The sequence below is a fragment of the Tachyglossus aculeatus genome, chromosome 16 (genome assembly GCF_015852505.1).
Source record: "Tachyglossus aculeatus isolate mTacAcu1 chromosome 16, mTacAcu1.pri, whole genome shotgun sequence".
NCBI classification, from domain to species: Eukaryota; Metazoa; Chordata; class Mammalia; order Monotremata; family Tachyglossidae; genus Tachyglossus; species Tachyglossus aculeatus.
The window spans coordinates 49,271,978-49,552,567 of NC_052081.1; the positions used below are offsets into that span (position 1 = coordinate 49,271,978).

Sequence of the window (280,590 nt, forward strand, 5' to 3'; positions counted from 1 at the left end):
GGAAGAATTTGCAATCTGGGACTGGGATGTTGTGCCAGAAAGGACCAGGATGGCTCTCCCGCAACCATAAGCTCCAGGTGAAATGGGGATGGAGAGGAAAGGCAGAAGAGCCAAGGGAAGAATTTGCAATCTGGGACTGGGATGTTGTGCCAGAAAGGACCAGGATGGCTTTCCCGCAACCATAAGCTCCAGGTGAAATGGGGATGGAGAGGAAAGGCAGAAGAGCTCCGAGCTTCTTCTCTAGGGGAACAGAAAGTTGTGACCCTCAGCTCATAGTTCCCCCGGGGGACAGTGACCCTCTCACCTTTGCCTCTTTTTCCTCTGAGTGCAGAGTTCTTGTTCCTGACTCCTTCCATGTAAACCGCCGGCAGGCCAGCCAGCTCTCGCTTCTCCTGCCTCCGGCTCACTGCTCACACCCTCGCCTTGGCAACGCCAAACCACCCCCCCTTCCTCCCTGCCCTGTTGAAGTCCCCACCCTCCCAGTCGTGCCATCCTGGCAGCCGCTGCGGCACTCTACTCATCTATTTATACATAAATTATTTAAAATTATTTACTCACTGTAACTTACTCACCAAGGTATAGCTACCGTCTCCCCACTTAGACCGGAAGCTCAAGGACAGGTTTCAGGTCTTTGGAATTTTCCCTGGCACCCAGACCTGCCCCCCATGAAAGCTCAGCCCAACCCACTGGAATGGTCAGGAAGTTTCTACCCTTCGTCGGGCAAAGACGGGACATGGAGCCAATCCAGTAAAGCTAGGAAGAGTGCGCGTGGCACATGTATGTGCCTCACGTGGGCAGATCCTCAGGGACCGACGGGAAGAGGAAAGGCTTGGGAGCAGAGAGCCACAGGGCTCACTCTCCACAGACCAGGGCCAACTTTCCCAACTGCCAGATCTAATCTGGCCAGGCGAAGGAAACACCTGGAGCCAGAGTGGCCCCACCACTTGTGTTAAGTGCTCAGTTCCCTTTCACATCGCTCCCGCTTCAGGTCAAGGGCAAAGCGAGCCAATTGTGGGACTGACTAGGGGCTGGCCTGGGCCTCGGGACCACCACGGGAGGACGAGGGAACACCAGTTTAGGTATCAAGTTTATTTCAGGTACAGAACATTGCTGCTGACCACTGCAAATGAATGGGGCCGGAGGTGCCCTGCATGGACAACCAGCTCGGAGTTTAACTGGCCTGGGGGACGCCTGATGTCAGGGGGTCTCCGGTTTTGGTTCCAGTCCTGTGACTGGCTTGGGAACTTGAGTCACTGCTCCACGTGCTACCTGGAAGCCCCCAATGGCCCCACCCCACCTCAGCAAGCTAGAGGCTCGCCCTGGAGCCGACCCTGGCCCCAAGTGGGTGCCGGGGCCTGAGCCAGACGCAGCTTCCAAGTCACGGGAACCCGTTTTAAGCAACGGTTTAATTGGATGATTTCCCAAACTATACATGAAGTCAAAAACATCACAGCTCAGTGGAAGTACAAAACATTAAATTACAGGCTGCGAATAACAACAGCAAACAGCGGTGGCCTCAGCCAGAGCCGGTCACTCAGGGTGGTGGGGGCCGGGGGCGGGGTAGGGGCGCTCCATCCAGCCAAGCCCCTCGGAGAAATGTACAAAAGGAGCCTCCGCTCAATGTTCAATTGTTCTCAAAACAACCATCTGACTAAAAAGCAAATGCTACTCTACTCTACGTGGGGATGAGTCCTTAAAAGCGGGAGAGGGTCTGGAAGGGACCGCCGCCGCCGCCGCCGCCACCGCTGTCGCCACCGCCACTGCTGCACCCCCCGGGAGGGCGGGCAGGCCTCACTCGCGCTGCTCCATTTTTACTTTGGGGGGCCTCAGGAAGGTCCGATTTTTCTTCTCTTTCTTCCCCTTTGTGTTCGCCTGGAAGTTCCGCCAGCTGTCCACACGGCCATCTCGACTTTCCTAAGTGCAAAGGGTGGGGGGGGGGAAAGTCGGGGGTCTGTTCAGGGCTTTGGCGGCTCCACCAAGGAGCCGGGACTTGGATCGTAGCTCCCTTGGGAAATTTCTTTCTTTCCCCGGGGCCTGTTGCCGAGTTTCCCCCGAGGCAGGTCTCACACAGACCGGGGCTCCCAGGGTGCTCTGGATTGAGGCCTGCCTGCCCATCCCTGGAAACTAGGTGCTACTTCAGGAAGTGTGGAAAGAGACTTGGAGAGTGAAGCGAGGAAACCAGAAGCCCAGGGCCAGTGGCTAAAGACTCCAAGGCACGTGAGCCCTGCCTCACTTTGGCACAGGTAACCAAAACCTCTCAGTCCAGAGACTCCAGGTTGAGTTTCAGCAGAGCCCAGGTCAAGTTCACGTTCCACGATGGGCTTGCTCTCAGCCCGGGACCGGGTTCTGTACCCAGCACCTGGAGAGACCAGGCACCATACCCGCCACCCAGAGAGATCCCAGGGGCCCCACACCCGGCACCTGAAGAGACCCCAAGGGGTAAGTACTTGCCACCTGGGAATGTGGATAATTTCCCTGTGACTCCACCTTCACCCAGTCAATGCCCAGGGACTCTGGGGGCTGAGGCAGTGAGGCTTACCTCAAAGTTTTTCTGCCATTCCCGTTCCCGCTTTGCCTTTTCTTGTGCCTCAATCTCTTCTTCTCTCTGCCGCTTCCTGGGAAGAGAAGAGTGATGCTCACAGGGTATTCACAGACCAAATTGATACATGGGGTTACAGCAACAATTCCTGGAAACCTCCCCCACCACCACACACACCCCCACTTCTCCCTGGCACACAGACACATCCACACACACCCCACATCCACACCACCCCCCCATATTGACACACACACACACAGGCAGAGCTAAGCTCGCCCCCACATCTAAGACCGAGGATCTGTCCGGACCTGAATACGGGACCTGGAAGCCCTTACCTTTCGTGCATTTCTTTAGCTTCCCTCTCTTTCCTTTTGATTTCCAACTCGGCGAAGAGCTTCATTGTCTGCTTGTACACAGCTTGCTTGAACTACAAAAACAAAAGTGAACGAGCAGTTAGTTCTCTGCTGAACCCGCGTCTACTGAAGCCCTCTGGGGGCCCAGCCCAGTCCTCCCTTGAGCTCGGGGGGTGGGAGACGGGTCATGAGGAGCAGTCATGGTTCACCAGACAGAAAGCTCAGGGCCCCACCTGTGCAGGCCCTGCCTCTGAAGAAGTCTTAACTGTCCTCTCTTACCCCTGCCTGTGGGAAAACAGATCTGCCTGGTGTCTCAACCTCGGGATAGGGCCTTGCCCGGTTATTGCCGTTTCCCTTCCAACGTTCCTTGAGGAAAGTTCCAGCCGAGTGTTGTTCCCAGCTCCAAGGCCTGGGGAGGCTGCGGTAATGATGGCAGTAAGGCACCACCGCCGGGGGGGCCTCGGGGACTACAGTATTAGAAAGATACTGAATGGTGCTCCTTGATGGGGCCTGATCAAGAATGCTGCCTCGGCCCCAGCACCAACATGGCGAGAGGGGGAGGTTCAGCTCCAACAGCCGTAGTTATCCAACGCCTGTGGGTGAGGCACGAAACACGACACATGAAAGCTACAGTCTCTATCCTAAAGGGGCTGACAGTTAAATGGGGGAGGCAGGCAGACACAGGGCCAGATGAGGAAGGGGACGAAAAAACAATAGACAGGTGAGCCTTTTCTTTAATGGCATTTGTTAAGCGCTTATTTTGTGTCAGGCACTGTACTAAGAGCTGGGGAAAATATAAGCTTATCAGGTTGGACAGATTTTGTGTCCCACATGGGAAGCTGCGTGGCTCAGTGGAAAGAGCATGGGCTTTGGAGTCAGAGGTCATGGGTTCGAATCCCAGCTCCGCCACCTGTCAGCTGTGTGACCTTGGGCAAGTCACTTAACTTCTCTGTGCCTCAGTTACCTCATCTGTAAAATGGGGATTAAGACTGTGAGCCCCACGTGGGACAACCTGATCACCTTGTATCCCCCCCCAGCGCTTAGAACAGTGCTTTGCACGTAGTAAGCGCTTAACAAATGCCATTATTATTATTATTATGGGGCTCTGCACGTAGTAAGCGCTTAACAAATGCCATTATTATTATTATTATGGGGCTCAGTCTTAACCCCCATTTTGCAGAGAAGGAACAGGCACAGAGAAGTTCAGTCAACTGCCCAAGGTCACACTGCAGACAAGTAACAGAGCTGAGATCAGACCCAATTAGTACAGTGCTCTGCACACAGTAAGCGCTCAATAAATACGATTGATGATGACTCCCGGGCCCGTGCTCTAACTACTAAGCCATACTGCTTCTCAGAAGCAGGTGGACCCTTTGGGTGGGGACTTCAGGGCTGAGACCGTGAGGAGGAACTGCACCTTTGCTGGCTCAGCCTCCACCCAGTGTGTCCTGCTGGGCAACTCTACAACGCCCTGGGGCTAGAGGGTGAATCGGGTAAGACCCACCAAAGGAAGGAGTAGCCCAGGGCTCGGGGGGGCCGGCAGGCCAGCCAGGAGTGGGGTCAGTCCTCCCGGAGACCACACCCTCCTAGGTTTGTTGGGGTTTTAGACTGTGAGCCCACTGTTGGGTAGGGACTGTCTCTATATGTTGCCGATTTGTACTTCCCAAGCGCTTAGTACAGTGCTCTGCACATAGTAAGCGCTCAATAAATACGATTGATGATGATGATGCGCTCCAGGGGGTGAAGCAAGGAGGGGAGTCCCGCATACAAAGGGGTATCAACCCAACCTCCAACCCTAGCACTGTCTCCTCACCCAAATGTTTAGCCCACTGGGCACCTCTCCACAGGGGTTCAATAAATACCACCTCTACAGCTAGGTGGAAAGGGGACAGTCACAAGCAGCGCTCGGCCTGGTCAACCAGGCAGAGTCTTCGGCAGGGAAGGGATCGCTGGGAGGAGAGAGGAGAGGGGCAGGAAAGAGGAAGTCACTTGGTTTGGGCCACCCGGAGTTTTAGGTGCCTCATGGGGGACAACTAGGCAGGGGAATGCCCCAAGGCAGGAGAACAAGGGAGGTCATCATCATCATCAACGTCATTCACTGAGCCCCGCTCAGGGGTGCAGCGACCGGCTCGGGCGGGAGCGAGCAGAGCCCAGCAGTAAGGGTCACTAAGGTGCCTGGCTCAGGCCAGGGCCCCAGGTAATAATAATAATGATGGCATTTATTAAGCGCTTACTATGTGCAAAGCACTGTTCTAAGCGCCGGGGAGGTTACAAGGTGATCAGGTTGTCCCATGGGGGGGCTCACAGTCTTAATCCCCCATTTTACAGATGAGGTAACTGAGGCGCAGAGAAGTGAAGTGACTTGCCCAAAGTCACACAGCTGACAGTTGGCGGAGCTGGGATTTGAACCCATGACCTCTGACTCCAAAGCCCGGGCTCTTTCCAGGGAGCCGGCCTCCTCCCTCCCACGTGCCCTTGTGGGTGCTCCCCACCAAGCCCAGCCCTCTCCACCTCACTCCCTTTGGCTACTGATCCTTTCCTCTCTCCACCCTGACCATTGGTCACCTACCCCTGCTCTGCCTGGGTTCGCTCTCCTCCCCAATTTCTAGCAGAAGCATCGCGGGAAGAGCACTGGGTGTGGGAGGGAGAGCACTACAGGGGAAAAAGGAAGGTAGGGGAGGGCCCGCCAAAGGTTTGGAAGGAACAATTCAAGGGAAAGTAATCTCCGGACGGCATTTCTCTTCTGGGAAATGGAGCGGTTGAGTTCTCAATTGTTCCTTCCAAGCCTCGGGGGCCTCCCAGTTGGCCCCCAGCTACAGTTAAGTGCCTTCCAAGGTCGCTTAATTTCAGGGAGCTGCTTCCCTCCCAGTCCTCAACGCCATCACTGGGAAGGGGGCATGATGTTGCCAAATCCTGTCATTTCTTCCTCCACGGCATTTCCCAGATCCATCGCCCCTCTCCGGCCACCACCCTGGTGCAGGCATTTGGCAGATCCTGGCATGGCCACTGCTTCGGCCTTCTTGCCGAGCTCCCCGCTCCTTAACCACACTATACCTTGTGGCCCCTGTCATTTTGCTAAAACGTCTTTCTGCCCACCTGTCCCCACTCCCATCTCCAATGGTTGCCCATCTACCTCCGAATCACATGGAAACTACTGACCATCGGCTCTAGGATCCTCCAACAGCCCTCTTCCTCTCCTACCTAACCTCACTCCTCTCCCACTACAACCCAGCCCACACACTTTGCTCCCCGAACACTAACCTACTTTATTCACCGTACCTCAGGTTTGTCTCTCCCACCCCCGACTCCCCTTGCTCACACCCTCCTTCCTGCCTGATACTTTCCCTGCCTTTCAATCCAACAGGCTACTGATCTTCCATCCGGGAGGCCTTCCTCCCTCTGTTAATTCTCTTCTTCCCAAGTCACATTCTCCCAACTCCATCTCGGCAGGTCTGCACCATCTTCAATCTTACACACTGACACCCAACCCTAGCACTCCTGTGCATAGCGATCAAAGTCTACTTTTTAAGCACTTATTCATCTACACATCCGCTTTCCTTTCCTCTTCCTTTCCCCATAAATTATTTTGTGAATGTCACCCCTGCTGGACTGAAAGATGCCTTAAGGGCAAGGATTACATCTCCTAAATGTACCATCCTCTCCCAAGCACTTTCTCTGCACAAAGCAGTCGCCTAATAATCATGCTAGATTGACCGAGGGAAGAGTCCTGAGTTGACCTCCCCACCCCTAGGCTGTTTTAAGAATACAGGGCACAAAAAGAGGCTGAAAACCCGAGCCCAGTCTCTGAAGAGCTGGTTCCTTCTAGCATCCTCCTTATCGGTCTCCCTTCCTCCGGCCTGGCCTCCTTCCACCGAGCTGCCTAGATCACGTTCAGAAAAAGGCGCTTGGGGCCCCGCCGTCATTCCCTTGCTCAGAAACCTCTCTGACAACGCCACAACTTCTGACCATCGCAGCCCTGACGCCCTCCGTCAGCTGCCTCCTTGAGAAGCAGTATGGTGTCGTGGCAAGAGCCCAAGTCTGGGAATCATCATCAATCGTATTTATTGAGCGCTTACTATGTGCAGAGCACTGTACTACGCGCTTGGGAAGTACAAATTGGCAACATATAGAGACAGTCCCTACCCAACAGTGGGCTCACAGTCTAAAAGGGAATCTAACCCTAGCTTCACCACTTGACTGCTGTGTGACCTGGAGCAGGTCACTTTGCTTCTCTGGGCCTGTTTCCTCATCTGTAAAATGGGCAATGTTCTCTGTCGTCTCAGACCATGAACCCCTTGTTGTGCAGGCACTGGGTCTGATCTACCCCGGTGCTTCTGACACATAGCATGTGCTTAAAGAATGCCAGAATTATGATGATTCCCTATCTGCTCTCTTCTCCCACTCCCTGGGGCCCAGCTCATGCCCTCTGCTGCTTCCAAGCCACCCCCTGGCACTGCTCACCTCTCCCCCGGCCCCCAGCCCATCATTTAGGTGCCTACCCCGGGCCACACTCTCCCCACTCAGATTTGCCACATCGCATCCCACCTGGGAGAACAGCCCCTCCCAAAGGAAGCGTTCCCCATTCCCTGAGTCATCATCAATCGTATTTATTGAGCGCTTACTGTGTGCAGAGCACTGTACTAAGCGCTTGGGAAGTACAAGTTGGCAACATACAGAGACAGTCCCTACCCAACAGTGGGCTCACAGTCTAAAACAGTGGGCTCACAGTCATGTCAACTCAACACAAACATACTTGTCCATTTGCTCATTGGGGTGTATAACTTTGAACTCCTCTCTGCCTCCTCCATTAGAATGGAAGCTCCCTATGAGCAGGGACTGTGTCAATCAATCAATCGTAGTTATTGAGCGCTTACTGCATGCAAAGCGCTGTACTTGGGAAGTACAAGTTGGCAACATATAGAGACGGTCCCTACCCAACAGTGGGCTCACAGTCTAGAAGACTTGTTTATAGTTCCCCAAAGCTTAGTACAGTGCAGGGCACTCAATAAACACCGTTACTGCTACTGCAATAGGGTTAGCCATCAGAATATGTCTACCGCTTCCCCGGCCGGGGTGGTGGGCTCCCCAAGGATAGGGCTCCTGTCTTTCCCTGCCTCTGTCTGTTCTCCAAATGCCGGATCCAGGCCACCACGCGGACTCGGTCATAGTTGCCCCAATGGCAGAAGCCAACAGGGGTGCCTTCTTTTTAACTCACCAATTCGGGGTCGTCTTCTTCCACGTTTGTGGGTTTCCCTTCCTTCTTGAGCTGTTTCTTCCGCTCCTTAACCTGGAAATCACTTCCCGTGAGAACACGCCCCCGGCAGCCCGCCCTGATGCCTTGTACTGAAGCCAGGCTAGGAAGTCGGAGGAGGGGCAGGCAAATGTTTCCTCTGTGGCCCTTTCCAAACAGCCGGTGAAGCTACCAAGCCTCCAGCTCCTTCCCCCCTGCCGCCTGAGCCAGTGCTCCCGCCAGCTCCCCGGTCCCAGCCGGTCCCAGAGGAGTGTTGGAGGTGGCCCCCACCCGGCTCAGGCCTCTGGGAGCAATGTGCGTTGGATGGCTACTTTGGCCCAAGGGCTCCCAGGGCAGGGCCTCAATCAATCAATCAATCAATCGTATTTATTGAGCGCTTACTGTGTGCAGAACACTGTACTAAGCGCTTGGGAAGTACAATTTGGCAACATCTAGAGACAGTCTCTACCCAACAGTTGGGCTCACAGTCTAAAAGGGGGAGACAGAGAATAAAACCAAACATACTAACAAAATAAAATAAATAGGATAGATATGTACAAGTAAAATAGAGTAATAACTACGTACAAACATATATACATATATACAGGTGCTGTGGGGAAGGGAAGGAGGTAAGATGGGGGGATGGAGAGGGGGAGAGGAAGGAAGAGGCTCAGTCTGGGAAGGCCTCCTGGAGGAGGTGAGCTCTCAGTAGGGCCTTGAAGGGAGGAAGAGAGCTAGCTTGGCGGATGGGCAGAGGGATTGGGGGCATTCCAGGCCTGGGGGATGACGTGGGCCGGGGGTCGATGGCGGGACAGGCGAGAGCGAGGTACGGGGAGGAGATTAGCGGCGGAGGAGCGGAGGGTGCGGGCTGGGCTGGAGAAGGACAGAAGGGAGGTGAGGTAGGAGGGGGCGAGGGGATGGACAGCCTTGAAGCCCAGGGTGAGGAGTTTCTGCCTGATGCGCAGATTGATTGGTAGCCACTGGAGATCTTTGAGGAGGGGAGTAACATGCCCAGAGCGTTTCTGGACAAAGACAATCCGGGCAGCAGCATGAAGTATGGATTGAAGTGGGGAGAGACACGAGGATGGGAGATCAGAGAGAGAACGAGGATGGGAGATCAGAGAGATAATAGCAGCACTGCAGCAACACAGTGCCGCGGCGTTCCGGCGGAGTTCTCTCACCCCTTTGAGTTCCAAGCAGATTTCCAGCAAACATGGGTGATCAGGGGAGTCCCTTACCCAGGTGTGGGGTCCAGTGAGCCCCCTCCCCGTGTTTGCTGCCCCTCCCAACAACTGACCTCCAGGGAAAGTTAGCTCCCGGCCAGCGCGTTCAGGGATGTTTGGTTTTGTTCTCTGTCTCCCCCTTCTAGACTGTGAGCCCCCTGTTGGGTAGGGACTGTCTCTATGTGTTGCCGACTTGTACTTCCCAAGCGCTCAGTACAGTGCTCTGCACACAGTAAGCGCTCAATAAATACGATTGAGTGATTGATTGAATGGCGTCTCCGCCCCCTGGTGGCAGACCAGTGGAGACCAGGGGCAGACCAACAGGCATTTGGACTCCCCACCCTTCTTCATCAATCGTATTTATTGAGCGCTTACTGTGTGCAGAGCACTGTACTAAGCGCTTGGGAAGTACAAGTTGGCAACATATAGAGACAGTCCCTACCCAACAGTGGGCCCTTCTGGAAGGGGGTTAGGGGGTGGGGAATGGTGTGTGTGCGTGTGTTTGTTTGGGGGGGGGGAGAAAGTGGCACTCCACCCACAGAGTGACCCAAACCGGGAGGCGGATACGTCCGGGGTCATCCAAGGGGTGACGTGGGGGGTGTCTGACAGCAGCGTCCCTTTGGGGCATTCGCTCTGTCTGGCGTGGCAGCCACCCTCATCCAACCCGTGCTCCAGCCAGGACTGGAGAGGCCAGCCGTGCCCACAGACCTCGCCTCCCCGCAGTCTGGATGCAAGGCCAGGCCATGATGGACCCCAACTGACCCAGGGACCTGACCTACTCTCCATCTCCACCCCTGAAATCTGCCCTCCCTTCCCTCCACCAGAATTGTGAACCTGCCTGCTAGGTGAGTCTGGAGACCAGCCCCCAAAGCTCCCATCTCCCCAGGTTGTGGAAACTCAGAAATAGGTAGCCCGGCCCCCACCGTGCCTACCCACCAACCGCGATCCTCCTCACCGTGTGCTCCACGTACTCCTTTCCGGCCTGTATCACGTCCAAGGCCCTCTTCTTTTGCTCCTGATCCAGTAGCAGCTTGTATGCTTTGTCTACAGCTACAGCAAAACGGTGAAATGAACAGTTTTGGCAGATCCCCTCCGGAACGACTTTTAGAAAAGCCCATCGGGAGCCAGCCCCACCAGACTTCTGGACAGTCTGGGCCACGTGGGAGCCGAGGGGAACAGAGGCAGGACTTGGAAGCCAGTGTACCCATCTTAAACTAGTGAGACGTCTCGGATGTCTCTCGTTTCTCCAACATCGGCCACAGGCAGAAGCAGCAGGGGTGACGAGGCCACAGGATATTGCCGAAGTAGCCAGTCTGAGCCCGTCAGGAGCAGCCCAGGAACTGGGGAGTTATAGCCAATGCAACCAACTAGGGGACCGACATAAGCTAGCTTCTTGGGGAGAAGGGGCTCGTCTCATCCCGATTTTAAGTCGCACCTCTGGGAGTGGAACCAGAGAGCCATTCTTGCCTGCAATGATTTTGCAGCTGAAAGAGAAAGAAACGTGGCAGGCGGAATACTGCTTTTGGACCACTTTAAATCATGAGGCTTAAGTCTGGGGCTGAGCGGGTGCTCCCTGCTCCTCCAGGCCCCCTGCCACGGCTCTAGCCGAAGCTTCTCCCAAACACCAAAGTCAGTCGGCCGGCCGGTCAACCGACTGGGGCTGCACCTCCTCCGTACAGAGCCAAACGACCAGGGCGAGCTGGGAAAGTTCCCACCCACTCTTTTCTGGGGCCCCGCACCCCAAAAACAGGCTGGGGAACAAAATACCTTCAAAAGCCTTCTGGGCTCTTTCCACGTCATCTTGATTTTTGTCTGGATGGACTAATATGGACAGCTGCAAAGAAACCACAGAAGGTTACACTGCCTCTCTCTTGAAATCCCCCAAAATCTGCCACGTGGTTTCCCTAAGCTTCTCGGTCTGGAGGCCCAGCCCGGACTGCTCGACACAGTCATGACTTGTAATGCTCCGGAGGAAGAGAGGGGCCGGCTGCAGAAGGCTGAGGACCTGAGAGCAGCAACCCCGTCAGTGACCCATCCACCTTCCCAACTACCTGGGGGTGACATGAGGAAGCGGACATCAGGGATCCCCATTTCTATTTCCTGGGGGTGCTGAGGTTCCAGGGGCCAAACAGTTTGTCCTGGTGTTCTGGTGGGATGAGTTGGGAGCAGAAGGGCTTTGTGCACAGCCCCAGTAGGAAAGGTTTCCTGCCCGGACTTGGATGGGCCAAAGCTTTGGTATCCTGGGGAGACTCCTGCTGCTGCCCGGTGACGGTCAGTACCCCTGGACAGTAAGTTCGTTGTGGCAAGGGAATGTGTCCGTTTATTGTTCTACTGTACTTTCCCAAGCACTTAGTACAGTGCTGGGCAGACAGAAAGCACTCAATAAATACGACTGACTGTCTGACTGAGCTCAGAGCAAATCCAGTAACTCCTGGAAAACTGCTTCTGGAACAGGAATAGTGGTGATGGGATGGACACACACGCACGCGCACACACACACGCCGCCATCATCATTAACATCATCATCCTCGTCACCACCACCCACCGTTGGTATTTACGGCGGCCCGGTTCTGTGCAGGGGACCGAGGAGGGGGGAGGCAGAAGACAGAGGCCCTCCTCTTGAAGAACTTATAATCTCATAGGGGGAGAAAAGCCAAAATGCGACAAATAGACAGTAGGGATGCCCGCCCAGGGATGAGTCCAATCGTAAGTGAGAACGAAGGGTGGTGTCTGTAAGGGCTAAGGTAACAGAAGGGAGGAGGATCTGGTCAGAGGAAGAAAGGACAGAAAGACAATGATCTGGCAAACGGGAAGGGAAGGGAATTCCAGGCCGAGGGTGGGAGATTGGAAGTCCAGAGACAGGAAGAGGCCAAGGTGGGTTGTGGTCAGAGGAGCAGCCAGAGCCAAGCGGAGAAGGGGACGGCTCGAGGAGACCGGAGGAGGAGCTTCAGAGAAGGGCGGTCAAGAGTCCCTGGAAGGCTCTGGGAAGGGGAGGGAAGGAGCCCAGGAGGCATTTCAGGGAGTCCCCTCAGGCTGGCAAGGGAAGGACTAAAGAGGGAGGGAGGGAGGGCCAGGCAGAAGGCAGGAAGACCAGGTGCAAGGCCTCTAAGGCTGGCAGCATGATGTAGAAGGGGACGGTCTGTGGACGGGACATGGGGGAGCGACGCAGAGGGTAGGCCCGATGCAGATCTGCAGATCCCAGGCCGGCCGGCACCACTCGACCGGAGTCCAACCGTGACCGCCGAAGGCGACCTGGACGAGTACCTGCCGGAACCGCTTCTTGATTTCTTCGTCTGTGACCTCGGGATCCATCTGGAGCACCTGCAGAGGAGAGGAGGGCGACGCTCTGAGCCCAGCAGGGAAAGTCTCTTCCGCACGGTCGGTTCTCGGGGCCTTGCTCCGCCTCTACCGGGCACCTGTCCTCGAGAAATGCTCAGGGCCCCTTGGCACTTCCTCCCTCCTTCCTGGAACATTTTATGGATCCTCTCGGTGTGGCATCTTTTGCTCACTTTGCCCCGCTCCCTCATCTTTCTCCTCATCTGTCCCCAAACTTTGGTGGCCTGTGCCCTCCCCGGGAAGAACGACTCTCCTTCACACCCTCCGCTCCCCACGTCCCCCAGAGCCACGTCTCGCTCTCCTCCTCCTCCTCCCACTTCCTACTCTGCCGGTGGTGCTCAGACCAGCCTTGCCCCACAGGAAGGAAGCCCGAGGCCGCCAGCTACTGAACAGGTGAATAAGGGGACACGATGCCACTGTGTTGGCCTCGGAAGAGCCAAGATCTAGTTCTGGTCTTCACTTGGAGAGGAAGGAAGAGGGCAGCCCTGCCTCCCCCATGGATATTATTTTCCGAGGCCCTGGGATGCGGAGATTCCCAGCCATGGTCACGAGTGGAGCTAGCGGGAATTTGGGAACAGATGGTCTGATGGCTGAGAACTCACTAGCAGGCGTGTTTTTAAGGCCGAGGAGCACCTAAAGCAGGGTGGCCCAGAGGGTAATCCAGGGGCTCAGAGGGGTCATCGGTGGCTCCTGTTGGGGTCTTCAGGGCCAGAGGATGGTGCTGGAGGAGGAGAGGGGAGAGAGAGGAAGGAGCAGGAGGGACCAGGGTGGTGAGGCCCAGATGGCTCTTGGACCGGCTAGCCAGGGCCCGGCTCTCAGAGGCGCTGGGGAAAACAGAAAGGGGCCGCCGGGGGAATCTGAGCGTTTTGGGGCCCAGGGCTCTAGGAGAGAGTCAGGGGCCCCCGGGGCCACGAGACATAACAGGAGTCCCAGTTGCTCAAACTAGAATCATCAGCTTGAAGGGACAGTGACTGGGAGCTGCAGCATCCTGGCCCCCTTCTGCCTCCCCCTTGTTCTTCTTCCTCCTCCTGCCGGACTAAGACCAGGCTACCTAGAACTGAGCTGGGAAGGAAAACAAACCTTTCCCGATAGCGGAGCGCCCTGGGCTGCAGGGCCTGCTCCCAGGAGCAACTCCCTCAGGGCCAAAGGACACGTGACCCCGCTGCTTCTGGGGGCTAAGCCAGAGTCCAGCCAGCCCCCAGGCTAGTCCAGCCAGCCCCCTGGGGGGGGGGAGGAGAGCGCTGAGGTCACACAGGTACAGGGGACAGATGTGATCGCACAGACAAGGCTGGGTCCCTGTGTTCCTAGAAGGAAGGGAGTGTATTAGACTCTGAAGGAGTGGAATGTGGACTCCAAAATGCTAAGGGGAACTGAGGACACAGAGAGGGGCCTGATTTGGGGGGGATCTGACGAGGCCCACGAGGAAAGAGAATGTGGCTGTGTTCTATGGTGGGAGGGGTCTGGGGTCAAGGGCCGGCTCGGGAGCACCAACGGTTTGGACTGAGAGGGACAAGCAGTGGCTCGGGGAGCCCTTCAGGGGGTGCGGAATTCATCCCATGACCCCAAACTCTCTCCGGGAACAGGACCCCCTGGAGCCACCGACCCCAACAGGGAGGAAGCTGCTGGCCCGCCGACCTGGATAACCGACCCAGAAATTCCATTACAAATGCCCAGCCCGCTCGTGCGCATGGAGAGGCCAGCCCTCTGACCAAACTCTCCCTCTCTGGGGGTCAGCACCCTAAACGACATGACACAGATAAAGGAACCCTCTGAAGCTTGCAGCAGGGGCAGCTGGGGAAGGGGCTTTCCCTGCCCAAGGGAGAGAAGGCCAGGCTTTCTGGGAAGCACCACCGGGGAAGAGATGGTCAGAGGAGGGAAAAGCAAATGAGGCAAACAGCCCTTTCTGGAGAAAGCCATAACCCGATGAGACTTCAGTGACTGCAAGGGACAGGCCGGGGGTAGAAGAGGCTCCAGCCCACATGCCACAACTTCCCACCCAGCCTGGCTGCTCTGCTAGATGGTGCTCAGGAGGGTTCGGGCTTCAGTGAGATGCTCCTGGAAGCAGTCAACCCTGGCCAGGACCCCCTGGGAAGTGTAGAGTGGGCTGCTTTTTTTCCCCAAAACCAGGTGGGTCCCCGTCCAGTGGACACACCTCACTATTGCCAAGCTGCCCTGAGAACCATGGGAGGCAGCTCTGGAGCTCAAACGTGCCCTCCAGCTGGGTGCCAACCTGCCTTCCATGGTACTGCCCAGGCTAACAGAGAGCTGTGCTTTGATCCCCAAAGTGAAGCTACTGGGAGACACCCAGTCCCTGTGTCCCATGTCCCGCCCAGTTAAAACCAGTCTGTGCATACTGCTGTTCCCGGGGAGCCCTGCAGCCCTGGAACCCGGCCGACTGCCCACGGGATGTGAAGGGCACAAACGGTCAGCATGGTGGCCGAGGGTTGCTGGGCTGGATGTCCTGCAGGGTCAGTCCCAGGCCTGCACTTATGTCTGAGTGGGAACCCGGGGACTGGGAGCCTTGAACTGGACAGGTGCTGAGGGGTGGGGAGAAGAGGTATTGTTCATTTCCAGTAGGGAAGGAGAGAGGAAGCCTCACATTTCTCAGGAGGGGAGGAGAGCGAGGGGGTGCTGTTCATTTCTGAAAGTTTGAGTGGAAGGAGAGCCCTGTGGGCTGCTGGACAAGGATTTCCCAGGTCAGGTCACATCTGGCCACACCAGGGTCCCGCAAGCCTCGGATCTGCGCCCAAGCCCAGAGTTCCAGCTTACAAGAGAAGTCAAGCTCACCTCAAATGGATTCAAGTTAAAGTACGAAGATCCAGGCCGGGTCAATCTCTCAATTTGATTTTTTGATGTTAAAACTGAATCTCTCTTCTCTATTTGCTTCACCTGGAGGAGAGGAGAGAGGCTTGGTTAGTGAGGACTGGGGACAGGGCATGTTGCTGGTCTCTCTCTCTCTGCAGTGAGGTGGGGTTCGTTCACTCATTCATTCAATCGTATTTATTGAGCGCTTACTGTGTGCAGAGCACTGTACTAAGCGCTTGGGAAGTACAAGTTGGCAACATATAGAGACGGTCCCTACCCAACAGTGGGCTCACAGTCTAGAAGGGGGGAGACAGAGAACAAAACAAAACATATTAACAAAATAGAATAAATATGTACAAATAAAATAAATAGAGTGGGGTGTGTTGGGGGGGGCACGACGTGCATGGGACAATCTCCAGCTCCCAGAGGGCAGACAGTCAGCAGGCATTCCTCCGCTCTAAATGAGACAGGGCCCATTAGCTCCAAGGTCCTGTGGAGAGCCCCCCTTACAAGTCAGAAAGGGGTTGGCATTCAGCTTGGGATCCTGCCTCCCCTTTAATCCCAAATTTACCCAATTAATTTAGGTCTCTTTGCTTTAACACATTTCCTTTAACTTATCATCAGGGGGCTGCTGGGCATGGGCACGTCCCGGGTGGGAGAGTGGGTGGCCCAACCCAGGCAGGCCCTGCTGGCAGTGGAACAGACCTTTCCCCTCTTCCTCATTAGGGTCACAGCAACGCTCACCCAAATGACAGGGGACCTCAGCAGGGGCCCGGCTGGTTTTCCACAAACAATGTGGGAAGGGGTTTCTCAGGGTGCCGGTCAGACTTTTGCCCGTGCTGGGCACATCCCCGGAACCGGCTGGTGTGGGAAAACCAAAGCCATCGGGTTGTAAAACTGATTCAGGGAAGCTGTTTAGAGATGGGCCGCGTTAGTGGCTGAAACTTGGCCTGTCAAGGGCTTCCTGTAATAGACCCGATCCTTTCCTCCAAGGAATTTCAGTCCAGGTGGGGAAACTGGGATGGAAATACATTCTCCGCAAATGCCAGCTGCTGCCAAGGCATGGGCCACCTGTATCAGACATCGCTCCTTGACCCTGTGGCATGGACTACATGTGAGGTGTTGCCCCCGCCGTGGACTCCAAGGAAATTCATCCCAGTCTGGAAACTGGAAGCAGGACTAAGTACCGGGCGCATTTCCACCCTCACAAGGTTTTGAACAGCGGCTGTGTTTATTGAGCATGCACCCTGTGTGGAGTACTGTACTAAGTGCTTGAGACGGAACAACTGAGTTGTCAACTCGGTCCTTGCCCTCAAGGAGCTTACAATCTAGTAGGTGAGACAAACGTTAAATATAGTATAAAGATTGGTACCTAGGTGTTTGGGGGATAAGGATTCAAGTGCATTGGTGACCCAGTAGGGAGGGAAATGAGGTAGGGAGATGAGACTTCAGTGAGGGAAAGCGTCCTTGAGGAGATTTGATTTTGGTGGGGTTTCGAAACCCCAAATTCTTTCTATTTTGGGGTCATCCCAGGGCACCCCGCCACTGTTGCCCGCAGGATGGCAGTGGGCAGACCATATCTGCCTCACAGTTGGAACTCTGTGTCCAATATGATTAACTTGTACCTACCCCAGTACTTAAAACAGTGCTTGGCACATGGTAAGTGTGCATAACAAGTCCCATAATTATTATTACTATTAACTCTGGGATATTCATATGGGACGGGGACAGTGTCCAACCTGATTATTCTGTATCTACTTCAAGGATCAGTACAGTGGCTGGCACATAGTAAGAGCTTAGTAAGCACCATGAAAACAAAACAAAACCATTTCTGGAAAAGACTTGCTGGCCAGGGGCAGGAAGGACAGGACACTGCATCCCTAAACTGCTCACCTTGTACCTAAATTATGGCTCTAACTCAAGCTGCCCACCTTTTGGACCTTGGGCTCCTTGTTCGAAACTAACATCCTCAGAAATTTTCCCGGCACTTAGCACAGCCCTGGTGCCAAGTGCTTATTAACAAACGTCAAAAACAACCGTGGTATTGGTAGTGATAGTATTAAGTCCTTACTGCATACAGAGCACTGTACAAAGTGCTGGGAAAAAATACATGGGTGGGAATTAGTAAAGTCCCTGTCCCATGGGGAGGGGGGTGCTCACAATCTAAAATTCATAATAAACGACCATGAAAAATGGAGGCCCATAGGTGTCTTGGCTCAAGGGAATTAGTGGCCAGGATGGGGCTCAAATACGCAGGAAGAAGTTTGGAGTGGTTTTAACGGGAGTCACGCAGGAAACAGAAAGTGAGGTGGGAGGGAAACATCCAGAACACCTGTTCTCTCTTCCAAGACACCTCCCGCTAGACGGTAATAGGAATATGCACGTGGTGGTCATTAAAAACTCGGTCAGCTCAGCCTCTCTTACCTTACCTCACTGATTTCCCATTACAAGCCGTCCCACACGCTTTGTTCCTCTAACATCAACCTACTCACGGTACCTCAATCTGGTCTATCTCACTGCCATCCCCTTGCCCACGACCTCCCTCTGGCCTGGAACTCCTTCCTCCTTCATATAAGACAGAACTCCACTCTCCTCTATGATGCCTTCCCCAACTAAGCCTCATTTTCGCCAACTCCTTCGCCCTTCTGCATAGCCTATACACTTGAATCTGTACCCTTTAAGCTCTTGATAGTGGCCCCGTTCTCAGCCCCCCAGCCTGTATGTAGATAGCGGGAATTTATTTTAATGTCTGCCTCCCCCACTAGACTGTAGGCTCACTGTGGGCGAGGAACAGGTCTATGAACTCTGTTGTACTGTACTCTCCCAAGCACACAGTAGTGCTCTGCACACAGCAATCAATACCATTGATTCACTGACTGATACAATCCAACCCACAAATTTTACTCCTTTCATTCATTCAATCACCTTACTGCTTACTGTGTGGAGAGCACTGTATTAAACACTTGGGAGAGTACAATATAACAAATATCAACTGCATTCCCTGTCTACAACAAGCTTACAGCCTAGAAGGGGAGACGGACATTAACCAGTGTACCTTGATCTTGCCTCTCGCTGGCCATTCCCTAGTCACGTTCTTTCCCTGGTCCGAAACTCCCTCTCCTGTATCTAACGGACCACCTCTCTCTGCACCTTTGAAGCCCTCCTAAAATTACACCTCCTCCCAGAGGCCTTCCCTGACTAGCACTTCATTTCTCCAAGTCACCACCCCTCCTACTTTGCCTACACTCTTGGATTTGCAAGCCCTTAAAACCCTTTTATTAAAGAAGGGTATTTGTTAAGCGCTTACTACTTGCTACAAGATAATCAGGTTGGACTGAGTCCATGTCTCACGTGGGGCTCACGGACTTAATCCTCATTTTACTGATGAGGTAATTGGAGCCCAGATAAATGAAGTGACTTGGCCAAGGTCACACAGCAGACAAGTGGCGAAGCTGGAATTAGAACTCAGGTCCTCTTGACTCTCAAGCCCATGCTCTTCTAGACTGTGAGCCCACTGTTGGGTAGGGATCGTCTCTATATGTTGCCAACTTGGACTTCCCACAGCACACAGTAAGCGCTCAATAAATACGATTGATTGATTGCCACTAAGCGATGCAGCTTCGCAAATTTACCAGACCCCCGGACGGCACTCAAGTACACATCCTTGAACTCTCCCATTCCTCGACCTGTAATTTATTTTAATATTTGAGTCCCTCTCTACACTGTGAGCTCTTTGAGGGCAGGAAATGTTCCTATAAACCCTACTGAACCCTCTCTCAAGTGCCTGGTAAAGTACTCGGCACACAGAAAGCGCTCAGAAAACACCACTGAATAGTAGGACCGGGACATAATTCCAACACCACTGAATAGTAGGACACTGGACTGGGACATAATTCCTCTTTTTTTATGGCATTTGTTAAGCGCTTATTATGCACCAGGCACTGCTCTAAAGGCTTGTATCCATCCAAGATAATCAGGTCACACAAGAGGCCCTCAGTCTTAATCCCCATTTTCCCGAGGATATCACCGAAGCGCAGAGAGGTGAAGTAATAATAATAATGGCATTTATTAAGCGCTTACTATGTGCAAAGCACTGTTCTAAGTGCTGGGGAGGTTACAAGGTGATCAGGTTGTCCCACGGGGGGGCTCACAGTCTTAATCCCCATTTTACAGATGAGGTCACTGAGGCCCAGAGAAGTGACTGGCCCAAAGTCACACAGCTGACAAGTGGCAGAGCCGGGATTTGAACCCATGCCCTCTGACTCCAAAGCCCGGGCTCTTTCCACTGAGCCATGCTGCTTCTCCAGAGCACTGCACTGTTCTCCCCCTTTTAGACTGTGAGCCCACTGTTGGGTAGGGACTGTCTCTATATGTTGCCAATTTGTTCTTCCCAAGCGCTTAGTACAGTGCTCTGCACACAGTAAGCGCTCAATAAATACGATTGATGATGATGATGATGATGATGTACTAAGCGTTGGGGAGAGTTCAACGGAGGCGTCCTGGCTGCCCGGCCCCAGGCGGGCGCAGCTCTCCCTCCGTGAGCAGGAAACCTGAAGAGGCGGGAGGAGCTGGGACTAGGTGCGGTGCACTGTGCTAAGCGCTTGGGAAAGTCAAAGCCCAGGAGGAACTTGCAGCATGGCTCAGTGCAAAGAGCACGGGCTTGGGAGTCAGAGGTCGTGGGTTCTAATCCCGGCTCCGCCACTTGTCTGCTGCGTAACTTTGAGCAAGTCACTTAGCTTCTCTGGGCCTCAGTTACCTCATCTGTAAAATGGGGATTAAGACTGTGAGCCCCACGTGGGACAACCTGATCACCTTGTATAGCCCCACAGCGCTCAGGACAGCGCTTTGCACATAGTAAGCACTTAACAAATACCATCATTGTTATTATTATTATTCTCTGCACCTCAGTTACCTCACCTGTAAAATGGGGGTGAAGACTGTGAGCCCCACGTGGAACAACCTGATCACCTTGTATACCCCCACAGCGCTTAGAACAGTGCTTTGCACATAGTAAGCACTTAACAAATACCATCATTATTATTATTATTCTCTGTACCTCAGTTACCTCGTCTGTCAAATGGGGATGAAGACCGTGAGCCCCACGTGGGACAACCTGATTACCTCGTATCTCCCCCAGCGCTTACAACAGTGCTTGGCACAGAGTAAAAGCTTAACAAATACCAACATTATTATTCTCTGGGCCTCAGTTCCCTCATCTGTCAAATGGGGATGAAGACTGTGAGCCCCATATGGGACAACCTGATGACCTCGTATCTATCCCAGCGCTTAGAACAGTGGTAGGCACATAGCATGGCACAGTGGAAAGAGGCCGGGCTTGGGAGTCGGAGGTCATGGGTTCTAATCCCGGCTCCACCACTGATCAGTTGTGTGCCACTGTGCAAGTCACTTGACTTCTCTAGGCCTCAGTTCCCTCATCTGTCAAATGGGGATGAAGACTGCGAGCCCCACGTGGGACAACCTGATTACCTCATATCTCCCCCAGCACTTAGAACAGTGCTTGGCACCTGGTAAGCGCTTAATGAATACCAACATTATTATTCTCTGGGCCTCAGTTCCCTCATCTGTCAAATGGGGATGACGACTGTGAGCCCCACGTGGGATAACCTGATTACCTCATATCTCTCCCAGTGCTTAGAACAGTGCTTAGCACATAGTAAGCGCTTAATGAATACCAACATTATTATTATTATTCTCTGGGCCTCGGTTACCTCGTCTATAAAAGGGGGATGAAGCCTGTGCACCCCACGTGGGACAACCTGATTAGCCTGTATCTCCACCAGCGCTTAGAACAGTGCTTGGCACCTAGTAAGCGCTTAAATACCAACATTATTATTCTCTGGGCCTCAGTTCCCTCATCTGTCAAAGGGAGAAGACTGTGTGCCCCACGTGGGACAACCTGATCCCCCAGCGCTTACAACAGTGCTTGACACACAGTAAGCACTTAACAAACACCAACTTTATTATTATTATTCTCTGGCCCACAGTTCCCTCATTTGTCAAAGGGGGAAGAAGCCTGTGCGCCCCACGTGGGACAACCTGACCCCCCAGCGCTTACAACAGTGCTTGGCACACAGTAAGCACTTAACAAACACCAACTCTATTATTATTATTCTCTGGGCCTCAGTTCCCTCATCTGTCAAATGGGGATGAAGACTGTGAGCCCCACTTGCGAAAACCTGATTACCTCGTATATCCCCCAGCGCTTAGAACAGTGCTTGGCACCTAGTAAGCGCTTAACAAATACCAACATTACTATTCTCTGGGCCTCAGTTCCCTCATCTATAAAAGGGGAATGAAGACTGCGCGCCCCACGTGGGACAACCTGACTAGCCTGTATCTCCCCCAGCGCTTAGAACAGTGCTTGGCACCTAGTAAGCGCTTAACGAATACCAACATTGTTATTCTCTGGGCCTCAGTTCCCTCATCTGTCAAAGGGGGAAGAAGACTGTGAGCCCCACGTGGGACAACCTGATTACCTCGTACCTCCCCCAGCGCTTAGAACAGTGCTTGGCACCTCGTAAGTGCTTATCGAATACCAACATTATTACTCTCTGGGCCTCAGTTCCCTCATCTGTCAAAGGGGGAAGAAGACTGCGCGCCCCACGTGCAACAACCTGATTACCTCGTATATCCCCCAGCGCTTACAACAGTGCTTGGAAACAGTAAGCACTTAACAAATACTAACTTTATTATTGCTATTCTCTGGGCCTCAGTTACCTCATCTGTAAATGGGGGATGAAGACTGCGTGCCCCACGTGGGACAACCTGATTACCTCGTATCTCCCCCAGTGCTTACAACAGTGCTTGGCACACAGTAAGCACTAAACAAATACTAACTTTATTATTATTATTCTCTGGGCCTCAGTTACCTCATCTATAAAAGGGGGATGAAGACTGCGCGCCCCACGTGGGACAACCTGATTAGCCTGTATCTCCACCAGCGCTTAGAACAGTGCTTGGCACCTCGTAAGCGCTTAACGAATACCAACATTGTTATTCTCTGGGCCTCAGTTCCCTCATCTGTCAAATGGGGAAGAAGAATGCGCGCCCCACGTGGGACAACCTGATTACCTCGTATATCCCCCAGCGCTTAGAATAGTACTTGGCACACAGTAAGCACTTAACAAATACTAAGTTTATTATTATTATTTTTCTCTGGGCCTCAGTTCCCTCATCTGTCAAATGGAGATGAAGACTGTGAGCCCCACGTGGGACAACCTGATTACCTCGTATCTCCCCCAGTGCTTAGAACAGTGCTTGGCACACAGTAAGCGCTTAGCAAATACCAACATTATTACTCTCTGGGCCTCAGTTCCCTCATCTGTCAAAGGGGGAAGAAGACTGCGCGCCCCACGTGCAACAACCTGATTACCTCGTATCTCCCCCAGTGCTTACAACAGTGCTTGGCACACAGTAAGCACTAAACAAATACTAACTTTATTATTATTATTCTCTGGGCCTCAGTTACCTCATCTATAAAAGGGGGATGAAGACTGCGCGCCCCACGTGGGACAACCTGATTAGCCTGTATCTCCACCAGCGCTTAGAACAGTGCTTGGCACCTCGTAAGCGCTTAACGAATACCAACATTGTTATTCTCTGGGCCTCAGTTCCCTCATCTGTCAAAGGGGGAAGAAGACTGTGCGCCCCACGTGGGACAACCTGATCCCCCAGCGCTTACAACAGTGCTTGGCACACAGTAAGCACTTAACAAACACCAACTTTACTATTATTATTATTCTCTGGGCCACAGTTCCCTCATTTGTCAAAGGGGGAAGAAGACTGCGCGCCCCACGTGGGACAACCTGACTAGCCTGTATCTCCCCCAGCGCTTAGAACAGTGCTTGGCACCTCGTAAGTGCTTATCGAATACCAACATTATTACTCTCTGGGCCTCAGTTCCCTCATCTGTCAAAGGGGGATGAAGCCTGTGCGCCCCACGTGGGACAACCTGATTACCTCGTACCTCCCCCAGCGCTTAGAACAGTGCTTGGCACCTAGTAAGCGCTTAACGAATACCAACATTATTACTCTCTGGGCCTCAGTTCCCTCATCTGTCAAAGGGGGAAGAAGACTGCGCACCCCACGTGCAACAACCTGATTACCTCGTATCTCCCCCAGCGCTTACAACAGTGCTTGGCACACAGTAAGCACTTAACAAATACTAAATTTATTATTATTATTTTTCTCTGGGCCTCAGTTCCCTCATCTGTCAAAGGGGGAAGAAGACTGTGCGCCCCACGTGGGACAACCTGATTACCTCGTATATCCCCCAGCGCTTACAACAGTGCTTGGCACACAGTAAGCACTTAACAAATACTAACTTTATTATTATTATTCTCTGGGCCTCAGTTACCTCATCTATAAAAGGGGAATGAAGACTGTGCGCCCCACGTGGGACAACCTGATTAGCCTGTATCTCCCCCAGCGCTTAGAACAGTGCTTGGCACCTCGTAAGTGCTTAACGAATACCAACATTATTATTCTCTGGGCCTCAGTTCCCTCATCTGTCAAAGGGGGAAGAAGACTGCACGTCCCACGTGCGACAACCTGATTACCTCGTATCTCCCCCAGCGCTTACAACAGTGCTTGGCACACAGTAAGCACTAAACAAATACTAACTTTATTATTATTATTCTCTGGGCCTCAGTTACCTCATCTGTAAAAGGGGGATGAAGCCTGTGCACCCCACGTGGGACAACCTGATTAGCCTGCATCTCCCCCAGCGCTTAGAACAGTGCTTGGCACCTAGTAAGCGCTTAACGAATACCAACATTGTTATTCTCTGGGCCTCAGTTCCCTCATCTGTCAAAGGGGGATGAAGACTGTGCGCCCCACGTGGAACAACCTGATCACTTCGTATCTCCCCCAGTGCTTACAACAGTGCTTGGCACACAGTAAGCACTTAAATACTAACTTTATTATTATTATTCTCTGGGCCTCAGTTCCCTCATCTGTCAAATGGGGATGAAGACTGTGCACCCCACGTGGGACAACCTGATTACCTCGTACCTCCCCCAGCGCTTAGAACAGTGCTTGGCACCTAGTAAGCGCTTAACGAATACCAACATTATTACTCTCTGGGCCTCAGTTCCCTCATCTGTCAAAGGGGGAAGAAGACTGCACGTCCCACGTGCGACAACCTGATTACCTCGTATATCCCCCAGCGCTTACAACAGTGCTTGGCACACAGTAAGCACTTAACAAATACTAACTTTATTATTATTATTCTCTGGGCCTCAGTTCCCTCATCTGTCAAAGGGGGAAGAAGACTGCGCACCCCACGTGCGACAACCTGATTACCTCGTATATCCCCCAGTGCTTACAACAGTGCTTGGCACACAGTAAGCACTTAACAAATACTAACTTTATTATTATTATTTTTCCTCTGGGCCTCAGTTCCCTCATCTGTCAAAGGGGGAAGAAGACTGCACGTCCCACGTGGGACAACCTGATTACCTCGTATCTCCCCCAGCGCTTACAACAGTGCTTGGCACACAGTAAGCACTTAACAAATACTAACTTTACTATTATTATTCTCTGGGCCTCAGTTCCCTCATCTGTCAAAGGGGGATGATGACTGTGAGCCCCACGTGCAACAACCTGATTACCTCGTATCTCCCCCAGCGCTTACAACAGTGCTTGGCACACAGTAAGCACTAAACAAATACTAACTTGATTATTATTATTCTCTGGGCCTCAGTTCCCTCATCTGTCAAATGGGGATGAAGACTGTGAGCCCCACGTGGGACAACCTGATTACCTCGTATCTCCCCCAGCGCTTACAACAGTGCTTGGCACACAGTAAGCACTTAACAAACACCAACTTGATTATTATTATTCTCTGGGCCTCAGTTCCCTCATCTGTCAAAGGGGGATGATGACTGGGAGCCCCACGTGGGACAACCTGATCACCTCGTGTCTCCCCCAGCGCTTACAACAGTGCTTGGCACACAGTAAGCGCTTAGCAAATCCCATCATTGTTATTGTACGATTTAAGAGCCCCCAGGACAAGGGGTCGGGTCCCGAATCCCCCGCCCGTACGTCGCCCAGGCCGGGCCGGGGTCGGAGCCCCGGTCGCCGCCGCCACCGGGGAGGCCTCCCTGCGCCGTTCTCACCTCAGAGTAGAACGTCATAAACGCCTCCTCGGTGCCTCCTCCTCCTTCTCCTTCGCCTCCAGAGGCCCCGCCGACTCCCGAAGCCGCCATCTTGCGCGCCCCCGCCCCCACGTGACCCGGCGGCGCCCCCACGTGACCCCGGCGTCGTCCCACGTGACCCGGCGCCGGCGCCCCACGTGACCCAGCGTCGCCCACGTGCCCCCCGGCGTCGCCCCACGTGACCCGGCGCCGCCCCACGTGACGCTTCTAACGGCGCGAGGCGAGGCCCGCCTCACACCCCCTCGCACACCCCCTCACGTAATTTATTTATTAATAATGGCATTTATTAAGCGCTTACTCTGTGCAAAGCACTGTTCTAAGCGCTGGGGAGGTTACAAGGTGATCGGGTTGGCCCATGGGGGGGCATAATAATAATAATGACGGCATCTCTTAATAATAATAATAATAATAATAATGATGGTGTTAAGCGCTTACTCTGTGCAAAGCACTGTTCTAAGCGCTGGGGAGGTTACAAGGTGATCAGGTTGGCCCATGGGGAGGCATAATAATAATAATGACGGCATCTCTTAATCATAATAATAATAATAATAATAATGATGGCATTTATTAAGCGCTTACTATGTGCAAAGCACTGTTCTAAGCGCTGGGGAGGATACAAGGTGATCAGGTTGCCCCATGGGGGGGCATAATAATAATAATGACGGCATCTCAATCATCATCATCATAATAATAATAATAATGATGGCATTTATTAAGCGCTTACTCTGTGCAAAGCACTGTTCTAAGCGCTGGGGAGGTTACAAGGTGATCAGGTTGGCCCATGGGGGGGCATAATAATAATAATGACGGCATCTCTTAATCATAATAATAATAATAATAATAATAATAATAATGATGGTGTTTGTTAAGCGCTTACTATGTGCAAAGCACTGTTCTAAGCGCTGGGGAGGTTACAAGGTGATCAGGTTGGCCCATGGGGGGGCATAATAATAATAATGACGGCATCTCTTAATAATAATAATAATAATGATGGTGTTTGTTAAGTGCTTACTCTGTGCAAAGCACTGTTCTAAGCGCTGGGGAGGTTACAAGGTGATCAGGTTGGCCCATGGGGGGGCATAATAATAATAATGACGGCATCTCAATAATAATAATAATAATAATGATGATGGTGTTTGTTAAGCGCTTACTATGTGCAAAGCACTGTTCTAAGCGCTGGGGAGGTTACAAGGTGATCAGGTTGGCCCATGGGGGGGCATAATAATAATAATGACGGCATCTCTTAATAATAATAATAATAATGATGGTGTTTGTTAAGCGCTTACTCTGTGCAAAGCACTGTTCTAAGCGCTGGGGAGGTTACAAGGTGATCAGGTTGTCCCGTGGGGGGGCATAATAATAATAATGACAGCATCTCTTAATAATAATAATAATAATGATGGTGTTTGTTAAGCGCTTACTATGTGCAAAGCACTGTTCTAAGCGCTGGGGAGGTTACAAGGTGATCAGGTTGGCCCATGGGGGGGCATAATAATAATAATGACGGCATCTCTTAATAATAATAATAATAATAATGATGATGGTGTTTGTTAAGCGCTTACTATGTGCAAAGCACTGTTCTAAGCGCTGGGGAGGTTACAAGGTGATCAGGTTGTCCCATGGGGGGGCATAATAATAATAATGATGGCATCTCTTAATAATAATAATAAAAATAATGATGGTGTTTGTTAAGCGCTTACTATGTGCAAAGCACTGTTCTAAGCGCTGGGGAGGTTACAAGGTGATCAGGTTGTCCCGTGGGGGGGCATAATAATAATAATGACAGCATCTCTTAATAATAATAATAATAATGATGGTGTTTGTTAAGCGCTTACTATGTGCAAAGCACTGTTCTAAGCGCTGGGGAGGTTACAAGGTGATCAGGTTGGCCCATGGGGGGGCATAATAATAATAATGACGGCATCTCTTAATAATAATAATAATAATGATGATGATGGTGTTTGTTAAGCGCTTACTCTGTGCAAAGCACAGTTCTAAGCGCTGGGGAGGTTACAAGGTGATCAGGTTGGCCCATGGGGGGGGCATAATAATAATAATGACGGCATCTCTTAATCATGATAATAATAATAATAATGATGGTGTTTGTTAAGCGCTTACTATGTGCAAAGCACTGTTCTAAGCGCTGGGGAGGTTACAAGGTGATCAGGTTGGCCCGTGGGGGGGCATAATAATAATAATAATGACGACATCTCTTAATAATAATAATAATGGTGTTTGTTAAGCGCTTACTCTGTGCAAAGCACTGTTCTAAGCGCTGGGGAGGTTACAAGGTGATCAGGTTGTCCCTTGGGGGGGCATAATAATAATAGTGATGGCATCTCTTAATAATAATAATAATAATAATAATAATGATGATGTTTGTTAAGTGCTTACTCTGTGCAAAGCACTGTTCTAAGCACTGGGGAGGTTACAAGGTGATCAGGTTGGCCCATGGGGGGGCATAACAATAATAATGACGGCATCTCTTAATAATAATAATAATAATAATAATAATGATGGTGTTTGTTAAGCACTTACTATGTGCAAAGCACTGTTCTAAGCGCTGGGGAGGTTACAAGGTGATCGGGTTGGCCCATGGGGGGGGCATAATAATAATAATAATAATAATGGTGTTTGTTAAGTGCTTACTATGTGCAAAGCACTGTTCTAGGCGCTGGGGAGGTTACAAGGTGATCAGGTTGTCCCATGGGGGGGCATAATAATAATAATGACGGCATCTCTTAATAATAATAATAATAATAATGATGCTGTTTGTTAAGCGCCTACTATGTGCAAAGCACTGTTCTAAGCGCTGAATGAATGTTTTGTTGTCTGTCTCCCCCGTCTAGACTCTGAACCCGCTGTTGGGTAGGGACTGTCTCTAGATGTTGCCAACTTGTACTTCCCAAGCGCTTAGTACAGTGCTATGCACACAGTAAGTGCTCAATGAATACGATTGATTGATTGATTGACCGTCTCTGTATGTTGCCAACTTGGACTTCGCAAGCGCTTAGTACAGTGCTCTGCACACAGTAAGCGCTCAATAAATGCTATTGAATGAATGAATGAATGAATGACACAAAGCGATCAGGTTGTCCCACGTGGGGCTCGCAGTCTTCAGCCCCATTTTACAGATGAGGGAACTGAGGCAGAGAAGTTAATAATAATAATAACAATGATGGCATTTGTTAAGCGCTTACTATGTGCCAAGCACTGTTCTAAGCGCTGGGGGGGATACAAGGCAATCAGGTTGTCCCACGTGGGGCTCGCAGTCTTTATCCCCATTTTACAGATGAGGGAACTGAGGCACAGAGAAGTTAATAATAATAATAATAATATTGATGGCATCTCTTATAATAATAATAATAATAATAATGATGGTGTTTGTTAAGCACTTACTATGTGCAAAGCACTGTTCTAAGCGCTGAATGAATGTTTTGTTGTCCGTCTCCTCCCTCTAGACTGTGAGCCCACTGTTGGGTAGGGACCATCTCTGTATGTTGCCAACTTGTACTTCACAAGTGCTTAGTCCAGTGCTCTGCACGCAGTAAGCACTCAATAAATGCTATTGAATGAATGAATGACACAAGGTGATCAGGTTGTCGCACGTGGGGCTCGCAGTCTTCATCCCCATTTTACAGATGAGGGAACTGAGGCACAGAGAAAATAATAATAATAATGATGGCATTTGTTAAGCGCTTACTATGTGCAAAGTACTGTTCTAAGCGCTGGGGGGGACACAAAGGTCGGTTGTCCCACGTGGGGCTCGCAGTCTTCATCCCCATTTTACAGATGAGGGAACTGATGGTTCACGTCCTATCTCTGTATTACAGACTGTGAGCCCACTGTTGGGTAGGGACCGTCTCTGCATGTTGCCAACTTGTACTTCCCAAGCGCTTAGTACAATGCTCTGCACACAGTAAGTGCTCAATAAATGCTATTGAATGAATGAATGAATGAATGACACAAGGCGATCAGGTTGTCCCACATGGGGTTCGCAGTCTTCATCCCCATTTTACAGATGAGGGAATTGAGGCACAGAGAAGTTAATAATAATAATGATAATGATGGCATTTGTTAAGCGCTTACTATGTGCAAAGCACTGTTTTAAGCACTGGGGGGGATACAAGGCAATCAGGTTGTCCCACGTGGGGCTCCACTTACTTGTTTTATGACTTTGGGTAAGTCACTTAAATTTTTTGTGCTTCAGTTCCCTCATCTGCAAAATGAAGAAGCAGCATGGAATAGGGATAGAGCATGGAACTGGGAATCAGAAGTTCATGGGTTCTAATCCCAGCTCTGCCACTTGTCTGCTGTGTGACCCTGGGCAAGTCACTTCACTTCTCTGTGCCTCAGTTACCTCATTTGTAAAATGGGGATTGAGACTGGGAACCCCATGTGGGACAAGGACTGTGTCCAACCCTATTTGCTTGTATCCACCCCAGTGCTTAGTACGGTGCGTGGCACAAAATTAGCTCTAAACAAATACCACTGTTATTATTATTAATACCTGTTCTTCTTCCTGCTTAGATTGTGAGCCCCACATGGGAGCCGATTATCTTCTCTCTATCCCAGTGCTTACTATAGTGTCTGACACATAGTAAGTGCTTAGCAAATGCCACAGTTATCATCATCAATCGTATTTACTGAGCGCTTACTGTGTGCAGAGCACTGTACTAAGCGCTGTACTAAGTACTTATGTAAGTGGGAAGAGAGAAAGGAGAGGCGTTTGTGACTTGAGGGCTCAGATGAGAGAGTGCAAAGGTTTTGCACCTTCTGCAAAAACAACACTGAGTGATTCTCCCTGTCCTATCACCAGAACCATAGACAGTCAGGCACGCCTGTCTGCTTTTCTACAGCCCCCTTGAGAATCAATCAATCAATCGTATTTATTGAGCGCTTACTGTGTGCAGAGCACTGTACTAAGCACTTGGGAAGTACAAATTGGCAACATCTAGAGACAGTCCCTACCCAACAGTGGGCTCACAGTCTAAAAGGGGGAGACAAAACCAAACATACTAACAAAATAAAATAAGAGAAGGCCAAGTATTGGACAATGCTTGACCTCCTTAGAGGGCAGGGACAGGAATTCTGGATGTGGGTGTTTAGCTGGGAAGGTTTATTCCTTCGGTGAAGGAGGCGTCACTCTGGTGAGATTCTCCCACGGTTATGGAAGAGTTTGGGCCTTTTCTAGACCGCAGGCTCATTGTGGACAGGGAACTTGTCTACCAACTCTGTTATACTGTACCCTCCAAAGTGCTTAGTACAGTGATCTGCAATCAATCAATCAATCGTATTTACTGAGCGCTTACTGTGTGCAGCACACAGTAAGTGCTCCATAAATATGATTAATTGATTCTCCTGTGGGATATGTTGCCATTTGCTGCAGTTGACACTGTCTTCAGCTTTGTCACTGCCCCACGATCCCCTCAAAGCTCCCATCCGTCAAGAACCACTCCTTTCCTGATTACCTCCCACCAGGCTGGTCTGCCTGCCACAGTTATCTCCCAACTTCAGCTGTCACGTCGCAGCAACTGAGGCTGTGCTGCACCACACCCTTGAAGGGTTGTTGGTCCCTCTGCTGCTGACATCCCATTTCAGCACTCCATCATCATCAATCATATTTATTGAGCGCTTACTGTGTGCAGAGCACTGGACTAAGCGCTTGGGAAGTACTAATTGGCAACATATAGAGACAGTCCCTAGCCAACAGTGGGCTCACAGTCTAAAAGGGGGAGACAGAGAACAAAACCAAACATACTAACAAAATAAAATAAATAGAATAGATATGTACAAGTAAAATAAATAGAGTAATAAATATGTACAAACATATATACATATATACAGGTGCTCCCTGGGTACCCTACTCTCACTCCTTCTATATCACCAGCTTCAACTCTAGAAGACTGACTGATCCTGTCTTGCCACTTGACATTGAGTATACATGTATATACACCTGTATATATGTATATATGGTTGTACATATTTATTAGTCTATTTATTTATTTATCTTACTTGTACATTTCTATCCTATTTATTTTATTTTGTTGGTATGTTTGGTTCTGTTCTCTGTCTCCCCCTTTTAGACTGTGAGCCCACTGTTGGGTAGGGACTGTCTCTATGTGTTGCCAATTTGTACTTCCCAAGCGCTTAGTACAGTGCTCTGCACATAGTAAGCGCTCAATAAATACGATTGATTGATTGATTGATTGATTATGGCCCAACAGTGTTACAAATGGACCTGGGCAGGTCGTTGTTTGTGGAGCTTAGTTGGGGTTCAGATCTTTCAACAAGAGTCGAAAGTCCAGAGAAGAGTTGAAAGTCCAGAGAAAACTGGACAGCCCTCCATCTCTGAAGACCTTTGGCTTAGTCTAAAGTCTTATGCCATGCTGCCCCTACTTTTTATCCAACAGGCTCCCAAAGTATCTATTAGTCTTCTCTATTCAATTTTCTACCTCCTTGCCTACATTTAGATACTTGGGCAGTGCTGCCCAAATTCTGTACCAGAATCCTGGTTTGACTTCTGAGAAGGAGCATGGCTTAATGGCTAGAATACAGGCCTGGGACTCAGAAGGACCTGAGTTCTAATGTCGCTCCACCATGTCTACTGTGTGACTTGTCATTTCACTTCTCCGGGCCTCGATTACCTTATCTGTAAGATGGGAAGAGTTTGAGCCTCATGTGGGACAGGGACTGTGTCCAACCTGATTAACTTGTATTTACCCAGCACTTAGAATAGTGCTTGGCACATAGTAAGCACTTAACAAGAGGCCTTCCCAGACTGAGCCCCCTGTTTCCTCTCCTCCTCCTCACGCCCCCAAACCTACCTCCTTCCCCTCCCCACAGCACCTGTATATATGTTTGTACAGATTTATTACTCTATTTTACTTGTACATTTTTACTATTCATTTTGTTAATGATATGCATCTAGCTTTATTTCTATTTATTCTGATGACTTGATACCTGTCCACATGTTTTGTTTTGTTGCCTGTCTCCCCCCTCTAGACTGTGAGCCCATTGTTGGGTAGGGACCGTCTCTATATGTTGCCAACTTGTACTTCCCAAGCGCTTAGTACAGTGCTCTGCACACAGTAAGCGCTCAATAAATATGATTGAATGAATGAATGAGGTAAGATGGGGGGGATGGAGAGGGGGACGAGGGGACACTTATAGACTGTGAGCCCACTGTCGGGTAGGGCCTGTCTCTATATGTTGCCAACTTGTACTTCCCAAGCGCTTAGTACAGTGCTCTGCACACAGTAAGCGCTCAATAAATACGATTGACGATGATGAGAGGAAGGAAGGGGCTCAGTGTGGGAAGGCCTCCTGGAGGAGGTGAGCTCTCAGTAGGGCCTTGAAGGGAAGGGCCTTGAACAGTGCTTTGCCCATAGTAAGCACTTAATCAATCAATCGTATTTATTGAGCGCTTGCTGTGTGCAGAGCACTGTACTAAGCGCTTACTAAATGCTATCATTATTATTATTATTATTATTAAGAAGCACGGTTTAAAAACAAAATCTTTCAGCCCCGTCATTCCCCGACGCCCTCCGCCTCACGCCCGAGGCAAGGCATGCCGGGAAAACGGGGAGGGCCCTTCTGGACGGCGGTCACGGCGCATGCGCACATCCGTCGCCCTTGTGCTAGCATACGGTACCCTTGAGCGGGGGGGCGCCCGGCCGTGGCCCCGCCCTCCTCCTTCTTCGCGGCGATTGGTTGTTGCTCGTCTGGCCCCGCCCCCCGGCGGCGGTGATTGGCTGCGGGCCTGAGGCGGCGCGCGCGCTGGGGCGGGGTCGGCGGCGCGCGCCTGTGGAGGCCCAGCAATGGCGGCCGTTCGGCTGGGGGTGTGTGGCATCAGGGCCCTGCAGGCCCGTGGCTATGGCAACGACGCCGGACAGGTAGGGTGGCGACCCCCATCCTGTCCCTCAGGCCTCGGTGAACCCCGGCCCTGACTTGGCCTGTCCCTCCCCGTTCTCCTGTATAAATATATATATATAAATATAGAATATCTATTGTATTGTATATTGTATATATCATCAATCGTATTTATTGAGCGCCTACTGTGTGCAGAGCACTGGACTAAGCGCTTGGGAAGTCCAAGTTGGTAACATATAGAGACAGTCCCTACCCATATTATATATATACAATATATATATTTTTAGACTGTGAGCAGTGGGCTCACAGTCTAAAAATATATATATTGTATATATATAATATGTGTTGTGTATATATTGTATATATATAATATGTATTGTATATTGTATTGTATTTTGTATATATATTGTATATATATACACAAAACCAAACATACTAACAAAATAAAATAAATAGAATGGATATGGACAGGTAAGATAATTTATAGATAGAGTAATAAATATGCACAAACATATATACAGGTGCTGTGGGGAAGGGAAGAGCCCTTCTGTCTCCCCCTTCTAGACTGTGAGCCCACTGTTGGGTAGGGACTGTCTCTATGTGATGCCAGTTTGTACTTCCCAAGCGCTTAGTACAGTGCTCTGCACATAGTAAGCGCTCAATAAATACGATTGATTGATTGATTGATTGAAGGAGGTATGACGGGGGGGATGGAGAGGGGGACGAGTATATATGTTTGTACATATTTATTACTCTATTTTACTTGTGCTTATCTATGCACAAGTATATATGTTTGTACATATTTGTTACTCTATTTATTTTACTTGTACCTATCTATTCTCTTTATTTTGTTTTGTTAGTATGTTTGGTTTTGTTCTCTGGCTCCCCCTTTTAGACTGTGAGCCCACTGTTGGGTAGGGACTGTCCCTATATGTTGCCAACTTGGACTTCCCAAGCGCTTAGTACAGTGCTCTGCACACAGTGAGCGCGCAATAAATACGATTGATTGATTGATTGTCTCCCCCTTTTAGACTGTGAGCCCGCTGTTGGGTAGGGACCGTTTCTAGATGTTGCCAACTTGGACTTCCCAAGCGCTCAGTGCGGTGCTCTGCACACAGTAAGCGCCCAATAAATACGACTGGTGTCGTATTGGTGTCATCCTCGACTCTGCTCTCTCATTCACCCCTCACATCCAAGCCGTCACCAAAACCTGCCGGTCTCAGCTCCGCAACATTGCCAAGATCCGCCCTTTCCTCTCCATCCAAACCGCTACCCTGCTCGTTCAAGCTCTCATCCTATCCCGTCCGGACTACTGCACCAGCCTCCTCTCTGATCTCCCATCCTCGTGTCTCTCTCCACTTCAATCCATACTTCATGCTGCTGCCCGGATTATCTTTGTCCAGAAACGCTCTGGGCATATCACTCCCCTCCTCAAAAATCTCCAATGGCTACCGATCAATCTGCGCATCAGGCAGAAACTCCTCACCCTGGGCTTCCAGGCTGTCCATCCATCACCTCGCCCCCTCCTACCTCCCCTCCCTTCTGTCCTTCTCCAGCCCAGCCCGCACCCTCCGCTCCTCCACCACTAATCTCCTCACTGTACCTCGCTCTCGCCTGTCCCGCCATCGACCCCCGGCCCACGTCATCCCCCCGGGCCTGGAATGCCCCCAATCCCTCTGCCCATCCGCCAAGCTAGCTCTCTTCCTCCCTTCAAGGCCCGGCTGAGAGCTCACCTCCTCCAGGAGGCCTTCCCAGACTGAGCCCCTTCTTTCCTCTCCCCCTCATCCCCCTCTCCATCCCCCCGTCTTACCTCCTTCCCTTCCCCACAGCACCTGTATATATGTATATATGGTTGTACATATTTATTACTCTATTTATTTATTTATTTATTTTACTTGTACATTTCTATCCTACTTACTTTATTTTGTTGGTATGTTTGGTTCTGTTCTCTGTCTCCCCCTTTTAGACTGTGAGCCCACTGTTGGGTAGGGACTGTCTCTATGTGATGCCAATTTGTACTTCCCAAGCGCTTAGTACAGTGCTCTGCACATAGTAAGCGCTCAATAAATACGATTGATTGATTGATTGACTGATTGATTGTTGGGTAGGGACTGTCTCTAGATGTTGCCAACTTGGACTTCCCAAGCGCTTAGTGCGGTGCTCTGCACACAGTAAGCGCTCAATAAATACGATTGATTGTTGGGTAGGGGCCGTCTATATGTTGCCAACTTGGACTTCCCAAGCGCTTAGTCCAGTGCTCTGCACACAGTAAGCGCTCAATAAATGCAATTGATTGATTGATTGATTCTCCCTGCAGCTCGGGGAGCTGGGCAAAGGGGCCGGGAAAGGCGGGGGCGGCGGCGGCTCCATCCGGGAAGCGGGCGGCGCTTTCGGCAAGAAGCAGGCGGCAGAGGAGGAGCGCTACTTCAGGTGAGGACAGGGAATGTACTTCCCAAGCGCTTAGTCCAGTGCTCTGCACACAGTAAGCGCTCAATAAATACGATTGATTGATCCAGGAGGCCGTCCCAGACTGAGCCTCCTCGTCCCCCTCTCCATCCCCCCCGTCTTACCTCCTTCCCTCCCCCACAGCACCTGTATATATGTATACATGTTTGTACATATTTATTACTCTATTTATTTATCTTGTACATATCTGTTCTATTTATTTTATTTTGTTAGTATGTTTGGTTTTGTTCTCTGTCTCCCCCTTCTAGACTGTGAGCTCGCTGTTGGGCTCACAGACTGAGCCCCTTCCTTCCTCTCCCCCTCGCCCCCCTCTCCATCCCCCCCATCTTACCTCCTTCCCTTCCCCACAGCACCTGTATATATGTATATATGTTTTTACATATTTATTACTCTATTTATTTATTTATCTTACTTGTACATATCTATTCTATTTATTTTATTTTTTTAGTATGTTTGGTTTTGTTCTCTGTCTCCCCCTTCTAGACTGTGATCCCACTGTTGGGTAGGGACCGTCTCTATATGATGCCAACTTGGACTTCCCAAGTGCTTAGTACAGTGCTCTGCACACAGTGCTCAATAAATATGATTGATTGATTGATTGATGTATAATAATAATAATAATAATAATAAGAGTGCTTACTATGTGCAAAGCACTGTTCTAAGCACTGGGGGGATACAACGTAATCAGGTGGTCCCATGTGGGGCTCACAGTCTTCGTCCCCATTTTACAGATGAGGTAACTGAGACCCAGAGAAGTGAAGTGACTTTCCCAAAGTCACACAGCTGACAAGTGGTGGAGCTGGGATTAGAACCCATGACCTCTGACTCCAAAGTCCATGCTCGTTCCACTGAGCCACGATGTTTGTACATATTTATTACTCTATTTTACTTGTACATATCTATTCTGTTTATTTCATTTTGTTAATATGTTTGGTTTTGTTCTCTGTCTCCCCCTTCTAGACTGTGAGCCCACTGTTGGGTAGGGACCATCTCTATATGTTGCCAACTTGTACTTCCCAAGCGCTTAGTACAGTGCTCTGCACACAGTAAGCGCTCAATAAATACGATTGATTGATTGCACTTCCCAAGCACTTAGTACAGTGCTCTGCACACCATAAGCGCTCAATAAATACGATTGATTGATTGATCCTCTCACCCCCTCGGGCCTCGAACAACCTGGGAGCCTGATGATGATGGCATTTATTAAGCACTTACTATGTGCAAAGCACTGTTCTAAGCGCTGGGGAGGTTACGAGGTGAGCAGGTCGTCCCACGGGGGGCTCACAGTCTTAATCCCCATTTTACAGATGAGGTAACTGGGGCACAGAGAAGTTAAGCGACTTGCCCAAAGTCACACAGCTGGCAACTGGCAGAGCCAGGATTTGAATCAATCAATCAATCGTATTTATTGAGCGCTTACTGTGTGCAGAGCACTGTACTAAGCGCTTGGGAAGTCCAAGTTGGCAACATATAGAGACAGTCCCTACCCAACAGTGGGCTCACAGTCTAGAAGGGGGAGACAGAGAACAAAACCAAGCATATTAACAAAATAAAATAAATAGAATAGATATGTACAAGTAAAATAAATAGAGTAATAAATATGTACAAACATATATGCATATATACAGGTGCTGTGGGGAAGGGAAGGAGGTAAGACGGGGCGGGGTGGGGATGACCTCCGACTCCAAAGCCCGTGCTCATTTCCACTGAGCCACGCTGCTTCTCACGCTGTTGCCCGAGGCCGAAAGGCCCCCCAACTACTTCCCCTCCGTGGAGATGACCCTTTTCCTCCCTCCTCAATCAATCAATCAATCGTATTTATTGAGCACTTACTGTGTGCAGAGCACTGTACTAAGCGCTCACTCCTTACACTCCTTACACTGTACTCCTCTCCCCCACCTTACCACCGCGTCCGCCCACAGGTGGGGCCACACCAGGGCACGGGGTAGTAATAATAATAATAATAATGATGGCATTTGTTAAGCGCTTACTATGTGCAGAGCACTGTTCTAAGCGCTGGTGGGGGGGGATACAAGGTGATCAAGTTGTCCCATGCGGGGCTCACAGTCTTAATCCCCCTTTTACAGATGAGGCTCAGAGAAGTTGCCCAAGGTCACACAGCGGACATGTGGCGGAGTTGGGATTTGAACCCGTGACCCCTGACTCCAAAGCCCGTACTGCTTCCACTGAGCCACGCTGCTTCTCTAGTATTGCTTGGGCAGGGCCAGGGGTAGAAGGCCTTCCCTTTTACTGTCTCTCTCCCCCTCCCTCCGCCACCCCGGGCTGGCCCGATCCCGAATTGACCTCCGGTCCGGGAAGAGGCCCGCTCCGGTTCAGGCCCGGGCGGAATAAGGTGTGACATCCCAGTCCCGACTACGTCTCCGACGACAGCCGCCCATCTCTGAGGGCGGGGATGGGTAGGGCAAGTTTCGGAAGGCCTAGGGAGTGGCAACTCCGGAGGAGACTGGCTCCGTGTGCGGACAGTGTGCTGCACGGATGCGCAAGGAAGAGGCTGCCGTGGAACTCCTTAATTGGGCTGCAGTCAAGAAGACCGGGTAGGGGCAACAGGAGGGCCCACCCTCCCCAACCCCGGCATTCCCATCTGTTACCCGCCCCCAGAAGCCAGCCCAGCCCTAGCCATGGGCTGCCCGGCTCCAACCTTGTCCGCTGTGTGACTCTGGGCAAGTCGCTTATCATCATCATCAATCGTATTTATTGAGCACGTACTGTGTGCAGAGCACTGTACTAAGCGCTTGGGAAGTACAAGTTGGCAGCATACAGAGACAGGCCCTACAGACATGTGGGGGAGGTGGGATTCAAACCCATGACCTCTGCCTCCCAAGCCCGCGCTCTTTCCACTGAGCGGATGGAGAGATGAAGGGATGGAGAGGTGGGATGGAGGGATGGAGGATTGGGAGACGAAGGGATGGGGAGATGGAGGGATGAAAGATGGAGGGATGAAGGGATGGGGGATTGGGAGATGGAGAGATGATGGGATGAGGAGATGACGGGATGAGGGGATGACGGGATGGGGGATGACGGGATGGGGGGATGACGGGATGGGAGACTGTGGGTTGGAGGGCAGAGGCTCTGGGTCTGGGGGAGGCCCCTGTGTCCCTGGCTCCGTCCGTCCGTCCGTCGGTCGGACGGACCTGGAGGCGGTGGCTCTTGACGAGGTGCATGTTGAGCGCGGGCCCGTTGGGCAGGATCTTTCCGCAGCCGCGCACGGTGCTTATCTTCTCTGTGCCTTAGTTACCTCATCTGCAAAATGGGGATGAAGACCGTGAGCCCCCCGTGGGACAACCTGATCACCTTGTAACCTCCCCAGTGCTTTGCACGTAATAAGCGCTTAATAAATGCCATCATCATCATTATTCTGGGGTGGCCCATTCAGGGCGACCCAGGGTCCCCGGTGGGGAGCCGGCAGTGAGGGGTCGGAATCGTGGCCCCACTGGCCGGAATTTCGTAAGCAATCAGCCCCCCGGGGGTGGTGTCCTTGTAGGGAGAAAGGCCAGGAGCAGCTGGCCGCCTTGAAGAAACACCACGAGGAGGAGATCTCTCACCACAAGATGGAAATCGAGCGCCTGCAGAAAGAGATCGAGCGCCATAAGCACAAGATTAAGAAGCTCCGTAATGATGACTGAGTTGTGGCCCTCGAGGGCCAGGGGCTCACTGGTCGCGGTCCCCCTATTAATCAGGGACCGGCGCGTGCCCGGTGCTGACTTGCCTCAAGCTTGACGTTCTCTGTTCTACTTTTTGTTCCGCTGCATCCCACTGTGGTAATAAACTGATGGGTGAACCAGCTGCCTTGCTGATTTGATTGTGGGCCCGGGGACTCAGCTCCATATTTGCGGGGTGGTGGGGGGCTGCATGCTGGAAGCTACTCTCCCAAGTGCTCAGTACAGTGCTCTGCACACAGTAAGTTCTCAATAAGCAGCAGCAGAAGCAGCATGGCTCAGTGGAAAGAGCCCGGGCTTTGGAGTCAGAGGTCATGGGTTCAAATCCCCGGCTCTGCCAATTGTCAGCTGGGTGACTTTGGGCAAGTCACTTCTCTGGGCCTCAGTTACCTCATCTGGAAAATGGGGGTGAAGACTGTGAGCCCCCCGTGGGACAGCCTGATCACCTTGTAATCTCCCCAGCACTTAGAACAGTGCTCTGCACATAGTAAGCGCTTAATAAATGCCATTATTATTATTATTATTAAATCAATCAATTGTATTGAGCGCTTACTGTGTGCAGAGCACTGGACTAAGCGCTTGGGAAGTACAAGTTGGCAACATATAGAGACGGTCCCTACCCAACAGTGGGCTCACCATCTAGAGCCACTGGACTACTAATTGTACTTTCCAAGAGCTTAGTACGGTGCTCTGTACACAGTAAGCACTCAATAAGTACAATTGAATGAATGAACAAAACCAAACATATTAACAAAATAAAATAAATAGAATAGATATGTACAAGTAAAATAGAGTAATAAATATGTACATACATATATACAGGTGCTGTGGGGAAGGGAAGGAGGTAAGGAGGGGGGGGATGGAGAGGGATTGATTGACCAGAAGTGGCAGGTCACCTATCCGGGGGCTGGCCTTTGGTGGTCTGGAAGTCCGGAAACATGCCTGGGTTCAAATCCCAGCTTTTCCATGGACTTCTGTGGGCCTTGGGTAAGCTCCTTAGCCTTTCTGGGCCTTGGAGGGTCACCTGTAAACTGGGGAAAATTATCCTGTCTCATGAGGTTGGTAGGAAGAGAAGGGAAGAAAGACACTCTAGAAACCAGAAGTGTTTCCCTCTCCAAAAGTCTTGCTGGCTTTGAAGGCTGAAGAGGCCAAGGAGGAAAAATAAAAGTAGTAATAATCCACTGGGATAATCGTGGTTTGAGAAAGCAGGAAAAGGCATTAAAAAAAGCACCCTGGCTACACCCATGCAAAATTTGTTCCCCCTCATTCCCCTGCTCTTAGTACTAGGACATCCCCTTTGTCCTGCCCACTGCTTCCATTCATTCATTCTATCGTATTGAGTACTTATGAATAATAATAATAATAACGGTATTTGTTAATCAATCAATCGTATTTATTGAGCGCTTACTGTGTGCAGAGCACTGTACTAAGCGCTTACTATGTGCAAAGCACTGTTCTAAGCGCTGGGGGGGATACAAGGTGATCAGATTGTCCCACGGGGGGCTCACACTCTTCATCCCCATTTTACAGATGAGGTCACAGGCGCAGAGAAGTGACTTGGCCAAAGTCACACGGCCGAGAAGTGGCGGAGCCGGGATTGGAACACATGACCTCTGGCTACCAAGCCCGTGCTCCTTCCATGGAGCCACGCTGCTTATTGTGTGCAGAGCGCACATCTCCTAGGGAGTCGGTTGCAGATGGGAGGGAGGTCCAGGCAATGACTAGAGGAGGTTTGATGTTGATGCCCTTGGGCAGATGCAGGTCTCTGGCTGGGGGCCTGAAACTGCTTTCCCCATAGCTAGTGGCAGGGGTGTACGATCCCACCCACCCTCCCCCAGGGAACCCCAACATTCAAACACCCCTGGATTCCTATAGGTGTGAAGTCCAGACTGGTTACATCCCAGTCAATCAATCAATCAATCAATCGATCGTATTTATTGAGCGCTTACTATGTGCAGAGCACTGTACTAAGCGCTTGGGAAGTACAAATTGGCAACACGTAGAGACAGTCCCTACCCAACAGTGGGCTCACAGTCTAAAAGGGGGAGACAGAGAACAGAATCAAACATACCAACAAAATAAAATAAATAGGATAGAAATGTACAAGTAAAATAAATAAATAAATAAATAGAGTAATAGATATGTACAACCATATATACATATATACAGGTGCATATATACAGGTACATATATACAGTCTTACCTCCTTCCCTTCCCCACAGCACCTGCATATATGTATATATGTCTGTACATATTTATTACTCTATTTTACTTGTACCTATCTATCCTATTTATTTTATTTTGTTAGTATGTCTGGTTTTGTCCTCTGTCTCCCCCTTCTAGACCGTGAGCCCACTGTTGGGTAGGGACTGTCTCTATATGTTGCCAGCTTGTACTTCCCAAGCGCTTAGTCCGGTGGTCTTCACACAGTAAGTGCTCAATAAATACGATTGATTGATTGATTGATCCCAGGCCTCCCAACCCTCTGCGGGGGTTCCAGGAATCCTTAGACTTCCTTTAAGGGTGGCAACCCACCCCTGGTGCCAGGGAATGTCGCTTGGGCCCGTTTTTCCCGCAAGGCCGAGCCTGCAGGTGGGCACTGCCAGCCTCCTCCGGTCCGCACGGCCCGACAAGTTGGGGCGTGTCTCGGACTTTGAGCGCAGGTGGTCGGTTTGGCTCTCCTTGGCCCGGGTTGAAAGAGTCCCCGACCTAATCCACCCTGCCGAAACAAGGGTAAGAAAAAAGCTGATTTTGTTTTTCTCTTGGCAAGCGATTGATTGGAGAAGCAGCAGGGCCTAGCGGAAACAGCCCTCGCCTGGGAGGCAAGACCTCCCTTCTAATCCTGCCTCTACCTCTTGCCTGCCGGGCGACCTTGGGCTTCTCCGTGCTTCAGCTTCCTCAGCCGTAATAAGAATTCAATTCCTTGCCTCCCTCCCTCTTAATAAGAATAAGGATGATGGCATTTATTAAGCGCTTACTATGTGCAAAGCATCATCATCAGAGAAGCAGCGTGGCTCGGTGGAAAGAGCACGGGCTTTGGAGTCAGAGGTCATGGGTTCGAGTCCCGGCTCCGCCGCATGTCCGCTGTGTAACCTTGGGCAAGTCACTTAACTTCTCTGAGCCTCAGTTGCCTCATCTGTAAAATGGGGATTAAGACTGTGAGCCCCACGTGGGACAACCTGATCACTTTGTATCCCCCAAGCGCTTAGAACAGGGCTTTGCACATAGTAAGCGCTTAACAAATGCCAATATTATTATTTATTATTATTATCATCATCAATCGTATTTATTGAGCGCTTACTATGTGCAGAGCACTGGACTAAGCGCTTGGGAAGTACAAATTGGCAACATCTAGAGACAGTCCCTACCCAACAGTGGGCTCACAGTCTAAAAGGGGGAGACAGAGAACAAAACCAAACATACTAACAAAATAAATAGAATAGATATGTACAAGTTAAATAAATAAATAGAGTAATAAGAGCACTGGGCAGAAATCACATCGCGTCAACAAAGCACTCTTGTAAGTGCAGGGGAGGTTACAAGGTGATCAGGTTGTCCCTCAGGCGGCTCACAGTCTTAATCCCCATTTTACAGATGAGGGAACTGAGGCCCGGAGAAGTTAAGTGACTTGCCCAAAGTCACACAGCTGACAATTGGCAGAGCTGGGATTTGAACCCATGAATTTATTTTATTTTGTTAGTATGTTTGGTTTTGTTCTCTGTCTCCCCCTTGTAGACTGTGAGCCCACTGTTGGGTAGGGACTGTCTCTGTATGTTGCCAACTTGTACTTCCCAAGCGCTTAGTACAGTGCTCTGCACACAGTAAGCGCTCAATAAATATGATTGATTGATTGATTGATTGATTGACCTCTGACTCCAAAGCCCGTGCTCTTTTCCACTGCGCCACGCTGCTTCTCTCTCAGACTCTGAGCATTAGGTGGACCTGGGACTATGTCCAATTTGCTTATGTTGTATCAATCAATCAATCAATTGTATTTATTGAGCGCTTACTGTATGCAGAGCACTGCACTAAGCGCTTGGGAAGTACAAGTTGGCAACATATAGAGACGGTCCCTACCCAACAGTGGGCTCACAGTCTAGAAGAAGACTATCAATCTATCTATCAATCCCATTGCTTAGTTTAGTGCTTTGCAGAGAGGAAGCAATGGTTTTATTGAACACCTACTATGTGCATCATCATCATCGTCATCAATCGTATTTATTGAGCGCTTACTGTGTGCAGAGCACTGTACTAAGCGCTTGGGAAGTACAAATTGGCAACATATAGAGACAGTCCCTACCCAACAGTGGGCTCACAGTCTAAAAGGGGGAGACAGAGAACAAAACCAAACATACTAACAAAATAAAATAAATAGAATAGATATGTACAAGTAAAATAAATAAATAAATAGAGTAATAAGTATGTACAAACATATATACAGATGCTGTGGGGAAGGGAAGGAGGTAAGATGGGGGGATGGAGAGGGGGACGAGGGGGAGGGGAGTGTGCAGCATTTAAGAAAATACAATGAAGTTAGTGGACCCAATCTTTGCCCTTGAACTTAAAAATCTCACAAAGGAGACACCTTAAATATTTTACAAATAGGAGGAAAAAGAAATATGCGTAGGTGAATAAATATGTGCTTAAACAATGAAGTACGTAATAGGTACACACTTTGACTTTGGAATTCCATCAGTTCTTAACCAACAATCAATTATGCTTATTGAGGGCTTACAGTGAGTCAAGAGTCAGCCCTTAGCCCCGCTTTATCCTGCAAAAGCAGTCACAAGCCTTTCCTGGGCATTTTAGTCAGGTTTATTCTTCCTCCTCCTAAATCTGAATTTCATATCATCAAGCCACAAGAGGAAAAAGCGGAAATCTTATATTCCCTTTCTTCAGGTAATGGGCTGAAGAAGAGGGTGGAGGCACACCGCAAACCATTTCTCTTGTGAAGGCAGGAGAAGCAGCAGATTGAAATTCCAGCAGGAGATAATTGGACCGAAAGAACTTTCTGGCCTAAGGGTTTAGGCACAGGAAGTTCGGACTTTTTCCAGGAAAATCTCCTTCCAGAGAGTCCTAAAACTCAGACAGGTTTTTAGTTGCCCGGAATTGTCCGGGCAGAGGCCCGTGTTTTTCCACAAGATTCCCTCATGCCGCCGCACTTTCCTCAGGTTTCTCCGGAACCTACTAGAAGACAAGAAGACTAGAAGACAAGCGCTTAGAAGCAGCGTGGCTCAGTGGAAAGAGCTTGGGCTTTGGAGTCAGAGGTCGTGGGTTCAAATCCCGGCTCTGCCCGCTGTCAGCTGCGTGACTTTGGGCAAGTCACTTATGTTGCCAACTTGTGCTTAGTCCAGTGCTCTGCACACAGTAAGCGCTCAATAAATACGATTGATGGATTGATTGATTCTCTGTGCCTCAGTTCCCTCATCTGTAAAATGGGGATAAAGACTGTAAGCCCTCTGTGGAACAACCCGATCACCTTGTAACCTCCCCAGTGCTTAGAACAATGCTTTGCACATAGTAAGTGCTTAACAAATGCCATAATAATAATTATTATTATTACAGTGCCAAGCGCTTAGTACAGTGCTCTGCACACAGTCAGTGCTCAATAAATACAATTGAATTATTACTCTATTTTATTTGTACATATTTATTCTATTTATTTTATTTTGTTAATATGTTTTGTTCTCTGTCTCCCCCTTCTAGACTGTAAGCCCACTGTTGGGTAGGGACCGTCTCTATACGTTGCCAACTTGTACTTCCCAAGCGCCTAGTACAGTGCTCTGCACACAGTAAGCGCTCAATAAATACGATTGATGGATTGATTGATTCTCTGTGCCTCAGTTCCCTCATCTGTAAAATGGGGATAAAGACTGTAAGCCCTCTGTGGAACAACCCGATCACCTTGTAACCTCCCCAGTGCTTAGAACAATGCTTTGCACATAGTAAGTGCTTAACAAATGCCATAATAATAATTATTATTATTACAGTGCCAAGCGCTTAGTACAGTGCTCTGCACACAGTCAGTGCTCAATAAATACAATTGAATTATTACTCTATTTTATTTGTACATATTTATTCTATTTATTTTATTTTGTTAATATGTTTTGTTCTCTGTCTCCCCCTTCTAGACTGTAAGCCCACTGTTGGGTAGGGACCGTCTCTATACGTTGCCAACTTGTACTTCCCAAGCGCCTAGTACAGTGCTCTGCACACAGTAAGCGCTCAATAAATACGATTGATTGATTGATTGATTCTCTGTGCCTCAGTTCCCTCATCTGCAAAATGGAGATAAAGACTGTAAGCCCTCTGTGGGACAACCCAATCACCTTGTAACCTCCCCAGTGCTTAGAACAATGCTTTGCACATAGTAAGCGCTTAACAAATGCCATAATAATAATAATTATTATTATTATTACAGTGCCAAGCGCTTAGTACAGTGCTCTGCACACAGTAAGTGCTCAATACAATTGAATTATTACTCTATTTTATTTGTACATATTTATTCTATTTATTTTATTTTGTTAATATGTTTTGTTCTCTGTCTCCCCCTTCTAGACTGTAAGCCCACTGTTGGGTAGGGACCGTCTCTATACTTGTACTTGTACTTCCCAAGCGCTTAGTACAGTGCTCTGCACACAGCAAGCGCTCAATAAACACGAAAAATAAAAAATAAAGAATGAATGAATGAAGACAAGGACGGTTTTCTCTGGGAGCTTAATCCAACGCAGGGGAGTGCACGGTATGTTTTGTTCTCTGCCTCCCCCTTTTAGACTGTGAGCCCACTGTTGGGTAGGGACTGTATATGTTGCCATCTTGTACTTCCCAAGCGCTTAGTACAGTGCTCTGCACTCAGTAAGCGCTCAATAAATACGATTGATTGATTGATTGATTCTCTGTCTCCCACTTCTAGACTGTGAGCTCACTGTTGGGTAGGGACTGTCTCCAGATGTTGCCAACTTGGACTTCCCAAGCGCTTAGTACAGTGCTCTGCACACAGTAAGTGCTCAATAAACACGAAAAATAAAAAATAAAGAATGAATGAATGAAGACAAGGACGGTTTTCTCTTGGAACTTATTCCAACGCAGGGGAGTGCACGGTTTGTTTTGTTTTTTCTCTGTCTCCCCCTTCTAGACTGTGAGCCCACTGTTGGGCAGGGACCGTCTCTATATGTTGCCAACTTGTACTTCCCAAGCGCTTAGTACAGTGCTCTGCAAACAGTAAGCGCTCAATAAACACGAAAAATAAACAATAAAAAAAGAATGAATGAATGAAGACAGGGACGGTTTTCTCTGGGAGCTTATTCCAACGCAGGAGAGTGCACATATTATGTTTGTACATATTTATTACTCTATTTATTTTACTTGTACATATCTATTCTATTTATTTTATTTTGTTAATATGTTTGGTTTTGTTCTCCGTCTCCCCCTTCTAGACTGTGAGCCCACTGTTGGGTAGGGACCATCTCTATATGTTGCCAACTTGGACTTCCCAAGCGCTTAGTACAGTGCTCTGCACACAGTAAGTGCTCAATAAACACGAAAAATAAAAAAATAAAAAAAGAATGAATGAATGAAGACAAGGACGGATTTCTCTGGGAGCTTATTCCAACGCAGGAGAGTGCACATATTATGTTTGTACATATTTATTACTCTATTTATTTATTTATTTATTTTACTTGTACATATCTATTCTATTTTTTTTATTCTGTTAATATGTTTGGTTTTGTTCTCTGTCTCCTCCTTCTAGACTGTGAGCCCACTGTTGGGCAGGGACCGTCTCTCTATGTTGCCAACTTGGACTTCCCAAGTGCTTAGTACAGTGCTCTGCACACAGTAAGTGCTCAATAAACACGAAAAATAAAAAAATAAAAAAAGAATGAATGAATGAAGACAAGGACGGATTTCTCTGGGAGCTTATTCCAACGCAGGAGAGTGCACATATTATGTTTGTACATATTTATTACTCTATTTATTTATTTATTTATTTTACTTGTACATATCTATTCTATTTTTTTTATTCTGTTAATATGTTTGGTTTTGTTCTCTGTCTCCTCCTTCTAGACTGTGAGCCCACTGTTGGGCAGGGACCGTCTCTATATGTTGCCAACTTGGACTTCCCAAGCGCTTAGTACGGTGCTCTGCACACAGTAAGTGCTCAATAAATACGATTGATTGATTGATTGATTGAGTGTACGGTATGTTTTGTTGTCTGTCTTCCCCTTCTACACTGTGAGCCCACTTTTGGGCAGGGACCGTCTCTATATGTTGCCAATTTGTACTTCCCAAGCGCTTAGTACAGTGCTCTGCAAACAGTAAGCGCTCAATAAACACGAAAAATAAAAAATAAAAAAAAATGAATGAATGAAGACAAGGACGGTTTTCTCTGGGAGCTTATTCCAACGCAGGAGAGTGCACATATTATGTTTGTACATATTCATTACTCTATTTATTTATTTATTTATTTTACTTGTACATATCTATTCTATTTATTTTATTTTGTTAATATGTTTGGTTTCGTTCTCTGTCTCCACCTTCTAGACTGTGAGCCCACTGTCGGGCAGGGACCGTCTCTATATGTCGCCAACTTGGACTTCCCAAGCGCTTAGTACAGTGCTCTGCACACAGTAAGCGCTCAATAAACACGAAAAATAAAAAATAAAGAATGAATGAATGAAGACAACGACTGTTTTCTCTGGGAGCTTATTCCAACGCAGGGGAGTGCACGGTATGTTTGTTGTCTGTCTCCCCCTTCTAGACTGTGAGCTCACTGTTGGGCAGGGACCGTCTCTATATGTTGCCAACTTGGACTTCCCAAGCGCTCAGTACACTGCTCTGCACACAGTAAGCGCTCAATAAATATGAAAAGTAAAATAAATAATAAATAGTATTTATTTTATTTTGTTAATGTTTGGTTTTGTTCTGTCTCCTCCTTCTAGACTGTGAGCCCACTGTTGGGCAGGGACCGTCTCTATATGTTGCCAACTTGGACTTCCCAAGCGCTTAGTACAGTGCTCTGCACACAGTAAGCGCTCAATAAATACGCCTGATTGATTGATTGATTGATTGAGTGCACGGTATGTTATGTTCTCTGTCTCCCCCTTCTAGACTGTGAGCCCACTGTTGGGCAGGGACCATCTCTAGATGTTGCCAACGTGGACTTCCCAAGCGCTTACTACAGTGCTCTGCAATCAATCCATCGTATTTATTGAGCGCTTACTGTGTGCAGGGCACTGTACTAAGCGCTTGGGAAGCACAAGTTGGCAACACAGTAAGCGCTCAATAAGCACGATTGATTGCCCACTGTTGGGTAGGGACTGTCTCTATCTGTTGCCAAGTTGGACATCCTAAGCGCTTAGTACAGTGCTCTGCACACAGTAAGCGCTCAATAAATACGACTGATTGATTGATTGATTGATTGATTGAGTGCACGGTATGTTATGTTCTCTGTCTCCCCCTTCTAGACTGTGAGCCCACTGTTGGGCAGGGACCCTCTCTAGATGTTGCCAACTTGGACTTCCCAAGCGCTTAGTACAGTGCTCTGCAATCAATCCATCGTATTTATTGAGCTCTTACTGTGTGCAGGGCACTGTACTAAGCGCTTGGGAAGCACAAGTTGGCAACACAGTAAGCGCTCAATAAACACGATTGATTGCCCACTGTTGGGTAGGGACTGTCTCTATATGTTGCCAAGTTGGACATCCCAAGCGCTTAGTACAGTGCTGTGCACACAGTAAGCGCTCAATAAATACGACTGATTGATTGATTGATTGAGTGCACGGTATGTTTTGTTCTCTGTCTCCCCCTTCTAGACTGTGAGCCCACTGTTGGGCAGGGACCATCTCTATATGTTGCCAACTTGGATTTCCCAAGCGCTTAGTACAGTGCTCTGCACACAGTAAGCGCTCAATAAATACGACTGATTGAGAGTCCCAACTCCAGAAAGTCCCATTTCATCACGCGGGGGGAAGTGACGATCGAGGGCTGTAAGTTACTCCGCAATCCCTCTGGCGAAAGTTTGGGCCCCCTTCTTCCCCCCCGGCCGAACTACAACTCCCAGAGTTCCGCGCTCCTCTGGACGCCCATTGGCTGGCGCGTCGTGTCGAAGGTCAGAGAGTGGGCGGGGCCTCCGGTTCTGTGAGCTGATTGGCTGCGGTGGGAGGCTTTGTGTCCCCGCCTATGCCCGGCCTCCGAAGAGCAGCTGTTGCCAGTGTCAGAGGCAACAGCTCTGGGGACCGGACCCTGCCATAATTAATAATAATAATAATAATAATAATAATAATAATAATAATGGCATTTATTAAGCGCTTACTACGTGCAAAGCACTGTTCTAAGCGCTAGCTGCAGCCCCCCGAACCGCTCCCGGCCCCCCCGGTTCTCCTCCCCGCAGACCTGCTGGACCCCCGGGAGTCCCGCGGTCTCCAAGGCAACCGCATCCCGACCCCCATCATGATCGTGGCGGACCCCGACGGCCGCCCCGAAAGCCAGTCCTTCCTGCCCTGCGCCCAGTGCGGCCCCGCCGGGCCCGGAGAGGTGAGTGCCAAGCCCGGGCAGGGCCTGCCCACAGCCCTTGAATAATAATAATAATAATAATAATAATAATGGCATTTATTAAGCGCTTACTACGTGCAAAGCACTGTTCTAAGCGCTGGGGAGTTTACAAGGTCCTACCGAGAGCTCATCTCCTCCAGGAGGCCTTCCCTTCCTTCGTGGCCCCCTCTCCATCCCCCCATCTTACCTCCTTCCCTTCCCCACAGCACCTGTATAGATGTATTTATGTTTGTACATATTTATTACCCTATTTATGTTACTTGTATATATCTATTCTACTTATTTTATTTTGTTAGTATGTTTGGTTTTGTCCTCTGTCTCCCCCTTTTAGACTGTGAGCCCACTGTTTGGGTAGGGACTGTCTCTATATGTTGCCAGCTTGGACTTCCCGTTTTACACAGTAAGCGCTCAATAAATACGATTGATTGATTGATTGACTGTCTCTATATGTTGCCAACTTGGACTTCCCAAGCGCTTAGTACAGTGCTCTGCACACAGTAAGCGCTCAATCAATACGATTGATTGATTGATTCCCAGACTGAGCCCCTTCCTTCCTCTCCCCCTCGTCCCCCTCTCCATCCCCCCATCTTACCTCCTTCCCTTCCCCACAGCACCTGTATATATGTATTTATGTTTGTACATATTTATTACTCTATTTATCTTGTACATATCTATTTATTTTATTTTGTTAGTATGTTTGGTTTTGTTCTCCGTCTCCCCCTTCTAGACTGTGAGCCCACTGTTGAGTAGGGACTGTCTCTATATGTTGCCAACTTGGACTTCCCAAGCGCTTAGTCCAGTGATCTGCACACAGTAAGCGCTCAATAAATACGATTGATTGATCAGGTTGTCCCAAGGGGGGCTCACAGTCTTCATCCCCATTTTCCAGATGAGGGAACTGAGGCCCAGAGAATAATAATAATAATGATGATGGTATTTGTTAAGCACTTACTATGTGCAAAGCACAGTTTTAAGCGCTGGGGAGGTTGCAAGGTGATCAGGTTGTCCCACGGGGGGCTCACAATCTTCATGCCCATTTTCCAGATGAGGGAACTGTGGGTTGGGTAGGGACCGTCTCTCTATGTTGGCAACTTGGACTTCCCAAGCGCTTAGTCATCATCAATCGTATTTATTGAGCGCTTACTGTGTGCAGGGCACTGTACGAAGCGCTTAGTCCAGTGATCTGCACACAGTAAGCGCTCAATAAATACGATTGATTGATTGATTAGGGACTGTCTCTATCTGTTGCCGACTTGGACTTCCCGAGCGCTTAGCCCAGTGTTGTGCACATAGTAAGCGCTCGATCAGTACGATTGAATTAATGAATAAATGCCGCTGCGGCGGGCGCAGCCGAGGTAACCCGAAAACAGGGTTGCATCAACCAACCGGGGAGGGGAAGGAGGGGGCGGGTCTCCTCCTCCTCATTCATCCATTCAGTCATTCATTCATTCAATCGTGTTTATTGAGCGCCTACTGTGTGCAGAGCACTGGACTAAGCGCTTGGGAAGTCCAAGTTGGCAACATATAGAGACAGTCCCTACCCAACAGTGGGCGCACAGTCTAGAAGGGGGAGACAGAGAACAAAAAAAAGCATATTAACAAAATAAAATAAATAGCATTCACTCATTCAGTCACTGTACTAAGCGCTTGGGAAGTCCAAGTTGGCAACATATAGAGACGGTCCCCTACCGAACAGCGGGCTCACAGTCTAGAAGGGGGAGACAGAGAACAAAACCAAACATACTAACAAAATAAAACAAATAGAATTCACTCATTCAATCGTATTTATTGATTTCCTACTGTGTGCAGAGCACTGGACTAAGCGCTTGGGAAGTCCAAGTTGGCAACATACAGAGACAGTCCCTACCCAACAGTGGGCTCACAGTCTAGAAGGGGGAGACAGAGAACAAAACAAAGCTTATTAACAAAATAAAATAAATAGAATTCACTCAGTCGTATTTATTGAGCGAATACTGTGTGCAGAGCACTGTACTAAGCGCTTGGGAAGTCCAAGTCGGCAACATATAGAGACGGTCCCCTACCCAACCGCGGGCTCACAGTCTAGAAGGGGGAGACAGAGAACAAAACAAAGCATATTAACAAAATAAAATAAATAGAATTCATTCATTCAGTCGTATTTATTGAGCGCCTACTGTGTGCAGAGCACTGGACTAAGCGCTTGGGAAGTCCAAGTCAGCAACATGTAGAGACGGTCCCCTACCCAACAGCGGGCTCACAGTCTAGAAGGGGGAGACAGAGAACAAAACAAAGCATATTAACAAAATAAAATAAATAGAATTCACTCATTCAATCGTATTTATTGAGCACCTGCTGTGTGCAGAGCACTGTACTAAGCGCTTGGGAAGTCCAAGTTGGCAACGTATAGAGACGGTCCCCTACCCAACAGCGGGCTCACAGTCTAGAAGGGGGAGACAGAGAACGAAACAAAGCATATTAACAAAATAAAATAAATAGAATTCACTCTTTGTCATACTTATTGAGCGCCTACCGTGTGCAGAGCACTGTACTAAGCGCTTGGGAAGTACAAGTTGGCAACATATAGAGACGGTCCCTACCCAACAGCGGGCTCACAGTCTAGAAGGGGGAGACAGAGAACAAAGCAAAGCATATTAACAAAATGAAATAAATAGAATTCACTCATTCAATCGTATTTATTGAGCGCCTACTGTGTGCGGAGCACTGGACTAAGCGCTTGGGAAGTGCAATTCGGTAACAGATAGAGACAATCCCTAACCTCTTCCTCCTCCTCCCGGTGTCCCCGGGTCCTCTCGCAAGTTCGGACATGTCCCGGCCCTTGGGAAGCCCTTCCCTGGGAAAGGGGGTTAGCCCGGAAGGTTTCCTGGAAGAGGTGGCCCTGGCACAGGGAGGAAAAAGGGGAAAGATGGGAGCCCGCTGTTGGGTAGGGACCGTCTCTATATGTTGCCAACTTATACTTCCTAAGCGCTTAGTACAGTGCTCTGCACACAGTAAGCGCTCAATAAATACGATTGAATGAACAGGGGAGGGCGTTCGGGGTGCGTGGCTTAGTTGAAACAGCACAGGCTGGAGAGTCAGAGGTTGTGGGTTCTAATCCTGCCTCCGCCACTTGTCAGCTGTGTGACTTTGGGCAAGCCAGTCAATCAATCAATCAATCATATTTATTGAGCGCTTACTGTGTGCAGAGCACTGTACTAAGCGCTTGGGAAGTACAAATTGGCAACATACAGAGACAGTCCCTACCCAGCATTGGGCTCACAGTCTAAAAGGGGGAGACAGAGAAAAAAAAAACAAAACCAAACATACTAACAAAATAAAATAAATAGAATAGATATGTACAAGTAAAATAAATAAATAGAGTAATAAATATGTACAAACATATATACATATATACAGGCGCTGTGGGGAAGGGAAGGAGGTAAGATGGGGAGATGGAGAGGGGGATGAGGGGGAGAGGAAGGAAGGGGCTCAGTCTGGGAAGGCCTCCTAAAGCCACTTCTCTGGGCCTCAGTTACCTCGTCTGTAAAATGGGAATTAAGACTGGGAGCCCTATGCGGGACTGGGACTATGTCCAACCTGACTACCTTGTACTTACTCAGCGCTTAGTACAGTGCCTGGCACATAGTAAGTGCTTAAGAAATGCCATTTTCAGCACTTAGAACAGTGCTCAGCACATAGTAAGCGCTTAGCAAATGCCATCATTATTATTATTATTAGCACAAGCTGGAGACCCGCAGGTCCTAGCGATGCCGGGGCTGGATGGCCGGCGATGGGGCCTGGTGTTGGAGAGTTGGGGAGGACGGCGGGGTCGGGGCAGGATGATTTCTAGTAATAATAATAATAGTGGTATTTGTTAAGCGCTTACTATGTGCAGAGCACTGTTCTAAGCACTGGAGTAGATACAAGGTAATCAGGCTGTCCCACGTGGGGCTCACAGTCCTAATCCCCATTTTACAGCTGAGGGAACTGAGGCACAGAGAAGTTAAGTGACTTGTCCAGAGTCACACAGCTGATAAGTGGTGGTCGGGATTAGAACTCACGACTTCTGACTCCCGAGCCCGTGCTCTTTCCGCTGGCGAGTTGGGAGATGGGGGTGAAGCTTCCCAAGCACTTAGTACAGTGCTCTGCACACAGCGCTCAATAAATACGATTGAATGAATAGATGCCATCCAAAAAAAAAGAAATGGAGTCACTGTCCTCTGAAGTGGTTGCAGGGGAAGCTGCTGCTGTTGTGCGTGCCTGTATATATGTATATATGTTTGTACATATTTATTACTCTATTTATTTACTTGTACATATCTATTCTATTTATTTTATTTTGTTAGTATGTTTGGTTTTGTCTCCCCCTTTTAGACTGTGAGCCCACTGTTGGGTAGGGACTGTCTCTATATATTGCCAATTTGTACTTCCCAAGCACTTAGTACAGTGCTCTGCACACAGTAAGCGCTCAATAAATACGATTGATTGATTGATTGATTGATTGAAGCTGCCTAGAAGAAGGCCTTCCCAGACTGAGCCCCTTCCTTCCTCTCCCCCTCGTCCCCCTCTCCATCCCCCCGTCTTACCTCCTTCCCTTCCCCACAGCACCTGTATATATGTATATATGTTTGTACATATTTATTACTCTATTTATCTTGTACATATCTATTCTATTTATTTTATTTAGTTAGTATGTTTGGTTTTGTTCTCTGTCTCCCCCTTTCAGACTGTGAGCCCACTGTTGGGTAGGGACTGTCTCTATATGTTGCCAACTTGGACTTCCCAAGCGCTTAGTACAGTGCTCTGCACACAGTAAGCGCTCAATAAATAAATACGATTGATAGTAACCGAATTGCATTCTGGAGCTGATGGAGCCAATGGCAGTGCTACCAGAGAAGACCCTTAGCCCTCTCAATCTGGGACTCTGCCTACCCCAGGGGTTACCAAATCCTTTGGAGAAACCCTTCCGACACCCTGACTCCCCCCTCTCAAGGTTTAGTGGAAAGAGCACAGGCTTGGGAGGCAGAGGTCATGGGTTCTAATCCCGGCTCTGCCACTTAGCAGCAGTGTGACTTTGGCAAGTCGCTTAACTTCTCTGTGCCTCAGTTACCTCATCTGTAAAATGAGAGTGAAGACTGTGAGCCCCTCGTGGGACAACCTGATTACCTTGTATCTACCCTAGAGCTTAGAACGGTGCTTGACACATAGTAGGTGCTTAACAAATACCATTTTTTATTATTATTATTATTATCCCTGACTCTTCCCCCCGTGATCCAGGGCAGACCATCCAACACCCTGACTCTCCCCTCCCCCTCGCCCCCCTCTCCATCCCCCCATCTTACCTCCTTCCCTTCCCCACAGCACCTGTATATATGTATATATGGTTGTACATATTTATTACTCTATTTATTTATTTATTTATTTATTTTACTTGTATATTTCTATCCTATTTATTTTATTTTGTTGGTATGTTTGGTTCTGTTCTCTGTCTCCCCCTTTTAGACTGTGAGCCCACTGTTGGGTAGGGACTGTCTCTATGTGTTGCCAATTTGTACTTCCCAAGCGCTTAGTACAGTGCTCTGCACATAGTAAGCGCTCAATAAATACGCTTGATTGATTGATTGATTGATCCCCTCTCCATCTCTGACTCTCCCTCATGATCCAGCATATACCATTTGTTCTCTGTCTCCCCCTTCTAGACTGTGAGCCCGTTGTTGGGTAGGGACCGTCTCTATATGTTGCCAACTTGTACTTCCCAAGGGCTTAGTACAGTGCTCTGCACACAGTAAGCGCTCAATAAATACGATTGATTGATTGATTGATCCCATGCCCCTGATTCTCCCCCAGTGGTCCAGCATGGTTGCTGTTGCCAGAACCCTGTGCCACCCTGTTTCTGCCAGGGAGCCACATTCTGTTATTGACTTGCCAAAGAGATGGCCCAGAGTGGCATTGATCATGGGTATCTGTTCCATGCTCCCAGTGAAGCTAGGAACTGGGAGAGAGGCCAGGAGCAGGGATCAATCAATCAATCAATCGTATTTATTGAGCGCTTACTGTGTGCAGAGCACTGTACTAAGCGCTTGGGAAGTACAAGTCGGCAACACATAGAGACAGTCCCTACCCAGCAGCGGGCTCACAGTCTAGAAGGGATGGGGGGGAGCCCCATGTTTCCCCTCCCCAAGATTTCACTCCTGCCCCTCTGTCCCAGCAAGGGAAAAGGTGGTAGAGGATCCAAGGAAAGCAGATATTCATTCAGTCATTCAGTTGTACTGAGCGCTTACTGTGTGCAAAGCACTGTACTAAGTGCTTGGGAGAGTACAGTGTAACAATAAACAGACACATTCCCTGCCCAAAGTGAGCCTACAGTCTAGAGGGGGGGACACGCATTAAAGTAAATAAATAAATTACAGATATGTTCATAAGTGCTGTGGATATGTGCCCTGGGCTGGGGTGCTTAGTGCCAGGCTGGCGGGAATGTTGGGATACTAAAGAGAGATGAGGTTAGAGGTGCTGGGACACTGGGGAGGGGGAGTGGGGATGGAGGACCCGGGTTATGGTAAAAGATGGGCAGGGCAACAGAGGGGCTGGGGGATGGAGGGGCTGGGACATCCCTCTGCTCTGGGGACCGCATTCAGGCCTCCGTGTTGGGGAGAGGCTGGGGCTGATGGTGTTTATGGGATCTTTCCTTGTAGGAGGTGGGAATGGGCCCCTCCCGGCAGCTGTCCTGGGGCCCCAGTGTCTTCATTCCCGCGGAGGAGGTGAGCGGGGCTCCCCAAAGCGTCAGAGACCCCCCGGCTCCAGCTCCGCCCTCGGTTGCTGTTGGGCTGAGGTCAGGGGGCCCTCACCCTCGCCGGTGCGCTCAGCGGACTGGGGTTGCCACCCAGCCCAGGCCTTGAGCTGAGCCCTGAGACTGTGCCCCAACTAGAGTGCAGATTCTTGAAGGACAGATGTGTACTTTGTTTCTGCTCCACACTCAGTAACTCCCACTGATGGACTGACAGGGCGATCGGTTCAGTTTAGGCATCAAGGCCAGAGAGGGCTCAGGTCTATTTTCATGTCTCCACGTAGCCAGTTCCTCTGCACCCTCGCCCTATCCTTGCCCCCAGCTTCAAAGGTCTTGGCCTATGTGCCGCCCCTGCTCGGTCTGATCCACCCCTCCCCTTACCCCGCCGGCCCTGTACTTCTGGGGCTCTGAGATGGTTGTGTCTGTGCATATTTGAGGAGGGGGTAGTCGAGGGGCCACCAACAGATGTAGGAGCTGCCCCTCCCACTGCCTTCCCCAGTGGAGTAGTGAAGGATGGAAGGGGCCCCATGCCCCTCATCCTTCGAAACTCAGGACTGACAGGGGCTTAGGATACCTATTTGTGACTCTCAGAGCTGAGGGGCAGAGCTGGGATAGAGTTGGGGGCCTTGATCTCGTAGAGTCTGCCCCCAGTTGTCTGTCCTGCTTGTGGCCCCCCAAGATCCCTAGGGCGGAGCTGCTCTTCAGGGGCGGGACAGCTGGTGATGGGGAACAGAGGAGGATCCCTTCAGAGCCAGGTCTCCCGCTCTTCCTTCTGCCTCAGAGCAGAGCCGGGGGCGGTCAGGGCTGGGGCTGAGGGGTCTGCGCTGCGGGCCCGGCCGCGGGGCTTAGGGCTAAAGGATCCAAGCTGCGGGCCCGGCCAGGGGGCTGAGGCCTGCACCTCACCACCCTAAGCAGACTGTGGCGGTGGCAGTGGCAGAGACCCTTGGTCTCCAAGTGGCGGGGGGTAGGGGGTGGCGAGGAACCCGTGACCTGAGCCTGACTTCACCCCCAGGTCCTGCAGGGAGGATCCGGCGGCCGGGAAGAACCGGCGTTGGGGGCCGGGGCCGGGCCCGCCAACATCGCCATGGTCATGGGGCTGCACCCGCACTACCGGAGCAGCTTCTGGAAGATGCAGGACCTGCTGCTGCGCATGGATGGGGCCCTGCCCTGCCATTGGAGGCATTACATCGCCATCATGGTACGACCAGAACCCCGCCTAGGGCAGAGGCTGCTCTGCCGCTTACCTTTGTCCTCCTCGAACGGGCGGGGAATCGGGAGCCCTGGGTTCGGGACCGAGGTCCCAGACTTTCTGGGTGACTTTGGGAAAGTCAGGATTTCCCCCCGGAGCACAGGGACTGTCACTTCCTGCTGCCTCCCACACTAGGGGCACGGAGTGAGTCGCTCTGGGAGGGGCAGTGCTTTGGGAGGGCCACCCCACAAAGATGCCCCCTGCTCTTCCTCCTCCCTGCACAGTCAGCAGAGGGTGGCCGGGGGGACTGCCCCGTCCAGCGATAAGGCTATATTATCTTCTGCTGGGGGCATTGAGCCCAAGGAGGGAGCAGGAACTAACTCGAGCGGGGCCGGCCCCCTCTTCCGCACCAGGCCGCGGCCAGACACCGATGCTCCTACCTGGTTGGCTTCCACACGGCTGAGTTCCTGCGTGTTGGGGGGGACCCGGGGTGGCTCCGAGGTGTCCACCGGGCCCCCGAGAAACTACGCGGGCTCAGCGAGGTCAACAAGCTGCTGGCCCACCGGCCCTGGCTGCTCACCTGCGGGCACATTGAGGTGGGTGCCGGGTTGATCTGGGGAGGGTGTCGGGGGGAAACCTGCCACCCTCCGCTCCCCCCGCCCCAGGGCTCAGCAGAGCCCAGGACACAGCCCTTCTGCGGGTCCCTCTGGCCAGGTGGAGGGGCAGGCTGGGGTCTGAGGGCCCAGGGTCAGGGAAGGGGTGGGTAATTCTGTAGCTTGGGCCGTGTCCCGATTGGTTGTGCCCCAGCCCTGGGAGGGGACGGGTGGCCGGGGGACCAGGCTGAGTCCTAATGGGCTGTGCCACAGGCCCTTCTGAAGCCCGGGGAGCACAGCTGGTCACTGGCAGAGCTGACCCAGGCCCTCGTCCTGCTCACACACCACCACGCCCTCGCCTCCTTCGTCTTCGGCTGTGGCATCCTGCCAGAACGTGAGCCGGCCGGCACCCCGACGTCCCGGGACTCCCCACCTCACGGTGGTCAGCGCAGCCCGCCCGGCCGGGACGACGTGGACAGCGGCAGGGTGAGTGAGCCAGAGGGGTGGGCTGGCCTGGAGGGATGGGGGAAGAGCAAGCCGTGGGGGCCGGTTGGCCAGGAGAGTTGGGGTAGACTGCCTCTTGGGCCCCACTGCACTGTGCTCTGATGTCGCGGGTTTTCACAGGTCCAGGACTCTGACGCGGCCCATGAGGTCGGGGCACTGATGGAGCGCATGAAGCAGCTGCAGGAGGGCCGAGGGATGGAGGAGGGGGTAGCCTCCCGTGAGGAGATGGAGAACAGCTTCGAGCTGGAGAAGACTGAGAGCCTGCTGGTCACCCCCTCAGGTACCGGAGCTGGAGCCAGAGGGGTCAACCCTGTCCTACAGGCACCCAGCTGGTTACTCCCTCAGGGGCTGGGGGGCAGGGGAGCCCCGCTCTGTCCCCAACTGAAGGCCTTGTCCTGGACAACCGGGATAAGCTCCGGGGGATCCTGAGGAGATGGCCGTTAGAGGGTCAGTGTCTATATCTGGGAGTGGAAGGGGCCGACTGATCCCTAGAACGTCGCTCTGCTTTTTTCCCTGTAGCTGACCTGACACAACCCTCCTTGCCCCCGGACATGCTGGGCTTTGTGGAAGACCCAAAATTTGAATACCAGGACTTCACCCGACGAGGGGAGCAGACCCCACCAACCTTCCGAGCTCAGGTAACCGCCTGTCTGACTCGTGGGGACCTAGCCCCAGGGGTCCGGCTGGCATGGGAGGGCTGAGCTGGAGAGTGCTCTGCACATAGTAAGCGCTCAATAAATACGATTGATGACGATGAGAGAGGGGGAGCTGCGCTGGGGGAGGGCCCAGGTCAGCCACCACCTTTCCCTCTTCCTACCCCTGCACCCCGGCGGAGGGGGCCGGGGAACGGCACGGTCGATGAGGGAGGGTGGCCAGTCTGAGGTCGCTTCCCCTCCGTGGGCTTGGGGCTCGGTTCGGCCCCCTGGGGCTCTTGGCGGTGGCTCCAGCCTGACTCGCCAGCCCCCGGCCCCCCCAGGACTACAGCTGGGAGGATCACGGCTACTCCCTGATCAGCCGGCTGAACCCGGAGGTGGGCCAGCTGCTGGACGAGAAGTTCCAGGCCGTGTGCAGTCTGACCTACAACACTCTGGCCACGCACCGCGGCGTGGACACCTCCGTGCTGCGCAGGGCCATCTGGAACTACATCCACTGTGTCTTCGGCATCAGGTATGCTGGCTCCCCGCCCCTCCTTCGGGCTGCCCGGGCCCTCCTCTTCCCCTCCTCCATGTGCCAGCCTCCCCCTCCGCCTGATGGCAGGTGCCCACCCCCAAGATGAAACCCCGCCCGTCCAGCACCGGCTCTTCCCTGCCCCGGGGCTGTGGTGGGTGTCCAGGCCCCACGCAGCCGTTGGAACGGACGTCCCGGGCGGAGTGGGTGAGGCTGCCTCCATTCAGAGCATGACCCTGGCACCGGCTTCTGAGCCAAGGAGCCATGAGGCTGGGCGTTGCCGGGGAGGTGAGGCGTGGGCCACGCTCGGCGGACGTGGGCCTGGGAGCGTGACCCCCCTTTGCCCCGTGTTCAGGTACGACGACTACGACTACAGCGAGGTGAACCAGCTGCTGGAGCGGAGCCTCAAGCTGTACATCAAGACGGTGGCCTGCTACCCCGAGAGGACGTCCAGAAGCATGTACAGCCACTGCTGGACTCAATTCCGCCATTCAGAGAAGGTGGGGTGGTCGTGGCTGGCTGGGGCCCAGAATGGGGTGGAGCGTGGGAGCCCAGGGGAGCGGCAGCTTGGCATGGGAGGGGGAAGCGAGCGGGAGCCCGCGGGAGCGGCGCTCCGGCCCAGGGGCTCGGGAGAGGGAGACGGTGCCTCTGAGCGGCTGACACACTGCCTTCCCCGGCAGGTCCACGTGAATCTGCTGCTGCTGGAAGCCCGCATGCAGGCCGCCCTGCTCTACGCCCTCCGCGCCATCACGCGCTACATGACCTGACACGGACCCACCCTTCTCCCGACTGAGCCCTGGGGTCCGCTCTCTCTGTTTCCTGTTTTTCAGGAGCAGAGAAAAGAGCGGGCCCAGAGGCCGAGCCTGCTCTGGGCTGGGGGCTTGGAGCCTCTGATGGACTTTGGGGTGGGGCGTGTGGGGTGGAGGGACGGCTCCCTACTTCCTAACACTCTAGAGCCGGCGGCACAATGGGGAAGTGGTCGTCTTGCCCTCTGACCCCCTCCCACTCGCCACCCCAGGTGGAGAGACTCTTTCCTCAATCCCTTTGGTTCCTGTCATAGGTTTCTGCTTTACTCATGTCTGACCCTCCAGTGTGGCTGCCAGAGAGATGGGCAGAGTTTGGGCAAGGATTTCTTCGCTCTCCCGCCCCCCATCTCCATTCACAGCTCAGCAGGACTGGTAGCTGTCCCCCCCCCGCCACAAACACACGTATACGCCAACCTCCCACAAGCACAGACGTGTCCCCTCACACCTCCCTCCCCCCCGGTTCCAAACCCATCACAAAAATCGACCCATCTTCCCCACGCTGCCTTCTGGGACCTGGAAGGAAGTGGCGGCAGCTCCAAGAGTAACTAGGCCCCCCGGCGCAACTTGGGTCCTTAACTCTTCCCCTCCATCCCTGCCACTCATTGGTGGGAGAAGAGAACCCCTTCCCCAACCCCCAGGGTCCCAGTTTTCTCCCCCTCCCCTGGGTCTGCCCATGACCCTGCCTTCCATTGCACTTTTAGGACTTGTAAACTGTGAATTCTGAACCTCAACCCCTGCCCACCATCTCCACCACCGCTACCACCTGCTTGGCCAGGCCTGTGTCCCCTGCTGCTGGCCAGCGGCCCGCCCTTCGGGGCCTGGCAAGGGGAGCAGAACCGCTCTCTCTGCTCCTGTTCCCCGGGTAGGGGGGTCGGGCCAGCTGGCTGGTTGCCGAGGGACGGGGCCGGCAGGTGGGAAGCCAGACCCTGGGCTGAGAGTGGGGGCTAGCTGGGTGGGGATTATTGGGGCACAGCTGGACCAGGCCACGCTGGTCGAGGCTAGAGGCCAGTGACCGGTCACGGGCCCCCACTGCCAGACCAGGGCCAGGATCTGACTTGGGCAGAGGATGGGCTCTCTGGGCCCACTGAAAGCCCCAGAGAGACAAGCTGAGAGTTTTGGGGCCAGGAAGAAGGGACACGGTGTTCCATGCAGTAAGAGTGGGGTGGGGGGCCTATCCAGGTCCCACCCCCCTCCGGTGACAAATAAACGCTCTGCGATGTTTGTAAACCGAGGGCTGTCCTGCTGATGCCTTTCCCCTCCCAAGGTGGGACAGAAAGGGGTTCGAGTCCCACCCCTCCGGGGCAAGTCAAGATGGGGCTGCCGGTCATCTCAGTCCTCACTCTGCACTTGCCTGGCACGTGGGAGAGGGAAGAGTGGGAGCCCACGACCCCGGCCCCATGGCCCTAGCTGCAGTCTCTGCAGGCTTTCGTGCTTTCCAGGAGCCAGCTGTTAGTGCAGTTGGATTTTGTGCTGCTCCCTCTGAGGGCCCTTCCCTGCCCCATCGAGGTTGGGGGTATGTGGTCTGCCTTGAGAGCCATGTTGGCCCATCTGGGCAGGCAGCAGAGACGTTCTGGAAATGGGGTGTGTGTTCCTAGGGTGAAGCCTCCGATCCAGCATCCCCTAGAGCCTTTTTGAGGCTGGAGGAAGGAAGGGGATGGGATGGGATGGGCTGCCCTGGGGGCCTCTGAGTTGTTCCAGTGGAGCTTGGGAGGATTTACTTTCTAACTAGGGCATGGCTCTCTCCTCCCTGTGTCCAAACCACCTACAATTCCTGGAGGTCCCTGGGCTGGCAGCTGCTGATTGGATCCGTCCAAGCTGCCCGACCTGGGCCTGGAAGCAGAATGTTAACTGCCAGCTGGGCCCCTGGCACCTGGACCCGAGGCTCTGGTCTCTAGTCTCGGGTGCAAATCTACCCATCGGGACCTACCCTCCTGAGCTGGATGGGGCACACCTGCTCTCTGATCTGAGGATTGGGGGAGCACTGCTCCCCTACCCGCCCGTCTTCCCTCTCCTAGCTGCGAGTGGCCAAAGGGGGGGAAGATGGTGATGGTAGTAGTATGGCTACTACTAATAGTACGATTGTTATCATAGGTCACTTGCAGTCATGAGCGATCCCCCTCTGGTTGCTGGGGGTCCTTTTGGCTTGGCCGTGGGTCTGCCTCCTGTTTCCTTCATTCCTTCTTTTAGACTGTGAGCCCACCGTTGGGTAGGGACTGTCTCTATATGTTGCCAACTTGTACTTCCCAAGCCCTTAGTACAGTGCCTTGCACACAGTAAGCGCTCAATAAATACGATTGATTGATTCATTCCCCCTGGGCCCTAGGTTGGCAGAGGGGACGGCAGCTGAGAGAGACATGGGGTTGGGCCTCCTCAGTCCCTGGGCACTAACCCACCCTTCTGACGTCTGTCCCCGTGAAGCCGCCTGCCAGACCAGAATCACAACAAGGAAACTACATGTCCAGGAATTCTACTTCCCGGGGGCCCCGCGCTGTCGAGGACAGCACCTGGCCAGGGTTCACCACCTGCCCCTGGTCCACCCCTTGCCCTCCCCTTGGGCCTGGCTGAACACCTTGTTTGTTAAACACGGTGTCCTCCTGGATCTCGGGGGGGAAAACAGCCCCAGTGATTGCTGGCTGGGGGAACGAGGTGCCAAAAACTGAGTCACTGGTTCCTGGCCTGTTTGTGTGCTGAGGAGGCAGGGCAGCAGAGGTCACTGATCCCACTGACCCTTGCTCCTCTGAGTTAGGCCGAGGAGCAGCGTGGCTCAGTGGAGAAGAGCATGGGCTTTGGAGTCAGAGGTCATGGGTTCGAATCCCAGCTCCGCCGCATGTCTGCTGTGTGACCTTGGGCAGGTCACTTCACTTCTCTGAGCCTCAGCTACCTCATCTGTAAAATGGGGATGAAGACTGCGAGCCCCATGTGGGACAGCTTGATCACCTTGTATCCACCCCCAGCGCTTAGAACAGTGCTCTGCACATAGTAAGCGCTTAACAAATGCCATTAAAAAAAAAAAAAAGCAGTGGCAGCCAGGACAGGGGGCTGGCTGGGGCCTAGCTGTAGCCAGGAGCCTGAGGGGTAGGGTCCTAGACTCCGTTCCCACCACCTTCTCTGGCTGCAGACCTCTCTCTTTGGCCTCCTTCCGCTTAGAAAGGATGCACCTCTGAGCCTCAGAAGCCTAAAGGGTCAGTTCAGAGCTGAGGGTTTGTTCCCATCCCCTCTGACCTTCAGCAATCTGGGCTCCCTCTTCCACTCAAGCCCTCTGTCCCTGCCCAGCCCCGAGGCTCAGAGGCATCTCCTTCCTCAGCTCTGGTGCCAGGCAGCTGTGGTCACCTCCGGCTTCCAGCTTCTACTGCCAGCTGCCGCTGCTACTACCACTACCATCACCCCAGCCCCACATTGTAAGCTCAAGGGTTTTTACTGTTATTGAGCTGTCTGAAAAGTCCAGGACTGTGCTCGGCACACAGTATGTGCCTGGCACAGTCCTCTGCACGCAGCAGACACCCAGCATAACACTCTGCACCCAGTAGGCAGTGACTGCCAGAGGAAGGATTGTGAGCAGCAGCATTAGAGGTGATGAAGGAGGGGAGGTAGGGCCCTCCTCTCTGTCCCTACCCCTATCTCTCCCTTTTCCTTGCCCTGAGCCCTCTCCTTTCCTGGGCACACCCTTTCCAAGCCCCACGGGAGGGGTCCTGCCCTCTCTCCCCACTTCACCCAAGAGGATGGTTGCCGCTCTTCCCCTCTCGCACAGACAGTGGACGATGCCAGGGAAATAGGAGGGCAGTATCATATTGAAGCCTTTCTCCGGGTCCCTTGCATCCGTGCCCTTGTGTTTCCTAGTGCTAGCTCTCTTCCTCCCTTCAAGGCCCTGCTGAGAGCTCACCTCCTCCAGGAGGCCTTCCCAGACTGAGCTCGTCCCCCTCTCCATCCCCCCCATCTCACCTCCTTCCCTTCCCCACAGCACCTGTATATATGTTTGTACATATTTATTACTCTATTTTACTTGTACATATCCTATTTATTTTATTTTGTCAGTATGTTCGGTTTTGTTCTCCGTCTCCCCCTTTTAGACTGTGAGCCCACTGTTGGGTAGGGACTGTCTCTATATGTTGCCAATTTGTACTTCCCCAGTGCTTAGTACAGTGCTCTGCACATAGTAAGCGCTCAATAAATACGATTGATGATGATAGTGCTTAGCGTGCAACCCTGCTCACAGTGAGCACGTAATCAGGGCTCTTATGGGGCAAGATGAGGCCGGCTGCTCCGGATTCTCGGGGTGTTTAGGGCCCAGAAAGAACCAGTTTGGGCACCAGCAAAGGCACAGAGTTGGGGTCAGCTACTTTTCAGACAAGACACCAGCCTCTCTAGGGAGAGGACGAACCCAAACAGAGGAGTTTCAGTCCAGGAGGGCAGGGGCCGGGGCTAATCTTTAATCTCTGTAGGGCGTGGGATCCATTAACTATTACAGTCTGTTCCCTGGAGGGATCTCTCTATCGGTCAACAAGAGGCCGGGCCCGGTGGAGCCCGGGTGAGTGGAAGGAGACAATTAAAACGGCTAATTAGCATTCTGAATCAGACTTTCTTGGGTCACACCTCCAGAAGGGCACACTGCATAGCTGTGGCTCCCTGTCAGCCCGTGCGTCAGCAAACCTGAATCTCTGAACCTAAACTACGAGCATCAAAAAAAATCAATGTTTTTTTCTGTCTTGTCTGGTTGGTGTATTAACTGCCAGGGGGCAGAGGCCGCCCTGTTCAGGATCATCATCATCAATCGTATTTATTGAGCGCTTACTATGTGCAGAGCACTGGACTAAGCGCTTGGGAAGTACAAATTGGCAACATATAGAGACGGTCCCTACCCAACAGTGGGCTCACAGTCTAAAAGGGGGAGACAGAGAACAAAACCAAACATACTAACAAAATAAAATAAATAGAATGGATATGTACAAATAAAATAAATAAATAAATAGAGTAAAAAATATGTACAAACATATATACATATATACAGGTGCTGTGGGGAAGGGAAGGAGGTAAGATGGGGGGATGGAGAGGGGGACGAGGGGGAGAGGAAGGAAGGGGCTCAGTCTGGGAAGGCCTCCTGGAGGAGGTGAGCTCTCAGCAGGGCCTTGAAGGGAGGAAGAGAGCTAGCTTGGCGGATGGGCAGAGGGAGGGCATTCCAGGCCCAGGGGATGACGTGGGCTGGGGGTCGATGGCGGGACAGGCGAGAGCGAGGCAGGATGTCTGGGCTGTGCCAGTGTGTCGTTTGGGTGTTTGTGTGAGCTAAGGTATGTATATATGTTTGTACATATTTATTACTCTATTTATTTTACTTGTACATATCTATTCTATTTATTTTATTTTGTTAGTATCTTTGGTTTTGTCTCCCCATTTTAGACTGTGAGCCCACTGTTGGGTAGGGACTGCCTCTATATGTTGCCAATTTGTACTTCCCAAGCGCTTAGTACAGTGCTCTGCACACAGGAAGCGCTCAATAAATACGATTGATGATGATGATGTGCGGTCGTGCTGCCCCCAGCAGTCATTACCACCTGGACTAGGGGAATCAATCAATCCATCAATCGTATTTATTGAGCGCTTACTGTGTGCAGAGCACTGGACTAAGCGCTTGGGAAGCACAGGTTGGCAACATATAGAGACAGTCCCTACCCAACAGTGGGCTCACAGTCTAGAAACGAGAAGCAACAAGTCAGCACAGCCAGGTGTATCAAGATGATAGGAAGGGACTGGCATCATTTATAGGGACGCAGGCACTCGGCAACTGGCCCTGGGGCTCTTGCCAAAGGGTGGTACACTGGACCATTTTTTCATTCATTCATATTTATTGAGCGCTTACAGCGAGCAGAGCACTGTACTAAGCGCTTGGGAAGTACAAGTCGGTAACATATAGAGACGGTCCCTCCCCAACAACGGGTTCACAGTCTAAAAAACCCCAGGGAAGCTACTCCATTTGTTCAGGATAGCGTCCTAGGCTGACCCGGGGTCTCCAGCCCAGCATCCCCGACTCCTGATGCTTCTCCGGGTCCCAATTCCCTTTTAAAATGGTGAAGAGCCAAGAGCCTGTCCCTAACCCTTACCTTTCTAGACTGTCAGCTCCTTGAGGACAGGGAACTCTATTGTAATAATAATAATAATAACAACCTAGACTGTGAGCCCACTGTTGGGTAGGGACAGGTTCCAATTCCCTTTTAAAATGGTGAAGAGCCAAGAGCCTGTCCCTCACCCTTACCTTTCTAGACTGTCAGCTCCTTGAGGACAGGGAACTCTATTGTAATAATAATAATAATAATCTAGACTGTGAGCCCACTGTTGGGTAGGGACTGTCTCTATATGTTGCCAACTTGTACTTCCCAAGTGCTTAGTACAGTGCTCTGCACACGGTAAGCGCTCAAATATGATTGATTGATTAATAACAATGATATTTGTTTGCAAAGCACTGTTCTAAGCGCTGGAGAGGTTATAGGGTGATCAGGCTGTCCCACGGGGGGCTCGCAGTTTTAATCCCCATTTTACAGATGAGGGAACTGAGGCCCAAAGAAGTTAAGTCACTGGCCCAAAGTCACACAGCTGACAGTTGGTGGAGTGGGATTTGAACCCACGACCTCTGACTCCAAATAATAATAATAATGGCATTTATTAAGCGCTTACTATGTGCAAAGCACCGTTCTAAGCGCTGGGGAGGTTACAAGGTGATCAGGTTGTCCCATGGGGGGCTCACAGTCTAAATCCCCATTTTACAGATGAGGGAACTGAGGCACAGAGAAGTGAAGTGACTTGCCCAAAGTCACACAGCTGACACTTGGCGGAGTGGGATTTGAACCCATGACCTCTGACTCCAAATAATAATAATAATAATGGCATTTATTAAGTGCTTACTATGTGCAAAGCACCGTTCTAAGCGCTGGGGAGGTTACAAGGTGATCAGGTTGTCCCACGGGGGGCTCACAGTCTTAATCCCCATTTTACAGATGAGGGAACTGAGGCCCAGAGAAGTGAAGTGACTTGCCCAAAGTCACACAGCTGACAATTGGCAGAGCTGGGATTCGAACCCATGACCTCTGACTCCAAAGTCCATGCTGGAGAAGCAGCGTGGCTCAGTGGAAAAGAGCCCGGGCTTTGGAGTCAGAGGTCATGGGTTCAAATCCTGGCTCTGCCAAGTGTCAGCTGTGTGACTTTGGGCAAGTCACTTCACTTCTCTGGGCCTCAGTTCCCTCATCTGTAAAATGGGGATTAAGACTGTGAGCCCCCCGAGGGACAACCCGATTGCCTTGTAACCAACCTTGAACTTAGAACAGTGCTTTGCACATAGTAAGTACTTAATCAATCAATCAATCGTATTTATTGAGCGCTTACTGTGTTCAGAGCACTGTACTAAGCGCTTGGAAAGTACAAGTTGGCGACATATAGAGGCAGTCCCTACCCAACAGTGGGCTCACAGCTTAATAAAGGCCATTATTATTATTATTATTATTATCTTTCCACTGAGCCACGCTGCTACCAGGCCAAGCATTGAGTACCGTGCTCTACAAACAGCAGGCGTCCAATAAATACCACTGACTGATCCCTCCCGTCAAAAAGAAGGCACTTTCTCCTCAGGCGAGGGGACGGGGTGACGTCAGGAGCCCTAAATGGCGTCTCCCATGTGGAGGCCGCCATGTTCCGTACGGAATAGGCGGGCCCTGCGCATGCTCTGTTTACCGCAAGGGGGGTGGGTGAGGGGGAGGGCGGTGAGTTCTGCGCAAACTCGGGTCATCGGAGTCGACTGCGCCTGCGCGACGCAGCGAAAGGACGTTCCGAGAGTTGAGGAGACGGTGGGGCCTGCTGACGGTTGGGACGTCGAAGCCCTCAGGTAACCTTTGGATGGGGGAGAAAAACCAATTAATCAATCAATCAATCAATCAGCCGTATTTATTGAGCGCTTACTGTTTGCAGAGCACTGTACTAAGCGCCTGGGAAGTACAAGTTGGCAACATATAGAGATGGTCCTTACCCAACAGTGGGCTCAAAGTCTAGAAGGGGGAGACAGAGAACAAAACAAAACATATTAACAGAATAGAATAAATATGTACAAATAAAATAGAGTAATAAATACATACAAACATATATACATATTCATTCAATCGTATTTATTGAGCGCTTACTGTGTGCAGAGCACTGTACTAAGCGCCTGGGAAGTACAAGTTGGCAACATATAGAGATGGTCCCTACCCAACAGTGGGCTCACAGTCTAGAAGGGGGAGACAGAGAACAAAACATATTAACAGAATAGAATAAATATGTACAAATAAAATAGAGTAATAAATACATACAAACATATATACATATTCATTCATTCATTCAATCGTATTTATTGAGCGTTTACTGTGTGCGGAGCACTGGACTAAGCGCTTGGGAAGTCCAAGTTGGCAACATCTAGAGCCGGTCCCTACCCAACAGCGGGCTCACAGTCTAGAATGGGGAGACAGACAACAAAACATATTAACAAAATAAGATAAATAGAATAAATATGTACAAATAAAATAAGTAGAGTAATAAATATGTACAAATATACATGTATATATATATATATACAGGTGCTGTGGGGAGGGGGAGGAGGGGGAGAGGAAAGAGGGGGCTCAGATGATGGTATTTGTTAAGCGCTTACTATTTGCAAAGCACTGTGCTAAGCGCTGGAATAACGATGGCATTTATTAAGCGCTTATTATGTGCAAAGTACTGTTCTAAGCACTGGGGAGGTTACAAGGTGACCAGTTTGTCCCACGGGGGGCTCACAGTTCTCAATCCCCATTTTACAGATGAGGTAACTGAGGCACAGAGGAGTTAAGTGACTTGCCCAAAGTCACACAGCTGACAGTTGGCGGAGCCGGGATTTGAACCCACGACCTCTGACTCCAAAGCCCGGGCTCTTTCCACTGAGCCACGCTGCTTCTCAGCGTGAAGCATATCGGTTCTGTGCCTTCGCACGTGTCAGAGCTTCCTCAGTTGGTGGTATTTATTGAGCACCTACTATTTGCAGAGCACTGTGGTAAACCCTTGGGAGAGTACACGAGATAGTGGACCCGATCCTTGCCCTCAAGGAGCTTACAGTCCAATGGGGGAGATAGACATTAAAGTAAATTACAGGTAGGGGAGGCATCCGGTATAAGGATATGTACTTAAGTGCTTCTCCCACTCCCTTCTGCGTCACCCTTGCACTTGATTTGCAGCATTTATTCACTCCTCCCTCAGCACGTATGTAATAATAATAATAACGATAATGGTGGCATTTATTAAGCACTTACTATGTGCCAAGCACTGTTCTCAGCGCTGCGGGGGGATACATGGTGATCAGGTTGTCCCGCGGGGGCTCACAGTCAACCCACAGTTAGAAGCAGCGTGGCTCAGTGGAAAGAGCACGGACTTTGGAGTCAGAGGTCATGGGTTCAAATCCCGGCTCTGCCAGTTGTCAGCTGTGTGACCTTGGGCAAGTCGCTTCACTTCTCTGGGCCTCAGTTACCCATCTGTAAAATGGGGGTGAAGACTGTGAGCCCCCCGTGGGACAACCTGATCACCTTGTAACCTCCCCAGCGCTTAGAACAGTGCTTTGCGCATAGTAAGCGCTTAATAAATGCCATTATTATTATTATTATTATTATTAACCCCCATTTTACAGATGAGGTAACTGAGGCACAGAGAAGTTAAGTGACTTGCCCAAGGTCACACAGCCCTGTAATTAATTTATTTCTCGTAAAGCTCGCGTGGGCAAGGAAGCGTCTACCAACCCTGTTATATTGTACTCTCTTGGGTACCGTGCACGCAATAAGTGCTCAGTAAGTACGATCGATTGATTGCTGTTGGGGGTGGGTGGGAGCGTGCGGTTTACAAGGGGGCTTGCAATCTTCTTAGAACTCAGAGCTTTCTCCAGTCTCTCTCATCATCATCATCATCATCATCAATCGTATTTATTGAGCGCTCATTGTGCGCAGAGCCCTGTACTAAGCGCTTGGGAAGTACAAGTTGGTAACATATAGAGCATAGGAGAAGCAGCGTGGCTCAGTGGAAAGAGCCCGGGCTTTGGAGTCAGAGGTCATGGGTTCAAATCCCGGCTCTGCCAACTGTCAGCTGTGTGACTTTGGGCAAGTCACTTGACTTCTCTGGGCCTCAGTTCCCTCATCTGTCAGATGGGGATGAAGACTGTGAGCCCCCCGTGGGACAACCTGATCACCTTGTAACCTCCCCAGCGCTTAGGACAGTGCTTTGCACATAGTAAGCGCTTAATAAATACTATTATTATTATTATTATATAGAGACAGTCCCTACCCAGCAGTGGGCTCACAGTCTAAAAGGGGGAGACAGAGAACAAAACCAAACAGACTAACAAAATAAGATAAATAGAATAGATATGTACAAGTAAAATAAGTAAACAGAGTAATAAATATGTACAAACATATATACATATATATACAGGCTCTCCATTGGGCCCCCCCAAACTTCCCCCCCACCACCATCGCCATCTTCATCCTCAGGATGTGGGATGGGCAGGGATCATCGGAAAGTTAGGTAGCAGCGCCTAGACGGTCCCGCTTCCGAGCCTCAGCCCGGACCAAAATCCCAAAACTGTCTGTGTCACCCCACGGCCATGAGCCCTGAAAAAGGGGTTTTTTTTTCCTCCCTCCTAGGTAGGCGGCCACCATGGAGGCCCCCCCGGTCACCATGATGCCTGTGACTGGTGGCACCGTCAACATGATGGAGTATTTACTGCAAGGTAAGCGGACCAGGGAATACGGCTTCACCCCCTCCTTTCCCCACCCTTTTCTTTTCCTACTTTTAATCAGACACGCTGGTCTAAGAGTCCGGCAAGCAGGCCGGGCCGCGGTAGCCGTGGCAGGAGAGTTGGCCCCAGGGGAAGGGAGGAGGAGAGGCAGTCCGGTCCCCAGGGGAACTGGGAGGAGGAAATATAATAATAATAATAATAATGGCATTTGTTAAGCACTTACTATGCGCAGAACACTGTTCTAAGCGCTGGGGAGGTTACAAGGTGATCAGGTTGTCCCACGGGGGACTCACAGTCTTCATCCCCATTTTCCAGGGAACTGAGGCCCAGAGAAGTGACTTGCCCAAAGTCACACAGCTGACAATCGGCGGAGCTGGGATTTGAACCCATGACCTCTGACTCCAAAGCCCGGGCTCTTTCCACTGAGCCACGCTGCTTCCCATAATAATAATAATAGTATGTGTTACCTGCTTACTATGTATCTAACACTGCTGCAGCGTGGCTCAGTGGAAAGAGCGCCGGCTTGGGAGTCAGAGGGCACAGGTTCGAATCCCGGCTCCGCCACTTGTCAGCTCTGTGACCTTGGGCAAGCCACTTCTCTGTGCCTCAGTGACCTCATCTGTAAAATGGGGATGAAGACTGTGAGCCCTAAGTGGGACAACCTGATCACCTTGTATCCTCCCCAGTGCTTAGAACAGTGCTTGGCACATAGCACTTAACAAATACCACCACCAGTATTATTATTATTATTTTAAACACTAGGGTAGATTCAGACTAATCAGGTTGGACACAGTCCCTGTCCCACATGGGGCTCACAGTCTCAATCCCCATTTTACAGATGAGGGAACTGAGGCCCAGAGAAGAGAAGTGACTTGGCCAAGGACAGGCAAGTGCCAGAGCCGGGATTAGAACCCAGGTCCTTCAGACTCCCCAGCCCGTGCTCTATCCATTAGGCCACGCTGCTTCTCACAATTCATTCATTCAGTCGTATTTATTGAGCGCTTACTGTGTGCAGAGCACTGTACTAGGCGCTTGGGAAGTCCAAGATGGCAACATATAGAGACGGTCCCTACCCAACAGCGGGCTCACAGTCTAGAAGGGGGAGGCAGAGAACAAAACAAAACATATTAACAAAATAAAATAAATATGTACAAATAAAATAGAGTAATAAATACATACAAACATATATACATATATACAGGGTCAGCAAGCCCTCTGCCTGGAGAGATGAGGCCAGCTCTGCCGGCTACTACTTCCTGACTCTCATCCTTCTGCCCGGTGGTAGTTGGTCCCAGGAAAGGCCCAAGGGCCTGGGATTTACTGGGGCTTCCAGATGTGCTATTGCAGGATGTGGAGGTGGTCGGATGGTCCCTGGACAGGAGGCCAGAGCCTCAAAAATGCAGTTAAGGGAATGGAGGGAGAAGGGAGGTGGGAAGAGGGGGGATAGGGTTGGAGCTGGAGAGACAGGAGGGTCTTGGAGGGGAGAGAAAAGGCATCACTTTTATGAAAGTGCTTTCCCTTCAGTCATTTCATTTTATCCTCGCAATATCATCACCATCATCATCATCAATCGTATTTATCGAGCACTTACTGGGTGCAGAGCACTGTACTAAGCACTTTTCCTGTGAGGGAGAAGCAGGTATTAATAGTCCCATTATATACTTGAGGAAGGAGGCTCAGAGAGGTTAAAATGTGGCAAGCCCAATCAGGAAGCCCAGGGAGTCAATCCTTGGGCCCCTTACATTGTCACCTCCAGGCACTTCATTCGTTCATCCATTCAGTCAGTCGTATTTATTCATTCATTCATTCAATCGTATTTATTGAGCGCTCACTGGGTGCAGAGCACCGTACTAAGCGCTTGGGAAGTCCAAGTAGGCAACATATAGAGACGGTCCCTACCCAGCAGCGGGCTCACAGTCTAGAATTAGTAGTCCAGTGGAGTGGGGAGGGAAGTTGTTGAGCACTTACTGTGTGAGGAGCACTGTACTAAGCGCTTGGAAAGTACAATTAGTAGTCCAGTGGAATGGGGAGGGAAGTTGTGGAGCACTTACTGTGTGCAGAGCACTGTACCGAGCGCTTGGAAAGTACAGTTCGGTAACAAATAGAGAAAATCTCTACCCACCAACGGGATTACAGGCTTTTAGGGGGGCGGCAGGCAACAAAACAGGTAGGTATCAATAGCACCAGTATAACAGAATTATAGATGTATACACATCATTAAATAAATAGAATAATAAATATTTGCATCTATATACAAGTGCTGTGGGGAGGGGAGGGGTAGAGAAGACAGAGGGAGTCGGGGCGATGGGGAGGGGAGGAGGAGCAGAGGAAAAGGGGGGCTCAGTCTGCACATGCTGCAGGCCAGACCCATGGAGCTGTGCTGTGGGATCAAGGCCCCTACCTTCTTGTCCTACAGCTGGCTAACAAGGCCACATTTATAATAATAATAATAACAATGGCATTTATTAAGCGCTTACTATGTGCAAAGCACTGTTCTAAGCATGTTCTGCACCTCTGCCCGCCTTGCTTATATTCATTTATTCATTCACTGAGCACTTACTGTGTGCAGAGCACTGTACTAAGTGCTTGGGAAGTCCAAGTTGGCAACATATAGAGACGGTCCCTACCCAGCAGCGGGCTCACAGTCTAGAAGGGGGTATCGGAGTGGCTGTGTGGGGGTGCATATGGGAAAGATCGTTGGTGAACTCAGGCCGCCTTCCATTACCCCCCGCCTCGGGCCGAGGCTCCCGGAGGGCTCGGGGATGGGGCCCTAGACACCGACACCCGACACGAGCCTCCCCTGGCCGGGCCGCCCACTCGGCCCGTGCTTCCTTGTGACGCTGGTTGTCCGCTCCCGCAGGAAGCGTGCTGGACCACAGCCTGGAGAGCCTCCTGCACAGGCTGCGTGGCTTGTGCGACAACGTGGAGCCCGAGGCCTTTCTGGACCACGAGATGGTGTTCCTGCTCAAGGGCCAGCAGGCCAGCCCCTTCGTCCTGCGGGCCCGGCGCTCCCTGGCCCCGGCGGGCACGCCCTGGCACCTCCGCTACCTGGGGCAGCCGGAGATGGGAGACAAGAACCGCCAGGCCCTGGTGCGCAACTCGGTGGACATCGCCACGTCAGAGAACCTGACCGACTTCCTCGTGGAGATGGGCTTCCGCCTGGACCACGAGTTCGTGGCCAAGGGCCACCTGTTCCGCAAAGGCGCCATGAAGGTGTGCGTCTACAAGGTCTTCCGCGTCCTGCTGCCCGGCAACACCGACAGCATCGAGGCGCTGTCGCTGTCCTACCTGGTGGAGCTGAGTGTCGTGGCCCCCGCCGGCCAGGATGGCGTCTCCGAGGACATGCGCAACTTCGCCGAGCAGCTGAAGCCTCTGGTCCACCTGGAGAAGATCGATCCCAAGAGGCTGATGTGATGGGACGAGCACGTGGCCCACTGGAAACAGACCCTGTTCCCCTGCTTTGGAGGGAGGTGGACCTCACCTTTGGGTCCAGACAAGGGCCTGAGGGGGAGCCCAGTTGACCCTTTGCCTGTGGGTGAGGGAAGAGCAGAGGTGGCCGGATCACGCAGGGTCCGCTGCGTCTCTTTCCGCCGATTCCAGGCTGGTGGAAGGGGTGTCCTCTCCAGCCAGGACCCCAGAGAAACTGGTTCTCGGGACACCAGAACACGCTCGCCCTGGTCCTCACGTGGGGAGTCCCCAGGTCACAACTGGCAGCTCTGTTCAGCCTTTCACCCAGCGACTCCCACCTAATCAGCGGGATTTCCTGAGCGCCTACCGTGTGCAGAGCGCTGGACCGAGCGCTCGGGGAGAGCACCATCGGGTTGTGAAGCCTAGCTCGGGGGGATAGATACTAAAATAAACTACAGATAGGAGGAAGTGATAAGAGCATGACAGGTATGTACGGAAGTGCTGTGGGCAGTTGGGAGGGAAATGGTGAAGGGGCAGTTGGGGGTCGTGCACTGGGGAGATGAGGGATCAGAGAAAATGGGGAGAGCGACAGTCCGGGGCGAGACGACTCCCTCGGTAAGTGGGGGCCGGTGATGCAGGCAAGGTCCTGGGCTCTGTTGGGCGATGCCATGTCTTTGAAGGGCACCGACGCGGGGAAGGGTATGATGACGGGATGATCAGTGAGTGGGGAAGCAGTCCTGTGGCAGAAGGCTGAGGGACGCGGGAGGATTGGGTGCAGTTGTGAGGGAGGCGGGTCACTGGGACTATTCCAAGTTGTTGATCTCCGGACCTTCTGTCCCCTGAGGCTTGGGTGGGGAGACACGGACTTCAAAGGAAAGAGGTGTTGGGTACTGAAGATTCAACTCTGCACCTGTGGGTGTGACACCTTTAAGGCTGTATTTATTATTATTATTATCAATAGTAATCATAATACTAATGGTAAAGTGATAATTGTGGTATTTGTTAGGTGCTTACGATGTGTCAAGCACCGTACTAAGCATTGGGATTGAGACAAGATTCATTGAGTCGCATTTATTGAGCGCTTACTGTTTATACAAGGTAAACATATTGGTCACAGTCCATGTCCCTCACAGGAGTCGCAGTCCTAAGGAGGAGGGTGAACAGGAATTTCACCTCCATTTAACAGATGAGGTAAATGAGGCCCCTGGGGAAATTGGGTGACTTGTTCAAGGTCACCCAGCAGACAAGTGGTAGAGGCGGGATTAAAACCCAGGTCTCCCCGGGATCAACCTTCTGCTTCCCTGACCACCTTAGCATAGTTTCCCTGAGGCCAAGGAACCTTTCTTCCCAAAGCCAAAGGTCCCCTGGCACATTCTCCTTGACACTGCCTTCAGGGAGGCTACATTCTAGTTTGAGGGAGGAGGAGACGGATTTTCTTCAACCAGGGGGCTGTTGGACGGGAAGGGCTAGACTCTGGAGCTGAATGCCTGCCTGGACTGGCTCTTCCTGAACCCCGGAAGCTCCAGGAGCTCTTTCCCTGCTGTCACTCAGCAGTCGGGTGACAGGATTAACACCCTGGTGCGTGCGTGTACACATGCATGCGTGCTGTTCCGGTTATTCACCGGGACAGAATGTGTGCACTGAGTCAACGAGATGGTGGAGGGCACCCCTCCTGCCTTCTTTCTGGCCCTTAAACAATTTCCCCCGTTGATCATCATCATCAGTCGTATTTATTGAGCACTTACTATGTGCAGAGCGCTGTACTAAGTGCTTGGTACAGTGATGAGTGATTGATTGATGAGTGGTGGGGGGGAGGTAGGGTCTCCTGGGCCCGGCTGCCTCATCCCTTTGGGACTGAAAGTGCTTGTAAAGAAAATCACTTCCTTCCTCCATCATCTCTCCGGACCCCTCGGTGGAAGTGGGGTTGAACCAGGTTGTGGCTATGTTCATTCAATCATATTTATTGAGCACTTACTGTGTGCAGAGCACCGTACTAAGCGCTTGGGAAGTCCAAGTTGGCAACATCTAGAGACGGTCCCTACCCAACAGCGGGCTCACAGTCTAGAAGGGGGAGACAGACGACAAAACAAAACGTATTAACAAATAAAATGAATAAACTGTCCTCACCCACCATTCCAGACCAACCACCCCCACTCCCTGTACCCCAGAGGACTAACCTTATTCATTTATTCATTCAATCGTATTTATTGAGCGCTTACTGTGTGCAGAGCACTGTTACGGCTGGCTGGTTGGCCGGCAGGAGAGGCGAGGGGTATTTGTAAGTGTGTGTATGTTCCTTCACCCCAACACTTGGAATTCATTTGTTTGGAGAAGGCAGCGTGGCTCAGTGGAAAGAGCCCAGGCTTTGGAGTCAGAGGTCATGGGTTCAAATCCCGGCCCCGCCAGTTGTCAGCTGTGTGACTTTGGGCAAGTCACTTCACTTCTCTGGGCCTCAGTTCCCTCATATGTAAAATGGGGACTAAGACTGTGAGCCCCACATGGGGCAACCTGATTGCCTTGTAACCTCCCCAGTGCTTAGAACAGTGCTTTGCACATAGTAAGCGCTTAATAAATGCCATCATTATTATTATTATTCAGTCATATTAAGCACTTACTGTGTGCAGAGCACTGGACTAAGCACTTGGAAAGAACAATTCAGCAACAGATAGAGACAATCCCTACCCAACAACGGGCTCGGCGTCTAGAAGGGGGGAGATAGACAACAAAACAGAACAAGTATAAACTCTCCTGCCCACTGGGAACACATCCCAGCGCACTGGCATCTGCCCACATTCCCAGACTTGGCCCCAATCAATCAATCAATCGTATTTATTGAGCGCTTACTGTGTGCAGAGCACTGTACTAAGCGCTTGGGAAGTACAAATTTGCAACATATAGAGACAGTCATCATCATCATCATCGATCGTATTTATTGAGCGCTTACTGTGTGCACAGCACCGTACTAAGCACTTGGGAAGTACAAGTTGGCAACATCTAGAGACAGTCCCTACCCAACAGTGGGCTCACAGTCTAAAAGGGGGAGACAGAGAACAAAACCAAACATACTAACAAAATAAAATAAATAGAATAAATATGTACAAGTAAAATAGAGTAATAAATATGAACAAACATATATACAGATGGCCATCTGTGGAACCTGGCTTTGGTCTTTGTCTTCCACACAGGGGTATGTGTGACTGGACCAGCCATGGCAGGTAGAGCACTGGCATTTTGGGCATAAAACTCATCAAGGCAGGCAGGGCTCATCCCAGACTGAGCCCCTTCCTTCCTCTCCCCACCGTCCCCCTCTCCATCCCCCCCATCTTACCTCCTTCCCTTCCCCACAGCACCTGTATATATGTTTGTACATATTTATTACTCTATTTATTTTACTTGTACATATCTATTCTATTTATTTTATTTTGTTAGTATGTTTGGTTTTGTTCTCTGTCTCCCCCTTTTAGACTGTGAGCCCACTGTTGGGTAGGGACCGTCTCTATATGTTGCCAATTTGTACTTCCCAAGCGCTTAGTACAGTGCTCTGCACATAGTAAGCACTCAATAAATACGATTGATGATGATGAAGGCAGGGACTGCACCTCTTATTGCTACTGTCCGTTCCTCCGGTGCCTCATACAGTGCCCTAGGCACAGTAGGTCCTCAGTTTAGAGTTGTGCAGCGAGTTCAGAGTGCCCTGCACACAGCGGGCACCCAGTTCAGAGTTGTTCGATGGTGGTGGGGATAATTGAAATCCCAGGAACCCCCAGGGCCAGTACCACCACCATTCATTTAATCAGTGGTATTAACATAGCTGTAATTTTACTTATATACATTGACACCTGTTTACTTCTGTCGTCCGTTCCCCCATTCTAGACTGTGAGCCTCACATAGCTGTAATTTTACTTACATACATTGACACCCATTTACTTGTTTTGTCATCTTTTCCCCCCTTCTAGACTGTGAGCCTCACATGGCTGTAATTTTACTTATATACTTTGACACCCGTTTACTTGTTTTGTCATCTTTTCCCCCTTTCTAGACTGCGAGCCTCACATAGCTGTAATTTTACATATATACATTGACACCTGTTTACTTTTGTCGTCTGTTCCCCCTTTCTAGACTGCGAGCCTCACATAGCTGTAATTTTATTTCTATATATTGACACCCGTTTACTTGTTTTGTCGTCTGTCTCCCCCTTCTAGACTGTGAGCCCATTGTTGGGTAGACACCGTCTCCATATGTTGCCGATTTGTACTTCCCAAGCGCTTAGTACAGTGCTGTGCACATAGTAAGCGCTCAATAAATACGATTGAATGAATGAATTCAATCGATGCAGACTACAAAGAAGCAGTATGGTCAAGTGGAAAGAGCACAGGCCTAGGAGGACCTGGGTTCTTATCCCTGCTCTGCCACGTACCTACTGTGTCTCCTTGGGCAAACCACTTATCTCAAGTGCTTAGTACAGTGTTCTGCACACAGTAAGCGCTCAATAAATACGATCGAATGAATGAAGTGTGCTCCAGTTTCTTCACCTGTAAAATGAGGGTTAAATACCTGCTCTCCCACCCTCTGTGAGCCTCTTGTTAGACAGGGACATCTGACCTGATTATCTGATTATTATGATGAACTAGCATGGCCTGATGGATAGAACACAGCCCTGGGAGTCAGAGGGACCTGGGTTCTAATTGCGGCTCGGCCACTTGTCTGCTGTTTGACCTCGGGCAAGCTGCTTAGCTTCTCTGCGCCTCAAGTACCTCATCTGTAAAATGGGGATTAAGACTGAGCCCCCCACGCGGGACATGGACTGTATCCAACCTGATAGAACAGTGCTTGACACGTAGTAAGCATCTTAACAAGTATCATCATCATATTCATCACTCATTCATTCAATCGTATTTATTGAGCGCTTACTATGTGCAGAGCACTGTACTAAGCACTTGGGAGGTACAAGTTGGCAACATATAGAGACAGTCCCTACCCAACAGCGGGCTCACAGTCTAGAAGGGGGAGACAGAGAACAAAACATAGAAACCAAATAGAATAAGTAGTCATCCATTCATTCATTCAATCGTATTTATTGAGCGCTTACTATGTGCAGAGCACCGTACGAAGCGCTTGGGAAGTACAAGTTGGCAACATCTAGGGACGGTCCCTACCCAACAGTGGGCTCAATCTACACTTCATGCTGCTGCCCGGATTATCTTTGTCCGGAAACGCTCTGGGCATGTTACTCCCCTCCTCAAAAATCTCCAGTGGCTGCCAATCAATCTGCGCATCAGGCAGAAACTCCTCACTATGGGCTTCAAGGCTGTCCATCACCTCGCTCCCTCCTACCTCACCTCCCTTCTCTCCTCCAGCCCAGCCCACACCCTCCGCTCCTCCGCCGCTAATCTCCTCCCCGTACCTCGCTCTCGCCTGTCCCGCCATCGACCCCCGGCCCCCGTCCTCCCCCGGGCCTGGAATGCCCCCAATCCCTCTGCCCATCCGCCAAGCTCGCTCTCTTCCTCCCTTCAAGGCCCTACTGAGAGCTCACCTCCTCCAGGAGGCCTTCCCACACTGAGCCCCTTCCTTCCTTTCCCCCTCGCCCCCCTCTCCGTCCCCCCATCTTACCTCCTTCCCTTCCCCACAGCACCTGTATATATGTATATATGTTTGTACATATTTATTACTCTATTTTACTTGTACATATCTATTCTATTTTATTTTGTTAGTATGTTTGGTTTTGTTCTCTGTCTCCCCCTTTTAGACTGTGAGCCCACCGTTGGGTAGGGACTGTCTCTAGATGTTGCCAATTTGTACTTCCCAAGCGCTTAGTACAGTGCTCTGCACATTGTAAGCGCTCAATAAATACGATTGATGATGATATAGAGACAGTCCCTACCCAACGGTGGGCTCACTGTCTAGAAGGGTGAGACGGACAACAAAACAAAACATATAAACCAAATAGAATATTCATTCATTCAATCGTATTTATTGAGCGCTTACTATGTGCAGAGCACTGTACTAAGCGCTTGGGAGGTACAAGCTGACAACATATAGAGACGGTCCCTACCCAACAGCGGGCTCACAGTCTAGAAAGGGGGGACGGACAACAAAAGAAAACATATAAACCAAATAGAGTAAATATTCATTCATTCAATCGTATTTATTGAGCGCTTACTGTGTGCAGAGCACTGTACTAAGCGTTTGGGAGGTATAAGTTGGCAACATATACAGTCCCTACCCAACAGCAGGCTCACAGTCTAGAAGGGGGAGACGGACAACAAAGCAAAACATATAAATCAATCAATCAACCGTATTTATTGAACGCTTACTGTGTGCAAAGCACTGTACTAAGCGCTTAAATAAAATAATAAATATATAATTAAATAAATAAAATATAAAATAGAATAAATACGTACAAGTAAAATAAATAAATAGAGTAATAAAACTCATGACCTCCGACTCCAAAGCCCGGGCTCTTCCCACTGCTTCTCCAGAGCGCCTCGAAAGCAAGTAGGCCTCAGCCTCCTCAGGGGGCGAGCACGCAAGCGGAAGTGGGGGGCGGCCATTTTATTTCCGTTCTCTACGCCCAAGCCACGGACTACAAGCCCCGTGATGCTTTGCCCGCCCGACGGCCCCCTCAGGGCGCGAGCACGCAAGCGGAGGGAGGGGGCCATTTTGTTTCCGTTCTCTTCGCCCCAGCCACGTACTACAATTCCCGTGATGCTTTGCTCGCCCGACGGCCTCCTCAGGGCGCGAGCACGCAAGCGGAGGGAGGGGCGGCCATTTTGTTTCCGTTCTCTTCGCCCCAGCCACGGACTACAAGTCCCGTGGTGCTTTGCGCCGCCCCGTGGACGAGCGGGCCGCACAGGTGCGAAGATTTCCGGTGGAAGCGGCTGAGGGAAGGAGGGAGGGGGCCGAGGCCCGGGAGGAGCCATTGCTTGCCCGGGAGGTAACGGCCTCATCCGGGTCCCCACGACCGGGCCTTCGGGGCGCTCTGTGGCCTCCGCAGCCCCCGTGAGGCGACGATCCGGGACAGAGTCCATCCCCGACACCCGCAGCCGCCCGCACGGTGGGTTATTGTTCGCCCCATCTTACCTCCTTCCCTTCCCCACAGCACCTGTACATATATCTCTACATATTTATTACTCTATTTATTTCACTTGTACATATCTATTCTATCGATTTTATTTTGTTAGTATGTTTGGTTTTGTTCTCTGTCTCCCCCTTTTAGACCGTGAGCCCACTGTTGGGTTCCTTCCCTTCCTCACAGCACCTGTATATATGTCTCTACATATTTATTACTCTATTTTACTTGTACATATTCTCTACATATTTATTACTCTATTTCACTTGTACATATCTATTCTACTTATTTTATTTTGTTAGTATGTTTGGTTTTGTTCTCTGTCTCCCCCTTTTAGACCGTGAGCCCACTGTTGGGTTCCTTCCCTTCCCCACAGCACCTGTATAGGTGTCTCTACATATTTACTACTCTGTTTATTTTACTTGTACATACCTATTCTATTGATTTTATTTTGTTAGTATGTTTGGTTTTGTTCTCTGTCTCTCCCTTTTAGACCGTGAGGCCACTGTTGGGTTCCTTCCCTTCCCCACAGCACCTGTGTATATATCTCTACATATTTATTGCTCTATTTATTTATTTCACTTGTACATATCTATTCTATTGATTTTATTTTGTTAGTATGTTTGGTTTTGTTCTCTGTCTCCCCCTTTTAGACCGTGAGCCCACTGTTGGGTTCCTTCCCTTCCCCACAGCACCTGTATAGATGTCTCTACATATTTATTACTCTATTTTACTTGTACATATTCTGTACATATTTATTACTCTATTTATTTCACTTGTACATACCTATTCTACTTATTTTATTGTGTTAGTATGTTTGGTTTTGTTCTCTGTCTCCCCGTTTTAGACCGTGAGCCCACTGTTGGGTTCCTTCCCTTCCTCACAGCACCTGTATATATGTCTCTACATATTTATTACTCTATTTTACTTGTACATATTCTGTACATATTTATTACTCTATTTATTTCACTTGTACATATCTATTCTACTTATTTTATTTTGTTAGTATGTTTGGTTTTGTTCTCTGTCTCCCCCTTTTAGACCGTGAGCCCGCTGTTGGGTTCCTTCCCTTCCTCACAGCACCTGTATAGATGTCTCTACATATTTATTACTCTATTTTACTTGTACATATTCTCTACATATTTATTACTCTATTTCACTTGTACATATCTATTCTATGTATTTTATTTTGTTAGTATGTTTGGTTTTGTTCTCTGTCTCCCCCTTTTAGACCGTGAGCCCACTGTTGGGTTCCTTCCCTTCCCCACAGCACCTGTATAGGTGTCTCTACATATTTACTACTCTATTTATTTTACTTGTACATACCTATTCTATTGATTTTATTTTGTTAGTATGTTAGGTTTTGTTCTCTGTCTCCCCCTTTTAGACCGTGAGCCCACTGTTGGGTTCCTTCCCTTCCCCACAGCACCTGTATAGATGTCTCTACATATTTATTGCTCTATTTTACTTGTACATATTCTCTACATATTTGTTACTCTATTTATTTCACTTGTACATATCTATCCTATTGATTTTATTTTGTTAGTACGTTTGGTTTTGTTCTCTGTCTCCCCCTTTTAGACCGTGAGCCCACTGTTGGGTTCCTTCCCTTCCTCACAGCACCTGTATATATGTCTCTACATATTTATTACTCTATTTTACTTGTACATATTCTCTACATATTTATTACTCTATTTCACTTGTACATACCTATTCTATTTATTTTATTTTGTTAGTATGTTTGGTTTTGTTCTCTGTCCCCCCCTTTTAGACCATGAGCCCACTGTTGGGTTCCTTCCCTTCCCCACAGCACCTATATATATGTCTCTACATATTTATTACTCTATATTACTTGTACATATTCTCTCCATATTTATTATTCTATTTATTTCACTTGTACATACCTATTCTACTTATTTTATTTTGTTAGTATGTTTGGTTTTGTTCTCTGTCTCCCCCTTTTAGACCGTGAGCCCACTGTTGGGTTCCTTCCCTTCCCCACAGCACCTGTATATATGTCTCTACATATTTATTACTCTATTTTACTTGTATATATTCTCTACATATCTATTACTCTATTTCACTTGTACATACCTATTCTACTTATTTTATTTTGTTAATATGTTTGGTTTTGTTCTCTGTCTCCCCCTTCTAGACCGTGAGCCCACTGTTGGGTAGGGCCTGTCTCTATATGTTGCCAACTTGTACTTCCCAAGCGGTTAGTACGGTGCTCTGCACACAGTAAGCGCTCAATAAATACGATTGATTGATTGATATTTATTTTATTTTGTTAGGATGTTTGGTTTTGTTCTCTTTCTCCCCCTTTTAGACCGTGAGCCCACTGTTGGGTAGGGACTGTCTCTGTATGTTACCAACTTGTGCTTCCCAAGCGCTTAGTACAGTGCTCTGCACACAGTAAGCGCTCAATAAATGCGACTGAATGAATGATATTTATTTTATTTTGTTAGGATGTTTGGTTTTGTTCTCTGTCTCCCCCTTTTAGACCGCGAGCCCACTGTTGAGTAGGGACTGTCTCCAGATGTTACCAACTTGGACTTCCCAAGCGCTTGGTACAGTGCTCTGCGCACAGTAAGCGCTGAATAAATACGATCGATTGATTGATATTTATTTTGTTAGTATGTTTGGTTTTTTCTCTGTCTCCCCCTTCTAGACTGTGAGCCTACAGTTGGGTAGGGACTGTCTCTATATGTTGCCAACTTGGACTTCCCAAGCGCTTAGTACAGTGCTGTGCACACAGTAAGCACTCAATAAATACGACTGATTGATTGATATTTTATTTTGTTAGTACGTTTGGTTTTGTTCTCCGTCTCCCCCTTCTAGACTGTGAGCCCACTGTTGGGTCGGGACTGTCTCTATATGTTGCCAACTTGGACTTCCCAAGCGCTTAGTACAGTGCTCTGCACACAGTAAGCGCTCAGTAAATACGATTGATTGATTGAGAGGGCAGCAGCTGCTTTCCAGGCCCGCGGGTGTCACGGAGCCGGCCCCGCCAGGTTAACCGCCTGGGAGACACGGACATACCAAGAGTCAGTAGGTCCCTCAGCCTGGCTTAGTGCTTAGGTAATAATAATGTTGGTATTTGTTAAGCGCTTACTAGGTGCCAAGCCCTGGGGTGATCAGGTTGCCCCAACGTGGGGCTCCCAGTCTTCATCCCCATTTCTAGACTGATCAATCAATCGTATTTTAGACTGTGAGCCCACTGTTGGGTAGGGACTGTCTCTAGATGTTGCCAACTTGTACTTCCCAAGCACTTAGTCCAGTGCTCTGCACACAGTAAGTGCTCAATAAATACGATTGATTGATTGATTGAGCGCTTACTGTGTGCAGAGCACTGTACTAAGCGCTTGGGAAGTACAAGTTGGCAACATATAGAGACAGTCCCTACCCAACAGTGGGCTCACAGTCTAGAAGGGGGAGATGGGGAACAAAACCAAACATATTAACAAAATAAAATAGAATAGTTATTAGTGCTGGGGTGATCAGGTTGGCCCCACGTGGGGCTCCCAGTCTTCATCCCCATTTCTAGACTGATCAATCAATCAATCAATCGTATTTATTGAGCGCTTACTGTGTGCACAGCACTGTACTAAGCGCTTGGGAAGTACAAGTTGGCAGCCTATAGAGACGGTCCCTACCCAACAGTGGGCTCATAGTCTAGAAGAGGAAGACAGAGAACAAAACCAAACATAGTAACAAAATAAAATAAATATCAATCAATCAATTGTATTTATTGAGTGCTTACTAGGTGCCAAGCACTGTTATTAGCGTTGGGGTGATCAGGTTGTCCCCACGTGGGGCTCCCAGTCTTCATCCCCATTTCTAGACTGATGATGATGGCATTTGTTAAGGGCTTACTATGTGCAAAACACTGTTCTAAGCACTGGGGGGGGGGAATACAAGATGATCAGGTTGTCCCATGTGGGGCTTACGGTCATCATCCCCATTTTACAGATGAGGGAACTGAGGCCCAGAGAAGTGAAGTGACTTGCCCAAAGTCACCCAGCTGACAGTTGGCGGAGCCGGGGTTTGAACCCATGACCTCTGACTCCAAAGCCCGGGCTCTTTCCACTGAGCCACGCTGCTTCTCTACAGTGCTCCGCACACAGTAAGCACTCAATAAATACGATTGAATGAATGAATGAATGAATGAATGAATGAGCTTACTATGTGTCCAACACCATTCTAAGCACTAGGGTGGATGTTAGTGACTTAGGTTGGACACAGTCCCTGCCCAGCGTGGGACTCTCAGTCAAAATAGGAGGGAGAGCAGGAGAATTGAAGCATGGGGAAGTTAAGTGACTTGCCCGAGGTCACACAGCTGACAAGTGGCAGACCTGGGATTAGAACCCACGACCTCCGATTCCCAAGCCCGGGCTCTTGCCACTAAGCCACGCTGCTTCAGAAGGACCTGAGTTCAAATTTCGCCTCTGCCTCATTCATTCAGTCGTATTCATTGAGCTCTTACTGTGTGCAGAGCACTGTACTAAGCATGTCTGCTGGGTGACCACGGCAAGACAGGCGCCTTGTACAGCGCTCTGCACACAGTAAGAGCTCAATGAGTACGATTCAGTGAATGAATTTTCACTCCTTGGGCCTCAGTTACCTCTTCTGTAAAATGGGGATTAAGAAAGGGAGCCCCGTGTGGATTGTGTCCAAATTTGTGCCTTCCCTTTCATTCCTTCAGTCGTATTTATTGAGCGCTTACTGTGTGCAGAGCACTGTACTAAGCACTTGGAAAGTACAGTTCGGCAACAAATAGAGACAATCCCTACCCAACAACGGGCTCGCGATCTAGAAGAGGGGGACAGACAACAAAACAGCAGTTAGTACAGTGCCTGGCACATAGTAAGTGCTTAACAAATACCACAATTATTAGTGGCCCACAACGAGCGGTCAGAGCCTCTGCCGGCCGGGGGGGTTTCTGGGGAGAGTCCACCCGCGGGGAGACTACGAGGCTAAACCAGTCCTTCCTTTCCCGCTTCCCTCCTCGTCCTCGGCCAGAAGTCCCAAGAAATTCCCCCCCAGCGTCGGCAGCAGAGCCGCCTGGGGCAGAGAGAAATCCAGGGGCTTGCAACAAAAGGACCCATGCTAGTCCTCAGCCACAAGTCAGGAGGTCAGAAGCCACTTTGGGGGAGAGGCAGAGCATGGAGGGGGGAACGGGGGTCTCCCAGGAGAATCCTGGAATTGGTTGACGAGGGAGGAGATGCCCCTCGGGGTCAGAGCCTGGTGCCCTGCCCGCTCCCCCGGCCGCCCCTTTCGGGGCAATCAATCCATCAATCAGTCAGTCGTATTTATCAGAGCACAGTACTAAGGGCTTGGAAGGTCGCTCACTGTGGATTTAAATGCTGAACGGTTGCCGTGGTTCCTAAACTTCGGTTCCTCAAAGATCTTTTCAGATGACTAGTTGTTTCCCCTAATTACGATTCCCGTTATCCAGTCGTGGCTTCTTGCTCCCTCTTTTGCATAGAACCAGAGGGCGAGCCGTCACTGCCCAGCCAAGATCGATAAGAACCTTGGTCCTTTGAGACTTTTGGTCACTTGCCTGCCTCTCCAGCCCGCAACGGGGAGGAAATTGAATTTACTTTGGGAAGTCTAGGCTGCATAATTAACCCAGCCTGTAATTTGTCTTAGTGGCCCCATGCCCCGCTACATTGTCGGTCACTTGAGGGCCAGGATCGCGCCCACTAATTCAGTGCTGCTCTCCCAAGCGCTTTGTAGAGGGTTCTGCACGGAGTAGGAGTTCAGTAAATATCTATTGCAGTGGGGAGGGAAGGAGGTCCAGTCCCCGTCCTCCCCCTTTAAACAGTGCTCACCTTGCCAAGAGCTACGAGCGGGCGTGGGACTCGCATATGCCTGCCTCCAGGACTGGAGCGAGCCTCGGGGCCCAACGAATCCGGTGAAGCAAGGGATGGACGGTGCTGATAGCGACATCCCACCTCTCCCCTGAGGAGCCTCTCCGTGCGGGTTCAAGGTGGGGAAACAGATAAAGGGCCGTGTTGTCTGGGGCAGACGCTTCAAGGAATTGCGGCCGTCGTAAAAGCTGGTGTTTGGGTAGACCTGGGTATCCTGGTTTGGTGTTCTGAGTGCGATCGTGCCTTTGGCCCAGCACTGAGTGCGACCTCCATCCAGGACCAGGCCAGGAGCCTCCCTTTCTCCCCAGAGCACAGATTGGATTGGGTCGGGAGGAGGGGAAGTAACTCAGCTGTGGCCAGGCTGTGGCCAGTGTGACGACTGCCAGCCGGGAGGTGGGGGCACCTCGAGCAGGATGGGGAGGGCCCTGCCCCATGGAGGTCAGTGACCTCCAGTAGAGAGGGGTGTGACCCTGTTTTGAGAGATTGGTGACCTCCCACAAGGAGGGGGGGACCAGGGTGGGGATGGGGGATGACCTTTGTGACCCTATCCTTGGGGGGTGGGGAGGAGGGGTCCTGCCCAGGGGAGGTCGTCATGAAATCCTTCACTGCATCCCAGTGGAGCCAGGGATCTGTTCCTGGGCTGCTCCAGGCCGGGGACCATGGGGAGGGGAGAGGTGGGATGTAGTTTGCCCCTGATTTGGGCTGGCCCGAACTGATTTTGACTCAGTTGTGGCCAAGTGAGGCCTTAAAATTCTGCCCGTGAGGAGCTCTGTGTTTTGAGTGAAATGTTTTGCAAGCGGTGAGTTGTTTGGCAGCACAAGGCGTAAGCTCCCATTGCTTATTTCAATTCTCTGCCTGGGACAGATGTGGGATTGGGTCAGTAAAACTTCTTGGAGCCTGATTTTTTTTAAAAAAAGTCTGTCCCTCATGTGCCTGCCAGAGGGTAGGGGAGGTAACATAATGAATGAGGTTTTCTTGTTTTGGTGCCTGCCTTGGGTCTGCTTTGTTCCTCACTGAAAAGAAGAATTTCTTATTTGTTGCCCAAACAAGTCCCCAGATCTCCCTTGATGTCTATTCTTTGTGTAATGATTTGGCCTAGGAGGCTAAAGAGAAAGAGTGTGGTGGACACCAGGCTAGGCCAGTATACCAGTAGCATCAACTGGGCTTTGACTGTGTGCAGAGCGCTCTCTCGAACCCTTGGAAGACCACTGCGGGGTCAGCAGTCATGACCTCTGCCCTCAAGGAGCTGACATTTGGTGGCTAGGACACTATTTTAAATATGGTATTATAACTACCTACGAGATGTCAATCACTGTTTGAAGTGCAGGCGTGGATACAAGTTAACCAAATTGGACCCAGTCCCTGTCCCACATGGGGCTCCCAGTGTAAGTAGATGAGGTTCGCCCACTGGTCTTTCCAGGCCCTGGGCTCCGTGACTCGGTTTATCCGCTTCAGAGGGTCCCCGGGGTTGCTGGGAGACGCTCGTGTAAGTCAGAGGTTGGGACCGGCTTCAGGCTGAGCTCGTGGGGCGGTTGGGGGGTGCTGTCAGGCTTGGAAAGGAGTATGGTAGGAGAAGAACCCATATAGCTTGTAATACATTTTTTTGATCGGAATTTACTAGTCGCTACGAAGGTCTTTGTTATCATTTCCCCAGTGAGATTTTTGCGTCGGATTCTCTGCAAGGCTCCAGGATGCACAAGGCTTGGAAAATATTTTACCAGCAGAGAGTTGTCAGAATAAATACCTTCTACTATCACTGATCGGTTGCAACTGTGTGCTGCGTGCTGTACTAAGCACTTGGGAGAGAACAGTGGAAGTAGGAAGCCTGATCCCCACCTGTCTCAGCCAGAGTAACTCCCAAGAGCTCAGCCTGTCACTGCCGAAGTGGAGGGAATGGCGCCGTTCTCGTCTTGCGCCTTTTATCTGGAGAAAATGCAAACTGAGCTCTTACACTAGGCCTTCCAAACAGTGCTAAGCACTTAGTACAGTGCTCTGCACATAGTAAGCTCTCAATAAATGTGATTGATGATGAATAATAATAACGATGGCATTTATTAAGTGCTTACTACGGGCAAAGCACCGTTCCAAACCGTCCAAGACTGAAATATCATTGTCGCTACTTACCAGTGGCCTTTTTGAGCCATTTTAAAAGGCTGAAAATGTGACTTTTGAGGGGGGTCACATTTTCTCACAGAATTCAAGCCTGGTTAGCAGGATGGTTAGGATGTCATTGGGTGCAGGCAGCTGGAGGAATGGCGCGGTTCTTTTTCAGGGGGCTTCCCTCCAGCCCTGGAGCTTGGAGGGAAGAGTCTTTTCCAGGAGGGAGGGGATTCCTGGGCTAATATCAGAGGCCTTCCTGGCCAAGGGCTGGCAGAGGGGCTGCGGCAGATCCAGCGGGGTCCAGCCACCGTCTGGGGAACGTAGGGCTCGGGGGGCCGGTGGGGAGCAGCTGTGGGGTCTCGGTCCACCTCCAGAGCAGCTTCAGGGAGGGACTGGACAGCCGGCAGGCAGGGTCACCGGCCGGAAAGCTCCTTGGCTCTTTCTTTTCAGCCTGGTAAAAGCAGGTCGAGTTGGGAGGAAGACGTTTCAGGTTCTGGGACCGCTGGGGCAGCCCCCAGCATGGAGCAGTGGACAGAACCCGGCCGTGGGAGTCGTGGGTTCTAATCCGGCCTCTTCCGCTTCCATTCACTTGTCTGCCGTGTGACCTCGGGCAACTCACTTCTCTGCGCCTGTCACCTCATCTGTAAAATGGGGATTGAGACTGTGAGCCCCTCGTGGATCTGGGACTGTGTCCAACCTGATCTTCTAGACTGTGAGCCCACTGTTGGGTAGGGACCGTCTCTATATGTTGCCAACTTGTACTACCCAAGCGCTTAGTACAGTGCTCTGCACACAGTAAGCGCTCAGTAAATACGATTGAATGAATGAATTTGCTTGCATCCACCCCAGCGCTTTGTACAGTGCTTGGCACATAGTAAGTGCTTAACAAACACCCCAATTTCTATTATTATTATCATCATTACTATCCTCATCCTGCTGGCTGGCTGAGCTGTGGCCCTGCTGAAGGGAGGAAGAGGAGGAGGCTGGACTTTGCTCACTTAGGTTCTTCCCAGCTGTCCCGGAAGCCACAGTTTCTCCTGTTGGCTGGAAACGTTCCTGGAGAGCAATTTGGGTGCCTCCCTCTGAGCTCATGGATGAAGGTTGGGAGGTTCCACCCTCTGCTCTACTCTGAGCGCACCCTCCTGCAGCCCCCGTCCCCAGCACCTGGCCGTCTGAGGGCTCCCTGGGGGACAGAGGGAGGGAGGAGGGACACGGGGAGCAGTGGGTGCCAACTGGCGTCCAAGAAAGTGATGCGTGCCGCTGTGCGTAAGAGAGTCTGACGAGGGCAGGAGGCCAGGCGAGGCTGTGTGGATAATCCAGCCTGGATGGGAGCCAGGCTGCCCGCAGGGAGAGGGGGACCCAGGCGGTGCTTGAGGGGGAACCTGCAGGCGTCCAGCCAGGGCAAGGTGGGGGATGACCATCTGAGAGTAGAGAAAGGTGAAAAGAGGGGGTGCATACCTGAGGCAGGGAGATGGGACCCCCCCCCCCCCCGCCCCCACCGCCCATGTTTGCCTGGCCAAAGCAAGGGGGTTTTGGAAAGGAGGCAGGGCAGCCTGGTCTGTGTGTTGATCGCCGCTTGCCTGCCTCAGGGCCCACCTGGGCAGTGCCAGGAGATAGGGTAGTGATCACAGGTGGGGCTGAGGCAGCTGGGCCTGGGCCAGGCCTTTTCTTTTCACTCCGTGGAAAGAAACAGTAGAAGATGAAAGAGTCCCTGGACTGCCCTGGCCACGCTTCAACCAATCAATCCGGCTTCTGCTGCCTTCCAGGGATGTGCTAGCCTGCTCTTTGCCCGCTTCAGCGAGGCGGGGAGGGAGCCCGGGGCGGGGCCTGCCGGGAAAGTCCACCGGCCTTGGCATCGACGGCATCAACGCCTGGGGTGCTTTTTCCCCACTTGGCTCGATGCGTGGCCTTTTTGCTCCATTCCTCCTCGGGGGGTGGGGGGGAAGCACCGGCCCCACCCAAAGCTTCTGGGCCGTGGACCGTCTTGGGGTCGAGCCAGTCACCGCGCTCTGAGCACCTTTTTTCTCGGTGGCAACGAAAGTTTTGATGTGGAAACTAGAAGTAGAAATGTTAGGTTTGCAGGCGGAGACTGCGGGTTTTCTCTTGGAGAGGTAGTTCCCGTCTTCGGTGCCTGCTGTGAACGGGGCCGGCCACAGGCAGGTCTGGCCCGCCGGCTGGGTCGGAGGGGTTCCAGGTATGTTGGGGAACCGGAGCCCCACAGACAGAGGCCAGAGGACCCCGACAGACCCTGCTCCAGGGGGGACGCTTCTCGGGGGGCCTCCTTGCCAGCTACGGCCGGGCTGTGAATGCTCTCCTTCAGCCAGGCTCACCAACGCCAGAGTGGCACTCCTGGCTGGAGGCTCTTCATCATCCTGAGGGCCCGGGACAAATGCAGATGACTTCATTCCCCGGACAAACGTTTCTCCACCTGCCCCTCGGAGCCTCTGGGAGCCCGGCGGGCAGGCAGGAAACCATCTGGGCCAGGGCCAGGTGACAGAGGATTCCCGCCCACCTTTCTGGATTTTCTTCGACCAGCTCTCCCGAGGTGCAGTGCCACCCGAGACTTCCGAGTTTCTGACAAACAAAAGGAAGTAGTGACCCTCAGGGCCCCCGGCAGTTTGGAATCAGTTTGCCCAGGCATCCTCGTGAAAAGCAGCCTTGATTGGCGAGGCGGGCAGCGAGAGGGTAAGAGCACAGCACCCACCCTGCCCGTCCCATCCTGGGCACATCAATCAGTCAGTCAATCAATCAGTGATATTTATTGAGTACTTAGCACTGCATTGAACGTCGTGAGTCAATCACTTGTTGACCTGGCAGCAGGGAGATTGTTTTATTATCTAACATTAGAAAAACAGCAGGCACTGGAGAAAATCCACATATTAAGCCAGTGCCTGTTGGGAATTTTTGGTAGATTATGTTTGGCATTTTTCCCCTTTTCCCCCTCCGTTTTCACTGAAAAATGACCGAATAGCTGGAGAGTTAATGCCTTGTCAACCTGCAGCTATCATTTCTTAAAAACTGTTCTCAAAAAAAAAAAATGGGGTAGAGGGTGCAGGTTATAACTTCCATAAACTCATGCCCCTGTCCAAAAGCTGCCTTTATTTTTGAATGTCATTTCTCTGGAGCTTCGTAAAGCACCATCACCTCAGCTCCGATAGGGAGTGTGTTTCTAGACTGTGAGCCCGTTGTATATTGCCGACTTGTACTTCCCAAGCGCTTAGTACAGTGCTCTGCACACAGTAGGCGCTCAATAAATACGATTGAATGAATGAATCAATCTAGGCTTTGTCCTGAATGCCCACACTGCACAGAGCACTGGATTAAGCGCATGGGAGGATACAGTAGAATTAGTAAACCCTATCCCTGCCCTCAAGAAGCTTACCATCTGGCGGAGGAGACAGCAACCTGAAATAATTTATGGACAGGAGGAAGGCGTAGATGTGTATATCAATCAATCGTATTTATTGAGCGCTTACTTTGTGCAGAGCACTGTACAAAGCGCTTGGGAAGTACAAGTTGGAAACATATATAGTCCCTACCCAACAGTGGGCTCATAGTCTAAAAGTGTATATGAGTTAGAGTTTAAACAGTAGAACGTGTATGTCAATCTGTACCGAAGTGCTACGGGTGATTGTGAGTGCACAAGTAATAATGATTTTTGGGGTAGTTCTTAGGCCCTTACTATGTGCCGAACACTGTGCTGGACTCTTTCCACTAGGCCTTGCCACTTCTCTGTGCTAGGGCTCAACACCATCAATCATGTTGCCCTGGATCAGGCCAGTGAGCCCTCCACCTCCATCAGTCAACCAAGCAATCAAATTTATTGAGCACTTTCTGTGTGCAGAACCCTGTACTAAGCACTTGGAACAGTCCAGTTCTGCAGAGTTGGTAGACACGTTCCCTGCCAACAAGGAGCTTATAGTCTAGGAGGAGCTAGACATTAAAATCAATCAATCAATCGTATTTATTGAGCGCTTACTGTGTGCAGAGCACTGCACACAATCTGCAAAGAAATTGCAGATATGTATGTAAGTGCTGCGGAGCTGAGCGTGGGGTGAATAGCAAGTGTTTAAAGAGGTTTAGATTTAAGGGCCTAGGCAGTGTAGAAGGGAATAGGATATTGAAATAATTTACAGGTAGGATTGGGGCTATGGCAGTGGCATGCCAAGATCAATCAATCAGTTGCGTTTATTATGTGCTTTGTACTAAACGCTTGGGAGAGTACATTATGGCAATATAACAGATACGTTTGCTGCCCACAATGAGCTTCCATTCTACAGTCTTTAGAGGACCCAGCCCGGGTTGCCGTCCTCGACATCCAACCATCTGATGAGGAAACCGCAGACCTGCTGCAAACATCCTTGGCTTTTTTTTTTTTAATATGGCATTTATGGTATTTGTCAAACACTGTTGACAAATGCAAATTAATAAGTTGGACACAGTCCCTATCCCGCATGGCGCTCAAGGTCCAAAGTAGGAGGGAGAACAGAACTGAGGCACCGGGAAGTTAAGTGACTTGTCCGAGGTCACACAGCAAGCAGTTGACCAAGCTGGGATTTGAACCCAGGTCCTCTGACTGCCAGGTCTGTGCTCTTCTTTCTAGTATGTGAGGTGGGTGTCTTGTCTGGGAGTTGGTCCACCCCCTTCTTGAACTTCTTGGAATTGTCTGCCGCCACAACTTCCATCTTTGATATGAGGAGGGAGGATGGTCCACTCCAGGGGTAAGATGTGGTCTTTTAGACTGTGAGCCCACTGTTGGGTAGGGACTGTCTCTATATGTTGCCAACTTGTACTTCCCAAGCGCTTAGTACAGTGCTCTGCACATAGTAAGCGCTCAATAAATACGATTGATTGATGTGGTCGAGGGGTTGGCGGTGAGATAGGCGAGATCGAAGTACAGTGAGAAGGTTAGCATTGAAGGAATGAAGTGTGTGGGCTGGATTGTAGTAGACGTGAGGTGGGAGGGAGCAAGGTGATGGAGTGCTTTAAAGCCAATGGTGAGGAGTTTTCGTCTGATGCGGAGGTGGATGGACAGCCGCTGGAGTTTCTTGAGGAGTTGGGAGATATAGTCTGAACGTCTTTGAAAGAAAATTCATTCATTCATTCAGTCGTATTGAGCGCTTACAGTGTGCAGAGCACTGTACTGAGCGCTTGGGAAATACAAGTTGGCAACATATAGAGACAGTCCCTACCCAGCAGTGGGCTCACAGTCTAGAAAATGATCCGGGCAGCAGAATGGAGTATGGACTGGAGTGGGGAGAGACAGGAGGCAGGGAGTCATGAGTTTTATTACTCTATTTATTTTACTTGTACATATTTATTGTATTTATTTTATATGTTCTGCTTTGTTGTCAGAGGTCATGAGTTTTATTACTCTATTTTACTTGTACATATTTATTTATTTTATATGTTTTGCTTTGTTGTCCGTCTCCCCCTTCTAGACTGTGAGCCCGCTGTTGGGTAGGGACTGTCTCTATATGTTGCCAACTTGTACCTCCCAAGCGCTTAGTACAGTGCTGTGCACACGGTAAGCGCTCAATAAATACGATTGAATGAACAATCAAGGCTGGATAGGATAAGTGCTCGCATTATTATGGTAGCAGTTTAGACGGAGAGGAAGGGGTGGATTTTGGCGATGTGAAGGTAGACTTTTCAAGCCCGACTTTTCGGTCCGACCTTATATGGATGCTAATTTTCCCCTCTGGCCATTTAGTCTTCCCTTTTCCGCTCCTCGCCATCTGTGCTGTGCTTTCCTAAGATCAATCAATCGTATTTGATTGGCGCTCAGATGTGGCGCTCAGAGCGGCTCTTGGGGGCCCCGGGATTTGAGGGGCAGGAGCTTATGGCCGGGGGCCCGGGGAGGGGAGACGCTGCGGGATTTGGCCGGGGCTGAGGGTGTTGTGGCTGACGGGAAGGGGAGATCCGGCAGGACCGGGCAGCCGGTGGCCAGCCCCCCACGCTCCAGCACGGTGATTCTAGCTCCAGGAAGCCGCCGACAGCCACGTTCCCCCAGCCTGCGGTCTTAGGTTGTCGTTGGACGTAGCCTGGCAGCGTAGATGGACTCGCCCCCAGAGCCGGACACCGCTCGCCTCCCTGTATCTTTTAGACTGTGAGCCCACTGTTGGGTAGGGACTGTCTCTATATGTTGCCAACTTGTACTTCCCAAGCGCTTAGTACAGTGCTCTGCACACAGTAAGCGCTCAAGAAATACGATTGATGATGATGATGATGTATCGCTCGGCTGTTGTGGTTCTGAAGCGGGAGCTATGTGGATGTCGGGTCCCTGATCCCGGCACCTGTGATCCCGGAATGAGGCAGAGTTTGCCTGGGATGGTGGAGCAGCAGCAGTGCCCATGGAGGGCCTGGGTCTGGCTAAGCACTGTCGTGGACAACCAGGAGAATTCCAGACACAGGCCTGGACTTGCCCGTGGGTGGCTGTCAGTTTAAGAGTGGAGCGGGCACCCTACACACCGTCGTTCGAACAGGTGATATCACTAGAGCGGAAATTGAAAACCCGTAGGCCTCTGTGCTGGAGTCCTCACCACCACCCCTGGCATTTCTGAACATTTCAGTTTTCATACTGTGCTACTTACGCACGTACCCCTGCGGAGCTACTTGTCCTTCTTCCTCCTGTCTGTAAATTATTTCAGTTTCCATCTCCCCTGCTTGACTGCAAGTTCCTGGAGGGCAGATTTCGTGCCCTCCAATTTTGCTGTGCCCCGAAAAGCACTCGATCCAGGGCTCTGCTTCCAATGGCTGCCACTCGGTGAATGCCATCGCGGGGTGCTTCGGTACACTGCTGGAACTGGTTTAATTGGAGCAAGCGGCTGTCTTGGCCAGTGGGCTGGAGAAGAGCAGGCTGGAGGGGAGCTTTAGGAGAGGGAAGGGATGGGCGCTGTTTGAGGAAGGGAGTGTGGATAAGGGCGGGAGGCCATTGTCAAAGATCACGGGAGATGGGGCTGGATGAGCCTTCTCCACCGGCCACTGGCCACCTCCACAGTTGAGCACAGGCCCTTCCAGCTCAGATGAGGGCCTCACCTGTCCGTATGGATGGACATGCATAAGGGTTGGTGGTGGGAGAGAGGGATCAAAGGGTTTCCTTTGTTGCCGGACACCTTTCTGGATGGGAGAAACGCTTTGGCCCCCGAAGAGGGCTTCGTGTGGCAGGGCCCTGCTGGGGAAACACAAGGGTGGCCAGGAGCCAGGGGAGCCGGGTCCTCATCCCAGCTCTGCCGTATGACCTTGAGCAAGACATTTAACCACATTGGATCTCAGTTTCCTCACCCGCAAAATGGGGCTGTGATCCCTGCTCCCCTTGCTTCTTTGACCTCGAGCCCTGGGCGGAGAAAGGTCTGTATGTGAACCTATAATCTTGATTCAACCCCAGCTCTTAGTGGTGTGTTTGGTGTGGAGTAAGTTCTTGATCAGTGTCGTAATAATAATGAAGAAGATGATGATGATGAACGTTGTTTATATGGCTCTGTAATTTTTGAGGGTTCTGTGGGCATGTGTGTGTGTGTCCAGAAGATGCGGTTCTGACTCTCCAGGGAGGTCTGGCCAAGGTGATTGTAGAGGGGTGGAAGAGGGTGACAAGTAGGGCTCCCCACAAGCCCAGCTGCCCCAGTGCTATTCAGCTCTTGCTCAGGACCACAACCACATCCTGTGGCTTGGGATAGATGTGGTCAGGTGACTGGCAGATGAGATGCATGTATGTGTATACATATACATGTGGTGGGGTGGGGGGGGGGGGGTGCGCTTGCATGTGTAGCCTGCTCAGGACAAGTGAATGAATCCAGTGACCACATCTTACTCTCAGAAAGGGTCACCTGGTGGGGCGAGGGGATCATCGTGGCCTCTGCTCAGGTAGCCCCTAAAGGGTGAAGCAATGGGGGCTGCCCTGATGGGGAGCAAGGAGGGGGGGTCCCTCCTCCCTCGGGAATGTCCCAACCCAGCGCCTGGCCAGGCCTCACTTGGCTGGCATCTCCAGGTGGGATGAAGGTTCTCTGAGAAGCTAGGGTTGTTCTCACCTCAGCCACTCTGTCTGCACCGGGATCAGTCTACGGGAACGCTGGCCTTCCCGAAGCAGCCAGACATCCTTGCATGTCCCCCCGATGGCCCGACCCTGGCGGTGACTCTGGCGGTGGGGACGGACTGGTAGCCTGCGGGAGTGGTTTGCCTCCTTTGGGCCATCCCGTGGCAGGCTCCTGCCCGGTACCTTCGTGCAGTGGCAGCTTTCCTTGTCTCCCCATCAGGAGACGTCAGGCCGGCCTAGGCCAACACTTCTGGAGCGCCACGGCCGGCTCAGCCCCTGCCCCGGTAAGGTCCGTCCTTGCTGTTTTGGGAAGGAGGTCAAGCTGAAATGTTCACTTGTGGGTGTCCAGTATAGGCCGAGGACCTGCTCACAGGCCAGCGGGTCTCTCAGAGAGATGAGCTGAGGGGGATGATTGGCATCGGAATTAGCCGTCTCCTTCACCCGTCCCTTCCTCATTCCCTGACCACGTCCCCATCCACCTCACCCCACCCCCCCGCCCCCAGCAGCAGGTGACATGGACGCTGCCCACCATTGAGTTCGTATTCACCTGTTCAGTGGCTTCTGAATAGGAAGCCGGGTGAGGTAGTGGAAAAAGCCATTGGTGTGTTGAGTGACCGTAGGCAATCTACCTCACCCCTCTAGCACCACACATTCCTTGTCAGGAAAATGGGGAGACCGATTCCCCCTCTTCCACGTCCCGCCCTTGCTCCCCAGGGATGTGCCTGGGACAAGTGAGAGTCAAGCTCTGGAAAGTAAAAGCGTAATGTATTAAATTAAAGTGGAGGGGTCATTACTGGCAGCCAATCCAGCCATGGGGTTTTTTCTTCACTGGGCTACTTCGGTCGGAAGCCTGACTTCATTGGGAAGGCGGTCGGGACCCCTGGGGAGAAAGTGGGTTTTGGAGAGGAGTTTCAGCCGGGCCCGCTGGCGGTCAGGCGGGCAAGCAGGAGATTGCGGTGGTCGGGGCCAGGACTGGGGCCCAATGTAGGGAGGCCCACATGGCAGAGACTGGCTCCGTCCAAGAAAACCAGCTTTCTACCCCTTCCCTTGCAGACTCAGCTCTCTCTGTACTTTTCCTTTCGCCTCAGGGAACCCTCTACTTCCTGTTGGCCGACCTGACCCTCTGCTCGGATCGTCACCCCTCTCCCCGCTCCTTTGCTGCATGAGAAGTTTGGCGGTCTTTCCCTGCCCCCTCCCCCCTCCCCCCCCATTCTCCCTGTGGTTTTATTTTCCATTCTGCGTTTGGGCCGGCCGGTGGAAACGCAAAATGGAACGACAGAAGTGACCGTGACGTGGGTGCCGTGTCTGGCGACGGCGGCGGTGGTGGTTGTGTGGGCTGAGGGTGTGATGTGGGTGTCCGGCTGCCGCAGTCTGTGTGCCCCTTCCTCAGGGGAGGAGCTCTGTCACGCTCTCTCCCTGCCCCTCACGCCTCCTTCCTGCTCCCGGAAGAGCAGGGGGGTGGTGGGGAGAGAGAGAGACCGCACTCGCGTGCGTATATATGAGAAACCGATCAACTGATTGATTGATTGCCCTCCAGCCCAGGCAGGTCTACGCTGACCTCGTTTGTTTTGGGTTCTTATAGGAGCCAGCCCGGCACCCAGCAGCTTTTGGTGGCATGGAAGATACATTTGGTGAGTACGACCCAGCCCTCTCGTACCATCCAACGAGACTGTCTCTGTTTCGCCCGCTCCCCCTAAGCCCACACATACCCTTGCTCTGGTGATGGCAGACAGAGTCTGTCACCTCCTCAAGCGTGGCGTGTCACAGGTACTGAGGTGAAGGCGCGCGTGGTGTGAAGTGGCCCGGGGCGTTCAGGAGAAGCAGGCGGCTTTCCAGAGAGCCGCTCGGCTCCCCCAGCCCCGTCAGTCTGCCGGGATTCATCGGGAGCCAGGAGAACCTCCCCAGCACCGTGTGGTCATCCCCGGCCAGGCCGGGAATGGTGCCGGACCTGCCCGTTGGGCTTGGCCAGATTGGCCGAGGCCATTTTTTCCTCGGCCAGGGGCTGCCCCTGGGCTCCCTCCAACCACTGGCGTGGGCTGGAGTCGTGCTTGGGGGGTTGCTCCACGCGAAACAAGTCCGCGGCTCAGCTTCCATTGACCCACTTGCCCGTTGGCTCCTGGCACTGGGAAGAAAGAGCCAGTCTCTCAGCGGCCATAGAGGGAGGGGGGCCAAGGAAAGGTTTGAGGTATCCCGGGCCGGGCACCAGGCCCTTCTACTCATGGAGACCACCCCCGTTGCACGCCAGGGCACACTGGGACCCAAGATAGCACCTCTTGATCATCCTGTCCTGGTGCCCCTCTGAGGCACGCCAGCGGCCGGGCTGGATTTCAGCTGGTATGAGGGAGCTGTGGCCCCTGCCAGGCACCAAAGAAGTATCGCTGGGGCCCCTCCTCACCCCCACACAGGGTCGAGGCTTGGGGAGTCTGGGCCCCTTGCCGGAGGGTGGCAAGGAACCCAGCGCGGGACTCCTTCCGGAGGTTTAAAGACTTCGCGTGCAACCCTTAGAGAAGCAGCGTGGCTCAGAGGAAAGAGCACCGACTTGGGAGTCAGAGGTCACGGATTCTAATCCCGGCTCCGCCACTTATCGGCCGTGTGACTCCGGGCACGTCAGTTCACTTCTCTGTGCCTCAGTTCCCTCATCTGTAAAGTGGGGAGTGAAGATTGTGAGCCCTGCGTGGGGCGGCCTGATCACCTTGTATCCCCCCCCAGCGCTTAGAACAGTGCTTTGCACACAGGAAGCGCTCAATAAATACGATTGAATGAATGAATGGATGAATCCACGCCCCCTCCCCTCCGCCCCCGTTGTCAAGCTGGAGCGGTGGTGGTGACTCTACCTGAAGCCCAACAATGTGGGATTAATCAGGGCAACGCGCGGCTCCTTCGGGGAGAGAAAGGCGTTATGCAGCAAGCCAAATTCTAGGCCAAACAGTAGGGGGCAGGTGGCTCTCAGTAATGGCTTGGCCACTAGCCCATCATCAATCGTATTTATTGAGCGCTTACTGTGTGCAGAGCACTGTACTAAGCGCTAACTAGTCCAGTTTTCCGCTCGCTCACATCCCAGTTCTCTGGCCCAGGACACTGCTTAAAAGGGCATTTTGGAGATGGATTGAATTGGCCCCCCCCCACCAAGAAGTGGGGACACTGGTTTCCAGCAGGTCCCACTGCTTCCTCTGCCGGCAGACACTCAATCAATCAATCGTATTGAGCGCTTACTGTGTGCAGAGCAGTGTACTAAGCGCTTGGGAAGTCCAAGTTGGCAACATATAGAGACAGTCCCTACCCAACAGTGGGCTCACAGTAAAGCGCTTAGAGAAGCAGCGTGGCTCGGCGGAAAGAGCCTGGGCTTTGGAGTCAGAGGTCACGGGTTCACATCCCGGCTCCGCCAATTGCCAGCTGTGTGGCTTTGGGCAAGTCACTTCACTTCTCTGGCCTCAGTTCCCTCATCTGTCAAATGGGGATTAAGACTGTGAGCCCCATGTGGGACAAGCTGATCACCGTGTATCCTCCGAGTGCTTAGAACAGTGCTTTGCACATAGTAAGCGCTTAACAAATACCATCATTACTATTACTAAAAGGGGGAGACAGAGAACAAAACCAAACATGCTAACAAAATAAAATAAATAGAATAGATATGTACAAGTAAAATAAATAGAGTAATAAATACGTACAAACGTATATACAGGTGCTGTGGGGAAGGGAAGGAGGTAAGATGGGGGGATGGAGAGGGGGACGAGGGGGAGAGGAAGGAAGGGGTTCAGTCTGGGAAGGCCTCCTGGAGGAGGTGAACTCTCAGTAGGGCCTTGAAGGGAGGAAGAGAGCTAGCTTGGCGGGTGGGCAGAGGGAGGGCATTCCAGGCCCGGGGGATGACGTGGGCCGGGGGTCGATGGCGGGACAGGCGAGAAGAGAGTTGGGGTGTTCCTTGGCCCACTGAGTGACTAAAGAGCCCTCTAGACTGTAGGCTCGTTGTGGGCAGGGAATGTGTCGTATCTACTCTGTTATATTGTACTCCTCCAAGCACTTAGTTCAGTGCTGTGCCCACAGTAAACACTCAATAAATACGATTGATTGATTCTCCGTAGCCCCCTTAGAGCCATCCAAGAAGCAGCGTGGCTCAGTGGAAAGAGTCAGAGGTCATGGGTTCAAATCCCGGCTCCAATTGTCAGCTGGGTGACTTTGGGCAACTTCTCTGGGCCTCAGTTACCCCATCTGTCAAATGGGGATGAAGGCTGAGCTCCCCGTGGGACAACCTGATCACCTTGTAACCTCCCCAGCGCTTGGAACAGTGCTTTGCACATAGTAAGCGCTTAGTAAATACCATTATTATTATTATCCAACCACAGGCAGTGTGACCAGGTAATCAATCAGTTGGTGTTTACTGAGTACTTACAGTGAGCAGAGCACTGGACTAAGTGCTTGGGAGAGTATAATGCGACAGAGTTGGTAGACAGGATCTGTGCCGTCCAGGAATTCACAGTCTAGCAGGGGAGACAGACATTCCAATAAATTACAGGTGAGAGAAGCCATCGAGTGTAAAGCTATGTACGGAAGTGGGGTGAATCCCCATGAGCACGGGTTAGTACTCGTTGGAAATGTCCAAGAGGACCTGAGCGCCTCTTGGCTGGGTGAAGCTGAGAGACCTCGGGACTGTCAGCAAGGCCACGCCGGGTCAGGGGTCGGACCAGTGTGTGGCCCCAGAGATTTCTGTCTGAACTCTGGGCTGTGCCCCACCTCATCTCGCCCTCCTTCCTACCAGCTAGGGGCCTTGAATTCCCCCGCTCCCCTCTCTCTCTCTCTTGGCCTGTACTCCGTCCCCGTGGGTAGGGCTGCCTTGTAATGATGGAGGGATTCATTAAGTGCCTACTCTGCATTAAGAGCTGCGTAGCTCAGTGGAAAGAGCCCGGGCTTTGGAGTCAGCGGTCATGGGTTCGAATCCCAGCTCCGCCCCTTGTCAGCTGTGTGACTTTGGGCAAGTCACTTAACTTCTCTGGGCCTCAGTTCCCTCATCTGTAAAATGGGGATTAAGACTCTGAGCCCCCTGTGGGACAACCTGATTGCCTTGTAACCTCCCCAGCGCCTAGAACAGTGCTTTGCACATAGTAAGTGCTTAATAAATGCTATAAAAAAAAAAAGGTGCAAGTTCATCACATCAGAACCAGACCCCGTCCCCCAGTCCGCCTGGAGTCTACGAGGGACGGAGAACAGATTCCTCAGTCTCATTTCACTGATGAAGAAACTAAGTGGTTGAGTGACTTGCCCAAGGTCACACAGCCAAAAGAGGCAGAGGCGGGAACTAGAACCCAGGTCTCTTGACTCTCGCACCCAAGACACCCTAATTCTCTTAGAAGCTCCTTGTGGGTGGTGGTGAGGGCCCTCCATCTCTTCTTAAACCCATTGCTGGTTTGGCCTGCACCCCCCCCCCCCCCATCTTACCTCCTTCCCTTCCCCACAGCACCTGTATATATGTTTGTACATATTTATTACTCTATTTATCTTGTACATATCTATTCTATTTATTTTATTTTGTTAGTATGTTTGGTTTTGTTCCCTATCTCCCCCTTCTAGACTGTGAGCCCGCTGTTGGGTAGGGACTGTCTCTATGTGTTGCCGACTTGTACTTCCCAAGCGCTTAGTACAGTGCTCTGCACACAGTAAGCGCTCAATAAATACGATTGATTGACTGATTGATTGATTTAGGGGAACATAGGGAGGAGCCCGGGGCCCTTGGCTCTAGTGCTAGTTTACACATAGGCCACACGGTTGGCCCCCCAATAAGCCAGTTTTGTTCCACCAAACGCAGTCAGGCGGGAAAAGTTCCTCCGCTGGCAGCGGAGGGGCTTTGTGCAGCCCCTCCGAATAATCTACTGACTATAATCTCTCTGAGGGCAGGAGCCTGTCGTGTCCAACTGGGCCAGGTCGCACTGTGCACCTGCCTGTGGCTCGGGGATGGTTGGCTCCTGGTGCCTGCTTTCCCTTCCTGCCCTGTGAGCCGCCGGCAAAGAATGTGCGGAAATTCTTTCCTCCGGGCCCAAAGCGCAGCCCTGACACATTCCTGCCCTCCTTTCCTCCCTTCCTCCCTCCCCATCAGGCATGCAGTAAGAAAATACCTGCCTAATTAGTGGGGGTTTCCTGGTGCTGAGCTAGATGAATGGCAAGGGGAAGAAAACCTCCCCCACCTCCTGACCTCTGTCCCAGTCCATCTGGGACAAAGGGCCAGCCATCCTTCGAGGGTCCATATGGGGCCCATCGGGCATCGACTCTCTTCCTTAGTCCCCACCTTGTGCCAACGACATTGGCTTAATCGACAGCCTAAATATTTAATTTATTTGTACCTATCTATTCTGTTCATTTTATTTTGTTAGTATGTTTGGTTTTGTTCTCTGTCTCCCCCTTTTAGACTGTGAGCCCACTGTTGGGTAGGGACTGTCTCTATATGTTGCCAATTTGTACTTCCCAAGCGCTTAGTCCAGTGCTCTGCACATAGTAAGCACTCAATAAATGCGATTGATGATGATGATGATGACAGCCTCCATCCTTTAACACAGATTCTGGCACGTTGAGAGGCAGCACGGCCTAGTGGATAGAACATCAGTTTAGGAGTCAGAAGAACCTGGGTTCTAATCCCCGCTCTGCCTCTTGACTGCTGTGTGATCTTGGGCAAGTCACTTAGCTTCTCTGTGCTCAGTTACCTCATCTGCAAAATGGGGATTAAGACTTCTGAGCCCCCACTGTGTCCAACCTGATTAGCCTGTGTCTACCCCCGCGCTTAGCACGTTGCCTGGCACGTGGTAAGTGCTTAACAAGTGCAATAAAACAAAACCACAAAAAAGTCCTGAGAAACTCCACGTTCAGGAGAGCCTTGGGGTGGTTCTTGCCAGCACAGTGGCATGAGGAGGCTGTGCCACCTGAGCTGCAGCGGGTACCAGGTTAGGGAGAGATTGGTTCTGAGCCGCTGCTGCTACTGTGGTGTGATGGCCAGGGTCGGGCAGCGTGTGTCAGACGGAGCCAGGGATTGATCGGGTGATTTCTCTCGACCCTGGCTTCAGGTGGCCAGGCAGACAGGAACTCAACGGGCCGCTTTTGTCCTCCCCAGTCGCCATCCAGCCCTGGGATTGCCAGGCGTGGGGCTGGGCCAGTGATGCAGAGGTTCTGGAAAAGCCGAATCTGCCCCCATGGAGCCGATGCTCAACCCACGAGCGGAGACAAGGCATTCCACCCAACATCGATTCATTCATTCATTCATTCAATCAATCGTATTTATTGAGCGCTTACTGAGTGCAAAGCATTATATTAAGTGCTTGGGAGAGTACATTACAACAATAAAGTCACATTCCCTGCCCACAACGAACGTACAGTCTAGGAAGGGGAGCCATACATCAATACAAATAAATGAAATAAAACTACAGATATGGGCGTAAATGCTGTGGGGCTGGGAGGGGGGAAGAGAAAAGAGAGCAAGTCAGGGCAATGCAGAAGGGAGTAGGAGGTGAGGAAAAGTGGGGCTTAGTCTGGGAAGACCTCTTGGAGGAGTTGTGCCTTCAGTAAGGCTTTGAAGCGGGGAGAGAAGTTGCCGGATTTGAGGAGGGAGGGCGTTCCAGGCCAGAGGCAGGACGTGGGCTAGGAGTCAGCGACGAGACAGGTGAGATTGAGGCGCAGTGAGCAAAGTGTGCGGGCTGGGTTATAGAAGGAGAAAAGCAGGGTGAGGTAGGAGGGGGCAAGGTAGTGGTGCTTTAAAGCCAATGGTGAGGAGTGTGTTATCCCAAAACCTGGGGCTGAACAGAAAGGCCACCTGCTCTCAGATCTGGACTTTGTCGATTTTTCTCGGTGGCCTAACTGCAGCACAGCTGGGCTCTGCCCCCATAGGGGGCTAGAGGAGGGCATGGGGGTGGAGGGTTGGGGAGATACCAAAGATCTGGAGCCAGATTCCCCCTCCCTCCCCACCCCCAGGTCTCAGCACTTGGAGTGCAGGTGGAGCCCTCCCGCCAACTACACCAGTGACCCCCAAGAGAGAGGAGTGCATGGAGACGACCACATACTGACACCCGCCCTGTACAGGGTGGGCATTGGTGCGGGCTTGGATGCTTGGGCTTGCACGACACACGTCGATTCCGGGTTCTGGGGTCCCGGGCCCATCCCAAAGTGTGACCGCCCTCCGCTCCAGTGCCCGAGCTGCCAGCCCGGAGGGAAAGGAATGGAGCCCTCCTTCCTTTCCCCGCCCTAGGCCGGCTCCTTCCCAATGAAGCCTTGAATCCTTGGGACTGAGCCCCAGGTGGTGTGGGGCATTTTGCAAATTTCAGATAGGGGGGCCCAGCCTGCGGCGCTAGTGGAAACTGGTGTCTAAGCGTCTCCTGTTTGGGCAGAGGTAAGGGTGGGTGGGGGTGTAAATGTGCATTCTGCAGCTTGGGAGGCAGGCTCTTAATTAAAGCTGGCTGATGAAACTCCTCTCCAGTGCAGAAATCCGTCCTGTGGCTTTGCCCCTGCCAGCCCAGTGGCTTAGGTCAAGCAGGGGGTGGCAACTGTCCCTCCAAATAGACGATAATGCCCGCCACATGTCTGTCAGTCCGTCCCCCCACCCCCCGTCCCAACATACACACACACGGACGTGTGCACGCTCTCCCTGCACACTACCACCCAGGGGCTCCCCGTATCTCCTATGAAGCAGCCAGTGAGCCGTCTTCTCTAACAGCCTGTTGCATCGTCCAGTTTGGGCAGCCCTTGAGCGAGCTATTTCCAGGCAGAGCGACCCATTTGCTTTCCCTCTGAGCAAGGGAGTTTCCTTTCCATTGCTCCAGTATTGCCAAGGCCACAGGCTGGGTCAGTGGGCGGGCAGGGGGCACGTGGAGGAGGAGGAGGAGGTAGCTTGCCTGATTGTTCTCACAGGACCAAGGAAGAGTAGGAGGGCCTGCCCCCACCCTCTTCCCCCCACCCTCCCTCAAACCAGCTGCCCTCGTTAACTAGGATCATCCCAGACAAGGTTCATCTTTGGAAATTGGGGAGCTTGGGGTGCCCCTTCAGCATCCCCCAGGGTTCATTGGCAGCTGGGGGAGGACGCCTGGCTCCTTGTCTGGAACCTGACTCACCAGCTCAGGCTAGCCTTCTTTTCCTATGACTTATTCTCCCCAGCCGGCTTCCTCTGCCGGAGAGCGCGGGCAGAAGGAGAAGAGAAGGAGGGTATACGGATGCAGGGTGTTTCCACTCCTGAAGGGCACTTGGAAATTGTTGCATCATCGTCATCAATGATTGGTGGAGCATTTACACTGTGGAGAGCAATCAATCAATCAATCACATTTATTGAGCGCTTATTGTGTGCAGAGCACTGTACTAAGCGCTTGGGAAGTACAAGTTGGCAACATATAGAGACAGTCCCTACCCAACAGTGGGCTCACAGCACTGCAGTAAGCACTCGGGAGAGTACAACACTCCGGAGTTGGTGGACATATTCCCTGCCCATCAGGAGCTCACAGTCTAGAGGAGAGACGGACATCAAAATAAATAATGATTATGCACATAAGTGGCTGTAGGGCTAGGGTGGGTCAATCAATCAATCAATCGCATGTATTGAGCGCTTACTGTGTGCAGGGCACTGTACTAAGCGCTTGGGAAGTACAACTTGGCAACATATAGAGACAGTCCCTACCCAACAGTGGGCTCACAGCACTGCACTAAGCACTCGGGAGAGTACAACACTCCGGAGTTGGTGGACATATTCCCTGCCCATCAGGAGCTCACAGTCTAGAGGAGAGACGGACATCAAAATAAATAATGATTATGCACATAAGTGGCTGTAGGGCTAGGGTGGGTCAATCAATCAATCAATCAATCGCATTTATTGAGCGCTTACTGTGTTCAGAGCACTGTACTAAGCGCTTGGGAAGTACATGTTGGCAACATATAGAGACAGTCCCTACCCAGCAGCGGGCTCACAGTCTAGAAGGGGGAGACAGAACAAAACCAAACATATTAACAAAATAAAATAAATAGAATAGATATGTACAAGTAAAATAAATAAGTAGAGTAATAAATATGTACAAACATATACAGGTGCTGTGGGGAAGGGAAGGAGGTAAGACGGGGATGGAGGGGGGACGAGGGGGAGAGGAAGGAGGGGGGCTCAGTCTGGGAAGGCCTCCTGGAGGAGGTGAGCTCTCAGTAGGGCTTTGAAAGGGCCTACTTTCGATAAAGGGAACAGACCCAAGTGCAAAGGTGACACAGAAGGGAGAGGGATAAGGGGAAAAGAGGGCTCAGTTGGGGAAGGCCTCTTGGAGAGGATGTGATTTAATAAGGCTTTGAAGGTGTGGAGAGTGGTGGTCTGTTGGTTATGAAGAGGGAGGGAGCCCTAGGCCAGAGGGAGGACTATATGTTGCCAACTTGTACTTCCCAAGCGCTTAGTACAGTGCTCTGCAGACAGTAAGCGCTCAATAAATACGATTGATGATGATGATGATGATGACTGGGCTAGGGGTAGGTGGTGAAACAAACAAGATGGAGGTACAGAGAGTAGCTTGGCAGTAGCAGAGTCAAGTGGGTGGGCTGGGTTGTGGTCAGAGATCAGTGAAGTAAGATATTCATTCATTCAGTCATATTTATTGAGCGCTTTGTGCACAGCACTGTACTAAGTGCTTGAGAGAGTACAGTATAACAACAGACACATTCCTGCCCACAACTAGCACACAGTCAGGAGGTGGGCTTTTATATAAATAGATAAATAAATTATAGATTTATATACATATGTGCAGTGGGGATGGGAGGGAGGATAAATGAAGGACCAAGTAAAAGTGCAGAAGGGAGTGGGAGAAGAGGAGAGGAGGGCTTAGTCAGGGAAGGCTTCTCGGAGGAGATGTGCCTGCAGTGAGGCTTTGAAGTAGGGGAGGGCAATTATCTGTCTGATGGGAAAGAGGGCATTCCAGGCCAGAGGTAGTATGTGGGCGAGAGATCGGCGGCAAGATAGACGAGATCGAGGCGCAGTGAGAAGGTTAGCTTTAGAGGAATGAAGATAGGAGGGGCCAAAGCGATTGAGTGGTTTAAGGCCGATGGTGAGGAGTTTCGGTTTGATGCGGAGGTGGCTGGGCAATCATTCGAGTTTCTTGAGTGGGGAGACGTGGAGCAGTGTTTGAGAATGAAGATCGGGCAGCAGAGCGAAGTATCAACTGGAGGGGGAGAGACCAGAAGAAGAGAGGTCAGGAAGTAGTCAAGGTTGAATATAAGTGCTTGGATCAACGTAAAAGCAGTTTGGCAGGAGAGAAAAGGACGGACTTTAGAGTTGTTGTGAAGCTTGCTCCTGGGGCCTGAGGAATGGGAGAAACCCCCCACCCTCCTCCTCCTCCCCCTTCCTTTCCTCCTCCTCTCTCTCTCCCTCCCTCCCTCCTTCCCTCTCTCCTTCCCGCCCTCCTCCACCCTCCCCGCCCCCCGAAATGTAGTGTTACCAGTCCGGGCACATATCTGTCAATGAGCAGAGGGCGTCTGAGTCAGTGTTTTGGTTTCTTGTAATCCCTTTAGTTTGGGTGCGATTTAGGCTCCTTTTAGGAACCGGGATTCGCTTCATCCCCCCCAGGGAGCGGATCAGCCGTGCCTGCTGGTGCCAGGGCCCGCTCGCCAAGCCGGCGCTGGCTGGGATCCCTGAGCAAAGCTTGCAAAAGGAGTAAAAACTCGGCCTGGGTTTGCCAGGGACCATCACGGTGGCCCACGGGACACCAAAATGCGTTGACCTCTCCAAGCTGGGGGTTGTCATCTCCGTCGTGGAGAGCTCTGGCTGGTGCCACCAGAAACCAGAGCCAGATGGCACAGCCAGGCATCGGTCCTAGGGGGATGGCTCCCACTGGGCCCCCAACTCCCCATCTGGGGTAGCCCCAGGCGATGAGACCCATGAGCAGGAGAGCCGGAACTCAGGGTGGGGGCACCCGGGACCGGTTTCAACTCCAAACCGGGGCTGAAGCCTGAGGGGGAGTAGAAACCCCTCTCCCCGTTCTTCCATAACCACAAATAGGCCCAAAGCCAGCAGAACTGTGTGGCAACCTAGGAGCGACATTGTTGGCCCATGTACCTGGAGTTCAAAAGACCCTCTGAGGCCTCAGTTTCCTTTAGGCGATACCAGGTAGGGGACCCGTGGCTGTGGGCCCACAGCCTCAGTCCGGGTCCCTCTGTTCCTTTGGAAGGTTTGGCTCCCAGCTGAGGAGCGTAGAAGGCTGAGAGGTCCCACTGGTCCAAGGAAATGAAATCGTTCCGGTCACGCGTGTTTGCACGGGCTTGGTTTCTGCTGCCATGGACAGCTCTGTCTTTTGAAGCAAGCCAAGGTCAGCTCTTCCCCTTCCAACGGAACTGAAGCGGGGGGGAATCCCACCTCTCCTTAGCCGAACCCTACTCTCCTTCCGTGCAGGGTGGGTGGGTGGGCAGAGACATTGGCTTGGGGGCGCAGACTTGGAGCCGGGCACTACCGAAGCGGGGCAGTGAGAGCGGGCAGCGGGCCTGTTTAGGACAGGGAAGACAAGGAGGGCTGCTTTCCCTTCTAGCAGGAAGGAAGGAAGTGAGCACGGGACCTGCCGGTGTTTATTTCTGGGGAACTCGAAGTACAATGTGTGTGCCCTCGGCCTGCCTCCTCCGCCTCCACTCCCAGTGGGACCGTGTGCAAAGAGTGTGAGGCTCTCCGGGGCCAGGCTTGGGCCAAGGAGCATGGACCTGCCCCCCGACTTCCCCCTCACCGCAAACTCCCACGCTTCTAACGTCAGTCGCCGGGGGCCAGCCGATCTCCCCAGAAGCCCTGCGCGGGCTCAGAGGACCTTCTGGGTTCAGTTCTCTGCTCGTAGGCTACAGACAGGAGCCCCGCTTGCAGTGTGGCCAAGTAGTGTCTTCAGGGATTCCCGGGCCGTGGTCTTCAGGACGTGGGAGGAACGGCCGCTTTGTTCCCCGGACAGTGGCCAGGACAGACCTTGCACGGGTGGTCTAGTGAAACGATGTGGGGCTGGCCTTCTTGAGCCAGGACTTTCCTTTGTCCCTGTTCTTGAAAAGGAGCCGAGAGGGCAGGAAGTCTAGAGGCGCACATGCGTGCTCTCTCTCTCTCCCTCTCTCCCTCTCCTTCTAGCAAAGTGCCTTTGGCCAAGGCCGGGGGTGGGGGTGACACGGCACACTGACCAAGGGGGATGGAGGGGCATGGTGTGCCAGAGAAACGTGTTCTGAACTGCGGGCCGGCCAGAGTTTGGTATAATTGAGGCCACTGGAAGAGACTCTCCCCCGCCCCGCCCCCCAACCCTGCCGCCCCATCGCCCCGCCTGTTGGCCTCCTCGCCCCTCCCCTTCACCCCCGCTTTCCTCCACCCTCGGCACCACCCTTTACTCCGCTCCCTGGGCTCCGAGCCGCCGGGGCGGTCCCGGCCCGCCTCGGTGGACGGGAAGAGTGGTGTTGATTATTTGGGTTAGGCAGCTCCGCGGCTATTATGCGGCCTGTTGTCTCCTCCCCTTCCTGAGCCTCAGCCCTCCACCGCTGTGTGTGCTGTGGAATGACAGGTATTCCCGCTCAGCCAGGGCTGGCACGGACCTGGAGCCGGGAGAGGCCCTAGCACCTGGGCTCCGGCAGCAGGAAGAGCACACGCCGCGCAGCTCGAGCGGCTCCCGTGCCTCCTCCTGCCTCCCGGCCTTGACTCGGGATCGGGACTGTCCTCTCCCTGCGCCGGTTCCCCTCGGAGGCTGCACACTCCACCCACAGGCCGCAGACCATGGGACAGGCTGCGGTGGCCAGCGTCTCCGGACCGGCCAGTCCAGCCGAAGTCGGTGAGTCGCGGGAGCCGGGGTGGCTCCGGCTCTCCCGGAGGGATTGGAAGGCAGCCGGTGGAGACTCCCGCGGGGGCCCGAGGAGTCCCCAGCCGGGGTCAGGCCGCCGTCGCCGCTAACAAGTAGCGTCCGGTGTCCGGAGGGAGGGCTGGAAGGTGGCTGGCGGAGGCTCCTGGGGCCAGTGCCAGTGCTTGGGGGCAGGGCGAAAGAGAGCGGAGGACTCAGCTCTTTCTGGCCAGCTTCCTGACCGTGCCCTCCACCGGCTCTCCGGAGCCCCGAGTCAGCCCCCACTTTTGGTCCCCTCTCCCGCCGGCCTCCCACAGAGCGGGGGCGGGCGGCGGGGTCCGGTTCCCGAGAGTCGCAGGTGGCCCCGAGTCCTCGCTTCGGGCCGGGGCCGGGACGCTATCTTGGTGGGTGGCCAAGCTGAGCGCCGGCATTGGGCTCCCAACCCCTCAACTCTGTTTGGCCGCCAGCTCCTGCTGCCGTGCCGTTGCTTTTCCTATGGAGACACCCCCACCTCATCTGCGGGGCGTGGAGTGCAGGGTGGACTTTGGTTCATTCATTCATTGTCGTATTGATTGAGCGCTTACTGTGTGCAGAGCGCTGTACTAAGCGCTTGGGAAGTACAAGTTGGCAACTTATAGAGACGGTCCCTCCCCAACAGTGGACCCTGGAGCCCCGGGTCTGGTTCCTCTGCCCGGTTGTTATGGAAACCCCTCAAGGGCTGAGCGGCTAAGCCCAGGCAGGTGCATTCGCTGAGCCCGCGACCGCTCTGGAGCTGCTGAGACAAGTCTCTCGCCACTCACGAGCCGGCCAGAGAAGATGGAGCCGGGCAGGCCGGAGGGGCGGGCATTCTCGGTCCCCGACAGTGGTTTCTCTGGGAGGAGACAGGCAGAAAGGGACGGTGACACTGCACGTCCCATGACTGCTCCCGGAGATGGGCGTGTGGGGGGGTGTGGGGGTGTTTCCAGGCCTCTCTCCCCAAAGTGCGTTGGTGTGTGAGTGTGTGCGCTGTCCGTGTTCCTGGCTCAGGGGCCCGGCCGTCACCCGCGGTGAGTCAGCCTTACAGTTGAAACTCAAGCCGGGACTTGACTCACTCTGTTTCCGTCTCCTGGACCGGTTGTCTCCCTCAGGTCACTTCCAGGGCCCCGCGGGCCTCCCCCCCCCCCCCCCCCCCCGGGACTTGGCCCAGTTCCGGCCAAAGCCAGCATTTCCCGCACAAGTGGAAGAAGAGTCAGGTTGGGTGGGCACCAGAGTAACCCGTGGTCTAGCGTGGGTGGCCCGTGAGCCCCAGGAGCTCCGGCAAGTCAGGGAGACCATCGGGGTTGCTGCAAGTGCAGGCGGGTTTTGTGCCCACTTGGTTTGGGGACCGAGTTCAGAGATTTCCAGGCCAGGCACCAAGCTGTACGGGGGCCACGGTTGTGGCCCGGCGTGCAGGGCCTCTCCCCCGCAACTTCCAGTGCCTTGTCTTTGGGTTCCTGGCGACCCAAACGCTCTGGGGAGCACCACGGTGATAGCCGCCAAGGCCCAAGTCTGACTCCAGGGAGGGAAATTGGAAAAGACCTCCTGGAGGAGATCAGAAGGGGCTTGAGGATGGGGAGAGCGGTGGTCTGTCAGATGGGATGTGGGAGGGAGTTCCGGGCAGGAGGGAGGGTCTGAGCAATGACCTGACGACATGCCACCCCTCTTTTCTCCCCTCCTGCTGTCTGTTCCTGGGGGCTGTCCCGTCCTGGCCCACTCTGAGACAGGCAGTGAGAAGAGGTCAGGGACAGCAAGGAGTGGTCATGTCGGGATCCCCCTAGGAGCCCCGACCAACTAGAGGGCCCCTGGGCCCATCATCAGGCCAATTCTGGGGTCTGGCAGCTGTTGATTTGGTCCGTTGCTGCCCTTCTCCCCAGCCCCCCACTTGTCTTTTCATCTTTGTCCCAGCCCTCATCATGCTTGAGGCCCGGTGTGGGAGCTCAGACAGAGGCTTGCCATGGCTCTGTCTCAGTCTGCTCACAGGCCCCGGCCCTCCCCTTCTCAGCTGTGACCCAAGGGGGCCACTACCCTGCTGCTGCCTTGGGCATGCCCCAGATCCCAAGGGCTCATCGTCCATTCACAGCCAGGCTGGCAGCCTAGGTCCTGGGCGTTTCTCCGGCTGTCCCACAGGACATGATTCTGCCCACAAACTGCGACTCTTTCAGAGGGCAACGGCCAGCCAGGGTTGTCAGCCCAGCCGATTAGACCCAATCCCTTAACTGTGGAAATGGGCATGGGCCTCCCTTCTTGGGACTCAGGTCCCAGGTGGGCAGCTGTGACCGTGAGCAGCGGTGTGCCATGAGGGGAGCCGGCCCCTGCCCACAGTTGGACAAGGAGGACGATTAAGGATTGGAAAGATGAGCCTCCTGACGAGTGTTTTGGGCTCTAGACCTGGAGCAACGTGACCACTCTGGACTCTTGGTAGGTGCTCTGGATTCTGTCTGGAGCTACATGAATGCGCCAAGATTTGCCTGGCTAATGCAGAGTTCCCGGCAAACCATGGGGGTCTTACTCCACCTAAGAAATTCTGGATATAAAACCAATTTTCGGCGAGGGATTCAGGGCTGCCCAGACCCCTCGTGGCGATGTAGTAGCTGTAGTAGTAGCATAGTACGGTGCTCTGCACATAGTAAGCGCTCAGTAAATACGATTGAATTGAATGAATGAATAGTTGTCGTCAAGGTATTTGAGCACCCACTGGGTGCCGGGCACTATACTGAACATCCCAGACTGAGGCCCTTCCCTCCTCTCCCCCTCGTCCCCCTCTCCATCCCCCCGATCTTACCTCCTTCCCTTCCCCACAGCACCTGTATATATGTATATATGTTTGTACATATTTATTACTCTATTTATTTTACTTGTACATATCTATTCTATTGATTTTATTTTGTTAGTATGTTTGGTTTTGTTCTCTGTCTCCCCCTTTTAGACTGTGAGCCCACTGTTGGGCAGGGACTGTCTCTATATGTTGCCAATTTGTACTTCCCAAGCGCTTAGTACAGTGCTCTGCACACAGTAAGCACTCAATAAATACGATTGATGATGATGATGATGTGGGAAAGTAGAACAGAAGTACGAGATGCTTTCCATGCCCACAAGAAGCTTCCAGTCTAATGGAGGAGACAGAAAAAGATTTCTACAGACAGTAAGTAGCATAAATAAATTGACTGGCCAATTGATCATACGTGGGTAAGTGCCGAGGGAGGATGTAGGTAAACAAACATGCCTGATGGGTTGGGAGTTAATTGGGGGTGGCTTTTCGCAGGATGTGGGATGCTTAGGAAGGTATTGAAGGTGAGGAGGTCTGTTGGATCAGGGTGGGGAGGGAGTTCGAGACTCAGGAAACAGCATAAGTCTTGAGGGGATGGTGTTGGGAGAGGTGACAGAGAGGCAGGTTTGAGGGTTGACTTGGGAGGAATGAAGAGAGTGAGCCTGCAAATAGCCAGTGATGAGGACACAGGAAAGCAGCGTGGCCTGAGAGTTAGAAGGCCTGGCTACGAACACCGGATCTGCCTCTTCCCTGGCGTGTGACCTTGGGTGAGTCACTTCCCTTCTCTGGGCCTTTGTGTCCTCATCTGTAAAATGGGAATCAGATATCTGCTCTCTCCCTCCTACGTAGACTGTGAGCCCCATTTGGGACAGGGACTGCGTCGGAGCTGTTTATCTTGCATCTACCCCAGGGCTTGGTACCGTGGTTGGCACAAAATAAGCGCTTAACAAATACCGCAATTATTAGCTAGGTAAACCGGGGCGAGCTGATGGCAGAAAGTCTGGCGCCGAATGGGAGGAGCGTGTAGTTGAGGAGAAGGACAATGGGGAGGTGATGGGGGAGGAGCGGTAGTTCCTTTCGTTGTTGGTTCTAGCAGCTTTCCTCCAGGAAGCGAGAGGGGACGGACGCGGCGGTACCGGAAACAGCATGGCCTAATGGATAGATCCCAGTCCTGGAAATCAGAAGGACCTGGTTTCTAATCCCAGTTCCGCTTCTTGTCTGCTGAGTGACCTCGGGCAAGTCACTTAGCTTCTCTTTCTCAATTACCTCATCTGTGAAATGGGGATTAAGAATGAGCCCATGTGGGACAGGGACTGTGTCCAGCATGAAAAGCGTCCGTCTATCCCAGTGCTTAGAACAGTGCTTGACACCTCGAAAGTGTTTAACAAATACCATGACCATTGTTATAAGAGAAGCAGCGTGGCTCAGTGGAAAGAGCACGGGCTTGGAGTCAGAGGTCAGTCATAGTCGTAGAAAGTGTTTAACAAATGTATTCTATTTATTTTATTGTGTTAGTATGTTTGGTTTTGTTCTCTGTCTCCCCCTTTTAGACTGTGAGCCCACTGTTGGGTAGGGACTGTCTCTAGATGTTGCCTACTTGTACTTCCCAAGCGCTTAGTACAGTACTCTGCACACAGTAAGCGCTCAATAAATACGATCAATGATGATGATGACCATTATTATTAGAGAAGCAGCGTGGCTCAGTGGAAAGAGCACGGGCTTGGAGTCATAGGGCAGTCATAGTCGTAGGTCATGGGTTCTCATCCCAGCTCTGCCTCTTGTCAGCTGTGTGACTTTACCTCATCTGTAAAATGGGGATTAAGACTGTGAATCCCACGTGGGACAATCTGATTACGTTGTATTCCCCACCACCACCCAGTGCTTAGAACAGTGCTTGGTACATAGTAAGCGCTTAATAAATATCATCATTATTATTAGTAGTAGTAGTACTACTCCATCACCATCACCTCGCCCCCTCCTACCTCACCTCCCTTCTCTCCTTCTCCAGCCCAGCCGGCACCCTCCGCTCCTCCGCCGCTAATCTCCTCACCGTACCTCGTTCTCGTCTGTCCCGCCATCGACCCCCGGCCCACGTCATCCCCCGGGCCTGGAATGCCCCCAAATCCCTCTGCCCATCCGCCAAGCTAGCTCTCTTCCTCCCTTCAAGGCCCTGCTGAGAGCTCACCTCCTCCAAGAGGCCTTCCCAGACTGAGCCCCTTCCTTTCTCTCCCCCTCGCCCCCCTTTCCATCCCCATCTTACCTCCTTCCCTTCCCCACAGCACCTGTATATATGTATATATGTTTGTACATGTTTATTACTCTATTTATTTATTTATTTTACTTGTACATATCTATTCTATTTATTTTATTTTATTTTGTTAGTATGTTTGGTTTTGTTCTCTGTCTCCCCCTTTTAGACTGTGAGCCCACTGTTGGGTAGGGAAGCAGCGTGGCTCAGTGGAAAGAGCGCAGGCTTTGGAGTCGGAGGTCATGGGTTCAAATCCCGACTCCGCCAATTGTCAGCTGGGTGACTTTGGGCAAGTCACTTAACTTCTCTGTGCCTCAGTTCCCTCATCTGTAAAATGGGGGATTAAGACTGTGAGCCCCCCGTGGGACAACTTGATAGCCTTGTAACCTCCCCAGCACTTAGAACAGTGCTTTGCACATAGTAAGCGCTTAACAAATGTCATTATTATTATTATTAGGGACTGTCTCTATATGTTGCCAATTTGTACTTCCCAAGCGCTTAGTACAGTGCTCTGCACATAGTAAGCGCTCAATAAATACGATTGATTGATTGATAGTAGTAGTATTAACAGCAGGTCAGCTGAATTTAACTGCCCAGGGTCTCCAAACTCACTTAATCGGCCATGCACGGCACCTGGAGCTGTGGACCAGACTTCAGCTCAGTGCCCCGCTGCAGGCCCTGGCGGACCTCGTCCGAGCCGGGGGGGGGAAAAAACATTCCTCGCCGGGAAAGATTGGGAAGGGAGTGCACAGCCAGGAGCCTGGGTTTCGACCGTGCGGGCAGCAGGCCGGGCGCCCAGGCCTGCCAGCACAGGAGACGCCAAACTGTGATTTCGTCGTCAGCTTGTCTCTCCCACCGTCGCCCCGAGCCTTCAGCCCTGGAACACGTTCCTCTGGTTGCCCGTGGCCACGTGACTCTAAGCGAAAGTTGTGTTTTTTTGGACCACATGACCGCAGAGCCACAGCTGGTGTATTCCACCTGGTTTTCCCTGCATCCGGCTGGGCAAGTGGGATGTGAGGGTTCTCTCCCAAATACAGCCTGACATCCACACTCCTCCTGGAGATCCAGGGAGTCCCTGATCAGTCAGTCAATCCGTTGTACTTTCATTGAGCGCTTACTGTGTGCAGAGCACTGGACTAAGCGCTTGGGAAGCACAAGTTGGCAACATATAGAGATGGTCCCTACCCAACAGCGGGCTCAATCAATCAATCGTATTTATTGAGTGTGTAGAGCACTGTACTAAGCGCTTGGGAAGTCCAAGTTGGCAACATATAGAGACGGTCCCTACCCAACAGTGGGCTCACAGTCTAGAAGGGGGAGACAGAGAACAAAGCCAAACATGTTAACAAAATAAAATAAATAGAATAGATATGTACAAGTAAAATAAATAAATAGAGTAATAAATATGTACAAACATATATACAAGTGCTGTGGGGAAGGGAAGGAGGTAAGACGGGGGATGGAGAGGGGGACGAGGGGGAGAGGAAGGAGCGGGCTCAGCCTGGGAAGGCCTCCTGGAGGAGGCCTCCTGGTCCTTGTTCTCTTTATCCTCCTGCGGCTCACAGTCTAGAAGGGGGAGACAGACAACAAAACATATTAACAAAATAAAATAAATAGAATAAATATGTACAAGTAAAATAGAGTAATAAATACGTACAAACATATATACAGGTGCTGTGGGGAGGGGAGGAGGTAAGGCTGAGGGGGAGAGGAAGGAGGGGGCACATAGTAAGCGCTTAACAAATACCACAATTAATATTAAGTGCTTTTGATGGCTGCCCCTCCACCCTTCTTCCGCCCTAGAGAGCTGTACTAAGCACTTGAGAGAATACAATATAACAGAGTTGGTAGACACACTTTGTGCCCACAACAGGCTTACAGTCCAGAGGTGGGGGGAAACAGACGTTAATATAAATGAATGAATTACAGATATGTACTTGAATGCTTTGGGGCTGAGGAAGGAGTGAATAAGGGTACCTACACCAGCCAAGGTTGGCCGCTCATTGACACCCACCCTCTCCCCTGTGACCTGCTCCAGCTCCATCATCGTCATCAATCGTATTTATTGAGCGCTTGCTGTGTGCAGAGCACTGGACTAAGCGCTTGGGAAGTACAAGTTGGCAACACATAGAGACAGTCCCTACCCAACAGTGGGCTTGCAGTCTAAAGGACTGGAAGCAGCCTGAGCTGAGGGAAGGAGTGAACGGGCCAGCAGCCCAGGGCTTTCTCCGGATTGTGGCTGGGCCCTGGCCTGGGGTGGGAGGGCACTTCCCAGAGAGATAAGCAGGCAGACAAAATAGCGTCGATGGAGAGTTTTAGTTCCCGAACGTGATGCTTTGACAGCAAAAGCATCAGTAACCAGCCCCCCAGGCTGGGGGTTTCCAGAAACTGAAAACTGAGGCCTTGGCCGGGCCCTTCCTCCACCTCGTGTCCCCTGGCCGCCCACACTATTTGGGGAAATGCAATTCTGCCGTTTTCGTCCCAACTACTGGTCTTTGGCGTGCTCGGGAAGGGGAAGCTGTCCGGCCTGCGTGTGGGCCAGTTTGAGGTCCGCCAGCCTGCGGACTTGCTCCCCTCCGGCTCGGAGTTGGGGTCAGTCAGTCGGTCAATCATATTTATTGAGCACTTTCTATGTGCAGAGCACTGTACTAAGAGCTTGTGAGAGTACAGTATAACAATAAGTAGACAAATTCTCTGGACACAGTGAACTTATAGTCTTAAGAGCGGGGGGAGGCAGAGACTGTGAGCCCACTATTGGGTAGGGACTGTCTCTATATGTTGCCAACTTGTACTTCCCAAGCGCTTAGTACGGTGCTCTGCACACAGTAAGCGCTCAATAAATATGATTGATGATGATGATATTAAATAAAGTACAGATATATAGGTAAGCACTGTGGGACTGGGAGGAAGGTCGAATAAAGGGAGAAAGGGTGACACAGAAGGGAGTGGGAGAAGAGGGATGGAGAGCTTAGTCAGGGAAGGCCTCTTGGAGGAGAAATGCCTTCAATAAGGCTTTTTTTATAGCATTTATTAAGCACTTACTATGTGCAAAGCACTGTTCTAAGCACTGGGGAGGTTACAAGGTGATCAGGTTGCCCCACGGGGGGCTCACAGTCAATCCCCATTTTACAGATGAGGTAACTGAGGCGCAGAGCAGTGAAGTGACTTGCCCAAAGTCACACAGCTGACAAGTGGCAGAGCCGGGATTTGAACCCATGACCTCTGACTCCAAAGCCCGGGCTTTTTCCAGTGAGCCAAGCTGCTGCTCCTAGTGGGGGAGAGGAATTGTCTGGCGGATATGAGGGGGGAAGGCGCTCCGGGCCAGAGGCAGGACGAGGGCGAGGGGTCGGTAGCTAGATAGATGAGATCGAGGTACGACAGCGAGAAGGTTGGCGTTGGAGGAGTCAAGTGTGCAGGTTGGCTTGTGGGAGAATGGTGAGGTGTGTGTTGTGGGGGAGAGGTTCAACAGCGCAACGTCCTAGAGTGTCCTTTGCCTGAGGCAAATGTCTGACACCCTCCCCACCCACCACCCACCCCCATTCCGAGGCTCAGTGGAAAGGGGCCAGGCTTTGGAGTCAGAGGTCATGGGTTCAAATCCCGGCTCCGCCAGTTGTCAGCTGTGTGACTTTGAGCAAGTCACTTGACTTCTCTAGGCTTCAGTGACCTCATCTGTAAAATGGGGATGAAGACTGTGAGCCCCCCGTGGGACAACCTGATCACCTTGTAACCTCCCCAGCGCTCAGAACAGTGCTGTGCACATAGCAAGCGCTTAATAAATGCCATAAAAAAAAGGGGGGGACTGATCCAGGGGCTGCTTGTAAGCCTCTCTTGGTCGAACCCTCCCCACCCTGTCAGGTAGGGCCCGGCCAGCGAGTTGGCTACTGGGCCTGGGAGCGGCGGCGGGGGCCCCTCCCTTGTAGTCACCCACGCGCGACCAGCGTGTCTTGACTTGGTGAGTGGGCTGAGGGTGAGTCCGATTTGTCCTGCAGCCTGCAAGCCCGGAGCCCACTGGAGTCTACCTGGGCGGCCAGCGCCTGCGCAGTCCATCGGTGGGAGGGGGACACCCGGAGCAAACAGCAGCGGCCCACTCTTCTTTGGCAGCCGACGCCTTGGAGGCAAGACCCTGGCCGAAGGAGCCAAGGAGGCTGAGGGGCTCATTCATTCATTCATTCAGTCGTATTTATTGAGCGCTTACTGTGTGCAGAGCACTTGGGAAGTCCAAGCTGGCAACATCTAGAGACGGTCCCTACCCAACGGCGGGCTCCCAGTCTAGAAGGGGGAGACAGACAACAAAACACAACGTATTAACAAAATAAAATAAATAGAATAAATATGTACAAATAAAATAGAGTAAGAAATACATACAAACATATATACATATAAATATAAACATATATACAGGTGTATGTATATATATACATATACATATAAACATATATACAGGTGTATGTGTGTATATATATGTCTATGTATATATATACTAGACACACACATGCATATATATGTATATATACATACATATATACATATATGTGTGTATATGTCTGTATATACTATACACACACATACATGCATATATATGTATATATGTGCATATATATGTCTGTATATATATACTATACACACATATGCATATATATGTATATATACATACATATATACATATATGTGTGTATAGTATATATATACAGACATATATATATGCACATATATACATATATATACATATATGTGTGTGTGTCTGTATATACTATACACACATACATGCATATATATGTATATATGTGCATATATATGTCTGTATATATATACTATACACACATATGCATATATATGTATATATACATACATATATACATATATGTGTGTATATGTCTGTATATATATTATACACACATATGTGCATATATATGTATATATACATATATACATATGTATATATATATTACGCACACATATATATGTGTGTGTGTTTGTGTGTGTGTGTGTATATATATATATATGCTATATATATAGTCTCCCCTGCTAGCAGCCATCATGTTTATAAGTAGGTTGGTGTTCTCCGCCCCGACTCTTTCCTTCTCTCCTCCCACCTGCCTGAGACCAGTATCCGCCATCTTCAGTCGTGGGGCCCCACCCCGAGGAGCTCGGCTTCCCCTCCGGGCCCCCGGGGCCCTCTCAGTGGTTCCATTCCTGGGAAGGCCGGGGCGAGAGGCGGTCCGGTCCCCTGCCACGCTTCCTCCGACTGATGTACTTGGTCTCCCTCCGCAGACAGAAGGACGGAGGAGGGTGCCAACGGGCCAGGGTCAGCTCCGAGCGTTCTGACCCGGTGGGCTCCCTTGCTGTGTCCCCAAGAACCCACGGCCTCGTCTCTGAGTGCCCAAGATGCCCTCCCTCTGCTGGGGCATTTGGTTGCTCCGGGCAAATCGGCCCCCATGCCAGAGCCAGGCCCTTTTCCTGGTAGGCATGAGGGGTAAGGGTCCAGTGGGGTCTAGGGTCAGTTTGTCAACCATCAGCTGGCCCCCAGCACGCCTCCACTCCTCCTGCCCTAGAGGAAGAGGCTCTGCTTGGGTGTTGGGCGCTCCCCTCCCACAGAGCCACCGACGGTGCTCCTGGAGTGTCTTCCACAGATGCCACTGGTCTTGGGCAGGGCCAGAGAACCATCTCGGAGTGGGGCTGAGCTGGGAGGTACGGGAACCTGGACTGCGTGGGGCTGGGGCCGGGACTACGGTGGATTGGGAAGTCCTTGGCAGGGAGGGTCAGAGGGGCTTTGGAATCACGGGAGCGGGGTGGGGAAGAGCACAGCTCGTGGGGAGGGAAGAGGATCTCTGGAGGGTGGGCAGAAGTTGGCGACACTTTGAGGCTCAGCTCGTTCTGGCTTTGATTTAGAAAGCAGTCTTCTGGGGGGCATGTGGGGAAGTGAGTGGAGTGCAGGGAAATATCTAGCGTCTCTGCCACGTTTGTCCCGAGTTCAGCTTGGGTCACGGTTGGACTTGCCCAGAGAGGAATTTAAATCGGGTCTGTCCCCCAGCCCCTTTCAGGCAATTAATCAGTTGTACTATCAATCAATCAATCAATCAATCAATCGTATTTATTGAGCGCTTACTATGTGCAGAGCACTGTACCAAGCGCTTGGGAAGTACAAATTGGCAACATATAGAGACAGTCCCTACCCAACATTGGGCTCACAGTCTAAAAGGGGGAGACAGAGAACAAAACCAAACATACTAACAAAATAAAATAAATAGAATAGATATGTACAAGTAAAATAAATAAATAAATAAATCGAGTAATAAATATGTACAAACATATATACATATATACAGATGCTGTGGGGAAGGGAAGGAGGTAAGATGGGGGGGATGGAGAGGGGGACGAGGGGGAGAGGAAGGAAGGGGCTCAGGGTGGGAAGGCCTCCTGGAGGAGGTGAGCTCTCAGCAGGGCCTTGAAGGGAGAAAGAGAGCTAGCTTGGCGGATGGGCAGAGGGAGGGCATTCCAGGCCCGGGGGATGACGTGGGCTGGGGGTCGATGGCGGGACAGGCGACCCTCATCATCCTCATCACCCTCATCACCGGAGGGAAATAGAACTGCAGCGGCTTCAGTGGCTGCGATGGGTGGTTGCCCTCTAAATAAGTCAGTCGCCTGGCAGTGCACCCGTGCCTCCGTCTTCTGCGGCTCGATGGGGCAGCGGCACAGAACCAACATCTGCAGAAAGGTTGTACGAGTGCGGAGACAGGCTAGGCAGACCTGGCTCAGGGGTTCGGGAGTTCCTCGGGTCAGGGCTGGAGCCCATCTCCGAGTGCTTGGGTCTTGGGATACTGGCCACAGGGCAGTGATGTGGCTGGGGCAACAGATAGCTGCTTTTCTGTCAGAGGACAAGGAAAACTGGAGCTCACGTGGGCCAGCGGCCAAAGTTAGGCCCGGAAGTTTAGGACTGTGAGTCTGGTCTCCCTTCCTGCTTGCCTCTGGTAGGGAGCATGGGCGGGATCCTGTTCTTCCCTCTTCTCTGTTCACGGCCTCTGCCCCCAGCAGTGAGAATTCTTCCAAACGTTTGGCTAGGGAGCTGAGCCGCCGTATGAATCTTCCCTCGCCGCACGCTTTCAGGCCTCCCCATTTCCATGAGAGTCTGTCATTGGAGCCAGCATGGCCTCCACCTCTGCCACCCAGATCTGGGCCCTGGATGTTGGGCATAGCTTCCTCTGAGAGTGTTTCTGCCCAATCTCAGGTGGGGATCTTCCTGCCTTCTTCCCACTGCCCTCTCCTCTCTCCTTGGCCACCCCCTCCTTCCAGGAACGGAAGCTTGCTCCGGTTGTGTCCTGCTTACACAACGTCTGCGTGAGCCGGTGGGGCTCAATGGCTAGAAGGGCCTGCCCGTGTGGGCCGTGCCCATAACCTGGCTCGAGAATGTCTCCCCAGCGATCGCATGGGACCGATGGCCCGTGCCCCGGGAGGGCTCCCTCGCTTGGCTCAGTCCCGCCCATTTGCAGCCGGGACAGGCCTCGAGCAGGGGAGGGCATGGGCATCCAATCTGTGCCAACCCTTGGGCCTCGCTGCCATGGGCTAGGTCACCGCTGACCGTTCTCGCTCTCTCTCCACTATAGGGGAGGAAGCTGACCGACCCCGGCCGGAGCTGGGCATGGGCGTGGACGGCGGGGAGTCGGGGGACACCACGCCGCCCACCAAGAGGAAGAGCAAGTTCTCCGGCTTCGGCAAGATCTTCAAGCCGTGGAAATGGCGGAAAAAACGGAGTGACAAGTTCAAGGAGACTTCGGAAGGTAGGACCCCCCAGTATGGCGTGGGGCCCCTCAGCCTCTCGTTTATCATCGGAGGAGTGACCCCCAGTGCTCTCTCTATTTGCTTTCCACTGTCTTCCCTCTGCCCCCCCCTTCTACTTCCTTAGCAGGATGCAAGCAATAAGGAATCTGAATTTACTCCCGAGGGGACCGCGGCTGCTGCCACAGCCGGCCAGAAGTCCCAGAGCTGGCCCCCAGGCTTGGCCCTTTCACATTGCTCTTTTTACCCAGCTCAGGTGCATGGCTTCCAGCCAGGGGCCCTGGAAACCCCTCCTTGAGAGTCCGAGGCGTAGAATCCAGAAAGCTGTAGAAATGGTTCTTCTCGGAGCGGGAGTCCGGCCCAGGGCGCATTGCCTAGGTGTCACCCCCTTCCCCGCCATCAGCCACCCCACAGCCATTCCCCTGTCTGCCGCTTCCTCTTCCTCTCCTTCTCCCATTCCTCCTGCAAAGAGGAACGCGAGCCCCCGCATTCTTCCAGACGAGGCTCCAGCAACTGAAGAAGCACACTGAACCCCGTCCTCATCCGTGAGTGGTTTTCCAATTTGTTCTCAGTTTTAGAGAGGAAGATCTCCATGCGGAAGCCGAGAGAAGAGCTGGTCAAGAGGGGGGTGCTTTTGGAAGACTCCGAGCAGGGTAAGTTGGGAATGAGCAGTACACCCCTACCGTGGGGCTTTGGGGCCTTTCCCCCACCTCCCCCATGGGGCTTTGGTGATGGCTACCCTGTGGCGCTTTGAAGTGGACACTGGTTTCAGGCTCCAGGAAGCCCTGTCTGTGCTGAAGGGAAATGGGTCCAATAGGAGGGTGACTCAGTTCCTTTGCGTTTGGCTCTTTTAAAGAGATGAGAAATCACTCTTGCCCTCCTCAGCTCTCCTACTTACTGGCCACCTTTCCTCACCTTTTATAGGGAAGGAGCTGGGTGGGGTCTCCTATATTCAAGTACTCCCTGTGGGTGGGTTGGGGGTGGGGTGGTGGAAGGAGAGCTGGATGTGGCTCACTTGACTCAGTCAATAGAATTGAGCGTGTAATGGGTGCAGAGTACTGTACTCAGTGCCACTGGTAGCGGGGAGGGAGGAACAACAGTAGAGTTTAGCAGACCTGCCATCGAGGAGCTTACAGTCTCACCAGGGAGAACGACACTAGAAGGGAGAGCCTTTCGGAGCAGCTGGAGGTTGAGACCGAGGGGCCGGGTGTCCGCTGGCAGGTCCAGGCATTCTAGAGGCAGAAGCAGAGGGGCCAGCATCTCATTTTGAGCATGGGGGTAGGGATTTTAAGGGGCCAAATGAGGCCAAATAAGCGCTTAGTACAGTGCTCTGCACACAATAAGTGCTCAATAAATACGATTGATTGACTGGGAAGGGACGGGCTTTGAAGAGCTTGGGTTTTTTCAGAGACTTAGGATGAGCAAGTCTGGAAGTCCAGTGGACCCAGCTGTGGGGGCCATCTCCCCCATTGCCCCGTAGAGAGAGCGCTGGTGAATATGCTTTGAGCACCCCTTGGGTGCAGTGCACTGCATCAAGTGCCCGGAAGGTCGGTCAGACGGTCATTCATATGTACTGAGCTCTTACAATGTACTAAAGTGCATCGCAGAGTACAGAGAAGCAGCGTGGCTCAGTGGGAAGAGCACGGGCTTTGGAGTCAGAGGTCATGGGTTTGAATCCCGACTCCGCCATATGTCTGCTGTGTGATCTTGGGCAAGTCACTTTACTTCTCTGGGCCTCAGTTACCTCATCTGTAAAATGGCGATTAAGACTGTGAGCCCCACGTGGGGCAACCTGATCACCCTGTATCCTCCCCAGCGCTTAGAACAGTGCTTTGCACATAGTAAGTGCTTAACAAATGCCAATTATTATTATTATTATTACAGTATGACAATATAACGGATACATTCCCTGCCCATAGTGAGCTTACAGTCTAGAAACTAGCCCATGACCCCCTCCCTCACCCAGTGAGGCCAGCCGCCCAGCAGACAGTCGCTTGTTTATTGGGGGCGAAAAGTCATTCTGAGTCCGCCCAGGACTCCTTCCCGTTCAAGGCTCGTAGGTCCAGCTGGGAGACCAGCTCACACAGTCCGGTCATCGCGAGGCACTGCTGGCACAGGGCTGGTGGGACCTTACTGGTGGCCGCCTCTCCTACTTGCCTGCTCTTTCTTTCTCCCCAACAAAATGCCCCGCGCGCGTGTGTATGTGTGTCTGTCTCTCCATCCATCCATCCATCCTTCCGCCCCCGGGATCTCGGCCCTCACCTCTGCTTCCTGGCAGGCGGCGAGGACTCGGGCAAGCTCGGCCCCACCACGGTGAAGAACGGCCACATGGTCCCCTTGGGCCCCCTGGGCCGGCTGGAAGATGACGCTGCCGCGGCAGTGACCCTCAGGAAGCCCAGCCCAGCCCCGGAGCCACGGAAAAGGCCAGGTGAGGGGAAGGGCAGAGTGGGCTTGGCGGGTCTTGCTCGAGGGGCGGTGCCGCCCACACCGGAGCGTTGGAGCCCAATGGGGAGTGGCATGGGATTGACTGGCTCCAGTCTTCTGGCGGGCTGCTGTCTTCCGCCGGCCCCGTGGCAGTGGTGCCTGATTGCCGCCTCTCCTTGCCCCCCGCAGAAGAACTGGGGATAAGGGTGGGTTGGGGAAGCGAGCATCCCGGGCATAGCCTACTGTGATACTACCGGACTGGCGAGACTCCTTCCTCCAAAAACCGTGGGCCCCTTTCCAGGCTCGTCTGGGAGTCGGCCCAATTCCGAAGTGGAGCCCGGACTGGAGCACGCCCCCAAGCAGCCTCTCCTCCTGCCCAAAAGACCTTTGTCCGCCTCTCATGAGACGAGCGACGGCCCAGTGAAGGACGCCCCCTCCGCGGGCAGCGCCCCGAGACCCGTGGCCACCTCCTCGTCTGCCTCCTCGTCCGCCTCCTCTGCCTCATCGTCTTCCACCTCCTGCCCAGCGCCTGCTGCCACCACTGCTGCCTCAAGCCTCACCGCCCCGACCCCGGCCCCCCGGACTCTGCCTGCCGCCCCTCCCTGCACCCCTTCCAACACCACCCCGAGCCTGCCGCTCACGGCCCCCTCCAAGCAGCCCCCTGTGCCTCCCCCAAAGCCGGCCAACAGGAACAGCAACCCCAGCGTCGGTAGGTGCTTCCGATGGCACCCACGATGGTGTGGGGGCAGGTTATCCCCATCTCTCTGAGGGGCCTGAAGAGAGGGATGGGCTCAGGGAGTCTTGCTGAGCCCATCACCCCTCCAAAGTACCTAATTGGTTTGTCCCACCCTTGCCACGGTCAGTTCGGTCAATCAGTCGAGGGCCTCCTGGATACAGAAAGCTGGATTAAAGTCTTGAGAGTAGTGGGGTAAGGAGACCTGTCCCTGCCCACAAGAAGTTTATCATCTAGGGCGCTAGAGTATATAAGGGAGTCCAGGAGCTGGTGAGCTTTCAGTTTGGGTGGCGCCAGGGAGGGCTGGAGCCACCCGATTTGGGTATGCCGGAGTCACCCTAGGCCGCGGGCCGCCAGGGTCTGGTGCTTTCAGGAGCTTGCGTCAGGGTGGGCTTGAGGGGAAACGAGGCTGCCTTGAGGCTGCCTCAGAAGCAGCGTGGCTCAGTGGAAAGAGCCCGGGCTTCGGAGTCAGAGGTCATGGGTTTGAATCCCGGCTCCGCCACATGTCTGCCGTGTGACCTTGGGCAAGTCACTTCACTTCTCTGAGCCTCAGTTACCTCATCTGTAAAATGGGGATGAAGACTGTGAGCCCCACTTGGGACAACCTGATCACCTTGTATCCTCCCCAGCGCTTAGAACAGTGCTTTGCACATAGTAAGCGCTTAACAAATGCCATCATTTTTATTACTATTATTATTGGGAGGGAGAAGGCGATGAGGATCGGGGACCTCCAGGCCACCCTGTGGGGAGGGGCCGAGAGAGACTGTACAGTTTTCATTCTGCCCTTCCTCCGATCCCTAAACCAATCCCCATCCCATGCGCCTCACACCCTCCCCCCGCCCCCAGGGTGTCCGAGGGGTGCCAGCCAGGACTTGGAATGCCCGAATCTGGGGGTGGTTTGGGCATGGACTTGCCAGCCTGGCTGGCGGGGGGCGGTGAATGTCTCACACAGGCCACTCTCTCCCCATCCCATACGTGCCCTGTGGCCTCCCCAGCTTCGGGCTACTCCCCCATGGACCCTGCTTCCCTCCTCAGGTGCCCCCCCACTGGCTCTGCTGCCCATCCCGGCAGCATTGTGTGAGGGAACTGCATCCCCCGAGCCTCCCGAAACGAGCGAGTCCCATTCTCCCTTTCGTCCGGCCCGGCCTGCGGCCGGGGAGGATGGTAGGGGCCGCCGAGGGGTCAGAAACTGAAACAGAGTGGAGACCACCGGCCACAGGCTTTCTTCAGGGCTGCATCTGGCCAGGGCCTCGGGGGGTGGCCCCGGGGTTTCACGCCCCTCGGGCTGAGGGTGCTGGGCTCGGGGTCTGTCCCTCACCCCCACCCCCGGCCCTAGTTGTCAGGAGTGGGTAGGCCCAAGACCTATTATGCCGCCGGGGCTGCAGGTACTCGTTTCCCATGCCCTGTGGGTGGATGGACTGGTAGCGGACAGCCAGGCAGGTGGGGTTTGGAGGGCAGGGGATCTCACTGCATTCCCGGCCCACCTAGCCATGTGGGGGGTTTTCCTCCTGGGACCCCAGCCCAGCAGTTGCGAGCGCGGGGATGGTCCCGGAGTGGCAGGAATCTTGACCCTGAGCTGCCTGAGGCGGCCCTGACTTCAGCCCCCTCAGGCTTCGGTTGGCAAGCTGCCTCCTCCCCGCTGACACCGGGCCCGTGCGCCCCGGAGAGTCCCGGCTGGAGGAGAGGATGGAGCCTGGTGTGTTGGCTTGCTCCCAAAGGGCTGCCAGTGAACGTTTCGCTCCCGCCCGTCTGGCCTCGTTTAAGCAGGCGTAGCAGGCTGGGCGGGCTGGCGGTGAGTCAGTCGAAGGGAGAGGGCCCAGGCCGCCCCGGCCGTGGTAGTCTCTGCCAGTGACTTGGCTGAAGGAGACGACTGCGTGTTCACTTGGCACGGGCGCCGGTGGCACTGGGTGGGCCGCGGTGGCTGGTACCCGGACAGACCGGTTTAGAACTCAGCAAGAGTAGGACGAGTTGCAGGTGAAGTAAACAGGATGGAGTTGTCTGACTTCACGTTATCGCTGCTGTTATTTTATTTATTTATTTAATGGCATTTATTAAGTGCTTACTATGTGCAAAGCACTGTTCTAAGCGCTGGGGAGGATACAAGGTGATCAGGTTGTCCCATGGGGGGCTCACAGTCTTCATCCCCATTTTACAGATGGGGTAACTGAGGCACAGAGAAGTGAAGTGACTTGCCCAAAGTCACACAGCTGACAATTGGCAGAGCTGTTACCGCCACCGCTCTGAGCTGGGCACACTTCATTCTGTCATTGATAGAATTGACTGATGAGAGTGACACGCTCCATCACTTCATTAGCTTCCCAAGGCCTCTCAGAGGTGCCGTATCAATCAGTCGAGCAGTTAGAGCAGTGCTTATTTATCCAGCGCTTGCTAGGTGCTTTTTACGGAGAGGAGCGTACCGAGTGCTGGGGGAGTACAACACAACGGAATTAGCCGACGTGGTCCCTGCCCCTAGGGACCGTACAGTCTAGAGGGGAAGCTCTAGAAGAAGAGGGCAGGCGGAAAGCCGGGGAGATGAGGGGGCTGGCCCCAGGTCGCCCAGCAAGCCAGCAGCACAGTCGGGGAAGCAGCGTGGCTCAGTGGAAAGAGGCCGGGCTTTGGAGTCAGAGGTCATGGGTTCGAATCCCGGCTCTGCCAGTTGTCAGCTGTGTGACTTTGGGCAAGTCACCTAACTTCTCCGTGCCTCAGTTACCTCATCCGTAAAATGGGGATTAAGATTGTGAGCCCCCCGTGGGACAACCTGGTCACCTCGTAACCTCCCCAGCGCTTAGAACGGTGCTTTGCACATAGTAAGTGCTTAATAAATGCCATTACTATTATTATTATTATTATGTGGTCTCTGTTCCACCATCCCGTGATCTGGCTTTAGGAATCTGGTTGGCCAGAAGCGGGCCAGCTCCCCTCAGGCGAGGGCCAGGCTGGGGGATCAGGACGGTGGCCCACGCCGAGGGGGCGAGTCCCCGAGATGCCCCCCCCCCGGAACTTTTTTCTGAGCTGGGGCACCCTTTTGCAGTGGTGGGACAGCTGGGACGGGATCTGAGATCGCTGAGTAGCAACGAGCAAGCTGGGACATGGGTTTGAGAACGGAGGCTGGGGTGGGGTTCAGGCGGCGGGTGGCCCGAGGTGCCTTTTGGAGGAGGGAGGTTGGAGGCCACTGGGATGGGACGGAGGGGCTGGTTGACGGTGCACCTTTCTCCTTCCAGCGGAACGATTACCAGCGGTTCCTGGCGGCTCACTGCTCTGCAAGCCGTCTCCACCCTTGCCGCCCAAGAGAGGCGTCCCGGCCACCCCAGCCCCGCTTCCGGCTGCCCCGGCCCCTACCTCCCAGCGAGCCCCAAGCGACCAGAGAGAGAGAGAGCGCGGCAGCAGGCCCGTCTCCGTCCCGGGGCCGCGAGTCCCTCCTCCGTCCCCTTCCCCACCGCTGCCCGCCCACACATCTCCCGAGCCCCCACGCGCCCCGCTCCCGTACCCCCAGGCTCCGCAAGAGGTGCCGTCGGTGGAGCCGGCCCCCTCCCCCGAGCGTCCGTCGGAGGACCAGGCTGTGGAGGTCCCCAAGTGGAAGGCGGAGCTGGGCTTCGGGGAGCAGCTGCCCGGCCCGCCCCGCCTGGCACACCTCCCGCTGCACATCCGCATCCAGCAGGCCCTGAGCAGCCCCCTGCCAGCCACCCCGCCCCTGGAGGGCTCCCACCGGGCCCATTCCCTGCTCTTCGAGAGCAGCGACAGCCTCAGAGAGGACAACTCCTCCCTGGGCCGGGCCGTGTCCCTGCCCATCACCATCGAGCTGCTCAAAGTGTGAGTGCCTCTGAGGTACCGCCATCAGGCAGGCCCTCCTGTCTCTTTCTCCTCTTCTCCCTCTCTTCCCTCCCTCCTCCTTTCTCCTCCCCTCCTCTTTTTCTCTCTCCCCCCCCCCCCCCAATCAAATAATCGGTGGTATTTATCGAGACCCTTCCTTCCTCTCCTCGTCGTCCCCCTCTCCATCCCCCCATCTTACCTCCTTCCCTTCCCCATAGCACCTGTATATATGTATATATGTATATATGTATATATGGTTGTACATATTTATTACTCTATTTATTTATTTTACTTGTACATTTCTATCCTATTTTATTTTGTTGGTATGTTTGGTTCTGTTCTCTGTCTCCCCCTTTTAGACTGTGAGCCCACTGTTGGGTAGGGACTGTCTCTATGTGTTGCCAATTTGTACTTCCCAAGCGCTTAGTACAGTGCTCTGCACATAGTAAGTGCTCAATAAATACGATTGATTGATTGATTGATTGATTATCAAGCACGAACTGGTTGCAGAACACAGTACTAAGCACTTGGGCAATACAGTGCAGGATCTCTGCCCTCTCCTTAGTTGGAGAGACAGGCAGTAAAATCAATTACAGATAGGGGAAATGCCCTCCTTGTCCTCCTCTCCTTTGCCCCTTCCTCAGGGGGCTGGTACTGGGACAGGCTGGGAGGGAGGGCAGTTTGGGGCTGGCCTAGAGGCTGGTGGGAAGAGAAGACAGCCAGTCAGGTCTGTGCTCATCATCATCATCATCATCATCATCAATTGTATTTATTGAGCTCTTACTGTGTGCAGAGCACTATGGTAAGTGCTTGGGATGTACAAGTTGGCAACATATAGAGACGGTCCCTACCCAACAGTGGGCTCACAGTCTAAAAGGGGGAGACAGAACAAAACCAAACATACCAACAAAATAAATAGAATAGATATGTACAAGTAAAATAAATAGAGTAATAAATATGTACAAACACATATACATGCTCCCTGGAGGCAGGTCTCACAGCCGCCCAGGGCAGGGTTGGTCAATTTTTAGACTGTGAGCCCACTGTTGGGTAGGGACTGTCTCTATGTGATGCCAATTTGTACTTCCTAAGCGCTTAGTACAGTGCTCTGCACATAGTAAGCGCTCAATAAATACGATTGATTGATTGATTGATTACCCCTGAGGCCCTCAGGCCCAGCAGCCTGTGCCTGTTTCTGAAGAACAAGGATTTGGGCAGGAGGGGAAGTTGTTTCAAATGGTTCAGCAACAAGAAGGGTGAACACGAGACCTCAGCGCTTACCCCTCCAGATCCTGCCCAGGGCCGTCTCTGGCCTTAGAGTGTCAGGACTTCCTACTGTTCATCAGGCCGCCCTGGAGCTGAGGGAGAAGTGGGCACTCCTTGCCTGGCAGAAATTCTCCTTACTTTGCTGCCTTGTGTCCCACTCCCTGATGCTGATTATGTTGGTCTGTTAGTCCAGATGATGAGGAAGAGGAAGAGGAGCCTGAGGAAGGCCGGCGAACTCATCCGTCATCGGTGCATATTGGAGAAGTGCCGTGTGTCACCATCATCCCCAAACTCCTACCACAGTGTCTGCAAGAGGAGGAGGAGGATGCCGGGGAGGAGGAGCAGAGGGAGAGTGACTCTGATTCAGAGGGGCCTGTCCTGTACAGGGATGAGGAAGATGAAGATGAAAGCCAAAACAGTAAGTGTGTGCCAAAGTGTGTATATGTGTGTCTTGTAGAACCAGGGCTCCTGTTTTCTTGGACCGACGGGGAAGGAGCCTGCACTTCCCTCCTCTCCTGGCTCCCAGCACCACGGGCCCATGGGCTGGGGAAGCCGGGAGGGTCCATTTAGGGGCCGGATCCCACGTGGGGAAAGCCACTGGTTAGTGGCTGTAGTCTACACAGTTCCCTTTCTGACAAATTTTGTGTGTGTTTGTGAGAGAGAGAGAGAGAGAGCTTGAGGAAGTAGGATCCCAGGCTGAGCAAGAGTCATCGTTGTTCCCTGGTCTGCTCAGGCAGTTTTGGTCTGGAAGAGGGGCTACCCTCATCCAAATGAGGGGTAAGGGTGTGGACACCCTGTCTCACTCATCCCAGCACTCGGGGAGTGCCTGCCTCTGGGCCGGTGGGAGTCCAGTGAGAGGAGAGCGATGCGCCAGACCAGGTGGCTTTGGCCCGAGCATGTGTGTCACCCCCCTTTCTTTGGCCCAGGTGCACTGGCCAACAAAGTGAAGAGGAAAGACACTCTGGCCCTGAAGCTGAGCAGGCCCAGTGACCCGGGCCCAGAGCTGATCTCCTGGCCCCGAAAGAGCAAGGAGGAATGGAATGAAATCCGGCACCAGATTGGCAACACGCTGATCCGGTAGGGAGCTGGGGAGGGGTGGTCGGGTGGGACGCTTCCCTGGCCCGGTCCTTGGGGTGCTGCTCTCCTCTCTGCTGCTGAATGCCCATTGCCCTCCTCCAGAGGAATCAACAGAGTCCTGTCCTGGCCTTCAGCTCCCCTTAGGGAAAGGGGCTGGAAAGGCCTGCCTGGTCCCAGCGACCAGTTAAAATGAAATCCCGTAATTTCCCCTGACATTCTGGGAATGGAGTGGCTACTCCAGCGGGAGGAAGGACTTCTTCCCTTTGAAGAACCCCTGGCAGCTGGGGTAAGCTCATTCCTCTCTCTCCCCTTCTCCTCCTTACTCCCTTAGGCGGCTGAGTCAGAGACCGACGGCAGAAGAGTTGGAGCAGAGGAACATACTTCAGCGTGAGTGACTGTCCCGACCCGCGGCGTGGCGGTGAATGGGTGCTGTCTGCGTCTTTCTCTGTGCCTCGGGTCGTATGTTTCTTCTGGAACTGATCAGTCGGGGGCATTTGTTGAGCATCCGCTGGATGCAGGGCACCGTACCACTGGGGGCTTGGTAAAATTAGTAGGCGTGATCCCCGCCCTCGCCAGTCTGGTCTCCGGTCATACCTTTTGTTCGAGAGGTCTAAGGCTGGTTGACTCTTCGCTGTTGGGCAGAACCGACTGCTTCCTGGCTGTAAGCCTGGCCTCTTTGCCAGCTGCTCGGCTCCAGGTCCTATCCTGGTCTTAGAAGGTCCCGTTTTGTTTCTGGGTATCGGTGGTCAGACCCAAGGGTTTATGGAAGCGCTTCCTCAGAACAGGGGCTAGCATTACTGTGGACGTGACTGTTCCTGACTAATTCCGCTGTGCCCACCTTAACGCTTTTGCTGAACTAGGGGACAACTCCCCAGGGAAGCGCCAAGAGTCTTCCAAAATCTGCCAAGCTAGCTCTCTTCCTCCCTTCAAGGCCCTGCTGAGAGCTCACCTCCTCCAGGAGGCCTTCCCAGACTGAGCCCCTTCTTTCCTCTCCCCCTCGTCCCCCTCTCCATCCCCCCATCTTACCTCCTTCCCTTCCCCACAGCACCTGTATATATGTATATATGGTTGTACATATTTATTACTCTATTTATTTATTTATTTATTTATTTTACCTGTACATTTCTATCCTACTTATTTTATTTTGTTGGTATGTTTGTTTCTGTTCTCTGTCTCCCCCTTTTAGACTGTGAACCCACTGTTGGGTAGGGACTGTCTCTATGTGATGCCAATTTGTACTTCCCAAGCGCTTAGTACAGTGCTCTGCACATAGTAAGCGCTCAATAAATACGATTGATTGATTGATTGATTGATTACAAGGGAATTTCCCCCTCAGGACGTCCCAAACCGATGCCCAAACCTTCCAGGTAACACAGGCCAAAGTCCCCGTTGTTTCGGTTTCACCATGGAGCCACGGTGGCACTTCACACACACGTCCCCGGTGGACTTGTCAACTGTGGCAGAGCCAGGGCAGGCTGTACTTGTACTATTTTGGCAGCCAGAATGTTAAACTTTTAACCACTTTTTAAGTTACACTTTGGTGGAGATTCTGTCATTTTAAAAACAGTTTGTGTGGTTTTATGGGGATTCATTCATTCATTCAGTCGTATTTTTTATTGAGCGCTTACTGTGTGCAGAGCACTGGGCTAAGCGCTTGGGAAGAACAGGTTGGCAACATATAGAGACGGTCCCTACCCAACAGTGGGCTCGCAGTCTAGAAGGGGGAGACAGACAACGAAACAAAACATATTAACAAAATAAAATAAATAGAATAAATATGTACAAATAAAATAAATAAATAAATAGAGTAATAAATACATACAAACATACATACATATATACAGGTGCTGTGGGGAGGAGAAGGAGGTAAGGTGGGGGGATGGAGAGGAGGAGGAGGGGGAGAGGAAGGAGGGGGCTCAGTCTGGGAAGGCCTCCTGGAGGAGGTGAGCTCTCAGTAGGGCCTTGAAGGGAGGAAGAGAGCTAGCTTGGCGGATGGGCAGAGGGAGGGCATTCCAGGCCAGGGGGATGACGTGGGCCGGGGACCATAAAATCCTGAAAATCCGCGTTATAATAATAATGGTATTTAAGTGCTGAAAACAGTTTGTAGGGTTTTAAGGGGATAAAATCCTGAAAATCCCCATAATAATAATAATGGTACTTGTTAAGCGCTTACTCTGTGCCAGGCACTGTACTAAGCACTGGAGTGGATACAAGCAAATGGAATTGGACACAGTCCGTGTCCCCCATGGGGCTCACCGTTTTAATCCCCATTTCAAAGATGAGGTTACTGAGGCACAGAGAAGTTAAGTGACTTGTCCAAGGTTAAGCAGCGTGGCTCAGTGGAAAGAACACGGGCCTTGGAGTCAGAGGTCATGGGTTCGAATCCCGACTCCACCACATGTCTGCTGTGTGACCTTGGGCAAGTCACTTAACTTCTCTGAGCCTAAGTTACCTCATCTCTAAAATGGGGATTAAGACTGTGAGCCTCACGTGGGACAACCTGATCACCTTGTAACCTCCCCAGCGCTTACAACAGTGCTTTGCACATAGTAAGCGCTTAATAAATGTCATTAAAAAAAAAAAAAAAGTGGCAGAGCTGGGATTAGAACCCGTGACCTCCTGAGTCCCAGGCCCAAGCTGTATGCACTCCACCATGCTGCTTGGTGAGCTGCGCTGTGGCCAGCCCTTGGCCTGAGCCCTGAACTTCCCAGTGGAGATGGGTCACCGAGGGATCTGAAGGGGCCTGAGCAGTTTGTCACCAATGCTTGATGTTGGACTTAGTGGGTAAGGGCAGTTTTGACCCCGGGTTGGATCTTAAAGCAGCAGTTTCCAGGAAAAAATTTTCCAAGCAGCTGCCGCGGGTCCAGTGTTTGTAGCATCATTCCTTTTCTCCTCCTTCCAACTGCAGCCAACGAAGCCGACCGCCAGGCAGAGAAACGCGAGATTAAACGACGGCTCACCAGGAAGGTACCACGCTGCCAACCGGGTCGTGGGGTCTCGGGGGGTCCGGGTGGTGGAAAGCAATCATGGGTGGGAGTATCCGGTTGGCTTTGGGCCCAGGCCCTTTCTATTAGCAGAGAAAGCACAGGTAGAGCCTTCCTCCAACATGGTAGCAGGCTCCTGGCAACATTTAACCCAGACCCCGGGGTGGTGATGGATGGGCTGCCAGAGGATGGGCGGGGAGGCTGGCACTCCGGGCTTCATGGAAAAGGATGGCAGGAACCAAACTGTCTCGTTTCGTCCAGCTCAGCCAGAGGCCCACCGTGGCTGAGCTCCTGGCCAGGAAAATCCTGAGGTTTAACGAATACGTGGAAGTCACCGACGCCCAGGATTATGACCGGAGAGCTGAGAAGCCGTGGACAAAACTGACCCCGGCCGACAAGGTGACCGGGAGGCCGAATGTTTCTGCCTCACTGGAGGCAGTGGGGTGGTTGGGGGGAGGAGGAGGAGGCCCACAGGAGGGCTGCCATCCTCACTGGAATATCCAGTAAGCACTTGCAGGGTGCGAAGCTCTGTTTCAAGTATCAGAAGAAGGCCTGGGCATCCGTTCAGACAGAGAATTCACCAAGAGATGGAGTGAAAGCTCCCTGAGGACAGGGGACTAGTTTATTTTGTTAATACGTTAGGTTTTGTTCTCTGTCTTCCCCCTTCTAGACTGTGAGCCCACTGTTGGGTAGGGACTGTCTCTGTATGTTGCCAACTTGTACTTCCCAAGTGCTTAGTACGGTGCTCTGCACACAGTAAGCGCTCAATAAATACGATTGATTGATTGGTGCACTTAGTATATCACATGGCACCCTGTGAGCACTTGGCACATACCATACCTACAGCTGAGAAGGGGAGAGTGGACTGAGGGGAAAGGAATCAACAATCAGAAACGGCAACAGCGGTCAAAACCTGCCGCCCGGCCCAAGTCACTCCAACCTTCCCGACGTTCCAGATGGGACAAATTCTCAGAAAAAATCCAGCTACCGACCCGTGGGATTGGTGTTTCCTTTCCTTCCCCTCCACTGCAAGCTGCCTTGGCCTACTTCCCCAAAAGCAACGGCCCCCGCCCCAATCCTGGATGGAGCCCCGGATGGCTGGGCGACAGCTAGCAGACGCCTTCAGCAGTCAGGGCTGGCACTCCCGGGCGTCACTGGGAGGGGCAGAAAGCCCAGGGGAAGGAGGATGGGGACAGCATGCCACACCCTTCGGGTCCCAGAGAGAGGGGGAAACAAAAGCCAGAGTCCCCATGGGAAAGGCCAGCCACCCGAGTCAAAAGGCCTTGGTCAGAAGGCTCTTCCCGTGGGGACTCTGGTCACATCTCTTGGTTCCCCTCCAGATGAGCAAGACCAAAAAATGGGTGCCACAGGCCAGGTGTGTGAGCAGGCCCAGTGGAAACCGGCATTCCAAGGGGGCCGAGCTGTTTGGGTGGGAAGCAGGGTCCGGGTTGTGGGGGTAAACGGGGTCCCCATTTCAAGAAAGAGAAGCCATGAGGTGGTTTTTGTCTGTCCTCGCCCAGGCTGCCATCCGGAAGGAACTGAATGAGTTCAAGAGCTCAGAGATGGAGGTCCACGAAGAAAGCAAGCATTTCACACGGTAAGAGGCCGAGCCCAGGGGCTTTTCCGGGAGCTGGAGTCCAGGCCAGCAGTGGGGATTCAGCCGCCTCCGCCAGTTCCACGGGGCCCTGGCCCATCGCATGGGCATCCTTTCATAGTCCTGACCCTGGGACCCGTGCCTTCCCCAGTCCCCTGCTCCTTGGTGGGCACCTTTAACCCTCCCACCCCCCTTCCCACCGTGTGCCCGGAGGCACGCACCTCTCTGGCTTCCCATCTGAGGCCAGCCCGGGGCCGGGGAGCTAAATAATTCCATGTCGGAGAAAGGGGCAGCCGTGGGAGGCCACAAAAAGCAGACGGTGGGTAAAACCTGCTGTCGCTGCCCCAAAATTGCTGCTGCTGTCAGGAGGCAACGGGAGGTCCTGACCTTATCCTTACTGGAGATTTTGAGTGCTCGGTTGGCCATCAGTTTCCAGCCAGTACAGGAAAATGCCACACCTTGAGACTCACCCAACCACTTTCACAATCACCGTTGCCCTTTCGTCCTCATGACATCCCTGGGAAGGAAGGAAAAGGGGAGCATTATTGTCCCCATTGTACAGAGGAGGAAACTGAGGTACAGAACTAGAACTCGGGTGTCCTGACTCTCAGTCCCGGGCTAGTCCCCCGACACTCACACCCCCTCAGCCACCCTGCCTCCCTAAAGAAGCAGCCAGAGAGGGACATGGCCAGTGAATTAGCTGAGCACGGGCGAAGAGCTTGCCCTCCCGTTGGGCAGCTGGCACTGTTCAGCGCAGCCGGCGTGGTTGTTTCTGCGCAAGGGGGCCAGGGAAGGTGCCTCTTGGGGAGATTCATTCATTCAGTCATATTTATTGAGCGCTTACTGTGTGCAGAGCACTGGACTAAGCGCTTGAGAAGTCCAAGTCGGCGACATATAGCGACGGTCCCTACCCAGCAACGGGCTCACAGTTTAGAAGGGGGAGACAGACGACGAAACAAAACGTCTTAACAAAATAAAATAAATAGAATAGTAAATAGGGACAAGTAAAATAAATAAGAGCAATAAATCTGTACAAACATAGATACAGGGGCTGTGGGGAGGGGAAGGAGGTAAGGCGGGGGGGGGATTCATGCATTCATTCAATTGTATTTATTGAGCACTTACTGTGTGCAGAGCACTGTACTAAGTGCTTGGGAAGTCCAATAAATAAGTTCTTGGGAAGCCTTGGGAAGCTTGGGAAGTACTAAGTGCTTGGGAAGCCTCTTGGGGAGATTCATTCATTCAATCATATTTATTGAGCGCTTACTGTGTGCAGAGCACTGGACTAAGCGCTTGAGAAGTACAAGTCGGCGACATATAGAGACAGTCCCTACCCAACAACGGGCTCACAGTCTAGAAGGGGGAGAGTCTCAGACAACAAAACAAAACGTCTTAATAAAATAAATAGAATAGTAAATATGTACGAGTAAAATAAATAAGAGCAATAAATCTATACAAACATATATACAGGGGCTGTGGGGAGGGAAGGAGGTAAGGCGGGGGGGATTCATGCATTCATTCAATCATATTTATTGAGCACTTACTGTGTGCAGAGCACTGTACTAAGTGCTTGGGAAGTCCAGTAAATAAGTTCTTGGGAAGCTTGGGAAGTACTAAGTGCTTGGGAAGCCTCTTGGGGAGATTCATTCATTCAATCATATTTATTGATCGCTTACTGTGTGCAGAGCACTGGACTAAGCGCTTGAGAAGTACAAGTCGGCGACATACAGCGACGGTCCCTACCCAGCAACGGGCTCACAGTTTAGAAGGGGGAGACAGACGACGAAACAAAACGTCTTAACAAAATAAAATAAATAGAATAGTAAATATGGACAAGTAAAATAAATAAGAGCAATAAATCTGTACAAGCATAGATACAGGGGCTGTGGGGAGGGGAAGGAGGTAAGGCGGGGGGGGGGACTCATGCATTCATTCAATCGTATTTATTGAGCACTTACTGTGTGCAGAGCACTGTACTAAGTGCTTGGGAAGTCCAATAAATAAATTACAGGTAGGGGCATTAACTGCTTAGTATGAGCCAAGCACTGTATTAAACGCTCGGGTAGACACAAGGTAATTAGGTTGGATACAGTCCCTGTCCCACACTGGGGTTATAGTCTAAGTGAGCTAGAGATGCCTATCATCATCATCAATCGTATTTATTGAGCGCTTACTGTGTGCAGAGCACTGTACTAAGTGCTTGGGAAGTACAAATTGGCAACATCTAGAGACAGTCCCTGCCCAGCAGTGGGCTCACAGTCTGAAAGGGGGAGACAGAGAACAAAACCAAACAGACTAACAAAATAAAATAAATAGTACTAACAAAATAAAATAAATAGGGGAAGATGCCTATGGGAAGAACGGAGGGGCTTCCAGCAGCAGCCCTAGCTGCCCGGGCCGGATCCCTCCCCACCTCACATGGCCCCAGTGGGGCTCGGGTTCCCCCCAGGGAACCCCGTTTCGAGGCGCTCTGGAGAAGCAGTGGGAAGAGCCCGGGCTTTGGAGTCAGAGGTCATGAGTTTAATTACTCTATTTATTTATTTTACTTGTACATATTTACTCTATTTATTTTATATTTTACTTTATTTATCTATTTTATGATTTTATTTAAGCGCTTAGTACAGTGCTCTGCACACAGTAAGCGCTCCAATAAATACGATCGATTGATTTATATGTTTTGCTTTGTCGTCCGTCCCCCCCTTCTGGACTGTGAGCCCGCTGTTGGGTAGGGACCGTCTCTATATGTTGCCAACTTGTACCTCCCAAGCGCTTAGTACAGTGCTCCGCACATAGTAAGCGCTCAATAAATACGATTGACTGAATGAATGAACGAATGAATATTCTATTTGGTTTATATGTTTTGTTTTGTTGTCCGTCTCCCCCTTCTAGACTGTGAGCCCGCTCTGTTGGGTAGGGACTGTCTATATGTTGCCAACTTGTACCTCCCAAGCGCTTAGTACGGTGCTCTGCACACAGTAAGCGCTCAATGAATGCGATTGATTGAATGAATGAATGAATGAATGAATATTCTATTTGGTTTATATGTTTTGTTTTGTTGTCCGTCTCCCCCTTCTAGACTGTGAGCCCGCTCTGTTGGGTAGGGACTGTCTATATGTTGCCAACTTGTACCTCCCAAGCCCTTAGTCCGGTGCTCTGCACACAGTAAGCGCTCAATGAATACGATTGAATGAATGAATGAACGAATGAATATTCTATTTGGTTTATATGTTTTGTTTTGTTGTCCGTCTCCCCCTTCTAGACTGTGAGCCCGCTCTGTTGGGTAGGGACTGCCTATATGTTGCCAACTTGTACCTCCCAAGGGCTTAGTACGGTGTTCTGCACATAGTAAGGGCTCAATAAATACGATTGAATGAATGAATGAACGAATGAATATTCTATTTGGTTTGTATGTTTTGTTTTGTTGTCCGTCTCTCCCTTCTGGACTGTGAGCCCGCTGTTGGGTAGGGACTGTCTCTATATGTTGCCAACTTGTACCTCCCAAGCGCTTAGTACGGTGCTCTGCACACAATAAGCGCTCAATGAATACGATTGAATGAATGAATGAATGAATGAATGAAAAGAGGCTCGGGACCCTCCCACTTCGGGGAGGCCTCCTACCGACCCACCCCCACCTCTCTCTGTGCTCGTGTGTCTTCAGCTACCACCGGCCATGATGCCAGCCTGTCAGCGAGGGTGGGCCCGGAAGGCCCCAGGATCCGCGCGGCTTCTTCCGTCTCCAGAGCAACCGATCCCCAGAGGGAACTACGGGCCCCAGCCGGCACACCAGGGACGGGGCAGGCGGGTGGCCCCTCTCCGAATGTAGCATTTCACTGGAACCAAGGGCTCGATGGCCCCCAACAGAACACTATACCTCACACCTCACACCTCGTCACGTACTCCCGCGGCCTTCATCAACCAGCGAGCGATCGGGAGGCGGGTCCCGCTGCCCTGGCCGGGCCTCCGCCCGGCAGCCTGGCTTTCTCCCGTCAGCAGCCTTCGTGGGAGAGTCCGCAGCGTACCACAGCCCTGTTGGGGGGGGCCACCTCCGTAGCTTCTCGGGGCGCAGGACCTGCCTCGGCCCACCCTCGGGCTGACGAGCTGGGCCGCGGGCTCCCGACGCAGCAGGAAGCCGGCACCGCATCCGTTCTCTCAACCCTTGGGTCCTCCTACCCTGAATCACTACTGACCGGAGGAGCGGTCATCCCTTAGGGGCTGGGCTCTCCAGACAGTTGGGGAGGGATGGCCGATGCCACAGTGGGCGGCCGGGGTGGGTCGTTGTGGCGCCAATTGTGGACGGGTCCCCGAATCAAAGGACAGTACCAGAGGACTTCAGTCCTCCCTTCTCTCCAGTGCAGTTAGTCTCTCATCAATCAATCAATCGTATTGATTGATGGATTCCCCCGACGGGCCCCTTCCACCCCCCCTTCCTTCCATCCCCCGGCTCCAGCCCCGTCGTCTGCTGGCGGCCGGAGGGTTGGGGAAGGTTCCCGGGCTGACCCCTCACCCTTCCCCCTTCACCACCTCCGATGGAGCGCCAGCTTGAGCGTGCCGGGCTCCGTCTCTGATGGCCAAGAAAACCCAACGTCCACTCTCGTCCCTCCCCCCTTCAGAGTCCCACCCTTGCTGTGAGCTCACCAAGAATTCGGTTCCGTCCCTCTGATGAAAGTGGGATACATCCCGGTTTGCATTTCGGGAAATACCGGCAAATCTGTGGACGTTTCCGAACTCTTCCCTACGCTCACCCTTGGGGTTTCACCCCCAGCTCTGCCCGGGAGGATGGGCTCTGTCTCTCCCCTCCACGGGGTCGTGAGGATGGAAAGCCGAGGATAAAAGACTGAAGCGACCCCTTCGACGTCTTCGAAGGGGAAGGGAGATCTTTCCCGTTGAGTGCTTTGAGCCGGAGGGTCTTGACTGACTGGAGTTGGGTGGGTGGCAGGTGGTGAGGCCACTGAAGAATACACTGAACATTCGCTCGCTGTCCTGGAGCCCGGGCTGGGACCACGGACTTGGCTTCTGCCAGAAACCCTCTTTTGCCCGCTGGCCGATGGCCCCTGGATTGGCCTGTCCTCTTTCTTCCAGCATCTCCCGGGCCCTGAGATGGCTGCTTCTCCCCCTCTTTGCACTGCCTCAACGTGCCAAGTTTCTTCCAGGATGCCCTGAGCTGCCCAGGTGCCATCGTCCAGCCAGCAAGGAAGCCAGTCTCTCATCTCAGTCAGGTTCTTGGGCTCCAAGAGACTTAGGGAGGGGGCAGGGGGCCAGTCTTTTTTTAATGAAATGGTTCTTGCGTACCCCCTTCCCTTCAGTTAGCCATTCACAAACACAGTGGAAAGAAGCGGCGTCCTTCCTATAAAGTCGAGCATATTGTATTTCCAGGTGCTTCCCTGATGTACAAAATATCTTTTTAGACAGAATAATTGCATTGTATATCAGTCTTCCTATCGACAAATTTTAATTATTAAAGTATTTTAGGATTTTCTAAGCAACATTTTTTTTTTTTTCAATCTTACACACTGCGGGAATGGGCGGGTGCGTCTGCGTGTGTGTGGATCCCAGGGAAGGTGGGCTTGGCGCGGCAGGTGCCCGACCGGAGTCAAAGCCGGGCTCACCCGCTCTCCCACCTCACACTCTCTTCCCGGATTCCAATCCTGCCATTGCCTTGTTGCCCAGGGAATCAGGGCCACTCCAGTTACATCCCCCTTCATCCCAGATCATCCCTCGCACTGCCCGACCTGCCACCCGTCCTTGGGGATTCGCTGGGCCAGTCCTCATTTCGGGATGGGGGAGACCCCCCCCCGGTTCACCCCCAACCTGAGTGGGGATGAAGTGACATGGCCTTCTCCCAGGGTGGGCACCATGACGGTGCCCCTTTTAGACCGTGAGCCCACTGTTGGGTAGGGACTGTCTCTATATGTTGCCAATTTGTACTTCCCAAGTGCTTAGTACAGTGCTCTGCACATAGCACTCAATAAATACGATTGATGATGATGATGATGATGACGGGGAGCTTTTGGAGAAACCGGCAACACGAAAGAGCCTACAAGGAGACCCGGGCGAACAAGAATGCAAAATCTGAGACCTCAATAGTTAGTGGACTCAATCCCTACCCTCTAAGAGTTCGTTGTGAGCAATCTCACTAGGGCCTACTTTCAAGTATTTTGTGAGAAGCAGCGTGGATCAGTGGAAAGCGTGGATCAGTTGTACATATTTATTACTCTATTTATTTATTTATTTATTTTACTTGTACATTTCTATCCTACTTATTTTATTTTGTTGGTATGTTTGGTTCTGTTCTCTGTCTCCCCCTTTTAGACTGTGAGCCCACTGTTGGGTAGGGACTGTCTCTATGTGATGCCAATTTGTACTTCCCAAGCGCTTAGTACAGTGCTCTGCACATAGTAAGCGCTCAATAAATACGATTGATTGATTGAAAGAGCCCGGGCTTGCGAGTCAGAGATCGTGGGTTTTTAGACTGTGAGCCCACTGTTGGGTAGGGACTGTCTATATGTTGCCAACTTGTACTTCCCAAGCGCTTAGTACAGTGCCCTGCGCACAGTAAGCGCTCAATAAATACGATTGATGATTGATTCTGATCCCAGCTCCGCCACTTAGCTGTGTGACTGGGCAAGTCACTTCTCTGCGCCGCAATGACCTCATCTGGAAAATGGGGATTAAGACTGTGAGCCCCATGTGGGACAACCTGATGACCTTGTACCTTCCCCAGCGCTTAGAACAGCGCTCGGCACATAGTGCTTAACAAATGCCAAAATTATTATTATTATTAAGCTTGAAAACAAACCCTTTCTTGCCCACTCAGAGTCCCCGCTGCTGCTTTTAACCCAGCACGTCCTGAAAGGAGGTTGAGGAGGGCCCGAAGTGCGTTTTGATCAGAAAAGCTCCAGCACGTTTCTGTTTGTCTCATCATCATCATCATCAATCGTATTAATTGAGCGCTTACTGTGTGCAGAGCACTGGACTAAGCGCTTGGGAAGTACAAGTGGGCAACATCTAGAGACAGTCCCTACCCAACAGTGGGCTCACAGTCTAAAAGGGGGAGACAGAGAACAAAACCAAACATACTAACAAAATAAAATAGAATAGATATGTACAAGTAAAATAAATAAATAAATAGAGTAATAAATATGTACAAACATATATACAGGTGCTGTGGGGAAGGGAAGGAGGTAAGATGTGGGGGATGGAGAGGGGGGTGAGGGGGAGAGGAAGGAAGTCTCACCCCTCACACTACAACTTAGCCTGCACACTTTACTCCTGAAGCACCAAGCTACTCACTGTGCTTTTCTCCTGGGTCTCTTGCTGTCGGCCCCTTCCTTGAGCCCCCCCTCCTACCTGGAATATCCTCCCGATCAATAAAAACTGTTGATGAATTCATTTTTTTTATTGATATGTCTGACAGTCCACCACTCTCCCCATCTTCAAAGCCCAATTACAATCTCTTTTCCTCCAGGAAGGCTTCCCTGACTAATCTCTCCATCTCCCTGCCCTGTTTTCCCTCCCTTATGCATCACTTAGTCCAGTCCCGTAAACACTTCATAACCACCCCACCCACGGTATTTATGTGTGTTTCCTTTTACTCAGTTGCTTCCTCTACCTATAATTTATTTTAATATGTCTCCCTCACTAGGTTGGTAAACTCAGTGAGGGCAGGGGTGTGTCTATTTTATTATTCTCTCCCAAGAACTTTAATGTTCTGCGCACAATGATTGAATGTCTCTCCCCGTTCGTAACTCCTTGACAGTAGGGAATGAGTGTCTTGCTATTGCTGGACTTCCAAATGCTTGGTACTGGTACTAGATATGATCATTATAATAATAATTACGGTATTTGTTAAGTGCTTACTGGGTGCCAAGCACTGTTCTAAGTGCTGAAAAACATATCCGCCCTTTACAAAGAGAACAATCAATCATGTTTAATGATTGCTTACTGTATGCGGCGTGGCTCAGTGTAAAAGAGCAATTAACAAATGTCATAAAAAAATGAGTTGGTAGCCTTGATTGATTGATTCATTGATTGATTGTGGAGCAGGAATGTGTCTGTTGTTGTATTGGAGCATGGCGTGGTGGATAGAACATGGACCTTCGAATCAGAAGGTCATGGGTTCTAATGCCAGCTCTGCCACTTGTCTGCTGTGTGACTTTGGACAAGTTGCTTCACTTCTCTGGGCCTCAGTTACCTCATCTGTAAAATGGGGATTGAGAATGTGAGCCCTATGTGGGACAGGGACTGTGTCCAACCCGACTTGTGTCCACCCCAGCATTTAGTACAGTGCCTAGCATAGTAAATGCTTAACAAAATACAACAATTTTATTATTATTATTATTCTCTCCCAAGTGCTTAGTACAACAGCGTGGTTTAGTGGAAAGAGTCCAGGTTTGGGAGTCAGAGATCGTGGGTTCTAAATCCCGGCCCTGCCACTTCTCTGCTGTGTGACTTTGGGCAAGTCACTTAATTTCTCTGTGCCTCAGTTATAAAATGAGGATTTAGACTGTGAGCCCCACCTGGGACAACCTGATTATCTTGTATCCTCCCCAGTGCTTAGAACAGTGCTTTGCACATAGTAAGCGCTTAACAAATTCCATTATTATTATTAGAACAGTGCTTGGCACATAGTAAGCGCTTAACAAATACCATCATGTATTTTATGTATTCCCAGACTAGGCCTTCCCAGACTGAGCCCCCTCCTTCCTCTCCCCCTCGTCTCCCTCTCCATCCCCCCGTCTTACCTCCTTCCCTTCCCCACAGCACCTATATATATGTATATATGTTTGTACATATTTATTACTCGATTTATTTTACTTGTACATATCTATTCTATTTGTTTTATTTTGTTAATATGTTTGGTTTTGTTCTCCGTCTCCCCCTTCTAGACTGTGAGCCCACTGTTGGGTAGGGACTGTCTCTATATGTTGCCAACTTGTACTTCCCAAGCGCTTAGTCCAGTGCTCTGCACACAGTAAGCGCTCAATAAATATGATTGATTGATTGATTAACAAATGCCATTATCATTATTAGAACAGTGCTTGGCACATAGTCAGCGCTTAACAAATGCCATCATGTATTTTATTAATTTTACAGTGGTCTGCACACAGTAAACCCTTAATAAATATGGATGAATGTAGGGATTGTCTCTATATGTTGCCAACTTGTACTTCCCAAGCGCTTAGTACAGTGCTCTGCACACAGTAAGCGCTCAATAAATATGATTGATTGAATGAATGAATGAATGAATGAATGAATTGGGAGAGGGGAAAGCACCGTAAACTGAGTGGGGGAGTAAACCGGCAGGACCCCAAGTTCTCGCGAGAGCGGGGGAGGGTGAAGGAAAGCGCCCCGCCAGCAGGAGGCGCTGCTTTCCGCGCTCTTCTCCTGGAGGTTGCGCGCCTGCGTCAGGTTGTTTCTGCGCATGCGTGTATGCCGAGTGCTCTGCACACGGTAAACCCTTAATAAATATGAATGAATGAATTGGGAGAGGGGAAATCTCCGTAAACTGAATGGGGGCTTAAACAGTAAACCCCTAATAAATATGAATGAATGAATGAATGAATGAATGAATTGGGAGAGGGGAAAGCTCCGTAAACTGAATGGGGGCTTAAACAGCCAGGACCCCAAGTACTCGCGGGAGCTGGGGAGGGTGAAGGGAGGCTCCCTGCCAGCAGGAGGCGCTGCTTTCCGCGCTCTTCTCCTGGAGGTGGCGCGCCTGCGTCAGATTGGTTCTGCGCATGCGTGTATGCCGAGTGCTCTGCACACAGTAAACTCTTAATAAATAATGAATGAATGAATGAATGAATGAATTGGGAGAGGGGAAATCTCCGTAAACTGAATGGGGGCTTGAACACTAAACGCTTAATAAATATGAATGAATGAATGAATTAATTGATTAATTAATTAATTAATTGGGAGAGGGGAAATCTCCGTAAACTGAATGGGGGCTTAAACCGCCAGGACCCCAAATGCTCGCGGGAGCTGGAGAGGGTGCAGGGAGGCGCCCCGCCAGCAGGAGGCGCTGCTTTCCGCGCTGTTCTCCTGGAGGAGGCGCGCCAGCGTCAGGTCGGTTCTGCGCATGCGCATACCCTTAATAAATATGAATGAATGAATGAATGAATTGGGAGAGGGGAAATCTCCGTAAACTGAATGGAGGCTTAAACAGTAAACCCTTACTAAATATGAATGAATGAATGAATTGGAAGAGGGGAAATCTCCGTAAACTGAATGGGGGCTTAAACAGTAAACCCTTAATAAATATGAATGAATGAATGAATGAATTGGGAGAGGGGAAATCTCCGTAAACTGAATGGAGGCTTAAACAGTAAACCCTTAGTAAAATGAATGAATGAATGAATGAATGAATGAATGAATGAATGAATGAATTGGGAGAGGGGAAATCTCCGTGAACTGAATGGGGGCTTAAACCGCCAGGACCCCCAAATGCTCGCGGGAGCTGGGGAGGGTGAAGGGAGGCGCGCCGCCAGCAGGAGGCGCTGCTTTCTGCGCTCTTCTCCTGGAGGTTGCGCGCCTGCGTCAGATTGGTTCTGCGCATGCGTATATGCCGAGTGCTCTGCACAGTAAACCCTTAATAAATGTGAATGAATGAATGAATGAATGAATGAATGAATGAATTGGGAGAGGGGAAATCTCCGTAAACTGAATGGGGGCTTAAACAGTAAACCCCTAATAAATATGAATGAATGAATGAATGAATGAATGAATGAATGAATTGGGAGAGGGGAAATCTCCGTAAACTGAATGGGGGCTTAAACCGCCAGGACCCCAAATGCTCGCGGGAGGTGGGGAGGGTGAAGGGAGGCGCGCCGTCAGCAGGAGGCGCTGCTTTCCGCGCTGTTCTCCTGGAGGTGGCGCGCCTGCGTCAGATGGGTTCCGCGCATGCGCATGTGCCGATCTTCGCGATCCGCCCCCCCCCCCCCCCCCCCCAAAGGCTATAAATATCACGGCCTGAGGCTTTTTCTCTCTTTCGGTCGCCTGATCGTTGGTCAGTGGACGTGTGAAGCGGCTGTGGTAAGTTGATAATAATCACGCTGGCATTTCTTGAGCGCTTACTATGTGCCAAGCACTGTTCTAAGCGCTGGGGCGTTACAAGGTAATCAGGTTGCCCCCCATGGGACTCGCAGTCTTCATCCCCATTTTACAGATCAATCCATCAATCGTATTTATTGAGCGCTTACTGTGTGCAGAGCACTGGACTAAGCGCTTGGGAAGTCCAAGTTGGCAACATATAGAGACAGTCCCTACCCAACAGTGGGCTTACAGTCTAAAAGGGGGATGAGGCCCAGAGAACACTGGTGGTACTTGTTATGTGCAAAGCACTGTTCTAAGCGATGGATACAAGGTGATCTGAGAGCTCACCTCCTCCAGGAGGCCTTCCCAGACTGAGCCCCCTCCTTCCTCTCCCCCTCGTCCCCTTCTCCATCCCCCCCCCGTCTTACCTCCTTCCCTTCCCCACAGCACCTGTATATATGTTTGTACATATTTATTACTCTTTATTTTTTTTACTTGTCCATATCTATTCTATTTATTTTATTTTGTTAATATGTTTGGTTTTGTTCTCTGCCTCCCCCTTCTAGACTGAGCCCGCTGTTGGGTAGGGACTGTCTATATGTTGCCATTATTTTGTTAACATGTTTGGTTTTGTACTCTGTCTCCCCCTTCTAGACTGAGCCCACTGTTGGGTAGGGACTATCTATATGTTGCCATTATTTTGTTAATATGTTTGGTTTTGTTCTCTGTCTCCCCCTTCTAGACTGAGCCCACTGTTGGGTAGGGACTGTCTATATGTTGCCATTATTTTGTTAATATGTTTGGTTTTGTTCTCTGCCTCCCCCTTCTAGACTGGGAGCCCACTGTTGGGTAGGGACCGTCTCTATATGTTGCCAACTTGTATTCCCAAGCGCTTAGTACAGTGCTCTGCACACAATAAGCGCTCGATAAATACGATTGATTGATCAGGTTTGACCCACGTGGGGCTCACCGTCTTAATCCCCATTTTACAGATGAGGGAACTGAGGTACAAAGACGTTAAGTGACTTGCCCAAAGTCACACAGCTAATTGGCGGAGCCGGGATTTGAACCCATGACCTCTGACTCCAAAGCCCGTGCTCTTTCCACTGAGCCACGCTACTTCTGCATTGCGCCGACATCTTCCCTTCCTCGTGGGTGGGCCCATCCGTGCGGCCATTGCTCCGGGCTTCTAGGTGGCGGCAGACTGAAAGTTTTGGCGGGGGGACAGGGTTGAATCCATCAATCGTATTTACTGAGCACTTACTGTGTGCAGAGCACTGTACTAAACGCTTGGGAAGTCCAAGTTGGCGACATATAGAGACAGTCCCTACCCAACAGTGGGCTCACAGTTGAAGGTTGGAGGCATGTGTTATGCCTATATGCCCCCTCTCCATCCCCCTCATCTTACCTCCTTCCCCCCCCACAGCACCTGTATATATGTTTGTACATATTTATTACTCTGTTTATTTTACTTGTACATATCTATTCTATTTATTTTATTTTGTTAGTATGTTTGGTTTTGTTCTCTCTCCCCCTTTTAGACTGTGAGCCCACTGTTGGGCAGGGACTGTCTCTCTATGTTGCCAATTTGTACTTCCCAAGCGCTTAGTACAGTGCTCTGCACACAGTAAGCGCTCAATAAATACGATTGATGATGATGATGATGAGGCCTGTTTGGGCCTCGTGTGAGACCCAACGGGGGCACCCGGAGGGGGTCGTAGCCCCCCTCGGCTCTGTCCGAGCGGCGTATGGGAGCGTAGGAGTCACCCCTGTGACGTACAGTCCCTTTCCGCGCTGTTGGAGACCAAGCCGGGCTTCGTGTCTGCGCCTGCATATTCCTACTGCTTCTCTGAGCCCCCGGGCCGTGACAGAGGAGAGAAACCATGCAGGATACAAGCTTTCCTTTGCCCAAACTGGGCCTGAAGTATCGCACCGTAGGACACTAGGCTACTTGCCCAAGAACTGAGGAAGGAGGTGCTAAAATCTCCCGTTTCGTTTTGCAGGGCTTCTGAAAAGGTTGGACGCAGCGTGTGACGTCTAGCAGGTGGGTGAGAAGTACATCGTGCATTGAGGTTTTGGGGTGGAGGGGAATGTCCCAGGTTGGGACCTTGGCGAGAGCCAACGGGGACCCCCAAACACTAGGCCACTTGCCCAAGAACCGAGGAAGGAGGTGCTAAAATCTCCCGTTGCTTTTTGCAGGGCTTCTGAAAAGGTTGGACGTGGCGTGTGACGTCTAGCAGGTGGGTGAGAAGTGCATCGTGCAGTGAGGTTTTGGGGTGGATGGAGGGGAATGTCCCAGGTTGGGACCTGGTGAGAGCCAACGGGGACACCCGGAGGGGGTCGTAGCCCTCCCCGGCTCTGTCCGAGCGGCGTATGGGAGCGTAGGGGTCACCCCCGTGACGTACAGTCCCCTTCCGCGCTGTTGGAGATCAAGCCGGGCTTCGTGTCTGCGCCTGCATATTCCTACTGCTTCTCTGAGCCCCCGGGCCGTGACGGAGGAGAGAAACCATGCAGGAAACAAGCTTTCCATTGCCCAGGCCGGGCCCGAAGAATCGCACTGGAGGACACTAGGCTGCTTGCCCAAGAACCTTAGAAGGAGGTGCTAAAATCTCCCGTTGCTTTTTGCAGGGCTTCTGAACCGTTGGATGCAGCATGTGAGTAGCAGGTGGGTGAGAAGTGCATCGTGCATTGAGGTTTTGGGGTGGATGGAGGGGAATGGCCCAGGTTGGGACCTGGCGAGAGCCAACGGGGGCACCCGGAGGGGGTCGTGGCCCTCCCCGGCTCTGTCCGAGCGGCGTATGGGAGCGTAGGGGTCACCCCCGTGACGTACAGTCCCCTTCCGCGCTGTTGGAGATCAAGCCGGGCTTCGTGTCTGCGCCTGCATATTCCTACTGCTTCTCTGAGCCCCCGGGCCGTGACGGAGGAGAGAAACCATGCAGGAAACGGGCTCTCCTCTGCTCAAATTGGGCCTGAGGAGTCGGACTGCAGGACGTGAGACAAGAATGGAGGTTGGGGATGCTAAACTCCCATTGCTTATTTCAGGGCTTCTGAAAGGTTGGAGACACCGTGTGACTTCTAGCAGGCAGGTGAGAATTGCATCTTGCAATGTGGGGCTAGGTTTGGACCCTTCTAGACTGTGAGCCTGTTGTTGGGTGGGGACCATCTCTATATGTTGCCGATCTGTACTTCTCAAGCGCTTAGTACAGTGCTCTGCACACAGCGCTCAATAAATTCGATTGAATGAATGACCAGACGAAACCCAACAGGGGCACCCGGGGAGGGTCGTCGCCCTCCCCGGCTCTGTCCGAGCGGCATATGGGAGCTTAGGGTTCGCCCTGTGACGTACAGTCCCGTTCCATGCTGTTGGAGACCAAGCCGGGCTTCGTGTCTGCGCCTGCATATTCCTACTGCTTCTCTGAGCCCTCGGGCCATTACAGAGGAGAGAAACCATGCAGGATACAGGACTACTTCTGCTCAAGTTGGGCCAGAGTCGTCGGACTGCAGGACAGGAGACTTTTGCACAAGAACGGAGGTTGGAGATGCTAAACTCCCATTGCTTTTTTGTTCCCAGGGCTTCTGAAAAGTTGGAGACACTGGCTTCTAGCAGGTGGGTAAGAACTGCATCTTGCAATGAGGGGCGAGGATGGGTGGAGGAGAGGTGACCCAAGTTGGGACCAACAGGGACACCCGGAGGGGGTCGTCGCCCTCCCCGGCTCTGTCCAAGCGGCATATGGGAGCGTAGGGGTCACCCCTTGACGTACAGTCCCGTTCCGTGCTGTTGGAGATCAAGCCGGGCTTTGTGTCTGCGCCTGCATATTCCTACTGCTTCTCTGAGCCCCCGGGCTGTGACAGAGGAGAGAAACCATGCAGGATACAATATGACAATGCAATCGGTGCCAACTGCCCTGTGAACAGCTTGTGCATTGTATTGTACAGTTAACTAATAGGCTGCTTTTTTTTTTTCTCCTCAGGTAAGAAACGACCCCGAGCTGACTGCCTTCCCTCCTAACTTGGAGAGCCTATACCTAGCCTGTAGGTAGCTACTGGGGAGAGAGAAGCAATTTGCAGCCCTGGTACAGTAGATCAGCAAAATGGTAGTCACCCTCTTTATGTGAACCAGAAGGAATTCCCCAAAGCAGGCTGGTTCCACCATGAAGTGACCTTTTCAGTGGTATCTGCCATTTGCCTCCTGTGTGAACTTAGGCAAGTCATTTTGTGTCTCTTGTGAGCCTTCTGAGGAACAGGGACGGTGTCCAACCTGATTAGTATGTCTCTACCCAAGTGCTGCACCTGGCATGTAGTGTTTAACAAGTACCATATTATTAGCTGCTTGGGCTCCAACCTGTGTTAGTTCAGCTTGTATATTTCAGGGTGGGATGGGGGACTGTCCTTGAAGGGAGTTATGGCCGGGGGTGGTGAAGGGAACATGTGTACTATTATAAAATAAAGTCTTTAAAGTCACCTCTTCTAAACTGCCTGTGTCTGTCTTTGGTCCTTGGGACAGTTAAGTATTTTGGGATTGGCAGGGGCAGTGGGGAGGGGCTGCTCCTTGACAGCTTGTTATCCCAGTTTACACTGCATAATGAAATTAGGGAAGGCTGGGGGCTGTTCAGCAGCTTGTTACCATCCCAGTTTACACTGCATAATGGCATTAGGGAAGGCTGGAGCTCACTGACTTGAGATTTATTATCCTGGTATACCAGCAAACAGCTCACTCATGGATGTGGGCAGTGATCACCTCCAGCATTGGGCCCAGATTACGAGTCTTCATCCTCCCCCGTTCCCAGGCATGGCTGTGTCTCCTTGTTTTCACCCCCTGAATCTACTACCCCCGGCTCTGCTGTCCCAGCTGATATAGACCCATGTTAGGTCCCATCAAAGAGGCTCCAACTTCCAGATATTTGACACCCACCCTGGAAACAACCATGTCTACCATTTGATAAAAGCCTTGTAAGCCCTTTTCCTATAAGTCAATTTTGTCAGTCTCCCTGCGTACATTGTAAGCTTTTTATCCAATAATTCATCCTCCCAAGTTTAGTCTGTTTCTCTGTGCTCAGTAACTACTTTTCTGGTTCCTTGCACTGGTTTCTGCCCCACTCCTTGTGCTGAAGCTTGTCTCTGCCTTTATCTCATTCAGGCCTTTATCTGCCTTTATCTCATTCATAAGTCATTCAGGCCAAGCATCATTGAACAGTCTCTGGACCTACCCTAGATGGGGCTGAGCTGTGGCAACCCCAGGGGCAAAAGATAAGGCTGGCAGAGCAGTCAGAAACTGGTTATGTTAACTGGTGTGCTGTGACTACCATCTGCTTTAACAAATCAGTGTTAAGCACTGTACCAATAGTGCAAGAAAGCAAGATGCAGGGAGGTTTGGGGCAAATCCTGGGTTGAAGACTGGGCTGCATTCATTCAATTGTATTTGAATGCTTACTGTGCATTCATTCATTCAATCGTATTTATTGAGCACTTACTGTGTGCAGAGCACTGTACTAAGTGCTTGGAAAGTACGAGTTGGCAACATAGAGACGGTCCCTACCCAACAGTGGGCTCACAGTCTAGAAGGGGGAGACAGACAACAAAACCAAACATATTAAAATAAAATAAATAGAATATGTACAAGTAAAATATAGAGTAATATGTACAAACATATATACATATATACAGGTGCTGCGGGGAAGGGAAGGAGGTAAGGCAGGGGGGATGGAGAGGGGAAGGAGGGGGAGAGGAAGGAGGGGGCTCAGTCTGGGAAGGCCTTGAGGTGAGTTCTCAGGGCCTTGAAGGGAGGACGAGAGCTAGCTTGATCACCTTGTAACCTCCCCAGCGCTTAGAACAGTGCTTTGCACATAGTAAGCGCTTAATAAATGCCATCATTATTATTATTGTCTTGTCACAACTTCTCTGTGCCTCGGTTCCCTCATCTGTAAAATGGGATTAAGACTGTGAGCCCCACGTGGGACAACCCGATCGCCTTGTATCCCCCCAGCGCTTAGAGCAGTGCTTTGCACATTCATTCATTCATTAAATTGTATTTGAGCGCTTACTGTGTGCAGAGCACTGTACTAAGCGCTTGGGAAGTCCAAGTTGGCAACATATAGAGACGGTCCCTACCCAACAGTGGGCTCACAGTCTAGAAGGGGGAGAGAAGAAAACATTAACAGAATAGAAAAAATATGTATAAGTTAAATAGAGTAATAAATACGTGCAAACATATATAGTAAGTGCTTAACAAATACCACCATCATTATTATTAATAAGCGCTCAATAGGGTTGAATGAATAAATGAATGAGGGGGCTGCGCGCGCACTCAGAGCGCTTATTACGGGTAAATACGGTACCGTATTAAACGGCCGATGGCGCAGCGGGGCCAAGGAAGTCAGCGCGCGAGAGGAGCCCGACTCGGGCCCGCGTAGTAGTAATAATGGCATTTATTAAGCGCTTACTATGTGCAAAGCACTGTTCTAAGCGCTGGGGAGGATACAAGTTGATCAAGTTGTCCCACGAGGGGCTCACAGTTTTAATCCCCATTTTACAGATGAGGTCACTGAGGCCCGTTGAAGTTAAGTCACAGTCTTCTAGACTGTGAGCCCACTGTTGGGTAGGGACCGTCTCTATATGTTGCCAACTTGGACTTCCCAAGCGCTTAGTACAGTGCTCTGCACACAGTAAGCGCTCAATAAATACGATTGATTGATTCCTTCCCTTCCCCACAGCACCTGTATATATGTTTGTATGTATTTATTACTCTATTTATTTTACTTGTACGTATCTATTCTATTTATTTTATTTTGTTAATATGTTTGGTTCTGTTCTCTGTCTCCCCCTTTTAGACGGTGAGCCCACTGTTGGGTAGGGATCGTCTCTATATGTTGCCAACTTGGACTTCCCAAGCGCTTAGTACAGTGCTCCGCACACAGTAAGTGCTCAATAAATACAATTGATTGATTAAGTGACTTGCCCAGAGTCACACAGCTGACAAGCAGCGGAGCAGGGATTCGAACCCATGACCATTGACTCCAAAGCCCGGGCTCTTTCCACTGAGCCATGCTGCTTCTCTGCCCAGCGCTTAGAACAGTGCTTTGCACATAGTAAGCACTTAACAAATGCCATTATTATTATTATTATATATTCATATATATCAATCAATCAATCAATCGTATTTATTGAGCGCTTACTGTGTGCAGAGCACTGTACTAAGCGCTTGGGAAGTACAAGTTGGCAACATATAGAGACAGTCCCTACCCAAACAGTGGGTATATGAGAAGCAGCGTGGCTCAGTGGAAAGAGCACGGGATTTGGAGTCAGAGGTCATGGATTTGAATCCCGGCTCCGTCACAAGTCTGCCGTGTGACCTTGGGCACAAGTCACTTCACTTCTCTGAGCCTCAGTTCCCTCATCTGTAAAAATGGGGATTAAGACTGTGAGCCCCCCGTGGGACAACTTGATCCCATTGTATCCCCCCAGCGCTTAGAACAGTGCTTTGCACATAGTAAGCTCTTAACAAATGTCATTATTATTATTATTATTATTATTATTATTATTATTATTATTATTATTATTATACTGCAGCGTGGCTCAGTGGAAAGAGCCCAGGCTTTGGAGTCAGAGGTCATGGGTTTGAATCCCGGCTCCGCCGCAAGTCTGCCGTGTGACCTTGGGCAAGTCACTTCACTTCTCTGAGCCTCAGTTACCTCATCTGTAAAAATGGGGATTAAGACTGTGAGCCCCCCGTGGGACCACCTGATCACCTTGTAACCTCCCCAGCGCTTAGAACAGTGCTTTGCACATAGTAAGCTCTTAAAAAATGCCATTATTATTATTATTATTATTATTATTATCATTATACTGCAGCGTGGCTCAGTGGAAAGAGCCCGGGCTTTGGAGTCAGAGGTCATGGGTTCGAATCCCGGCTCCGCCACAAATCTGCCGTGTGACCTTGGGCAAGTCACTTCACTTCTCTGAGCCTCAGTTCCCTCATCTGTAAAAATGGGGATGAAGACTGTGAGCCCCACGGGGGACAACTTGATCCCATTCTTTTTTATTTTACATTGTATCCCCCCTCAGCGCTTAGAACAGTGCGTTGCACATAGTAAACGCTTAACAAATGCCATTATGATATTATTATTATATTATTATTAATATTAATACTATTATAAATATATATTATATTAATATAATATATTATATATTATGTATATAATATATAATATATTATAATATAATATAATATAGAATTATATAATTATATAAAATATATAATACAATGTAATATAAAATATAACAATGATATATATGATATATTAATATATAATATTAATTAATATTAATATTAATAAATTATATCAATTATATTAATATAATATAAGCTATTATATATGATAATGATAATAATATTATTATTATTATCATTATTATGAGCCCACTGTTGAGTAGGGACTGTCTCTATATGTTGCCGACTTGTACTTCCCAAGCGCTTAGTACAGTGCTCTGCATCCAGTAAGTGCTCAATAAGTACGATTGATTGATTGATTATTCATTTTACTTGTACTTATCTATTGTATTTATTTCATTTTGTTAATATGTTTGGTTTTGTTCTCCATCTCCCCCTTCTAGACTGTGAGCCCACTGTTGGGTAGGGACCGTCTCTATATGTTGCCAACTTGTACTTTCCAAGTGCTTAGTACAGTGCTCTGCACACAGTAAGCGCTCAATAAATACGATTGATTGATTGATTGATTGATTGATTATTATTATTATTATTATTATATACACGTTAAGCGTAGTGACGTGCGTTTCCCCAAGCGGCCAGCAGGAGCCGCCAGTCCACGGTTCGGCGACTCCCGATGGCGCGCAGAGCGCATGCTCCGGAGCAGAGCGCGGCCCGGGCCCGGGAGCGGTGGAGTTGCTTGCGTGCGGGAACCCCGGGGAGAGAGGTAAGGCTCCCCCCCGGATCGTCGCGGACGGGCCAGGAGCCGACGGTGGCGGGGAGGGGGGCAAGGGGAGACCCCCCTGCGGGTCTCCGTCTCCCCCTTCCAGCCTGTGAGCCCGCTGTCGGGTAGGGACCGTCCTTAGATGTTGCCAACTTGGACTTCCCAAGCGCTCGGTGCAGCGCTGTGCACACAGTGAGCGCTCAGTAAATACGATTGATTGATTGATTGATTGACTGATTGATTGATTGAGTGATTTTTCCCCCGGAGCGGGACGGCTGGGAAGCGGCTGAGCCGAGCGCGGTTCGGCCCCACGTGAAACGTCCAGGCTGGAGGAAGCGGGGTGCGCGCGCACACACACACACACACGCGCCCCCCCTCCGCCCCGGCGGCCGTTTCCAGGGTCCCCGCGCGCCGGCCAGGACGCTCGTGCTGGCGCGCGCGCGCGCACACGCCCCCCCTCCACCCCGGCGGCCGTTTCCAGGGTCCCCGCGCGCCGGCCAGGACGCTCGTGCTGGCGCGCGCGCACACACACGCCCCCCCTCCACCCCGGCGGCTGTTTCCAGGGTCCCCGCGCGCCGGCCAGGACGCTCGTGCTGGCGCGCGCGCACGCACACGCCCCCCCTCCACCCCGGCGGCTGTTTCAAGGCCCTCCTGAGGGCTCACCTCCTCCAGGAGGCCTTCCAAGACTGAGCCCCATCCTTCCTCTCTCCATCCCCCCCATCTTACCTCCTTCAATCAATCGATCGTATTTAATGAGCGCTTACTGTGTGCAGAGCACTGGACTAAGCGCTTGGGAAGTACAAGTTGGCAACATTTAGAGACAGTCCCTACCCAACAGTGGGCTCACGGTCCTTCCCTTCCCCACAGCACCTGTATATACGTTTGTACATATTTACTACTCTATTTATTTATTTTACTTGTACATGTCTATTTTATTTTGTTAGTATGTTTGGTTTTGTTCTGTCTCCTTTAGACTGTGAGCCCACTGTTGGGTAGGGACTGGCTCTATATGTTGCCAACTTGGACTTCACCAACGGTTAGTCCAGTGCTCTGCACACAGTAAGCGCTCAATAAATATGATTGACTGATTTCCAGGGTCCCCGCGCGCCGGCAAGGACGCTCGTGGTTGCGCGCGCACACACACGCCCCCCCTCCACCCCGTCGGCTGTTTCAAGGCCCTACTGAGGGCTCACCTCCTCCAGGGGGCCTTCCCAGACTGAGCCCCTTCCTTCCTCTCCCCCTCGCCCCCCTCTCTATCCCCCCCATCTTACCTCTTTCAATCAATCAATCAGTCGTATTCATTGAGCGCTTACTGTGTGCAGAAAACTGTACTAAGCGCTTGGGAAGTACAAGTTGGCAACATTTAGAGACAATCAGTCAATCAATCGTATTTATTGAGCGCTTACTGTGTTCAGAGCACTGTACTAAGCGCTTGGGAAGTACAAGCTGGCAACATCTAGAGACAGTCCCTACCCAACAGTGGGCTCACAGTCTAGAAGGGGGAGACAGAGAACAAAACCAAACATACTAACAAAATTAAATAAATACACTAGATAGGTACAAGTAAAATAAATAGAGTAATAAATATGTACAAACATATATACAGGTGCTGTGGGGAAGGGAAGGAGGTAAGATGGGGGGGGGTGGAGAGGGGGACGAGGGGCAGAGGAATGAAGGGGCTCAGTCCGGGAAGGCCTCCTGGAGGAGGTGAGCTCTCAGTAGGGCCTTGAAGGGAGGAAGAGAGCTAGCTTGGCGGATGGGCAGAGGGACTGGGGGCATTCCAGTCCCTACCCAACAGTGGGGTCACAGTCCTTCCCTTCCCCACAGCACCTGTATATATGTGTATATGTTTTTACATGTTTATTACTCCATTTATTTATTTTACTTGTGCATATCTATTCTTTTTATTTTATATAGTTAGTGTGTTTGGTTTTGCTCTCTGCCTCCCCCTTCTAGACGGTGAGCCCACTGTTGGGTAGGGCCCGTCTCTACATGTTGCCAACTTGGACTTCCCAAGCGCTTAGTCCAGTGCTCTGCACACAGTAAGCGCTCAATAAATAGGATTGATTGATTTCCAGGGGCCCCGCGCGCCGGCAAGTTCGCTCGTGAACGCGCGCGCGCTCGTTCCCCCCCAACGGCCCCGGGGGAGCGCGAGCCCGCGTGCACGCGCGCACGCGCGCTCCCGCCGTCCCCCCCGGACTTTCCACCGAGTTTGTCTCCTCCGCCCGTTGTGTGTTTTCCTCCCTTCGTTGCCGGGCGGGAAATTCAAACAGCTGCCACCCCGCTGGGATCGGGAAGGCGACGGGAGCCGGGATAATAAGGATCGCTTACTATGTGCCGAGCACCTTGCTAAGCACAAGGGCGGTTACAAGGTGATCAGGTTCTCAGGCTTCATGATGAGGGAACTGAGGCCCAGAGAAGATGAATAATGATGGCATTTATTAAGCGCCTACTATGTGCCAAGCACCGTTCTAAGCACAGGGTCCGTTACAAGGTGATCAGGTTCTCAGGCTTCATGATGAGGGAACTGAGGCCCAGAGAAGATGAATAATGATGGCATTTATTAAGCGCCTGCTATGTGCCGAGCACCGTTCTAAGCGCCGGGGCGGTTACAAGGTGATCAGGTTCTCAGGCTTCATGATGAGGGAACTGAGGCCTAGAGAAGATGGATAATGATGGCATTTATTAAGCGCCTACTATGTGCCAAGCACTGTTCCAAGCGCCGGGGCGGTTACAAGGTGATCGGGTTGTCAGACTTCATGATGAGGGAACTGAGGCCTAGAGAGGATGAATAATGATGGCATTTATTAAGCGCCTACTATGTGCCAAGCACCGTTCTAAGCACCAGGGCGGTTACAAGGTGATCGGGTTGTCAGGCTTCATGATGAGGGAACTGAGGCCCTGAGAAGATGAATAATGATGGCAATTATTAAGCGCCTGCTATGTGCCAAGCACCGTTCTAAGCGCCAGGGCGGTTACAAGGTGATCGGATTCTCAGGCTTCATGATGAGGGAACTGAGGCCTAGAGAAGAAGAATAATGATGGCATTTATTAAGCGCCTGCTATGTGCCCAGCACCGTTCTAAGCACAGGGTCCGTTACAAGGTGATCAGGTTCTCAGGCTTCATGATGAGGGAACTGAGGCCCAGAGAAGATGAATAATGATGGCATTTATTAAGCTCCTGCTATGTGCCAAGCACTGTTCTAAGCGCCGGGGCGGTTACAAGGTGATCAGGTTCTCAGGCTTCATGATGAGGGAACTGAGGCCCAGAGAAGATGAATAATGATGGCATTTATTAAGCGCCTGCTATGTGCCAAGCACCGTTCTAAGCACAGGGTCCGTTACAAGGTGATCAGGTTCTCAGGCTTCATGATGAGGGAACTGAGGCCTAGAGAAGATGAATAATGATGGCATTTAGTAAGCGCCTGCTATGTGCCAAGCACCGTTCTAAGCGCTGGGGCAGTTACAAGGTGATGGGAAATTCAAACAGCTGCCACCCCGCTGGGATCGGGAAGGCGACGGGAGCCGGGATAATAAGGACCGCTTACTATGTGCTGAGCGCAGGGGCGGTTACAAGGTGATCAGGTTCTCAGGCTTCATGATGAGGGAACTGAGGCCCAGAGAAGATGAATAATGATGGCATTTATTAAGCTCCTGCTATGTGCCAAGCACTGTTCTAAGCGCCGGGGCGGTTACAAGGTGATCAGGTTCTCAGGCTTCATGATGAGGGAACTGAGGCCCAGAGAAGATGAATAATGATGGCATTTATTAAGCGCCTGCTATGTGCCAAGCACCGTTCTAAGCACAGGGTCCGTTACAAGGTGATCAGGTTCTCAGGCTTCATGATGAGGGAACTGAGGCCTAGAGAAGATGAATAATGATGGCATTTAGTAAGCGCCTGCTATGTGCCAAGCACCGTTCTAAGCGCTGGGGCAGTTACAAGGTGATCGGGTTGTCAGGCTAAATGATGAGGGAACTGAGGCCTAGAGAAGATGAATAGTGATGGCATTTATTAAGCGCCTGCTATGTGCCAAGCACCGCTCTAAGCGCTGGGGCGGTTACAAGGTGATCGGGTTGTCAGGCTAAATGATGAGGGAACTGAGGCCTAGAGAAGATGAATAATGATGGCATTTATTAAGCTCCTGCTATGTGCCAAGCACCATTCTAAGCGCTGGGGCGGTTACAAGGTGATCAGGTTCTCAGACTTCATGATGAGGGAACTGAGGCCTAGAGAGGATGAATAATGATGGCATTTATTAAGCGCCTGCTATGTGCCAAGCACCGTTCTAAGCGCCAGGGCGGTTACAAGGTGATCGGGTTGTCAGGCTTCATGATGAGGGAACTGAGGCCCTGAGAAGATGAATAATGATGGCATTTATTAAGCGCCTGCTATGTGCCAAGCACCGTTCTAAGCACCAGGGCGGTTACAAGGTGATCGGATTCTCAGACTTCATGATGAGGGAACTGAGGCCTAGAGAAGATGAATAATGATGGCATTTAGTAAGCGCCTGCTATGTGCCAAGCACCGTTCTAAGCGCTGGGGCAGTTACAAGGTGATCGGGTTGTCAGACTTCATGATGAGGGAACTGAGGCCTAGAGAAGATGGATAATGATGGCATTTATTAAGCGCCTACTATGTGCCAAGCACTGTTCTAAGCGCAGGGTCCGTTACAAGGTGATCAGGTTCTCAGGCTTCATGATGAGGGAACTGAGGCCTAGAGAAGATGAATAATGATGGCATTTATTAAGCGCCTGCTGTGTGCCCAGCACCGTTCTAAGCGCTGGGGCAGTTACAAGGTGATCGGGTTGTCAGGCTTCATGATGAGGGAACTGAGGCTCAGAGAAGATGAATAATGATGGCATTTAGTAAGCTCCTGCTATGTGCCAAGCACCATTCTAAGCGCTGGGGCGGTTACAAGGTGATCAGGTTCTCAGACTTCATGATGAGGGAACTGAGGCCTAGAGAGGATGAATAATGATGGCATTTATTAAGCGCCTACTATGTGCCAAGCACCGTTCTAAGCACCAGGGCGGTTACAAGGTGATCGGGTTGTCAGGCTTCATGATGAGGGAACTGAGGCCCTGAGAAGATGAATAATGATGGCAATTATTAAGCGCCTGCTATGTGCCAAGCACCGTTCTAAGCGCCAGGGCGGTTACAAGGTGATCGGATTCTCAGGCTTCATGATGAGGGAACTGAGGCCTAGAGAAGAAGAATAATGATGGCATTTATTAAGCGCCTGCTATGTGCCCAGCACCGTTCTAAGCACAGGGTCCGTTACAAGGTGATCAGGTTCTCAGGCTTCATGATGAGGGAACTGAGGCCTAGAGAAGATGAATAATGATGGCATTTATTAAGCGCCTACTATGTGCCAAGCACCGTTCTAAGCGCTGGGGCGGTTACAAGGTGATCAGGTTCTCAGGCTTCATGATGAGGGAACTGAGGCCCAGAGAAGATGGATAATGATGGCATTTATTAAGCGCCTACTATGTGCCAAGCACTGTTCTAAGCGCAGGGTCCGTTACAAGGTGATCAGGTTCTCAGGCTTCATGATGAGGGAACTGAGGCCTAGAGAAGATGAATAATGATGGCATTTATTAAGCGCCTGCTATGTGCCAAGCACCGTTCTAAATGCCAGGGTGGTTACAAGGTGATCAGTTTGCCCCCCGGGGGGCTCACAGACTTAATGATGAGGAGACTGAGGCCTAGAGAAGAATAATAATGGTGGCATTTATTAAGCACTTACTATGTCACAAGCACCAGTCTAAGCGCCAGGGCGGTTACAAGGTGATCAGATTGTCCCCCGGGGGGCTCACAGACTTAATGATGAGGGAACTGGGGCCCAGAGAATAATAATAATGGCATTTGTTAAGTGCTTACTATGTGCCAAGCACTGTTCTAAGCACCGGGGTGGTTACAAAGTGATCAGGTTGTCCCACGGGGGGCTCACAGTCTTCATCCCCATTTTACAGATGAGGGAACTGAGGCCCAGAGAAGTGACTTGCCCAAAGTGGCAGAGCCGGGATTAGAACCCATGACCTCTGACTCCCCTGCCCGGGCTGTTGCCACTGAGCCACACTGCTTCTCGGGACGGGGGCCGGTTTTCACCTTGTTTTCTTGCCATGTTGTCACCTCTTTGGAGGCCGGGGCGGGGTGGCGAGCGGCCCCTCCTCCCGCACGGGCCACAAAAGGCGACGTGAGGGATGCCTCACCACCCTTTCCCCCGAGTGGCCGGCCCGGGGGAGCACTTAGGACAGTGCTCTGCACACAGTAAGCGCTCAATAAGTACGGGCGACGGAGCCCAGAGAGGACGCGGGGTTCGGCGAGGGAAGGGAGGCGCAGAGGGCTGAGGCTGGCGTAAAGCTGACCATTCCTTTCTTCGTCGTTTCCACCAGGCAGCAACATGTCGGCGAAGCGCTCCGCCAAGAGGACCCCCCCCTCTGAACCGGCTGTGCCCGACAGCAAGAAGGTTAAAGGTATCGAGGGCCCGCGGCCTCCCCCGGTTTGGAGGAGTGGAAGGGTTGAGGGGAGGTTGGGCCCTGGAGAAAGTATTGCCCTCTGGGGTGGTGAGCGAAATCCCCCTTCCTCCAGACTTCCCGGGTCACCGGGAGCCCCGAGCCGGGGCAGGGACCAGGACACGGAGGCCAAACTATCGCTGCCATTCCCGGAGCTGCCCACCCAGCAGTCTCAGTCCCCCGTCCGCCTGGGTTGGGAGGCGAGCGTGACGCCATCCCCGCTGTCCCCTCCGCAGTCTCGCACCCGTCACACCGGGCGGAGCCCGGCCTGGTGCTGACCCTGGGCCAGGGGGACGTGGGGCAGCTGGGCCTGGGCGAAGACGTGATGGAGCGGAAGAAGCCGGCCCTGGTGGCACTGCCGGAGAGGATCGTGCAGGCGGAAGCCGGGGGGATGCACACCGTGTGCCTGGGCGAGAGCGGCACCGTGAGTCTCCGAGGGCCCCGGCCCCGCGGGCTGGCCGGCTGCGTCTGGCCTGGAATGCCCTCCCTCTGCCCCTCCGCCAAGCTAGCTCTCTTCCTCCCTTCAAGGCCCTGCTGAGAGCTCACCTCCTCCAGGAGGCCTTCCCAGACTGAGCCCCTTCTTTCCTCTCCCCCTCATCCCCCTCTCCATCCCCCCGTCTTACCTCCTTCCCTTCCCCACAGCACCTGTATATATGTATATATGGTTGTACGTATTTATTACTCTATTTATTTTACTTGTACATTTCTATCCTACTTACTTTCTTTTGTTGGTATGTTTGGTTCTGTTCTCTGTCTCCCCCTTTTAGACTGTGAGCCCACTGTTGGGTAGGGACTGTCTCTATGTGATGCCGACTTGTACTTCCCAGGCGCTTAGTACAGTGCTCTGCACATAGTAAGCGCTCAATAAATACGATTGATTGATTGATTGATTGATGATTGGCCGACCGCCCCCCGGGCCGCGCTGACAGTTTCCGGCTTGACTTTGGGCAGATCTACTCGTTTGGCTGCAACGACGAGGGCGCGCTGGGCCGGGACACGACGGCGGAGGGCTCCGAGACCACCCCCGGGAAGGTGGAGCTGCCGGCCAGGGCGGTGCAGGTGTCGGCGGGGGACAGCCACACGGCAGCGCTGACCGAGGATGGCCGGGTCTTCCTCTGGGGGTCCTTCCGGGTAGGTCCCTGCCCCCACCGGGTAATTAGCGTGCAGTTGCTCCCCCCACGACCCTCTTTGCCCAGTGACCGGCTCCTCCCCTTTCTCCAGGACAACAATGGGGTGATCGGGCTGCTGGAGCCCATGAAAAGGAGCGCCGTCCCCGTGCAGGTGCAGCTGGACGCACCCGTCATCAAAGTGGCTTCGGGTGAGAGGGGTGTGGGGGGTGGGGGCGGCTCAGGGGGCTGCCCTGTGAGGTCTGTGGGGGCGGTTCCAGGCTGGCCCCCTGATCGGGACAGTGGGAAGGGGCCGGAGGGCCCATCGACCGGCCCAGGGATCTGGCCAAGCAGCTACACTGGGTAGTGTTCTGCGAGGGTGGGGGGGGGGGGTCTCTCTTAGAACAATGCTTTGCACTAAGTAAGCGCTTAATAAATGCCACCATCATTATTATTATTATTATTCCTTCGGGCCTCGGCCCCCCCCTCACCGGACAGAAGCTAGGCTTCCGATCCCAGATGTGTCACTCGTGGACCCTGCCCATCCCTCTCTCCCTCCCTTTTTTTCCCAGGCAACGACCACCTGGTGATGCTGACGGCCGACGGGGAGCTGTATACCTCCGGCTGCGGGGAGCAGGGCCAGCTGGGCAGGGTGCCCGAGCTGTTTGCCAACCGCGGGGGCAGGAAAGGACTGGGTGGGTGTTCCCGCTAGCCCGGGCAGAGTCAGCGGGGACTGCTGTGGCCCGTGGAATTAGGGGCTGGGGCCAGAAGGGGCGGAAAGGGGAGAGGTCCAGGTGACTCCCTTGGGTGCTGAGGGGGCAAAGGCCCAGACCCCCACCATGCCAGCCAACGCCTGACACCCTCTCCCACCTCCCTTTTTCCCCCCAACCCAGGTCGCCTGCTGGTCCCCCAGTGCGTCGTGCTGAAGGCCAAGGGCAGCCGGGGCTCCGTGCGCTTCCAGGACGTGTTCTGCGGCGCCTACTTCACCTTCGCCGTCAGCCGTGAGGGCCACGTGTACGGCTTCGGCCTCTCCAACTACCACCAGCTGGGTGAGCGCGGCAGCGGGGGCGGGGGTGGGGTTCCTGGGACACGAGACCTCACCAGGCCGGGCTGCCCCCGGCCCTGCGGCCTGGGAGGGGCCGTCCGTGACGACCGTTCGGCATCTGCCCAGGGACCGAGGGCACCGAGCCCTGCTTCGCGCCACAGAACCTGACCTCGTTCAAGAACTCGACCAAGTCCTGGGTGGGCTTCTCAGGGGGACAGCACCACACCATCTGCCTGGACTCGGAGGGTGAGCGGTCCCCACGGGCGGTAGGCCGGGAGGGGGCTGGTGCCACGGGGACCAGGGTGCAGCCCCTTTGTGAGGGGGGGGTCCCCTCCCGCCTCTGGTTTAGTGGTCTTCCTTTGCCGCCCTTCCGCAGGGACGGCCCACAGCCTGGGCCGGGCGGAGTACGGCCGTCTGGGGTTGGGGGCGGGGGCGGAGGAGAAGAGCGTCCCCACGCCCATCCCCACGCTGCCCGCCGTCTCGTCTGTCGCCTGTGGAGCATCTGTGGGCTATGCTGTGGCTAAGGACGGTGAGTGCTGGACAGGGGCACGGCGGGGGGGTTAGGGAAGCATTCCATCTCTCCAGCAACCGGTCCCCTCCCACCCTTCCTTCCCACTCCCAGCAGAGCGGGAAGGGAGCAGTTTGGCTTCCAGTCGCTGTGTGCCCACAGCCAAGACACACCACCATCATCATCATCATCATCATCAATCGTATTTATTGAGCGCTTACTATGTGCAGAGCACTGTACTAAGCACTTGGGAAGTACAAATTGGCAACATATAGAGACAGTCCCTACCCAACAGTGGGCTCACAGTCTAAAAGGGGGAGACAGAGAACAAAACCAAACACACTAACAAAATAAAATAAATAGAATATAAAATAAAACACCACTCTTCCGGACCTCAGTTTCCCCATTGCTGCTCTGGGGAGTTATACGGAGAATCCAGACAAAAAGGAGTTTTGACAGTCCCACACTGGGAGGGCCTCCCGGGTTTTGGATGTGCCTCGTAACACCCCCCCCCCCCCCCCCCCCATCTTTTTGCAGGTAGAGTCTTCGCCTGGGGCATGGGCACCAACTTCCAGCTGGGTACTGGAGAAGAGGATGATGCTTGGAGCCCCGTGGAGATGGCGGGCAAGCAGCTGGAGAACCGCCTGGTCCTCTCGGTATCCAGTGGGGGCCAGCACACCGTCCTCCTGGTCAAAGACAGGGGCCAGAGCTGATGGAGCCGGCCCTACCCGCCCCGGGCCGGGGCGCCTGCCTGGCCCGGTGGCCGGTAGCTCAGACTGGTCTGCAAAACACGGGTCCCCCTCACCCCTCGCCCTGTGAGCGAATGGAGTCCAGCCCCCTTACCCCAACCTCCTCCGGAGGCTCCCGTGGATCTTGGACAGTCGGTCCTGGGGCCCGGTTGGTGCCTTGCAAAGAAGCGAAATGTTTCCGCCTGCACCGTCCCCTTCTCCCCGTGTTTTAATGTTCAGTCTGGAGCGCCCAGAGCTCCCCCCCGCCGCCCGCCCACGCCGTCGTTTAAAACCCACCCATGCTCATCCCTGCGCAGCTGCATCCGGGCAGACCCCCACGGTGCCAGACAAACCGTGAGGTGGGAGGGGGGGCCCCTTCCGCCCTCCATGCCCGAACGGCCCACAGCACTTCGAACCAGCTGGCCGGACCTGGCGGACCCCTCTCCCGCAGATGCCCCCGCGGGGCAGCGGGCCAGCCCGCCTTTCCTCGCCTCCAGAGCCGAGAGCAGGAACTGGGGGAACTTTTATAAACTAATTTATAGTGGGGTTGGGGTGGGCGTGGTATGGTCAATAGGCTTGGAAAAGAGTTCTGATTTTTGCAGAGTGTTGAAAATATTTTGCCGGGGAGAAGGACGTTTTATAACAATAAATTTTTTGAGTTTGGATAAAACCCATCCATCTGGGGACCTTTGGCAGCCGGAGGGAAGCACTGAAGCGGAACTGCGGAACAGGCAAGGGGAGAGAGGGGGCCGGGACAGTCATGTCGGCTTTAAACCCGGAGCCTGGACTGGTTGGGGGCTCCCGCCCTTTGCTGGCTAGGGAGAGGTGGGTGGGGAGTTGTTTTTGGCCAAGACAGAAGGATAACAAGAAGATGGAGGAGGAGGAGGAGGCTGGGTTGCGGCTCCAGCCGAAAAAACTGAACCACTCTGGGAAGAGAGGCTGCTTTTGAATGGGGTTTCCTGCATTTCTCCCTAAACCTGGCCTGAATCCATGAGGTCCTGGTTTCTAATCCCACCTTACCACTTGTCTACTGTGTGACCTAGGGCAAGTCACTACACTTCTCTGTGCCTCAGTTCCCTCATCTGCAAAACAGGGATTAAGACTGTGAGCCCCATGTGGGACAGGGACTATGTCCCACCTGCTTAACTTGTATCTACCCCAGCACTTGGAACAGCGCTGGGCCCATACATAGCGCTTAACAAGCATTGTGGCTTAGTGAAAAGAGCCCGGGTTTGAGAGTCAGAGGTTGTGGGTTCTAATCCCGGCTCCGCCACTTGTCAGCTGTGTGACTCGGGGCAAGTCCCTTTGCTTCTCTGGGCCTCAGTTCCCTCGTCTGTAAAATGGCGTGGCTCAGTGGGAAGAGCATGGACTTTGGAGTCAGTGGTCAGGGGTTCAAATCCCAGCTCTGCCAATTAGCTGTGTGACTTTGGGCAAGTCACTTAACTGCTCTGGGCCTCAGCTACCCCATCTGTAAAAAGTGGATTGACTGTGAGCCCCCCGTGGGACAACCTGATCACCTTGTATTTCATTCATTCATTCATTCAATCAATCGTATTTACTGAGCGCTTACTGTGTGCAGAGCACTGTACTAAGCGCTTGGGAAGTACAAGTTGGCAACAAATAGAGACGGTCCCTACCCAACAGCGGGCTCGCAGGCTAGAAGGGGGAGACAGACAACAAAATAAAACATCAACAAAATAAAATAAAGTAAAATAGAGTAATAAATCTGTACTGCTAATGTCTGTCTCCCCCTCCAGCACTTAGAACAGTGCTTTGCACATAGTAAGTGCTTAATAAATGCCATCATTATTATTATTAAAATGGGGATGAAGACTGAGCCCCCATGTGGGACAATCTGATGACCTTATAATAATAATGATAATGGCATTTATTAAATGCTTACTATGTGCAAAGCACTGTTCTAAGCGCTGGGGAGGTCACAAGGTGATCCGGTTGTCCCACGGTAGGGGGGGGGGGCTCACAGTCTTAATCCCCATTTTACAGTTGAGGTACCTGAAGCCCAGAGAAGTGAAGTGACTTGCCCAAAGTCACACAGCTGACTTTGAGACTGTGAGCCTCTCTTCTAGACTGAGCCCACTGTTGGGTAGGGACCGTCTCTATATGTTGCCAACTTGCACTTCCCAAGTGCTTAGTACAGTGCTCTGCACACAGTAAGCGCTCAATCATCATCATCAATCGTATTTATTGAGCGCTTACTGTGTGCAGAGCACTGTACTAAGCGCTTGGGAAGTACAAATTGGCAACATAGAGACAGTCCCTACCCAACAGTGGGCTCACAGTCTAAAAGGGGGAGACAGAGAACAAAACCAAACATACTAACAAAATAAAATAAATAGAATAGATGTGTACAAGTTAAATAAATAAATATATAAATAGAGTAATATGTACAAACATATATACAGGTGCTATGGGGAAGGGAAGGAGGTAAGATGGGGGGGATGGAGAGGGGGACGAGATTGAATGAATGAATGAATGAATTAGCAGAGCGGGAATTTGAACCCATGACCTCTGACTCCAAAGCCCCGGCTCTTTCCACTGAGCCACGCTGCAATTGTCAGCTGTGTGACTTTGGGCAAGTCACTTCACCTGTCTGGGCCTCAGTTACCTCCAAAGCCCATGCTCTTTCCACCGAGCCACGCTGCTTGTATCCCCCTCCCAGCGTTTAGAACAGTGCTTGGCATATAGTAAGCGCATAACAAAAACCATCATTATCATTATACGATTTAAATACGATTGAATGAATGAATGAATGAATGAGTTATCATTGTGGTTGGGAGCGGAGCCGGCCTGCGGCCACCACGTGCGGAGGAAAAACCCGGAGAGCTGGATTGTTCCCGCGGATCGGCCCGTCCGCGCCACAGCCGGGCGCGCGCATGCGCACTGGGTCCCTCCCGGGGACGGGCCGATCCGCGGGAACGATCCAGTTCTCCGGGTTTTTCCTCCGCACGTGGTGGCCGCACCTCGGGTCCGCTCCCTTCTACAATGATAACTCATTCATAATAATAGTGATAGCATTTATTAAGCGCTTACTATGTGCAAAGCACTGTTCTAAGCGCTGGGGAGGTTACAAGGTGATCGGGTTGTCCCACGGGGGTGCTCACAGTCTTCATCCCCATTTTACAGATGAGGGAACTGAGGTGCAGAGAAGTGAAGTGACTTGCCCAGAGTCACACAGCTGACAAGTGGCGGATTTGAACCCATGACCTCTAACTCCCAAGCCCAGGCTCTTTCCACTGAGCCACGCTGCTTCTCCATACATTCATTCAATCGTATTTGAATCGTATAATGATAATGATGGTTTTTGTTAAGTGCTTACTACATGCCAAGCACTGTTCTAAACGCTGGATACAAGCAGCGTGGCTCAGTGGAAAGAGCCCGGGCTTTGGAGTCAGAGGTCGTGGGTTCGAATCCCGGCTCGGCCACATGTCTGCTGTGTGACCTTGGGCAAGTCACTTCATCATCATCATCAATCGTATTTATTGAGCGCTTACTGTGTGCAGAGCACTGGACTAAGCGCTTGGGAAGTACAAGTTGGCAACACATAGAGACAGTCCCTATCCAACAGTGGGCTCACAGTCTAAAAGGGGGAGACAGAGAACAAAACCAAACATACTAACAAAATAAAATAAATAGAATAGACATGTACAAGTAAAATAAATAAATAAATAAAGTAATAAATATGTTCAAACGTATATACATATATACAGGTGGTGTGGGGAAGGGAAGGAGGTAAGATGGGGGGATGGGGAGGGGGACGAGGGGGAGAGGAAGGAAGGGGCTCAGTGTGGGAAGGCCTCCTGGAGGAGGTGAGCTCTTAGTAGGGCCTTGAAGGGAGGATGGGCAGAGGGAGGGCATTCCAGGCCCGGGGGATGACGTGGGCCGGGGGTCGATGGCGGGACAGGCGAGAATGAGGTACGGTGAGGAGATTAATTTCTCTGAGCCTCAGTTACCTCATCTGTAGAATGAGGATTAAGACTGTGAGCCCCACGTGGGACCACTTGATCCCGTTGTATCCCCCCAGCCAGTGCTTTGCACATAGTAAGCGCTTAACAAATGCCATCATTATTATTATTATTATCAGCCCGTCCCCGGGAGGGACCCGGTGCGCATGCGCGCGCCCGGCTGTGGCGCGTGCGTGGTGGCCCGGCTGTGGCGCATGCGCGGTGGCCCGGGCTGAGGGCGTCGCAGTGTGAGGGGCGCCGGCTGAGGCGGAGGGGCGCCGGTTGGCACCGGCTGGCACCGGCGGCCATGGCGGCCAGCCTGTGGATGGGGGACGTGAGTGGGGGCTCGGGGGACACGGGGGGACACGGGGGGACACGGGGGGCACCGGACCCGACGGCCCAGTGGGCGGAGGGGCACGGGGGGCCCGAGGCGCCACCACCCCGGAAGTCAGGGGGACGGAGGGCGGCGGGCGGGGCCGAGGCGCGAGGGCGCCGGAAGTGAGGGGGCGGGGCCTCGGGTTGATTGACAGCGGCGCCAAAGGGGGTCGGCCTGCTGGCCTACTCAGGGCGGCCATGGAGAGCCCCCTCATTCATTCATTCATTCATTCATTCATTCATTCATTCATTCATTCATTCAGTCGTATTTATTGAGCGCTTACTGTGTGCAGAGCACTGGACTAAGTGCTTGGGAAGGACAAGTCGGCAACATATAGCGACAAACAACATTCATTCAATCGTGTTTATTGAGCGCTTACTGTGTGCAGAGCACTGGACTAAGCGCTTGGGAAGTCCAAGCTCGCAATATCCCTACCCAACAATCAATCAATCAATCGTATTTATTGAGCGCTTACTCTATTTATTTATTTTACTTGTACATTTCTGTCCTACTTATTTTCTTTTGTTGGTATGTTTGGTTCTGTTCTCTGTCTCCCCCTTTTAGACTGTGAGCCCGCTGGTGGGTAGGGACTGTCTCTATGTGATGCCAATTTGTACTTCCCAAGCGCTTAGTCCAGTGCTCTGCACATAGTAAGCGCGCAATAAATAAATACGATTGATTGTGTGCAGAGCGCTGGACTAAGCGCTTGGGAAGTCCAAGCTGGCAACATCCCTACCCAACAATCCATCAATCGTATTTATTGAGCGCCTCCTGTGTGCAGAGCACTGGACTAAGCGCTTGGGAAGTCCAAGCTCGCAATATCCCTACCCAACAATCAATCAAGCGTATTTATTGAGCGCTTACTGTGTGCAGAGCACTGGACTAAGCGCTTGGGAAGTACAAGCTGGCAACATCCCTACCCAACAATCAATCAATCGTATTTATTGAGCGCCTCCTGTGTGCAGAGCACTGGACTAAGCGCTTGGGAAGTCCAAGCTCGCAATATCCCTACCCAACAATCAATCAATCAATCAGTCGTATTTATTGAGCACTTACTGTGTGCAGAGCACTGGACTAAGCGCTTGGGAAGTCCAAGCTCGCAATATCCCTACCCAACAATCAATCAAGCGTATTTATTGAGCGCTTACTGTGTGCAGAGCACTGGACTAAGCGCTTGGGAAGTACAAGCTGGCAACATCCCTACCCAACAATCAGTCAATCAATCGTATTTATTGAGTGCCTCCTGTGTGCAGAGCACTGTACTAAGCGCTTGGGAAGTACAAGCTGGCAACATCCCTACCCAACAATCAGTCAATCAATCGTATTTATTGAGCGCCTCCTGTGTGCAGAGCACTGTACTAAGCGCTTGGGAAGTACAAGCTGGCAACATCTAGAGACAGTCCCTACCCAACAGTGGGCTCACAGTCTAGAAGGGGGAGGCAGAGAACAAAACCAGTCAATCAGTCGTATTTATTGAGCGCCTCCTGTGTGCAGAGCACTGTACTAAGCGCTTGGGAAGTACAAGCTGGCAACATCTAGAGACAGTCCCTACCCAACAGTGGGCTCACAGTCTAGAAGGGGGAGACGGAGAACAAAACCAATCAATCAGTCGTATTTATTGAGCACCTCCTGTGTGCAGAGCACTGTACTAAGCGCTTGGGAAGTACATGCTGGCAACATATAGAGACAGTCCCTACCCATAGCTCCAATCAATCAATCAGTCGTATTTATTGAGTATTGAGTATTTATTGAGCCCAACAGTGGGCTCACCACTCCCCATCCCCCACGCCTCCTTCCCCTCCCCTCAGCACCTGTATATATGTTTGTACGTATTTATTGCTCTATTTATTTTGTTTGTACGTATTTATTGCTCTATTTTATTTGTACGTATTTATTCTATTTATTTTATTTTGGTAATATGTTTTGTTTTGTTCCCTGTCTCCCCCTTCTAGACTGTGAGCCCACTTTTGGGTAGGGACCGTCTCTAGATGTTGCCAACTTGTAGAGAAGCAGCGTGGCTCAGTGGAAAAAGCCCGGGCTTTGGAGTCAGAGGTCAGGGGTTCGAATCCCGGCTCCGCCAATTGTCAGCTGTGTGACTTTGGGCAAGTCACTTCACTTCTCTGGGCCTCAGTTCCCTCATCTGGAAAATGGGGATTAAAACTATGAGCCCCCTCGTGGACAACCTGATCACCTTGTAACCTCCCCAGCGCTTAGAACAGTGCTTTGCACATAATAAGCGCTTAATAAATACCATCATTATTATTATTATTCCCAAGCGCATAGTACAGTGCTCTGCACACAGTAAGCGCCCAATAAATACGATTGAATGAATGACAAGCCACCATGGGGCTACAATGGGGCAGGGCCTCCCCACCCACCCCCTGTCCATAAGAGGCCTTCCCAGGCTAAGCCCCCTTTTTCCTCTCCTCCTCCCCACCCCCCCCGCCTTATCTCCTTCCCCTCCCCACAGCACCTGTATATATAATAATAATAGTATTTATTAAGCGCTTACTATGTGCAAAGCACTGTTCTAAGCGCTGGGGAGGTTACAGGGTGATCAGGTTGTCCCACGGGGGGCTCACGGTCTTAATCGCCATTTTACAGATGGGGTAACTGAGGCCCAGAGAATAGTAATAACAGTGGCATTTATTAAGCGCTTACTATGTGCAAAGCACTGTTCTAAGTGCTGGGGAGGTTACAAGGTGATCAGGTTGTCTCACGGGGGGCTCACAGTCTTAATCCCCATTTTCCATATGAGGTCACCGAGGCCCAGAGAAGTGAAGTGACTTGCCCAAAGTCACACAGCTGACGGTTGGCGGAGCCGGGATTTGAACCCATGGCCTCTGACTCCAAAGCCCGGGCTCTTTCCACTGAGCCACGCTGCTTCTCTATGTGCCGAGCACTGTTCTAAGCACTGGAGCACTGTTCTAAGCGCTGTTCTAATAAACAGCATTTATTAACAACAGTGTTAATAATAACAGTGAGTGTTTCTAATAAACACTGTTCTAATAAATACGCTGTCAGTAAGCGCTTACTGTGTGCAGAACACGGTATTATTCATTCAGTCGTGTTAAGTGCTTACTGTGTGCAGAACACTACTGTTCATTGCCGTATTAAGCGCTTACTGTGTGCAGAGCACTCTACTGTTCATTCAGTCGTATTTATTAAGCGCTTACTGTGTGCAGAACACTGTACTGTTCATTCAGTCGTATTTATTAAGCGCTTACTGTGTGCAGAACACTGTACTAAGCGCTTGGGAAGTACAAATCGGCAACAGATAGAGACGTCCCTACCCAACAACGGGCTCACAGTCTGCAAGGGGGAGACAGACAACAAAACAAAGCAAGTAGACAGGTGTCAATACCATCAGAATAAATAGAATTATAGCTATATACACATTAATAAAAGACGATGAGTAATAGATATGTACTAATAAATACTAAGTGCTTGGGAGCCCACTGTTGGGTAGGGACTGTCTCTATATGTTGCCAACTTGTACTTCCCAAGCGCTTAGTACAGTGCTCTGCACACAGTAAGCTCTCAATACATATGATTGATTGATTGATTGAGAGTATATTAGAACCAAAAATGGACACATTCCCTGACCCCAACCCGTTATTCATCCCCGGCCTTCCGTGCCCACGGCCGCCCCTGACTGTGCTCGCTTCCCCACAGCTGGAGCCCTACATGGATGAGAATTTTATCTCCAGAGCCTTTGCCACCATGGGGGAGACCGTGCTGAGCGTCAAGATCATCCGCAACAGACTGACAGGGTACCTCCTCTTCCCCAGCCTGCGCCACCTCCTCCCCACCCTACCGCGAGGATGGACCAGTGAGAGTAGGGCCCAGTATCCCAATCCGTGGGTTGGAAAGGCCAAAATGCCCTTTTCTCCCTCCTTCCCCCTCCACTTTCTGGCCCAAACTCAGGAATAAGTCGATAGACTAAGTCTGGGAATCAGAAGGACCTGGGTTCGACTCCAGGCTCCGCCCCTTGTCTGCCCTGTGACCCTGGGCAAGTCATGTAATCATAATAGTAATAATAATTGTGGTGTTTAATAATAATGATGGCATTTATTAAGCGCTATGTGCAAAGCACTGTTCTAAGCGCTGTATTTGTTAAGCTCTTACTATGTACCAGGCACTGTACTAAGTGCTGGGGTGGATACAAGCAGATCGGGTTGGACACAGTCCCATGTGGGGCTCGCAGTCTCAATCCTCATTTTACAGATGGGGGAACTGAGGCACAGAGAAGTGAAGCGACTTGCCCGAGGTCACACAGCAGGCAAGTGGCGGAGCTGGGACTTCTCTGTGCCTCAGTTACCTTGTCTGTTAAATGAGGATTGACTGGAAGCCCCGTGTGGGACATGGGCTCTGTCCAACCTGATTAGCTTGTATCTACCCCAGTGCTTAGTACAGTGCCGGTAGTAAGCGCTTCACAAATACCGTGAAAAAAGAAGCAAAAAAAAAAAGCCTGTCCCCCTTGGTCCTCACTCCATGCTAATAGCCATTCCCCCAATCCCTTGGGAAAGTACAGTATAACAGAGTTGGGAGACACATTCCCTGCCCCCAATGAGTTTATGGTCCAGTTATTAATGTAAGTTAATCAATTATGGCTATGTACAAACGTGCTGTGGGGCTGAGGGAGGGGTGAATAAATCCAAGTACAAGGGTGATGCAGAAGGGAATGGGAGAAGAAGGCTTAGTCAGAAAGGCCTCTTGGAGATGTGCTTTCAGTGAGGTGTTGAAGGAGGGGAGAGTGATCATCTGTCAGATATGAAGAGGGAAGGAATTCCAGGCCAGAGGCGGGATACGGGAGAAGGGTCAGCATCGAGATAGACAAGCTGGAGGTACAGCGAGTAAGTTGGCGTTAGAGGAGCGAAGTGTGCGGGCTGACTTGTAGTAGGAAATTGGAGAGGCAAAGTAGGAGATGGCAAGGTGATTGAATGCTTTTAAAACCTCAAGTAAGGGGTTCCCGTTTCCTCTTCCTCCTTCCTGACCAGAATCCCTGCCGGCTACTGCTTCGTCGAGTTCGCCGATTTGGGCACCGCGGAGAAGTGCTTGCACAAAATCAACGGGAAGCCCCTCCCGGGGGCCACTCCGGTAAACGCCTTTGGGGCCCGACCGGCCGGCCGGCCGGCCTGCTACTCTAGCAGGGACTCAAGAGGGTCATCGGCTCTTGAGTTTTGAAATGGAGGCCAAGTGATGGTGTCTGAGGCAGTCCCTGGCCCGTGGGCAGCCCCTCCCGCAGCAGGGACTGCGGGGACGGCAGAAATCCCGGGAGTGACCAGGGCCGTCCTTTCTGCTCTCAGTTGGCATTTTCGCCTCCACTGTGGGAGGTGCCTGGGGTCACAATCAGTCAATCACACAAGTGATTGAGTGCTTTACTGTGTGTACTTAGGGGAGTATAGTATAACCAAGTTGGTAGACAGGTTCCTTGCCCTCAATGAGCTTATAGTCTAGAGGGCGAGATAGTATGTCAGTAAATTACAGATAGACTGTGAGCCCACTGTTGGGTAGGGACTGTCTCTATATGTTGCCAACTTAGACTTCCCAAGCGCTTAGAATAGTGCTGTGCACACAGTAAGCGCTCAATACATCATCATCAATCGTATTTATTGAGCGCTTACTATGTGCAGAGCACTGTACTAAGCGCTTGGGAAGTACAAATTGGCAACATATAGAGTCCCTACCCAACAGTGGGCTCACAGTCTAACAATACATATGATTGATTGATAGTCAGTTGTATTTATTGAGCACTTACTGTGGGCAGAACACTCTACTGACACTGCGCTAGGGAGAGTAAAATATAACAGACCCATTCCTTGCCCACAGTGAGCTTACAGTTTAGAGGGGGAGACAGACATTAGTATAAATAAATAATGAGTTGGGCCTCTGTCCCCAGCCAGGACCTGCCGCAGCCATTTAGGGAGGGCCAGCCTCTCCCGCCAGGAGCCGGAGGGGAAGGGAGGTGGGCGTATCATCATCATCATCATCATCAGTTGTATTTATTGCGCGCTTACTGTGTGCAGAGCACCGTACTAAGCGCTTGGGAAGTACAAGTTGGCAACATATAGGGACAGTCCCTACCCAACAGTGGGCTCACAGTCTAAAAGGGGGAGACAGAGAACAGAACCAAACATACTAACAAAATAAAAGGACCTTGGCCGGGGCCACGGGTCGGGTCTTGGAGGGCTTGGCCCCCAGGTGGTCCATGTGCTGCCTAGGAGAATGAGCCCAGGAGTCCAGGCGGGATTTTGGCAGGACCCTGGACGAGCAGAAGTGGGTTTCTCTGCCCCTGGGTTAGGCCCTGGCCTCCACGATGGGGCCCTGGCACTGAAGGGTTTGGTTGGAGCCCCCAGGGGTTGGGAGGGAGCGGGGTTTGAGCCGTTTTAGCCTCCTTCGGCCCCTGCCCCGGGGCTGAGGGGAGTTAGAGTTGCTCCAGGGCTTCCCGGGGAAGGCTCTGTGCCTGTGGGAACGGCAACACTGAGAGCGCAGTCAGTCGATCCATCCATCGTATTCCCTGAGCGCTTATTGTGTGCAGAACACTCACTAGGCGCTTGGGAGGGTACGATATAACAGTATAACAGTTGGTAGTGCCACCAGGGGAAACCAGTCTTTCATCTTGCTGGGTGGAACAGACTCCCGTGCTCCCGTAGCCCTCGTCCAGCCCAATGCCGTGCCCGGTGTCCGGCCCGATGCCAATGCCCAGCCTGTTCTCGTTGCAGTCCAAGCGCTTCAAGCTGAACTATGCCACGTACGGGAAACAGCCGGATAACAGGTGGGGGTGCCCAGGCAGGCCAGGGGCTGGGGCGGAGGGTGGCCTGGCTGGGCGGAGGGATGTGGTGGGGGGGCGGCTTGTGGAGTTTGCCCCTCTGCTGCCCGCAGCCCCGAGTACTCACTCTTCGTGGGGGACCTGAGCCCAGATGTGGACGATGGCATCTTGTACGAGTTCTTCGTCAAGGCCTACCCTTCCTGCCGAGGGGGCAAGGTGGTACTGGACCCCGCCGGCATCTCCAAGTGAGGCACGGTCCCCTCCCTGCTCCCCACAGGGCTCCGTTTATCCTCTCCCCAAACGGCTGGTTTGGGCCCTCTGACATAGGAGCGGGGAGGGAGCAGGAGCCCAATGGGGCTCCCGGCCTCACGCTGCCAATTTCAGTAGAAACCTGGCGGTGCGCGCTTGGGGTTGTTGCCGGGGGAAGGGGGCGGGCACCGTGTCGGCAGCGGTGTTTCCCCGTAGGGGCTACGGCTTCGTGAAGTTCACGGACGAGCTGGAGCAGAAACGGGCGCTGACGGAGTGCCAGGGCGCCGTGGGGCTCGGCTTGAAGCCAGTGCGTTTGAGTGTGGCCATCCCCAAAGCGTGAGTAGTGAGCTGGGGGTGACCAGGGGTGACCCGAGGGGGTGTCCCAGGAGGAGCACACCGTGGCCTTCCCCCGGCCCTCCCTCCAAGCCCATCTACTACCACCCGTTTCAGGAGGCCCTCCCTGCCAGAACTCCCCTGCCCTGATCTGGCTGGGGGTTTGTGGAGCATCCAGGACTTTAATAATCAATCAATCAATCGATCGTATTTATTGAGCGCTTACTGTGTGCAGAGCACTGTACTAAGCGCTTGGGAAGTACAAGTTGGCAACATACAGAGACAGTCCCTACCCAACAGTGGGCTCACAGTCTAGAAGGGGGAGGCAGAGAACAAAACCAGACATATTAATAAAATAAATAGAATAGATATGTACAAGTAAAATAAATAGAATAATAAATATGTACATACACATATACAGGTGCTGTGGGGAAGGGAAGGAGGTAAGATGGGGGGATGGAGAGGGGGACGAGGGGGAGAGGAAGGATAATAATAATGATGGTATTTGTTAAGCACTTACTATGTGCAAAGCACAGTTCTAAGTGCTGGGGGATACAAGGTGAGCAGGTTGCCCCACGTCGGGCTCGCAGTCTTAATCCCCATTTTACAGATGAGGGAACTGAGGCACAGAGAAGTTAAGTGACTTGCCCAAAGTCACACAGCTGACAATTGGCGGAGCAATGGTGGCATTTGTTAAGCGCTTACCATGTGCAAAGCACTGTTCTAAGCGCTGGACTTTAGTGGGTCTGTCTGTGATACCCCCACTCAATTTGGAAGCTCAGGTTCACCCTTTCTACCCTTCCCCCCCAACAACAAAGCACAGCCAGCCCTGGGCTCTGCCCCCAGGGGGGCTCAGCCAGTGTCCAGGAGTCAGGACACAATGCCCCTACCACTCCACCCCTTTGCAAGCCCCTCCTCAAACCAGCCACGAGCGTCATCGGCTCTTGAGTTTTGAAAAGGAGGCCAAGTGATGGTGTCCGAGGCAGTCCCTGGCCCGTGGGCAGGGGGGATAGAGGCAGCCTCAGGACACTGGTCTGGGGGAAAGGCGGGAGAAGGGGAACAGTCCTGGAGCCCCCCCAAAACGGGCAGCAGCCACGACACCTCCCTGTGTTGGCCAGGAACCGGGTGAAGACGGTGGAGTACAGCCAGATGTACAATTACAATTACAACCAGTACTACCAGCAGTACCAGAACTACTACGCCCAGTGGGGGTACGACCAGAACACGGGCAGCTACAGCTACAGCTACCCGCACTACGGCTACACCCAGAGCACCATGCAGGTGAGCGGCGCCGGGGGTGGAGCCCCATCCAAGGGAGGGGTGGATGTGGTGAGCTCCCCTCACCCCCCCCCCTAAGCTGGAAGTCCCGTCCCTCCCAGCCCAGGGAGCTTCAAGGCCTGTAGGCATTAGTTGGGTGTTCAAATTCAGTCGTATTTATTGAGCGCTTACTGTATGCAGAGCGCTGGACAGTACAATGCGGCAACAAATAGAGACAATCCCTACCTGCCCACACTCTGAGATTGGCACATCAACGAGGGGCTGTTAAAGATCCAAGGTTAACCATAACTTCCCCCTTCCCTCTGTGCTCCTCCCCTCGGGCCCTTCACATCCAACAGACGTACGAAGAAGTGGGTGATGATGCCTTGGAAGGTAAGAGTTGTGTCCCCATCCCCTTTCCCCCCACCACAGCCAACCAAACCTGACCGGATCCCCTCGCTCCCAACCAAGATCCCATTCAGGACCCCAGCCCTTTCCCCTTCTGGCGGGGCCCCACCCCACCCTGAAAGTGGCACAGTGGGTGCGGCGGAGCACCCACTGACCACTAGCCCCCTCCCCTCCCCCTGGTCTCCTCCTGGAAGACCCCACACCTCAACTGGACGTGAGTGAAGCCAACAGGGAGTTCATGGAGCAGAGCGAGGAGCTGTACGAGGCCCTGATGGAGTGTCACTGGCAGCCGCTGGACTCAGTCCTGGCCGAGATCCCGGCCAGCCTCTAGCCAGACCCGACCCCGCCCGCCCTGCAGTTGTTTTAAACTGAGAACTTTTACTTTTTTTACCTAAGTTATAAAGTTACTAACCCAGATGTGCTGTGTTGTCAGTCCACACATGGGAGGGGGGCCTTCTGTGCCTCATTCTTCATCACCCACCCTAACTCATGTTGGTTAAACTCAGCCAAATCCACTGAGGTGCAGCCTCTGGGCGAGACACTAGCCTGTCAAGCCTCCTGGTGAGGCAAGGCCCTGCCACCCAAGGAAACTAACTTATCAATCAATCGTATTTATTGAGCGCTTACTATGTGCATAGCACTGTACTAAGCGCTTGGGAAGTACAAATTGGCAACACATAGAGACAGTCCCTACCCAACAGTGGGCTCACAGTCTAAAAGGGGGAGACAGAGAACAGAACCAAACATAACAAAATAAAATAAATAGGATAGAAATGTACAAAATAGAGTAATAAATATGTACAACCATATATACATATACACACAACTTATGTTAGTGTGTTTCCCCATCTAGACTCTAAGCTCATTGTGGGCAGAGAATGTCTGCTTGAGTGCTTAGTACAGGGCTCTACACACAAAAAGTGCTCACTAAAGAGGTTGAAAAGTCTTGAAGCAGGCCATTGAGCAAGAGAAATTCCCCATCTTCCACCTCCCCCCAACCAAATGTTCCTGCTCTCCAGACTCCAAAGAGCAAAGCAATGGACTAAAGGCAAATCAGGTTGGGCAGTCTATCCCATGTGGGGCTCAGTCTAGTCTCCAGTAGACAGAAAAGGTAACTGAGGCAGAGAAGTAAAGGGACTCAGCCACGGTCACACAGCAGACAAGTGACTGAGCTGGGATTAAAACCTAGGTCCTTCCGACCCCCTACGCCTGTGCTTATGGGCCGTGCTGGATTCAATACCTCCTTTTCCAACTAGGCCTTGTCCCATCTGTTTCTAGCTTAGCCCGTTTCAACTACCCCCATTCACAAGTCCACACAAAGAATGATCATATTTACTTAGGTCCTTTATTATTAAGTGTTTGAGACTACACAACAGGAGTCCTTTCTGGCCATGAGGTCAGTTGCAGACATACGTACGGGCAGGGGGAAATCCTTTCTGCTTGCTTTCCAGGTCAGCAAGGCACGGGCCTCCAACTTTCACGGCTCTTCACATCTAGGGGTACGGTAGTGAAGGAGGAGGGAGTGAGGGAAGCCCCAGGGCCCCAACCCACCCGGGATTAGTTCGCAGCTGGTCTCAGTCCCATATCCGCAAGTGTCATCCGTACATGTCCACCAGTGAGTGTCATCCTTAACCAGCGAGTCAGGAGTAGTGTCCATCCCAGCGCTTAATAAATGCCATTATTATCCCATTCCAACCCCACCCCTGCTCCAGGGGGCCAATGTATCCTCCCTTGCCCCATTGTCATGGGGATGGCATGTCATGGGGATGGACATGGGGGTGTCTTCCCAAGGTCCTGCCAGCCGACTTACCCAACATACCACCACCGCCTAACAGTGGCAAGCAGGTCTGGGGCCTCACCGCCATCGCTCAGGCCTCTGTGGGAATAGGGAACGCAAATTAGGAAGCAGCTCCAAGGCCCTCCCACTACCGGACAGGGGCTTTCTCGGGTTACTGTGAGGACCGGGCCTTGTCCGTTGTCTCCACACCGGACAGGCGGCCCGCGCCCAGTTCCTTTCCCTCCTTTTACGACCACCAAGGTCGGTGTGCAGACCTGATGGGAAAGGGATCCGGAGGGATGGGGAGGGGGCATCGGCCGTTTGCCTCTCACCTGTGCCGTTGGCGAATCCGCCCTCCTCTCCTTGGCAAGTCTGGTCTCTGGTCAGGCCCCTAGCCGGGCTCCGGCGTGTTAGCCCTAGGCCGGGAAAGACGGGTCAGCGAAAATTGGGAAGGGGGACACGGGCATATCGGGGGGAGGGTCTGCGGCCCAAGGGCAACTGTGGGAGAGCCGAGTGGCAGCGCCAAGCACGGCAGGCTCTGCGCTGTCAAAGTCTCTCCAGGCTACTCTGGCATGCAGTTGGAGACGCCGGGGCTACTGAGTCCAGCCTCGGCCCTTGATAAACATGCCGGGGGAACCTCACCCACCCACACCCCATTCCGGCCCGACTTGCTCGTATCCACCCCGGCCCTTAATACAGTGCCTGGCACATAATAAGTGCTTAAAAGATGCTAAAATGGTGATTATCCCGCGATTAGATGTATGTTTGTACATACATATGTTTGTACGTATTTATTACTCTTTCTATTTAACTTGCACATATCTATTTATTTTATTTTGTTAGTGTTTGGTTTTGTTCTCTGTATCCCCCTTCTAGACTGTGAGCCCACTGTTGGGTAGGGACTGTCTCTGTGTTGCCAACTTGTACTTCCCAAGCTCCTGTCCTCCGAGCGCCGCCAGAGACGCCCCCTGCTTCCACCCCCACCCACTTAAGCGACCTTCCTTATAGTGCCCCCCAACCCCCCTTCCCGGTCCGGTCCTGACTGACTCCCCACCCCCACCCCCACCCCGGGAAAAAGGCCCTTGTTATCACCAAGTTACATTAACGACAACCTCATTCGCACCTACTCAGCTTTCCTGTCCCGCCATCGACCCCCGGCCCACGTCCTCCCCCGGGCCTGCAATGCCCCCAATCCCTCTGCCCACCCGCCAAGCTAGCTCTCTTCCTCCCTTCAAGGCCCTACTGAGAGTTCATCTCCTCCAGGAGGCCTTCCCAGACTGAGCCCCTTCCTTCCTCTCCATCCCCCGCATCTTACCTCCTTCCCTTCCCCACCGCACCTGTATATATGTATATATGTCTGTACATATTTATTACTCTATTTACTTATTTATCAATCGTATTTATTGAGCGCTTACTGTGCGCAGAGCACTGTACTAAGCAATTGCTAAGTACAACCTGGCAACATCTAGAGACAGTCCCTACCTAACAGTGGGCTCACAGTCTAGAAGGGGGAGACAGAGAACAAAGCCAAACATACTAACAAAATAAAACAGAATAGATAGGTACAAGATAAATAAGTAAATATCTTACTTGTACCTATCTATTCTATTTTCTAGAATATCTATTCTATTTTATTAGTATGTTTGCTTCTGTTCTCTGTCTCCCCCTTCTAGACGGTGAGCCCACTGTTGGGTAGGGACCGTCTCTGTATGTTGCCAGCTTGTACTTCCCAAGCGCTTAGTACAGTGCTCTGCACACAGTAAGCGCTCAATACGATTGATTGATTCCCAAGAGCTTCCTACAGTGCTCTGCACACAGTAAGCGCTCAATAAATACGATTGATTGATTGATTCACCTGGACTCCAGGCCACGAGGCCGGCAGGGATCCGCTCTCCACTTCATGTTGACAGCTGGTTCCGGGTCTGGGGGCGAAAAAGACAAAAATGGGCTGACCCTTGGGTTCCCACCGCGCCTTTAGGCTCTCCAAAAGCGTTCGGCCGATGTCTTTTCCCGAAATGTTGCGGGCCGGTTACCGCAAACCGAACCGCGACCGTCGAGGAAAATGGTCACTTTGGGCTCCTTTTTGACTGCGCCAGCCACGGGCCGAGCGGGGCAGCTTCGATAAGGGCCGAGGGAACCCAACCACAAACCTCCGCGGGTTCTCCCAAACAACTCCCCGATTAATTAGCTTATTTACTGAGCGCCTATTATGTCCCAACCATTGTGTTAAGGTTAAGACAAAAAAAGAAGATGGTTACAGCCTCTGTCCCACAAGAAGCTGGATCTTAGTATTCTTTAGAACATTAATTTGTACATAGCAAGCACTTAATAAAAGACATCATTATCATTATTTTGATATTCCTTAGGCAGCCAGGCCTCCAACACTCACACTACGACACTCACCTCCTCCCACGGCACGAAAGAAAGAAACGCCGCCGGCGCCTGCTTTTATAGGCGCGGCGCCCCCTGGTGGCGCTCGCTGATTGGTTCGTCCGGAGCGCGCGCGCGACCTGCACAGACTTCTGGGAATCGTAGTCCGAGGAACGGGCGCGCGACCTGCACAGACTTCTGGGAATTGTAGTCCACGCCGCGCGCGCGCGACCTGCACAGACTTCTGGGAATTGTAGTCTGCGGAGCGCGCGCGCGCGCGCGCGAGACCTGCACAGGCTTCTGGGAATTGTAGTCCGCGGAGCGCGTGACCCTCGCCTACTGACGATGATGGTGATTATTATTATTGTTATTGTTAACAATAGTTTATTAATCGCTGACTATGTGCAAAGCACTGTTCTAAAGGCTGCGGAGGTTACAAGGTGATGAGATTGTCCCGCGGGGGGCTCACAGTCTTCATCCCCATTTTACAGATGAGGGAACTGAGGCCCAGGGAAGTGAAGTGACTTAATAATAATAATAATAATCATGATGGCATTTATTAAGCGCTTACTCTGTGCAAAGCACTGTTCTAAGCGCTGGGGAGGTTACAAGGTGATTAGGTTGTCCCACCGGGGGCTCCCAGTCTTCATCCCCATTTTACAGATGAGGGAACTGAGGCCCAGGGAAGTGAAGTGATTTAATAATAATAATAATCATGATGGCATTTATTAAGCGCTTACTCTGTGCAAAGCACTGTTCTAAGCGCTGGGGAGGTTACAAGGTGATCAGGTTGTCCCACCGGGGGCTCCCAGTCTTCATCCCCATTTTACAGATGAGGTAACTGAGGCCCAGGGAAGTGAAGTGACTTAATAATAATAATAATCACGATGGCATTTATTAAGCGCTTACTATGTGCAAAGCACTGTTCTAAGCGCTGGGGAGGTTACAAGGTGATGAGGGTGTCCCACGTGGGGCTCCCAGTCTTCATCCCCATTTTACAGATGAGGTAACTGAGGCCCAGGGAAGTGAAGTGACTTAATAATAATAATAATCATGATGGCATTTATTAAGCGCTTACTCTGTGCAAAGCACTGTTCTAAGCGCTGGGGAGGTTACAAGGTGATCAGGTTGTCCCACCGGGGGCTCACAGTCTTCATCCCCATTTTACAGATGAGGTAACTGAGGCCCAGAGAAGCGAAGTGACTTGCCCAGAGTCACCCAGCTGACAATTGGCAGAGCCGGGATTTGAACCCATGACCTCTGACTCCAAAGCCCATGCTCTTTCCACTGAGCCACGCTGCTTTTATTAAGCGCTCACCATGCGCAAAGCACTGTTCTAAGCGCTGGGGAGTTTACGAAGTGATCAGGTTAATTAATGATGGCATTTGTTAAGCGCTTACTATGGGCAAAGCACTGTTCTAAGCGCTGGGGGGGGGATACACGCTGCTTCTCTAGAAGTGATTATCATCAATCGTATTTATTGAGCGCTTAGTGTGTGCAGAGCACTGGGCTAAGCGCTTGGGAAGTCCAAGTTGGCAACATAGAGAGACGGGCCCTACCCAACAGTGGGCTCACAGTCTAAAAGCTGAGACAACCTGAGGATGAGACAGGCAGTCAGGGAGGGCCCACCCACCCACTCTCCCACCTACTCTCCCACCTACTCTCCCACCTCAATCAATCAATCAATCAATCAATCGTATTTATTGAGCGCCTCCAGGTCCCTGCTCCAAACCCAGAGTCTCTGCTCAGACGGGACAGGCCAGCTTTGGGCCAGAGAGTCTCCTGACCAGGCAGCTGACTTGGGGAAAACCTCAGCCTATTTGCTTTCCCTTCATGTCTCCATCAGACTTTGCCCCAAGGACTGACTCTGCAGATCTCCAGGGCCCTTAAGAGCTGTGAATCAAGGCCACTAGGCAAGCCAGTTTGTTTTTTTTAATCCCTTCCCTGCCCCTCTCCTTCCTTTCTCCTCCCTGAATAATAATAATAATAATAATGATGGCATTTATTAAGCGCTTACTATGTGCAAAGCACCGTTCGAAGCGCTGGGGAGGTTACAAGACATATCTATCCTATTTATACATATCTATCCTATTTATTTTATTTTGTTGGTATGTCTGGTTTTGTTCTCTGTCTCCCCCTTTTAGACTGTGAGCCCACTGTTGGGTAGGGACTGTATGTGTTGCCAATTTGTACTTCCCAAGCGCTTAGTACAGTGCTCTGCACATAGTAAGCACTCAATAAATACGATTGATGATGATCAGGTTGTCCCACGGGGGCTCACAATCTTAATCCCCATTTTACAGTTGAGGTAACTGAGGCCCAGAGAAGTGAAGTGACTTGCCCAAAGTCACACAGCTGACAGTTGGCGGAGCCGGGATTCGAACCCGTGAACTCTGACTCCAAAGCCCGGGCTCTTTCCACTGAGCCACACTGCTTCCCCCTGAAAAGTCCCTACTGAGAGCTCACCTCCTCCAGGAGGCCTTCCCAGACTGAGCCCCTTCCTTCCTCTCCCCCTCGTCCCCCTCTCCATCCCCCTCATCTTACCTCCTTCCCTTCCCCACAGCACCTGTATATATGCATATATGGTTGTACATATTTATTACTCTATTTATTTTACTTGTACATATCTATTCTATTTATTTTATTTTGTTAATGTGTTTGGTTTTGTTCTCTGTCTCCCCCTTTTAGACTGTGAGCCCACTGTTGGGTAGGGACTGTCTCTAAATGTTGCCAACTTGGACTTCCCAAGCGCTTAGTCCAGTGCTCTGCACACAGTGAGCGCTCAATAAATACGATTGATTGATTGATTGATTGAAAAGCCCCCCACACACATCTCCTCTCTTGCTGGCTCCGGGTCTTCCCGTCTGTTGTGAGGTCCCCAGCCAAGGCCCATCTGCCCATTTGTGACAGTGGCAGAGCTGGGATTATAATAATAATAGTAATAATAATAATAATAATAATAAGAGTATTTGTTAAGCACTTACTGTGTGCCAAGCACTGTAACTGTTGGGGTAGATACAAGGTAATCAATCAATCAATTGTATTTATTGAGCACTTACTGTGTGCAGAGCACTGTACTAAGCGCTTGGGAAGTCCAAGTTGGCAACATATAGAGACGATCCCTACCCAACAGTGGGCTCACAGTCTAGAAGGGGGAGACAGAGAACAAAACAAAACATATTAAAAAATCAATCAATCAATCGTATTTATTGAGAGCTTACTGTGTGCAGAGCACTGGACTAAGCACTTGGGAAGTACAAGTTGGCAACATATAGAAGGGCTCCCAAGTGGGGCTCACAGTCTTAATCCCCGTTTTACAGATGAGGTAACTGAGGCACAGAGAAGTGATTCACCCAGAGTCACACAGCTGACAACTGGAGGAGCCAGAATTATCAATCAATCAATCAATCATATTTATTGAGCGCTTACTGTGTGCAGAGCACTGTACTAAGCGCTTGGGAAGTACAAGCTGGCAACATACAGAGACAGTCCCTACCCAACAGTGGGCTCACAGTCTAGAAGGGGGAGACGGACAACAAAACCAAACAGACTAACAAAATAAAATAAATAGAATAGATAGGTACAAGTAAAGTAGAGTAATAAATCTGTACAAACATATATACATATATACAGGTGCTGTGGGGAAGGGAAGGAGGTAAGATGGGGGGGGGGATGGAGAGGGGGACGAGGGGGAGAGGAAGGAAGGGGCTCAGTCTGGGAAGGCCTCCTGGAGGAGGTGAGCTCTCAGTAGGGCCTTGAATTAGAATTTGAACCCATGACCTCTGAGAACCCAGGTCCTTCTGATTCCCAGGTCTTTGGTCTACCCACTAAGCCACGTTGCTAGCCCCCCGACCCAAACTCCAGCCCCGAGACCCAGACCCCCACCCCTAACTTCCTGCCAGACCGAGCTGTTTTCAAAAACTGGGCTGAGGGCTGGGATCATCATCATCATCATCAATCGTATTTATTGAGCACTTACTATGTGCAGAGCACTGTACTAAGCGCTTGGGAAGTAGAAATTGGCAACATCTAGAGACAGTCCCTACCCAACAGTGGGCTCACAGTCTAAAAGGGGGAGAGGGGATGGGCAGGGCTGAGACGTATTGGAGGATGGTGAGATATGGTTGTACATATTTATTACTCTATTTATTTATTTATTTATTTATTTTACTTGTACATTTCTATCCTATTTATTTTATTTTGTTGGTATGTTTGGTTCTGTTCTGTGTCTCCCCCTTTTAGACTGTGAGCCCACTGTTGGGTAGGGACTGTCTCTATGTGTTGCCAATTTGTACTTTCCAAGCGCTTAGTCCAGTGCTCTGCACATAGTAAGCGCTCAATAAATACGATCGATTGATTGATTGATTGAAAGAGTCGGTGACCAAAGATTGGGCTGAGGATCTTCCAATTCGGTTCAAGTTTCTGGCTGCGAAAGCGCTGGTCTTCGCGGTCACAGTCTTCCCAGTCGGGCCGGAGAGGAAGACGGAGGGACAAGCCCGGGCCGGAGGGACAGAAGACTTTTAGACTGTGAGCCCACTGTTGGGTAGGGACTGTCTCTATATGTTGCCAATTTGTACTTCCCAAGCGCTCAGTACAGTGCCCTGCACACAGTAAGCGCTCAATAAATACGATTGATGATGATGATGATGACAGAAGGAAGGACAGACCAATGGACGGACGGAAGGATGGACCCGAGCTGCTCCGGACCTGCAGGGCTCGTCTGAAAGCGAGAGGGGACATGGAGGGGGTAGTGGGGAGAAGGAGCAATCAATCAATCAATCAATCGTATTTATTGAGCGCTTACTGTGTGCAGAGCACTGGACTAAGCGCTTGGGAAGTCCAAGTTGGCAACCTCTAGAGACGGTCCCTACCCAACATCATCATCATCAATCGTATTTATTGAGCGCTTACTGTGTGCAGAGCACTGGACTAAGCGCTTGGGAAGTCCAAGTTGGCAACATATAGAGACAGTCCCTACCTAACATCATCATCATCATCTTCAATCGTATTTATTGAGCGCTTACTGTGTGCAGAGCACTGGACTAAGCGCTTGGGAAGTCCAAGTTGGCAACATCTAGAGACAGTCCCTACCCAACAGCGGGCTCACAGTCTAAAAGCAGCGTGGCTCAGTGGAGAGAGCCCGGGCTTTGGAGTCAGAGGGCAGGGGTTCAAATCTCGGCTCCGCCACTTGTCAGCTGGGTGACTTTGGGCAAGTCACTTCACTTCTCCGGGCCTCAGTGACCTCATCTGTCAAATGGGGATGAAGACTGTGAGCCCCCCGTGGGACAACCTGATCACCTTGTAACCTCCCCAGCACTTACAACAGCGCTTTGCACATAGTATAGTTGGCATATGTTGCCAACTTGGACTTCCCAAGCGCTTAGTCCAGTGCTCTGCACACAGTCAGCGCTCAATAAATACGATTGATGATGATGATGATAGTAAGCGCTTAATAAATGCCAATATTATTATTATTATTATTAAAAGGGGGAGACAGAGAACAAAACCAAACATACTAACAAATAAATAGAATAAAATATAATAAAATAAATAAAATATTTATTGCCCTGCCCATCCCCTCTCCCCCTTTTAGACTGTGAGAATAAAATAAATAAAATAAATAGAACAGACATGTGCAAGTAAAATAAATAGAGTAATATAAATAAATAAATAGAGTAATAAATAAATAGAGTAATAAATAAATAAATAGAGTAATAGAGCAGGGGGGAGAGGAGGAGGAGGGAGGAAAAGAGAGGAGGAGGAAAAGGAGGAAAGGAGCCCTTATCTCCAAGGAATCGGAGGCGGGGAAGTCGGGGAGGAGGTCAGGAGGGGAGGCGGGTTGGGATGGGGATAAATAGTCCCACTCCAGCCCAGCCGGCCCAGCTGCAGGGCCCGGGAGGAGCCGTCATCATCCTCCTCAATCGTATTTATTGAGCGCTTACTGTGTGCAGAGCACTGTACTAAGCGCTTGGGAAGTCCAAATTGGCAACGTCTAGAGACAGCCCCTACCCAACAGTGGGCTCAGTGTCCAGGAGTCCGAAGCCCCAGACGACCTGGCCGGGAGCGGAGATCGGAGCCCGGGCGCCCCGGGCCCCACGGGCGCAGCCCCGCACGGGGACTGGCACTACCAGTTCCGCATCGTGGTGCTGGGCGACGCGGCCGTGGGCAAGACGGCGCTGCTGCGGCGCTACGCGGAGGGAGGCTTCGGGCCTGGCCCGGGCCCCACCGTGGGCGTCGAGTTCTACAGCCGCGCCCTCCACCTGCCGCCCGCCCTCACCGTCAAGCTGCAGCTGTGGGACACGGCCGGGCACGAGCGCTTCAGGTCCCGCGGGGCACGGGGGGCACGGGGGGCAGGGGGCCTCGAGGGCACCGGAGCACCGGGCCTTGGCGTCACCCGCCCGGAGCATCCCTGCCTCCCTCCAGAACCGAGGGAGCGAGGGCGGTGAGAAGGGGGTGCCCACGCCCGGAGGGAGGGGCAGGAAGGGGTATCATCAATCGTATTTATTGAGCGCTTACTATGTGCAGAGCACAAGCGCTTGGGAAGTCCAAGTTGGCAACACATAGAGACAGTCCCTATCCAACAGTGGGCTCACAGTCTAAAAGGGGGAGACGGAGAACAAAACCAAACATACTAACAAAATAAAATAAATAGGATATGTACAAGTAAGATAAATAAATAGAGTAATAAATATGTACAAATATGTACAAACCTAAATATGCAGAAGGGAAAGAACTGGAAAGTGGGGGAAGGAAGGAGGGAATTGAGAGAGGGGGAGGAAGGTGGGGAGAGAGCTGGAGAAAGGGACACTCCCTTTAGATCTAGAGAAGCAGGGTGGCTCAGTGGAAAGAGCCCGGGCTTTGGAGTCGGGGGTCATGGGTTCGAATCCCGGCTCTGCCAATTGCCAGCTGTGTGACTTTGGGCAAGTCACTTCACTTCTCTGGGCCTCAGTTCCCTCCTCTGGAAAACGGGGAGGAAGGCCGTGAGCCCCCCGTGGGACAACCTGATCTAACTGTCACCTCCCCAGCACTTGGAACAGGGCTTTGCACATAGTAAGCGCTTAATAAATAATAATAATAATAATGATGGCATCTGTTAAGCGCTTACTATGCGCAAAGCACTGTTCTGAGCGCTGGGGAGGTTACAAGGTTACAATAAATGCCGTCACGATGACGCTGACGATCTCCGGCTTCGGGACTGGCCTCCTCTCCGTCCACAGGTGCATCACCAGGTCCTTCTACAGGAACGTGGTGGGCGTGCTGCTGGTCTTCGACTCCAGCAACCGCAGCTCCTTCGAGCACATCCCGGACTGGTACCGGGAGGTGACGGCGGCGCAGGGGCCGGAGAAGGCCGTCTTCCTGCTGGTGGGCCACAAGAGCGACCTGCGGGGCCCCCGCCGGGTGCCCACCCGGGAGGCGGAGGAGCTGGCGGCCTCCCTGGGCATGGACTTCGTGGAGGCCTCGGCCAAGACCGACAGCAACGTGAGCCTGGCGTTCGACACGCTGGTCTCCGCCATCCGGCGGGCGCTGCGGCGGGGGGACATCCGGCTCGGGGGCGGCTGGGACGGGGTGAGGCTGGTCCGCGGGGCCCGGGCACCCGGCCCCCGCGGGGCACGGAAGGCGCCAGGCCCGTGCCGGTGCTGATTTGGGGGGCGGGGAGGGAGGGCTGGGCACAGAGAGGGCAGGCGTGCCGCTGCCCTGGAATGGGGGCAACCCCCGGGCTGCTCAGAACGGGGACGGGCTGAGAAGTCACCCACTTGGCGGGCAGGGCCAGTGGCAGAATCAATCAATCAGTCGTATTTATTGAGCGCTTACTGTGTGACCGTCTCTATATGTTGCCAATTTGTAATCAATCAATCAATCGTATTTATTGAGCGCTTACTGTGTGCAGAGCACTGGACTAAGCGCTTGGGAAGTACAGATTGGCAACATCTAGAGACAGTCCCTACCCAACAGTGGGCTCACAGTCTAAAAGGGGGAGACAGAGAACAGAACCAAACATACCAACAAAATAAAATAAATAGGATAGAAATGTACAAGTAAAATAAATAAGAGAGTAAAAAATATGTACAACCATAGTTGTACATAATTTGTACTTCCGGAGCGCTTAGTCCGGTGCTCTGCACATAGTAAGCGCTCAATAAATACGATTGATGATGATATGCAGAGAACTGGACTAAGCGCTTGGGAAGCCCAAGTTGGCAACATAGAGAGACGGTCCCTCCCCAACAGTGGGCTCACAGTCTGAAAGGGGGAGACGGAGAACGAAACCGAACGTGCTAACGAAATAAAATCAATAGAATAGATAGGTACAAGTAAAATAAATAAATAGAGTAATAAATCTGGTGGTGGTGGCTGGAACCGGCTCCATGGGGTCACGTAGCCCGGTCTTGCGGCAGGGCCTGGGGAGTCACGGCACAGTAGCCCACTGACCCCCCAACCCCCAGCTCTTTCCCTTTCCCTGGGTAGGGGGACGTTATCGTCATCAATCGTATTTATTGATCGCTTACTGTGTGCAGAGCACTGGACTAAGCGCTTGGGAAGTCCGAGTTGGCAACATGGAGAGACGGTCCCTACCCAACAGTGGGCTCACAGTCTAAAAGAAGTCTAAAGGAAGTCCTCTCCTTCAGGAAGCCTGCCCGGATTGACTACCTGCCACAGCCTCCCAGTAATCATCATCATCAATCGTATTTATTGAGCGCTTACTATGTGCAGAGCACTGGACTAAGCGCTTGGGAAGTACAAATTGGCAACATATAGAGACGGTCCCTACCCAACAGTGGGCTCACAGTCTAAAAGAAGTCTAAAGGAAGTCCTCTCCTTCAGGAAGCCTGCCCGGATTGACTACCTGCCACAACCTCCCAGTAATCATCATCATCAATCGTATTTATTGAGCGCTTACTATGTGCAGAGCTCTGTACTAAGCGCTTGGGAAGTACAAATTGGCAACTTATAGAGACGGTCCCTACCCAACAGTGGGCTCACAGTCTAAAAGAAGTCTAAAGGAAGTCCTCTCCTTCAGGAAGCCTGCCCAGATTGACTACCTGCCACAGCCTCCCAGTAATCATCATCATCAATCGTATTTATTGAGCGCTTACTATGTGCAGAGCACTGGACTGAGCGTTTGGGAAGTACAAATTGGCAACATATAGAGACGGTCCCTACCCAACAGTGGGCTCACAGTCTAAAAGAAGTCTAATGGAAGTCCTCTCCTTCAGGAAGCCTGCCCGGATTGACTACCTGCCACAGCCTCCCAGTAATCCCAAATTGTGCGCGGCTCTGCCCTTTGTACGGCTACGGGGTGCCGCCACTGGCACGCTTGATTAATAATAATAATAATAATGGTATTTGTTAAGCCCTTACTATGTGCAAAGCAATCAATCATATTTATTGAGCGCTTACTGTGTGCACAGCACTGTACTAAGCGCGGCTCTGTCCCTTGTACGGCTACGGGGCGCCGCCACTGGCACGCTTGATTAATAATAATAATGGTATTTGTTAAGCCCTTACTATGTGCAAAGCAATCAATCAATCAATTGTATTTATTGAGCACTTACTGTGTGCAGAGCACTGTACTAAGCGCTTGGGAAGTCCAAGTTGGCAACATAGAGAGACGGTCCCTACCCAACAGCGGGCCCACAGTTTAAAAGCACTGTTCTAAGCGCTGGGGAGGTCACAAGGTCATCAGGTTGTCCCACGGGGGGCTCACGGTTTTAATCCCCATTTTACAGATGAGGGAACTGAGGCCCAGAGAAGTGAGGTGACTTGCCCAAAGTCACACAGCTGCTAAGTGGCAGAGCCGGAATTTGAACCCATGACCGCTGACTCCAAAGTCCGTGCTCTCTCCCCGAAGCCACGCTGCTTCTCTAAGGTGGGTAGTCATTCAGTCGTATTTATTGAGCGCTTACTGTGTGCAGAGCACTGTACTAAGCGCTTGGGATGTACAGGTTGGCAATCAATCGTATTTATTTAATAATAATAATAATGGCATTTATTAAGCGCTTACTATGTGCAAAGCACTGTTCTAAGCGCTGCGGAGGTTACAAGGAGATCAGGTTGTCCCACGGGGGGCTTATTGAGCGCTTACTGTGTGCAGAGCACTGTACTGAGCGCTTGGGCAGTACAGGTTGGCAACATATCCAGCGCTTAGAACAGTGCTTTGCACATAGTAAGCGCTTAATAAATGCCAGTATTATTATTATTATTATAATATAGAGACGGTCCCTACCCAACAGTGGGCTCACAGTCTGGTGTCTGCGTCCTGACTCCTTCAGGGATAATAATAATAATAATAATGGCATTTATTAAGCGCTTACTATGTGCAAAGCACTGTTCTAAGCGCTGAGGTGGCTTTGTGGAGGAGGGGCAGGGAAGGCCAACACAGGCTGTTTCCCGGTAGGATTTGGATGCTTAGGTTCCTGGTGCCGGAACCGATCCCGGGAAATCAGAGACGCTTGGATTCTCCTGACCCGGAACCGAGCCTCATGCCGGCTTCTCCCACCCGGCTCGGGCTCAGGGAGGGTAGGACTCAAGAAGCAGCGTGGCTCAGTGGTAAGAGCAGGGGCTTTGGAGTCAGAGGTCACGGGTTCAAATCCCGGCTCTGCCAGTTGTCAGCTGGGTGACTTTGGGAAAGTCACTTAACTTCTCTGGGCCTCAGTTCCCTCATCTGCAAAATGGGGATTAGGACTGTGAGCCCCCCATGGGACCACCTGATCACCTTGTATCTACCCCAGCGCTTAGAACAGTGCTTTGCACATAGTAAGCGCTTAATAAATGCCATCAAAAGAAAAAAAAGAAAGGTAGTTAGTCGTGCCCGAGCCCCCACTGGGGACTGCAAGACTCGCCGCTGCCGCCCCGCCATTCCATTAAGCGCTTAGTACAGTGCTCTGCACACAGTAAGCGCTCAATAAATAAATACGATTGATGATGATTCCTGGGGGTTTCCCGCCAGGGTCGGGATCAATCAATCAATCAATCAATCGTATTTATTGAGCGCTTACTATGTGCAGAGCACTGTGGGATGCAACATCTCCAAGCTGCCGGGCTTGACCCATCACTGGGCCGCAGGGAGGGCGGGGGCGACGTCTCTGTGCGCTGACCACGGCTCCCTCCCGGGTCTCTGCAAGCCTGCAACCCCGCCAGCGCTGGCTTCTGTGAGTAGGGACCGTCTCTCTATAATAATGATAATAATAATAGTAACAGCATTTATTAAGCGCTTACTATGTGCAAAGCACTGTTCTAAGCGCTGGGGAGGTTACAAGGTGTCCCACGGGGGGCTCACAGTCTTAATCCCCATTTTGCAGATGAGGTAACTGAGGCCCAGAGAAGGGAAGTGACTTGCCCAAAGTCACACAGCGGGCAGTTGGCGGAGTGGGATATGTTGCCACCTGGCACTATATGTTGCCAACTGGTACTTCCCAAGCGCTTAGTACAGTGCTCTGTGCACAGTAAGCGCTCAATAAATACGATTGATTGATTGATTCTAGCCGGCAGCCACTCACGCTCTCTGCCCCAGGACCCTCGTCATCTGGTGGGCCCGAGCCCTGGACGGTCCGACCATCATCATCATCATCAATCGTATTTATTGAGCGCTTACTCTGTGCAGAGCACTGTACTGAGCGCTTGGGAAGTCCAGATTGGCAACACCTAGAGACAGTCCCTACCCAACAGTGGGCTCCCAGTCTAAAAGGGGGAGACAGAGAACCAAACCAAACGTACTAACGAAATAAAATAAATAGACTAGATCTGCTGGCGTGCGCCCGTACCGCGCCAACCTGCTGGGCACCGAGGCGGGCCCCCCCTCCATCCCCACCCCAGGCCCCCAACTCGCCGTAGATTAACCTCTTCTTTATTCATGAAAAACCAACCGGGGTTGTAGTCATAGAAACACTGACGTTACAAAGTACAGGGAGGAGCGGAAAGGAAACAGAAATCTCAACAGACTCTTCTAATACTGCCGGGCCGGACCGGGCGGCTGCGTCCTTCGGACCGTGGCGGATGCGCCGAACCGAACCTCGGGTTCCCGTTTCCCCCCGACCCTTTTCCTTCCCAGGGTGGGCTCGGGGGACAGGACGGGGGCCGGGGAAGGAGAAGTTCCTTTCCACTGGGGCAGTCTCCTCAGTCACCGTGGGCACTGCTGCACGTTAATAGAAAATAGATGCTTCTCAGGAGAGCGTGAAAGGAAAATCTCCACGGGCGCCGTCCCAGGGGTTTCAGCTCGGGCCGGTGCCCCGAGCGCGCCGGCGGCGGCGGTCCTCTCCCTGCCCTGCACGGCCGTCTTACTTCTTGGTGGTCTTGCGGATCAAAGCCATCCTCTGCAGGGAGAGCGGAAATCCAGGCCTCAGCGGCAAGCGGTGGCCGCCTCGGCCCCGTAAACGCCTCCCTGCTTCAGGAGCCCGGGACGCCGGGGCCCTTCTCTCCCGGGCACCGGGCCCCGGCGGGGAGGGAATGCCCCGGGTGGGTGAAGTGGGCAGAGCTCAGCTGTTCGGGCCCAGTCCGGCCAAATGCCCCCTCAAGTGATGGGGGGACGGGGGGAGCCCCCACTCTAGTTGTGGCGGCTCTTTCCGCCCCACCGAATCCACCTCTCATCTGCGGCCCCGCCACGGGATACCAGGCCACGGAACCGGCATCCGCTGGGAGAAGCAGTGTGGCCTAGTGGAAAGCTCACCGGCCCGGGACTTAGAGGGCTCGGCGCATAGTAAGCGCTCAATAAATACGATTGATGATGATGATGATGCATCCTCAGCTCGGCTCCTCCACTTTGCCGCTGACCTTGGGCAAATCACTTCACTGTGCCCCAGTTACTTCATCCACAAAATAATAATAATAATACGCATTTATTAAGCGCTTACTATGTGCAAAGCACTGCTCTAAGCGCTGGGGAGGTTGCGAGGTGATCAGGTTGTCCCACGGGGGGCTCACAGTCTTCATCCCCATTTTACAGATGAGGGAACTGAGGCCCAGAGAAGTGACGTGACTTGCCCAAAGTCACACAGCTAATTGGGGGAGCCGGGATTCAAACCCATGACCTCGGACTCCAAAGCCCGGGCTCTTTCCACTGAGCCACGCTGCTTCTCTGGGGATTCAATACCTGTTCTCCCTCCTACTTAAGACTCTAAGCCCCTTGTGGGATTTAATTATTTTGTAGCTACCCCAGGGCTCAGCACAGTGCTTGATGCGTAGTAACTGCTGAACAAATGCCACGGTTATTCTTATCATCGGGCAACATCTGGGCAGGAAGATGCCACGGGCTTCAATACCTGTTCTCCCTCCTACTTAAGACTCTAAGCCCCTTATGGGATTTAATTATTTTGTAGCTACCCCAGGGCTCAGTACTGTGCTTGATAACGTAGTAACTGCTGAACAAACGCCACGGTTATTCTTATCATCGGGCAACATCTGGGCAGGAAGATGCCATGGGCTTCAATACCTGTTCTCCCTCCTACTTAAGACTCTAAGCCCCTTGTGGGATTTAATTATTTTGTAGCTACCCCAGGGCTCAGTACTGTGCTTGATGCGTAGTAACTGCTGAACAAATGCCACGGTTATTCTTATCATCGGGCAACATCTGGGCAGGAAGATGCCATGGGCTTCAATACCTGTTCTCCCTTCTACTTAAGACTATAAGCCCCCTGTGGGATTTAATTATTTTGTAGCTACCCCAGGGCTCAGTACTGTGCTTGATAACGTAGTAACTGCTGAACAAATGCCACGGTTATTCTTATCATCGGGCAACATCTGGGCAGGAAGATGCCATGGGCTTCAATACCTGTTCTCCCTCCTACTTAAGACTATAAGCCCCTTGTGGGATTTAATTATTTTGTAGCTACCCCAGGGCTCAGTACTGTGCTTGATAACGTAGTAACTGCTGAACAAATGCCACGGTTATTCTTATCATCGGGCAACATCTGGGCAGGAAGATGCCATGGGCTTCAATACCTGTCCTCCCTCCTACTTAAGACTATAAGCCCCCCTTGTGGGATTTAATTATTTTGTAGCTACCCCAGGGCTCAGTACTGTGCTTGATGCGTAGTAACTGCTGAACAAATGCCACGGTTATTCTTATCATCGGGCAACATCTGGGCAGGAAGATGCCACGGGCTTCAATACCTGTTCTCCCTCCTACTTAAGACTATAAGCCCCTTGTGGGATTTAATTATTTTGTAGCTACCCCAGGGCTCAGCACAGTGCTTGATGCGTAGTAACTGCTGAACAAATGCCACGGTTATTCTTATCATCGGGCAACATCTGGGCAGGAAGATGCCATGGGCTTCAATACCTGTTCTCCCTCCTACTTAAGACTATAAGCCCGTTGTGGGATTTAATTATTTTGTAGCTACCCCAGGGCTCAGTACTGTGCTTGATACGTAGTAACAGCTGAACAAATGCCACGGTTATTCTTATCATCGGGCAACATCTGGGCAGGAAGATGCCACGGGCTTCAATACCTGTTCTCCCTCCTACTTAAGACTATAAGCCCGTTGTGGGATTTAATTATTTTGTAGCTACCCCAGGGCTCAGTACTGTGCTTGATGCGTAGTAACTGCTGAACAAATGCCATGGTTATTCTTATCATCGGGCAACATCTGGGCAGGAAGATGCCACGGGCTTCAATACCTGTTCTCCCTCCTACTTAAGACTCTAAGCCCCTTATGGGATTTAATTATTTTGTAGCTACCCCAGGGCTCAGTACTGTGCTTGATACGTAGTAACAGCTGAACAAATGCCACGGTTATTCTTATCATCGGGCAACATCTGGGCAGGAAGATGCCATGGGCTTCAATACCTGTTCTCCCTCCTACTTAAGACTATAAGCCCCCCTTGTGGGATTTAATTATTTTGTAGCTACCCCAGGGCTCAGTACTGTGCTTGATAACGTAGTAACTGCTGAACAAATGCCACGGTTATTCTTATCATCGGGCAACATCTGGGCAGGAAGATGCCATGGGCTTCAATACCTGTTTTCCCTCCTACTTAGACTATAAGCCCCTTGTGGGATTTAATTATTTTGTAGCTACCCCAGGGCTCAGTACTGTGCTTGATGCATAGTAACTGCTGAACAAATGCCACGGTTATTCTTATCATCGGGCAACATCTGGGCAGGAAGATGCCACGGGCCACAACGAAGGTGGCGACTCCCGAGTCCCTGGCTCTCTACCTGTTTGTGGGCCTCGGTGGTGCAGGCTTTCTTGTACGGCCGGATCTCCTCTGAGCCAAATCCCGGGATCCACATGTTCCACTGGCGCTCTGCAAGAGATGGCCGCGGCTGAGGCGGGGGGCCGGGGGAGAGGGTCCGCCCGCGGGACTCAGAGAGCCGGGCCCCCGACCGAGCCTCGTGCTCGGCCCGGGGGGCCCGGGGGTCGCCCGCCCGAGCGCGGCGGCTCACCGAGATGCAGCTGCACGTCCTTCACCTCCAGCGTGTTGGACTTTCGGTGCCGGGCCAGCTGGCAGGCGGCGGTCACCACGCTCTCGATGAAGTCGTCGGCGATCTGCAGCAGCATCTGCAGGGGACAGACCGTTAGCAGGGCTGTCGGCGTGGGGGTGGGCACTCCCTCATTGCTAGGGAAACACTGGAAGAGCATCCTCAGGGTGGGTGGCTCAAGCACGCTCCCCTGCTAACAATCCATCGTATTTATTGAGCGCTCACTGTGTGCAGAGCACTGTACTAAGCGCTTGGGAAGTACAAGTTGGCAACATAACACACAAACCCACCCCCGACCCCCTCACTCTCCCTAGCCCTCCACCTGGGCCTGTAGGAGACTCCACAGACCTATCCAACTGCGGCCCCCTCCTCAGATCTGCTTAGGGGCAGAGGGACCCCCACCCCGGGGCAGCGGGTCAGATCTGTTCCCAGGGCTTTGGGTAGAGTCCACCACACCCGAGTCCTCCAAGATAGCATCAATCAATCAGTCAATCAATCAATCGTATTTATTGAGCGCTTACTATGTGCAGAGCACTGTACTAAGCGCTTGGGAAGTACAAATTGGCAACACATAGAGACAGTCCCTACCCAACAGTGGGCTCACAGTCTAAAAGTGGGAGACAGAGAACAGAACCAAACATACCAACAAAATAAAATAAATAGGACAGAAATGTACAAGCAAAATAAATAAATAAATAAATAAATAAATAGAGTAATAAATATGTACAACCATATATACATATATACAGGTGCTGTGGGGAAGGGAAGGAGGTAAGATGGGGGGATAGAGAGGGGGACGAGGGGGAGAGGAAGGAAGGGGCTCAGTCTGGGAAGGCCTCCTGGAGGAGGTGGGCTCTCAGCAGGGCCTTGAAGGGAGGAAGAGAGCTAGCTTGGCGGAGGGGCAGAGGCAGCCCTGTTGGGTAGCGACTGTATATGTTGCCAATCTGTACTTCCCAAGCGCTTAGTCCAGTGCTCTGCACACCGTAAGCGCTCAATAAATACGACTGATGATGATGATGATGACCAGGGCCCGGCGGGGAGCGGCGGCTTTCCTTCCCCCCATCCCGGTTTCCCCGCGGTCTCCCCTCTCCAGGGCCCGCAGGGCTGCCGTCCACTACCCTCTCGCCCCACCTACCTCCTCCACGTCCTCATCCAGTTGCTCGTTCGGATCCACCTCCCTCACCAAGTCCTGCAGCTTCTTCTTAGTCAGAACCTGCGGCGGAAGCGGGAGGTCAGTGGGCCGGGGCCGGCCGGCCGGCACGGCACCGACGAGCCAGGAGGGCAGGCGGCACCAGGGTCTCTTCCAGTGCCAGGCCAGCGCCCGCCTCCCTCCGCCCCACCCAGGGGGGTCTAAGGCCCAAACACGAGGCCCGGGGAGTCACCCCGTCCTCCTCTCTCCCTCCCTCCGGCCGACTCGACCTCCCGGCAGGGATTCACGCTCGCCTCCGGCCCCGCCGAGCGGATACCTGGTTGCCTTCGGGGCTGAGGCGGCCCCCGGGGCCGGGGGGCCCGGGGACCTTGACGACGGCGGTGCTGTTGGCCATGGGGCCCTGAGCGGGGGGGCCGGCGGGCTCGGCCTTGGGGGAGGAGAAGCTGGAGAGGTTGATTAGGGCCGAAGGGCCAAACTGGTTCATAATCTGCCAGGCCTTGGCCTTCAGTTCGCAGACCTTGTCCAGATCCTGCTTCCTCTTGGGGCCGTGGGGGCCAAGGCCAATCAGCTGCGGGTGGAAGAGAGGGGTGAGAGGGGGGCTGGAGGAAGGGAAAGCACCTGAGCGTCACCTGACAGTCCCGCAGCTCTCATTACACACCCCTGCCCACGTGAGGTGCCGCCAGCCTCGTCCCTTGACCCGTGCTGTCTGACAACAGCCCGCCCGGGGAACTGAGCCCCCGGAGAGCCGGTCTCGCCGGGCACCGGCGGACTCCGACCTTCCCGGGCTCTTCAGGCCCACGCGGCCGGAGGTCCGGGCCTCCCGCCGGAGACTCCAAGTCAGGAGGCGGGAGATCACCCTCGGCACGGATGGTCGGCTGGCAGAGCGAAGGTTAAAGGCTGAAGCCCGTGGCGAACGCAGAGTGTGTGCTGGGGGGAGTTTGTTTTCGGGTTAATCGGGCCCCGACGTCCTTCCTGGCGACTAGCTCGCACCCCACCGCCCTCACGCTTGACGCGGTCCAAGAGCCAAGCCCCTTGCGGGGCCGTCTTCTTCTGTCGGAGCCCGCGGGCTCACGCACACGCACACGCATGCAGTCCTCCGGCCCGTGCGGAGCAGACCACGGCGGGCGAGACTCCGCGGCGGTGGCGTCGCCTCCGGGAAGGGACGAGCCGCGGTGGCTCCGCTTTCCCGTCCCCAAAGCGCACACCGAAGCCCAGCGGGCGGCATGCCGAGGGGAAGGGAGGGAAGGGGAGGAGGGGGGGCCTATTAGCGGTCCACGGCGCTGCCACGGCAAATCATGCGGGGCACGAGCCGGGCCGCGGGCCCGGCCGCTACTCACGGCTATCTGGGCGTCTAAGTCTTTAATGACGTCCGCCACGGCTGTCAGCCCGCACCGAGGAGCGGCGGCGGCCATGCCAAGACGCACCTGGAAACCAACGGGCCGGCTCACGGACCGGGCCGCTCACTAAGCGCGGGGCCCTGTTCTAAGCGCTGGGGAATTTACAAGGTGATCAGGTTGTCCCTCGTGGGGCTCACAGTCTTAATCCCCATTTTACAGATGAGGCCCAGAGAAGTCAAGCGACTTGCCCCAGGTCACACAGCGGCAGAGCCGGGATTTTTCTTTTTTTAAATGGTGTTTGTTAAGCGCTTACTACGTGCAAAGCACTGTTCTAAGCGCTGGGGAGGTTACAGAGTGATCGGGTTGTCCCTCGTGGGGCTCACAGTCGTCACCCCCATTTTCCAGATGAGGGAACTGAGGCCCAGGGAGGTCAAGTGACTTGCCCCAGGTCACACAGCTGACGAGCGGCGGAGCCGGGATTTTTCTTTTTTTAAATGGCGTTTATCCAGCGCTTACTACGTGCAAAGCACTGTTCTAAGCGCTGGGGAGGTTACAAAGTGATCGGGTTGTCCCTCGTGGGGCTCACAGTCTTCACCCCCATTTTCCAGATGAGGGAACTGAGGCACAGAGAGGTCAAGTGACTTGCCCCAGGTCACACAGCTGATGAGCGGCGGAGCCGGGATTTTTTTTTTTTTTAATGGTGTTTATCAAGTGCTTACTACGTGCAAAGCACTGTCCTAAGCGCTGGGGAGGTTACAAAGTGATAGGGTTGTCCCTCGTGGGGCTCACAGTCGTCACCCCCATTTTCCAGATGAGGGAACTGAGGCCCAGGGAGGTCAAGTGACTTGCCCCAGGTCACACAGCTGACGAGCGGCGGAGCCGGGATTTTTCTTTTTTTAAATGGCGTTTATCCAGCGCTTACTACGTGCAAAGCACTGTTCTAAGCGCTGGGGAGGTTACAAAGTGATCGGGTTGTCCCTCGTGGGGCTCACAGTCTTCACCCCCATTTTCCAGATGAGGGAACTGAGGCACAGAGAGGTCAAGTGACTTGCCCCAGGTCACACAGCTGATGAGCGGCGGAGCCGGGATTTTTTTTTTTTTTTAATGGTGTTTATCAAGTGCTTACTACGTGCAAAGCACTGTCCTAAGCGCTGGGGAGGTTACAAAGTGATAGGGTTGTCCCTCGTGGGGCTCACAGTCGTCACCCCCATTTTCCAGATGAGGGAACTGAGGCACAGAGAGGTCAAGTGACTTGCCCCAGGTCACACAGCTGACGAGCGGCGGAGCCGGGATTTTTCTTTTTTTAATGGCGTTTGTTAAGCGCTTACTACGTGCAAAGCACTGTTCTAAGCGCTGGGGAGGTTACAAAGTGATCGGGCTGTCCCTCGTGGGGCTCACAGTCTTCACCCCCATTTTCCAGATGAGGGAACTGAGGCACAGAGAGGTCAAGTGACTTGCCCCAGGTCACACAGCTGACGAGCGGCGGAGCCAGGATTTTTCTTTTTTTAATGGCGTTTGTTAAGCGCTTACTACGTGCAAAGCACTGTTCTAAGCGCTGGGGAGGTTACAGAGTGATCGGGTTGTCCCTCGTGGGGCTCACAGTCTTCACCCCCATTTTACAGATGAGGCCCAGAGAAGTCAAGCGACTTGCCCCAGGTCACACAGCGGCAGAGCCGGGATTTTTCTTTTTTTAAATGGCTTTTATCAAGCGCTTACAACATGCAAAGCACTGTTCTAAGCGCTGGGGAGGTTACAGAGTGATCGGGTTGTCCCTCGTGGGGCTCACAGTCTTCACCCCCATTTTCCAGATGAGGTAACTGAGGCACAGAGAAGTGACTCACCCAAAGTCACACAGCTGACAATTGGCAGAGCTGGGATTTGAACCCATGACCTCTGCCTTCAAAGCCCAGGCTCTTTCCACTGGGCCACGCTGCTTCTCTGGAAGCAGCGGGGCTGTGTGACTTTGGGCAACTCACTTCTCTGGGCCTCAGTGACCTCATCTGGAAAACGGGCATTAAGACTGTGAGCCCCACATGGGACAACCTGAGCACCCTGGATTCCCCCCCAGCGCTTAGAACAGTGCTTTGCACATAGTAAGCGCTTAACAAATACCTTATTACTATTACCACTAATCCTGGCTCCGCCACACGCCCGCTGTGTGACCCTGGGCAAGTCACTCCTTTTCTCTGGGCCTCAGTGACTTCGTCAGCGTGGCTCGGTGGAAAAGAGCCCGGGCTTTGGAGTCAGAGGTCACGGGTTCAAATCCCAGCTCCGCCAATTATCCGCTGTGTGACTCTGGGCAAGTCGCTTGACTTCTCTGCACCTCAGTTCCTTCATCTGTAAAATGGGGATTAAGACTGTGAGCCCCCTTGGGACAACCTGGTCACCTTGTAACCTTGTAACGCAGGTTGTAAGCACCTTGTTCAGCGCTCAGAACAGTGCTTTGCACATAGTAAGCGCTTAGTAAATGCCATTATTATTATTATTATTATTATTATTATTATTATTATTATTATCTGCAGCTGGCTGGGTGGGCAGAGCCCCCTACCCCCGGGGATTGTGCTCAGGACCGGCCCTGCGGGGTGCCGACACACAGAAAATTGGTGGGGAAAACTCGTTTTCTGGGCAGCGCTCTGGGGCCGAGTGAAACTCCATCCCCAGCTTCCCCAGACAGACAGATGGGGCCGGGGTGGGATGCGGGGCTGCCCGATTCATTCATTCAATCGTACTTATTGAGCGCTTACTGTGTGCAGAGCACTGGACTAAGCGCTTGGGAAGTACAAGTCGGCAACATACGGAAGCGGTCCCGACCCAACAATGGGCTTACAGTCTAGAAAGGGGGGACAGGCAACAAAGCATGTAGACAGGTGATGATGATGGCATCTGTTAAGCGCTTACTATGTGCAAAGCACTGTTCTAAGCGCTGGGGGGGATACGAGGTGATCAGGTTGCCCCACGTGGGGCTCACGGTCTCCATCCCCGTTTTCCAGATGAGGGAACTGAGGCCCAGAGAAGTGAAGTGCCTTGCCCAAAGTCGCATCTCCTCCTGCCTTCAGGACGTCTCCATCTGGATGTCTGCCCGCCACCTAAAGCTCAACATGTCGAAGACTGAGCTCCTTGTCTTCCCTCCCAAACCCTGCCCTCTCCCTGACTTTCCCATCTCTGTTGACGGCACTACCGTTCTTCCCGTCTCACAAGCCCGCAACCTTGGTGTCATCCTCGACTCCGCTCTCTCATTCACCCCTCACATCCAAGCCGTCACCAAAACCTGCCGGTCTCAGCTCCGCAACATTGCCAAGATCCGCCCTTTCCTCTCCATCCAAACCGCTACCCTGCTCGTTCAAGCTCTCATCCTATCCCATCTGGACTACTGCACCAGCCTTCTCTCTGATCTCCCATCCTCGTGTCTCTCTCCACTTCAATCCAAACTTCATGCTGCTGCCCGGATTATCTTTGTCCAGAAACGCTCTGGGCATGTTACTCCCCTCCTCAAAAATCTCCAGTGGCTGCCAATCAATCTGCGCATCAGGCAGAAACTCCTCACCCTGGGCTTCAAGGCTGTCCATCCCCTGTCCCCCTCCTACCTCACCTCCCTTCTCTCCTTCTCCATCGCAGCCCGCACCCTCCGCTCCTCTGCCGCCGCTAACCTCCTCACCGTACCTCGTTCTTGCCTGTCCCGCCATCGACCCCCGGCCCACGTCCTCCCCCGGGCCTGGAATGCCCTCAATCCCTCTGCCCATCCGCCAAGCTCGCTCTCTTCCTCCCTTCAAGGCCCTGCTGAGAGCTCACCTCCTCCAGGAGGCCTTCCCAGACTGAGCCCCTTCCTTCCTCTCCCCCTCGTCCCCCTCTCCGTCCCCCCCATCTTACCTCCTTCCCTTCCCCACAGCACCTATATATATGTATATATGTTTGTACGTATTTATTACTCTATTTATTTTACTTGTACATATCTATTCTATTTATTTTATTTTGTTAGCATGTTTGGTTTTGTTCTCTGTCTCCCCCTTTTAGACTGTGAGCCCACTGTTGGGCAGGGACTGTCTCTATATGTTGCCAATCTGTACTTCCCAAGTGCTTAGTGCTCTGCACATAGTAAGCGCTCAATAAATACGATTGATGATGATGATGATGACTGTCTCTATATGTTGCCAATCTGTACTTCACAAGCGCTTTGTCCAGTGCTCTGCACACAGTAAGCGCTCAATAAATACGACTGATGATGATGATGCTGAAGTGGCGGAGCCAGGATTAGAACCCACGACCTCTGGCTCCCAAGCCTGTGCTCTTTCCACTGAGCCACGCTGCATCTCGCCCAATGCATCGTCCCACTTGCCTGCCCCGCGGCCTTTTCTCCAGGGAGGACAGAGGCCTCTCCCTGCGCCTCACCACACCGAGGTCCCGACCCCCGACTCCGAACGTATAGCGTCGAACGTGTTTAGGGATGGTGGGGGTACCGGCCCCCGGGGGACCGCCTGTCTTGAGGGGCTTGTGTCCAGTCAGTATACCTCCTGCCTGCCTCGGAGAGGGCAAGCGTTTAGGTCTTGGGGGCTAGTGCCACTGCGGCCCCTCAGTGGCTGGGGGAGCAGGGGCCCAAATGGACCACCCACTGATCGCACCGATGCGCCACAAACAGCAAACGCGTCGGAAAAAAGTTCCATCAGACTGGAAGGTCCGAGAGGACGGGAAACATGTCTCTTTTCCCTTGTCTTCTTTCAAGTGCTCCAGTACGGAGTCATCAATCAATCAATCGTATTTATTGTATTCCCTTCAAGGCCCTACTGAGAGCTCACCTCCTCCAGGAGGCCTTTCCACACTGAGCCCCTTCCTTCCTCTCCCCCTCGTCCCCCTCTCCATCCCCCCCATCTTACCTCCTTCCTTTCCCCACAGCACCTGTATATATGTTTGTACATATTTATTACTCTATTTATTTATTTATTTTACTTGTACATATCTATTCTATTTATTTTACTTTGCTAGTATGTTCGGTTTTGTTCTCTGTCTCCCCCTTTTAGACTGTGAGCCCACTGTTGGGTAGGGACTGTCTCTATATGTTGCCAACTTGTACTTCCCAAGCGCTGAGTACAGTGCTCTGCACACAGTAAGCGCTCAATAAATACGATTGATTCCCAGACTGAGCCCCTTCCTTCCTCTCCCCCTCGCCATCCCCCATCTTACCTCCTTCCCTTCCCCACAGCACCTGTATATATGTATATACGCTTGTACATATTTATTACTCTATTTATTTATTTTACTTGTACATATCTATTCAATTTATTTTATTTTATTAACATGTCTGGTTTTGTTCTCTGTCTCCCCCTTCTAGACTGTGAGCCCGCTGTTGGGTCGGGACCGTCTCTATATGTTGCCAACTTGGGCTTCCCAAGCGCTTAGTCCGGTGCTCTGCACACAGTAAGCGCTCAATAAATACGATTGATTCCCTTCCTTCCTCTCCCCCTCTCCATCCCCCACCTTACCTCCTTCCCTTCCCCACAGCACCCTGTGTATATGTATATACGTTTGCACATATTTATCACTCTATTTATTTATTTATTTTACTTGTACATATCTATTCTACTTATTTTATTTCGTTAGCATGTTTGGTTTTGTTCTCTGTCTCCCCCTTCTAGACTGTGAGCCCACTGTTGGGTAGGGACTGCCTCTAGAGGTTGCCAACTTGGACTTCTCAAGCGCTTAGTCCAGTGCTCTGCACACAGTAAGTGCTCAATAAATACGATTGATTCCCTTCCTTCCTCTCCCCCTCGCCCCCCTCTCCATCCCCCCATCTTACCTCCTTCCCTTCCCCACAGCACCTGCTACGTATATACGTTTGTACATATTTATTACTCTATTTACTTATTTTACTTGTACATATCTATTCTATTTATTTTATTTTGTTAGCATGTTTGGTTTTGTTCTCTGTCTCCCCCTTCCAGACTGTGAGCCCACTGTTCGGTAGGGACCGTCTCTAGATGTTGCCAACTTGGGCTTCCCAAGCGCTTAGTCCGGTGCTCTGCACACAATAAGCGCTCAATAAATACGACTGAACGAATGAATTTTATTATGTTAATATGTTTGGTTTTGTTGTCTGTCTCCCCCGTCTAGACTGTGAGCCCGCTGTTGGGTAGGGACCGTCTCTAGATGTTGCCAACTTGGGCTTCCGAAGCGCTTAATCCAGTGCTCCGCACACAGTAAGCGCCCAATAAATGCGATTGATTGATTATTTTATTTTGTTAGTACGTTTGGTTTTGTTCTCCGTCTCCCCCTTATAGGCTGCGAGCCCGCTGTTGGGTAGGGACTGTCTCTTGATGTTGCCAACTTGGGCTTCCCAAGCGCTTAGTCCAGTGCTCTGCACACAGTCAGCGCTCAATAAATGCGATTGATTGATTGATTATTTTATTTTGTTAGTCTGGTTTTGTTCTCCGTCTCCCCCTTCTAGACTGTGAGCCCACTGTTGGGTAGGGACTGTCTCTAGATGTTGCCAACTTGGGCTTCCCAAGCGCTTAGTGCGGTGCTCTGCACACAGCAGGCGCTCAGTAAAAACGATTGAACGAATGAATTTTATTTAGTTAATATGTTTGGTTTTGTTCTCCGTCTCCCCCTTCTAGACTGTGAGCCCGCTGTTGGGTAGGGACTGTCTCTCTGTATTGCCAACTTGGGCTTCCCAAGCGCTTAGTCCAGTGCTCTGCACACAGTAAGCGCTCAATAAATACGATTTATTTATTTATTTTTCTTGTACCTACCTATTCTATTTATTTTGTTTTGTTAGTATGCTTGGTTTTGTTCTCTGTCTCCCCCTTCTAGACTGTGAGCCCACTGTTGGGTAGGGACCGTCTCTCTAGGTTGCCAACTTGGGCTTCCCAAGCGCTTAGCCCAGTGCTCCGCACACAGTCGGCGCTCAATCAATACGATTGATTGATTGATTGATGGATTGGCTGACTGCGGGCGCCCCCTCCGTCCTCCCCCCGGCGGTTCCCCGGCACTCACGGCGGCGGCGGCGGCGACGCCTTCTATCCGTCCATGACCCGCAGGGCCAAGCCGGTCCTGCCGGGCCGGACTCGGCTCTTCCCGGCCCGACTACTTCCGGGTCACTCGGCGCTTCCCGGCCCGACTACTTCCGGGTCACTCAGCGCTCCCTGGCCCAACTCCTTCCGGGTCACTCGATTCTTCCCTCCCTAACCCGGAAGCACTTCCCCTGTCGGCCGGGAGGGGGCGCCTTCGCGCGCAGGCGCACTACTATCACATCCAAGCCATCACCACGACCTGCCGGTCTCAGCTCCGCCACATCAATCAATCAATCAATCAATCGTATTTATTGAGCGCTTACTATGTGCAGAGCACTGTACTAAGCGCTTGGGAAGTACAAATTGGCATCACATAGAGACAGTCCCTACCCGATAGTGGGCTCACAGTCTAAAAGGGGGAGACAGAGAACAGAACCAAACATACCAACAAAATAAAATAAGTAGGATAGAAATGTACAAGTAAAATAAATAAATAAATAAATAAACAGAGTAATAAATATGTACAACCATATATACATATATACAGGTGCTGTGGGGAGGGGAAGGCGGTAAGGCGGGGGGATGGAGAGGGGGACGAGGGGGAGAGGAAAGAAGGGGCTCAATCTGGGAAGGCCTCCTGGAGGAGGTGAGCTCTCAGCAGGGCCTTGAAGGGAGGAAGAGAGCTAGCTTGGCGGATGGGCAGAGGGAGCAGGGCATTCCAGGCCCGGGGGATGACGTGGGCCGGGGGTCGATGGCGGGACAGGCGAGAGCGAGGTACAGTGGCCACATGGCCAAGCTCCGCCCTTTCCTCCCCTTCCAAACCGCTCCCCTGCTCGTTCAAGCTCTCAATCAGTCAATCAATCAATCAATCATATTTATTGAGCGCTTACTATGTGCAGAGCACTGTACTAAGCGCTTGGGAAGTACAAATTGGCAACATCTAGAGACAGTCCCTACCCAACATTGGGCTCACAGTCTAAAAGGGGGAGACAGAAAAAAACCAAACAAATAGAATAGGTATGTACAACCCTCTCCCTCACCCTCTCCCGTCTGGACTACTGCATCACCCTTCTCTCTGATCTCTTAGCGCTTAGAACAGTGCTCTGCACACAGTAAGCGCTCAATAAGTACGATTGATTCTCTGGGCCTCAGTTCCCTCATCTATAAAATGGGGATTAAAACTGTGAGCCCCCCCGTGGGACAACCTGATCACCTTGTAACCTCCCCAGCGCTTAGAACAGTGCCTTGCACATAGTAAGCGCTTAATAATCAATCAATCGTCTTTATTGATCGCTATTTATTTATTTATTTTACTTGTACCTATCTATTCTATTTATTTTATTTTGTTAGTATGTTTGGTTTTGTTCTCTGTCTCCCCCTTTTAGACTGTGAGCCCGCTGTTGGGTAGGGACTGTCTCTATATGTTGCCAACTTGTGCTTCCCAAGCGCTTGGTACAGTGCTCTGCACACAGTAAGCGCTCAGTAAATATGATTGATATTTATTTTGTTAGTACGTTTGTAGTATATGTTTTGTTTTGTTGTCCGTCTCCCCCTTCTAGACTGTGAGCCCGCTGTTGGGTAGGGACTGGCTCTAGATGTTGCCAATTTGTACTTCCCAAGCGCTTAGTACAGTGCTCTGCACATAGTAAGCGCTCAAGAAATACGATTGATGATGATGATGATGATGATCTATGAAATGGGGATTAAAACTGTGAGCCCCCCGTGGGACAACCTGATCACCTTGTAACCTCCCCAGCGCTTAGAACAGTGCTTTGCACATAGTAAGCGCTTAATAATCTAATCAGTCATATTTATTGATCGCTTACTGTGTGCAGAGCACTGTACTAAGAGCTTTGGAAGTCCAAGTTGGCAACATATTAGAGACGGTCCCTACCCAACAGTGTGCTCACAGTCAAGAAGGGGGAGACAGAGAACAAAACCAAACATACTAACAAAATAAAATGAGTAGAATAGATATGTACAAGTAAAATAAATAGAGTAATAAATATGTACAAACATATACACATATATACAGGTGCTGTGGGGAAGGAGGTAAGATGGGGGGATGGAGGGGGGAGAGGAAGGAAGGGGCTCAGTCTGGGAAGGCCTCCTGGAGGAGGTGAGCTCTCATCATCATCATCAACATCAATCGTATTTATTGAGCGCTTACTGTGTGCAGAGCACTGTACTAAGCGCTTGGGAAGTACAAGTTGGCAACATATAGAGACAGTCCCCACCCAATAGTGGGCTCACAGTCTAAAAGGGCCTTTTAGACTCTCAGTAGGGCCTTGAAGGGAGGAAGAGAGCTAGCTTGACGGATGGGCAGAGGGACCTCCCCAGCGCTTAGAACAGTGCTTTGCACATAGTAAGCGCTTAATAAATGTAATTATTATTATTAAATACGATTGAATAAATGAATGAACTTATGTTTCCTTCCCGCGCCTGGCCTTTCAAAGCAGTCCCACGGGCTGACGCCTTCCCGGCAGGCTTTGGGGCTCCAAAACCAGTTCCACCAGCTGACGCCTTCCCGGCAGGCTTTGGGGCTCATTTGCATAGGCCCCGGGCCGGTCTTTCTTCAAATTGGGGGTGTTATTGCGAACCCCAAAAGTTTTCGGCGTCCCGGGGCGCCCAGCTGTGGGTTTTAGAGAAGGAGATGTCGTTCGGGTGTTGAGGCTGTGCGACCCCCTTCTCACCATTACCGTACTAGGTGTGGGGCTGAACCGACCTTCCTGCTGAAAGCAGTTTACGTTTAAAAAGGGCTTCTGCCGTGCGTGGCACACGGGGAGCGGCGGGGTCCCCTCAGCCGTTCCTCGTGCGGAATCGACATCAAGAGATTTCGGAAGCACAATTTTTGCCCCCGGGGTCGCTAGTGATCGTTCGTCCTGGCGCCCCAGTCACCTTGGTTCAAAGCTAGAATCCTCGGTTGTTCACTACGTTCTATCTTATTAAGGCAGGGGTCACGGGTTCAAATCCCGCGAGAAGCAGCGTGGCTCAGTGGGAAGAGCTCGGTCTCAAGTCAGAGGTCATGGGTTCATATCCCGTCAGAAACAGCGTGGCTCAATGGGAAGAGCTCGGGCTTTGGAAGCAGAGGTCATGGGTTCAAATCCCGTGAGAAGCAGCGTGGCTCCGTGGAAAGAGCTTGGGCTTTGGAGTCAGAGGTCATGGGTTCGAATTCCGCCTCCGCCAATTGTCAGCTGTGTGACTTTGGGCAAGTCACTTCACTTCTCTGGGACTCAGTTACCTCCTCTGTAAAATGGGGATTAAGACTGTGAGCCCCCCGTGGGACAACCTGATCACCTTGTAACCTCCCCAGCGCTTAGAACGGTGCTTTGCACATAGTAAGTGCTGAATAAATGCCATTATTATTATTCTTATTTATTAATAAATGCCATTATTATTAACATAAAATAAATATGTACAAATAAAATTAATAGAGTAATAAATACGTACAAACACATACACATAACACTTTGTATCCCCCCAGCGCTTAGAACAGTGCTTAATAAATAATAATAATGTTGGCATTTGTTAAGCGCTTACTATGTGCAAAGCACTGTTCTAAGCGTTTGGGGGAATACAAAGTGATCAGGTTGTCCCACGTGGGGCTCACAGTCTTAATCCCCATTTTACAGATGAGGTAACTGAGGCTCAGAGAAGTTAAGTGACTTGCCCAAGGTTACAAAGCAGGCATGTGGCGGAGCCGAGATTCGAACCCATGACCTCTGACTCCAAAGCCCGGGCTCTTTCCACTGAGCCACACTGCTTCCCATTATGCTTCCCATAATGCCATTATTATTATTATTATTTATTAATAAATGTCTAACATTCATTATTATTATTAACATTATTATTCTATTAATGCCTAATATTTAACAAAATAAAATAAATATGTACAAATAGAGTAATAAATACGTACAAACATATATACATTTCACTTTGTATCCCCCAAGCGCTTAGAACAGTGCTTTGCACATAGTAAGTGCTGAATAAATGCCATTATTATTCTTATTTATTAATAAATGTCATTATTATTAACATAAAATAAATCTGTACAAATAAAATAAATAGAGTAACAAATACGCACAAACACATATCCCTTTGTATCCCCCCCCCCAGCGCTTAGAACAGTGCTTTGCACATAGTAAGCGCTCAACAAATGCCGACATTAAGATGATGATTACCAGTGGAAAAAGGGAGGCGGCTCCTTTAAGGCGCCGGCGCCCTGGCGGCTACCGGAAGTGCCGGCGCCCGAAGTGGCGGCTGCGGCGGTTTCTGCGCATGCGCGGTCGTCCGCCCTCCCCTCCCCTCCCCCCCCCCCCACTCCCCACTTGGGCGCCCGCCGCGGCCCGGCCGCCCGTCCGGACGCCCAGCGGGGCCGGTAGGCCGAGGGGGAGGGGAGGGGGGAGGGAGGGAGAGAGAGGGGGAGGAGGGGGGTCGCGCGGCGGGAGGAGGCGGGGGGAGGGGGAGGGTCACCTCTCCCCTCCCTCCGGGCCCCTCCCCACGCCCCGTGCGTGCCGCCGCACCCGCCGCAGCCCGGGGAGCGCGCGGACGTCGCGCCGCCGCGGGGGAGGGGGGAGGGGGGGAGGGAGCGAAGGGACGGCGGCCGGGGGGGGGGGAGGGGGGAGCGCGAGCGGGTGCGACTGCGCGTGCGCTCCTGGCGGGGCGCCCCGCGCGCCTCCCCCCGGGCTGTGTGTGTGTGTGTGTGTGTGTGTGTGTGTGTGTGTGTCCGGGGGCGAAGGATCGGCTCTGAGGCGGGGTGTGTGTGTGTACGTGTGTGTGTGTGTGGCAGTGAGGGGCCGGGGCAGTGCGAGCCCCCGGAATCTATATAAGGGTGTGTGTGTGTGTGACCCCCCCCGCTGTGAGGGCTCGGGGCGGTGGGAGGCCCCGGAATCTCTGTGTGTGTGTGTGTGTGTGTGTGTGAGAGAGAGAGAGAGAGACCCCCGCTGTGAGGGCTCAGAGCGGTGTGAGGCCCCGGATTGTGTGTGTGTGTGTGTGTGTGTGTGACCCCGCTGTGAGGGCTCAGGGCAGTGTGAGTCCCTGGATTGTGTGTGTGTGACCCCAGTGTGAGGCCCCGGAATGTGTATGTTTGTGTGTGTGTGTGTGTGACACTCCGCTGTGAGGGGCTCCGAGGTGTGTGTGTGTGTGTGTCCGGGGGCGAAGGATCGGCGCTGAGGCGGGGTGTGTGTGTACGTGTGTGTGTGTGTGTGTGTGTGTGGCAGTGAGGGGCCGGGGCAGTGCGAGCCCCCGGGATCTATATAAGGGTGTGTGTGTGTGTGTGTGTGTGTGTGAGACCGTGACCCCCGCTGTGAGGGCTCGGGGCGGTGGGAGGCCCCGGAATCTCTGTGTGTGTGTGTGTGTGCGTGTGTGTGTGTGTGTGTGTGTGAGAGAGAGAGAGAGAGACCCCCGCTGTGAGGGCTCGGGGCGGTGTGAGGCCCCGGATTGTGTGTGTGTGTGTGTGTGAGTGACCCCGCTGTGAGGACTCAGGGCAGTGTGAGTCCCTGGATTGTGTGTGTGTGACCCCAGTGTGAGGCCCCGGAATGTGTATGTTTGTGTGTATGTGTGTGTGAGAGAGAGAGAGAGACCCCGCTGTGAGGACTCAGGGCAGAGTCAGTCCCCGGAATGTGTGTGTGTGAGAGAGACCCCCCCCCCGCTGTGAGGGCTCAGGGCAGTGTGAGTCCTCGGAATGTGTGTGTGTGTGTGTGTGTGTGTCTGGCAGTGAGGGGCCAGGGCAGTGTGAGGCCCCGGAGTCTATTGGGGGTGTGTGTGTGTGTGTGTGTGTGTGTGTGTGTGAGAGAGAGAGAGAGAGAGACCCCGCTGTGGGGGCCCAGGGCAGTGTGAGGCCCCCGCTGTGAGGGCTCAGGGCGGTGTGAGTCCTCGGAATCTGTGTGTGTGTGTGTGTGTGTGTGACCCCAATGTGAGGGCTCAGGGCAGTGTGAGTCCTCGGAATCTGGAGGGGGGGGGGGTCTGGCAGTGAGGGGCCGGGGCAGTGTGAGTCCTCGGAATCTTGGTGTGTGTGTGTGTGTGTGTGTGTGTGGCCCCGCTGTGAGGGCTCAGGGCAGTGTGAGGCCCCGGAATATGTGTGTGTGTGTGTGTGTGTGTGTATGAGACCCCGTTGTGAGGGGCCAGGGCAGTGTGAGTCCCCGGAATCTATGGGTGGGTGGGTGGGGGTGTGTGTGTGTGTGTGTGTGTGTGTGTGACCCCGCTGTGAGGGCTCAGGGCAGTGTGAGGCCCCGGAATGTGTGTGTGTGTGTGTGTGTGTGTGTGTGAGACCCCGCTGTGAGGGCTCAGGGCAGTGTGAGGCTCCGGAATGTATGTGTGTGTGTGTGTGTGTGTGTGTGTGTGTGTGTGTGTGAGAGAGAGACCCCGCTGTGAGGGCTCAGCGCAGGGTGAGTCCTCGGAATAATAATACTAATGATGGCATTTATGAAGCGCTGACTCTGTGCAAAGCCCTGTTCTAAGCGCTGGGGAGGTTACAAGGTGATCAGGTGGGCCCACGGGGGGGGCTCACAGTCTTCATCCCCATTTGACAGACGAGGGAACTGAGGCCCAGAGAAGTGAAGTGACTTGCCCAAAGTCACCCAGCTGACAATTGGCAGAGCCGGGGATTTGAACCCGTGACCTCGGACTCCAATGAGCCACGCTCTGTGTGTGTGTGTGTGTGTGTGTGTGTGTGTGTGTGTGTGTGTGTTTGGCAGTGAGGGTCCAGGGCAGTGTGAGTCCCCGGAATATGTGTGTGTGTGTGTGTGTCCCCGCTGTGAGGGCTCAGGGCAGTGTGTCTCCCCGGAATATGTGTGTGTTTGTGTATGTGTGTGTGAGAGAGAGAGACCCCCACTCTGAGGGCTCAGGGCAATGGGTGTCCCCGGAATTTGTGTGTGTGTGTGAAAGAGTGTGACCCCACTGTGAGGGCTCAGGGCAGTGTGTGTCCTTGGAATATGTGTTTGTGTGTGTGTGTGTGTGTGTGTGTGTGTGAGGGCTCAGGGCAGTGGGTGTCCCCGGAATGTGTGTGTGAGAAAGGGTGTGTGAGTGTGACCCCGCTGTGAGGGCTCAGGGCGGTGCGTGTCCTCGGAATGTGTGTGTGTGTGTGTGAGACCCCACTGTGAGGGCTCAGGGCAGTGTGAGTCCTCGGAATCTGTGTGTGTGTGTGTGTGTGTGACCCCAGTGTGAGGGCTCAGGGCAGTGTGAGTCCTTGGAATCTGTGTGTGTGTGTGTGTGTGTTTGTGTGTGTGTGTGTCTGGCAGTAAGGGGCCAGGGCAGTGTGAGTCCCTGGAATCTATGGGTGGGTGTGTGTGTGTGTGTGTGTGTGTGTGTGTGTGGCCCCGCTGTGAGAACTCAGGGCAGTGTGTGTCCTCGGAATATGTGTGTGTGTGTGTGTGTGTGTGTGTGTGTGTGTGTGTGTGTGTGTGGCCCCGCTGTGAGGGCTCAGGGCAGTGTGTGTCCTCGGAATATGTATGTGTGTGTGTGTGAGTGAGAGACCCCACTGTAAGGGCTCAGGGCCATGGATGTCCCCGGAATCTGTGTGTGTGTGTGTGACCCTGCTGTGAGGGCTCAGAGCAGTGTGTGTCCTCGGAGTGTGTGTGTGTGAGACCCTGCTGTGAGGGCTCAGAGCAGTGTGTGTCCTCGGAATGTGTGTGTGTGTGACCCCAATGTGGAGGCTCAGGGCAGTGTGTGTCCTCGGAACGTGTGTGTGTGTGTGTGTGTGTGTGTGTGTGTGTGTGTGACCCCGCTGTGAGGGCTGAGGGCTGTGGGTGAGCCCGAGGGTGAGGGGCCTGGGGCCAGAGGAGCCAGCCGGGGGGGGGGGGGGGGGGGGGGGGGCTCTGTCTGCCTCTGGATGCCGAGGGCCCCCCCCCCCCCCCCCGCCCCCCCCATCCGACCCGCCTTCCCTCCTTCCCCTCCCCACAGCACCTGTCTAGACGTACAGAGGTTTGGACGGATTCATTACTTCAAGTTATGTATTTTACTTGTACATGTTTATTCTATTTATTTTATTTTGCTAATATGTTTGGTTTTGTTGTCTGTCTCCCCCTTCTAGACTGTGAGCCCGCTGTTGGGTAGGGACCGTCTCTGTATGTGGCCAACTTGGACTTCCCAAGCGCTTAGTCCAGTGCTCTGCACACAGTAAGCGCTCAATAAATACGATTGATTGATTGACTGTCTCTAAATGTTGCCAACTTGTACTTCCCAAGCGCTTAGCACAGTGCTCTGCACACAGTAAGCGCTCAATAAATACGATTGAATGAATGAATGAATAGGCCCGCCCGCCCCTGCTGCGGAGGGCAGGGTGCCAACGAGGCGGGAGAGCTGTCAGTCCCCCTTCAAAGCCCTCTCCCGGCTCTGCCACAGGTCTGCTGTGTGACCTTGGGCAAGTCACTTCACTTCTCTGAGCCTCAGTTACCTCATCTGTAAAATGGGGATTAAGACTGTGAGCCCCACGGGGGACAACCTGATCACCTTGTATCTCCCCAGTGCTTAGAACAGTGCTTTGCACATAGTAAGCACTTAACAAATTCTATCATCATTATTATTATTACTGAGAGTTCACCTCCTCCAGGAGGCCTTCCCAGACTGATTCCTCTCCCCCTCCTCCCCCTCCCCACAGCACCTGTATATATGTATATATGTTTGTATGTATTTATTACTCTATTTATTTTACTTGACTGTCTCTATATGTTGCCAGCTAGTACTTCCCAAGCGCTTAGTACAGTGCTCTGCACACAGTAAGTGCTCAATAAATACGATTGATGATGATGATGATGATTTATTCTACTTATTTTATTTTGTTAATATGTTTTGTTTTGTTGTCTGTCTCCCCCTTCTAGACTGTGAGCCTGCTGTTGGGTAGGGACCGTCTCTGTATGTGGCCAACTTGGACTTCCCAAGCGCTTAGTACAGTGCTCTGCACACAGTAAGCGCTCAATAAATACGATTGATGATGATGATGATGATGATTTATTCTACTTATTTTATTTTGTTAATATGTTTTGTTTTGTTGTCTGTCTCCCCCTTCTAGACTGTGAGTCCGCTGTTGGGTAGGGGCCGTCTCTGTATGTGGCCAACTTGGACTTCCCAAGCGCTTAGTACAGTGCTCTGCACACAGTAAGTGGTCAATAAATACGATTGAATGAATGATGGGTTCTGATGGCCTATTTACAGAGGATCAAATAGGTGACCAGGGGGTCGATCCAGGGGGACAGGGCGGAGAGGGGACAGCGGTCCAGGAAATCAATCAATCAATCGTATTTATTGAGCGCTTACTGTGTGCAGAGCACCATACTAAGCGCTTGGGAAGTACAAGTTGGCAACATATAGAGACAGTCCCTACCCAACAGTGGGCTCACGGTCCAAGGGCTTAGTACAGTGCTCTGCACACAGTAAGCGCTCAATAAATACGATTGATGATAAAAGGGGGAGACAAAATGAAGAGGAAGGATGTGGAGCAGGCGTGAGAGGAGGGGTGGATCAATCAATTGTATTTATTAAGCGCTTACTGTGTGCAGAGCACTGTACTAAGCGCTTGGGAAGTACAAGTTGGCAACATATAGAGACAGTCCCTACCCAACAGTGGGCTCATGGTCCAAGCTCTTAGTACAGTGCTCTGCACACAGTAAGCGCTCAGTAAATACGACTGATGATAAAAGGGGGAGACAAAATGAAGAGGAAGGATGTGGAGCAGGCGTGAGAGGAGGGGTGGATCAATCAATCGTATTTATTTTAGACCGTGAGCCCACTGTTGGGTAGGGACTCTCTTTATGTTGCCAACTTGTACTTCCCAAGCGCTTAGTACAGTGCTCTGCACACAGTAAGCGCTCAATAAATATGATTGATGATGATGATTAAGCGCTTACTGTGTGCAGAGCACTGTACTAAGCGCTTGGATGTGAAAGTGAGAGAGCAGGGTTAGAGGCAACAAGGTTGTGAGGTTTGTGGGGTGGATGGGCTGCCATAAATGACCTAATCCATCAGCCATCTCTAACCTTTTTTTAAATGGTATTTGTTAAGCATTTCCAAGGTATCGGGTACTGTACTAAATGCCAGGCACTAACCGTTTAATGCTGCTGTTCTGTCCCAGACGCCCCCGTGGTTCATTTCTGATGTTCCTGAGCCAGCATCCCACAATCCAGTCCCGATGTCCCATCCCACCCCCTCGACAGTCCAGTTCTGCCATTCTTATCAAGCACCCGTAGTTTCAATCAATCATATTTATTGAGCGCTTACTGTGTGCAGAGCACTGGACTAAGCGCTTGGGAAGTCCAAGTTGGCAACATACAGAGACAGTCCCTACCCAACAGCGGGCTCACAGTCTAGAAGGGGGAGACAGAGAACATAACCAAGCATATTAACAAAATAAAATCAGTCAATCAATCGTATTTATTGAGCGCTTACTGTGTGCAGAGCACTGGACTAAGTGCTTGGGAAGTCCAAGTTGGCAACATAGAGAGACGGTCCCTACCCAACAGTGGGCTCACAGTCTAGAAGGGGGAGACAGAGAACAAAACCAAACATACTAACAAAATAAAATAAATAGAATAGATATGTACAAGTAAAATAAATAAATAAATGGAGTAATAAATATGTACAAACATATATACATATAGACAGGTGCTGTGGGGAAGGGAAGGAGCCCACTGTTGGGTAGGGACTGTCTCTGTATGTTGCCAACTTGTACTTCCCAAGCGCTTAGTCCAGTGCTCTGCACCCAGTAAGCGCTCAGTAAATATGATTGATGGTGATGATGATGATGAGGTAAGATGGTGGGGATGGAGAGGGGGACGATGGGGAGAGGAAGGAGGGGGCTCAGTCTGGGAAGGCCTCCTGGAGGAGGTGGTTCAGTTGAACCGCTCCAAACCGACATCCCCAACTATCATCATCATCAATCGTATTTATTGAACGCTTACTATGTGCAGAGCACTGTACTAAGCGCTTGGGAAGTACAAATTGGCAACATCTAGAGACAGTCCCTACCCAACAGTGGGCTCACAGTCTAAAAGGGGGAGACAGAGAACAAAACCAAACATCCTAACAAAATAAAATAGAATAGATATGTGCAAATAAATAAATAAATAAATAAATAAATAGAGTAATAAATATGTACAAGCATATATACAGGTAACTATTTAGCCCAACCATTCTGATCCCACATTCCGGGTTCCATTCCACAGCAGCCATGCCGGCTCAGTCAGTCAATCCTATATATTGAGCTCTTCCTTTATGCAGAGCACTGTACTAAGTGCCCGGGAGAGTACAATAGAACAGGCACAGTCCCTGCCCACAATGAGGTTACGGTCTAGAGGGGGGCTCATTCTCCCGAGGCCCTGCCCCCAGCTCGGCGGCTCCAACAGTCCCGACGGCCATCTCGGGCCCTCCCTTGGGATGAGAAGACACAGCTTGGACACCAATCAATCAATGAATCGTATTTATTGAGCGCTTACTGTGTGCAGAGCACTGTACTAAGCGCTTGGGAAGTACAAGCTGGCAACATATACATCAGCTCTCTTCCTCCCTTCAAGGCCCTACTGAGAGCTCACCTCCTCCAGGAGGCCTTCCTAGGCTGAGCCCCCTCCTTCCTCTCCCCCTCGTCCATCCCCCCCAATTTACCTCCTTCCCTTCCCCACAGCACCTGTATATATGTCTATTTTTAACTTGTACATATTCTATTTATTTTATTTTGTTAATATGTTTTGTTCTCTGTCTCCCCCTTCTAGCCTGTGAGCCCACGGTTGGGTAGGGACCGCCTCTATATGTTGAGGGGGGCCCATCCCCCCTCTCCATCCATCTTACCTCCTTCCCTTCCCCACAGCACCTGTATATATGTATATATGTTTGTACATATTTATTACTCTATTTATTTTACTTGTACATATCTATTCTATTTATTTTATTTTGTTAGTATGTTTGGTTTTGTTCTCCGTCTCCCCCCTTTTAGACTGTGAGCCCACTGTTGGGTAGGGACTGTCTCTAGATGTTGCCAACTTGGACTTCCCAAGCGCTTAGTCCAGCGCTCTGCACACAGTAAGCGCTCAATAAATACGATTGATGATGATGATGATGCCAACTTGGACTTCCCAAGCGCTTAGTACAGTGCTCTGCACACAGTAAGCGCTCGATCAATGCGATGGAGTGAATGAATGAATCGGTTACCGGCTCTTTGACAGAACTTTCAGTCCCAGTGTTCCCTCCTCAGCTCTCTTGGTTTTTCGACAGGGTCCCCGAGTCCACAGGCCAAGTGGCCGCGGGGCTTTAATGTCCTCCCCACCGGCCGCGGGTTTCGGCTTCCCCGGATGCCTTCCCTTCGGAGATCTGACCACGTTCCTCGCCACCTCCCTGGGTGGGCGGGGGGAAGCAGGGATGGCCCACCCCGTTGTCCGGAGAAGGAACCTGAAGCTCAGAGAGGTGAAGTGGTTTGCCCCAGGTCACCCAGCCAGCTGGGGTTGGAGCTGGGGCAAGCGCCCGCGTCTCCCGATCCCCAGACCCTGCTGGGGTCCACCAGGCCGTGGAGGAGGCAGGCAGAGGACCTCATCATCATCATCATCATCAATCGTATTTATTGAGCGCTTACTGTGTGCGGAGCACTGTACGAAGCACAAATTGGCAACATATAGAGACAGTCCCTACCCAACAGCGGGCTCACAGTCTAAAAGGGGGAGACAGAGAACAAAACCAAACATACTAACAACATAAAATCATCAATCGTATTTATTGAGCGCATACTGTGTGCGGAGCACTGTACGAAGCACAAATTGGCAACATCTAGAGACAGCCCCTCCCCAACAGTGGGCTCACAGTCTAAAAGGGGGGAGACAGAGAACAAAACCAAACATACTAACAACATAAAATCATCAATCGTATTTATTGAGCGCTTACTGTGTGCGGAGCACTGTACTAAGCGCTTGGGAAGTACAAATTGGCAACATATAGAGACAGTCCCTACCCAGCAGTGGGCTCACAGTCATCAGGCAGACGCCTTGACGCCTTCCTGTTCCCCCTGCCCCGGGGAGGGCTGGGGTTCCAGCTATCTGGAGGTGGAAAGAGTTAATCAATCGTATTTATTGAGCGCTTACTGTGTGCAGAGCGCTGTACTAAGCACTTGGGAAGCGCACCACCACTGGGGCCGAACCCACTCCACCCCGTCCCCAGCCACACCGGGGGAGGAGATTGCTGGTGTGGGGCTGGGAGTTGAATTTCACCCCACCAGCACGAGGGAGTTGGAGCCGCTGCACCATTCCTGGGGAAGAATCCAAGAGATAATAATAATAATAATGGCATTTGTTAAGCGCTTACTATGTGCAGAGCACTGTTCTAAGCGCTGGGGGGGATACAAGGTGATCAGGTTGTCCCACGTGGGGCTCACAGTCTTCATCCCCATTTCACAGATGAGGGAACCGAGGCGCAGAGAAGTTAAGTGACTTGCCCGAGGTCACACAGCAGACATGTGGAGGGGCTGGGGTTCCAGCTCTCTGGAGGTGGAAAGAGTTAATCACCAACCAATCAATCAGTCAATCAATCGTATTTATTGAGCGCTTACTGTGTGCAGAGCGCTGTACTAAGCGCTTGGGAAGCGCACCACCACTGGGGCAGAACCCACTCCACCCTGTCCCCAGCCACACTGGGGGAGGAGGTTGTCTGCTGGTTTGGGGCTGGGAGTTGAATTTCACCCCACCAGCACGAGGGAGTGGGAGCCGCTGCACCATTCCTGGGGAAGAATCCAAGAGATATAATAATAATAATAATAATGGCATTTGTTAAGCGCTTACTATGTGCAGAGCACCGTTCTAAGCGCTGGGGGGGATCCAAGGTGATCAGGTTGTCCCACGTGGGGCTCACAGTCTTCGTCCCCATTTCACAGATGAGGGAACCGAGGCGCGGAGAAGTGAAGTGACTTGCCCGAGGTCACACAGCAGACACGTGGAGGAGCCGGGATTCGAACCCATGGCCTCTGGCTCCAAAGCCCGGGCTCTTCCCACTGAGCCCCGCTGCTCCTCTTTTTGATTTTTGATGTTTTGATTTTTCCACAGGGGCAGGAGACGACAGGCTGCCCCCAAAGCCCCAGGCCCGAGCCTCCCATCTCTGGTGGCCGCGCCATCCGCCCGAGGCCTCCTGCCCGGACTCCGAGGGCAGAGCTCCGCAGCCGGCCCGGGGTCCGTTCCCGGCGACCCGCCGCCGTCTCCGTGTCGGCCGCCCGGGCCTGGCCCCATGTGAGAGATGGCCAACGCTGAAGTGAGCGTCCCCGTGGGCGACGTGGTCGTTGTGCCCGCTGCCGGGAACGAGGGCGAAAACCCCGAGGACACCAAGACCCAAGTCATCCTGCAGCTGCAGCCCGTTCCCCAGGGGTGAGTGACCAGGCCCCCAGCGGGCCGGGACGGGGGGCGGAGGGCAGCCGGCCGGGACCAGACCGTGGGTGGAAGGTGGGCCCAGGCTTGACGACATGGGAGCAGAGCAATCAATCAATCAATCGTATTTATTGAGCACTTACTGTGTGCGGAGCACTGTACTCTGCCAGAGTGCTGTTCGGGCCTGTGGGCCCTTCAATCAATCAATCAATCATATTTATTGAGCGCTTCCTATGTGCAGAGCACCGTACTAAGCGCTTGGGAAGTACAAATTGGCAACATATAGAGACAGTCCCTACCCAACATTGGGCTCACAGTCTAAAAGCAGAAGTCAGAACCAGTCCCCACCCTGGAGGGGCTTACAGTCTGCCGGGGGTAGGCACGGGAGACAGATTCAGACCATCAGTAATAATAATAATAATAATGGCATTTATTAAGCCCTTACTACGTGCAAAGTACTGTTCTAAGCACTGGGGAGGTTACAAGGTGATCAGGTTGTCCCATTGCGGGGGAGCTCACAGTCTTAATCCCCATTTTACAGATGAGGTAACTGAAGCACAGAGAAGTGAAGCGACTTGCCCAAAGTCACAAAGCTAACAGTTGGCGGAGCCGGGGTTTGAACCCATGACCCCTGACGCCAAAGCCCGGGCTCTTTCCACCGAGCCACGCTGCTTCTCGCAGTAGTATTTGGTGCGTGTTTACTCCGTGGAGGCCACTGTTCTAGACGCCTGGGAGAGGTAGTGGACGCGATCTCCACCCTTCGGGGCGCTTACATTCGCACGTGGGAGAGAAAGATTAAAATAAATTCTAGGTCAGGAGGAGGAAAGGAGTTTAAAGGGTGTGTGGGAGTACTGTGGGGGGGAGGGAGTGAGCATCCAAGTCCTGAGGGGACACGGAAGTGCTGAAGCGGTAGTAGAGGGGGGAGCGGGGTCGGGAGATGCGAGAAATCGGAAGAGACATGGTTTCAGAAGGGCCGCCGGGATGGGGAGGGGCAGTGCTTTGCCGGATGGGAAGCGGGAGGGAATTCAGGGAGAAGGGAGGGCGTAAGCGGGAATTTGACGGTGAGAGAGATGCGAATGGGGCCTAGGGATTAGGATGGTATTAGAGGAGCAAAGCGTGCAGGCTGGGATGAAGCGTGAGAGGACGGAGGGTAAGTAAGAGGGGAGAGAGTTGATTGAGGGCCTTCAAGCCACTGGCTTGTGAGAGAGAAGAATGGGCAACTATTGTAGGTTCTTGAGGGGTGGGGAGATGTATACAGACTGACATCAGTTGGAGAATGAAGCGTGGACTGGAGAGGGGAGAGACTGGAGACGACAGGGAGGTGTTTGAGGAGACCGATGTAGTCATCAGAGTGAAAAGCGACTGGTGTTTGGACCAGCCGGGGGCAGTTCGGATGGATTCCGGAGACCTCGTTGAGGATGAAAGGACAAAATCTGGGGACAGACCGATCTATGAGAGGTGAAAGAAAGAGGACTAGAGGATAACGCCAAGTTTCCGGGCTTGCGAAACGGGGAGGATGGTGGTGAGGTCAACAGTGAGTGGAAAGGTAGGAGGAGGAGAAGATCCCATCTCCGCCAGCTGTCAGCTGTGTGACTTCGGGCAAGTCATCATCATCATCAATCGTATTTATTGAGCGCTTACTATGTGCAGAGCACTGTACTAAGCGCTTGGGAAGTACAGATTGGCAACAAATAGAGACAGTCCCTACCCGACAGTGGGCTCACAGTCTAAAAGGGGGAGACAGAGAACAAAACCAAACATACTACCAAAATAAAATAAATAGAATAGATAGGTACAAATAAAATAAATAAATAAATAGAGTAACTTCTCTGTGCCTCAGTTACCTCATCTGTAAAATGGGGATGAAGACGGTGAGCCCCCCCGTGGGACAGCTTGATCACCTTGTATCCTCCTCAGCGCTTAGAACAGTGCTTTGCACATGGTAAGCGCTTATAAGTGCCATTATTATTATTATGTGGGAGGGAAGAAGAGTTCAGTTTGGGACATGTTGAGCTCGAGGGGCTGGCGGGATATCCGAGGTCCTGGAGGCAGGAGGAGATGCGAGGTTGCAGATGAGGAAGAGAGGTGTCAGGGCTTGTGAGGTAAATTTGGGGGTCCTCCGTCTAGAGATGTTAGTCGAAATTGTGAGAGCAGGTGAGCTCCTCAGGGGTGTGGGAGTCGATGGAAAATAGAAAGGGGCCCTGAACTGATCCTTAGGGACCCCTCAGGGGGGAGATGACAGCAGAGGAGCTGCCAAAAGAGACTGAGAAGGAGCCGCCGGAGGTTAAGGAGGAGAACCGCTGTCAGTGAGCCCAAGGTCAGAGGGTCAGGGAGGAGTGGGATCATCATCATCATCATCAATCGTATTTATTGAGCGCTTACTATGTGCAGAGCACTGTACTAAGCGCTTGGGAAGTACAAATTGGCAACATATAGAGACAGTCCCTACCCAACAGTGGGCTCACAGTCTAGAAGGGGGAGACAGAGAGCAAAACAAAACATACTAACAAAATAAAATAAATAGAATAGATATGTACAAGTAAAATAAATAGAGTAATAAATATGTACAAACATATGTACATATATACAGGTGCTGTGGGGAAGGGAAGGAGGTAAGAAGGGGGGGATGGAGAGGGGGAGAGGAAGGAAGGGGCTCAGTCTGGGAATAAATATGTACAAACATATATACATATATACAGGTGCTGTGGGGAAGGAAAGGAGGTAAGAAGGGGGGGATGGAGAGGGGGACGAGGGGGAGAGGAAGGAAGGGGCTCAATCTGGGAAGGCCTCCTGGAGGAGGTGAGCTCTCAATAGGGCCTTGAAGGGAGGAAGAGAGCTAGCTTGGCGGATGGGCAGAGGGATGGGGTAAGGTCCGCTGAATTGGTGAGGAGTAGCAGGTCCCGGGAGATCTTGGAGAGAAAGCAGTTTGAGTGGAGTGAAGAGGGTCCAGGGCTGGTGGAGGAGAGGAAGTGGAGGCAGCAGGTGTAAGCAGCCCGCTCCAGGGCTTGGGACAGGAACGGGAGGAGGGAGAAGGGGCATTGGCCGAAAGGCATCTGGAGACCAAAAGCGCCTTCTGGGCAAGTTTCGCCTCTGTCGGACTCTCTTACGTGGTACTAGTAATAGTAATAATAATTGCGGTATTTGTTAAGCGCTCACTATGTGCCAGGCACTATTCTAAGCTCTGGGGTAGGTACAAGCTAATCGGGTAGGATACGGTCCCTGTCATCATCATCATCATCAATCGTATTTATTGAGCGCTTACTGTGTGCAGAGCACCGGACTAAGCGCTTGGGAAGTCCAAGTTGGCAACATCTAGAGACAGTCCCTACCCAACAGCGGGCTCACAGTCTAAAAGGGGGAGACAGAGAACAAAACCGAACATACTAACAAAATAAAATAAATAGAATAGATATGTACAAGTAAAATGAATAGAGTAATAAATATGTACAAACATATATACATATATACAGGTGCTGTCCCACATGGGGCTCACAGTTTTAATCCCCATTTTACAGATGAGGTAACTGAAGCACAGAGAAGTAAAGACTTCTTTTAGACTGTGAGCCCACTGTTGGGTAGGGACTGTCTCTATATGTTGCCAATTTGTACTTCCCAAGCGCTTAGTACAGTGCTCTGCACATAGTAAGCGCTCAATAAATACGATTGATGATGATGAAGTAAAGTGACATGCCCACGGTCACACCGCAGACAAGCCCCCTTTTTCCTCTCCTCCCCATCCCCCCTGCCCTACCTCTTTCCCCTCCCTACAGCACCTGTATATATGTTTGTACAGATTTATTACTCTGTTTTACTTGTACATATTTGCTATTCTATTTTGTTAACGATGTGCATCTATATTTCTGTTTGTTCTGACGACTTGACACCTGTCCACATGTTTTGTTTTGTTGTCTGTCTCCCCCTTCTAGACTGTGAGCCCGTTGTTGGGTAGGGACCGTCTCTATATGTTGCCAACTTGTACTGCCCAAGAGCTTAGTACAGTGCTCTGCACACAGTAAGCGCTCAATTAATACGCTTGAGTGAATGAAAGTAGCAGAGGCAGGTTTCAGTGTGCTTCAGTTACCTCATCTGCAAAACGGGGATTAAGACTGTGAGCCCCATTTGGGACACGGACCAGGTCCCACCTGCTTAGCCTGGCACACAGTAAGCGCTTAGCAAATATAACAAATACCAATTTTATTTTATTTTTTTTAACGTCTCCTGACTCCTGGTGCGGTGCTCTTTCCACCGGGTCTCGCTCCTCCTCGAGGAAGGTAAATGAGTAAGAGCAGAGGTAGTGGATGTAAACAGAAAGGTGCCATTAAGCAAATCAATAAGCAGATCTGGCCGGGAGGAAGGTGGCCGCGAGGGATGGGAGGGTGATGATGAGGATGGTGGTATTTGTTGAGCGTTTACTGTGTGCCATCATCATCATCAATCGTATTTATTGAGCGCTTACTATGTGCAGAGCACTGTACTCAGCGCTTGGGAAGTACAAATTGGCAACATATAGAGACAGTCCCTACCCAACAGTGGGCTCACAGTCTAAAAGGGGGAGACAGAGAACAAAACCAAACATACTAACAAAATAAAATAAATAGAATAGATATGTACAAACAAAATAAATAAATATGTACAAACATATATACAGGTGCTGTGGGGAAGGGAAGGAGGTAAGATGGGGGGATGGAGAGGGGGATGAGGGGGAGAGGAAGGAAGGCACTGTACTAAGCAGTGGGGTGGATACAAGCAAATCGGAGTGGTGGGTTTGTGGGAGGGGAGGGCGGTCCACATCGGGAAGGGGGTGACTTTGGTGAAGTGAAGTGACTTTGGGCAAGTCACTTCACTTCTCTGGGCCTCAGTTCCCTCATCTGTTAAATGGGGATGAAGACTGTGAGCCCCACGTGGGACAACCTCATCACCTTGTATCCCCCCAGCGCTTAGAACAGTGTTTGGCACATAGTAAGCGCTTAATAAATGCCATTAAAAAAAAAAAAAAAAAAAAAAAGGGGGTGACCGTGGGGTGGGAGACAGCAAAGCCCAGAATGAGGGACTGTGAGGAGGTGAGCGGAAAGAGCCCAGGGAGTGAGCTGGGGTCTGGTGGCTCCATGGAAAGGCCAGAGTTGGGGGTGGGAGGGCAGAAGGGCGGGGGAACGGCGAGGACACTGGCAGGGTTTCTGACAATGCCCCCGCCCGAAGCCGGGCCAGGGGATTCGGGGCTGGCAGTGCCAAGTTCCCACTTTGCCCGAGGCAGGCTCAGGCCCAGTGGGGCAGTTGACTGGTCCCCTTGCCCAGCGGCCCACAAGCTACGTCTCGGCTGTCGATCGGGGCCGGTGGCCCCAGGGGTTCTGGGCTGAATGGGCTGGCAGGATTACTAACTCGTATTGCTTGAACCCCTTCTCTGTGGCGCCTACTAAGCTCCGGGAAAAAACACTGGGTGACAGCTGGCCACAGTCCCTGGTCCCCAGGGACCCAGTGTAGAGCAGAGGACTCGAAGGGATTGCCTGGACTCTCAGTTTTCATCTCTCTGTGCACCGTGGAGCCTGTTTAGCGACGGACCTGTCTCCAACAGGATTTACAGCGAAGGCTCGGAGCCCGGGACAGCGGTCGTGGCCGTAGAGACCCACACGATCCACAAAATCGAGGGCGAGATTGGTAAGCCTGGGTCGGGGCTGGGAGTCCCCGTCGTCGGCCCCGGGGGCTGTTTCCTCTGGAGTCTGACTCCCGGCTGGACCTTCTCCCGCGTGCCCGCTCCCTGCCATGGAGGGCTGGGGGTTGTGGGGGGCTGACAGGGCTACGGGATGACAATTCCAAGCAGCCCCGGGGAGCCCGAACTCTCCTCCGGCAGTCTGAGGGGTTTTGGAGCATGCACGTAGGGAACATCATTGAGCCTCCAGCATGTGCTCCCAGAACTTGAAGACTGCCGGGCCTGAGGAGATGGTATCGTAGGGCAAGCCACTGTGGGTTGGCAGTCCAGGGACAGCGGCTGGCATTGCTGCTTTGGGGGAGGGTGTTGGAACTTGGCCCAAGAAGTGTGGCCAGGCTGGCATCGCGTGGTGGGATGGGACGAATCCCCTCCCCACCTTGGGGGCCGTCCCGCCCTCGCAGTCTCCTGCTTCCCTGCCCACTTGCCGAATCAGTCTCCGGGGACCCACCGTGGGTCGGGCACGGGAAGCGGGGAGGGGTTTGCCGCCGGCTGACCGGCGTGTCCCGCGCAGACGCCAGCTCCATCGAGACCCACGAGGAGCTGGAGATCGCTTACCCCATCACCTGTGGAGAGAGCAAGGCCATCCTCCTCTGGAAGAAGTTTGTGTGTCCCGGGATCAACGTCAAGTGCGTCAAGGTAGCCCTTCCCCCTCTGGGCTATGCCTCAGGGCTCAGGACCAGCCGGTCAGGGAATGAGGGGAGGGTCAGCCGGCTACCTCCCTCCACCCCAGGCCTCAGTCAGCGGTATTGCTTCTGCACCCACTGTGTGCAGAGCACTGTGCTAGGCGCTTGGGGGAATAACAGGCAGGATCCCTGCCTTCAAGGAGCTCACTGTCCAAAGATCTGGGGAGACAAACCCTCAAATAGGCTTCAGGTAGGGAAGAAACGGTACAGTGTCAAGTTGTATGCCAGGGTGCTGTGGGGCAGAGGTTGATTGCCCAAGTGCCTCAGTGGCAGTAGTGGTGAGGATGGAAGAGTTGAAGTGACACTTGCAGGATTAGGAGGCTTCGGGCTCCTATGGGCCCTTGGCCGGTCTGCTTGTCTGCTTGTTTCCTGGTGGGGTATCTTCTCCCCCACCGGAGGCCGGCCCACGTCCGTGCTGGGATAGGGGCCAGGAGAGGGGGTAACCGGCCCCCCGCCGTGGGGGGCACCGACAATGGCCGGAGATGGGGAGGACGGGTGTTGCCGAGGGAAGGAGTGTGGCCCAGAAGGCGCCGAGTGCCGGATTAGTCGGGGTCTCTCGAGGGCGGGGCGGGGGCGGATGGCCATCGCTGCTGGGTCCTCAGCCCGCTGGCCTCGGCTGGGCTGACCGCCGGGTGTTTGTCCCCAGTTCAATGACCAACTGATCAGCCCCAAGCACTTTGTCCACTTGGCGGGCAAATCCACGCTAAAGGACTGGAAGAGAGCGATCCGCCTAGGGGGGATCATGCTGAGGTAGGCTGCGAGCCGCTCCCCGGCCCACTCCATCCTCCCTCCCTCCCCCTCTCCCGTCCGCATCCTGGCCCGGGGGACGGGGCCGTCATGGCCCCCTTTTAGACTGTGAGCCCACTGTTGGGTAGGGACTGTCTCTATATGTTGCCAATTGGTACTTCCCAAGCGCTTAGTACAGTGCTCTGCACATAGTAAGCGCTCAATAAATACGATTGATGATGATGATGATGATGATGAGGGAGGCTGGGAGCCGCCCCCCACCCATACCATCCCCCCTCCAGCCCTCTACCCTGTCCCCTTCCTAGCCAGGGGGATCGTGCTGAGGTAAGCTGGGCACCACCCCCACCCCATCCCCTACCCCAGCCGTGGGGGGATCGCACTGAGATCAGCTGGGCGCCGGTCCCTTCCCCTGGCCGGGAAGGGGTACGCCAAAGCCGGCTGGTGCCTCCCCCGTGCCATCCAACTTCCCTCCCTTCTCATCATTTCTCCCTCCCTCCTTCCCCCCGCCAGGAAGATGATGGATTCCGGTCAGATTGACTTTTACCAGCATGACAAGGTTTGCACCAATACCTGCCGGAGCACCAAGTTTGACCTTCTGATCAGCAGTGCCAGAGCTCCAGTGCCCGGGCAGCAGGCCAGCGTGGGGCCAGCACCCCCCACGGCCGATGGTAGGGGGCTGGGAGCCAGCCGGAACCGCTGGCACTCATCCTGGAAGCCCCTGGCTCTGCCCCGGCCCGTGCCCTGCCGGGCTCGGAGCCCTCCCGGCTCCCCCTCCCACTCAGGTGGTCCCAGCTGCACCCGCCCTTCCAGCTTGCTCCGCTCTCCTCGATCTCCGCCTCTTCCGCTTCCCTCCATTCTCCCACCTCCCTCCTGTCTTCCCTCGTCCTTCCTCCCCGTGGATCATCTTGCAGCGTGGGGGAGAAGCCGTGCGGGTCGTGCCGTTCGTTCGGATCGCCCCTCCCCGTGGTTCTCGCCGGCTGAGTTGGGAGAGCCCTCTGTCCTCTGGAGCCCTGCGAGGGGCTGACAGGGCAAAGCAGATCGGGGGCACCCGAGGGCAGGGCTCGCAGCGACTTCCCAGGCAGGGGCAGGGCGGGCTCCCCGCGCCCGGAGCGACCGCCGCCGCGGGCCCGGCGGTGGCTGCCCTCGTCGTTTTCAGCCCGGCACTCTTGACCCTCACGTGGGAAATCAAGGGGCAGAGCCCAGTGTGACAAAGCCCCATCTTTTGCCTAGCCCCTCTGACCCCGGGCGGGATGGTACAGCGGGGCAAGGTGGCCGCGGCCACCGGTGCCAAGCTGGGAGCTCCCTCGGGTCCCCGCCGCCAAGGGGTTCTCGATTCACCCCGGGCGGCACGGCCAGCGTGGTACCGGCCTCCCATCGGCCAGGAGCCCCCCGAGGTCTTCCCTAGAGCAGGGTGGGGCAGGCGCTCTATGCCAAAGAGAGAAACTCGCTCTGCCAGGGTGGTCCTGTCTGACTGGAGCTGGGAGACGCCTCCCGCGGGGCCGGGCATGGCCATCCGAGCCACCCGCCTTCTCGTTTTGTCTACTTGTGGCTGCAGAGCCCTCCGTAAGGACCCTCGCCCTCTCCCTGCCATCTGGCAGCAGACCTGGCTCAGCCTCTCCCGAGGCCCTTGCCCAGATTCCTCTTCTGATTCCTCATCCCGCGACTCCTCCACCCAGCCGGGGACGGAACCGAGGCCGCTCGGTTCAGTCCCTGGAGACAGGCGTTTTTGACCCCGTAAAACCCAGTGGCAAACACACGGGTTTGGGAGTCAGGAGACCCGGATTCTAGGCCTGGCGGAGCTTCTGGCGAGCTCAGTAACCTCTCTGGGCCTCCAATTCCTCATCCATTAAAATGGCAAAAAGAACAAACCCCCCGTCCTCCTTCCCTCTTGGACCAGGTGCCCTGTGTGGGACAGGGACAGTGTCGGATGTGATTATCTTGTCTCTACCAGCAGTAGCTTTTCAGAAACCACCGCCGTCATCATTAACATCATCGTTACCTGATTATCGCACGTCTGCCCCAGCGCTTAGCACAGCGCCTGGGACCTTAATGGATGCCGTGATTGTTATAGGCTCTCCCCGGGTGGCTTTGGAAAGCCTGGAGCTGTTCCAGCAGCCTCTGCGTCCCTGGCCTGGAGCCCCAGGGAATCACCCGGACTGGTGATTCTCCTCTGCGGTCTCGGGCGTATCTGCCGTCCGTTTCTCGCCCTCTTCTCTGACACGCTGTTTCTCCCCGAGGCGAATCCGGGAGGCCGGATTTAGGGAGGGTGGGATCGGGAGTGCTTTGGCCAGGGAGAACGGAGAAGCATCTCACCTGCCCGGAGGTAGGGGCTGGCAGTGGTGGCCTCTCACTAGTGCGTGTTTGAGGCCAGGCAGGTGGGGCTTTCTCCTCCAAGACTGTGCTTGAGCTCTCTCCCAGGTGGCTGGGAGTCTGCTTGATTGGCAGCTGTGCCCTCTCCACTCCCCCACCCCCAGATTCTTGACAGGGGAGGCCTGGGAAGCTAACGGGGAGGTGGTGGGGCGGCCCCGGCTCCCGGGAACGTTCACCGACTCCCCTCCTGGCTCCGTTTTAGGGAGCATCACCCAGATCGCCATCTCCGAGGAGAGCATGGAGGAGGCGGGGCTGGAGTGGAACTCGGCCCTCACGGCCGCCGTCACCATGGCCACCGAGGACGGCGGCAAGCGAGACCCGGAGGAGATTTCAGGTGCCACTCCTCGCCGTGCCAACCCCCGCCCCGGCCGGCTCCGAGTGGGGGTGGTTCCAGGGGGCGGGGTCCCCGGTTCCGGCCACCGCAGGGATTACGGCGACGGATAAGGCATCCACCTGCCCTTTTGTCTTGCGGGGCGGCGGCTGGGCCCGAGAGATCTCCCCTCCCGCCCGTGGTGGGCATTTACCCACACGTGGGAGAGATCCGGCTCTGGGTGAGCGTACGTGTGCCCGTCTGCCCGTGTCAGCGAGCCCGGGCGGAAGGCCGGACGGAAGATGGAGATTTGGGACGAGCCCTATCCGCTCTCCTTTGCCAAGCCGGTGCCAGGCAGGCTGGGCAGGCAGTGCTCACTCTCTCTGCCCACCCCCGGGAGACGGGGGGACCCAGGGAGCCTGTGGCCGCCAACCGTAAGCTTTGGCCCCGGCGCCCCCCCACCCACCCACCCTCCAGCGATCCCAACCCCTGCCCCGTCTCTCCCGTGGGCCAGAGGACACGCTAATGTTCTGGAAGGGTATAGCGGATGTGGGGCTGATGGAGGAAGTCGTCTGCAACATCCAAAAGGAGATCGAGGAGCTGCTGCGGGGGGTCCAGCAGAGACTCATCCAGTCTCCCTTCCAGGTTACAGGTGAGGGACGAAGCCGGGGTCGCGGGGCGGGGGTGCGTCAGAGCAACCCGGGCTCTGCTTTGGGACCAATCGGTCGGTCGGTGGTATTAATTGAGCCCTTACCGTGTGCGGAGCACTGGACTAGGCGCTCGGGAGAGTACAGTGCAGTAGAGGTGGTAGTCATGATCCCCTCCCACAAAGAGCTTCCGCGTCGCCGAAGCCGTGCACCCGGGAGAGACCAGCCGCTGAAGCCTTTACCTTCCCCGTGCCGACTGTCCCGGCTTGGCCGGCTCATTTATCGTTTGGGGACCCGGCGCAGAGAGTAGGAAAGGTGCCTGCTCGCCTAACCCCAAGGATCTGAGGTCGCAACAAGGCTCGGCGGGCAGGGGAGGCTCCGAGGGTATGACGGGGCTCTGCTGTCCGTCCTGCAGAGAGCCAACCCCCGATGACCCACGCCAAGCTCGGGGAGCGGGGCTGCAGACCGTGCAACCTGCTGGGGGGGGACTCAAGGGGGTTGGGGCCCCCAAAGGGGCCAGCTGTAGGGCCCGTCTGGGCAGTTGGGGTGGCGAGGAGCGTTCCCCGGGCCGGAGCAAACCTGGATGGAGCCCCCAGCGTGGAGCTTGGGGGCCGAGGGGCTGCACTGTGGGAGGAGACAGCGCAAGGCTGATCACCACCTGCTCAGACGGGGTTGGGAAGTTCTGCCTTTTTGGTGTAGTGGACCGTCCACAAAGAGGATAATTCCAGATTATTGTGGGTAATAGGGAGCCCACTGCCCTTGGGACAGATTTTTGGGCAAGGAGAAGGGGAAGCGTTGCCCACCTAAGAAGGTGTGAGGGCAGGGACCAGGCCGAGTGGTTGGAGCGTTGGGCGAGGGTGATCTTGAGGGGGGAAAAAACCCAAATGAGCCCTTTGGCTTCTATGGGGGCAGTGGAGCTCGTGGGAAGAGCTTAGTCCAGTGCTCTGCACCCAGTAAGCGCTCAATAAATACGATTGATGATGAAGAGAGAACCACGAGCACTTGGGGGAGTAGCAGGGCATGGCGGGGAGCCAGGCCCGGGCCACCCATGAGGACTCTATTACTCTATTTATGTATTTATTTATTTTACTTGTACATATCTATTCTATTTTATTTTATTTTATTTTGTTAGTATGTTTGGTTTTGTTCTCTGCCTCCCCCTGTTAGACTGTGAGCCCACTGTTGGGTAGGGGTCGTCTCTCTATGTTGCCAACTTGGACTTCCCAAGCGCTTAGTACAGTGCTCTGCACCCAGTAAGCGCTCAATAAATACGATTGATGATGAAGAAAGAACCACGAGCACTTGGGGGAGTAGCAGGGCATGGCGGGGAGCCAGGCCCGGGCCACCCATGAGGACTCTATTACTCTATTTATTCATTTATTTATTTTACTTGTACATATCTATTCTATTTTATTTTTTAATTTTGTTAGTATGTTTGGTTTTGTTCTCCGCCTCCCCCTTTTAAACAGTGAGCCCACTGTTGGGTAGGGGCTGTCTCTATAGGTTGCCAACTTGGACATCCCAAGCGCTTAGTACAGTGCTCTGCACCCAGGAAGCGCTCAATAAATACGATTGATGATGAAGAGAGAACCACGAGCACTTGGGGGAGTAGCAGGGCATGGCGTGGAGCCAGGCCCGGGCCACCCATGAGGACTCTATTACTCTATTTATTTCTTTATTTATTTATTTTACTTGTACATATCTATTCTATTTTATTTTATTTTTTTAATTTTGTTAGTATGTTTGGTTTTGTTCTCCGCCTCCCCCTTTTAGACTGTGAGCCCACTGTTGGGTAGGGGCTGTCTCTATAGGTTGCCAACTTGGACTTCCCAAGTGCTTAGTACAGTGCTCTGCACACAGTAAGCGCTCAATAAATACGGTTGATGATGAAGAGAGAACCACGAGCACTTGGGGGAGTAGCAGGGCACGGCGGGGAGCCAGGCCCGGGCCACCCATGAAGACTCTATTACTCTATTTATTTCTTTATTTATTTTACTTGTACATATCCATTCTATTTATTTTATTTTTTAATTTTGTTAGTATGTTTGGTTTTGTTCTCCGTCTCCCCCTTTTAGACTGTGAGCCCACTGTTGGGTAGGGGCCGTCTCTATATGTTGCCAAACTTGGACTTCCCAAGCGCTTAGTACAGTGCTCTGCACCCAGGAAGCGCTCAATAAATACGATTGATGATGAAGAGAGAACCACGAGCACTTGGGGGAGTAGCAGGGCACGGCGGGGAGCCAGGCCCGGGCCACCCATGAGGACTCTATTACTCTATTTATTTATTTATTTATTTATTTATTTTACTTGTACATATCTATTCTATTTATTTTATTTTATTTTTTAATTTTGTTAGTATGTTTGGTTTTGTTTGCCGTCTCCCCCTTTTAGACTGTGAGCCCACTGTTGGGTAGGGGCCGTCTCTATATGTTGCCAAACTTGGACTTCCCAAGCGCTTAGTACAGTGCTCTGCACACAGGAAGCGCTCAATCAATCAATCAATCGTATTTATTGAGCGCTTACTGTGTGCAGAGCACTGTACTAAGCGCTTGGGAAGTACAAATTGGCAACACACAGAGACAGCCCCTCCCCAACAGTGGGCTCACAGTCTAAAAGGGGGAGACGGAGAACCGAACCAAACATACCAACAAAATAAAATAAATAGGATAGGAATGTACAAGTAAAATAAACTAAAAGGGGGAGACAGAGAACCGAACCAAACATACCAACAAAATAAAATAAATAGGATAGAAATGTACAAGTAAAATAAATAAATAAATAAATAAAATACGATTGATTGATTGATTGATTGACTCGGGGGGTAGCAGGGCACGGGTGGCGGGGAGCCAGGCCCCGGGCCACATCTCTGGAAAGGGACCGGGCTGAGCCCCGGGTCCTGTGCCGTGACTGTGCCCGCAGACGCCGCCATGCTCAACAACGTGGCCCACACCTTCGGCCTGATGGACTCCATCAAGAAAGTGGTGGATGAACGGAAAAGCCAGATGGAGCACGGAGAGGAACAGCTGCTGTACACCCTGACCGGTATGAGGGGCCCGGGTCAATCCCCCTCCAGACTGCAAGCTCGCTGTGGGCAGGGAGCGTGTCTGTTTATTGTCGTGTTCTGCTTTCCCAAACGCTTAGTACAGCGCTGTGAACCCCACATGCGACAGGGGACTGTGTCCAACCCAATTTTCTTGTAGGACAGTGCCTGGCACATAGTAAGTGCTTAACGAACTCCACCATTATTATTATTATTATTCTTGGCGCCTCAGTTCCCTCCTCTGGAAAATGGGGATGAAGACTGTGACCTCCCTGTGGGACAGGGATTCTGTCCACCCTGAAGAGTGTTATCATCTCCCACAGTGCTTGGAACAGTGCTTGACACACAGTAAGCATTTAAGTAGCGCAGTTATTATAATTATTACTACTTCTCGGGTCCTCAGTGCCTTCGTCTGTAAAATGGGGATGAAGACTGTGAGCGCCCTATGGGACCAACCCGATTGGCTCATATCTCCCCCAGCGCTAAGAATGGTGCTTCAATCAATCAATCAATCATATTTATTGAGCGCTTACTGGATGCAGAGCACTGTACTAAGCGCATGGGAAGTACAAGTTGGCAACGTATACAGTCCCTACCCAACAGTGGGCTCACAGTCTAGAAGACTATGCTTACTATGCTTGACACATAGTAAGCGCTTAACAGATACCACAGTTGTTGTTGTTGTTGTTATTATTATTATTACAGTGCCTGGCACATAGTAAGCGCTCAGTAAATAGGACTGATAATAATAATAATAATGATATTTGTTAAACGCTTACTATGTGCAAAGCACTGTTCTAAGCGCGGGGGTTGACACACGGTAATCAGGTTGTCCCACGTGGGGCTCGCAGTCTCAATCTCCGTTTTGCAGAGGAGGGAACTGAGGCACAGAGAATAATAATAATAATAATGGCATTTATTAAGCGCTTACTATGTGCAAAGCACTGTTCTAAGCGCTGGGGTTGACACACGGTAATCAGGTTGTCCCACGTGGGGCTCGCGGTCTCAGTCTCCGTTTTGCAGAGGAGGGAACTGAGGCACAGAGAATAATAATAATAATAATGGCATTTATTAAGCGCTTACTATGTGCAAAGCACTGTTCTAAGCGCTGGGGTTGACACACGGCAATCAGGTTGTCCCACGTGGGGCTCGCGGCCTCAGTCTCCGTTTTGCAGAAGAGGGAACTGAGGCACAGAGAATAATAATAATAATGGCATTTATTAAGCGCTTACTATGTGCAAAGCACTGTTCTAAGCGCTGGGGAGGTTACAAGGCGATCAGGTTGTCCCACGTGGGGCTCGCGGTCTCAGTCTCCATTTTGCAGAGGAGGGAACTGAGGCCCAGAGAAGTGAAGTGGCTTGCCCAAAGTCACACAGCCGACAAGTGGTGGAGCCAGGATTAGAACCCACGACCTCTGACTCCAAAGCCCGGGCTCTTTCCGCTAAGCCACGCTGCTTCTGTGTTCCCCAGGCTCCCCCTCTCCCCCCAGACAGCCCACTGGGATAGTAATAATGATGATGATGATGGTGGTGGTGGTATTTAGAGAAGCAGCGTGGTTCAGTGGTAAGAGCCCGGGCTTTGGAGTCAGAGGTCATGGGTTCAAATCCCGGCTCTGCCAATTGTCAGCTGTGTGACTTGGGGCGAGTCACTTCACTTCTCTGCGCCTGTTACCTCGTCTGTAAAATGGGGATGAAGACTGTGAGCCCCCCGTGGGACAACCTGATCACCTTGTAACCTCCCCAGCGCTTAGAACAGTGCTTTGCACAGAGTAAGCGCTTAATAAATGCCACCGTTATTTAAGCGCTTACTGTGTGCCGAGCAGTGTACTAGGCGCTGGGGTGGGTGCAGACAGTGTGGTCTTGCCCCGCTGCGTAGCACAGCCGATGAGAGCGGGCTAGGAGAGGGGCCAGGCTTGAGGAGCAGAGAGGTGAGGGGTCTGCGGCGGCCGCCCGCGTGCCCAATAACCGGGGCGGCGGGCCCCGTCCCGGCGAGCCAGCGGGCCCAGAACGGCTTGGGGCTGCCCTGGCACGCTGACCCTCCGTCCCGCGCCGCCGCCTCCTCTTTCAGAGCTGGAGAACCAGCTGGAGGAGCAGAAGAAACAGGCCCAAGAGCAGAGGCTGAAGCCGCAGCTGGTCCAGAACGTGGTCCTCATGCCCGTCAGCACGGCCAAAGCCCCCAAGAGACCCCGCCTCCAGCGCCCGGCCTCCACCACGGTGCTCAGCGCCTCACCGCCCGGCCAGCAGCCGCAGTTCACGGTCATCTCGCCCATCGCCATCGCCCCCGTGGCGCAGTCCTTCTCCGTGGGCAACCTGCCCGTGGCCACGCTGAGCCAGGGCTCCAGCCCCGTGACCGTCCACACCCTGCCCTCCGGCTCCCAGCTGTTCCGCTACGCCACCATGGTCTCGGCCGCCAAGGCCGGCTCGGCCGACGCGCTGACCATCCACCCCTCGTCCAGCCTGGCCCTGCTCAGCTCGGCCGCCGTGCAGGACGGCGGGGCGCTGGGCGGCGTGGCCGCGGTGGTGAACCCCGTGGAGCTGGTGGCCATGGAGTCGGGCCTGACCTCGGCCATCCAGGCGGTGGAGGGCACCATGGAGGACGGCCAGACCATCATCGAGATCGACCCGGCGCCCGACCCCGAGGCCGAGGGGGCGCAGGGCAAGGCCCTCATCCTGGAGACCGAGCTGAGGACTGAGGAGAAGGTGGTGGCCGAAGTGGACGAGCACCAGCACCAGGTCCACAACGTGGAGATTGTGGTCTTGGAGGACTAGCCTCCCGGGCGGGGGCCCGGGGCCGGCCGGCCGGCGGTGCCCCTCTGGTCGCTCGTCTGCCCGGGTGCCGCTGTCCCGGTCCCACCAGGAGCCACTTCTTTTTGTTCTTCTTGTTGAATTAAAACAAACGGGATGGACTCTGGAGCGGGACCGGACCCGCAGGACCCCCGTGCCGGGCAGGTGGATCCTGCCCCCTTGCAGGGGACGACGGGGGACCGTCCCGCCCCCGGGGCCCCTGCCTAGGACTCCCTGGGAGGGAGCGACTTTGCCCCGCGTCCTTCGGCACCGGCGGGATATTGGAATTTCCTCTCCCCTTCCACGGCGGAGATGGGCCACCCCGACGACGGGAGCTTCGTCCGGCCCTGCCTGCCCACCTGCCCGCCCCGGTCGGGGAACGACGCCCCACGGACACTTCGGGCCCGGCCACCGCCGAGGGCCCCTCCTGAGGGCAGGCCGGCTCGGGGCTTGGGTCCGTCCCCCCTTCCCCGCTGCCGTGGGGTCGGGAATGACAGCCGCATGCCGGCATGCCGGCCCTGGGACCCGGGCCCGGGCCGCGGAGGACTGGATTTTAACGCCATCGTTGGAGGGCGAGGGTGGGGAGGGGCTGCTTGACCAGCGTGTTAAGTTTTAAAAAGCACACACTCTGGACTGGGCGGGCGGACTTCTTTTTTAATTAAAGAGGGAACGTGACCCGCAGCCTTCTTGTCCGGGGGAGCCGTCATTCCGCGCCGTCTCGCTTCACCCCTTGCGAGGGTCATCTCCGCCCCCAAGGCCGCCATCCGCCCCGTCCTGCTCCGGCAAACGGCCCACACCCGGGGAACCCTCCGGGGGACGGGGGCGGCCAGCCGGGACTCTGCCCTCTGGCTCATCCGATAATAATAATGACATTTGTTAAGCACTAATATTAATTAATAACGACACACTACGTGCCAGGCGGTTGCACTAAGCTCCGGGCTGGCTACAGGCAAATCAGGTTGGATGCTCACGTGGGGCTCATCATCATCATCAATCGTATTTATTGAGCGCTTACTATGCGCAGAGCACTGTACTAAGCGCTTGGGAAGTACAAATTGGCAACATATAGAGACAGTCCCTACCCAACAGTGGGCTCACAGTCTAAGAGGGGGGAGGCAGAGAACAAAACCAAGGCTCACAGTCTCCATCCCCATTTTAAAGGTGAGGTCACTGAGGCACAGTGATTTGCCCAAGGTCACGCAGCAGAAAAGTGGCAGAGCCAAGATTTTAGAACTCATGACCTGCTAACTCCCGGGCCTCTAGTCTATCCGCTGCGTCGTTCAGACCCCTCCTCGGGCCAGGCTGGTCTGAGAGGCAGAGCCAAGCGGAAGGAAGCACGCTGATAACCGTAATATCTTAATCCCCATTTTCCAGATGAGGTCACTGAGGCCCGGAGAAGTGATTGCCCAAAGTCACACAGCCCCGCTGCTTCCAGAGAAGCAGCGTGGCTCAGTGGAAAGAGCCCGGGCTTTGGAGTCAGAGGTCATGGGTTCAAATCAATCAATCAATCTGTATTTATTGAGCGCTTACTGTGTGCAGAGCACTGTACTAAGCGCTTGGGAAGTACAAGTCAGCTACACATAGACACAGTCCCTACCCAACAGTGGGCTCACAGTCTAGAAGTCAAATCCCGGCTCCGCCAACGGTCAGCTTGTGTGACTTTGGGCAAGTCACTTCTCTGGGCCTCAGTTCCCTCATCTGTAAAATGGGGATTAAGACGGTGAGCCCCCCGTGGGACAACCTGATCACCTTGTAACCTCCCCAGAACAGTGCTTTGCGCATAGGAAGCACTTAAATGCCATCATTATTATTATCATTAAGGAAGTGTAGTCAGTGTGACCCCTTCTTTAATTAATTATGATGTCTGTTAAGCACTTACTGTGTGCCAGGCACTGTACTAAGCACTGGGGCGGATACAAGCAAATCGGTTTGGACACAGTCCCTGTCCCATGTCTCGCTTCCCGTTTTACAGATGAGGTAACTGAGGCCCAGAGAAGTGAAGTGACTTACCCACGGTCACACAGCAGGCAATCAATCGTATTTATTGAGCGCCTACTGTGTGCAGAGCACTGTACTAAGCGCTTGGGAAGTACAAGTTGGCAACACATAGAGACGGTCCCTACCCAACAGTGGGCTCACAGTCTAGAAGGGGGAGACAGAGAACAAAACCAAACATACTAACAAAATAAAATAAATAGAATAGATATGTACAAGTAAAATAAATAGAGTAATAAATATGTACAAACGTATATACAGGTAATTAACTTCCCTGTGGCTCAGTGACCTCATCTGTAAAATGGGGATGAAGACTGTGAGCCCCCCGTGGGACAACCTGATCACCTTGTAACCTCCCCAACGCTTAGAACAGCGCTTTGCACATAGTAAGCTTTTTTCATTCATACAGTCATTCAATCATATTTATTGAAAGCTTACTGTGTGCAGAGCACTAATAATAATGGCATTGATTAAGCACTTACTATGTGCAAAGCACTGTTCTAAGCACTGGGGAGGTTACAAGGTGATCAGGTTGTCCCACGGGGGGCTCACAGTCTTCATCCCCATTTTACAGAGGAGGTAACTGAGGCCCAGAGCAGTTAAGTGACTTGCCCAAAGTCACACAGCTGACGAGTGGCGGAGCAGGGATTTGAACCCCTGACCTCTGACTCCAAAGCCCGTGCCCTTTCCACTGAGCCACGCTGCTTCCCATTGTACTGTACTAAGCGCTTGGGAAGTACAAGTAGGCAACATATAGAGACAGTCCCTACCCAACAACGGGCTCACAGTCTAGAAGGGGAAGACAGACAACAAAACAAAATATATTAACAAAATAAAATAAATAGAATAGTAAATATGTACAAGTAAAATAGAGTAATAAATCTGTACAAACATATGCAGGTGCTGTGGGGAAGCACTTAACAAATAATAATAATAATGGCATTTATTAAGCTCTTACTATGTGCAAAGCACTGTTCTAAGCGCTGGGGAGGTTACAAGGTGATCAGGTTGTTCCACGGGGGGCTCACAGTCGTCATCCCCATTTTACAGATGAGGTAACTGAGGCACAGAGAAGTGACTTGCCCAAAGTCACACAGCTGACAATTGGCAGAGCCGGGATTGCCATCATTATTATTATTATTATTAAATACGATTGAATGTGAGCCCGCTGTTGGGTAGGGACCGTCTCTATATGTTGCCAATTTGTACTTCCCAAGCGCTAAGCACGGTGCTCTGCACACAGTAAGCGCTCAATAAATATGATTGAATGAATGAGTGTACTTCCCAAGCGCTTAGTACAGTGCTCTGCACACAGTAAGCGCTCAACAAATACGATTGAATGAATGAATGAATGTACTTCCCAAGCGCTTAGTCCAGTGCTCTGCACACAGTAAGCGCTCAATAAATACGATTGAATGAATGAATGAATTTGTACATATTTGTTCTATATTTTTACAAATTTATTCTATTTATTTTATTTTGTTAGTATGTTTTGTTTTGTTCTTTGCCTCCCCCTTCTAGACTGTGAGCCCGCTGTTGGGTAGGGACCGTCCCTATAAGCGCTTAGTCCAGTGCTCTGCACACAGTAGGCGCTCAATAAATACGAACGAATGAACGAATGAATGACTGAATTGGCACATATTCATTCTATATTTGTACATATTTATTCTATTTATTTTACTTTGTTAATATGTTTTGTTCTGTTCTCTGCCTCCCCCTTCTAAACTGTGAGCCCGCTGTTGGGTAGGGACTGTCTCTATAAGCGCTTAGTGCAGTGCTCTGCACACAGTAAGCGCTCAATAAATACGAGTGAATGAATGAATGAATGAATGAACGAACGAATGAATGAACGAACGAATGAATGAATGAACGAATTCACATTCAATTCATTCATTCATTCATTCAATCGTATTTATTGAGCACTTACTGTGTGCAGAGCACTGGACTAAGCGCTTGGGAAGTACAAGTTGGCAACATATAGAGACGGGCCCTACCCAACAGCGGGCTCACCAATTGTCAGCTGTGTGACTTTGGGCAAGTCACTTCACTTCTCTTGGCCTCAGTTACCACATCTGTAAAATGGGGATTAAGACTGTGAGCCCCACGTGGGACAACCTGATCACCTTGTAACCTCCCCAGCGCTTAGTACAGTGCTTTGCACATAGTAAGCGCTTAATAAATGCCATCGTATTATTAGAAGAATGAACGAATGAATGAACAAATGAATGAATGAACGAATGAGTGGATGAATGAACGAATGAATGAATGAACGAACGAATGAATGAACGAACGAATGAGTGGATGAATGAACGAATGAATGAACGAACGAATGAATGAATGAGCGAATGAATGAATGAACGAATGAATGAATGAATGAACGAATGAATGAAGGAACGAATGAATGAACGAACGAATCATCATCATCATCATCAATCGTATTTATTGAGCGCTTACTGTGTGCAGAGCACTGGACTAAGCGCTTGGGAAGCCCAAGTTGGCAACATATAGAGACAGTCCCTACCCCACAGTGGGCTCACAGTCTGAAAGGGGGAGACAGAGAACAAAACCAAACAGACTAACAAAATAAAATAAATAGAATAGATATATACAAGTAAAATAAATAAATAAATAAATAGAGTAACAAATATGTACAAACATATATACATATATACAGGTGCTGTGGGGAAGGGAAGGAGGTAAGATGGGGGGATGGAGAGGGGGACGGGGGGGGAGAGGAAGGAAGGGGCTCAGTCTGGGAAGGCCTCCTGGAGGAGGTGAGCTCTCAGTAGGGCCTTGTATACATATATATATATATATATATATATATATGTACAAATAAAAGAAATGAATAGGGTAATAAATGAACGAACGAATGAATGCCCTCCCTCTGCCCATCCGCCAAGCTAGCTCTCTTCCTCCCTTCAAGGCCCTACTGAGAGCTCACCTCCTCCAGGAGGCCTTCCCACACTCAGCCCCTTCCTTCCTCTCCCCCTCGTCCCCCTCTCCATCCCCCCCATCTTACCTCCTTCCCTTCCCCACAGCACCTGTCTATATGGATATATGTGTGTACGTATTTATTACTCTATTTATTTATTTTACTTGTACATATCTATTCTATTTATTTTATTTTGTTAGTCTGGTTTTGTTCTCTGTCTCCCCCTTATAGACTGTGAGCCCACCGTTGGGTAGGGACCGTCTCTAGATGTTGCCAATTTGTACTTCCCAAGCGCTTAGTCCAGTGCTCTGCACACAGTAAGCGCTCAATAAATACAATTGATTGATTGATTGATTGATTGATTAGAAGGGGGAGACAGAGAACAAAACCAAACCTACTAACAAAATAAAATAAATAGAATAGATATGTACAAGATAAATAAAGTAATAAATATGTACATACATATATACAAGTGCTGTGGGGAAGGGAAGGAGGTAAGACGGGGGATGGAGAGGGGGACGAGGGGGAGAGGAAGGAAGAGGCTCAGTGTGGGAAGGCCTCCTGGAGGAGGTGAGCTCTCAGTAGGGCCTTGTATATATATATATCATCATCATCATCATCAATCGTATTTATTGAGCGCTTAATATGTGCAGAGCACTGTGCTAAGCGCTTGGGAAGTACAAATTGGCAACATATAGAGACAGTCCCTACCCAACAGTGGGCTCACAGTCTAAAAGGGGGAGACAGAGAACAAAACCAAACGTACTAACAAAATAAAATAAATAGAATAGATATGTAAAATAAGTAAAATAAATAAATAAATAAATGTGTACAAGCATATATACATATATACAGGTGCTGTGGGGAAGGGAAGGAGGTAAGAAGGGGGGGATGGAGGGGGGACGAGGGGGAGAGGAAGGAAGGGGCTCAGTCTGGGAAGGCCTCCTGGAGGAGGTGAGCTATCATCATCATCATCATCAATCGTATTTATTGAGCGCTTACTATGTGCAGAGCACTGGACTAAGCGCTTGGGAAGTACAAATTGGCAACATATAGAGACAGTCCCTACCCAACAGTGGGCTCACAGGGCCTTGTATATATATATATATATATATATATATATATATATATATAAATATATATAAATATGTACAAATAAAATAAATAAATAGGGTAATAAATGAACGAACGAATGAATGAATATGAGCGGGAGGCCCCCCACCCCAACACACACAGAGACACACACGGTGGGGGAAGCTCTTCCCCTCCCGGCCGCCCGAGGGCGCTGCCGCGCCGAGCCCTTCTTGCCGGCGGAGTGCGCGCGCAGCCTCGCCCGGGCCCGCCCTCTGAGGCGGGCGGGAGCGCGCGCGCGTGCGGGTGCGCGCGCCGGCCCGCGCGGGAGGGGAAGGGGGGGAGCATAGAGACGGACGTTGGGAGCGGGGCCTAGAGCGTCGCCGAGGGGGAGCCGGAGCTCGAGCCGCGCCGCGCGCCCTGCCGCCGCCGTCGTCGTCGTCGTCGTCGCCTCAGACCAGGCCCGACGCGCGTCGGGGACAAAGCCGCCCCCGCCGCCGGTTCCAGCCGGTCCAAGCCGGTTCCCGCCGGTCCCCGCCGGTCGCCGACCGTCGCCATCCCTCCCTCCCTCCGTCCCTCCGTCCCTCACGCCGCCGCCGCCGCCCCCGGGGACGCGACCGCCATGTCGGCCAGCAGCCTCCTGGAGCAGGTAGGGCCCGGCCCGCATGCCTCGGCCATTGTGTGAGGCCATGGCCGCACCATCGGCCCTTCATCATCATCGCATTTATTAAGCCCTTATTATGTGCAAAGCACTGTTCTAAGCGCTGGGGAGATTACAATCAATCAATCAATCGTATTGATTGAGCGCTTACTGTGTGCAGAGCACTGGACTAAGCGCTTGGGACGCCAAAGTTGGCAACATATAGAGACAGGCCCTACCCAACAGTGGGCTCACAGTCTAAATCAATCAATCGTATTTATTGATCGCTTACTGTGTGCAGAGCACTGGACTAAGCGCTTGGGAAGTATAAGTTGGCAACATATAGAGACGGGCCCTACCCAGCAGTGGGCTCATAGTCTAAATCAGTCAGTCGTATTTATTGAGCGCTTACTGTGTGCAGAGCACTGGACTAAGCGCTTGGGAAGTCCAAGTTGGCAACATATAGAGACAAACAACATTTATTCAGTCATATTTATTGAGCGCTTACTGTGTGCAGAGCATTGGACTAAGCGCTTGGGACACCCAAGTTGGCAACATATAGAGACAGGCCCTACCCAACAGTGGGCTCACAGTCTAAATCAATCAATCAATCGTATTTATTGAACGCTTACTGTGTGCAGAGCACTGGACTAAGCGCTTGGGACGTACAAGTTGGCAGCATATAGAGCTTTTAGACTGTGAGCCCACTGTTGGGTAGGGACCGTCTCTATATGTTGCCAACTTGTACTTCCCAAGCGCTTAGTACAGTGCTCTGCACATAGTAAGCGCTCAATAAATACGATTGATGATGATATAGAGACGGTCCCTACCCAACAGTGGGCTCACAGTCTAAATCAATCGTATTTATTGAGCGCTTACTGTGTGCAGAGCACTGTACTAAGCGCTTGGGAAGTAAAAGCTGGCAGCATAGAGAGACGGTCCCTACCCAGCAGTGGGCTCACAGTCTAAATCAATCAATCAATCGTATTTATTGAGCGCTTACTGTGTGCAGAGCACTGGACTAAGCGCTTGGGAAGTCCAAGTTGGAAACATATAGAGACGGGCCCTACCCAACAGTGGGCTCACAGTCTAAATCAATCAATCAGTCGTATTTATTGAGCGCTTACGGTGTGCAGAGCACTGTACTAAGCGCTTGGGAAGTCCTATTGGCAGCATAGAGAGACGGGCCCTACCCAACAGTGGGTTCACAGTCTAAATCAATCAATCAATCGTATTTATTGAGCGCTTACTGTGTGTAGAGCACCGGACTAAGCGCTTGGGACGTACAAGTTGGCAGCATATAGAGCTTTTAGACAGTGAGCCCGCTGTTGGGTAGGGACTGTCTCTATATGTTGCCAATTTGTACTTCCCAAGCGCTTAGTACAGTGCTCTGCACATAGTAAGCGCTCAGTAAATGCGATTGATGATGATGATGATGTAGAGACGGTCCCTACCCAACAGTGGGCTCACAGTCTAAATCAGTCGTATTTATTGAGCGCTTACTGTGTGCAGAGCACTGTACTAAGCGCTTGGGAAGTAAAAGCTGGCAACATAGAGAGACGGTCCCTACCCAACAGTGGGCTCACAGTCTAAATCAATCAGTCATATTTATTGAGCGCTTACTGTGTGCAGAGCACTGGACTAAGCGCTTGGGACGTACAAGTTGGCAACATAGAGAGACGGTCCCTACCCAACAGTGGGCTCACAGTCTAAATCACTCAATCGTATTTATTGAGCGCTTACAGTGTGCAGAGCACTGTACTAAGCGCTTGGGAAGTCCAGTTGGCAACATAGAGAGACGGTCCCTACCCAACAGTGGGCTCACACTCTAAATCAATCAGTCAATCAATCAATCGTATTTATTGAGCGCTTACGGTGTGCAGAGCACTGGACTAAGCGCTTGGGAAGTCCAGTTGGCAACATGTAGAGACGGTCCTTACCCAACACTGGGCTCACAGTCTAAATCAATCAGTCAATCGTATTTATTGAGCGCTTCCTGTGTGCAGAGCACTGTACTAAGCGCTTGGGAAGTCCAATTGGCAACATAGAGAGACGGTCCCTACCCAACAGTGGGCTCACAGTCTAAATCAATCAATCAGTTGTATTTATTGAGCGCTTACTGTGGGCAGAGCACTGTACTAAGTGCTTGGGAAGTCCAAGTTGGAAACATATAGAGACGGTCCCTATCCAGCAGTGGGCTCACAGTCTAAATCAATCAATCGTATTGAGCGCTTACTGTGTGCAGAGCACTGTACTAAGCGCTTGGGAAGTACAAGCTGGCAACATAGAGAGACGGTCCCTACCCAACAGTGGGCTCACAGTCTAAATCAATCAATCAATCAATCGTATTGAGCCCTTACTGTGTGCAGAGCACTGTACTAGGCGCTTGGGAAGTACAGAGAAGCAGCGTGGCTCAGTGGAAAGAGCCCGGGCTTTGGAGTCAGAGGTCGTGGGTTCAACTCCCGGCCCCGCCACTTGTCAGCTGTGTGACTTTGGGCAAGTCACTTCACTTCTCTGGGCCTCAGTTCCCTCTTCTGTAAAATGGGGGTGAAGACTGTGAGCCCCACGTGGGGCAACCTGATTACCTTGTATCTACCCCAGCGCTTAGAACAGTGCTTTGCACATAGTAAGCGCTTAATAAATACCAACATTATTATTACAAGTTGGCAACATATAGAGACGGTCCCTACCCAACAGTGGGCTCACAGTTTAAAGGTTACAAGGTGGTCTGGGCACCTCAATGCAGTTCTCCATACCCTCGCCCCCCCCCCCTGCCCCCCGCTTCTCTCCTTCTCCAGATTATGTATATATGTTTGTACATATTTATTACTCTATTTATCTTGTACATATCTATTCTATTTATTTTATTTTGTTAGTATGTTTGGTTTTGTTCTCTGTCTCCCCCTTCTAGACGGTGAGCCCACTGTTGGGTAGGGACTGTCTCTATATGTTGCCAACTTGTCCTTCCCAAGCGCTTAGTACAGTGCTCTGCACACAGTAAGCGCTCAATAAATACGATTGATTGATTGGTTGTCCAGATTATGCATATATGTTTGTACATATTTATTACTCTATTTATTTATCTATCTTGTACATATCTATTCTATTTATTTTATTTTGTTAGTATGTTTGGTTTTGTTCTCTGTCTCCCCCTTCTAGACTGTGAGCCCACTGTTGGGTAGGGACTGTCTCTGTATGTTGCCAACTTGTACTTCCCAAGCGCTTAGTACAGTGCGCTGCACACAGTAAGGACTCAATAAATACGATTGATTGATTGATTGATCACGTGGTCCCACATGGGGCTCACAGTCTTAATCCCCATTTTACAGATGAGGTCACTGAGGCACAGAGAAGTTAAGTGACTTGCCCAAGTCACACAGCTGACAATTGGCGGAGTTGGGATTTGAACCCATGACCTTCATGAACCCATGAACCCTGACTCCCTTCAAGGCCCTACTGAGAGCTCACCTCCTCCAGGAGGCCTTCCCAGACTGAGCCCCTTCCTTCCTCTCCCCCTCTCCATCCCCCCATCTTACCTCCTTCCCTTCCCCACAGCACCTGTATATACGTATATATGTTTGTACAGATTTATTACTTTATTTATTTATTTATTTTACTTGTACATATCTATTTTATTTAGTTTATTTTGTTAGTATGTTTGGCTTTGTTCTCTGTCTCCCCCTTTTAGACTGTGAGCCCACTGTTGGGTAGGGACTGTCTCTAGGTGTTGCCAACTTGTACTTCCCAAGCACTTAGTACAGTGCTCTGCACACAGTAAGTGCTCAATAAATACGATTGATTGATTGATTGACCTCTGACTCCAAAGCCCAGGCTCTTTCCATTGAGCCACGTCATATTTATTGAGCGCTTACTGTGTGCACAGCACTGTACTGAGCGCTTGGGAAGTCCGTCGGCCACATAGATGGTCCCCACCCAACAGTGGGCTCACAGTCTAGGCCCCAAGCCCAGCCCGTCAACCCTATATAATAATAATAACGATGATGATGGTGGTGTTTATTAACTGCTTACTACGTGCAGAGCACTGTGCTAAGCTCAAGGGAGAAGCAGTGGAAAGAGCCCGGGCTTTGGAGTCGGAGGTCATGGGTTCAAATCCCGGCTCCACCACTTGTCAGCTGTGTGACTTTGGGCAAGTCACTTCACTTCTCTGGGCCTCAGGTCCCTCATCTGGAAAATGGGGATGAAGACTGAGCCCCACGTGGGACAACCTGATCACCATGTATCCCCTCCAGTGCTTAGAACAGTGCTTTGCACATAGTAAGCGCCTAATAAATGTCATTATTATTATTATTATTATGGGTTCAAATGCCGGCTCCGCCAACCGTCAGCTGTGTGACTTGGACTTCCCAAGCGCCTAGTACAGCGCTCTGCACACAGTAAGCGCCCAGTAAATACGATGAATGAATGACTTTGGGCAAGTCACTTCACTTCACTGGGCCTCAGTTCCCTCATCTGTAAAATGGGGATGAAGACTGTAAGCCCCCCGTGGGACAACCTGATCACCCTGTAACCTCCCCAGCACTTAGAACAGTGCTTTGCACATAGTAAGCGCTTAATAAATGCCATTATTATTATTATTGTTAAGGGAGAGTCCAATACAGCAGAATTGGCAGCCGCGTTCCCTGCCCTTAACGAGCTTCCACCCCGGCTCCTCTCCTGCCCTCCTCCCTGGCTCCATCCTGGCCCAGTTGGTAATTCATATTTAGTGCACCTTTCCGACGTGCAGAGCACTGTGCTAAGCGCAAGCGAGAGTCCAATACAACAGTCGGCAGGCACGTTCCCTGCCCTTAACGAGCTTTTACTCCATCCCCACCCCGGCTCCTCTCCCGCCCTCCTCCCCGGCCCCATCGTGGCCCAATCGGTAATTCGTATTTAGTGCGCCTTTCCTATGTGCAGAGCACTGTGCTGAGCATAAGGGAGAGTCCAAAACAACAACCGACAGGCACGTTCCCTGCCCTTAACAAGCTTCTACCCTGGCCCCATCCCGGCTCCTCTCCCGCTGTCCTTCCCGGCCCCGTCCTGGCCCAATCGGTAATTCGTATTTAGTGTGCCTCTCCTACATGCAGAACACTGTGCTAAGCGCACGAGAGAGTCCAATACAACAATCGGCAGGCATGTTCCTTGCCCTTAACGAGCTTCCACACCGGCCCCATCTCGGCCAGCTCCCCGGCTCCTCTTCCGCCCTCCTCCCCAGCTCCATCCTGGCCCAGTCAATAATTCGTATTTAGTGCTTCTTTCCTACGTGCAGAGCACTGTGCTAAGCGCACGAGAGAATCCAGTACGACAATCGGCAGGCACGTTCTCGGCCCTTAACGAGCTTCCACGCCGGCCCCATCCCGGCCAGCTCCTGTCCCGCCCTCCTTCCCGGCCCAGTCAATAATTCGTATTTAGTGCTCCTTTCGTACGTGCAGAGCACTGTGCTAAGCGCGTGGGAGAGTCCAGTACAACAGAATGGGCAGCCGCGTTCCCTGTCCTTAACGAGGTTCCACGCCGGCCCCATCCCGGCCAGCTCCTCTCCCGCCCTCCTCCCCGGCCTCATCTTGGCCCAATCAATAATTCGTATCTAGCGTGCCTTTCCTATATGCAGAGCACTGTGCTAAGCGCAAGGGAGAGTGCGATAAAACAGAACCATCAGAAACGTTCCCTGCCTGTAACGAGCTTCCCGCCGGCCAACAGCCCGGCTCCTCCCCCGACCCCATCCCACCTACTCCCGGCCCAATCCCGCGCTAAATTCTCTCTCCTTTTCCATGTCTTCCTGGACGCCCTGCTCCGCACCGCTGCTCCCTCACAGAGACCGAAAGGTCAAGGCAACAAAGGTGAGCCGGCCCAGCGGGCTCGGACCGGACCGGGGGTGGGGGGGGTGGCCAAGCTGCCGTCCGTCCGGCCCAGGGATGCCCCGGATCCGCCCGCTCAGATGGACCAGTGGACTTGTCCTCCAGGGGCTGGAAGTTGGGAATGGGGGAGGGAACCTGTCCGGGATTCCGCCCCCCGGGGGAGCGATAACAACAGCCACGAGGGTCCCCGGGCTGGTCCGTGGAGGTCGGGAAGGAATCGGCCTCCGAGAACATCCCTAACTGCAAATTCCCGCCCCTTCGCAGTGCAAAACGGATCCGTTCACCAGAAGGACGGCTTGAACGATGACGATTTCGAGCCTTACTTGAGCCCGCAGACGAGGCCCGTGAGTAGTCGCCCCTTTGCCTGCCTAATCTGGGGGTGCGGGGTGTCAATGTCCGTCCCCGCCCACTCTCAGCGGGCCCTGCTGCTGCCTGGGCATCTTGGCGCAGCGCAAGGGGCTTAGGCTTCTAGGACCGTTCGGATAACCTGTTGGAAAGTTGCTCTTTGGCCCAGGGTCAGCCGTCCTGCTCATGGGTCAGGGGCCTTCGGAGGCAGTGGATTCATCCCTGAGCAGGACGGCCCCGGGGCCTGCCTCTGGTCTGGCTCCCCGTTGGGAGCGAGGGCTGCATCCCGGGGTGATGGCATCGAGAATTTTTGCACTGGGGAATCCTACTCTCTGCCTCTTACCTAAAGCCTTCTATTTTGGGAAGACGTGACAGTATTTGAGAGGGTGGATCCCTAATGTTCTCGCCGACGGGAACTAAGATTCTTATTGTGCAGTGTGAAACTGGGAACTTTCCGTTCTCGCCTTTGACTCGGTGGGTTAATCCCGGCCCGCGGTGACAGCTCCGTCGGGTCGGTGCCCAGAGAAGCCCGAACTGCCCGGTCTCTTGTTATCCTAGAAAGAGCGGGTGGTCCTATAATAGTAAGGTCTTACATGGTACACGTAACCTTGTTTCTGCTCGATTGCTTGTGTGAGGCAGAGTGGAAGAAAACCTCTTCCTGAGCAGTTGGCCAGGATGTCATGTCGTGCCATCCCCCCTGCCCCGCCCCACCATTTGGAGAGACCCTCCAACAGCTGCTTCCCCACTCTGTTCTGAATCATCACCTACCCACCTCCTGTCTGCAGAGTTAGCTCTGGTTCCTGGCCATCAGGGTCTCGGCGCCTTCCCTAGCGGGCTTCTCGTGCGGTAGAGGGCTCAGCCCGGCCTTGGTTTCCCCGCGTTAGTGAAGGAGACCGGCGGGGAAAGTTCCCTGGGAGCCAGGGACGGTCCACCGCCAGGCCATCCAGAAATATGGGCCCCTGCGCCGGGGAGGGGAAGGGGGACGCTCAGCTTATAGCAGAACCGGGAGGAAGCTCCCGTGTCCGCGCCGACAAGGGGAAGCAGCGTGGCTCAGTGGAAAGAGCGCGGGCTTGGGAGCCAGAGGTCATGGGTTCGAATCCTGGCTCTGCCACTTGTCAGCTGGGTGACCTTGGGCAAGCCACTTAACTTCTCTGTGCCTCAGTTACTTAATCTGTAAAACGGGGATTAAGACTATGAGCCTCACGTGATCTTTTTGTATCCTCCCCAGTGTTTAGAATAGTGCTTTGCACGTAGCAAGCGCTTAACAAATACCACCGTTATTATTATTAAGGCCACATCTGGGAGGGGCCTGGCAACCCCCGGGGTCGAACGACCGGGATGAGGGAATCCCATCTGCCCCACCCTTCCCGAAGTGACGTTCTGTGGGCGGGGGGAGGCAAGCCCTGAACCCTGGAGCTGCCCCCGGGATCGAGGTTAGGCCTTTTTGCCGTCAGGCTGCAGGGCCGGGCTTTCTGCATCACATCACCTCAGGTAGGAAGGGCGGGATATATAGTGGGTGGACAGGCCCTTTCAAAATGGGCAGGGGGCTTCTTTGCCCTGCTACCATAAAACTTGTGTTTTTGTAAGCTGGTTCCTGCGGGGAAGCCAGGCTGAGCGTTCGAAAAGTTAGGGTCCCTCCCAAGCATAGGACCACCCCCTGCCCCGCCGCAGCAACTTGCTGCAGTCGACATTGTCCGCTTCTCCCCTGACCAGGTGGTTTGGCCAGTTCGTGGACCCCCACTTGCAAAGCCAGATCGGGACAGAATAGTGTTCCTCCAGTAAGGAAGGCCTGACCTGGCAGCTCCCCCTTGCCCTTCAGGGAGGGGAGGCTTCAGTTAATTATAATAATACTCATAATGATTGTGGTATTTTTTTTTAGCACACAAGCACACACCCCGTGAGTGTGTCCGCTCCTCACGGTCCAGGGACAGCACCGGAGTCTGGCCCCGTGGGCCCGCCCGGGACTCAGACTTTGCTCAGTGAATTAAAAAAAAAACTTCCTCTTTTGAGAGCAGTCCTCTAAAGCAAGCAGAAGGAGGAACCCCCCACCATGTTATCACCCCAGGCAGGTGACTTAGAAAGATTTGATCTCTTGGGGCAGGGAGGAGGGCCTCAGTGGCCAGAGTAGTAGCCCTTTTAGCTCCTCGAGGGAGGATGGACCCCCAGCCAGCCAGCTCAGGCTCTCGAGAGGCAGCGATAGTCCGGGGGAGAGCAGAGGAAAGAGCCAAGAACCAGTCCTGAGGAGTGAGGAACAGCTTGGCTTAATGGATAGAGCCCAGGCTTGGGGGTCAGAAGGACCTCACTTCTAGTCCCGGCTCTGCCACATCTCTGCTGGGTGACCTTGAGCCAGTCATTTGACTCTTCTGGACCTCAGTTACCTCATCTGTAGTCACCTATAGCTGAGTGTGAGCCCCATACAGGAAAGGGACGGTTTCCAACCTAACTTGCATCTACCCCCACGCTTAAAACAGTGCTTGGCACGTAGTGAGCGCTTAACAGTATCTTTTTATTGTTGTACTGGCCCAAGCGCTTAATACAGTGCTCTGCACACCGTCGGCGCTCAATAAATACGATTGAGAGAATGAACGAACAAGTACCATTATTATTAGTATTCTGAATCAAAATTAGAAGAGGTCATGCTGACTGGGCTGCCCTGGAGGCTGAGACAGGAGCATTTCCTCTTTACACACACACCCCCTTCCCCCTACCCGCTCAGGCCCAGCTGGGTCCCGAGGGGAGCTGCCGGGGTGAGCGATCCTGTCCGTCCCGCCCTTCTCCAAGTGGCGTTTTGCCGGGAAAGGGGAGGGGAGACCCGAACCGGGGCGCCGGCACTCCTCGGCCGGTTAGGGTTGAGGCGTGGGCAGGCGACCTCTAAGTCGGGGATGGTCTCCGTTTCTGTCCTGGAATATCAATCAATCAATCGTATTTATTGAGCGCTTACCGTGCGCAGAGCACTGTAGTAAGCGCTTGGGAAGTACAAGTTGGCAACACATATCAGAGCGGCCAGGCCGTTCCAGTTCACCGTTCAGGGAAGGGGGCAGGGGAGCTCGGGACCCCCCCAGAGCACCTGGTTATTTGAGAGCGGTCCACCCCCGAGGCCCTTCCAGCAGGATCATCATCATCATCAATCGTATTTATTGAGCGCTTACTATGTGCGCTCAATATATGTATATATGCATATATGCTTGTACATATTTTTTACTCTATTTATTTATTTTATTTGTACATATCTATTCTATTTATTTTATTTTGTTAGTATGTTTGGTTCTGTTCTCTGTCTCCCCCTTTTAGACTGTGAGCCCACTCTTGGGTAGGGACTGTCTCTATATGTTGCCAATTTGTACTTCCCAAGCGCTTAGTCCAGTGCTCTGCACATAGTAAGCGCTCAATAAATACGATTGATGATGATGATGATGTGCAGAGCACTGTACTAAGCGCTTGGGAAGTACAAATTGGCAACATGTAGAGACAGTCCCTACCCAACAGTGGGCTCACAGTCTAAAAGGGGGAGACAGAGAACAAAACCAAACATACTAGCAAAATAAAATAAATAGAATAGATATGTACAAGTAAAATAAATAAATAAATAGAGTAATAAATATGTACAAGCATATACATATATACAGGTGCTGTGGGGAAGGGAAGGAGGTAAGATGGGGGGGTGGAGAGGGGGACGAGGGGGAGAGGAAGGAAGGGGCTCGGTCTGGGAAGGCCTCCTGGAGGAGGTGAGCTTTCAGCAGGGCCTTGAAGGGAGGAAGAGAGCGAGCTTGGCGGATGGGCAGAGGGATTGGGGGCATTCCAGGCCCGCGGGAGGACGTGGGCCGGGGGTCGACGGGTGAGACCAGGAGGGACGGCCTCCCCCCCCGGCCCGCCGACCCTTTCGATGGCCAGCTTGTTCTCGGGGTCCGCCCCGGGCTCCCCCGGTCGCCCGCGGTGGCCGAGGACCCACCTGTCTCCGGGACGGGGAGGGGGAGGGCGCAGGCCGGGGTCCTCTGCGCGCTCCCCCCCCCCGCCCCCGCCCGCCCTCCAGCAGCGCCCGGGGCTGACGGTGGCCGTCTCCCGCTTCGTCCCCAGAACAACGCGTACACCGCCATGTCCGACTCGTACCTGCCCAGCTACTACAGCCCGTCCATCGGCTTCTCCTACTCGCTGGGCGAGGCGGCCTGGTCGACGGGCGGAGACCCGCCCATGCCCTACCTGACGTCCTACGGCCAGCTGAGCAACGGGGAGCCGCACTTCCTGCCGGACGCCATGTTCGGGCAGCCGGGGGCCCTGGGCAGCACGCCGTTCCTGGGCCAGCACGGCTTCAACTTCTTCCCCAGCGGCATCGACTTCTCGGCCTGGGGCAGCAGCAGCTCCCAGGGCCAGGGCCAGTCAGCCCAGAGCTCGGGCTACAGCAGCAGCTACGCCTACGCCCCCAGCTCGCTGGGCGGGGCCATGATCGACGGCCAGTCGGCCTTCGCCAGCGAGACGCTCAACAAGGCCCCGGGCATGAACGCGCTGGACCAGGGCATGGGCGCGCTCAAGCTGGGCGGCGGCGAGGTGGCCGGCGGGGCGCCCAAGGTGATCGGCTCGCCGGTGGGCGGCGGAGGCGGCCTGGCGGGCGGCCCGGCCCCGGGGGGGCGGCGGCGGGGGCGGCGGGGGCGGCCTGGCCCCGGCCACCATCGCCCCGCCCAAGCCCGCGTCCTGGGCCGACATCGCCAGCAAGCCGGCCAAGCAGCAGCCCAAGCTGAAGGGCAAGAACGGGCTGGCGGGGCCCAGCCTGGCGCCCCCCGCCCCCCCCGCCGCCCCCCATCAAGCACAACATGGACATCGGGACTTGGGACAACAAGGGCCCGGTGGGGAAGGGCCCCTCGCCGGCCCTGGGGCCGGGCCTGGGCCCCCAGCCCCCGCAAGCCTCCTCGCAGCCCGCGGGGCCGCTGCTGGGCGCGGGCGGCAGCCCCCCGGGGCCGCCCGCGGGGCCGCCCCTCCCGCCGCCCGCCCCGGCGGGCCCGCCCGCCCCGCTCCCCGTGCAGCCCCCGGCGGCGGCGGGGCCCCAGGCCCCGGCCCCGGCCCCGGCCCAGCCGGCCCGCTGGGTGGCCCCGCGGAACCGCGGCGCCGGGTTCGGGCCCGGCGGGGCGGAGGGGGCCGGGGCGGGGGGGGCCCTCGGCCGGGCCGCCCGGGGCGGCCCCCGCCGAGCCCCACCCGGTGCTGGAGAAGCTGCGCTCCCTCAACAACTACAACCCCAAGGACTTCGACTGGAACCTGAAGCACGGCCGGGTCTTCATCATCAAGAGCTACTCCGAGGACGACATCCACCGCTCCATCAAGTACAACATCTGGTGCAGCACGGAGCACGGCAACAAGAGACTGGACGCGGCCTTCCGCTCCCTGAACGCCAAGGGCCCCGTCTACCTGCTCTTCAGCGTCAACGGCAGCGGCCACTTCTGTGGCGTGGCGGAGATGTGCTCCGCCGTGGACTACAACACCTGTGCCGGCGTCTGGTCCCAGGACAAGTGGAAGGGGCGCTTTGACGTCCGGTGGATTTTTGTCAAGGACGTTCCCAACAGCCAGCTGCGGCACATCCGCCTGGAGAACAACGAGAACAAACCCGTGACCAACTCCAGGGACACTCAGGAAGCGCCGCTGGAAAAGGCCAAGCAGGTGCTGAAAATCATCGCCAGCTACAAGCACACCACCTCCATCTTCGACGACTTCTCGCACTACGAGAAACGCCAGGAGGAGGAGGAGACTGTTAAAAAGGTAAAGCCGGGAGACCGCCGCCGGTGGGGCGGGGGCGGCGGAGGCCCCGTGGGAGCCGGGGTGGGGGGGGTGTTCGGAAACGGGGGCCCGCGGACTTGAAGGTTTAGCGCGGGGAGGGAGGGGAAGGGTCTTCGAGACCCTCCCCTGTCCCCCATCAACTCCTCCCGACTTGAGGAGCGTCGGCCGAGTGGTTCGTGGCCGGACCGACCGTGGGAGTTGGGTTGCCCGGTGTGACCGAGGCTCGTTCCTGGGAAACTGGGCACCTGCGGTGTCCCCGGGCGGTCCCTTCTCCTCCTCGCGTTTGAGACAGGCACCCCGGCTCTTACGCTCCGGGCCTCAGTGGGCACCCGAGGGCCTTTTCCAACCTCTCTGCTGGCCGGAGCCCTACCGTACCCTCCCCCCCGCACTGACCCTGCAAAACGGTCTATCTGGGTCGCCGCCCCGGGCCCCCCACCGGCCCCGTTTCCCCTCCCCAGGCCCTGCGCCGGACGGGATCAGTGCTGGGTTCTGGGTTGATGGGGCGGACGGTCGAGCCGACATCCGGACCGGAGTCCACCTCTTGGTTGGGGCCCTGCGTGTGGAGTGGGGTGAGGGGAAATGGGAGAGGTTTCCTTCGGGGTTTGGGGGAGGGAGAAGCCGGCCTGGGGAGACGGGGCGGAGGACTTAGCCTGTGGCGGGGAGCAGAGCTGAGTTGGCTCGGATGGGACGGAGGCAGCCTGCTAGGCCCCGGCGGGCCGTGGGCCACGGGAGGCAGGAGGCTGGTCTGGGGACCGGGCAGAGCCAGTGAGGGTGGCGGCAGGCTGGTGACCGCAGAGGGGACCCACAGTTGGAACTGGGCGGGTTCTCCCTGCAGAGGGCAAGAAACCCCTGGTGGGCAGGGGACTGGACCAGATGACCTCTTGAACCTTCTCCCATCCCCCTGGCTCGGCAAGTCACTTGGGGGTTTGGGAGCGGGCGCCCTTGTCTTTGTGGGAGTGAGCTTTCAGGGCACCAGGGAGCCTCCCAGGTGGAGTTGAATGGGCCAGGAGCCGGATGAGGCTAGCATAGGGGCCCCCTCGCCCCGTCAACTGCATAGCCCATCAGTGCAGTTGTGGGAACTTGGGCTGCTCAGGTCCCGCCTCTGTGGCAGCCTGGATAAGCCTGTGGAAGCTGGGTCCGAAGCAGGGTGCCCCCGCTGCCCACCCTGCTTGCCCAGCCGTGGTGATGGAAGCCTCCTGCCCGAGGCCCGGTGGGCTGGTGCCCGCTACCTCCGCTCCACTGGCCGGTTACGGACTGAGTCAGGGACTGCCCAGCGGAGCGGACGTCACCGGCTTCTCCCCTGTTGCTTGGGGACTGACTGGGGAGACCGAAACCCCCGCCACCCTCCCCAGAGCATCCCTGTGCCCGGGCACCAAACTTGGCAGGGGCTGGGGTCAGCAGCATTCCTTCTGAACAGCAGTTCTTCTTGCAAGGCACCACCTGCTCGGCCTCTGCCGTGGGCGGTGGACTAGCGGCGTCTGCTTCTAGCCACGTGGGTCAGGTGGCACCTCTCCCCGCCACCCTGTGTTTGCAGTTGCTCTCCCCGCCTTGTGTGTGCCCCCTGCCCCCCCAGTGTTTTCTGCCCGGTCCCGGCTCAGCGGGGAAAAGGTGGCTATGGCAGATGGGAAAGGGGCTGGTCTCCTGTCAGTCAGTCAGTTGTATTTTTTGAGCGCTTATTGGGTGCAGAGTACCGTTAGCGCTTGGGAGAGTACGCTGTAACAATAAACAGATGCATTCCCTGCCCACAATGAGCTCACAGTATAGAGGGGGGAGTTGTGTGATCAGTTTACCCTTTACGGTGCTAGGGAGCCAAGGGTGCTAGAGAAGGCAGCGGCCGGGCCGCTCTCACTGCGTCCTGACCCCCTTTTGGCACGTACACACGTGTACCCCGAGCGTGATGTCCCTGGGTTCTGGATGGCAACCAGCCCGCCCCAGCAGCGGTGGAACTGCCCACACTCCGGGGTTGGTGGGTGGCGGGAACCAGCAGGGTGGCATCGTTGGCCGAGTCATGAGGCGACCCCCCGGGAAAGGGATCCTAGGGGTGGGATTTCGGCAACCCCCGGACCTCAGTCCCCTGCTGCTGGGGCCTTAGGAGAGTGGTCGGCCTCCGGCCCAAGCGGTCAGCACCGGAGCCGGGTGGTAGGCCTTCCTTGACCCATTAAGGTGTTCCGCCTTCCCCTGACGTAGCCTAGTAGAGAGAGCACAAGCCTGGGAAGTCAGAAGGCCCTGGGTTCTAATCCCCGCTCTGGCACTTGTCTGCTGGGTGACCTTGGACAAGTCACTTAATTTCTCTGCGCCTCAGTTTCCTCATCTGTAAAACGGGGATTAAGACTGAGGCCATGTGTAACAGGGACCATGTCCATCCTGATTAACTGTATCCTGTCCACTGCCCCTCTGGATCAGGACAGTCAGAGGGGGGCTTTTGTAGGCCCCGGACCCCAAAATCAACCCGGGGAGGAAGGAACAGGGGAGGGTGGGGAGGCAGCGGGGTCAGCCTGGGAGCTGGCTGAACCCGGAATCCCTCTGCCTCTCGGCCCGCCCTGGACACTTCCCCCCGTCACTGTCGCTCACAGGAGAGGGTGACTAATCTGCCAGCTTTGCCACCTTGCCTGTAAACCCCACAGAGGAGAGGCTCAGGGGCTGGGAGGAATCTGTGAACCAGGGCGGCCACCGCCCTGGGGCTTCTAGTACGTGGGTGCCCGTCCGCCCTGCTGCCCGAACCCCTTAAGCTGGAGGAGAGTGTGGAGGCGGCGGGCGGTGTCAGTCTGCCATGGGCACCCAGAGGGTTCTCCAGTGTGAGAGCTTAACGGACCTCTGCCCTCTGCCAGCTCCTTCTCCTAAAAGCTCCCGGGCCAGCGGTGGCTTCCCCCGCTTCACGCCCCCCCAGCTCACCCACAAGGACCCTGTGGCCCACCGCTTTTTGCCCAAAACTGCCTTCCCGAGCCACCCCGCCCCTGGAGCCTTCCGAACTGCCAGTGGCCACCTCCTCCAGAGCCCCGCCGTTGGCCCTGCGCCGATCCTCTCGGTCTTTCCCCGCACCTTCGCCAACTTGTCTGCCGGGACGGCCCGGCTTTAGGGTTGGGGCGGCGTCCCGGCGTGCTGATTCGGGACACCAGGCCGCTGGGCTGTGCCGGGAACGTGGCCCGTGTCTCGGCTCCAGGCTGGCCATGTCCTGGCCCCAGGGCAGGGTTGGACTTAGCTCCCAGAGGGGCTTCAGACACCCTTTGGAAACACAGCTTTGAGCGCCGGGGCGAGGGGGGAGGCTTCGGAGGGCACCGCCGCTCCCGGCCGAGATCCCACACACGCTTTACTGGTCATTGGGAGGGCATTAGAGGCTTTCTAGGCCTCTCTCTGTCTTCCACAATTTTCCTTCCTTTTGTCTGTCTTGCATTTTAGAGTGGGTCTCCCCAATTGCCTTCCCAGGCACTCAGTACGTCGCTCTGCGCCCAGTGACAGTGATGGATGGCCAGGTCATCCCTCTGCCCTTCCCTCTGAACGTCCCCCTTCCCCAGTCTACGAGCTGTTGGGGGGTGGATGGAGGGGGAAACTGGGGGGGGCGAGGGTGGGGAGGGGAAGCGCTCGCCGCCTACTTCTCGTGATCATCGACGCCGTTAGTCTCGGGCGGTGGCTCACGTGTCTTTTCTCCCCTCTGCCCCAGGAGCGCCAGGGCCGTGGGAAGTAGAGCTGCCCGCGGTCGCCGGCGGAAAGCGCCCGGCGCCACCGTGGAAAACCCACCGCGGACACCCCAGGGTCCTTCCGACAGAGGAGACCACTGGCGAGGAATTCGGACTTTCTCTTATTTCATTGACTTCCCAGAGACGCTGCAGGCTAGCAGCTCCCAGGGCCGGGGGCTGCCCCAGAGACTTCGAACTTAACTGGAAAAAGGAAAAAAAAGGAAAAAAAAAAAAACGGAAAAATCCAAACAAAAAGTCCCTCTAGGTAGCTTAGGTGGAAACGCCCCCCGCCCCCTCCCTTTCTTTTGGCTTTGGTTGTGATTTCCAAGCATAAATGCTTTGTTTTTTGTCTTTTTACGATGTTTTTCGGATTTTAAGTCCGCAGGTGGTATACCCGTTTTCTCTCATTTTTAGCCCCTTCCTCCTCCTTGCCCCACCCCTTCTCCATTTTGACATTTGGGCTTGGGACCCCGGGTCGTGGCGGCTTTGGATCCGCCGCCGAAGCGTTTCCTCTCTGAAGAGAAATGACGAGAAGTTTCCCGGGTCGTGGCGGTTTTTGGATCCGCCGCCGAAGCGTTTCCTCTCTGAAGAGAAATGACGAGAAGTTTGGCGAAGAATTGGTTTCGCGCAGGAGCAGCGAGCCGGCCGACGGCGGCCCGCCGAGGTCGGCTCTCCGATCCTCGGCCGCCCGGAGCGGAGTCCGAAGAATCGTTCCGTTCCGGCCCGTCCGACGGAGTGCCGGGATCCGTCTGATTCCTCAGCTAAGAACGGTGGTTAAAAACTCGTTTCGTCGACCGGGAAATGCATTTCGGAAAGAGCGAAGGAGCGCAGTATTGTAAATCGTGTAGTGAATGTTTCTTCTGTTTCTTGTTCAGCCGACGAGGAAAGGGGTCTGTCTGCCTTTCTTTTCCCATGAATCACTTCTCAGTAATAAATGTGAGATCCTGTTGAGCATCATTCCTTGTGCTCCCCCAACCCCCACCGGCTCGGTGTCGCTGGAGCGGGACTCAGTGGGTCTTCAGCTCGTGCCCTCCAGGTTTGGGATGGTTCAGGCCCAGAGGGAGACCGCCTCCATCATCCTCGTCGTCCTCCAGCTCGCTCCTTCGTTCATTCAGTCGTATTTATTGAGCGCTTACTGTGTGCAGAGCACTGTACTAAGCGCTTGGGACAAGTTGGCAACATATAGAGACAGTTCTGACCCAACAGTGGGCTCACAGTCTAGGAGGGCGGGCAGGCTGGTCCATCCCTGTGCTGGCTTCACATCCGTCTGCCAGGCAACGGGTTCTTAGCGCGGGTCACCCAGACGTGCCAGAGGTGGGGCGGATCTGCCCCCGCCCCCGAGGAAGCTGCTGAGATGGGCACCCGGGTCGGAGCGGTGGACCGCACCCCAGTCCTAAGGGGAAAAGGTGCCAAGGGCAGCGTTTCTCCCAGCATTTTCTCCCACCAGGGTTGGGCCCGGGGCCTGGGATGGCGTCAGCCCGGGCTCCCCCTGTCCCGGGTGGGTGGGCACCAGGGCTGGCACCTGCCTCCTTGTCCCACTGACCAGACCAGTGGTGCCTGCTTCCAAACCGCTCCCCTCGCTGGGCTGTGCGCACACTCTGCAGACCCCCCCCTAATGTGGCCATTGCCTATCCACCCCACCCTCGCCCCAATCTTGCCAACCAACCGTGCCATGCCTGGGGAACAACAGGCAGCCTTAGTGGGAGCCTCACAGGTGAGTGTTTCGGTCCATCATCATCATCATCAATCGTATTTATTGAGCGCTTACTATGTGCAGAGCACTGTACTAAGCGCTTGGGAAGTACAGATTGGCAACATATAGAGACAGTCCCTACCCAACAGTGGGCTCACAGTCTAAAAGGGGGAGACAGAGGACAAAACCAAACATACTAACAAAATAAAAATAGAATAGTTATGTACAAGTAGAATAAATAAATGAGTAATAAATATGTACAAACATATATACATATATACAGGTGCTGTGGGGAAGGGAAGGAGGTAAGATGGTCCAGGCTCTTGCGGGGCTGCTCAGCAGGACCCGTCAAGGGGCCGCAGGGCTTCTGTGCTCCTTGGGCCCTTTGGGACCACGTTGTGGCCAGACATGCAGAGGGGCAGCCCCGCAAGCCCCCGGAAACATCGACGGGCTTTGCAGTCGGAGGTCATGGGTTCAAATTCCGGCTCTGCCATTTGCCAGCCGTGTGACCTTGAGCAAGTCACTTAACTTCTCTGTGCCTCAGTTCCCTCCTCTGTAAAATGGGGATTAAGACTGTGAGCACCCCGTGGGACAACCTGATCACCTTGTAACCTCCCCAGCGCTTAGAACAGTGCTTTGCACATAGTAAGCGCTTAATAAATGCTATCATTGTTACTGCCACTCTGCCACGTGAGCCTGGGCAAGTCACTTCTCTCTACCTGTCTCCTCAACTGTAAGATGGAGACTCAGTACCCTCCTTGGACTGCGAGCCCCATTTCAGTCGATTGTATTTCTTGAGCGCTTTCTATGTGCAGAGCACTGTACTAAGCACTTGAGAGAGTACAATTGAACAGACACGTTCTTTTAGACTGTGAGCCCACTCTTGGGTAGGGACTGTCTCTATATGTTGCCAACTTGGACTTCCCAAGCGCTTAGTACAGTGCTCTGCACACAGTAAGCGCTCAATAAATACGATTGATTGATTGATTGATTGCCCCGGCCAGCCCTTGGTGCCAAGTGCAGGGTGCCACTCTGCGTGTCGCCAATAGGTGGCGCCTGCACCTCGCGTGGCGGCAGTGGAAATAATAATAATAATAATAATAATAATGGCATTTATGTTGCCAATTTGTACTTCCCAAGCGCTTAGTACAGTGCTCTGCACACAGTAAGCGCTCAATAAATACGATTGATGATGATGATTTATTAAGTGCTTACTATGTGCAAAGCACTGTTCTAAGCGCTGGGGAGGTTACAAGGTGATCAGGTTGTCCCATTGGGGGGGGCTCACAGTCTTCATCCCCATTTTACAGATGAGGCAACTGAGGCCCAGAGAAGTGAAGTGACTGGCCCAAAGTCACACAGCGGACAATTGGCAGAGCCGGCATTTGAACCCACGACCTCTGACTCCAAAGCCCGGGCTCTCCCCACTGAGCCACGCTGCTTCTCTGCGATGGAAAGAGCATCGACCCCCCTGCCCAAGCAGAACACCTGGGTTCTAATCAATCGTATTTATTGAGCGCTTACCGTGTGCAGAGCACTGTACTAAGCGCTTGGGAAGGACAAGTTGGCAACACATAGAGACAGTCCCTACCCAACAGTGGGCTCACAGTCTAAAATCAATCAATCAATCAATCATATTTATTGAGCGCTTACTATGTGCAGAGCACTGTACTAAGCGCTTGGGAAGTACAGATTGGCAACATATAGAGACAGTCCCTACCCAACATTGGGCTCACAGTCTAAAAAGGGGAGACAGAGAACAAAACCAAACATGCTAACAAAATAAAATAAATAGAATAGATATGTACAAGCAAAATAGAGTAATAAATATGTACATACATATATACAGGTATATATGTTCTAATATATGTTCTAATATGTACAGGTTCTAATCAATCAATCGTATTTATTGAGCGCTTACTGTATGCAGAGCACTGTACTAAGCGCTTGGGAAGTACAAGTTGGCAACATATAGAGACGGCCCCTACCCAACAGTGGGCTCCCAGTCTTGAAGACTGTGCCACTCTGCCACTCACCTGCTGTGTGACCCTGGGCAAGTCACTTCTCTCTACCTGTCTCCTCAACTGTAACATGGAGACTCAATACCCTACTTGGACTGCGAGCCCCATTTCAGTCGATTGTATTTCTTGAATGCTTCCTATGTGCAGAGCACTGTACTAAGCACTTGGGAGAGTACGATATAACAAGCGCTTAGTACAGTGCTCTGCACACAGTAAGCGCTCAATAAATACGATTGAATGAATATAACAGACACATTCCCTGCCCACAAACGTGCTTACAGCCTAGATGGGGGAAATGGAGATTATTACAAGGTTACAGAAATGGACATAAGTACAAGAGAAGCAGCGTGGTGCAGTGGAAAGAGCTCGGGCTTTGGAGTCGGAGGTCACGGGTTCAAATCCCGGCTCCACCAATTGTCCGCTGTGTGACTTTGGGCAAGTCACTTCACTTCTCTGGGCCCCAGTTACCGCATCTGTAAAATGGGGATTAAGACTGTGAGCCCCCCCATGGGACAACCTGATCACCTTGTAACCTCCCCAGCACATAGTACAGTGCTTTGCACATAGTAAGCGCTTAATAAATGCCATCATTATTATAGAGAAGCAGCGTGGCTCAGTGGAAAGAGCACAGGCTTTGGAGTCAGAGGTCATGGGTTCAAATCCCGACTCCGCCACTTGTCAGCTGTGTGACTTTGGGCAAGTCACTTAACTTCTCTGGGCCTCAGTTACCTCTTCTGTAAAATGGGGATTAAGACTGTGAGCCCCCCATGGGACAACCTGATCACCTTGTAACCTCCCCAGCGCTTAGTACAGTGCTTTGCACATAGTAAGCGCTTAATAAATGCCATCATTATTATTATTATTACTGTGGGGCTGGGAGGGAGGATGAATAGAGGAGCAAGTCAGTGGGAGAAGAGGAAAGGAGGGCTTAGGGAAAAATGGGGAGGGGGTTCATTCATTCATTCATTCATTCATTCAATCGTATTTATTGAGCGCTTACTGTGTGCAGAGCACTGTACTAAGCGCTTGGGAAGTACAAGTTGGCAACATATAGAGACGGTCCCTACCCAACAGTGGGCTCACAGTCTAGAAGGATTTCCATCCCTTACCATTTCCCACCTCCTCTTGGAAACAGCCCCGGAAAGCTCTGGCCTGAGCCGGTCCACTAGAGGCCTGGGAGTTGGGGGGGTCTGACCAACGTCCACTTAGCTACCCCAGTGCTTAGAACAGTGTTTGACACAAAGTGAGGGCTCGACAAGTACAATAATAATGGATAATAATAATAATAATAATGGCATTTGTTAAGCACTTACTATGTGCAAAGCACTGTTCTAAGCGCTAGGGAGGTTACAAGGTGATCAGGTTGTCCCACGGGGGGCTCACAGTCTTAATTCCCATTTTACAGATGAGGTAACTGAGGCACAGAGAAGTGAAGTGACTTGCCCAAAGTCACACAGCTGACAATTGGCGGAGCCGGGATTGGAACCCATGACCTCTGACTCCAAAGCCCGGGCTCTTTCCACTGAGCCACGCTCCTTCCCAGCAGCGTGATAATAATTGTAGTGGATAGAGCATAGGCCTGACAGTCACAAGGTCATGGGTTCTAATTCTGGCTCCACCAGTCAATCAATCGTATTTATTGAGCGCTTACTGTGTGCAGAGCACTGTACTGAGCGCTTGGGAAGTACAAGTTGGCAACATATAGAGACAGTCCCTACCCAACAGTGGGCTTGTCTGCTCTGTGACCTTGGGCAAGTCACTTCACTTCTCTGAGCCTCGGTTACCTCATCTGTAAAATGGGGATTGAGACTATGAGCCCCATGTGGGACAAAGGACTGTGTCCATCCCAGGACTTAGAAAGGTGCCTGACACACAGTAAGTGTTAAACAAATATAATTGTGGAAGCAGCTTGGCCTAGTGGCAAGAGTGTGGTCTTGGGGGGTCAGAGGACGTGGGTTCTAATCCTGCCTCTGCCACTTATCTGCTGTGTGACCTTGGGCAAGTCACTTAACATCTCTGTGCCTCAGTTGCCTCATCTGTAAAATGGGGATTAAGACTGTGAGCCCCACATGGGACAACCTGAGGAAAAGCGCTTGACACATAGCAAGTGCTTAACAAATGCCATCATTATTATTATTGCCTTGTATCTCCCCCAGCGCTTGGAACAGTGCCTGGCACATAGTAAGTGCTTAATCAATCAATCAATCAATCAATCGTATTTATTGCACGCTTACTGTGTGCAGAGCACTGGACTAAGCGCTTGGGAAGTCCAAGTTGGCAACGTATAGAGACGGTCCCTACCCAACAGTGGGCTCACAGTCTAAAAGGGGCAGACAGAGAACAGAACCAAACATACTAACAAAATAAAATAAATAGAATAGATATGTACAAGTAAAATAAATAAATAGAGTAATAAATATGTACAAACATATAAACATAAGCTTAACAAACATCATCATTATGATTAATCGATTGGGTCCAATTATCGTTAAAGTGGGAGCCCCCCGAGGGCAGGGCAAAACCCCTGCTTCTACTGTCTGCGGGTGGGGGCTGAATCGATGTGTCTCGGTGTATATTGGGGAGGGGGGCGGTTATTAATTCAATCGTATTTATTGAGCGCTTACTGCGTGCACAGCACTGTACTAAGCGCTTGGAAAGTCGAATTCGGCAACAGAGACACTCCCTACCCGGCTCCACCAATTGTCAGCTGTGTGACTTTGAGCAAGTCACTTCACTTCTCTGTGCCTCAGTTACCTCATCTGTAAAATGGGGATTAATAATAATAATGACGGTATTTTATTAAGCGCTTACTATGTGCAAAGCACTGTTCTAAGCGCTGGGGAGGTCACAAGGTGATCAGGTTGTCCCACGGGGGGCTCACAGCCTTAATCCCCATTTTACAGAGGAGGGAACTGAGGCCCAGAGAAGTGAAGTGACTCGCCCAAAGTCACACAGCGGACAATTGGCGGAGCCGGGATTTGAACCCATGACCTCTGACTCCAAAGCCCGGGCTTTTTCCACTGAGCCACGCTGCTCCCCTGTGACTGTGAGCCCCCCGTGGGACAACCTGATCACCTTGTAACCTCCCCAGCGCTTCTAGACTGTGAGCCCACTGTCGGGGAGGGACCGTCTCTATATGTTGCCAACTTGGACTTCCCAAGCGCTTAGTCCAGTGCTCTGCACACAGTAAGCGCTCAATAAATACGATCGATTGATTGATTGATTAGAACGGTGCTTTGCACATAGTAAGCGCTTAATAAAGGCCATTATTATTATTATTATTATCCTCCAGGAGGCCTTCCCAGACTGAGCCCCCTCCTTCCTCTCCCCCTCCTCCCCCTCTCCATCCCCCTCGTCCTGCCTCCTTCCCTTCCCCACAGCACCTGTATATATGTATATATGTTTGTACATATTTATTACTCTTTATTTATTTTACTTGTACATATCTATTCTATTTATTTTATTTTGTTAATATGTCTAGTTTTGTTCTCTGTCTCCCCCTTCTAGACTGTGAGCCCACTGTTGGGGAGGGACCGTCTCTATATGTTGCCAACTTGGACTTCCCAAGCGCTTAGTCCAGTGCTCTGCACACAGTAAGCGCTCAATAAATACGATTGATTGATTGACTGATTGATTAGAACAGTGCTTTGCACATGGTAAGCGCTTAATTAAAGCCATTATTATTATTATTATTATCCTCCAGGAGGCCTTCCCAGACTGAGCCCCCTCCTTCCTCTCCCCCTCGTCCCCCTCTCCATCCCCCTCGTCCTGCCTCCTTCCCTTCCCCACAGCACCTGTATATATGTATATATGTTTGTACATATTTATTACTCTTTATTTATTTTACTTGTACATATCTATTCTATTTATTTTATTTTGTTAGTATGTTTGGTTTTGTTGTCTGTCTCCCCCTTCTAGACTGTGAGCCCACCGTTGGGTAGGGACTGTCTATATGTTGCCAACCTGGACTTCCCAAGCGCTTACTCCAGTGCTCTGCACACAGTAAGCGCTCAATAAATACGATTGATTGATTGATTGATTGATTAGAACAGTGCTTTGCACATAGTAAGCGCTTAATAAAGGCCAGTATTATTATTATTATTATCCTCCAGGAGGCCTTCCCAGACTGAGCCCCCTCCTTCCTCTCCATCCCCCTCGTCTTGCCTCCTTCCCTTCCCCACAGCACCTGGATATATGTATATATGATTGTACATATTTATTCCTCTATTTATTTTACTTGTACATATCTATTCTATTTATTTTATTTTGTTAATACGTCTGGTTTTGTTCTCTGTCTCCCCCTTCTAGACTGTGAGCCCACTGTTGGGTAGGGACCGTCTTTCTTGTACTTCCCAAGCGCTTAGTCCAGTGCTCTGCACACAGTAAGCGCTCAATAAATACGATTGATTGATTGATTAGAACAGTGCTTTGCACATAGTAAGCGCTTAATAAAGGCCATTATTATTATTATCCTCCAGGAGGCCTTCTCAGACTGAGCCCACTCCTTCCTCTCCATCCCCCTCGTCTTGCCTCCTTCCCTTCCCCACAGCACCTCTATATATGTATATATGATTGTACATATTTATTCCTCTATTTATTTATTTATTTTACTTCTACATATCTATTCTCTTTATTTTATTTTGTTAATATGTTTGGTTCTGTTCTCTGTCTCCCCCTTCCAGACTGTGAGCCCACTGTTGGGTAGGGACCGTCTCACTTGTACTTCCCAAGGGCTTAGTCCAGTGCTCGGCACACAGTAATTGCTCAATAAATACGATTGATTGATTGATTGATTATTATTATAGTCAGGCCCGGGTCCGGAACCCCTCCTCCCCTTCTCCGTCCCTCCCAGAGGGGGGACGGGACGGGGGGCTTCAGCAGCTGGAGGGTGTGTGGGTGGGTGGGGGCCTGCGGAAAGGGGATGCGGGGGTGGGAAAAACAGGCAGTTCCGGAGCTTTAATTAGCGACGAGCAGCCTGGTTGCAGGTGCGAATCTCACCCGACGGCGCCGGTGGGGGCGGGGGCGTCCTGTTTGCTCCCCCCCCCCCCCAAGGGCGGCCGCCCGGGTGGTCTTAAGGAGATGGAAGGGGGTCTGGATCATAATAGTATTTATTTACTATTTAGCATTTATTACTCTATTTATTTATTTATTTTACTTGAACATATCTATTCTATTTAGTTTTTGTCAGTATGTTTGGTTTGGTTCCCTGAGAGCTCACCTCCTCCAGGAGGCCTTCCCAGGCTGAGCCCCTCCTTCCTCTCCCCCTCGTCCCCCTCTCCATCCCCCCCATCTTACCTCCTTCCCTTCCCCACAGCACCTGTATATATGTATATATGTTTGTACATATTTATTACTCTATTTATTTTACTTGTACATATCTATTCTATTTTATTGTGTTAGTATGTTTGGTTTTGTTCTCTGTCTCCCCCTTTTAGACTGTGAGCCCACTGTTGGGTAGGGTCTGTCTCTATATATTGCCAACTTGGGCTTAGTATAGTGCTCTGCACACAGTAAGTGCTCAATAAATATGATTGATTGATTGATAATAGTAACGGTATTTGTTAGGCGCTTCCTAGAAAATAATAATGGCATTTATTAAGCGCTTACTTAATAATGGCATCTATTAAGCACTTACTCTCCCCCTCGTCCCCCTCTCCATCCCCCCCATCTTACCTCCTTCCCTTCCCCACAGCACCTGTATATATGGAAATATGTTTGTACATATTTATTACTCTATTTTACTTGTACCTATCTATTCTATTTAGTTTATTTTGTTAGTATGTTTGGTTTTGTTCTCTGTCTCCCCCTTTAAGACTGTGAGCCCACTGTTGGGTAGGGACTGTCTCTATATGTTGCCAACTTGGACTTCCCACGTACTTAGTACAGTGCTCTGCACACAGTAAATGCTCAATAAATATGATTGATGATGATGATATTTATTACTCTATTTTACTTGTACCTATCTATTCTATTTAGTTTATTTTGTTAGTATATTTGGTTTTGTTCTCTGTCTCCCCCTTCTAGACTGTGAGCCCACTGTTGGGTAGGGGCTGTCTCTAGATGTTGCCAACTTGGACTTCCCAAGTGCTTAGTACAGTGCTCTGCACACAGTAAGCGCTCAATAAATACGATTGATTGATAATAGTAACGGTATTTGTTAAGCGCTTCCTAGAAAATAATAATGGCATTTATTAAGCGCTTACTTAATAATGGCATTTATTAAGCGCTTACTCTCCCCTTCGTCCCCCTCTCTATCCCCCCGCCTTACCTCCTTCGCTTCCCCACAGCACCTGTATATATGTATATATGTTTGTACATATTTATTACTCTATTAGTTTTACTTGTACATATCGATTCTATTTAGTTTATTTTGTTAGTATGTTTGGTTTTGTTCTCTGTCTCCCCCTTTTAGACTGTGAGCCCGCTGTTGGGTAGGGACTGTCTCTCTATGTTGCCAACTTGGACTTCCCAAGCGCTTAGTCCAGTGCTCTGCACACGGTAAGCGCTCAATCAATACGATTGATTGATTGATGTAAGTGTACATATGCGCAAGGTGGGCATCAGGCCTAGTCACCCCTCTGATACCAGCCCCCTGGCATAGGCAGCCTAGGCAGCCTGGAAACAGGTGGAGAGCCCAGATGGGTCACGGTCAGCGGCCCCGGCTACATTTAGAAAGTGAAGTTGTTTCTCAGGCAAATGAGAAAGGCAGGGAAACTGCAGGGAAACTGCAGGGAAACTGTGGCCGCGCCCGTTTCCTGCCCGGGCTCAGACCCGCACCTGGCTCACCAGCTGCAGCCCAGCACACACTGAGGCATGTGGTTTCTGACTGCGAGCCCACTGTTGTCTCTTCCTCCCTTCAAGGCCCTACTGAGAGCTCACCTCCTCCAGGAGGCCTTCCCACACTGAGCCCCTTCCTTCCTCTCCCCCTCATCCCCCTCTTCATCCCCCCCATCTTACCTCCTTCCCTTCCCCACAGCACCTGTATATATGTATGTACATATTTATTACTCTATCTTGTACATATCTATTCTATTTTATTTTGTTAGTATGTTTGGTTTTGTTCTGTCTCCCCCTTCTAATCAATCAATCATATTTATTGAGCACTTAATGTGTGCAGAGCACTGGACTAAGCGCTTGGGAAGTACAAGATGGCAACACATAGAGACAGTCCCTACCCAACAGTGGGCTCACAGTCTAAAAGGGGGAGACAGAGAACAAAACCAAACACACTAACAAAATAAAATAAATAGAATAGATAGGTACAAGTAAAATAAATAAATAGACCGTGAGCCCGCTGTTGGGTAGGGACTGTCTCTATGTGTTGCCGACTTGTACTTCCCAAGCGCTTAGTACACTGCTCTGCACACAGTAAGTGCTCAATAAATAAGATTGATTGTTGGGTAGGGACTGTATATGTTGCCAACTTGTACTTCCCAAGCGCTTAGTACAGTGCTCTGCACACAGTAAGCGCTCAATAAATACGATTGATTGATTGGTAAGACACCAGTCCCCACAACCTTTACTGGTCAGTGTGACTCCACCCACTCCCTCCCCCTGCTCTCCTGTCTCCCAACCCACCTCCCCTCCAGCCCTATATACCCTTTCCTTAATAAATCATTCATTCAGTTGAGCGCTTAACTGTGCGCTGAGCACTGTGCAAAGCACTCAGTAACCATTTCCCTAGTGGGAGCCAAGGTTCGGTAATGATGATGATGGTATTTAATAATAATAATAATAATGACATTTGTTAAGTGCTTACTCTGTGCAAAGCACTGTTCTAAGCGCTGGGGGGGGGTACAAGGTGATCAGGTTGTCCCACGCGGGGTTTACAGTCTTAATCCCCATTTTACAGATGAGGTAACTGAGGCTCAGAGAAGTTAAGTGACTTGTCCAAGGTCAGGCAGCAGACATGTGGTTTACAGTCTTATTCCCCGTTTTACAGATGAGGTAACTGAGGCTCAGAGAAGTTAAGTGACTTGCCCAAGGTCACACAGCAGACATGGGGCAGATTTGAGATGACCTAGGTCCTCCTGAGTCCCCGATCCGCCTTCTAGCCACTAAGCCACGCTGCGTCCAGCAGTACTGATAATGATGGTACTTGTTAAGCGCTTACTCTGTGCCAAGCACTGCTCCAAGCACTTGGGAGATAGCGGTTAATCAGGTTGGATTGGACGCAGTCCCCATCCCATCTGCGGCTCACAGTCTTAATCCCCGTTTTACAGATGAGGTAACTGAGGACCTCCACCACCCCCGTCTTACCTCCTTCCCTTCAATCAATCAATCGTATTTATTGAGCGCTTACTGTGTGCACAGCACTGTACTAAGCGCTTAGCGCTAAGTGTGTAGTGCTTCCCTTCCCCATAGCACCTGTATATATGTATATATGTTTGTACATATTTATTACTCTATTTATTTATTTATCTTGTACATATCTATTCTATTTATTTTATTTTGTTAGTATGTTTGGTTTTGTTCTCCGTCTCCCCCTTTTAGACTGTGAGCCCACTGTCGGGTAGGGACTGTCTTTCTATGTTGCCAACTTGGACTTCCCAAGCGCTTAGTCCAGCGCTCTGCACACAGTAAGCGCTCAATAAATACGGTTGATGATGATGACGACCAAAGAAGTTAACTGACTTGTCCAGGGTCACACAGCAGACATGGGGCAGATTCGAGATAAGGACCTAGGCCCTCCTGAGTCCCCGGTCCGCCTTCTAGCCACTAAGCCACGCTGCGTCCAGCAGTACTGATAATGACGGTATTTCAATCGTATTGAGCGCTTACTGTGTGCAGAGCACTGGACTAAGCGCTTGGGAAAGTACAATTCGGCAACAGAGACAATCCTGACTTTGGGCAAGTCACTTAATTTCTCTGGGCCTCAGTTCCCTCATCTGTAAAATGGGGATTAAGACTGTGAGCCCCCCGTGGGACAATCTGATCGCCTTGTAACCTCCCCAGCGCTTAGAACAGTGCTTTGCACATAGTAAGCGCTTAATAAAAATACCCCCCCAAAAAATCCCTACCCAACACGGGGCTCACAGTCTAGAAGGTATTTGTTAAGCGCTTATGTGCCAAGCACTGGGTACCCAGAGGATTGCCACTTCTGTCCGTCCTGGGTTTCAGCCTGGCGATCCGCCACATTGGAGCAAGGGTGGGACCGGCGTCTCTCGATCCCTGCCCCTTCCAAGGAGCTGGACTCCCTCCATCCCACCCTCATCATCATCAATCGTATTTATTGAGCGCTTACTATGTGCAGAGCACTGTACTAAGCGCTTGGGAAGTACAAATTGGCAACATATAGAGACAGTCCCTACCCAACAGTGGGCTCACAGTCCAAAAGGAACAGCCAGCGGTAGAGCCAGGTTGGCATCCAGGATGGGAATGCCAACGCCGGGCATCCGGGCGCCCGCAGAGAGCAGTGGTCCCCAGGAGGAAAAGATGGAGGCCGAGGGGGGTGGCTTGGAGCAAGCCCCTCTGCCCCCCTGCAGTCATCATCATCAATCGTATTTATTGAGCGCTTACTGTGTGCAGAGCACTGTACTAAGCGCTTGGGAAGTACAAGTTTGCAACACATAGAGACAGTCCCTACCCAACAGTGGGCTCACAGTCTAAAAGGGGGAGACAGAGAACAAAACCAAACAGACTAACAAAATAAAATAAATAGAATAGATATGTACAAGTAAAATAAATAGAGTAATAAATATGTACAAACATATCTACATATATACAGGTGCTGTGGGAAGGGAAGGAGGTAAGATGGGGGGATGGAGAGGGGGACGAGGGGGAGAGGAAGGAAGGGGCTCAGTCTGGGAAGGCCTCAGTCGGAGGGAATCGCCTGCACTCCAATAATAATAATAATAATAATAATAATAATAATGGCATTTATTAAGCGCTTACTATGGGCCGGTGATGGCTGTCCAGACCGTCAGGTAGGGGATAATAATAATAATAATAATGATGATGGCATTTATTAAGCGCTTACTATGTGCAAAGCACTGTTCTAAGCGCTGGGGAGGTTACAAGGTGATCAGGTTGTCCCACGGGGGGCTCGCAGTCTTCATCCCCATTTGACAGATGAGGTCACTGAGGCCCAGAGAAGCGAAGGGACTTGCCCAAAGTCGCACAGCGGACGATTGGCGGAGCCGGGATTTGAACCCATGACCTCTGACTCCAAAGCCCGGGCTCTTTTCCATTGAGCCACGCTGCTTCTCGAGGTACTCTATTGTATTCCCCCAAGCGCCTGGTACAGTGCTCTGCTCACAGTAAGCGCTTAATAAATGCTGTTGATGAGGGATGATCATCAGTCGTATTTATTGAGCACTTACTGTGTGCAAAGCACTGTACTAAGCGCTTGGGAAGTCCAAGTTGGCAACATATAGAGACAGTCCCTACCCAACAGTGGGCTCACAGTCTAAAAGGGGGAGACAGAAGGGCATAGAACAGTGCTGGACCCATAGTAATTGGAGAAGCAGTGTGGCTCAGTGGAAAGAGCCCGGGCTTTGGAGTCAGAGGTCATGGGTTCAAATCCCGACTCCGCTGCTTGTCAGCTGTGTGACCTTGGGCAAGTCACTTAACTTCTCTGTGCCTCAGTTACCTCATCTGTAAAATGGGAATTAAAACTCTGAGCCCCCCCGTGGGACAACCTGATCACCTTGTAACCTCCCCAGTGTTTAGAACAGTGGTTTACACATCGTAAATGCTTAATAAATGCCATTATTATTATCTATTTTGATGCTATTGATGTCTACCTACTTGTTTTGTCGTCTGTCTCCCCCTTCTAAACTGTGAGCTCATTGTTGGGTAGGGATCGTCTCTATCTGTTGCCGAATTGTACTTTCCAAGCGCTTAGTACAGTGCTCTGCACACAGTAAGCGCTCAATAAATACAACTGAATGAATGAATGAGACGTAGTCCCACATTTTCCACATAGTCCCAGGGTCTCTTGTGGAAAATGTTCCACCCTGGATGGTGAGCCCCTCGGCCTCTCCCAGCCCCGCGGCACTTACGTCCGTATCTGTACTTTATTTATGTATATTAATGTCTGTCTCTCCATCTGGACTGTAAGCTCGTTGTGGGCAGGAAATACTTCTGTTTGTTATGTTGTACTCTAGAAACGCTTAGTACAGTGGTCTGCACACAGTAAATGCTCAATGCTCTGCACACAGTAAGTGCTCAATGCTCTGCACACAGTAAGTGCTCAATAAATAATAATGATGGTGTTTGTTAAGCGCTTACTATGTACAAAGCACTGTTCTAAGCACTGGGGTGATACAAGGCGACCAGGTTGTCCCACGTGGGGCTCACAGTCTTACAGTCCCCATTTTACAGATGAGGCAACTGAGGCACAGAGAAGTTAGGTGGCTTGCCCAAGGTCACGCAGCTAAGTGGCCGAGTCAGGATTCGAACCCATGACCTCTGTCTCCCAAGCCCGTGCCCTTTCCATTGAGCCACGCTGCTTCTCTGTTCATAAATATGAATGAGTGAATGAATGGACTTTAGACTGTGAGCCCACTGTTGGGTAGGGACTGTCTCTATATGTTGCCAACTTGTACTTCCCCAGCGCTTAATACAGTGCTCTGCACACAGTAAGCGCTCAATAAATACGATTGATGATGATGATGATGATGATGAATGGATAGTGAAGCCCCCCCCGGCCCGGATGGTGAGACCCTCAGTTGGAGGGGGCTTGGGCAGGGAGAATGCTGACCCTAAAATAACCCCTTTTAGACTGTGAGCCCACTGTTGGGTAGGGACTGTCTCTATATGTTGCCAACTTGTCCTTCCCAAGCGCTTAGTACAGTGCTCTGCACACAGTAAGTGCTCAATAAATATGATTGATTGATCGATTGGGACCCTTATTCATTCATTCATTCATTCATTCACTCAATCATATTTATTGAGCGCTTACTGTGTGGCCTTGTTGCAGGCATTGCTTTTCATTCAGTCGTATTTATTGAGCGCTTACTGTGTGCAGAGCACTGGACTAAGCGCTTGAGCTGCCCCTTCCCAGAGACCCCAGCCCAACCCCAGGCCCCACTGCCCCCTGAACCCTGCAGTCTGTCCCCACCCTGGCCCAATCAATCAATCAATCAATCAATTGTATTGAGTGCTTACTGTGTGCAGAGCACTGTACTAAGCGCTTGGGAAGTAAGTACACGTTAGCAACATATAGAGACAGTCCCTATCCAACAGTGGGCTCAGAGTCTAAAAGGGGGAGACAGAGAACAAAACCAAACATACTAACAAAATAAAATAAATAGAATAGATATGCACAAATAAAATAGAGTAATAAATATGTACAAACATATATACATATATACAGGTGATGTGGGGAAGGGAAGGAGGTAAGATGGGGAGGATGGAGAGGGGGACGTCAATCGTATTTATTGAGCGCTTACTGTGTGCAGAGCACTGTACTAAGCACTTGGGAAGTCCAAGTTGGCAACATATAGAGACAGTCCCTATCCAACAGTGGGCTCACAGTCTAAAAGGGGGAGACAGAGAACAAAACCAAACATACTAACAAAATAAAATAAATAGAATAGATATGCACAAATAAAATAAATAAATAAATAAATCGTATTGATTGAGTGCTTACTGTGTGCAGAGCACTGTACTAAGCACTTGGGAAGTACAAGTTGGCAACCTATAGAGACGGTCCCTACCCAACAGCGGACTCACAGTCTAGAAGGGGGAGACAGAGAACAAAACCAAACATACTAACAAAATAAAATAAATAGAATAGATATGCACAAATAAAATAGAGTAATAA

At 52.2% G+C, this 280,590-nt stretch overlaps 11 protein-coding genes, 1 long non-coding RNA gene and 10 other non-coding genes across 31 annotated transcripts; 15 read left to right on the forward strand and 7 right to left on the reverse strand.

Moving 5' to 3' along the window:
- Positions 1 to 1,387: 1,387 nt before the first annotated feature.
- Positions 1,388 to 25,741, reverse strand: DNAJC8 (DnaJ heat shock protein family (Hsp40) member C8). The gene is made up of 9 exons (XM_038758586.1): positions 25,626 to 25,741; positions 15,469 to 15,570; positions 12,610 to 12,666; positions 11,113 to 11,179; positions 10,301 to 10,395; positions 8,108 to 8,179; positions 2,875 to 2,966; positions 2,540 to 2,615; positions 1,388 to 1,914 (listed from the first exon to the last, which is right to left on the reverse strand). Exons 1-9 carry the CDS (start codon positions 25,713 to 25,715, stop codon positions 1,792 to 1,794), a joined length of 774 nt encoding a protein of 257 aa, XP_038614514.1. The 5' UTR covers positions 25,716 to 25,741; the 3' UTR covers positions 1,388 to 1,791.
- A 7,712-nt stretch (positions 25,742 to 33,453) lies between these two features.
- On the forward strand, positions 33,454 to 39,804 carry ATP5IF1 (ATP synthase inhibitory factor subunit 1). The gene is made up of 3 exons (XM_038758233.1): positions 33,454 to 33,559; positions 35,854 to 35,966; positions 39,505 to 39,804. The coding sequence occupies exons 1-3, from the start codon at positions 33,485 to 33,487 to the stop codon at positions 39,644 to 39,646; spliced, it is 330 nt and encodes a 109-aa protein (XP_038614161.1). The 5' UTR covers positions 33,454 to 33,484; the 3' UTR covers positions 39,647 to 39,804.
- Positions 39,805 to 50,027: 10,223 nt separating this feature from the next.
- On the forward strand, positions 50,028 to 62,476 carry SESN2 (sestrin 2). Of its 2 annotated transcripts, XM_038757863.1 has the most exons (10): positions 50,028 to 50,212; positions 56,899 to 56,964; positions 58,003 to 58,188; positions 58,593 to 58,775; positions 59,046 to 59,258; positions 59,397 to 59,556; positions 59,796 to 59,914; positions 60,253 to 60,443; positions 60,799 to 60,943; positions 61,124 to 62,476. In XM_038757863.1, the coding sequence occupies exons 1-10, from the start codon at positions 50,129 to 50,131 to the stop codon at positions 61,208 to 61,210; spliced, it is 1,434 nt and encodes a 477-aa protein (XP_038613791.1). In that variant the 5' UTR covers positions 50,028 to 50,128; the 3' UTR covers positions 61,211 to 62,476. The 2 variants fall into 2 exon arrangements, with proteins under 2 accessions (XP_038613791.1, XP_038613792.1); XM_038757864.1 differs by lacking the exon at positions 56,899 to 56,964.
- A 6,572-nt stretch (positions 62,477 to 69,048) lies between these two features.
- On the forward strand, positions 69,049 to 75,897 carry MED18 (mediator complex subunit 18). Of its 2 annotated transcripts, none has more exons than XM_038758027.1 (3): positions 69,049 to 69,113; positions 71,923 to 72,008; positions 74,878 to 75,897. In XM_038758027.1, the coding sequence occupies exons 2-3, from the start codon at positions 71,936 to 71,938 to the stop codon at positions 75,429 to 75,431; spliced, it is 627 nt and encodes a 208-aa protein (XP_038613955.1). In that variant the 5' UTR covers positions 69,049 to 69,113; positions 71,923 to 71,935; the 3' UTR covers positions 75,432 to 75,897. The 2 variants fall into 2 exon arrangements, with proteins under 2 accessions (XP_038613955.1, XP_038613956.1); XM_038758028.1 differs by having other exon boundaries at positions 69,070 to 69,113; positions 71,927 to 72,008.
- Positions 75,898 to 82,322: 6,425 nt separating this feature from the next.
- Positions 82,323 to 144,435, forward strand: PHACTR4 (phosphatase and actin regulator 4). Of its 3 annotated transcripts, XM_038758195.1 has the most exons (14): positions 82,392 to 82,479; positions 100,082 to 100,130; positions 124,897 to 125,070; positions 125,641 to 125,721; positions 127,347 to 127,496; positions 127,794 to 128,201; positions 131,447 to 132,035; positions 133,490 to 133,719; positions 134,228 to 134,378; positions 134,710 to 134,765; positions 137,287 to 137,345; positions 137,624 to 137,761; positions 138,883 to 138,959; positions 142,615 to 144,435. In XM_038758195.1, the coding sequence occupies exons 2-14, from the start codon at positions 100,115 to 100,117 to the stop codon at positions 142,628 to 142,630; spliced, it is 2,145 nt and encodes a 714-aa protein (XP_038614123.1). In that variant the 5' UTR covers positions 82,392 to 82,479; positions 100,082 to 100,114; the 3' UTR covers positions 142,631 to 144,435. The 3 variants fall into 3 exon arrangements, with proteins under 3 accessions (XP_038614124.1, XP_038614123.1, XP_038614122.1); XM_038758196.1 differs by lacking the exon at positions 100,082 to 100,130 and having other exon boundaries at positions 82,323 to 82,479; XM_038758194.1 differs by lacking the exons at positions 82,392 to 82,479; positions 100,082 to 100,130 and adding an exon at positions 112,205 to 112,256.
- Positions 144,436 to 151,679: 7,244 nt separating this feature from the next.
- On the forward strand, positions 151,680 to 151,885 carry LOC119938912. The gene has a single exon (XR_005454601.1). It is a non-coding gene; the product is annotated as a small nucleolar RNA SNORA73 family (small nucleolar RNA).
- A 419-nt stretch (positions 151,886 to 152,304) lies between these two features.
- Positions 152,305 to 152,510, forward strand: LOC119938897. The gene has a single exon (XR_005454590.1). It is a non-coding gene; the product is annotated as a small nucleolar RNA SNORA73 family (small nucleolar RNA).
- Positions 152,511 to 152,729: 219 nt separating this feature from the next.
- On the forward strand, positions 152,730 to 152,935 carry LOC119938913. The gene has a single exon (XR_005454602.1). It is a non-coding gene; the product is annotated as a small nucleolar RNA SNORA73 family (small nucleolar RNA).
- Positions 152,936 to 153,246: 311 nt separating this feature from the next.
- LOC119938914 lies at positions 153,247 to 153,451 on the forward strand. The gene has a single exon (XR_005454603.1). It is a non-coding gene; the product is annotated as a small nucleolar RNA SNORA73 family (small nucleolar RNA).
- Positions 153,452 to 153,661: 210 nt separating this feature from the next.
- Positions 153,662 to 153,866, forward strand: LOC119938908. Its single transcript, XR_005454600.1, has one exon. It is a non-coding gene; the product is annotated as a small nucleolar RNA SNORA73 family (small nucleolar RNA).
- Positions 153,867 to 165,311: 11,445 nt separating this feature from the next.
- Positions 165,312 to 169,443, forward strand: RCC1 (regulator of chromosome condensation 1). The gene is made up of 9 exons (XM_038758072.1): positions 165,312 to 165,391; positions 165,667 to 165,854; positions 166,382 to 166,561; positions 166,652 to 166,748; positions 167,109 to 167,231; positions 167,430 to 167,585; positions 167,708 to 167,827; positions 167,958 to 168,110; positions 168,627 to 169,443. Exons 1-9 carry the CDS (start codon positions 165,319 to 165,321, stop codon positions 168,800 to 168,802), a joined length of 1,266 nt encoding a protein of 421 aa, XP_038614000.1. The 5' UTR covers positions 165,312 to 165,318; the 3' UTR covers positions 168,803 to 169,443.
- A 3,616-nt stretch (positions 169,444 to 173,059) lies between these two features.
- Positions 173,060 to 182,591, forward strand: LOC119938596 (tRNA selenocysteine 1 associated protein 1). The gene is made up of 9 exons (XM_038758479.1): positions 173,060 to 173,113; positions 176,831 to 176,928; positions 178,156 to 178,255; positions 179,881 to 179,933; positions 180,041 to 180,172; positions 180,393 to 180,512; positions 181,628 to 181,790; positions 182,126 to 182,159; positions 182,369 to 182,591. Exons 1-9 carry the CDS (start codon positions 173,087 to 173,089, stop codon positions 182,503 to 182,505), a joined length of 864 nt encoding a protein of 287 aa, XP_038614407.1. The 5' UTR covers positions 173,060 to 173,086; the 3' UTR covers positions 182,506 to 182,591.
- Positions 182,592 to 183,497: 906 nt separating this feature from the next.
- LOC119938597 lies at positions 183,498 to 186,261 on the reverse strand. Its single transcript, XR_005454466.1, has 3 exons — positions 185,807 to 186,261; positions 183,985 to 184,367; positions 183,498 to 183,667 (listed from the first exon to the last, which is right to left on the reverse strand). It is a non-coding gene; the product is annotated as an uncharacterized LOC119938597 (long non-coding RNA).
- Positions 183,741 to 183,811, reverse strand: LOC119938905. The gene has a single exon (XR_005454597.1). It is a non-coding gene; the product is annotated as a small nucleolar RNA SNORD99 (small nucleolar RNA).
- Positions 184,125 to 184,251, reverse strand: LOC119938894. The gene has a single exon (XR_005454587.1). It is a non-coding gene; the product is annotated as a small nucleolar RNA SNORA61 (small nucleolar RNA).
- LOC119938929 lies at positions 184,448 to 184,581 on the reverse strand. The gene has a single exon (XR_005454615.1). It is a non-coding gene; the product is annotated as a small nucleolar RNA SNORA44 (small nucleolar RNA).
- On the reverse strand, positions 185,950 to 186,084 carry LOC119938923. Its single transcript, XR_005454609.1, has one exon. It is a non-coding gene; the product is annotated as a small nucleolar RNA SNORA16B/SNORA16A family (small nucleolar RNA).
- Positions 186,262 to 190,990: 4,729 nt separating the features above from the next.
- Positions 190,991 to 193,962, forward strand: RAB42 (RAB42, member RAS oncogene family). The gene is made up of 3 exons (XM_038758654.1): positions 190,991 to 191,068; positions 192,354 to 192,643; positions 193,539 to 193,962. The coding sequence occupies exons 1-3, from the start codon at positions 190,991 to 190,993 to the stop codon at positions 193,960 to 193,962; spliced, it is 792 nt and encodes a 263-aa protein (XP_038614582.1).
- Positions 193,963 to 198,150: 4,188 nt separating this feature from the next.
- Positions 198,151 to 215,466, reverse strand: TAF12 (TATA-box binding protein associated factor 12). 6 transcript variants are annotated; one of them, XM_038757958.1, is made up of 6 exons: positions 215,409 to 215,466; positions 203,206 to 203,457; positions 202,875 to 202,952; positions 201,704 to 201,818; positions 201,476 to 201,564; positions 198,151 to 198,632 (listed from the first exon to the last, which is right to left on the reverse strand). In XM_038757958.1, the coding sequence occupies exons 2-6, from the start codon at positions 203,371 to 203,373 to the stop codon at positions 198,597 to 198,599; spliced, it is 486 nt and encodes a 161-aa protein (XP_038613886.1). In that variant the 5' UTR covers positions 203,374 to 203,457; positions 215,409 to 215,466; the 3' UTR covers positions 198,151 to 198,596. The 6 variants fall into 6 exon arrangements, with proteins under 6 accessions (XP_038613886.1, XP_038613888.1, XP_038613884.1 ...); XM_038757960.1 differs by lacking the exon at positions 215,409 to 215,466 and adding an exon at positions 211,217 to 211,290; XM_038757956.1 differs by lacking the exon at positions 215,409 to 215,466 and adding an exon at positions 211,214 to 211,289.
- LOC119938900 lies at positions 213,979 to 214,120 on the forward strand. Its single transcript, XR_005454592.1, has one exon. It is a non-coding gene; the product is annotated as a U11 spliceosomal RNA (small nuclear RNA).
- A 9,749-nt stretch (positions 215,467 to 225,215) lies between the features above and the next one.
- GMEB1 (glucocorticoid modulatory element binding protein 1) lies at positions 225,216 to 242,516 on the forward strand. Its single transcript, XM_038758458.1, has 9 exons — positions 225,216 to 225,551; positions 231,121 to 231,203; positions 231,767 to 231,891; positions 232,585 to 232,688; positions 233,196 to 233,353; positions 235,258 to 235,389; positions 235,880 to 236,017; positions 238,932 to 239,054; positions 241,120 to 242,516. The coding sequence occupies exons 1-9, from the start codon at positions 225,424 to 225,426 to the stop codon at positions 241,818 to 241,820; spliced, it is 1,692 nt and encodes a 563-aa protein (XP_038614386.1). The 5' UTR covers positions 225,216 to 225,423; the 3' UTR covers positions 241,821 to 242,516.
- A 5,868-nt stretch (positions 242,517 to 248,384) lies between these two features.
- On the forward strand, positions 248,385 to 264,754 carry YTHDF2 (YTH N6-methyladenosine RNA binding protein 2). The gene is given in 8 exon segments (XM_038758533.1): positions 248,385 to 248,485; positions 254,286 to 254,310; positions 254,593 to 254,672; positions 258,748 to 259,254; positions 259,256 to 259,438; positions 259,440 to 259,810; positions 259,812 to 260,415; positions 264,092 to 264,754. Coding segments are annotated over 8 exon segments (1,821 nt in total). The 5' UTR covers positions 248,385 to 248,458; the 3' UTR covers positions 264,116 to 264,754.
- The last annotated feature ends 15,836 nt before the right edge of the window (positions 264,755 to 280,590 follow it).

Bases quoted from the DNA above. Each gene is read 5' to 3' on its own strand.
- PHACTR4 (XM_038758195.1), top strand. The intron at 128,202-131,446 runs GTAGGTGCTTCC...TTCTCCTTCCAG, and splicing joins GAACAGCAACCCCAGCGTCG to CGGAACGATTACCAGCGGTT. The intron at 133,720-134,227 runs GTAAGTGTGTGC...TCTTTGGCCCAG, and splicing joins TGAAGATGAAAGCCAAAACA to GTGCACTGGCCAACAAAGTG.
- RCC1 (XM_038758072.1), top strand. From the start codon at position 165,319: ATGTCGGCGAAGCGCTCCGCCAAGAGGACCCCCCCCTCTGAACCGGCT. The intron at 165,855-166,381 runs GTGAGTCTCCGA...GACTTTGGGCAG, and splicing joins GCCTGGGCGAGAGCGGCACC to ATCTACTCGTTTGGCTGCAA. The intron at 167,586-167,707 runs GTGAGCGCGGCA...GCATCTGCCCAG, and splicing joins CTCCAACTACCACCAGCTGG to GGACCGAGGGCACCGAGCCC.
- SESN2 (XM_038757863.1), top strand. From the start codon at position 50,129: ATGATCGTGGCGGACCCCGACGGCCGCCCCGAAAGCCAGTCCTTCCTG. The intron at 50,213-56,898 runs GTGAGTGCCAAG...CTTTCCTTGTAG, and splicing joins GCCCCGCCGGGCCCGGAGAG to GAGGTGGGAATGGGCCCCTC. The intron at 58,776-59,045 runs GTGGGTGCCGGG...GCTGTGCCACAG, and splicing joins TCACCTGCGGGCACATTGAG to GCCCTTCTGAAGCCCGGGGA.
- GMEB1 (XM_038758458.1), top strand. From the start codon at position 225,424: ATGGCCAACGCTGAAGTGAGCGTCCCCGTGGGCGACGTGGTCGTTGTG. The intron at 225,552-231,120 runs GTGAGTGACCAG...TGTCTCCAACAG, and splicing joins CTGCAGCCCGTTCCCCAGGG to GATTTACAGCGAAGGCTCGG. The intron at 231,892-232,584 runs GTAGCCCTTCCC...GTTTGTCCCCAG, and splicing joins TCAACGTCAAGTGCGTCAAG to TTCAATGACCAACTGATCAG.
- MED18 (XM_038758027.1), top strand. From the start codon at position 71,936: ATGGAGGCCCCCCCGGTCACCATGATGCCTGTGACTGGTGGCACCGTC. The intron at 72,009-74,877 runs GTAAGCGGACCA...CCGCTCCCGCAG, and splicing joins GATGGAGTATTTACTGCAAG to GAAGCGTGCTGGACCACAGC.
- TAF12 (XM_038757958.1), bottom strand. From the start codon at position 203,373: ATGAACCAGTTTGGCCCTTCGGCCCTAATCAACCTCTCCAGCTTCTCC. The intron at 201,819-202,874 runs GTAGGTGGGGCG...TGTCCCCTGCAG, and splicing joins TGGATGAGGACGTGGAGGAG to ATGCTGCTGCAGATCGCCGA. The intron at 201,565-201,703 runs GTGAGCCGCCGC...CATCTCTTGCAG, and splicing joins GGACGTGCAGCTGCATCTCG to AGCGCCAGTGGAACATGTGG.
- DNAJC8 (XM_038758586.1), bottom strand. From the start codon at position 25,715: ATGGCGGCTTCGGGAGTCGGCGGGGCCTCTGGAGGCGAAGGAGAAGGA. The intron at 10,396-11,112 runs GTATTTTGTTCC...GTTTTGCTGTAG, and splicing joins AGCCCAGAAGGCTTTTGAAG to CTGTAGACAAAGCATACAAG. The intron at 2,616-2,874 runs GTAAGGGCTTCC...TTCTCTTCCCAG, and splicing joins GCTAAAGAAATGCACGAAAG to GAAGCGGCAGAGAGAAGAAG.
- LOC119938596 (XM_038758479.1), top strand. From the start codon at position 173,087: ATGGCGGCCAGCCTGTGGATGGGGGAC. The intron at 180,173-180,392 runs GTGAGGCACGGT...GTTTCCCCGTAG, and splicing joins GACCCCGCCGGCATCTCCAA to GGGCTACGGCTTCGTGAAGT. The intron at 182,160-182,368 runs GTAAGAGTTGTG...TCCTCCTGGAAG, and splicing joins GGGTGATGATGCCTTGGAAG to ACCCCACACCTCAACTGGAC.
- ATP5IF1 (XM_038758233.1), top strand. From the start codon at position 33,485: ATGGCGGCCGTTCGGCTGGGGGTGTGTGGCATCAGGGCCCTGCAGGCC. The intron at 33,560-35,853 runs GTAGGGTGGCGA...TTCTCCCTGCAG, and splicing joins ATGGCAACGACGCCGGACAG to CTCGGGGAGCTGGGCAAAGG. The intron at 35,967-39,504 runs GTGAGGACAGGG...GTGTCCTTGTAG, and splicing joins GAGGAGGAGCGCTACTTCAG to GGAGAAAGGCCAGGAGCAGC.
- RAB42 (XM_038758654.1), top strand. From the start codon at position 190,991: ATGGACGGACGGAAGGATGGACCCGAGCTGCTCCGGACCTGCAGGGCT. The intron at 191,069-192,353 runs GTAGTGGGGAGA...CTCAGTGTCCAG, and splicing joins CGAGAGGGGACATGGAGGGG to GAGTCCGAAGCCCCAGACGA. The intron at 192,644-193,538 runs GTCCCGCGGGGC...CTCCGTCCACAG, and splicing joins GCCGGGCACGAGCGCTTCAG to GTGCATCACCAGGTCCTTCT.